At 35.6% G+C, this 261,667-nt stretch overlaps 3 protein-coding genes, 3 non-coding genes and 1 pseudogene across 6 annotated transcripts; 3 read left to right on the top strand and 4 right to left on the bottom strand.

Annotated features, from left to right (window-relative positions):
• The first annotated feature begins 14,454 nt into the window (after window positions 1–14,454).
• LOC148952020 (U1 spliceosomal RNA) lies at window positions 14,455–14,618 on the top strand. Its single transcript, XR_016141822.1, has one exon. It is a non-coding gene; the product is annotated as a U1 spliceosomal RNA (small nuclear RNA).
• A 5,140-nt stretch (window positions 14,619–19,758) lies between these two features.
• LOC148952019 (uncharacterized) lies at window positions 19,759–20,643 on the bottom strand. Its single transcript, XM_089089119.1, has one exon. The coding sequence runs from the start codon at window positions 20,641–20,643 to the stop codon at window positions 19,759–19,761; it is 885 nt and encodes a 294-aa protein (XP_088945245.1).
• Window positions 20,644–44,251: 23,608 nt separating this feature from the next.
• On the bottom strand, window positions 44,252–86,628 carry LOC148952018 (phosphoglycolate phosphatase-like). The gene is made up of 6 exons (XM_089088806.1): window positions 86,512–86,628; window positions 61,854–62,014; window positions 57,019–57,156; window positions 53,060–53,267; window positions 48,938–49,079; window positions 44,252–44,558 (listed from the first exon to the last, which is right to left on the bottom strand). Exons 1-6 carry the CDS (start codon window positions 86,600–86,602, stop codon window positions 44,366–44,368), a joined length of 933 nt encoding a protein of 310 aa, XP_088944932.1. The 5' UTR covers window positions 86,603–86,628; the 3' UTR covers window positions 44,252–44,365.
• A 13,370-nt stretch (window positions 86,629–99,998) lies between these two features.
• LOC148952017 (uncharacterized) lies at window positions 99,999–101,123 on the top strand (annotated as a pseudogene).
• A 5,722-nt stretch (window positions 101,124–106,845) lies between these two features.
• Window positions 106,846–261,011, bottom strand: Gli (carboxyl ester lipase-like protein Gli). The gene is made up of 12 exons (XM_089089480.1): window positions 259,985–261,011; window positions 177,070–177,216; window positions 170,731–170,881; window positions 167,923–168,134; window positions 162,760–162,930; window positions 158,050–158,254; window positions 134,721–134,908; window positions 131,527–131,713; window positions 125,028–125,133; window positions 113,862–114,084; window positions 111,304–111,419; window positions 106,846–107,275 (listed from the first exon to the last, which is right to left on the bottom strand). The coding sequence occupies exons 1-12, from the start codon at window positions 260,951–260,953 to the stop codon at window positions 107,119–107,121; spliced, it is 2,832 nt and encodes a 943-aa protein (XP_088945606.1). The 5' UTR covers window positions 260,954–261,011; the 3' UTR covers window positions 106,846–107,118.
• On the bottom strand, window positions 150,183–150,288 carry LOC148952016 (U6 spliceosomal RNA). The gene has a single exon (XR_016141832.1). It is a non-coding gene; the product is annotated as a U6 spliceosomal RNA (small nuclear RNA).
• On the top strand, window positions 187,578–187,651 carry TRNAI-AAU (transfer RNA isoleucine (anticodon AAU)). The gene has a single exon. It is a non-coding gene; the product is annotated as a tRNA-Ile (tRNA).
• Window positions 261,012–261,667: the final 656 nt, after the last annotated feature.

Genomic DNA, 261,667 nt, shown 5'->3' with positions numbered 1-261,667 from the left:
CCAGCAAATGCTGCAATTGTTTACTGTTCGCTCTCATAATGAATAAATTTCCGTTATTATAGTTCTACACAACCTTTTTCATAAGAGCAAATGTATGCGAACACTTGCTTTGAGCTGCACCTACTATATCATCTACAGAATTATTCGTGATTCTCGCTCGCTAATACCACTCAAAAAACAAAACTATCCAGGAGCCCCTAAATTTCTGCTCTCGGCATACAATCATGCAACTAATAAACCCCACGGTTATATTCTATTGGATATTAATCAAAATACACCCGAGGATCTACGTGTAGTCAAAGATATTTTCGAACATGAAATTACAGTATATCTCCCTGAGAACATTAAACAAAGCAAGGAGTCGCTATCATGATACTGAAGACACTACCTGAAAGAATACATTTGTTTTCATTTCTACAAACTATAACACCTCCGCTTAGGCCGGATATCCTCCCACACTGTATTAGACATCATTTCCGGCCTATCTGAGCCAATCTTTGCTTCTATTTTAAATCGAGTAATATTCTAGTGCAAAAAGTAGTTAAGCAACAGACAAAGAAACATCGTTCCCTTGTACGTACATGGGCCTCTAAAAAGAAAGGAAAGAATTTTAAAAGGAAACGACTTCTTCAGGCAGGCGGTAGCTTTTTCACACTTTTACTGCCAATAATTGCAGGACTTGTAGACAGTTTTCTCTAGTGAGAATGGCAACCCCCTACGCCTTGACTCCAATAGAACTCGCCCTCTCCCCCGTCGAACACTTTGAGGACAATATGAGTAAGTTCCTCGACACTGAAACTATTGATGATGATAAAAAAACTGATTTTACTTCAAGATGCACTTCGTCGAGTGGACAAACACTATCGATCAAAGCCCACTGCTGCTGCTGCTGATCCCAAAAAAGAATCATCTTCTCAAGAGTCTACTGCTGCTGCTGGAGCACATTAAAATACGTAGTAATTTTATTAATTTTTTTTTAAATTTGTAAATATAAGCCCCAACTATTATGTTGAAAAATTAACATGACTCCAGATCTATCTCTTGGAAAGTGATCAAATTCAAGTTGAGATCAATGGGTAAAGGATTATAATTCAGGGAAAGAGCTATAGTCTACTTGATTTAATGTATGACATGGTTACAAATCGTAAAGGACTATTATCATTTGACACTCGTCTATACAACTTTCTAAATACAATAAACTTCCCAAAAAGTCTTATTGGCAATAGACAAATTCTAAAAAATCTAAATAAACGTGCATCATCATTATCACCAATATTAAAAGATTAACTTGAAGAAGAAGATTTTAAATCAATTTTGGAAAATACTAGCACACCACTGATAGCTAGACAAAAGCGAAGACGTATCAAGTCAACGTCCCCACCACCACCAGCAGCCAGTATACAAAAGGGTAGCGGACATTATACAACATGTTTACGTTCGAACTGGATGAAATTTTGAAAGGTGTGTATGAAAATGTTGTCGAAGTGTGTGGTTTAATTTTCATCACCACTCTTTACAAAGTCAAGGGTGTTCGCCCAAAAAGTGTAAGCGACTATATACAAAATAAACCAAGTTACACTCTGCATCGAAATCATAGACTTCGTGCCAATCAATATCGACAAACTAAAGCCTTTTACCCATTGGATATAATGCAAGCAGATCTCCTGACTCTAGACGAGCTTCAAAGACGCCACAATACACCGTACAAGTACATTCTACTTGCAATCAGTGTCTTTAGTCGCTATGCCTATGCAAGTCCATTGCGATCAAAGAGAGGTGTTGAAGTTGCTCAGGCCATTGAAAGTATTCTCCAACAGGATTCATATAAAAAAATTCAAACGGATAGCGGTAGGGAATTTGTTAATCCTCATGTTGCAAAAGTACTAGAGAAGTATATTACATTGCTCTATCATACGCACAGTCCTATAAAGGCTTCAGTGGCCGAACGATTGATAAGAACTATTCGACTTTTAATTTCAAGATATTGTACATTGAAAAATACGCCGGCTTTTATTCATGATCTAGATAAAATCATGTTGATTTATAATAAACGACCTCATCGATCATTGTACAACTCTACACCAACGTAAGTTAATAATTCGGATCATAATACAATTGACACCTTTCTTAAACAATATTCCAATGAATCAAAAGTCAATAAGAAGAAGAAAAATAAATTCAATGTTGGTGATACGGTTCGAATTAATAGAACAACTAATGTTTTTGAAAAGGGGAATTACTTGTGGTCCACCGAAATTTTTAAAGTGGCAAAAATCCTAGACACTAAACCCATAACTTATCGCCTGCGTGATATCAAAGATGAAGAGATTCTCGGCGGCTTTTATGACTATGAATTGCAAGAAGTTAAAAATGCTAGTGAAATCTATCAAATTGAAAAGATATTAAAGACACGTACTCGCGGGGGTAAGAAACAGTTACTTGTTCGCTGGCTAGGATACAGCTCCGATTTTGATTCTTGGATTGGCGTTGAAGATATTTACAAAGCCCAATGATTTCTATGTAAATTTCATTTCCATCGTTTCCGGTCCTCTTTACAACCACTTTAATAGGACAAGTGATTTTTGGAAAAAACTCCCCCCGCCATCAAATTTGACGGCGCATATGTAGGGGCTCTTGTAGACTGTATCCTCAAAAATACCTATGATATCCTGAGAAAAGGTCGTAAATATGAAATAAAAATACGACCGTTTGAATTCGGTGATGAAGGTGCAATGGCAACTTTTGACTCTAATCAGTACCCTATTGCTAACATCCCCTACAGGGAATACAATAACATGCATGAACTGTGTCGAGTTATCAACAAAAAAATTGCAGGTCGAAAAAAAGGCGGTTTCACTTTCAATTACTCGACGGAACAAAGGAGAATTTATATTACCAATCCATTTGAGAATGAAAGACTTTTCCTCAATGAGAATTTACGTGAGGTTCTTTGTTTTAAAAACCGTATTATTAAGACAGAATATTTCAGTGGCAGTGACCATGTTATCTATGCAGACTATGCACCCAGCTTCTCCACGGACACTTTTATATTTCTCTAAGCTTCATTTGTGGAAACATCTCGGGTTGGTACTTCAAATGTTCCCCTTCTACGAGTTCTTGAACGAAAAACCAATCAATAACATGTTCACCACTACAATATAAAGCATCTTCAGTATATTCCCGTAAACACTTCCTATTTGGAACTCTGTCATTTAACACTAAGAACTTAATTAGGTTATCCAATAGCAATTTCAAACGGCTTAGCTGTTATTACATGTCATTTTCGACCCATTGTCAACGACAACGACGGTACAATAACCTAAACAATGAACAATAGAAGAATTCCATTTGTCTGTCCCGATATTGATTGATATGTTGGTGCTTTGAGTCCACTTCAAATAGGCAATGGATTGGACTACTACAAGGGTCGTACTCCAATGTCTGGCTATGGTCTTGGTAGCTGGTTTGCTAGGCTATTTCGTTCAGCACCACCCCTTTCCAGATAATATCTTGTACCTTCTGTATCGATTTTTGCTGCCTCCCCACGAAAGGACTGGGGGTATGTTAAGAATTTCAAGGAGAGTGTGAATGAATATATTATATCTTCAGCAAGAGCCGTTGTTGAACAACTAAAATCTAGACAAATTGTGAAGGGATTGAAAAGGATGCGTTCGCTTCATTCACTCATCAGTCTCCACCCAGGCAGGAAGCAAAGGACATCAACAAGGACTTTGAGACATAAAAGAACGAAGACCAATAAGCAGCAGCAGCAGAAGAAGAAAACGAAAAAGATTGTTAGATCAAAGAAGGATTTCTTCTCTTAAGATGACTTATCTCCCCCACAAGGAATCATATCCATCAATCAGTTCCTCATTGAATCTATTTAATGCTGAAAATGTTGATGTCAGTGTCAAGTATGGCTACTATGAACAATTCCACCCTCAACAACCCCTCTTTTAAAATATACACTTTCAAATATTTTCCAATGAAGACTATTTCATTGAATTGTCATCAACATTTATTGATTTAAATATTGTGGTGAAGAAAAAGTCAGATAATCCAACTCCACACGCCGGCGATGGTCTCTCCTATGAAAACTGTATTCTACACAACCTGTTCAAACAAATTAATGCATTGATTAATGGGACATTGGTGAGCAATAGCAATAATTTATCCAACTCTGCAAGCTACATACAATTTATGATGATGACGCCAAAGGCGTACAAGGAGACGAGAGGACAATCATTGGGTTATGAATATTGAACAGGTGTTGATACTGACGGTGAGTTGACTACAGCAGTGACCCAGGAGTATCATCTAGTTGGAAAATTAAATCATGAGATATTCAATATACCCCAATGGCTACCCCCCAATGTCAAGATTGACATAAAGTTGTAGATAGCCCCATCAAATTTCATTTTGAGAAAAACACTTCCTGCAGCACCCGATGCTAATGTCATTATCACATCGGCAATTCTCCACGTCCGAAAACAACAAGTTATGAGCTCTGTTGCATTGGCAGTGGAAAAGCTAAGAGCCAATGGCAACATTATTAAACTTCTAGTCCCCCATACAATCACCTATCAACGTCACATTGCCAGCGGTTCTCTTAGCTATAGATATTCATCATTTATCAATGGAGAAATCCCATCAAAATTGGCATTGGCCTTTGTGAAGAGTGTAAGTGCCGTTGGATCCTGGATTGAATATCCCCATGATTTTAATTTTTTCTGTCTATCTAGTCTTGTGTGCAAAGTGAATGGTATTCCACTGTACACTCTATTATTTGACAAAAAATCCTATAGAACTCTGTACGAGTTGACCATGCAATCCCTAGATCATGACTCTCAACTATTTGAAAATGGAATAACCGATTCAATCTTTTAAAAAAATCATGGGGTTATTGTTTTGGACTTGTCAGGCATGCAAGATATGACCATAGTACGAACTGGGAATGTTCGTTTAGAGTGTACATTTACCAATGCTCTGACTGAGAGTATCACCCTAGTATCACTAAGCCAATTTGAAACCTATTGGGAAATCACACCTGACGGCAGTGTTCTACTAGACCTTGCACCATGAACACAAACCAAATAATCAATGTATTTAGTATGGATCCATACATGTCCCAGTACAAGTCCTATTGCATACCTTCGGACTTCATTGAAAAAATTACAAGTGTTAACAATACCCTAATCATTGTTAATAGCAGTCCATTGACTTTGAAGACTGGCCATTGGCTATGCATCTTTCAAACAGCGAAGAATATTGAATTTTTTGATCCTCTTGGCCTATCGTATAAATTCTACACTCCATACATCAGCAACTTTATTGAAAGCAGTGGGAAAACCATTATTCAAAATCAACGAAGAGTACAGGATTTAACGACTAAGACATGTGGCTTTCATGCACTACTCTTTTTCATGTTCAGATGTCGTGGTTACACCTACAAGCAGTTTTTCAACATCTACGTTGACGTACCTCAATTGAACGACTTTCTAGTGGATAAAATACTTACAAGTGTATTTAATATTTATTTTAGTGCCCTAATAATAAAATTTTCCAAAGATTTATGTTAAATTTTTTATTAATAAAAAAAATATATACATGATAAAACGACTTTTCTACTCTTTCGATCTCATCCACTACTAGGTATTTGTCGACAACAACTAGTGCAGGTAGATTATCTGAATTCATAGTGTACTGATCCTGATGTAGTGCACTGTCAGGATCACATTTTCTACAGTAGAGTATGACTTCACTCTTGTCATGTCTCTTTGTATAGTCAATGATACTAGTCGCATTCATTCTATAGAATTCACATGTTTCAATTTGCCTATTTGAAGCAATTTCACAAACAGTGTCCTCAAGTGTCGAATCACATTCCGTCACAGCCAAATAAAAATCAGTGGGCTTATAATCATAAGACCCAGTGTTTTCACAACAATGACGTAGAAACCATATTCTCTTGTTGTTCCAACAGTTGAATCGTTGACCTGGTTCCTCCTCCCAGAAAAATCTAAAACCACGACGATACCAATCTCGTAGCAATAAACTAAAATCATGGTTATGATTATTTCCAATCAGACCGGGATATGTACTCTCCCACTGCTTACATTTATCATAATGACAATTGGAGCATTGGTGGCCTCAAGGATGAGAGTCACACACCTCTTCAAGACAGGAATTACAACCTTTAATTTGTACAGCATATCCTCTATGCAATTTACACGGGTTGCAGAATCTACACTTTTAATCATACTCCTCAATCATTGCGCAATTCTCACATGATGACCAGCTGCCCTGTGTGTACATACATAACGAACATGTATGTAACATTTTTTCATGCGTTGACACTCTCACAACCACAATTAGACAGAACTAGCAATAACAAAAAAATGACTGAGAGAGAGAGAGAGAGAGGAGTAAATCATCCTTGAGCACCATCTTTCTTATGAAAAAAAGTACTAAATTGCTTAAAAATAATGTTTAAAATCATATTTACAATATCATTTTTCTGCTTCGTGATCAATATATCAATAAATTGTGTAAATTCATTTGGACCACGATGTAGAAGCTTCATACACTAGTCTAATGATGGAGAATAAGTTTTCATTATATCGACAAGCATTCCCCGAGAAAATATCTTCCTTTGAATAGACAACTCTAGAAAATCATCATCTAGAATTAAACGTTTGCACGTGAGAATTAAATTTCTCATGATTAGATCTTTCTTAATACAATCCATTTTTTAGATTCCTAACTCTCTCACAACCAACTTCAGATTAACCAGAATCTTCTTTTTCTACTCTAAAAAATACACGCTTGTGTACTATGGAAAAAGAAAAAATACCATTGATTTAGAAACAGTTTTATTGATCATAATTACAATAATAATAATATTCACTGAAGCATTTTGTTCTCATCAATATATTTCGATAGGACATCTATCGCTGACCGAAGTTTATTTATATGGAGAATATTTACTTTTCCAGCAAAACACAACTGTTCCTCCTGCTTAAAGTTGCTTCATGATTTCACATATCTCGCCTACATAACGTCACATTAAATACATATTCTAAAACCAGCAGCTATTTCAACAGCCATAGTAGGTCCACGTATATCGGTTCTACTGCTGCTGTCAGTTCCATCAGTAATCTCCAATAGTGTAAATGCAGCCCTCATTTTTTTCTCCACTAATATTCTTTCAAATAAAAACTATTCTCTTTGAATTCAATTCTCTTACTAATATGAATTGTAAAGAAAACTATTCCTTTTATTCAAATCCTAATCACCAATCAAGTTGTACTTTGAAATTGCGTAAATCCTCTTGACAAAGAGTGTAATGACCTGTTTACCTACCAGAAAAACCGGAAGGAACATAAAGGCCGCAAATTCAAAAGAAGGTATATACTAATGTCTTTCGGAAAAAAGTGCTTCAGTTTCCTCATCATCCCAACATTTCTGGCGACTTTGCCACTAACACATGAAATGTGCTCTTTGAAGTTACGGCACTCATCAACAATCACCCCTAGATACTTTGTCGAAACTTCCCGAGGCAGAATATTTTCACCTAACTGTATTTTTTCAATCCAAGGGTAGTAATTGCTACTTCTCCCATACATTACAAAATGGGATTTTGCATGGTATAGCTGAAGTCTGTTAACCCTCATCCATTTCTCAATGTTTAACATGCCAGTCTGAAGATTCTGTATAAGCATTTCCCCGGTTTTTGCAGCAACAGTTAGATGCGTGTCATCAGCGAAATAAAGCAAAATAGATTTTGATGCTCCAGTATCACGACATTTTAAATCAAAAGACAGTCCATTGATAGCATTTCGCAGGTCATCAATATATATAAGAAACAGTAGTGGCCCCAAAACAGACCCTTGAGGGACACCAAATTCAACACTTTTAACTTGCGATTTAATTTCACCAGCACGGACAAACTGCTTTCTATCCTGGAGAAAAGATTCCAATAGACGATAAAACATACCTCGAAAACCACAATTCCTCAGCTTCACCAGAAGAATTCCATGGTCCACTGCATCGAAGGCTTTCACAATGTCCAAAAAAACAGATGCAACTTTCCACCCTTGATCCAGAGCATCGGTCACAAAAGTCGTGAGAAAAATAAGAGCTTGATCTGTCGACATTGCTTTACGGAATCCAAACTGAGTTTTACTAAAATACTTATTATTCTCAAGAAAATCAACCATCCTGCCACTAATCAATTTTTCAAAAACTCTCGATAAAACTGGCAGCACTGAAATAGGCCTATAATCATTCGGCAAATTTTTTTCCCGCCCTTAAAAAGCGGAACCACTCTAGCAATTTTCATAAAATCGGGAAAAACACCAACTTTTAGGCACATATTAAATAGAACACAAACCTGGTCGCATATTTCCGAGAAAACATACTTAAGTACACGCAATGAAAGGAAGTCAGCACCTGAAGCATTATTTCTCATGTTCCACAATGTGGTACGTAATTCACTAGCAGTTACTGGTTTCAGATATGCAGATACATCACTTTCCTCGGGTAAAAACTGGTGGTATGTTCCATCCTCAGAAAATTTTCTCGTGGACTCCGCTATCCGTTTACCAACAATAGAAAAATGGTAACACATATTATCTACAATCGACGCATCAGTGTTGAAATTTTCAGGTAAATTTGAACTTTTGGAAGGGCTGAGAACAGAGTGAATTACTCTCCACGTTCGCCTGGGATTACCTGCACTTTTTTTAAACTCATTTCGATAATAATTAATTCTCGCTTCTCATAATAGGTTATTGAGTTCACAATTATATTTATTGTATCTCACTTTCACCTCAGGAGACACTACAGAATATTTATGTAGCAGTTTTCGATTTGATATGGCCTTAATCAGTCCTCTAGTAACCCAGGGTTTTCTAGGGGTAACATGAAACGCCGGCTTTTTAATAACTGTACAACTTTCTTTTAGTAATTTAGTTATTTCTGAATACCACAATGCAAACTTTTCATTCACTGGCAGATCACTACTTTCTAAAAAGTCAAATTGAGTGTTCTTTAATTTTCTTCTGAATATGTTAAGAGCCTCAGCATCCATTTTCAATGCAGAAATTTGTGGTGGTATATTCATAGCTGTAGGAACACCAAACTCTCTAATAACAACAATAACACCAAAATGATCAGAAATATCATTCAAAATAACATCAGCAAAATCATACTTCACATTAACAAATATATTATCCAAAAGTGATTCCGAGCGCAAAGTCACTCGACTACATATATTCACTGTCGGTCTTAAACCGTAACCCAACATAAAATTTAAAAAATCATGAACTCTCGGGTTTACATTTACTGAAAATAGATGAAGATTAAAGTCTCCACAAACAAAGCATGGGCGATTTAAACCTGACAACTTATCCATTTGCCGCTCCAGCAAATCATTAAATTCCTGCACATTTCCAGATGGAGGTCGATAAACAACCACCACAAAGAAAAATTTTCCTGACTTACAAAGTTCAACCACCATTGATTCAAAAACCATCTCTTTATTCACACGTAGATCATTCCGTATTTTCATAGTAATATTCTTCCTGCAATATAAAGCCAATCCAACATGTAATCGTGATTCCCTATTTTGCGTCACACAGTCATAACTATCAATTTCAAGTAGACTAATTGTATGATTACGAAGCCACGTTTCATTCAATGCAAGCACATCCAACTCAGAAAACTTACATAGTTCGGTTAATAAATTAAATGAACTAGAAAGACCTTGACAATTCAAATTGAATATGCTCAAACTTTGCTGACCCATAGTAGATTTATTTCTAATATCAACTGGAAATTTATATTTAACCACTGGAAAATCCTCCATCGTTCCCTCATCATAATCCGGATTTAAGACCCCATTCCCCAGAACATCCCAACTCAACGAATTTCTCTGAAGTTTTTTCAATCTATTATTGTCATAATCCAACTCATTTTTTCAAGACACAAGCTTAGGAGGCAAACGAGGAAACTCATAGAAAAATTAACTCTACTTACAACAACCACAAGTGATCTCCATTATCCAGGAGGGCAGAAATCAATAACAAAAGAAAAAAAACTGAAAAAAAGAGAAAATAAATTAAAAATAAAATTTATCCTAAATAAAATACAAAATAAAAAGATACAACATAACATAAATAGCGACGAAAACCACCCTGCCATATCATCATAAACAATAAGTACAACAACATGGAACCCTCCATACAAGACTGTAGAACACGCTCCACCGTCTCGTACAAAAGAAAATCCCCGCCACTGCACCCACTGCCCATACAATATAACAAAAAAAAAACTCATGGAAAATAAAAAGGGAAAAATCTCACTCATATTAAAAAATACAGGATAATGCAATCGAGGAAAAATATAATTGGTTTTCTTCATCAGGCACACACTTGTGCTAGTGCCGCTAACCACGAATACAAAATTCATCTTATAATAGAAAAAAATGACTCTAAACATCAAAACAAAACAAAATGAAATGCTAGAATCAACAATCAAGTAGCTCTGGTCTTGGCTCATTATACATATATTTCACTTTTCCAACACCTTCTCTCTCAATCTGAATGAAGGGAGGAACAGTATTAGATACCCAAGCTGGAATACTCTTTCTATTCAATTTAGATTTAGTCTCGTAAAGTCTCTTCCGCGCTTCACGAACACACACTGGAGCATCATCGCTGACGTAAACATTTTTCATAGCTGTATATGAACCGAAAATCTTATTCTTAAGTTTTTTGCCATTACGTAAAATCATTAACTTCGCCTCGCGTGATTTAACATTCACTTTGAAAAACTTTTGGTCTTTTTTATTCGTCACAATTGTAAATTCTGGAGCCTTTGTTAATTCTAAACCATTGGTACATATTTCTTGAAATAAACTTTTAGCAGTGGCTACATCATCACAAACCGTATTCCACACAATAATGTTATTTTCTGTAGATAAATATTCTACTGACATTAATCTTGCCGACAACGAAGATGTCATTTCACGGTAATATTTGGCTTCAGTGGATACAATATTCATTTGCGTTTTTAGTGAAATTACTTCTTCATTTACTGCATCGCAATTTTTACCAACTTGAGTAACATTGGATTGTAAGATAGCTTGAGCATTTTCCACAGAAATTACTCGATTTTCTAGATTAGCCAATCTCGTGTCAATTAATTTTAATGTACTTTGAGACTCCGTTACAATTTCAAGAATTTTCGAGAAATCGTCCGCTAATGACTGGATCGAAGCACGATTTATTGACTTTTGCGTTGAAGATGAATGCCCAGATTCGTCATGCAAACCGATCCAAATTGTTCCTCTGATTTACGTTTACGCTTATTCCTCGTCATCACAAACCAGTAAATAAAAAATTAGAATATTCTTACCGGAAAAAGTACTTCTTATTTATCCACATAAGTACCGTCGTGCAGTTCGCTAAGCCGTTAATGCACGGCTAACACATAAATTGCCAAACAGGAACTCCTCAAATCATTCGCATTGGAACCCTCAGCTAATAAATTGACTTCTGTTTATACGTAATCATTAATTAGCAGACTCCTTACATAAAAAGAACTTGTTCGCATTCACAGAACAAAACTCCGCCCACTTTGCTATTTCAATTCATTTTATCTCACATCAACCCAGGTTAAAAGCACTAGCCAAACGATGTTACTCGGCTGATAGCTGATTCATTACTGATGAAATTGAGGGATTAATAACATGTAATATTATATGTGTATTTAATGAAGAATAAAACTTATCTTATCTTATCTACGACAACGCCTTCTATAAAAGCCTTATATGCCCCCAGGGCATAACTTAAAACTCTTGCCCTGAGGGCTGTGGGGGAGTATCCTCCTCAAAAATATATTTTCTATTTGGAAATCAACTACGCTGAACAACTACGCTGAATGCCTTCCCAAAGCCAGAACAAAATTTGCACTTTACTGAAAAAATACAAATGAATGTGTATTGTCAGTGTAATATACATATATTGATATTTAGTAATCAAAATGTTAAAATTATTTGATTTATTATAGTTATAAAAGTAAAAACATATATCTTTTTTTCAGTAAAGTGCAAATTATGTTCTGGCCTTGGGAAGGCATAGGGGTTTTGCGCCCAACTTATGTTAATTTCTGCTCGCTTTGAGTTTGACTCGGTTATTTATTGTAATTTCTGTTCGTATTGGGTTTCATTTATTTATCGATGCTGATTTCAATAAAAACATTATATGCCCCCAGGGCAAAACTTATAATACTTACCCTGAGGGTTGTGGGGGAGTGTCCTCCTCAAAAATATATTTTCTATTTTAAAATCAACTACGCTGAACAAAATGGCTATCTCAAAATTTTGATTGGATGTGTTTGGGGAAATGATGGGCGTGGGGGGGGGGGCTAGGTCCCCTCCAATCACTTTCAACTATTGAATAGGACACTAGAACTTTGAATTTCCAATCGAATGAGCCTGTTTTGAAGTTTCTACGACAATGCCTTCTATAAAAACCTTATATGCCCCCAGGAAATAACTTAAAACCCTTGCCCTGAGGGATGTGGGGGAGTTTTCTCCTCAAAAACATATTTTCTATTTGGATATCAACTACGCTGAACAAAATGGCTATCTCAAAATTTTGATTGGATGTGTTTGGGGGAGTTACGGGCGTGGGGGGGCTAGTTGCCCTCCAATCACTTTCGACTATTAAAAAGGTTGCAAGCCCTTCGAAGTTTCAATCGAATGAGCCTGTTTTGAAGTTTCTACAACAATGCGTTCTATAAAAAACCCTTAAGGCCCCCAGTGCATAACTTAAAATCCTTGCCCTGAGGGTTTTGGGCAAGTGTCCTCCTCAAAAACATATTTTCTATGTGGAAATTAACTACTCTGAACAAATTGGCTATCTCAAAATTTTGATTGGATGTGTTTGGGGGAATGATGGTCAGGGGGGGGGGGCTAGTTGCCCTCCAATCACTTTCGACTATTAAATAGAAGCTGGAGTGATCGTAGTCATTACGGAACCTGTGGCAAAATCACTGATTAGCTGGAAACCCATGAGCAGCCGCATTATGACTGCTCGATTCCATGGGAAACATGCCAAAATGACCCTGGTTGTGTGCTATACGCCAACTAATGAAGCCACAGATGACCAGAAAGAGGTGTTCTATAACGAACTGACATCTGTCCTGAAAGATGTACCTAGACATGACATTCTTTGGGCCATAGGGCATTCCAATGGAATGGGTTGCAGCGAAAGAGGTTCTTGTTTCAAAGTTCTGAGGAACCACAGTCGTGCAAAACACAACGATAGAGGGAACTCTTTATATAGATGGATCAGTTTTTCGGCTTGGTTGTTGGCGGCGCTCTCTTCGCCCATAAAGATATACACAAGTACTCCTGGACTTCAGCTAATGAACACACAAAAAAACAAATTGACCACTTTCTTATTGTCAAGTGACAGACGTCGCTATGTGATGTGCGTGCATTTAAAGGTCTGAAACTTGGCACATAGATCAAATACTTGAAAAGAAACTCCTTGCGTTCGAAAACATGTGCTTAAGGCGCATTCTAAATATCCACTGATCCCAAAAAGAAACAAACGCTACTATACGACAGAAGACATCTCAGCCACTGGTAACCAAAGTGATCAAATATAGGAAGTGGAGATACCTCGGTCATGTAATCCGCATGTCCGAAACTCAACTACCGAATGTCGTCCTTCAGTTGCAGCCACGTGGTACCAGAAGAAGAGGACCCCCCCCCCTAAAAAAAAATACCCTATGACGCAGCTACCAGGCTGACCTCGCAAACCTAAATGCCTCAATCCTATCTGAATGGGAAGATGTCTGGGCGGCCGCAGCGATGAGAGATAACTGGTGACTCTTCTTGGGTGCCCTAAGCACCTCTGGAGGCACAAGAGGATCTAAGGTCTAAGGTAAAGGTTGTATTTAAAACAATCCTATTTATGTCGAAAGATATTTGTAAAATGTTTTATTTTTACATGTCAAGATTACCTGGCTGGAGAGCTGCCATGATCATGAAAGAGGTGCTCCCAGGGTAAGAACTTTCGTAGTAGTAATAGTAATGACTAAAGCTCCCTTTTGTTTTTATCATGATAATAAGTGCCATAATAAGTAAAACAGATATTGGGCAATGGGCATCATAAATTAAAGTTCATTTCATTCAGTTAGGTTGATAACAGAGTGAGAAGCCCTCAAAAGCAATAATATTCATTCAAAACATAAACGACGTTTGTATTGGACAATGAAATTTGACGTTGCTATTTTCTAAATAATTTAGAGACTGCATTCATTGATGAAAAAAGTTGTGTACACCTGCATCTGTATTATTAATTTCAGCTTCTGGGTTGCATTTAAAACAGTCCTATATATGTTGAAAGATATTAATGAAATATTACAATTTTACAAGTCAAACTTACCTGGCTGGATAGCTGCCTTGACCGTGAAGGAGGCGCTCCTAGGGTGAGGCCTTTCCATTGTACTTCGGATTGGCTAATCCCTGTGATTACCCATAGTGAGAACAACTTAAAAGCGTAATTTTTGGTAACCGGGGACGGCGTTCGCGCAAACTCCTGTCACACATTGGAACTTATCTTCCCTCTTTCCCTTTCATATGTCATACATTATGCAGTTCGAAGGAAAAACTGTACAATCTATTGATGTTGTACAATCTGTTGATACCCTGGGGGCAAATAAGGTTTTTATAGAAAAGATGGTCGTATATACTTCAGAGAAGACTCATTGGATTAGTAATGAGAATTTCTAGAGGCCTTTTTAAGAGTAACAGTGATCGGAAGGCAGCTACCCCCCCCCCCCAACACACTTCGTGTTATCCGGAAATGAATCCATTAGAAATTTTGAGACGGTAATTTTATTCAAAATAGTTCAAAGATAATATAACATGGCTTTGGGGGTTGATACAAACTAACAGAGTTGGGGGCGAGGGTTGTAAGTTATGCTCCGGGGGCATTTAAGTTTTTTATGGAAGGGTTTGGTCGTTTAACTTTAAAGGGGGCTCATTTGGTTGAAAATTATAAGTTCTAGTTCCATTTTAAGAGTCAAAAGTGATGGTGGGTAATAAGCCCCCTCTCCGACTACCCCTCTTTTCACCAAACACATCTGATAAAGATTGTAATATAGCAATTTGGTTCAAAACAGTCCAAAGAACATATAATAATGCCTCTAGTGATGACACAACCCCCATTGCCCCAGGGGTGGCTGGCGTTCACCCCTCTGGCGATTACGCCCAGGAAAATACCCCTGCGGAAAATACCCCCCTTCGGAAAATACCCCCGGAAAATCTCCCCCCCGCGGAAAATACCCCCCCCCTGGAAAATACCCCTTCCCCCGGTAAATACCCCTCCCCCCCCGGAAATACCCCCTGCCCAGTGGAAAATAAGGTTTTCCAATTTTGATAATAATTTTCGAGTTTTATTTTTTTATTTTTCATAGGAGGAGGGATTTTTGGTGATAGTGTATCATGGGAAACTTACTCAAGTTTACGCTGTGTAAAACTCGAGAACAAAACCGGTTTCTTCGTTAGTTTTTTTTTTCAGCTTAGCGCAATACAAGACAAAGACAAGTGACAGAATATATTGAAAATTTATACTTTGGGCTATATATTTGCGCATAGGGCGGAGAGGGGAGGGGGGGGTAAAGTATTTTGATAGTTTGAAGTAAGAAAACAATTCTTTCTAGATATATGGCCAATAAAAAATTAAAGAAAAATAGCCAGGTATCTGAAAATTTTGTTAACTAAAAAAAAAAAAAAAAAAAAAAAAAAAAAAAAAAAAAATCCCAGCTTAAAGTAAATTTAATTTCAAGTTTTCTTTCCAAGTACTAACTGTTTTTTTTTTCAATGACCGTTTTTCCAAGTATCAACAACTATTATTAGGTTAATGTAGCGTTTCACTTACGTGTTTTAGGAGGATGGCCGATCAAAGTTTATGTTATTTGTGCCTTCCATTTATATTATTTTACTGTGTTCATGGCCGTATATTTGGCTTTAAAATACACTTATTTATCTATCAATATAATATGCAGAATAATTGTACCAAACACATTTTGCATGCAGACCCGCTATACTTTACCCCTCCCCCCCCCCTAATGCCCAAATCTATAGCCCAAATTTATTTCTAAAGTAATGAAGAAACTAACGAAAAACCCGGTGTGTTCTCAAATATGACGCAGCGTAAATTTGAGTGAGTGGCGCATAATACACAAGTACCAAAATTCCTTCCCCCTACGGAAATTAAAAAAATAAAACTCAAATAAAATTCTCAAATTTGGAAAGCCTTATTTTCCACGGGGGGAGCGGGGTATTTTCCGGGGGTATTTACTGGGGGGGGGGGGTAATTTCCGGGGGGTAATTTCTGGGGGGTATTTTCCTGGGGGTGTTTTCTGCGGTGGGGATATTTTCCCCGGGAAGGGGGTATTTTCCGAGGGTTCTTTTTCGGGTAGGGGGGTGGGGGTGGGAGGGTACTTTCCAGGAGGATAATCGCCAGGGGGGGGGTAAACGCCTAGAACCGCCCTGGGGATAGAGTTGTAAGTCATTTCCTGGGGCATATAAGGTTTTTATAGAATGGGTAGTCATATAAACTTTAGATGTGGCTCATTTGACTTAAAACTGGAAGTTATAGTCCCTTTTCATAGGTAGTAACACTGCCTATAGTAAAGAACGATGTTGGTAAAATGTATTATTTGTTTTTATTTTTTTTTTCCTTTAGACCAGGGCACTTTCTATCGAAGGAATTGTCGTAGAAACTTCAAAAAGGGCTCATTCGATTGGAAATTGGAATGGCTAGTGCCCTTTTTAATAGTCTAAAGTGATTGGAAGGCAACTAACACCCCTTCCAGGCCCACCGTTTCCCATAATACAGCCAATCAAGACTCGGCTTATTGTATCCAGAGGAAACTTCACGGGCATCATGAGTGGGATGTCCAGTTGACATGAGCATCCTGTTGTACGAATAAAAACCTGCCATCCGTATTCAGGTTCCCAAAAGGGTATATCAGCAATATCTTAGGAAGAGTTTCTTGTGTGAAATTGAAACTTACAACGCTTGTTGTGGGGTGTGTTGAACTAACCAAAAGACAATATTTTCATGATAATACTACTGCTCTACTCCTGCAACTACTACTGCTGCTATTATTATTACTGCTACCACTGTTACTGCTGCTAAAGCTAAAACTACGGTCAATATCTACCAAATCATATTATTAAGTTAGGACTAAAGTGAATACACCATTTGATGCCTTTTTTTTTGCTGATTACGAATTTAATAAGCATTTCTATCAGAAATTAATTTCAGCCCCCCCCCCCCTATATAGGCTAAGCCTAACCTAACCTAGCCTAACCTAACCCTGAATTGGCTTATATAGGGGGGCTGAAATTCATTTCAGAAATATATAGGGGGCATATAAATGATTATTATATTCGTAATCAGCATAAAAAAAGGCATCGAATGGTGTATTCACTTTATTCCTAACTCAATAATTTGATTTTGTAGATATTGACCAAAACTACTACTATTAACTTTCCTCCTACTGCTACTACTATAAATAATGGTGCTACTACTACTGCTAATAAACCTAAGGGTATTAGGACGAAAATTTTGGATAATATTGAAACTATATTAAAATAAATCGAAACACACTATGCCCACAAAGGTTGTCAAGAGGACGTGTCAGCAATGCTTCAAGACCGGTTGATGACGTTAAGTTGAAAATTTCATCGTGTGTTGAAGGGGATGTTGAAAAGTACAAAGGTGTTGTGTGCATACTGCTGCATATGCTACTACTGCTACTACAACTATTGTTACTATAAAAGCTAAGGGTACTCGGGTGAAGCTTTCAAGGAATATTTAGGCGGATGTTGAACTAAATAAAAACGAACTATGATCATCTAGAGTGTCAAAAGGTTGACAAAACAATATCACAATAAAGCTTCCATTATTCAGTTAGACCTTTCAGGGTAAGTTGTGAAGAATTTTGAACTAGCCAAAAGACACTATGTGTATACTCTTAATGCTAATTCTAGGTTACTAAAGTAAAACTAAGGACATTAAGTTGAAGCGTTTAGGGGGTGTTACAATTAAACGAAAAAACTACTAGCATGCAAGTATTTAAAGAGTATTTAAGCAAAATCATAGGCAGATTCAGATTCAGATTCAATCGGGTTTAATTAAAACAAATAGAAATAAATAAAAATAAATAAACTTCTCTATGCAAAAAAAACGCACGTTGCGTCCCTTAAAAAAATAACGATTCCTCCTAATCACGCTTTACGACTCTCGCTTTACTCCTCAACACAACCACATCCCTCAACCATACAACTGACCATCTAATAGAGTCCTCCCTTCCTTCCCAAAACCAAAGCTACCTTACCCTTATAAAATAATAATCAATAAATAAAACAAAAAAAACAAACCGAGATAATATTGATAATAATTTTAAAAAAAATCTCAATTATTAGTAAACTCTATTTATTGAAATTCAGAATGATATTTTTTCAAACTATTTCTAAAAGACCCAAGGGAGCTCCTACATCTCAGCTCTTGTGGAAGCATGTTCCATACTTTTGCGCACGCCACATCCGGTGCAAAATCCGACCGTACTGTAGGTGTTCGTCTCACCAGAAGGTTTGAGGCAGATATTGTGTTCCTAGATGATGTTCTGATACAAACGGGAATAGACTGTGGAATGGTGATGGAAGTAATCCGGAGAAAAATTTTAAAACGATGACTGAGCACGATAAATGATACAGTGATTCACGGGAAAGAAAATCGTCCATATTTACGATTATTTTCAGGGCATGTGTATCGATTGAATCAAGCCTTTTCAGGGGGGATGTAAACATTGACTGCCAAATTGACGCACAATACTGTAGATGAGACTTGATAAGTTCATTGTGCAGTAGACGAAGGGTTTTTTGAGGGAATATGTGTTTCAGTTTCCTGATAATCCCGAAATTACGGGAAAGCCCTATCTCTACAGCGGGGATGTGATGTAAGAAGGATAAGTTTCGTCAAGGAGTAGACCTAGGCACCTGGCATAGCCAGTTTTTGGTCATCTGATCGTTCCTCGAGAAGCCATTATTCTCGATACCTCTGGGCGAAGAGGTCCAATCCTTGAGAAGAAGAGAACGCAAGATTTGTCAACATTTATTACAAATCGATTGGCATCCATCCAAATATAAGTTTCTTCTAAGATGACCTCAAGTTTACTCTGGACAGCTGAAAGGTCGGTGCCACAAGAGACCATTAAAGTGTCATCTACGAACGCCACAAGTTCATCCGATTCATCATCGCTGCTTGAAATTTCTAGGTCGTAACATTACTTGCAGCACCGTGAAGTCCTGGAGTTAGGGTTCAGAACGTGACTTAGGTCATTCACATGAACCAGGAATAACAGTGGGCCTAAGATTGAGCCTTGCGGCACACCGAAGTTGGCAACGGTGTCATTCAGCGGATCTTTTCCTATATAAACACGTCGGCTACTAAGGTAAGACCGGAACCATCGTAGAGCCTCTCCTCTAACCCCACTCTGCTCTATTTTACCTAATAGAATCCCATGATCCATACTGTCGAACGCTTTTTTTATGTCAAGAAAAATAGCAGCTGGCACAAGTCCCAGGTCAAGTGCTTGATTAATGAATAGGCTTAGTGATGCCAGGGCATCTTCCGTCGAGTGTCCGGGTCTGAATCCAAATTGGTATTAGTTAAGAAATCCCTTAGCTACCAGAATAGAGTAAAGTTGGTTCTTCATAGGTTTATCAAACACTTTGGAAAACACCGAAGGAATAGAGATGGGTTGAAAGTTAGACGGGTCGTCTTGAGGACCACCTTTGCGGAGGGGAACTACTCTTGCCTTCTTGAGAAGTAATGGAAACACGCCCGTCTCCGGAGAGGAGAGGTTTACCAAATGCGTTAAAGGTTGCACCACGGACGGCAATACTGCTTTCAACACTTTAGTATGGACGCGATCGAATCCAGAGGCATATGCTCCTCTCAAGCCTTTGACAATCATAGAAACATCCGTCGAAGTTACAGGAATGAGTGCCATCGACTTGACACACGCTGGGCCCAAAAAGTCCCTGTAGGACTTTCTGGGGGGTAGCACTGTGTTAGCCGTTTTTTCTCCAATTTTGGCGAAGAAGGTACAAAGAGCTTTTGCAACTTGTGCTGGTTCAGTCAAGATCAACCATAGATCAACCGTAATTTTGGATGGTAGTTCAGGCTGTTGGTTATTCGGTCGTAACACTGAATTGACTGTCTTCCATACTTTCCTTCCATCCTTCCCACTTTCGGCTAGCCTTTGATTAAAGTAATCCCTTTTAGCTTTTGTGAGAACTGACCTTAGGCATTTCTTATAAATTTCATAACTCTGCAAGCTAGCTGCATTTGGTAGATTACGGTATTCAGCCCAGAGACTATTCTTTTTATTGATGTACCTGATTAAACTCTCTGTAACCCATGGGCAAATTGGTGGGTTTTTTCTTCCGCGTTTCTTTATTTTTTCTTTAAAACAACATGCCTCATATAGTGTTGTAAATGTGCTGTGAAAAATTTCAAATCCTTCATTCAGATCTTCTTTCTTCATAAGGCTATCCCAGGTCGTTTTTTCTAATTTCTCATGAAGTAATAGCAATTTTTTTCATCCTAGATCAACAACTGGAAAATTATCACTAGTCTTTGAAATAACATTATTGTGTTTGTTTCTTCGATATCGGTACAGCAGGAGAAGAGCTCCGACATTTCATTGAGGATCACTAAAGCTGAGAGTTGAGGTATAGTAGAAAAAATATTGTCTATAAGTAAATAAGTACTCTCAGTTACTCTCGTTGGGATAGTTGTCAACGGGTAAAGATTAGATCCAGACATAAGAGCGAGAAGTTCATTAGCGGTATTAGTTAGGGAATAGGTTAGGTTGATGTTAAAATCACCCATGATGACCACATCATAATTCTGTTATTCAAACATTTGGCGTGTTTCCAACAAATATTACATAAACGAAGAAACAGAACCTGACGGTGATCGGTAAATTTCTCCAACGATTACCTTCCATTGTGAAGGAAGGGACATATCAAGAAAAAGTGACTCAAAAATACCTTCTATATTTCGAGTCAGTTTGCCATTAACACAGACTGGGTATTCGCTCTTTATGTAGATTGCCAATCTTCCTCGTGCTGACTCTTTTCTGTGTACAAAATTCGATGTATATCCGGGGATATCTACCAGGATGTCAGTCTGCCTTGACAGGAATGTTTCACATAGTCCAAGAACGTCAGGTCTTATTTGTCGGCACATGGTCATTACATCTGTCAGTGACAAACATAATCCTTGGCAGTTGAGCTGAACTATACTGAGCTGAGATTCAGAGTATCCCTGGGGCATACTCATTAACTGAATATATTTACTTCGAGGAAATTCATTTTCACTAAAAAAAGAACAATCATTTTCATTACTAATTACTCTATCAAAAATTTCTTCCAGATTTAAGAACGACTTTTCTAACTGTTCTAACTTTTTTTGAGCTGCTGGCAAGGTAGTGGGCCTCGGGGACGAAGACAAGGAACTCGAAACTTACCCAAAACTCTCTGGGGAATGTGGTCGCATTTTGGAGCAAAGCGGAGAGCCGTGAGAAATTCACACACTCGAATGAACTTCATTGAAACTGCAACAAAAAACTGATGTAAACAAACATGGATTACCACAAGAAACACAGAAAAATGGAAAATGAAACATTTCTGGATAACAAATTACTCATTTCGGCAAGCGGCAAAAAAAAAACTAATTCATCAATGACAATCTTTTCCATTTCCGCTGCTGTAGCCCCAATAACAAATAATAATAATAATAAAAAAAAAATAAAAAACAATTAAAAAAAAAATTAACTAATTTTATCATATTTTTCCTTCATCTGTTCGACTACAGCAGGCGGAGCTATCAGACAACAACAAACAAATCACACTAATAACATTTCAAGCATCAAAGTTGGTATCGTCTGGTTCGTCGGGTACTGCCAACTTTAGCGGATCAAAGCAGTCGTCTTCAGATTTAGTCCATTGTAAATTTTGCGACTTTTTGACCTCTAACCCCAGTCTTATTCCTCGCTGGACAACACGAGTTTCTGCAACCTTTTCTACTGCCGATTTAGAACTTTTCAGCTTGTACCCGAGCGCTAGTAATTCTTTTCTTTGTTTACCGAGCTCAGCTGGCAAGTCTGTTGACACACTAAAACCCGTTTTTTTTAGTTTTCCACAATCTTTCATAAGGGCTGAGCGTTCAGTGTCTGAGAGGCTAATAAAGATAGGCTCGATAGCTTTCTGCTTTTGTGAATTACTTCGAAGGCTCGGCCCAGTTCCAGATTGGGAGGGAGCCGTCTTCTTAGAAATACGGTACAATGTACCCATACTTAGCTCATTAGCATCTGTAAGTGCTAGCTCAGACTGAAGAGATGTCACTTCAGTTCTCATAAGTTTGTTTTTTCCTTTCAGGGCTTAAACACCATGAATAAGAATATTGTTTTTTCGAGCGTACATCTCTGATTACGGGACAATAGTCTTGACTTGAAACAGCTCAGTCCTTAGCAGTTTATTCTCTGCTCTCAGTACTTTATTTTCATTTTCAAGCTTTGAAATCAAACTTTGAAGCTCGTCCATACGGTGGTCGAAATGGTCTTTCGTCACTGACATATTGCTACCAATTAATACCGCAGCGCTTCTCTATCATAGCTAATAATATCATTGATATTTTAAAGGAGTAAATTGGACTGGAAGTTCAAAGTTCTTGTACCTTTTTTAATAGTGAAAAGTAATTGGAGGGAAATCAGCACTCCTCTTTAGCTCATGATTTTCCAAACACTTCCAATCAAAATTTTAAGATAGCCATTTTGTTTGGTATACTACTATTAACTCTCCTCCCATAGCTACTACTATAACTAGTGGTGCTACTGCTACTGCTAATAAACCTAAAGGTATTAAGACGAAAATTTTGGACAATATTGAAACTGTATTAAAATAAATCGAAACACACTATGCCCACATAGGCTGTCAAGAAGACGTGTCAGCAATGCTTCAGGACCGGTTGATGACGTTAAGTTGAAAGTTTCATCATGTGTTGAAGGGGATGTTGAAAAATACAAAGGTTTATGTGCATACTGCTGCATATGCTACAACTGCTACTACTGCTACCACAACTATTGTTACTATACAAGCTAAGGGTACTAAGGTGAAGCTTTCAAGGAATATCTAGGTGGATGTTGAACTAAATCAAGACGAACTATAATCATGTAGATTGTCAAAAGGTTGAAATATCACAATAACAGCTTACATTCTTAAGTTAGACCTTTCAGGGTAAGCTGTGACGAATTTTGAACTAGCCAGAAGACACTATGTGTATACTTTTAATACTAATTCTAGGTTACTAAAGTAAAACTAAGGACACTAAGTTGAAGCGTTTAGAGGGTGTTACAATTAAACGAAAAAACTACTAGCATGCAAGTATTTAAAGAGTATTTAAGCAAAATCATAGGTAGCGCTTCTCTATCATAGCTAATAATATCATTGGTATTGTAAAGGTGTAAAATTGAACTGGAAATTCAAAGTTCTAGTTGGGGAGACCCGCCCACGTTCATCACTTTTTTTAAAAATAATTTTTTTCTGCTATGCTTGTGAACCTACAGTCAACTTTTTCCCAGCAAAATGTACGTACACATTCAGGACATCAAGCAAAACTTTGATATTTTTTTTAGCCTATCAGTTATAGCCATAATTCAAAGAACAATGACCTTGGTCAGATATGGCGAACCTTTACGACCCCGGTACAGCTTCGCCATCCCCCGGTTCTGGTTCGCCAGGCATTGAAAACCACTTTCAAAAAGATCAGAAGAGCTATTCTCATTTAAGAATATGTTTAATACTCATCAGCTATTTGTATAAGAAAATTTAATACAGGTAACTCATATTAAATTTGTCTGATCATTTTATATTGTATGTGGAAAGATCGACATCGAATGTCAGCTTTTCTGATTGCCTTTTAGTCCCTTCGCATGAGACGGGTTGATCAAGCTTAATTTCCACTGATTGTCTCGCTACAAAATCCTGTTCATCTGTATAAACAAACTTGTTTGGTTCAACCTTTTTGAGAAATTTGACATCAAGATCATCACCATTGATTTCTAACACCGACGCAACATAGTATGTTTTCCCTCTTCTTTTCCCATCGATTCCAGTGAGAATGAAATCACCGACTGTAATCTCTTCAGATATTTCAGTTTCAGCCTTGACATCGCCAACATTCAGAGTCTCGTCACTGCAACAATCAGAATCAACTACAAATTCTTCAGAGCTGCTTTCATACTCAACTGTTTCGCGAAACAGCTTTCTTTCTGGTAATTTATATTGCTTCGCAACTGTCTTGCTTAGTTTCTTCATTTCTAGCACTTTTTGTTTCTTGTTTTTCTTTTCCACCTCTTGTTGAATTCTTTCTTTTACTGGAGTATCTGTTAGGATTTCTGTTTTATTTTTATTTGCAGTTCTTCTTTTCTGCTTCCTGGGAGATCCTTTCGGCAATGGGAAAAGATCTGTAATTTCTGAATAGCTATCGTTAACAGAACCAGACATTATAACAGGCAACTTTTTTGGACTCGGGTCTCTCAGGGGAGGTTCGCTTCCACATGGTGCTTCTGAATATCGGACAGAGTTAGCTTCTGAGCTGAAAGGGGCCAGTGGCGATACTTTCGGTCTATCCGAAACGGATGAACTTAGGTATTCGTGGTCTTGAAAAATTTCTTGGTTGAATGGATGAATTCCTGTGCAGCGGAACCCGCTGATTATGCTTTCTTGAGTAACAGCCTTGAAGTAAGATGAGCCAAGAATTTCTGCAACATTAGCAATGGCTATGGTTTTGCATTTGTTTCTGCTCATAAAAGCTGCGGCTTCTTGATTGTAGTATGCCTTAATCGGAAACATAACGGAGCGATCCAGGGGCTGCAGTTTATGAGTCGTATGTGGGGGCACGGTTAAAAGATTAACACCATTCTCCTTAGCCAGCTCAAGCAGATCGCTAGAATTTTTTCCCCTACCTTTTTTAATAGTGAAAAGTAATTGGAGGGAAATCTGCCCTCCTCTTTAGCTCGTGATTTTTCAAACACTTCCAATCAAAATTTTAAGATAGCCATTTTTTTTGGTATACCTGAACGGAGTTGTAACTGTATCTCTAGGGCTATTGCATAGGTCTACCCCCCACAGTTATGCAATTTGCCCATTATTTTTCAAATCTAAATGTTAAGATTAAATCAAAACGTACTGTGTGTATGTCGTAGTCAATAAGACATCTCAGCAATATCCCAAGAACAACTGAGGATATTATGTTCCAACTTTTGGGGCTATTCCTATTACCACAACTACTGTTAAAATTTATCTAAATCAAAAAAGTGTCAGTGTATCCAAGCTGTCACAGAGCATAGATAAAACTTTTTGCGAATGACATTAAGTTTTATTGTTCTTCACTTCTTAAGCTGCTTGGTACCATTCGTTTTTAAGCTATTTTTTGCTGATTCTTCATCCGCATTTTTTTGTTCGGTTTGGTGTTGGCGACCTCCGAAAACCACATAATTGTACACGGAGGTCATTCACGGTAAAAATTGAATTCCTGATTATCCTAATTTCTAACATATACGGTTGCAAAAGTTCTCACTTGGCCAATTTGAAGAATGAGCTTTATGTTTACTGTTCTTGGAACTTCAACTACGACGAAAAAGGAGTAGATCTGTATACTTGGGAAACTAAAATGACTAAATTTTTTTCAACGCGTAGTAAAAGCCTTAGGTGAGTGATTTCTTAGACGTTTTTCAAGAATGTATTCTCTGCGTACAACAAACATAGTTTTTCAAGAATATATTCTCTGTGTACATACACACACACAGACACACACATGGGTCTATAGTTGTGTTCTTAGCTCAATGGTCTCTGGGACCCGACGTATAGCTAATGTTTAATTTTTTATTGTTAAAGTTCTGCAATTAATTTTGTTTAATTATATTTACTGTTCAATGTAGTAACACTGTCCAAAATGTAATATTGCTCTAAATATCTATTAATTTTGAAACAAAAATCGCTGAAAATTGTAATTTTCAGGCTTAAAGAGACCTAATGCAGGTCCAGTGGGGCATTTTATGTATTCTTCGGTACTTAGTAAATAGGGGAAGAAGATCACATTAATCCCTTGCATACCTCTTACCTAGCAGTTATGAAAACTGTATTTGAGTCAATGTCTGTATCCTGATTCAATTTCTTCTCATGCTATACGTTGGGTCATCTTTGATAAGTTTTTGTGTCTAATTTCCACAGGAGGATAGAACAATATTATTGCACCAATTCAGAGAAATATACGGGGGGATGTATTTTTCAAAATCTAGGAGGACCAAGGCCGTATCCAGGGAGGGGGCTAAGGTGTTTGAAAGTTTCTAAAATTCATTGCGATGTCGATTTTCTTATGCTACGAAAAGAGATTTTACTAGCTATTGAAGAGTAAACTCCTATGATCAGATTAATTTTTCAAGTTCAAAGGATTGAATTTGATATTGCTTTGGACTTTGCCATTGGGTAATTTGATGCAAGTGTGGACTTCTACGCGCGGTTTGTAGCATTCATTTTGGCGGTGACTCAACCAAAGTTTGGTGAAGGAATGAAATGGCTTCAGGTGTCACTGGATAAAATATTAGCAGAACAGAAAAGTTTTTCTGTCTGAATAATTTCCCTTCAAGACGAAGTTAGGCAAATATCGGCAGAAAATACGAATTAACGAAATGAATCTAAAAATTCCCGCATCCTTATGTATCTGCCTTTCTTCGATCGAATTTGTTCCATTTCTTTCTCTTGTTTCTACTTATTTTCAAGCAGTTTCTTTTTCTTTCATCATCATTTTCGAGTTCTTTGCTGGCTCAGTTGTTTTTGCTACCTTAAGACTCAACGGTTTGTATTTTACGAAAGTTTCTGCTGGTCCTGATTATAATTCTGATTTTTTGCATTGGATGATAATTGTATTGGTGGTAAACTGAGAGACCTAGAGTCTAACCCCTTTGACTTGACCATATTCCAGAGCCAAGATAAATTTGTTGAGAATGAGATAAATGATGTTGGGCTAGTCAATTTTCCAAAATGTAAATATAAATTACCTTTCTAAGTTTTTGATCTTCCCAGTACTGGTATTGTGAGAAAAAGATTTTTAAACTGAAGAGGTTTTTTTGTTCTCAGGATGATCTTGTCTATGCAGTTCATAAACTATCATGTCATGTCGTTGGATTCTGTGAGACTTTTCTTACAGACCCGACTCCTCATGTTGTTTTCTCCTGGATATCAGTTTAATTTTAAAAGCCGATTGACAAGGCGCCAAGGTGGTTTAGCAGTATTAGTAAAAGAAGGTATCTCTTTTTGACGCCTTGCAAATATGGAAGATTCTCATGAGGAAATGCTTTTTGAAGTAATGGTGACTAAAATTAGTGCTGGAAAAAAAGATATATTTTAGTATAGCGACCGCCTTCTTCTCCAGTCAAGTCTTTCCTCTCTAAACTCCATGATTTTTTGCATCAACGTCATTTTCAAAATAATGATGTTATCCTTTCGAGAGATTTTAATATTGATCTTCTAAAAGATTCAAATGAATCTTCTGTCGATTTATTGTCTTCTTGATTTTCTGCTTATCTGCTTCCTACTTGCCTGATAACTACAACAATTTCACCTATTACTGCTTCTCTCATTTATAATATTTTTACATCTTTACCAATTCAAGCGAATTTTGTTATTTTGAGTGATAGATCGGATCATTTTTATGTTGACTTTAGATTTGGCGTTTACTTATAAAATACCGCAGGCAAGTAAGGATCGTGAAGTACAATAATATTCAAGCACATGAATGAAAGCCTTGGTCTGTTGGATTGGCAGGATGTTATATCCACGGCCGATACAGATATGGTAACTGATACTTTTCTAAGAAAATTTAAATGGTGCCTTGATTCTAGTTGCTCAGTTGTTACGAATAAAATTTGCAGAGAAAAATTTCCTATAAGGCTATGGATAACGTCCAGAATTTTGATATAAGTAAAGAAAAAAATCATTTATTTAAAAAGCAGTTAAAGAGACCAACTGATTAAAATATTAAAATTTTTAAAATTTTCAAAAATAAATTAACCACACTGATACGATTGTCGAAACATAGGTATTATAAAGAGTCTTTTGAAGATGCTGTAAGATTGCTCTGTTTTTAGGACTAAAAACTCAGTCTGATCGTTGCTCTAAGCAGGCTCTGGGTAACCTATCCCTCTAGACGTTCCTTCTGAACGTTTTAAATTCCATTTATAAATGCTTCTTCCCGGAGATCCTAAAGTAAAAATTAGTCAATTGATAGCGTGATAAACTGAGGCGTTGGTAAGAGTCGGTACTAAAAATGCCGTGACAACTAAAATTTATTAGTAAATTTAATAAAAAGGAGAAACGTTATAATTCTAATTATAATCCTTCCAACAGCTCTTTTCAAATTGGAATCGTCTTGTGTGGGTGTGTGTCATTCTTCTATTGTCCACGTGTGATTCACCGAAAAAAGGGATTATCTTAGTTTTAGAGCTACAGAAACTCTAAATGAGTAAAAAGCACTTGGCTAATTTAGTTAATGCTTGGGTCTATTGTGCTATAGTCTTTAGGAAAAAACTATCAAACTAGGTAAACTCTGTTAATTTGGTAAGAAATGAAAGCACCAAAAATACGAGTTTTGTTTAATTCGTTAAGGTACTTTGAGAAGATAAATCCAAGGGGTTTGAAATAGACAAAGCTCGAAACAATCAAATAAATTGGTTAAAAGTTTATCAATAACCCGAAACAAGGTATTTTACAATTATTTCTTGTAGAAGGAATTAGGAATTAGTGTTCATTGGATCACGAGCAAATCTCGAACTTCTTTAGTAAAGGTTCTTGGATTGAAGTTCCCTCGACTGGGAAAGATCTTTAACTCTTTGTCTATCGAATATTACCCCCGTCTCCTTCATCTATCTGTATAACATCAAGACCACTATTTGTATCTTACAGCCGAAAAAGGATTACATAGGTAACGGACGAAAAAAATATACAGTTCTCCTCTCGGATTCAATCTGTCGTATAACTTTAGAAGGATCAAAGTAGGGGTTATGCAAAACTGGGGTCCAGGGAAGTCTAATTTCTGGGTGTGAGACATACTATAAATACTAAGTAAAATATATAAGTAACATAAATATAATATAAGTAATATAAATAAAAGCTTAAGTTCCAAGAGACAGTATGTTTTTACATGATGTTTTTACTCCTTGTTTTAGGGTTTTTCCACTTGAACCTTAGGTTATTCGAAGCTTATTCCACAAAGTTTATGTTTCTGGGAAGAAACTGATTGGGTTTCTTATCCTTAATTAGTTTTAGATTATTTCATCCTTTAAGAATGCTGTCTTTTTCTTAGACGGACCTAGCCTTAACTAACGTCAAATATACAGAGGAGACTATAAAACCAACACCAAATATAATAAAAATCTAACAAGAATTTTAAGTTATTTACTCTCCGCCCTTTGTTATTATCTAATCAATTGTAATTAGATCACGCATCTCTTAATTAATTAGAGAGGATCCCAGGGTTACCTAAAATTATCAATAAGGCTCAAACCCTTAATAAAACAATTGGCAACTTTCAAAGAGGAATTATCGCTTTAACTAAAGTGAGGGCCTAAGGAGCCCAAAAGATTGAATTGTTAACTTAATTCTAATAGGATCTTTTCGGTTGGACCAAGCAAGAGGAATGTTTCACAGGTTCACCACTTTATCTAAGTATTCAGAGAAATTCATTTCTCTGAATCCAATTCAGAGAAATATACGGGGGGATATATTTTTCAAAATCTAAGAGGACCAAGGCCGTATCCAGGAAGGGGGCTAAGGTGTTTAACCCCCCCTCCCCCTCCCCCTAAAAAAATGTCTGACTTAAAAAGTGAAAATGCATATAAACACGTTCTATACGTTTTTACTACCCTCCCCCCCCACACACACACACACAAAAACACACAAATCCTGAATTCAGCCTTAAGCTGAAAGTTGCTTAATTCATTGCGATGTTAATTTTCCTATGCTACGAAAAGAGATGTAACTAGCTATTGAAGAGTGAACTCCTATGATCGGATTACTTTTTCTAGTTCAAAGGATTTAATTTGATATTGTTTTGGACTTTGTCATTGCGTAATTTGATGCAAGTGTAGACTTCTACGTGCGGATTATAGCATTCATTTTGGCGGTCACTCAACCAAAGTTTGGTGAAGGAATGAAATGGCTTCAGGTGTCACTGGATAAAATATTAGCAGAACAGGAATGTTTTTCTGTCTGAATAATTTCCCTTCAAGACGAAGTTAGGCAAATATCGGCAGAAAATACGAATTAACGAAATGAATCTAAAAAGTCCCGCATCCATATGAATCCGCATTTCATCTTCTATTAAATTTGTTTAATTTCTTTCTCTTGTTTCTACTTACTTTGAAGCAGTTTCTTTTTCTTTCATCATTATTTTTGAGTTCTTTACTGGCTCAGTTGTTTTTGCTACCTTAAGACTCAACGGTGTGCATTTTATGAAAGTTTCTGCTTGGTCCTGATTATAATTCTGATTTTTTGCATTGGATGATAATTGTATTGGGGATAAACTGAGAGACTTAGAGTCTAATCCTTTTGACGTGACCATATTCCAAAGCCAAGATAAATTTGTTGGAAATGAGATAAATGATGTTGGGTTAATCAATTTTCCAAAATGTAAATGTAAATTACCTTTCGAAGTTTCTGACCTTCCCAGTACTGGTGTTGTGAGAACAAGATTTTTAACCTGAAGAGGTTTTTTTAGTTCTCACGATGATCTTGTCTATGTAGTTTATAAACTATCATGTCATGTCGTTGGATTCTGTGAGACTTCTCTTACAAACCCAACTCCTCATGGTGTTTCTGCTGGATATCAGTTTAATTTTAAAAGCCAATTGACGAGGCGCCAAGGTGGTTTAGCAGCATTGGTAAAAGAAGGTATTTCTTTTTGACGCCTTGCAAATATGGAAGGTTCTCATGAGGAAATGCTTTTTGAAGTAATGGTGACTGAAATTAGTGCTGGAAAAAAAGATATATTTTTTTGCGTAGTATATCGACCGCCTTCTTCTCCAGTCAAGTCGTTCCTCTCTAAACTCCATGATTTTTTTTTGCATCAACGTCATTTTCAAAATAAAGATGTTATCCTTTCGAGAGATTTCAATATTGATCTTCTAGAAGATTCAAATGAATCTTCTGTCGATTTATTGTCTTCATGCTTTTCTGCTTATCTGCTTCCTACTTGCCTGATACGTACAAGAATTTTACCTAGTACTACTTCTCTCATTGATAATATTTTTACATCTTTACCAATTCAAGCAAATTTTGTTATTTTGAGCGGTATATCGGTCATTTTTATGTTGATTTCAGATTTGGATTTTACTTATAAAATACCGCCGGCTAGTAAGGAACGTGAAGTACGATCAATAGATAAAATAATATTCAAGCACATGAATGAAAGCCTTGGTGTGTTGGATTGGCAGGATGTTATATCCACGGAGGATACAGATATGGTAACTGATACTTTTCTAAGAAAATTGAAATGCTGCCTTGATTCTAGTTGCCCATTTGTTACGAATAAAATTTGCAGAGAAAAATTTCCTATAATGCCATGGATAACGTCCAGAATTTTAATATCAGTAAAGAAAAAATCATTTATTTAAAAAGCGGTTAAAGAATCCAAGTGATTATATTATTAAAAATTTTCAAATTTTCAAAAATAAATTAACCACACTGATACAACTGTTGAAACATAGTCTTTTGAAGATGCTGTAATATTGCTCTATTTTTAGGACTAAAATCACAGTCTGATTGTTGCTCTAAGCAGGCTCTGGGTAACATATCCCTCTAGAAGTTTCTTCTGAACGTTCTAAATGCTATTTATAAATCTTTCTTCCCAGAGATCTTAAAGTAACAATTAGTCAATTGGTAGCGTGATAAACTGAGGCGTTGGTAAGAATCGGTACTCAAATCCTGTGACAACTAAAATTTATTAGTAAATTTAATAAAGAAGAGAAACGTTACACTTCTAATTATAATCCTTACAATGGCTCTTTTCAAATTGGAGTGGTCTTTTATTGTGTGGGTGTATGTCATTCTTCTATTGTCCACGTCTGATTCACCGAAAAAAAAGTGATTATCTTAGTATTAGAGCTACAGAAATTCAAAATGAATAAATTGCACATGGTTAATTTAGTTAATGCTTGGCTCTATTGTGGTATTGTCTTTAGGTCTAAATTATCAAACTAGGTAAACTCTGTTAATTTGGTTAGAAATGACAAACGAAACTCAGAGAAGAGAGAAAGTAACAAAATGAAAAATAAAATCAAAAAGGGTGAAAAAACGAGGATTTTGTCAGCCAGCGAACCATGAAGAAGACAAAATATAAGCAAATATTTCGACAAGGACCTCCGCCAAGTCGTCCTCAGTGCTAAACAAAAACAAAAAAGAGAAAAAAAAAACGAGAATCTAACCTTTCGAAGTTTCCTGTACAAAGACAGAATAGACACTGAATAAAAAACCAGGCAGGAATCAATGAAAATGAAATTTACCAAGATGATTGTGTAAGGATCTTTCGTCTTTTAATGCAAGACGAAAGATCCTTACACAATCATCTTGGTAAATTTCATTTTCATTGATTCCAATTTAAAGGTCTTTCCAATTTATAAAGACCTTATGGTCTTTATAAAAGTCAAGCTAAGTTCCAAGGAACTCTAGGCGGAAAAAGGGAAACACAAAAGGCTCTCCTAACGTTGACTTCTTGGTTAAGGCTCCTTCCTCTCTTTGAACCCTCGGTTATTCGAAGCTTCTTCTACAAGTTTAAATTTCTAGGAAGAAATTAATTTTAGCTTATTCTAACCTTAAAAACGCTGTTTTTGTCTAGATGGCTCAAGCCTTGGCTAAGTGAAAATACTACCGAATTATAAACCCAAATCACCAAATTATAGTAAAATGTTTGACTTCAGCACTAGTTTTTTTCTTATGTCTCCTGCATATGTATTAAATTTATATTCAGGTTACAGAAATCTTTCAGAAGTTTACTTCTGAAGTTTACTATCTTCAAAGGGGAATTCAGACAGACAGTGGTAGCCTACCTTAGTTACAAAGTAAAACACTTACTCGTAGTTAGTTCCAAAAAAAACTACCTCGTTTCCGTTCCCGAACCCCTATTTTAAGCTTTGTCTTATTTTGTCATTCTTGTCTTCCATTGGCGAGAGACCAGTTTTGATGTAATCCTAATAATAATTCTTTGTTCAAAAAGTTAGTTTCCGCTTTCTCTATTCAAAAACCCTGTTTTTTTCTATATCTTGTCATGTGATTATTGTCGCGTAATATTCTAGTCGTTGACCTCTTGATTTTGAAGCGGTCCGGTTTATTTGCATTTTATGGACCTTGTTGAATCAAGGGTATTCTTATTCAATTCTGATTTCACAATGTTAGGTTTGTTTTCCTTACACAAAGAAAATTAATGATTCGTTACTTTTACCATTACCCAAAAGTCATAGTAAAGCTTTGCTTTTTTTACAATTTAGTCAGGTTATGATAGCTGTCTCACAACCTCCCACAGTTAAATTCTTAGTACAGTTATTTTTTCTTAATGAAACCATAACTTTGCTAAGAATCAATTTAATTCAATTTCTTCTTGTTCCAAAGTTACATGGAAGCCTTGAGAATTTTGTTTTCTATATTCTAACCATAGTTTTCTTAATGTTTGTAATATTATTTCTATGGAGACCAGCCCTAATAAAGAGATAAATAGATTAAAAGTATTGAGAATAAATGTCCAATAGTTATCTATTTTCTTTCCTCTTTCGTCTCTTAAGGATATGTGTATTTTCCTCAGTTCAGCTATTTCAATCTGCGTCTTGGAGTTGTTCTGGAAATATATAGAGATTAAATCTTCAAATTCATTACCCCAGTCACTTTCTATACCAGCTAGGGAGAGGTTCCCATTTAGGCTTGGTATAGATATGTTTGAAGGTGCCATTTCTTTTGTAATCTGTCCCCTATATATCCTGTTTATTTTTAACATCTCTGCAGTTAGAGAACATTCTTCTGGTAATTCCACTATTGAGATGCCCTTTATATATGCAAATTTACTGTTTTCTCTGTTTTGCATTCGAAATGTATTCTTATTTCTTCTTTGAAAGTAGATGTGATTATATACTTTTCCCTTCCAATTCTTTGGATTAAGATTTTATTTTCCTTTATAATTTTGGTTGCACACACTTTATTTGTTAATGCAGTATTTTCCATTTAGTTTGCTAAGCTGCAGGAGTTCATTTGTGTGCTTCTAATAAGAAATTGGTGGTTGCACAATAGTGGTATACCCTTTAAGTTACATTCTTTTTCTATATTGCAATCTTCTAAGAAATATCTCGTTTGATCTTTACTCAGCCTAAAAAATTTAAATTCGTTTTCTATTTGAAAGAAATACGAAGTGTTGACACTGGGAATGGAATGCTGAAAATTTCGAACATTCTGAACCATTCTTGTTTATTTCATATTGAGAAATCACAAATAACTAACAATTTCAATTGTTGTGTTGCCACATTGCAGCTAGTCGATTTATAAAGTCCCAGTAAGCCGTAGCGTCTATAATTAACTGATATTCTATAGCCTATTGGTAGTGAATTTTCAATTTTAAAAATTGTTCTAAGCATGTCTGCCGGATTAGTAACAATAAATGGGAAACTTTTATTTTCTGCTTGAAGAATAGAAAGGATTACTGTTTCTATTCTTTACTAACATATTTATTTGGAATGAACTTTTTGTCATTTCTTTGTTTATCTGTAATTTTAGGAATTTTATCTCATTAATCTCTCTGGATATATCTTTGATAATTCGCTTGGAAGTCCTTCCCAAAATTTCTAAACTTTTCTTCCTTTCCATTCTTAATTGTCTGTCGAGGTCACTAATGATATAGATCGGTCCGATATGTGCAGTAACTTTCCATTTTTTTTCTGTTAAATAATCTAGTTGATGAAGAATGTTTTCTACATTTTCTTCCGTTGCTAGTCCTGCGATCCACCGTATTGTTTGTCCTAAAAGTGGTAATAGACTTCGTTTGTTTCGTTTTGTGTTATCCGTCATTAATTATTCCAGTATTTTGAGAATTCTATTTCCTTCACTTAATTCTAAATGTAATAGTTTACACTTATCTATTACATATTCCTTTAGATCATGTATTTCTCTGAGTTCTGTGAAATTCTTCTTTCCCTTTTCTAAGTCTTTTTTTTACTATTTGTTCCATAATTTTAATATTTTCGATATTCGAAATGATTAAAGTCAGATCGTCTAAATCAGAACTGAGGCTTTCCGAATTAACATACCATATTACCTGATGTATTCCGTTAACTGGGAAGATCTGACCAATATCCTTGAAAGCTATTTGGCTATGTATTTCTGTTTCCTTAAGCAATATCCCTCTTGCAAACAGGGTTTCAACCATTTCTGAAATAGTTTTATGTCCTTTAGTTATCTATTAACATGGCAGGATTCAAGTGTATTTTATTTAAAACTGCAGAAGGGTCTGTGATTTTACACACCCATGACACAATTAGCAGTGAGAAAGTTGAATGTCTTATTTTATGGTATTCTCATTTTTGTGAACTTTGTCCTCCTTACTTTTGGTGCTTTGTTATGGTTATTAAACTATACCCAGATTATACTCCCTGTGGTATGAGGCTTGCCTATTGTAGTAGACGTTTGCACTTTCATAACGATCTTAATTCAGATATACTCAGATATTCTGCTCTTAATGTTGACGATCTTGATAAAGGATATCTTAGCTTATATCCAGGCTTTTCCCCCATTATTTTACAGTAATTTGTTTTAAGTGATGTTCAGTTTAAAGTGTATTATATTTTTAACACGTGATGGGAGGGTCGTTTTACACACCCACCATAGTGTTTCCTTAGACCAAACCGACAATTTAAGGATTTGCAATATTTCATCCTGTGAGAATTGCCCTATTAATCATCGGTGTATAGTTTTGGTTCTCGAAGGAATTTCGTTGTTAACCCTTGAACACTTTCACACCAATTTAGTGAGAAAGGGAACCAAATTATATACTGTCCAGGTTGCTGATTTTGAGGGTTTTTGTGTAACTCCCGAGGATACCGGTTTGGAGCAGCCCTTTGAAGGTTTAATTTTAGAATAAGGTATGTTTGTTAGTTATTAAGGTTTTGCCATTTTTTCCGTCAAGAAAATCCTTTAAACTAGGATCTTTATAATTTAATGGTTTTTATTTAGCTTTCCTTTCATGGATAATTCTTCTTTGTTCGTAATTATCACCTGTTTGCACAGAAGTATTCCTTTCCGAATTGTCATTTATTTCCTCACTGTTAATTCCGTTAATGGGTTGTAATTGAGATTCTGGTAAACTCAATTCTGTATCTGTTTCTGCGTTACTAGAATCATTCAACTCACTCGAAGTCTTTATGTAAGGTTGGTTTATACTTTCCAAATTTTTTTCATTCATTTGGTTTAATAAACTTCCCTTTAAATTACATTGCCAAATATTATGGGGGATGTCTTCCTCTATCAGTGTTTTGTTTATTTGCTCCCCTTCAATTTCGTCAGTTATAGGATCTAAGGGCTTGTCCTCTACCTTTGACCTTTGTTTTGCAATTTCGGGGTTCATGGCTAAGAACCTTTCGTCGTCGTGTATCTTTTTAAGTTTTCTTATATTTAAAAATCGTCTTTTAATAGTTTTTAACTCATGTAAAAAAAATACATTTTATATAATTCCGATAACACTAGATAGGGTCCCCTATAAGAATAATTTGTTGATGAACTTTCTTGAATGACATACACTAAATTATTAGGTAAGATTTCGATTTCTAATATTTTTTTTGTTGTATTGTGCCGCTTGGCTCGTTCGGGCCCTTTTTAATTCATTAATACATATTTGTCGGCTGACAAATACCTCTTGAACGAGATTAGATACCCATTCATCTTCAAAACAGAACCCCTCCATCGGATTAGAAACAATGTTGTCAAATACTGATTTCGCTTCGAAACCATTTATTAGAAAAAAGGGTGTATATTTCGTGCTAGCATCTATACTAGTGTTTAACGCTAATTGTATGAATGGTAAGAATTCACTCCAATTTCCTCTATGTACCTCATAGTGGTAGTGAGTTAGTGTTCTTTTTACACATTCTACTCTATTTTCTACTAATCCATTTGTTTGGGGGTTTCTCGGTGATGAATGTATAATTTTGAATCCTAATGCTTTGGCCATTTCATTAAAGGTTTTGCTTGTAAAGCATGAGGAGTTATCTGACAGTAGGAAATCCATATTTCCAAAATGTGATAGGATTTCTCTTATTATAAATTCCATCACTGATTTTGACCTGAGGTCTTTGGCTGGTGCCATGACTGTATACTTAGTGAAATGCTCTACTGCGATAATTATATATTCGTCACCGTCAGCGCAAAGTTGTAATTTTCCCGTGGTATCCATTGACCAGATATGAAATGGGTGGTCGGGAAAAATACTTTCTCTTAATTTAGGATATATAGTGCTAACTTTATTCCTCCTCAAACATAGATCACAATTCTTTACCGCCTCTTCAACTTGGCAGTACATATGTTCAAAAACACAACTTTGTTTTAACTTATTCAAAGTTTTACAGTCCCGATGTGTGCTCCTAGGAAAAGGCTCGTATGCATAAGATTAATGATTCCGCTAATTAGTTTTTTTGGTAGGAGGATTTTAAATTGATGCATCTGTTTCCTTTTTTATGAATCGTCTTTTGCGTACAATATTCCTTCGCCTAGGATCAACTGGAGATCTCTTAACCATTTTACAACAAAAGGATTCCCTTCCCCCAAATTTGAAGTTTCTGGTCTGTTGTTAATTTGAGCTTTGCCCGAAACGTCAAATTTTGGAATTTCTTCCTGCGGCTTACCCCTCTTGGCCACTAGGTCTGCGGGTATTCCAGACTCAGCCCAATTATCCGTGCTAGTGACTCTTTCCATAGTCCTAGTCTTCGCAAGCTCCACCGCTCAAGCTTGGCGTATCTATAGATCGCCCCTCTCTGAGTCTGGATCCCTGGACGTTTGGGACTCAGCCCGATTACTCCTAATCTTCGCAAGCTCCACCGCACGAGCTTGTCGTATCCATAGCGGCTCGTCCATCTCCGAGTCTGGATCCCTGGACGTTTGGGACTCAGTCCGATTACTCATGGTGCCAGTCACTCCCGTAGTAGTTCTAGCCCTAACAAGTCACATTCTTCCGAAAAAAATTAGGATTTATCAATATTAAGCCTTTGATTAAATTTTATGGCATGTTATAAAGTTAGTCCAATATGTTTCAAATGTTCTTTAAAGCTCCCTGAAGTATGTATTGTCAAGTCATCTACATAACTTGACAAAAATGAAGAAAATTCGGATCCGTAGACCTGATTTAAAATTCAACGAAGGCACGAGGCGAGACAACTGACCCTTGTGGTACGCGTTTAAATACATGAGAAATTCCCTTATTTGAGAAACTAAAATATTTTTGGCTTTCTTCAGCTAAGTTGCAGTGACTAAATCCATTTCTAATATCAATATTTGAAATAAATTTGGTTTTATTAGATAGATCAGAGATGACCTCTGAAATTCTTCGAATACCCCACTGTGAGTATGTTATCGCTTTATTTATTGCCCTTAAATCTATGAGAAACTGACTGTTACTTTCATCCCGTAAGTTTTTTGGTGGAATTTTCCCCTCCATTCCGGGTTTTCCTATGCAAAATATTGGAGCTGTATATTCGGAACGTCTTATTTCAATTATTCCTACTCTTACCATTTCGTTTATGTGTCTTTGTAAGCATTCTGTCATTAAAAATGGTAAAGGGAATTGTTTGACACACTTAATAGGTATATCTGGGTCTGTTTGTACTTTATATCCTGTGAGGTCATTTTGCCCTACATCATAAGGTCCAGTTGCAAAGGCTCGTTTCAATTTCAATAAGACTAGCTCTACTATTTGTTTTCTTTCTGAGCTTAACGGACCCGTTTTAATTCTCTTCAAAAATTCACTGTCTTCCCATACTATTTTATCATCCTCTATAGAGGGATTCTTCTTTATTTTCTGTTACTCCTGCTGCTAAGAGAGTCGTATCCGTTGAATTATCATTGTTTATCACCTCATATGAACCAACGGTTTTACCTCGTGACAAGTTTAGAGGTTCATCGCTAGTATTAAAATAAACTATTTTTATTGCATTTTTACATAGCGACGGTTTCACATAGCGACAGTTTCACATAGCGACAGAGATATGTGTAATTGTGTCTCAATATTCGGGGTAAACATTATAGTGTCGCCATGAGCTACAAAGGGTGCTGAGTGATTCGATAATTTGGCCTTAATGATTTTGAAACAATTGGCCTGAATACAGACTTGTTTCGCTATATATGCCGATCCCCTTCCCGAAATTTCTTCAGTGAAAAACGCAAGGGAATTTATTTCCTTCGTAGTTGTATTCCCTAAGAAAATTCTATTATATTTTAAATTAAACGTACAATCAAGTTTGTTTAAAATATCATATCTTATAATTACGTCGAATTTCAAGTCTGGGACGACTAAAAATTTCCAAAATAATCTTTCATTTCGTTTTGCCTCATCTGTAATGCAGAATGCTACATTTATCTCTCCTATTGGTGGTAAAGTCTCTCCACATAAAGATTTCACGTTTCGGGAGGATGGTTTGAGGTGTCTACGAACATCTACCGGAAATTTATGAAATATTTCATCCTTTAATAAGCTTCTTTGGCACCCGCTATCCATGAAACATTTTACAAAATTTAGGTCTGCTATTTTAGCAGTCCACATAAATGGGAAAGAACTTGGTTCAGTTTCATTTTCCTGTAACGCACTAAAACAAATATTTTCGTCTTGGTTAGAAGGAGGGTTTGTGATTTTATTTTCAGGCTTGGGACTTACCTCCTCTAAGTCCTGCCTGATTAGTTTTTTTTTTCAATAGGATTTGGTGCCATAGATTTGTCTGCACTATGCCTAAATTCTTGGCACCTTATAGATGGTAGATTTTGCAAACGATTTTTCCGGTAATGTCCGGATTTCCCACAATTTGTACAATTTGGGATTTTGCAATCTACTTTCATGTGTCCCAGCTTCCCACAATTAAAACATTTTCTTTTCCATAGTTATAATTTCCCTTGTTTTTATATTCTACTCTGTGGTTAACTTTAGGTTGTTTAGTGGAATTCCTGTCTCTTGAGTCTACTACCGCTGCTCCCAAGTACATATCCGAGAAGTCCCTATATATTAAATCTATTGCTTCAAATCTTTTTGCAAGTGCCAACCACAATCTCAAATACACCATAAACACTACACAAAGGAAAAAACCTATGGACTTTTCTTTTTTGGAATAGTAAAAGCCAAATCACAGTGAATCAGGCAGCAAAGCTAGTCAAATATGGCACCTTATCCAGAGAAGCAACTATTCAAAACTATATAAATATAATATATTTTTAACTACATTGGGTGTTTCTCCTTTTCTCTTTCGGTAAAAATATTCAGATAATGGATGACAATAATACTAGTTTCCCAGACAATAAGTAATTTTGTAATTCAGACAACTCAAAATGAAGTAAATTTCCATTAATAAATAACAAATTCATTATTTAAGTTCATTAAAAAAATTCGGAAACCCTAACTTTTTTTTAGCATAAAAGTATATTAATGAACGTGATTTTGATCATAAGCAGTTGGTAAAGCCACCTATCGTATCACATGAAGATACGTTTTATTCAGAATTTAAAACCATTCCGAAGTAAGAAACAAGTTTTATAAGGAAATAAGATCAACCGACTCCTTAGCTGCTCTTCTAAATCCAATACAAAAATTCATAAAAAACGTAGATTTGGGCGATGCGTTATGGTGAAGATGGCCGTTTTATTAGAGATAAGATTTTCTGCAAAACAAGACAAAATAAAAATTAACAGACTCCAGAGCTGCTCCCCCCAAACCAATAAGCTTATTTTCAAGAAGCATGCCATAAACAGCATAGACTGGGTATAAAAAGTTGGAGTTGTTCAGATGCTCTAAGATGGCCTGGGATCCCCGCTCCGTCATCAGCTCCTTTCTCCATCCTCATCCCTGACAGGGAAATCTTACTTGCGTGGCCTCATAGAGGCACCGCGGTGGACATTTCACGAGTTTTCCTAACCAAAACCTTTACTGCTCACAGCACTGCAGAGTGACCTTGAGGAGTGGCACCCCTCGAGGAAATTCTAACCTAGTAAACGATACAGCATTTGCACTGGATTCTGATGAATGGATATCTCTTCTGGGTTGGGACTATGCTTGTGGGATTTTTTGGGCTGGAAACCCTCTTCCTAGCTGAGTTATCTATTGTGGGTTACCTCCATGTAGTAGCTCAAGATCTTACTGAAGATCTGGGAGATGCAGCCAGATGGTATAATAGTAAAATATTACACTGGCATGTTAATAAATTGAGACGAATTAGTCAATCTGGACTTGTCCCAGTCCAAGGTAGGAACGGGAACACAATTAGTGATAAGGAAATAGTCAAAGAGAGATATCCAGAGCATATCGAGAATGCACCAAGCAGTGATAGAGCTGCAAGAAAAGATTTAGAAAATAATGAAAAATATGTGGCACTTTGGATGTGAAAGAAGGGTTATTTTGCAAGGAAGAATTTGTGACAGCACTAAAAGGATTAAAATATAATAAAGCCGCAGTTACTCATGTTTTGGTAAATGAGTTATTTAAATATGGCGGTTATGAAGTTAGAGATAAAATACTGACGACTATGATTTTTGAAAAGGGATAGTACCAAGCAATTATAGAAAACTAATTAAACCCCTCTATAAGAAAGGTGATAAGAGTGGGTGGGGTAATTATAGAAGCATTACCTTAGTTGCTCTAGGAAGCAAACTACTTAGTATGATGACACTTTTTAGATTTTGAGATGATGCAGATAAACTTTTATTTAAGACAAGAGCAGTGTGGTTTTAGGAAGGGGAAGGAATGTGTCGACCAAATATCCCCTCTTAGTGCTATGTATTAGAATAACACAGCTGCGGTTAATGTAGGAAATGAGGTTAGCAGCTGGTTTCGTATTGAATGAGGAGTTAAGCAGGGAATGCGTCCTATCTCCATTTATATGGATCATTTTGGTAGACTTTGTCCTAGGAACCACAGAAAAGGCGATGTGAAAACCCGGAATCAATCAGGGAACTAAAACCGTGCAGTAACTAGACCTACATTATGCTGATGATTGAAGTATCCTAGATGAGAATGTTGCCAATATGAATGAATTTTTACATGTTTTAAGAGTTTAGGATACAAGAACAATTTTGAAAATTAATGTTAAGAAAGCTAAGTCACTTAAACTAGGAAAAAGTGAAGGTGAAGAGATTATGTTGGATAACAGGAAAATTGATCAAACGGACAGTTTCACTCACCTAGGTAGTATTATTAGTAAAGACAATGGGTGTAGCGAAGATGTTAAAACAGAGTAGCCAAGACCCAGGGTGTTTTTTTCACAGCTGAAACACAGTTTAGAAGAATAGGAAGACAAGTCTGCGAACTAAGATCAGAATATTGGACATTACAGTAGTGAGAGTCGTCAAGTACAGTTCTGTAGCATTGGCACTCCGATAGACAGAGGATGATTTGCTAGATGTTGTCCAGAGAAACTGCCTACAGATTATTTTGGGTACCGGACTGACCTACCGTATTTCAAATTGCAAGTTGTCCAAAAAATGTGGTTCGATTCCGCTTTCTAGGGTTATAATGAGAGAAAGGTTAAGATGCCTAGGACATATTCTGCAGATGAAGGATGACAGACTGTCAAAGATATTCCGTGTCAGTCAACCGTCTAGGGCCAAAGGAAAATGAGGTCACCCTCGGTTGGGGTGAGAGGACGTCGCAAGGAAAGATTTAAGGGAAACTAAAACTTCTTTGGAAGTGTAAAGAGAGAGTCTCCAAATAGATTAGGATGGATGAGTGTGTGTAGCTGTGCTGGCCTCAGGCGGCTTTGTGTTGCAGTGAGTTGTTAGTAGTAATAGTAGTAGTAGCCTATAGCTTTCGGCAAAACCGATTTTCGTTAACACGTTTAATAAAAACTTAATACAATATGACAATAGATATGACATAGATAATTGATATGACAATAATACTAGTTTCTCAAACAATAAGTAATTTTGTAACCCAGACAACCCAAAATGAAGTAAGGTTTCATTAATAAATAATAAATTAATTATTTAAGTTCATTAAAAAAAATTCGGAAACCCTAACTTTTTTAAGCGTAAAAGTATATTAATGAACCTGATTTTGATCATAAGCAGTTGGTAAAGCCACCTATCGTATCAAATGAAGATAGATTTTATTCACAATTTAAAACCATTCCGAAGTGAGAAACAAGTATTTATAAAGAAATAAGATCAACCGACTCCTTAACCGCTCTTCTAAATCCAATAAGAAAAAAAAACGCGGGTTTTGGCAATGTGTTTTAGAGAAGATGGCTGTTTTATTAGGGATGAAAGATTTTCTGCAAAACAAAAATTACTTTTGTAAAACCGTTTTCGATTAGATAGATAGGGGTATGGGCAGCTTACAAGAGTAGAAACTGGCACTATTGTTGACAAAAAGTCACCAGCGCTATCTAGCATTCGGCGGTTCTTGAAATTTTTTCCAGCTTCGTAATTATATTTTTCACAATTTGAGCCCAGACACTTATTACTACACTAATTTCATTAATTACACTGATTTTGCCTTGTTATTAATGACATAATACCGAGAAATGCCAAATGCTGTGGCGTTGTTGATTTATTGTAAACACTGGCGCCATTTTCCACTCTTGTAAGTACTCTCTTGTAACTCGTACTCTCTGGTGACGCCATCTAATGGAAAATGGTCTTTCATCAGAGATAGATGGTCTTCAATCGAAAATATACGGTCAACTAATTCCTCAGTCCAAAACTAATATTTCAAGAAACTGCAGCTCTTGGGAACGAATATCTGATGAAGCCATCCACCCACAGTCACCTGTAACACGTGTTTTCTTCGCTAGTAACAGCGAATCTCTTCCAACTTGAATTTAAAAAAGCAAACTCTCTGAACATAAAACATTTATTCCATTAAAGAAAAAAAAATATGCTGTAGCTTTGGCATCATAAGACCTTTAGTTAATGACTATTACTTAAATAAGACTATTTATTTAAATTTTCGAGTAACGGCAAAAGATCGCCAAGTGAATCGAGGGTGTAATCAGGGATCAGCAGCTTATCACCGGGATCTAACGAAGTTTGCCACATCTCAACGTCTTCCTTGCAGTTGACTCCAGTGTAAACCAGAAGGGTTGTCATACCAACATTTTTACCAAACAAAATGTCACTCTTAGCTCTAAAAGAAAAAAAACAAAAAAACTAATCATTATTACGTAGTGTTTTACACACAATAGTGCAGTGCTAAAATAAATGGAAACAGAGCAACTGATTCGAGACTAAAACTTTCGGTTCTGACTAAGACCTTTCAAACAGTTCGTGATAACGAACTGTAAGTAAGGAGCGCCCCGGCTCAATGGTAACCGAAACTCTAGAAAACGGTATTTTGACACAAATAGATACATCAAAAGAATCAGATTTTAATGCTGATTTTAAAATATATAAATTTCATCAATTTTAGTGCTACCTATCAAAAGTTACGTGCCTGAGGAAATTTGGCTTATTTTCGAAAAAAGGGGGAAAGACCCCCTTAAAGTTATAGAACCTTAATGAAAATCACACCATCATATTCCGCGTATCAGAGAATCCTACTGTAGAGGTTTCAAGCTCCTATCTACAAAAATGTGGAATTTTGCATTTTTTGCCAGAAGAAAGATCACGGGTGCGTGTTTATTTGTTGTTTTTGTTTCTCTAGGGGTGATTGTAATGACACAGTGGTCCTAGAATATCGTGGGAGGACTCATTGGAATGGAAATTAAAAGTTCTAGTGCCCTTTTTAAGTGACCAAAAAAATGGAGGGTAACTAGGCCCCCTCCCACGCTCATTTTTTTTCTCAAAGTCAACTGATCAAAATTTTGAGATAGCCATTTTGTTCAGCATGTTCGAAAATATTAGAAGTATGTCTTTTAGGATGACTTAATACCCCGAAGTTCCCGGGGGAGGGCTGAAAGTTATGAACTTTACCCAATGTTAACATATAGTATTGGTTATTGGGAAGTATACAGACGTTTTCAGGTGAGATTTTTCCTGGTAGTGGGGGAGCGGTGGGTCGGGGGTTATGTGGGAGGATCTTTCCATGAAGGAATTTTTCATGGGGGAAGGGACATTGCTATGAAGGGGACGCCAGACTTCCCAGCCTTATTTAAAAAAGATCAGAAATTAAATATAAAAAAACAAGTTTTTCAACTGCAACAGCAGCAATATCAAAATTTTAAACGAACAGAAAATATTACATATATGATTGGGCTCACCCCCTAGTCAATACCTCGCTCTTTAAGCCAAAGATTATTTAGTACTTTCATAAGAGCTATTTATTCTAATTAACGGCCTTTGTGATTAAGCGGTCATTTTTAAAGAATTGGAACAAAATTCGAACTTCCGCTTAAAGAGCAGGAGAACTAGGGGGCGAACCCCCTAATATACGTATTAAAAATATATGAATATAGAAGTTCGTTACGTAAGTTATTTCGTAAGTTACGTATATTTATTACTAATAAAAACGTTCGTAAAAAAAATAAACAAGTTTCGAGAAAGCCATTTAACCAAAAAAAAGTAACCTATTATGCAAATTTTGTTTTAATTATTCATATACGGTGAGCCAAGATCAAAACCTGCATTTATTCAAAAACGTTAACTGAAAAAAAAAGTTTTTTTAACTGAAAGTAAGGAACGACGTTAAAACTTAAAACGAACAGAAAGTATTCCGTATATGAAAGGGGCTGTCCCCTCCTTAACGCCTCGCTCTTTACGCTAAAGTTTGACTTTCTCACAACTCTATTTTTTTTAAAAAAATAAAAAACTTTAGCGTACAGAGCGCGGCGTTGAGGTGGGGCAGCCCATTTCATATACGGAATAATATCTGTTCGTTCTAAGTTTTAATGTCGCTCCTTACTTTCATTTAAAAAAACTTATTTTTTTTTAATGCAGTTAAGACCACCAATCAACAGAATTAAATTTTTATCATTCCGTTGGTTTATTTGAAGTAAATAAACCAACGGAAAATATTTTGTACGAAGCCGAAAGGAGACTTTTTTAGACTTTTTTTTTTTTTTGTGCTATTTTTCCGAAGAAGAAAGAATCATGTATCATTTAAAAAACACATGAAAATGAAACAAATTAATTTTTGTGTAATTCAAACATATGATCACAACTCAGAACCACTATAATTTTCATGAAGTTAAACGACTTTTATATTTAGCTTATGTCCTACCGGCTTCAACGACAATTTGAAGCTGCGAGGCTATTCAATAACCATTGACACTATCCAAGTTTGAAACTATATTTCCAATGTAGGCATTTGTCGTCCCTTCCTATTCTCCTTCTTCACTTTATCCTCCCTTTCTATGCTCCTTTTTCGCAGCTATATTTATTGAGTATTTATACACATCCAATTAGCGTCTAATATTAAGCGTTCAAATCTCTTGCCTTTGACAAGATCTATCCATCATTGTTCTAACATATTCCGCAAAAGATTAACATAGCTTTCCACCAATAGATCGTTATTTTATTTTTCCAGAGACATAATTATTATTTCGGATTAATACTGTGACTGCTATAAGTTTTATTTTTACTTTGAAAGAACACACTAATAGTATTTCATTACCAGCTTGGATTTAAACTCATATGGAGTTAAATAACGCTATGTGACATTAGCATGTTTATCTAGAGAATAAAACGGTTAGCTTTCTCCCAAGCAAAAATCTAATGTAGTAACAGAAACTTGATGACCTTTCCTTTTGTCCATAAATCAAGCCCTGGCTCGCAAATTTCAAACGTAAAACATCAGTAGCAGAAATATAACTTCAAATATTTCTTTTGTTTAACAGCCAATAATTTCAAATTTGTTAGTTTCAATGACGAATTGTTAGTTTCAATAGAATTTTTTTCAACTAAAAGTAAGGAGCGACATCAAAATTTAAAACGAACAGAAATTATTACGTAAATGATCGGGTTCGCCCCGTAGTCATTACCTCGCTCTTTACGCTAAAGTTTTTTTCTACTTTCATCAGAGCTATTTATTCTAATTAAACTTGAACTTTAGCGTAAAGAGCGAGGTATTGACTAGGGAGCGAACCCCCTAATATACGTAATAAAAATATACGAATATAGAAGTTCGTTACGTAAGTTAATTCATAAGTTACGTCAGAACAAAATTTTGAGAAAGCCATTTAGCCAAAAAAGTAAAATTGATATGCAAATTTCTGTTTAATTATTCATGTACGGTGAGCCAAAATCGAAGCTGCATTAATTCAAAAACGTTCAAAAATTAAATAAAAAAAAACAAGTTTTTTAACTGAAAGTAAGGAGCGACATTAAAACTTAAAACGAACAGAAATTATTCCGTATATGAAGGGGCTGTCCTCTCCTAAACGCCTCGCTCTTTACGCTAAAGTTTGACTCTGTCTCACAACTTTGCTTTTTAAAACAATAAAAAAATTTAGCGTAAAGAGCGAGACGTTGAGGAGGGGCAGCCCCTTTCATATACGGAATAATTTCTGTTCGTTTTAAGTTTTAATGTCGCTCCTTACTTTCAGTTAAAAAAACTTGTTTTTTTTATTTAACTTTGTTACGAAGTGCTAATTTGTGTCCGATTTTGTGTTGAAGATGTGTGTAAAAGTTTTGATAGGTCCCTCTGGCAGGAACCTAGCATATAAACTCTAAAAAGAAAATTTAGAGATGATAAAATAAAGAGGAAAAATTAAAAACATAATTCTTTTTAATATAGTCAATCGGGACTTTAGTCTTAAATAGTGCAAAGACAGATGGTTATCCCATCTAAAACAGCTTTTCCCATAACAGTTATTGACAGCAACGAGCATCGCTTTATGATTATTATTTATTGAAAACCCGTCTTTATACAAAAAGGAGATGACGGAGCACTACGAAAAAAAAGTAAAAGAGCACCATACTTTCTAGGGCGAAAGACAATTAAAAAAAGGAAAAAATAAACAAGAACACAGACACTTGTAACAATAATGAGGGAGAAGAGATATGACAATGTAACTAGTGTAGAAGGAGGGGTTTCCAAGCATGTTATGAAATCTTTTGGAGGTATTTTTCTAAAAGTTTAACAACAGCCATAGTAGGATCTGCAATATGAAGACTATTGGTGAGCTTTGAATAGCGTGTCACTAGATATTTTGTGAAAGGGAAAAAAGCGGAGCGGGTTTTCATTTTATCGGCGAGTTTAAGAATCTTCCAGAAGGGTGCAATGTAGAGAATGTGGGGAAGAGCAACAATGTTGTATAGCGTTGACAAATAGCGGCCATTAAAACGAAGCCTAGCAGAGACTATGGAAGCATATGAAGCTGATATGCGGCGTTATATCATCAATACCAATCGCCTCTCACAATGGTAAGCTTATACCACTTGTTCAAAGCAGAGAAGTATCAAAGTAGTCGATATTTTCTAGTTCTGATAATGAATTAAAAAAAAACTGAATTAAATTTGCAGAACTTAAATAAGTAATGCTAATAATTTAAACAAAAAAAAAACACAAAGACAAACTTAAACAAAAAAATGAAATACCATTGGTGATGACAATAATCCGATTATTACCTGTCACCTATCATAATTGCACGCTTAGGGTCAATATTATGCTCCTTGGCCAAAGCAGAAAACATCAAAGTACTCGGTTTACCAATGATTTGAGCTTTCCTCTGTGAACACGTTTCAACAGCTGCTACGAGTGTTCCAGTACCTTTTAAATGAAAATAAACAATAAATGCTATAAAGGCAGAAACAAATAAATGGTAAGTAAATGGAGGTAAATGAGGAAGGGTCTAGGTTTAGATGTCTCTTGAAAGTTTCCCCAAAATCTCGTCTGTTTTCATAAAAATTCAATAAAACATATTTTTGGTTTAAAAAAGATTTGTTTGAGTTAATAAAAGCGTTTTTTTGTTTCGAATGTCAAATCTCCTTAAAATATCCGACCCTATCAGGGTTTTTTGTTTTCAAATGCTAAGTAAAAAACGAAGATCTGAAGCTCAGAAAGACGCCGAGAAAGGTACTATTATGTGATTCAATAGAGTCGGGACACAAACCAGAGTGATCAAGTGATAAATTTTCTGAAAATGAATTATTATGCTTCAAAGAGTCCTCTAGCGTTCTAGGGATTCATTTTCCCCAGAGCAACTTTGCAGAAGCGTAACTACGTTATAAAAGTTGGGTAAACTGGTCATGATTAGGAAAAAGACTGTTCCACGATTGGTACGGTTTCGCTACATCTAGCCGAAAATAAGGAAAAAGAAAAGATGTGCACTATACAATACAACGTGGCCAATCTTCCAACTACACACAGCGAATTTTCACAACACATCCTTTACAATCTATCAGTCAGGAAGTCGCCCTTTAGCCAGGAAGTGTAGTGGGTGTTGGCTAGGCTAAGAGTCACACCATTGACCCTCGTTCCAAACCAAATACAAATGTGACAATTCTTTATATTTTGTTTAAATCAATAAAATGTTGGCATTTAAAGAGAGGTAGTAGGTAAGAAACATGACTTATTTCACAGAATTAGTCAAAACCGATGTAGCTGCCAGATATAGGTTCACGCCGCCAAGGCCGTATCTAGGGGGGGGGGGGGGGGGGGTTACCCGGTTTGAACCCCCCCCCCTCGAAAAGTTTTGACCGAGTCAAAAATAAGTCGACAATTAGTAAAACCTAGGTAAAAATCAGTAAAATTAGTCGAAAACTGAGTCAAAAATTAGTAACCCCCCCCCCCGAAAGTCAAAAATTAGTAAACCCCCCCCCCCCCGAAAAAAAATTCGGGATCCGCCCTTGCACGCCGCATAAACAGGAATAAAATTATAAGTACAAACAAAATCGCAATAAAATAGGTAAAATATTAATTTTCCAAGGATAGTTTTAGTACTAGGATACCCCCCCCCCCTATGAGTCTCTTTTTATGGTTTCGGAGCTGGGAAATATTTAGTATTAAGAATTGATTTTCACTTCCATACTTTTGATAAACAGAATCTTTTAGCTTATATGTCCCAAATTACTCATGTTTTACGTGTGCTTTATGCATCCTAAAATATTCATATTCATAATTCTGTTCATTTGTTTATGCTAATGCTAAATAACATATAATGCTTAAACTTTGACAGTCATATTACCAAGCTTTTTCAGGATGCTAAATAACATATAATGCTTAAACTTTGACAGTCATATTACCAAGCTTTTTCAGGATATCTAGAAGTAGCAGAAGCGCATCCAGGATTTTTCTTCGGTGGGGGGGGGGTTTACTAATTTTTTTTTTAGGGGCGGGGGGTACATAAAAAACCTCAAAAAACGCATACAAAACTTGTTTATGTCCATTTTTGTTACATTTTTACGAGTCAAACAAACATTTCGGGGGGGGGGTCAAACCGGGTAACCCCCCCCCCTCTGGATACGGCCTTGAGAAGTAGTGCAACTATTTTATACTTACTGACTAGGAAAACAAAAATAAAACTTGTGAAGATAATTCACAAGGGTTTAGCGTTAACAACAAGGTTGAGAGACGGGGGAGGGGGTGATAGACCTTATCATGTTTCCCCACATTTGAGATATCTCATAACATGATACCAAAAATTAGTAGATATGTAAAATCTAATAAAAATAGAGAGCAACTTTAAAACTTCGAACAACTTAAATTGTCCTAAATATGAGGGGTGCTGCGAAATACTAAACTCATCTCTCTTTATCCTAAAGTTTGACCCTTTTTTAGTCCTAATGCTTCAATATTGGATGATCTAACCGAAAAGCAAAAAGATAAAAAATTTACATTTTCGTCACAATACTACAAGAGCGTAAGGGCTCATTATATTGTCTCTATTTTGGCCAAAAAGATTTATGGTTTAAATATATTGATAAGCAATGGACAAATAAAAAAGAAAAATTAAGTGACGGCTTGCTGTATTTGTTATATTTAAAATGGTTTCACGAAAGCTATAGCAAACTTTTAGCATAAAGATTGGGACGGAAAAGATAAACATATATGATGGGCTTATACTATATATACTATATAGGACAATTTCTCTTTGTTTTCAACTTTGACTTTTATTTTTAAAAACATTTGTTTTTATTTATTTAATAGCTGACAGAACTCAGCAGACGAGGGTCTATGGCCCCTGTAGCACCTCCTTATCTATGACGTCTCATTGCTCAAGAGGAGTTCCAGAGGTTTAATAAAAAAAATTAAGGTAAATAATACAAGGAGTTACTAAAACAGCAACAACGCAAACCCAAAGTAGCAAGTCGGCAATTACGTGTTTCAAGATCAGCACAATAGAATATAAGGAAAAAGTCAAGCTAATATGATTCTCAAAGTAGTCGTTAGGATACTAAGCCTTCAAATCTGAGGCAGGGATTTAACTAAAAAGCTAGCAGATTTGACCATATTAGATACATAAGAATTAAAGTTCAGATCACAATCTAATCAAAGGCCTAAGAGTTTTACCAAGTCCTTGCTGCTCAGTCCTAAGTCAGTATGGTCAGTTACATTGGTTTTCAGGAAGAAATTGATATAGGGAAGCTTTATTTTACTGTTGAAAGTAAGCTTCACTTTTAGAAAGATCGTATTTCAATGTTTTAAGTAAGGAGTCAATACTTCGTTCTGTAGTAAGGGTACTAACATGCATCAAAACGTATAGAGTTTTTGCTCTACGTGCTGATGATTAGAAATTTATTGATTGAGTTACAGATCAATTTAGTGCAGATATTCTTCAACTTGATTTCAACCAACTCAGCAGTTAGGCCATTCAATGGCTTTTGAACTTTAACGTGCCCGAATTCCCCGCCCATCATTTTTGATTTAATAAAAACACCTTATTTACATCCTTATCAATTTTCATTGAAGTAGTCGGCAATGAGAAAAAGCTAGATGTCATTAGCGTCGACTCAGCAATTGGTCCAATGAATACCAATTTCAAATCAGCACATTCCCTCATGCTTTTGCATATTGGTGCAAAAGTTGCGAAAAGCTTACAAACTTTTTGTTTGTTGTCAAGCGCGATACAACAGGCATACCTTAGCAAGGGTATACAAATCATTCGCTCTTCCACATGTCTGCTCTTTCTCATTTTTGGAACATCTTAAATTCCTCTTTGAAGGCCCCTATGGTCCAATAACAGGCAGCTTGTTGCCACTTGCGGTTTCGCCGAATTTCTGACTGCAGCTGATAGTCACCATGAAATATTTTTCGAAATACTTGATAAGCCTCATTTATTTTCCCAGGCAATGATCGAGTATTTACTCTCTCTTTTATTTGTGTTGCATTTTTTCTTCTTTTTCGTTTTTTATTATTTATTCATTGTAAAACCCTCATATTCTTTTATGGGCAATAAAATTTTCATTCATACCTTTCCGCTTTTAGCAAACCAGCAATTAGTAACAATCACTCCAAATGTCATCGCTATTCTTTAAACAGCTTTAGTTTAACTTAAGTCAGAGTTTGGGGTGAGTCTGACACCCATTTTCGTAAAAGAGATAAGTTTTTCTAGAGGGGAGCTCCGAGACATGCAACGAAAATGATTGGGGGGCTTCAATTTGCACAGTATGAAGAACACCCTTGTTGCCTGAAGCAACCAAATCCTTTTTTTATAGCCATAAACATGAGAATGTCATCATTACACGTAATCCAATTTTTAAAGAAGACGAAGAAAAAAAAAACAGAAAGAAAAAACAAATCCAAAATACCTGGGACAGTGTTGTCACAAGCAGCAGGAAAAACTTCATCAGTATTAGTTGCAACAAAGAGACAGTTAGGATTGCTAAGGAATGTGGCAGCTTTTAGAAGTTTTGGGTACGAAATATGCAAATCAAACCCAACTACAACGGCAGAAACATCTTTTTCAAACTTCGCATCGAACACTTCTGGTAAACTGTCGGTCTGCACTGGATCAGGCTAAAGTGATAACAAGAGAATTTAAAGGCTCGTTTTATGAAAGACTCACTGAAAGCCATGGACACCATCAGGGGCTGGGATTGGCCAGAAACCCCCCCCCATCCCCCGTAAAAAGAAGAAGAATAAAAAACTTCACTTTGGGACCTAAGCCACTGTATATTTGCCCCTTTGTCCTTCGATCCATATGAAGCTAAGTCATGTCCATTTTAAGAAAGGTAATAATACCCTTTAGCGCGTTTAAAGTGCTTTAATTTATTACCCTCACACCTACTAATTACAACACAAATCGCCTTGAAAAGAACCACAGTTCGTCCTTTCCTAATAGAAATATTGAACCATAATGTCTTTAACATTATTTCGTTCACCCCTTCCTTGGTTCTTTCTGTTATTATTATCCTTTATTCAGAAAAATTTTGAAAACAATGGAAAGCAAAGAACAAAAAAGAAAAATGGAAAAATATCATAAACTGACTTCTTAAAATACAGACTGCACTTAAACAAATAATATAACAATAAGTAAATAACAAAAAAACAAAGTTATATTTGCTGTACAATACAAATTCTTAACTACACACAACACATTTAAAGAAGGCACCAAGGAAGGTCGACTAATTTTTTTTTATATTAATTTTTCATTTAAGTAAGTTACTGCCTCTGCAGGTTGGCTACTTTAAGCCTCCAAACCATTCTTGAACAACAGGTACGAGGTTTCTCACTCTCTCTCTCTTAGTCTGTATTGCACTGTTTCACATTTGCAAAGACCGAAGGCCGAAGTTATCCAACGCCGTGAGCAAAATGAGGCGAGAAAAACCAACGGCATATGCAACACATATATATATATATGTATATATATATATATATATATATATATATATATATATATATATATATATATATATATATATATATATATATTTCCTGAGAACTCAACAAACGTAAAGGTAGTCTTTAAGAACAACAAGCTCCCTCTGCTTGTCTCTCCGGAAGTCCAGGGTTTATATTCTAACTTAGGTGACTGCAGAGGTTGACTTGGGAAATCCCTTGTTGTCCTCTGAAAACTCATAAAAACAGCAATGTGAAAAAGGTTGGACTTTTCGTTGTCAGTAAACACTCCATCTTTTTAACATTGTCAAAAATTCACATTCTCAAATTTTCGCAAAAGAGGCTATACTAGAGGCTAGTACCTATCCTTAGATGCTTACATAAGTATCTTGTTACAATTGTATTGTTCTTTATGACCGTGTTTGAACAGTTTTGCAAGCAGCATCCAAGGGCCGATCCTAATGAATCGTTTCTTGAGCGTTATTAGCACTTCCGGTAAAATAAATGCCATGTTTATTTCAAATTAAAATTTGTCCATTAAATTAAAACTTTCAACTTTGAATCTCCAATTGTTTTTGTTAGTCAATCTTTTATCAAGTTTGAAAAATATTCGAAGGGGATGTTTCATAGGCACAGTGTACCTACAGAAGTACTTGACGGTTCTGAAGTGCAGTTGGTGCTTGTGGGCTTCGGGGTACTTAAGCAATAAGTATAAAGAGATCTTTTACTTAGGCGTTAAGTAATCTCTGAAATTTGTGCTTGCACCCAAGTACTACAATTTTGTGCTTAAGAACTACTTCCAGTACTTCTGCTTCAATTACTTTCCATCAGTAGAAGTCACCACCAGCACGGGCTGAATTACAAATTTTACAATTCAATGGATTCCATGTTGACCTCTATCTAATTAGAATAATTGCGACTTTCTTCTCTGTAGAGCTTAAACTTTTTCGCATGCTGACCAATAGTCTGCGTTGTGCAGGTGCCAATCTAATCATTCACTACCTTCAGCCCAGAGTGCTATGCGTGGTTGCGGACAAATCATTCGACGCTTCCCTTGTTTTCCCCAGATTTCTCCAGGTACACATTTAGAGCTGGGTCGACTTTGGCTGAGCTTACAGAGACACACCAATGACCCCCGTTCCATACCAAATAAGCAGCAACAACAGGACTAGAATTCCTATTCTCAGGATTTCAAGTCCAGTGCGCTAACCACTCGACTAGGACATGTGTTCTGGTAGAACATATTTTGTCAAACATGTTTTCTAATTTCATTCCTTTTCGGCCAACCGTCTAGGGCTAAACGGAAAGCAGGTTGTCCGCAGTTGGGGTGGGAGGATGTCCTAAAGAAAGATTTAAAGGAAATAGGAACTTCCTGGGAGGGTGTAAAGAGGGAGGCTTTGAATAGATTGGGATGGAGGAGGAGCGTGCGTAGCTGTGTTGGCCTCAGATGGCTTGGTGCTGCGGTGAGTTGTTAGTAGTAGTAGTAGTATATGTTGTCAAATAGCTAAACGTACATTCTGATCCTTTGCCAAGTTACAGTTGTGTGTCACAGGGTACGCTGTTATGTCCAATTTATCCCTTGAAATGATGAACAACCTTGGTGGTGATTTCTCAAATGCACGGAAATCTGTTGATGATCTAACGGTCTTAGAGACATGTTATAAAAATCCCTGAAGTAACCCAAAGGATACCCTAGAGTTGACAGTTACTCTCCTTAAGACTTTTGCTTCTTCCACTTGCTCTATCCTCCCTGTAATTTTGGTTAGTACTATGAAATTACTGAGTGTTACCATCTCAAACGATTTAAAACGGAATTAATAAATTAATGAAATTCTAAAACACTCAAAAATCATATTTTCAGCTCCTTAAAGTCCTTAAAAGTTTACAAATCGCAATTCTCGAGAATTTTCCACAAAATTGTGCGCCCAATCTTTGAGTACGTCGATCCTGTTTTGCATCCTGGAACCTCTACCGAACTGCTGGACAGAACAGAGGCAGTTTAAAAAAAGGTGCCTTAAAATAGTCTTTGATGGGGGTAAAGTTCTTAACACTTCCTTTCTTCTGAGAAACAATTTGATCATCCATAATCAAAGGAGAATACAAATTTCCTTGCGCTTTACCAGCATAGCCTTTCATCTCCCTCGCTCCGCTTCTAAAAATATTTTAATTTTTACATCAATAAATTTTCTATTAAAAGATATTGGAGACCGCTTTCCCCGTACATAGTTGATATGTTAAATAAGTGGATCACCTCCCCCACCTCCCTTTTTTAGCACTCAATGCATAGTGTTTATTTAAAAAAAAACTTTCGATTGATAGCCTTTTTTGTACTAAACTGTTTTTTTTTTTTTGTTTTTTTTTTCATCCACAAGCTTAAAATAATATCTGCGTTTTATTTGGTTTAGTTACATAAGAAATTACGTGACTTTTAATTGTTTTTATGTTTTATCCTTCTGAACCTTTTAAACCTTTTTGACATATTAATTTTTTTTTTCTCGTCAACCTAATTTTGTGTTTTAATTTGCTGCGTTTATTGGTATGAAGTGCCAATAAATTCGACCCATCTGGATCTGTGATAATTATTTTTCGGAAATAAATCTTATGTTATCAAAAGGAATGGGAGCAGCATTAGAAAAAACGAGTACACTGGACAGCAATGAGTGTCCAGAGTCTAGTAAAAAACTAATAATACTAAGTAAAAACCAAGGTAATACAGGCAACAATAAATAATGAACATATCTTACTCTTTTTTTTTAAAGACCAGGCACATATTTTTGTTACTAACAGGCGCAATAAGTTCTACTGGCTGATATTATAAAAAAAAAATATATTTTAAATAGAAGACTCTTTAAAGAGCAAGGCACTGGTATGTATACCTTAAAGAAAAAAGTAGAACATTACTGCGAAAACAACAAAAATAAGTACTTACGCCCAGTCCAAAGAAGTCGATTCCTGCAGCGGATAATTCATTGCCAAGACCCTTACTCCCAATAAGATAGGCTTTTCCAGTAAAATTCTTGTCCTTTAAATAAGTTGCAACAATATGGGCAGTGCCAACAATTTCTTCCTAAATTAAGGTAAGACAGGTTAGTTAACAGGGATGACAAATCAATACACAATCCATTAGTACACAGAGTATCAGTCCATAGTCAGGGGATTGGACCAGTGTATAGTTTTAGGGAAAAGCCTGACACGCAAAAAAACTTCATTGTTAGACCACAATTATGCTACTCCTCTGAGAAGAGGGTTCTTTAGACCAATCTTAGGGTTAGGAGAAAATATTCCCCTACCCCCTCTATGCAGTAATAAGTCAACTAATACAAAAAGATGTTCCATTACAAATTATTGCTTCGATCTACAACATATAGGTTCCAAAGCTGTCAGTAGTAAATTCCCAGAAATGGTTTCCAGAAAGGAATTTCAGAATATGAGAAAAATGCTCACATTTTTTTTCAACAATTAATTTGCTTTTGCCTAAATTATACAGTTTGTCAAGTTTCTATTAAAGTTCAAACTTCCAGCAAAACCAGTACACACAAGAGTGTACAGACATCCTTTAAAAAAGACATATTAAATAAAATAAAATGTTTTTAATTAAAATACGATTGTAAGACATCATTTCCCTAACAAGGCTACACTTTTTCTCGAAAAGGGATTCCTGTTTTTGCCCTATGAGAGGTAAGGCAGGTACAGTCTTCAAGGAAAAATCAAGGCAGAAAATGGCAAACAATGGATGAAAAAATGAATAGGTTTTCAGTATCTTTGTTTCAAAAGAAAAGGAAGTAAATAATTTTTATTGGGCCACAATTTTGCTATTCCTAGGAAGAGGGTCCTTTCGGCCAATCTCAGGATAATAGGATAAATATTCCCCAATCCTCTTCCCTTTGCACAGAGACAAGTCAATTAAAATAAAAAGCCCATTTAGATTCCATAGGATATTACATTACGAACTGTTTTTTAAGTATACAATATTGACCTTCCAAAGCTGTCACCAGTATGTTCCTGGAAATGGATCTTCAGAAATGAATTTCAGACGGTTTGTTTTTGTAAAAAAAAATCTGCTAAATGAATGAAATATATATTTTCATTTAAATTACAACTGCAAGACACCATCTCCCCAATTAGCCAATCCTTTCTCCCCAAAACGGATTCCTGTCAATGCCCCAGGGGAGAGGTCACGCAGGTTCTGTTCCGAAGCAAACATCAAAAACAGAAATTGATAGAAAAGGGATGGAAAAATTAACAACTTTTCAATTTCCTGCTTTAAAAGTAAAGAAAAGAAGTAAGTTTTGCTGCTCAGAGCTGTTTTTTCCTGTCATATTTATCTTATTTGGCCATTTGCCTACACATCTTCCCTTAGTATATTTTCGTCATATGTGGTCTCACATTGGATTATTAATTCAAAACTTTTCCGGGTGCTGATAGTGTAGTAAATAAGTTTCTTAAATCTTTCATCTCCTTAGTTCTATGATTATCAAACTTAGTTCTGCCCTAGGAAAGACGTATGGACGGATGGATGATAGACTTATCTATCAACAAGTGAAATGACATCATTTTTATACAATCCTAAAAAAAGGCTTATCCCATATTTGCCTCTCACTCACTTGGACTATCTTGGCTTTTTCTACAATTAGCCATAGCTTGATGCCTGCAACTACTTAATTTTGAAAAATAAACAGACTCGGTCTCGGCCTTCGGCCTCGACCTCGTACGGCTCTGAAGTTAGAAATAATTCACTGAAGATAATAAATATGATTTTTGAAAAGCAGAAGTACCTAGCAATTGTAGGAAAACCCTAATTAAACCGCTGTATAAGAAAGGTGATAAAAGTGAGTGTGGTAATTATCAAGGCATTAGCCTGGTCTCTGAAGGTAGCAAATTAGTAATATGATACTTTTTAGACTGATATATACTATAGACACAGTTATAAGAGAAGAACAGTGCAGTTTTAGAAAGGTTAGAGGATATGTTGACCAAACTTTCACTCTGAGATTAATAATTGAGAAGTGCCTGAGTTATGAAACACCTTTGGTCCTCAGCCTGACTGATTATGAGCAAGCGTTCTATTCTGTTGATAGAAGAGCTTTAAGCGAAGGTCTTATCCTATTATAGTATACCAGACAAATACATTAAAGTGATTAGTGCTATGTACAAGGATTGCAGTTAAGGTAGGAAATGAGGTCAGCAGCTAGTTTTGTATTAAATCAAGAGTTAAGCAGTCATGTGTTCTATCTCCCTTTATATAGGCGCTTTTGATGGACATTGTCTTAAGGAGCAGAGGAAAGGCAATGGGAGAACACGGAATCAAATGAGAAGAAAAACTTTCCTGGACTTAGATTATGCTGATGATTTAAGCATCCAAGATGAAAGTGTGAGCAAAAGGAACTTTTAGAGGTTTTGCGAGTTCAGGGTGTTTGAATAGGTTTGAAAATTGATGTTAAGAAAACTAAGTCGCTAAGGCTAGGAATAAGTGAAGATATGAAAAGGTGAAGTCGGTAACGAAATGATTGATCAGGTGGACAGCTTCACTTGTCTTGGTATTAATATGGGTAAAGACGGTGGGAGCAGTGAAGATGCTAAAAGTAGAATAGCCAAGGCTCAGGGTGTTTTTTCACAGTTAAAAAAAAGTTTGGAGTAATAAAAAAATATACGTGTGCAAACCCAGATTATAATATTAGAAGCTACAGTGATAACAGTGGCCCAATATGGTTTTGAAGCATGGACACTCCAAAAAGTGGATGACGATTTGCAAGACGTTTTCCAGTGAAATTGCCAACGGATTGTGCAGGGTGCCCGGCTGACTGACCATGTTTCAAACAGTAGGCTGTATGAAAAGTGTGGTTCAATCCCACTTTCTAGGCCTATAATGAGAGAAAGGTTGAGATGGCTAGGGCACGTTCTGCGGATGAAGGATGACAGATTACCGAAGATTGTCCTTCTCGGCCATCCGTCTAGGGCTAAACGGAAAGCAGGTTGTCCGCGGTCGGAGGAAGTTATAAAGAAAGATTTAAGGGAAATGGCAACTTCCTGTGAGTGTGTAAAGAGGGAGGCTTTGAATAAATTGGGATGGAGGAGGAGCGTGCATAGCTGTGTTGGCCTCAGGCAGCTTGGTGCTGCGGTGAGTAGTTAGTAATAGTAGTAGTAGCTACATAAGGCATAACAACATATCTTATTGAGCCAACGTTTTAAACTTGTTATGATTCTAGGATCCTGCCCCCTCTCCCAGAAAAGTGCAAGGATGTTTTGTCTGGAAGAGATCTCCAATGTAATTTGAACTGATACAGTATCTGAACTAAAACTGATATTTTGGCTTTGGCATCAGTATTTGGTAAACCTCGAGAACTTTGGTAAAACCTCAGAAAGTTCCGGTAATATATGAGGAAATCCTTGTAAAATCTTGGCTTTTTTTTGTATCTGAAATAAAAACACAGGAATCAAAATACAAAAGATGTTTTTAGACAACAAAAACAACCAAATATTGGGATAAATAAAAAATTGTAGGGAAAAATATGAAAAACTTAGAACTTTTGAGGGGGGGATTAAAATACCCTCTCTGTATGTACCTTGCAAATCACTCAGTATTTTCTCTTTTAATACTGTTTAAGGCCCAAATTTAGCAAAATCTTCCTGGAATAAATCTTAAAACATTCTTCATAAGAAGAAAATTCCCCTGTGTTTAACCCTGGTCTTAAACAGTCAGTTTTGACTATTTTTTAAAGCATACTTTGAAAGAAACAGCACAAGTTAAAAAGCATACACCAATTACCATTATATAAAATCATAAACATTAAAATACACAAAAATCATGCTTTAATAATGCTCATATTTGGCAAAAGTGACAAAAAGACTTAAACACAAATACACAGAATTACAGCAATAGACATAATTATAGTAACAATTGCTTTTCCTAATTCTGAAAAGCCTCCATAACAGTCTGTGAGTATATAGAAACTTGGCTCTGTGTCAAAGAACGGACAATTGATAATAGAAACTTTGCTTAAAAGATTGGTCCTTGAGTTCAAAATTTGGACCTCCGTTCATTTATCAAATTTACTTAGCCTATCTTTATACATACTATCTAGAGACAGGATTCCAGTCCTAATTTTATTGGTCAAATACATATCTATGAGTTCTATTTCTGACTTGTATAATTAAAAATCAATCTTTCAATTTCAAATCAAAAGATAGTCAGAAGGAGGAAAGTTAACATAATAGGAATAGCAAGAACTAGCTGCAAAAACTAGTTCAAATTGACATTCAACAATATTTGACATGTCATTAAGGAGAAGGTTCCTGACATCATAATAGCGTGCACCAAGCTCAAAGTTTTACATTATTTCTGAAAATTAGCACAGAAGTCTTACATGAGAGAGAATGGACTTATTGTTTTGATGTGACTAGACTTATTGAGTGGCATAGCAATCACCTAATAGACCACATAACTTAGTTCCAGATCCTCATAAATTTGACATAAGATCTATGACAATATATTTTACTAATTATTAAGTATTTCCTAAATTTAAAGTGAGAAATGCTGAATATTTCAAAAGGCTATTTACTGCTTTTACATGCAAAGAGCTTGTGGCTGGTGCTAAATGGAAAAGCTCAGGAACCTCCACAATAATAAAAGGTTTTAAAATAATACAATGAACAGGAGAACTAGATCAAACTTCATGCAAATATGTTCCTTAGAACACAGACCTCAGGTTAGATCCAGTAGATTCTTTTAATTAGGAAGGGTAACTTTTGAGGATGTAGAAATACCTTGGAGGCTGAAAATCCTAATTTCTCAAATTTACTGACATACTCTTCTCGTGTCTTTGTACTATTGTTGGTAACATAGAATACTTTTTTGCCCATGGACTTTAGGAGACTAAGAACTTTAGACGAGCCATCTATTGGAGTTAACTCTTTCCAAAGTACACCTGGAAATTACATAAGAAAATGAACAAAAACATCATTACTTGCTTTACATAAATTTAGCAAAAACACTTAATTTTAACCAACAAAAGTATTAATCTGGGTAAGAAGCATTGTCAAGTTTATATATATATATATATATATATATATATATATATATATATATATATATATATATATATATATATATATATATATATATATATGTTGAATGTGCCTTTGGTTTTTCTCGCCTCATTTTGCTCACTACGTTCGGTAACTTCGGCCTTCGGTCTTTGCAAATGTGAAACAGTGCAAAACAGACTAAGAGAGAGAGAGTGAGAAGCCTTGTACCTGTTGTTCAAGAATGGTTTGGAGGCTTAAAGTAGCCAACCTGCAGAGGCTGTAACTTACTTAAATGAAAAATTAATTTATAAAAAAAATAGTCGACCTTCCTTGGTGCCTTCTTTAAATGTGTTGTGTGTAGTTAAGAATTTGTATTGTACAGCAAATATAACTTTGTATTTTTGTTATTTACTTATTGTTATATTATTTATTTAAGTGCAGTCTGTATTTTAAGAAGTCAGTTTGTGATATTTTTCTCTTTTTCTTTTTTGTTCTTTGCTTTCCATTGTTTTCAAAATTTTTCTGAATAAAGGATAATAATAACAGAAAGAACCAACGAAGGGGTGAACGAAATAATGTTAAAGACATTATGGTTCAATATTTCTATTAGGAAAGCACGAACTATGGTTCTTTTCAAGGCGATTTGTGTTGTAATTAGTATGTGTGAGGGTAATAAATTAAAGCACTTTAAACGCGCTAAAGGGTATTATTACCTTTCTTAAAATGGACATGACTTAGCTTCATATGGATCGAAGGACAAAGGGGCAAATATACAGTTGCTTAGATCCCAAAGTGAAGTTTTTTATTATTCTTCTTTTTACGGGGGATGGGGGGGGGGGGGGTTCTGGCCAATCTCTCCCCTTGATGGTGTCCATGGCTTTCAGTGAGTCTTTCATAAAACGAGCCTTTAAGTTCTCTTGTTATCACTTTAGCCTGATCCAGTGCAGACCGACAGTTTACCAGAAGTATTCGATGCGAAGTTTGAAAAAGATGTTTCTGCTGTTGAAGTTGGGTTTGATTTGCATATTTCGTACCCAAAACTTCTAAAAGCTGCCACATTCCTCAGCAATCCTAACTGTCTCTTTGTTGCAACTAATACTGATGAAGTTTATATATATATATATATATATATATATATATATATATATATATATATATATATATATATATATATATATATATATATATATATATATATATATATATATATATATAAAGTATCAAATCCGAGTCTATTTTATTCAGCATCCTATGCTCAATTATTCAGTCACAATGTGAGAATTGAAAAATCTTGGCTTGCAGGAAATATTGATAGAACAAAAATAATATTCAACTTTATTTTTCATTTCTATTTATTTATGACCTAATCTTGTTATAAGGATTTGGCTCAGACATTCCCTGAATAACAATAGAGGTCTTATTTTTAAAGTTAACATTTTTAACCTAGGTACTCAGAAGAGCAGTATTTTATTTTCATTATAATTTAGGTTGTTTTACTTAAGTTGCCAAGCAGTTAATAGAGTAGAAAAAGCTTCAATTTTGTCAACACATGGGCATATCCAATATTTTTGTTCGGGGCGGGAAGGGAGGGGAGGGGGTAAAATAAAATAAAAACTTTAAAAAAATACATAAACAACTGGTTTATATGCATCTTTGTTCCGTTTTTACGAGAGTCGGACAAAATTTGGGGCGGGGGGGGGTCAAAACCTGTAGCCTTATCCCCCCTCTAGATATGGTCTTGATCAGGCAATAGGTAAATTTTCCAAGCAACAAGTACAAAGCATGGAACTAATCATTTTATAGAAAGCTAGTGATTGCTTTAAAAATCCCAGGACCTACAAATTGTGTATGTGCTTAAGGCAAATAAAATGACAAATATTGCCTCTCCCAGCAACTTTTTATCTATATAAGCCTAGGGTATTTCTGATTGTACTTACTTGTACTTGTGGCGGGAATCAGGCGTTTCCACCTCGCCCGGCATCGATGATCTTGGAGACCTTCTTGGACCATGTTGAGCGATCTTCTGCCAGCTGCTCTGCAAAAGCGAGCCACTGAGTTGACCATCTGTGTCCGAACTTTCTGAATCCCCCAATAGGTTCAAGGTCTGATTTGGCCAGGTTCCACCAGTTCTTCCTCTGCCCTCCTTGGCGTCTCTTCCGGGAGTTAATAGGCTCGACTAGAAGTATTTGGCAAGGCAAGTATTCCGGCGGCATCCGTAACACATGGCCCAACCATTTCAAACGGCGTTCTTTAATAGTGAGCACAACATCTCTCTGAATATTGCACATTCGACGTATATCCGCGCTGGAGATACGGTCACGCAGCTGTATTCTGAGAATTCTTCGCAGACAGGTATGCTCAAACACCTTCATTGTATTCTCATGCTGTAGTTTTACCGACCATGTTTCACATCCGTAAAGGAGAACGGTGCAGACTAGTGCCATGTAGATTCAAACTTTCGTTCGGACACTGAATTCGCGGCGATTCCATAAGGGTTTCCAAAGGGAGGCAAAGACTGTCTGTACTTTCTGTATTCTCTGTTGGATATCAGCGTCGGAAGATCCGTCAATACATATTTGGGAGCCTAAGTATGTAAAACGGTTGATTTTTTCCAACTGAACTTGATTGACAGTTAGTGTGAATGGTCCAGTGTCGAGGTTAATAGCCATGAACTTTAGTTTTTCTTTGCTGACGTTCAAGCCGATCAGGTTTGCCTAGGCCACCACATTGTCAAGCATGTTTTGAGCTTCTATGGGGTCTGACAGGAGGCCAACATCATCCGAATAATCGAGGTCAGTCATTGAAAGATTCTGTCCGATCTGAACTCCTGGATAGGACGACAGTGCATTTTCAAGCACCCAATCGACGCAATAATTGAACAGAGTCGGAGAGAGGAAACACCCTTGTTTTACTCCGAACTCAACAAGGAATTCTTCAGTTTCTTCACCATAGACTCGAACTCAGCTCACTGACGCGTCATAGTATGCCTTCATCAGTTCAACAAACTTCAGTGGCATTCCGTCATTCTCTAGGATCTTCCAAAGTTTCTGGCGAGTGACAGAGTCGAAGGCGGCAATGAAGTCCAGGAACATCAATATCAGGGGTAGATTGTACCTTTAAAACTGCTGGATAATGAGGCGAAAAACGAAGATATTATCAGTACAGCCTCTACCTGGCCGAAAGCCGGCTTGATTTCCTCGGGTTCTTTCCTCCCTTGCCCCTTTGAAGCAATTCAAGAGTATGATCCCGAATATTTTGACCGCAATGTCTATAAGACTTATTCCACGGTAATTTCTGCATTCGGTTTTATCTCCTTTCTTATAGAAAGGGAGAATGACTGATGTCTTCCAATCTTTTGGGAAAGAATTTGTCCTCCAAGCTTCTTCAAGAATGGCATGGAGCTGTTCAGTAGTGACCTCAGGGCATTTTTTATACACTTCCTGGGGGAGGCTGTCTTCACCTGGGGCTTTTTGGTTCTTTAAGATCTGGATCGCTTTCAGTATTTTGGCTCTAGTCGGTGTATCCAGCTCGACCTCGTAGGGTTCTTTAGAAACGGCAGGTGGGAAATTTCTGATTGTCCTAATTCAAAACTATTATGGGCGTCTTTCTACATAACTATATCAAACCATTTCCTCTAAAATGTATAAAAGCCATGAGCTTTAACAATATCAGTGTTTTAAAAAAAAAATATGAGCACTATACAGATCCCTCAGAAAACATACTATTTTTCATTAATTACAAGAAACCTTACACACAAATATAGCCTAATCAGAATTTTTTTCTGAAATTGAAATTTAGTAAAATTTGAAAATATGTAGTTTTTATGAGGGTTCCAAAGCCAAAGATTGAGACTATGAGATACAGTCATCAGTCAGGTACCCAAAACAATCTGTAGGTAATTTTTCTCCCTAGTCTACTTTCAATTGAAAAAATACTTGTTTTTCATTTAATTTCCAATTGTTTTTAAAATCATGTTAGAAATCCCTCTACTGTGGAAATTTTTTCCCAGAAATTCCCCCCCCCCACTGGAAAGTTTCTCCTGCAAAAATTCCCCATGGAGAATTTTTCCAGTGGGAAATCCCAAAAAATCCCAAGAATGGAATTCCAACCCTGCTAAAGATTTCAGCCAGACAATTCCTCAGATTTCCACATGCAAGAGTTGCCAAAGCGAAAGTAAGCCACATACAAATTCTTTTGTATAGGAATTCTGGCGAATTCCCACCATGTAAACTTTCCCCGGAATCTTCTGTCCCCATTATAACTTAGTTCTTTCCCCGGGGGTTGTGGGGATGGAGAAAGAGATGACATCCCAAGAGGTACAGTTAATAGACCTTTCAACTATGCTGAACAACAATGATATCTTAAAATTTTGATCAGATAACTTTGGAGAAAAAGGTTTGGGATGGAGGCTATTTGCCCCCCAATCTTTTTGATCACTGAATAAGAGCATTAGAACTTTAAATTTTTGTTCAAGTGAGCCCTCTCATGATCTTCTAGGACCCCTGGTTTGAGACAACCACCCCTGGGTAAAAAAATAAAAATAAAAATGCATCTGTGATAAAAAAAAAAAAATTACAAAATTCCATGTTTTTGCTGATGAGAGCTGAAAGCCTCTTTAGTAGGGTTCTCTGATAAGTTGAACCGGATGATACAATTTTCATTAAGATTCCTTTACTTTTGGCGGGTCTTTCCCCTATTTTCAAAAATCAGACACATTTTTTCAGGCTTGCAGCTTTTGATAAGTAAAATTAAATTTGGCAAATTTCTTATGTCTATTCGTATGTAAAGCCAATTCTTTTGATGTATCTATTGTTGTCAGTTTTTTTCATACAGTTTTGGTTATTTTGGGCAGAGTCACTCCTTAATTACAGTTTTGTTACCAAAAACTGTTTGATATTTGCCTTATGAATGTTAATGCCCAGAAATGAGGGATGATTAATACTGTTAACCATCAATTAAAACTAGCCGCAATACCAATTATAGCAGGCTTCTAGCTTTTATAAAAACTTTTATTTCATCTCTTTCACTGGTACTGAGTTGCCTAAGCATTAAATGTAAATTAAACAAAAATGTAGGCAAAGCTATGATTATGCTTACTTTGCCTGGGAACATATTAGTGTTAATTTCTGCCCCTTAAAGCTTACCACTTGTATTTCAAAACCGTTTCAACATGGAGTAAGGATGTAAGTTTGACTTTTACTGCAACTGATTAAATGAAATAAAGTCTCATTAGACATGTATGCCAGAATATATTTTCCATGAACTTCTAAAATACCATTTTTGTGTCTTTTGTATGCTGAATTAGTCCTTCTTTTACAAAGTTTTTCTTTGTAATTTACTCCTTAGCCTGTTTTGCCACCCCTGGATGTGCCTCCTAGGATGCTTGTCCCCCTCCCTGCCTAGATCTGGCCCTGCAGCTGGAATACATAAAAGACTAAGAAGAAACACTAAAACAAGGAAATTATTACTTTATAATAAGCACAACGTTTCTATTAATACGATTATTATTTTTCCTTCCATTGTCATCAAAATTAAAATCATCCCAAACATTATTTTTATTCAACAACTGAATTAAAACTTCTTGGCAGAATGATTTTCATCAGGTCAATAATGCAAGAAAACTGGTTAACAAAGAAGACATGACATTCCTTGAAATTTGACATAACAGGAAAATATATTATTAGGGTTATATATTACACCATCAAGGGATGGGATGTATTGTCAGAAAAGCAGCCATATTTGGAAGGAGCCTAAAATTGAGCTGTCCTATCTAAGTGGTAAGCATACTAGACTTGAAATCCTGAGGACATTGGTTTGAGTCCTAGAGCTGCTGGTTATTTGATTTGGAACAGAGGTCAGTGGCATGACTCTCTAAGCTCAGCCAGATTCAACCAAGCTCTGAATGGGAACATTGAGAAATCTGGTGGAAAATAAGGAAAGTATAATAATGATTTGCCCCTAACTACACATTGCATTCCCAGCCAAAGGCAGAAAATCAGGAAATACTTACCTGCACTACACACAACATTGGTTAGCATGCAAAAAAGTTTTATAACAACCTATTTTCAATTTATTAACACGTTTCCTTTAGAAGTGGCCAACTCCTAAATGTTTACTTTAGTAAACATATACTAAATTACACTTGTAATTACTTTAGTACAAGTGAATAAAAAAAAAGTAACACCCATTTTAGACAACTAAACAGAGTTTATTTCAAAGCGCTTTTCAGCAAAAACATTAAAGGAATAAAGTAAGAATGTTACTGTAGCTAGTTTAGATGAGGACTTCTCCACCAATATAAGATAGACTATTCAATTCATTTATGAATTGAATTCATTTATGAATTGAATTAATTTATGAATTAATTTATACATTTTGTCTAATTTAGCTAGAAAGAAAGCGAATACATCAGTTGATGGCTTCTTTGTGCTCTTCCTTGATATAATACTTACTTCTGGGGCAAATTCTTTTTAAACCCTTAAAGGTGCTCAAAACAGCCCATATTAGCCAAAAGCTTTAACACGTATTTCTAAAAAATATGTCTAGTGAGAAAAAAATATCATTCGTAGCTGATTATTTAATTATTCTTAAAAGCAAAACGATATTTCAAACCCAAAATTGCAGGAACTTTTTAAAAGAGCCTAAAACCCCTTGAAAATGGCATCACAGCAAAACAAAAAGAACGCCATTGGAATCACCATTGTTGACCACTCTATTAAAGTATTTTGCAGCCCCCATGTTGGACAACAAGGAAATCAATATTTTTGCATTGGTGGCACTGATATGTCCTCTTTTTTCTTTTTTGTTGCTAGGAGGGCACTGAAACATCATAGAGTTCTTTAAGAACTCATTTAAAACTAATTATTATATCAATTTTTTAAAACTAATTACACAAGACTATAGACAAGGTAATAAGTTACTTTTTGGGGCCCTATTAAGGGCTTAAAAAAGAACTTACCCCAGAAACAATTTGTATATTTGGAAAGAGCATAAAAAAACCATCAAGTGATGTACCTATTTACTTTCTTTTGAGCTAAATTATATAGAAAAGTATAAATTTTGCAGAGGTCTAGAATACCAGCTCTTAAGAAGGAGACATGCTAGGACAAACAGAGATATTTTATATTGCTAATTTTATGATTTTGTTTGCATTTCTGACAATTCATCCTCAGCCCTCCTCTAATTGTCTCAAAGAAACTGAGGTTATGTAGAAAATCTAATCTGAGAATTGATGAAAATCAATCCAAAACAGGTAAAAAAGGAAAAAAGGAAAAAACTAAAAATATGACTCACTGAAACTTGCTGTATATTCTAGGCTCATGTATAGATTATATCATTTCTTGGTTAGTATTTTATATAGTTTAGGGCTATATGAGGCCATCAGAGCATGGCTGAGAATGAATTGTCAAAAACAGAAATAAAACTTTAGAAATGAGAGGTAAATTTGGAGATTTTTCTGTTACTGAGCTATGAATAAGGTGAACATACCACTTGATCCCTTTTTTGTCCTGTTTCTGAATACAATCTCACTCAGAAATTCAAATTTAAGCCTTTTATGAACCCTTAAAAATGACACATTTTTCTACTATTTTTGACTATGCAAAAGGGTTAAAAACAGCAAATCGTACTTAATAATATGGAGAATAATTGTATTTATTCTCCTGTTCAGAGCCAAACAGATCCAACATTGGACCTTATTTTGCTCCAAAGTGTAAAGTAAGGTAATGAAGGTAATACATATCAACTGTATATCCACAATACTTTACCCCCCCCCCCCCCTCCCCCTAATGTGCAACCAAAGTGCAAACTAAGGTAAGGTAACACATATCAATTATAGATCCACAATACTTGATATGTTTATTCACTGTGTAGATTCACTATGTATTTATTTAATAATATCAATAATAATCAATCAATCAATAATAATAGTCAACAATAATCAATGCCTGTGGATTATATAGGAAAACTTTAATAAGATAGAATTATAACCAAATAGTAAGTTTTTAAGTAATATTTTAACCCTTTTGTAAGGACAAAAATAGTACAAAAAGGTGTTTTATTTAAGGATCTTTAAAGGGCTTACAATTGAATTTCAGTTTAAAACAAATAGGCTAGGGTAAAAAACCTCTTTTTGGGAAATACCCCTTTTCTTTGGCATTTCAGAACAATAGAGATGGGTTTTTGGACTGCCTCTGTTCTACTACAGCATGACACAATGCAAGTGTAGACCCAATCACCTCTCACTATTGCCAGTCCAATGGGATTAATTTGTCATCATAAATTTAAAATGTGGTCTCTGTTTTGACAAGCAATTGAAAAGAAAAAAATTATATTTTATATTTGTGATCTATAGAATTAATATAAAGCAATAAAAGTTACATTTTTAGAATCAGAAGACAATCAGCTATTTGTTAATATTAATTAAAAAAAACTTTTTCCACAAAATAAGTTTTTCAAAGAAAAGTCAAGAACTCCATTAAAACAAAAATGGCAAAAACAAAATAAAATAATCTACCAAGCGTGAAACTACTACAAATCAGCATCGATAAATAAATGAAACCCAAAACGAACAGAAATTACAATAAATAACCGAGTCAAACTCAAAACGAGCAGAAATTAACATAAGTCGGGCTCAAAACCCCTATGCCTTCCCAAGGCCAGAACATAATTTGCACTTTACTGAAAAAAATATAAATGTTTTTACTTTTATAACTTTAATAAATCAAATAATATTAACATTTTGATTATTTGATATCAGTATTTGTTAATTTCTGCTCGATTTGTAGTAGTTTCACGCTTGGTAGTTGATTTTATTTTTGCTCTTTTTTGGTTTAATGAAGTTCTTTACTTTACTTTGATAAGCTTATTTTGTGGAAAAAGTTTTTTTTTAATTAATTTCTGTTCGTTTTATATTGACCTAGTCTTTTCAGGGAAAAAGAAAATAACACTTAAAATCTTTTCTTCTTTTTTTTTAAGAATTTATAGTTTGGCCTGCTTTTGTATGCTGGAGAAAAATTTTCAGCAATTTTTAACAACATACACCCTTTTAAAAATCTGAACACAAATAGTAATGTTTAATTTAGTTTCATACCTCCTATAGTTGATCTGAAATGGAAAACTTGATACCATTCGCAAAAAAATCTGTTTATTTTCTTTGATAGCTTGGATACACTTACGCTATTTTTATTTGGTTAAATTTTAAGAGCAGAAGTAGCCCCGAAAGTTTGAACATAATACCTTCAGTTGATCTTGGGACACTGCTAAGATGTTTTATTGGGAATTAGCATTAACACGGTGTATTTTGATTTAATGTTAAGGCAACATTTAGTTTTAAAACAAAAAGGAAAATAGATGGAGTAGCGTTAGTAGGGGACTAGTTGTGCTCTTATCACTCTTGACTATGAAAAAGGGCGTTAACTCTTTCTGGTCTCAATTAAGTGAGCCTTGTTCGAAATTCCTGCGTCAACTCCTTCCATAAGAAGTGCCCGGGTCTAGACAACAACAACAACATAAAAGTAATACATTATACCCATATCGAAGTTTACTATAAAAATGTCAAGCCTTCTAATCACTTTCGACTATTAAAAGGGGCACTAGGTTTTTTGATTTCCAATCGAATGATCCCTTTTTGAGTTTCTACGACAACGCTTTCTATAAACACCTTATATACCACAGGGCATAAATTACAACCCCTACCCTAAGGGCAGTGAGGGTGGTTGTCATCCTCTAAGACCTAATTTCCAGAACTTTCAACTAAGTTAAACAAAATGGCTATCTCAAAATTTTGATTGGATGTTTCTGGGAAAATGGTGGGCATGAGAGGGGCGTTAGTCGCTCTCCAATCACTTTCAACTATTAAAAAAGGTACTAGCCCTTTCAATTTCCAATAAAATGAGCCCTTTTGAAGTTTGTACGACAACGCTTTCAATAACAACCTTATATGCCCCCAGGACATAACTTACAACCCTTGCCCTGGGGGCTGGGGGAGGGGGTCGTCATCCTCAAAGACCTAATTTCCAGAACTTTCTGCAGCATTGAACAAAATGGCTATTTAAAAATTTTGATTGGATGGGTTTGGGGGAATGGTGGGCATGAGAGGGGGGTTAGTTACCCTCCAATCACTTTCAACTATTAAAAAGGGCACTAGCCCTCTCAATTTTCAATTGAATGAGCCCCTTTAAAGTTTTTACGACAACTCTATCTATAAGCACCTTATATGCCCCCAGGGCATAACTTATAACCTTTGCCCTGGGGGCTCTGGGGGGCTTGTCATCCTTAAATACATAATTTCCAGAACTTTCAACTACGTTGAATAAAATGGCTATATCTAAACTTTGATCGAATGTGTTTGGGGAAATGGTGGGCGTGAGAGGGGGGTTAATTACTCTCCACTCACTTTTGACTATTAAAAAGGGCAATTTCAATTTCCAATCAAATGAGCCCTTTTTGAAATTTCTACAACAACTTTTTATATAAACCTTATATGCCCCTAGTGTATAACTTATAACCCTTACACTGAGGGCTCTGATGGGCTTATCAACCTAAGAGACCTGATTTCCAGAACTTTCGACGACGTTGAACAAAATGGATAACTCAAAATTTTGATTGGATATGTTTGGGGAAATGGTGGGCGTGAGAGGGAGGTTACTTGCTCTACAATTACTTTCGACTATTAAAAGGGCACTAGCCCTTTCAATTTCCAATTGAATGAGCTCTTTTTTAATTTTCTACAACATCGCTTTCTATAAAAAACCTTATATCCCCAGGGCATTACTTACGACCCTTGCCCTGAGGGCTGTGGGGTGGAGGCGTTGTCATCCTTAAAGACCTAATTTCCAAAACTTTCAACTACGTTGAATAAAATGGCTATCTAAAAATTTTGATTGGATGTGTTTGGGGAAAAGGTGGGCTTGAGAGGGGGGTTAGTTGCCCTCAAATCCCTTTCGACTATTAAAAAGGGCACTAGCCCTTTGAATTTCCAATCGAATGAACCCTTTTTCAAGTTTCTACAACAAGGATGTGAATAAAAACTTATATACCCACAGGGAATAACTTATAACTCTTGCCCTGAAGACTGTGGGGGGAGTGTTCTAATCAAAGGTATAATTTCCTGAACTTTAAGCTGCGTGGAACAAAATGGCTATCTCAAAATTTTGATTGGATATTTTTGGAGAAATGGTGGGCGTGGAAGGGGTGTTAGTTGCCTTTTAATCACTTTCAACTATTAAAAAGAGCACTAGCCATTTTGATTTTCAATCGAATGAGCCCTTTTTGAAGTTTCTATGACAACGCTTCCTATAAAAACCTTATATGCCCCAATGGCATAACTTAAAACCCTTGCTCTAAGGGCTAGGGGGTTGTCATCCAGAAAAACCTAAGTTCCAGAAATTTCAACTTCGTTGAACAAAAAGGCTATCTTAAAATTTTGATTGGATGTGTGTGGGGAAAAGTTAGGTGTCAGAGGGGGGTTAGTTGTCCTCCAATAACTTTTGGCTACTAAAAAGGTCTGTGGACTGTGGACTGTGGGGGAGTGTCCTCCTCAAAAACATAATTTCTGTCTGGAAATCATTTACGCTGAACAAAATCGCTATTTAAAATTTTGATTGGATGTTTTTGGGGAAAAAGTGGGCGTCAGAGGGGCTTTTGTTGCCCTCAAATCACTTTCGACTATTAAAAATGGCACTAAACCTTTGAATTTCCAATCGAATGAGCCCTTTTTCAAGTTTCTATGACAAAGATCTCAATAAAAACTGATATGCCCCCAGGGCATAACTTATAACCCTTGCCCTGAAGACAGTGAGGGGTGCCCTGCTCAAAGGTATAACTTCCTGAACTTTAAACTGCGCAGAACAAAATTGCTATCTCAAAATTTTGATTGGGTGAGTTTGGGGAAATGGTGGGCGTGGAAGGGGTGTTAGTTGACTTCCAATCACTTTCGACTATTAGAAAGGGCACTAGCCATTTCAATTTTCAGTCGAATGAGTTCTTTCCGAATCTTCTATGACAACGCGTTCTATAAAACCATATATGCCTCCAAGGTCTAACTTACCACCCTTGCCCTGTAGGCTGTGGGGGGTTTTCATCCTCAAAGACCTAATTTCCAGAACTTGCAACAACGTTGAACAAAATGGATATCTTAAAATTTTGATAGCATGTGTTTGGAGAAAAGGTGGGCGTGAGAGGGGGGTTAGTTGCCCTCCGATCACTTTCGACTATTAAAAAGGGAACTAGCACTTTGAATTTCCAATCGAATGAGCCTTTTTTGAAGTTTCTACGACAACACTTTCTATAAGAACCTTATATGCCCCCAGGGGATAACTTACAACCCTTGCCCTGAGGGCTGTGGGGGAGTGTCCTCTTTAAAAACATAATTTCTATCTGTAAATCAACTATGCTGAACAAAATTGCTATCTCAAAATTTTGATTGGATGTCTTTCGGGAAATGGTGGGCGTGGAAGGGGTGTTAGTTCCCTTCCATTCACTTTCGGCTATTGAAAAGGGCACAAGCCACTCCGATTTCCAATTGAATGAGCCCTTTTCGAAGTTTCTAAGACAACTTCTTCGATAAGAAGTGCCCTGGTCTAAAGGAAAAAATGAGAAATGAGAAGGAGTACTTAGATAAGGTATGTGGCGACAATTCCTCTAGTATTGTTGAACTGCGAGCATTGAAGAGTGGGTGGCGCGTAGTACTAGCCTATAAGGAGTCTGCCAACGCAGTTGCGCAGGCGTTATGCGCTAACGTTAGATCTGTTGAGGCAAAAGTGAAACAACCATCTTTCTATGGAACAGCACGCAACGTTCCCACAGATAAGAGCGATGTGGAACTCTGCGAGATTATTCCGAATTGTTCGAGAGCTTTGCACTTGGGTAATTCTAGGTTGTTCAAACTTCAGTTCTCTTCCAAAGTGGACCTTGGAAACGCCATTAAATCGCCCCCAGTGAGTCATTACGAACGCATCCCAATTTCTGAATGTCTGCTTTTTCCAATGAGATGTTTCAATTGTTAAGTATTTCGTCACGCGGCCAAATTCTACTAAAACGAGGCCAAGCGTTCAAGATGTGAGGATAACCACAGTACCACCAAGGACAACCCTTGCAGCAAACCGAGTAAAGGCGCACTCTTGTGGTTCAGACAAAAATCCATACTATAGTATCTGCTGTCTAGAAGTGCAAGATTTACATGCAGTGAAGAAATGAATCGCGAATTAAGTTTGATTACTTGGAACATTAATGGAAGTGTAATCAACAAACTGCCATTCCTCGAAAACATAATTCGCAGTCATAAAGTTGTATGTCTCCAGGAACATTTCCTGACAAAAGAAGAAACTGAACTGTTAAATATTGTATTCAATCGATCTTTTTGCTGTTGGTGCGAAATCGAGTGGTAGAGGCCGTCCCTCAGGCGGTATGGCAATCCTTGCTTCAAAGTCTTTACGCGCGACAGTTTTCCAAGTATCCGATAATTTTCTTGCGATCAAGATTGAACGGACAATAATCTTCTCAGTTTATGTGCCTATAGACTACAAATCATCTAGATCAGATGCCAGGTTCCATAGTGCTTGCTGGAAATTAGCAAACGCTATTGCCAATTGTCGCACCCAAGATTTGTCATACATTGTTGCAGGAGATATGAACTGTGATTTGATGAATTCAGAAAGACCTAGATCCCAAGTACCCTTAACTGCACGCTCTGATCTAAACATAATGGAAAATGATTTCGATTCACGTATATGCATAACTGTGGAGCAAATTCATCTCTTGATTTAATAATGTATTCACATCAACCAGTTCCTCTTTGCCAGTCACATGTGGATACATCTATCAGCGCATCTGACCACTTACCAGTTGTTAATGTTTTCCCATCTAATACATCTTTGAAATCCCACCCTGATCTGCCCAGTGGAAGTAAATGGCATCAGAAAGTTATGTGGGATAAAATTAATACCCCCTTGTATCAGAAGATATATGACGGTATTTTAGCAAGAATTCGCTTCCCTTACAATCTACTTCATAAATCTTCTTCAGTTGCAGCAAGTAATAAACAAGTACTTATCATTATATATACTGTAGCGAAATAGTTCATGCCCTGCAGTGTGCGGAAAAGGCCGCAGTACCAATTTGTCGTGTTTGGATTTGCTCGGAAATACCTCACTGGTCTGATAGTTCGGATTTTGTAGATGCTTGTGTGGACGCTAAATTCTGGTTACGCATGCGGGTACATAACGGCCGACCAAGGCATGGTATAGTGAGCTCCATCCGATTATATACTAAGCAAAGATTCGCAAAAACGCTTGCTACACATCGTGCTCTGATTATTGAATATGATTAATTAAAAAATCTTTTTCCACAAAATAAGTTTTTCAAAAAAAAGTAAAGAACTCCATTAAACAAAAAATGAGTGAAATTAAAATCAAATAATCTACCAAGTGTGAAACTACCACAAATCAGCATTGATAAATAAATGAAACCCAAGACAATCAGAAATTATAATAAATAACCGAGTCAAACTCAAAACGAGCAGAAATTAACATAAGTTGGGCGCAAAACCCCTATGCATTCCCAAGGCCAGAACAAAGTTTACACTTTACTGAAAAAATATAAATGTTTTTACTTTTATAACTTTAATAAATCAAATAATATTAACATTTTGATTACTAAATGTCAGTATATGTATATTAAACTGACAATGCACATTCATTTGTATTTTTTCAGTAAAGTGTAATTTTTGTTCTGGCCTTGGGAAGGTATGGGGGGTTTGCGCCCAACTTATGTTAATTTCTGCTCGTTTTGAGTTTGACTCGATTATTTATTATAATTTCTGTTCGTTTTGGGTTTCATTTATTTATCAATGCTGATTTGTGGTAGTTTCATTCTAGGTAGATTATTTTATTTCATTTTTGCTCATTTTTTGATTAATGGAGTTCTTTACTTTTCTTTGAAAAATTTATTTTGTGGAAAAAGTTTTTTAATTAATTTCTGCTCGTTTTATATTGACATAATCTTTTCAGGAGAAAAGAAAAAAATACTTTAAATCTTTTCGTTTTTAAGACTTTATAGTTTGGCCTGCTATTTGTAAGCTGGAGAAAAATTTTCAGCAACTTTTAACAACATACACTCTTTTAAATATCTAGACACAAATAATACTGTTTAACTTAGTTTCATACCTCCTCTAGTTTTACTTGAAATGGAAAACTTGATACTATTTGCAAAAAAATCTATTTACTTTCTTTGATAGCTTGGATACACTTACGCTATTTTGATTTGGTTAAGTTTTAAGAGCAGAAGTAGCCCCAAAAGTTTGAACATAATACCCTAAGTCGTTCTTGGGATACTGCTGAGATGCCTTATTGGGAATTAGCATTATCACAGTGCATTTTGACTAAAATCTTAAGGCAGCATTTAGTTTTTAAACATAATGAGCAATTGGGAGGGTGGGAGTGGAAGGGGGATTAGTTGCCCTCCAATCACTTTCGACTATTAAAAAGGGCACGAGGCCTTTCGATTTCCAATCAAATGAGCCCTTTTGAAAACAACAAGGCTTTCTATAAACACCTTATATGCTCCCAGGGCATAAATTACAACCCTTACCCTAAGGTCTGTTAGGGTGGTTGTCATCCTCTAAGACCAAATTTCCAGAACTTTCAACTAAGTTAAACAACATGCCTATCTGAACATTTTGACTGGATGTGTTTGGGGAAATGGTGGGCGTGAGAGGCGCGGCAGTCACTCTCCAATCCCTTTAAACTATTAAAAGAGGCCCTAACCCTTTCAATTTCCAATCAAATGAGCCGTTTTGAAGTTTCTACGACAAAACTTTCAATAAAAATCTTATGTGCCCCCAGGGCATAACTTACAACCCTTGCCTTCAGTGATGGGGGGTGTCATTCTCAAAGACCTAATTTCCAGAACTTTCTACTACCTTGAAAAAAATGGCTTTCTTAAAAATTTTGATTGGATGTGTTTGGAGAAATGGTGGGCGTGAGAGGGGGGTTAATTATCCTCCCATCACTTTCAACTATTACAAAGGGTACAAGCCCTCTCAATTTCGAACTGAATGAGCCCCTTTTGAAGTTTTACGACAACTCTATCTATAAAAACCTTATATTCCCCCAGGGTAGAACCTACCACCTTTGCCCTTGGAACTCTGGGGGGTTTATCATCCTTAAATACATAATTTTCAGATCTTTCAACTACGTTGAACAAAATGGCTATCTCTAAACTTTGATTGAACGTTTTCGGGGAAATGGTGGGCGTAAGAGGGGGTTAATTCCTTTCCACTCACTTTCGACTATTAAAAAGATGAATTTCCATTTCCAATCATTTGAGCCTTTTTTGAAATTTCTATAACAATTTTCTATATAAACTTTATATGTCCCCAGTGTATAACTTACAATCCTTGCACTGAGGGCTCTGAGGGGGTTATCATCTTAAAAGACCTAATTTAAAGAACTTTCAAGTGCGTTGAAAAAAACGGATTTGATTTTGATCTAAAAATTTTGATTGGATGTGTTTGGGAAAAGGGTGGGCGTGAGAGGGGGGTTAGTCGCTTTCCAATCACTTTCAACTATTAAAAAAGGCACTAGCCCATTCAATTTCCAATAGAATGAGCCCTTTTGGAGTTTCTACGCTTTCAATAAAAACCTTATATTCTCCCAGGGTAGAACTTACCACCTTTGCCCTTGGAACTCTGGGGGGTTTATCATCCTTAAATACATAATTTTCAGATCTTTCAACTACGTTGAACAAAATGGCTATCTCTAAACTTTGATTGAACGTTTTCGGGGAAATGGTGGGCGTAAGAGGGGGTTAATTCCTCTCCACTCACTTTCGACTATTAAAAAGAGGAATTTCCATTTCCAATCATTTGAGCCTTTTTTGAAATTTCTATAACAATTTTCTATATAAACTTTATATGTCCCCAGTGCATAACTTACAATCCTTGCACTGAGGGCTCTGAGGGGGTTATCATCTTAAAAGACCTAATTTAAAGAACTTTCAAGTGCGTTGAAAAAAAACGGATTTGATTTTGATCTAAAAATTTTGATTGGAAGTGTTTGGGAAAAGGGTGGGCGTGAGAGGGGGGTTAGTCGCTTTCCAATCACTTTCAACTATTAAAAAAGGCACTAGCCCATTCAATTTCCAATAGAATGAGCCATTTTGTTCAGTGTAGTTGATTTCCATATAGAAAATATATTTTTGAGGAGGTCACTCCCCAACAACCCTCAGGGTAAGTGTTTTAAGTTATGCCCTGGGGGCATATAAGAGTGATGTTGCACAATGTATTATTTATTATTATTATTATTAATTTATTAATTTATACCCCACACAGCCCTCAGGACAAGGGTTGTAAATTATGCCCTGGGGCATATAAGGTTTTATAGAACGCGTTGTCTTAGAAACATCAAATTGGGCTCATTCGATTGGAAATTGAAATGGCTAGTACCCTTGTTAATAGTCGAAAGTGATTGGAAAGCAACTAACACCCCTTCTACGCCCACCATTTATCCCAAACACATCCAATAAAGATTTTGAGATAGCCATTTTGTTCCACGCAGTTCAAAGTTCAGGAAATTATACCTTTGAGCAGGACACTCCCCCCACAGTCTTCAGGACAAGGGCTATAACTTATGCCCTTGGGGCATATAAAATTTTATTGAAATCTTAGCTGTAGAAACTTGAAAAAGGGCTCATTCGATTGGAAATTCAAAGGGCTCATTCGATTTGATGGCAACTAACCCCCCTCTCACGCCCATCTTTTCTCCAAATACATCCAATCAATATCTTAGATAGCCATTTTGTTCAACGTAGTTGAAAGTTTTGGAAATTAGGTCTTTAAGGATGACAACCCCTCCCCCCCTCACAGCCCTCAGGGCACGGGTTGTCAGTTATGCCCTGGGGGCATATACGGGTTTTGTTGAAAGCGTAGAAACTCCAAAAGGGCCACCATTTCCCGAAATAAATCCAATAAAAATTTTGAGATAGCCATTTTGTTCAGTGTAGTTGATTTCCATATAGAAAATATATTTTTGAGGAGGTCACTCCCCAACAACCCTCAGGGTAAGTGTTTTAAGTTATGCCCTGGGGGCATATAAGAGTGATGTTGCACAATGTATTATTTATTATTATTATTATTAATTTATATACCCCCAGGGCATAACTTACAACCCTTTCCCTGAGGGTTGTGGGGGGGGGAGGGGTTGTCACCCTCAAAGACCTAATTTCCAAAACTTTCAACTGCGTTGAATAAAATGCCTATCTAAAATATTGATTGGATGTGTTTGGAGAAAAGATGGGCGTGAGAGGGGGGTTAGTTGCCCTCAAATCACTTTTGACTATTAAAAAGGGCACTAACCCTTTGAATTTCCAATCGAATGAGCCCTTTGAATTTCCAATCGAATGAATTTCCTATCTCAAAATTTTTATTGGATTTATTTCGGGAAATGGTGGCATGGATGTGGTGTTAGTTGCCTTCCAATCACTTTTGACTATTAAAAAGGGCACAAGCCACTCCAATTTCCAATCGAATGAGCCCTTTTCAAAGTAACTACAACAACTTCTTCGATACGAAGTGCCCTGGTCTAAAGGAAAAAATAATAAATAATCCATTGTGCCAACATCGTTGTTATATGTCCCCGGGGCATAACTTAAAATCCTAGCCCTGAGGGCTTTGGGGGAGAGATCTCCTCAAAAACATATTTTCTATTTGGGCATCAACTACGCTGAACAAAATGGCTATCTCAAAATTTTGATGGGTTGTGTTTGGGAGAATGATGGGTGTGTGGGAGGGGGGCTAGTTGCCCTCCAACAACTTTCGACTATTAAAAAGGACACTAGCCACTCCAATTTCCAATCAAATGAGCCCTTTTCGAAGTTTCTATGACAACTCCTTTGATACAAAGTGCCCTGGTCTAAGACCAAGAAAAAAAAATAAACAAATAATACATTGTGCCGACATTGTTCTTTACTTAGGCAGCGCTATTGTGCTGCCTATGATGTGAATAAAACTGAAACACTGAAAGGATATATACATCAAGATAGGAGGTTAAATTCTAGTTTAGCTACTTTTGCTATCTTGGAAAGGGGTTAGGGTAGGAAAATGAAACTTTTGGTATTGAATCCAGGGCCAAAAATATACTCTGGGAAGGTATTTCTAAGCTCCCATGTTAAGCCTCTTCTGATTTCTAATTCTTAGAAATTTGTCACTTGATTTATACCTATTACAATTTGGAAAAAACAACATTATACCTTAATTACCCATCATCAGTTTCTTTTTCTCTGGTTTTAGCTCTGAGAATACAATAACTGTTATTTGAGTAGAATCATAAGCCACATCAATGGTTTTTTTCCAAACTTAAGAAACAGTACCAATGATTTGACAGTGCAATTTTTGAACCCCTGTCAAAATTTTCCTTCAAAATGAAATAACTCTGCTTAGCCGTGACTTGGAGCATCATCTCTTGAAGCCGTTTTTGTATTCCAACAATAGGAAACGTTCACACAATATCCAGTACACCCAGACAAAAAAAGAACAATTAATTCAGTCAGAATCCTGTTTTCAACAAAAAAGGAGCTCCTTACAATTTTTCATGTATGTAATGTTCAAACTGCTGTTACTTGCTTATTTATTGCAAAAAAAAAAATTGGGATTAGCTTCAATGCATCAAGATATATCTGATTTTATCTGAATTCTAGCCAAATTAGCTTTTTCATGATAAAATTAAATTAGAATTGCAATAAATTTTACATTGTCAAAACTAGGTTCCAAGTGTCAAAAATTCTTGTTTAATGTAGTGGAATACCAGGTGCACTAAATGTTCCTTCATTCAAATTCAAACGTAAATAATGGCTTCTGTGAATTGTTTATATCTTTTGCGAATATCTTGTAGTAACTTTGTCAAAACTTTTAACAGACAGCAAAAGGCCCTTTCGAAATATAGGTGACTCTGTAAAAACTTCACTGAACATCTAAAACAAATGAGAAAAAATTGGTGTTGAAATTCCAGGGTCCACTGACAAAAATATAGCTGTTGAATTTATGGGTACCCACTACTGCCAAAAATTGCAGAGGTTCACATGGAAGTCATTTTTCCCTTTCCTTAGCACTTATCATTTAAAGTAAAAAAAACTCAAATTTCAAAAATCGTATTTTCTAGGGGGGGGGGGTGAAAACTTAGAACCATGTCACAGAAATATCATAAGTGACCCCCCCCCCCAGAAAAAAAAATCCTAAGCTATTTTTTGGATGAAACTAAGAATCTGCATATGAAAATAAAATCCATTAAATCAAATATAATGACAATAAACTTCTTAGATTTCTTGAAATCCACTTCTGTTTTCCTAGACCCTATCCCTTCCAAAATGCTAGTGAAACAATTTTGTTATACTAAATACTATTTGTATTTAATAATGTATATTAAAATTTTTTAAAACAATTTTGGTATACCAAATAGAATAAAATATTTAGGATTTGTTTTATCGGAAAATGGAAGTTTAAAGAGTCATGTTGATGAACTAATTAATAGAGGCAAAGTGGCCATGTCTGCAATTTTTAGAAATCCGACGATAATGGGAGTTAAAAACCTAAAAATGCACAAAAGAATATTTATTACAAAAATTTTACCAGTATTAGAGTATGGAGCTGAGATTTGGGGCGGAGAAGCGGCACAGAAGTTTGAGTCCCTCCAGCTCCAGTATTATAAAAGACTATTTGGATTACATCAGACAACTCATTCACAGGTTCTGAAAGGTGATATGGGCCTGTTTTCGTTAAAACTACGTAGGTCTATTTTGATGCTTAGATTTTGGTTGAAGATTATTAGGTGCAATGAAGACAGACTAGTAAGTGCTGCTTATTATCAGATGTTGAGCTATGATTCGAAAAGGTCGTGGCCATCCCAAATTAGGTCATTACTAGAAAGTGTGGGAATGGCTTACTTATGGAATGACGGTCTTGGTTCCCATGATCTACCAACAAATTTAGTAAGCCAGGTACGATTTATCTTAGAGGGTCAAGAAATTCAGTATTGGCAAGGGCTGGTTTTAAATTCTGCTACATTGAATCATTATAACCAGGTTAAACCTAGTTTTGGAGAGGAAATTTATTTTAAATTCAATTTACCGGCTATGATTTTATGTTGATGGATTCAGCTTAGGGCGAATTGCCTTCCAATCCAGAGTAGACAAATGGTGTTCGACAGGGGGATAGTACATCCTGATGGTCGGTATGTGTGTCCTCTTTGTAGGGATGAGGACGAAGATTTGGACCATTTTCTCCGAAAGTGCCCGGTGCTCTCTGATTTAAGGGAAAATTACTTACATGGGATTGATTTGCTGCTTCCAAATATCTTACAAAGTAGTAATCCAACCACAATATTTCGTTTTGGTGCGTACATAGATAAGGTATTAAAAAGAAGGAAATGTTTTTACAATTAATTATTATTAATTATATGGAATTAAAGTTATTTTTTTTTTTTTTTTGGTATTTTACCAGAAGGTATTTTTTGGTATGTATTCATGTTAATTTGTGTTTGTAATTTTCTCTGTTGTAATTTTTCTATTTTCATATTTTTTGTTTGTATATGGCTCTTGGGCTTTTTGAAATACACGATCAATACTACATACTTGAAACAATTTTGTTAGTTTTATAACTTCTATTTTTTGCATAGTGGTTTATACATTAAATAAAGTTGAAGAAAAACAAAGAAACAAGAATATACATGTCAAATACACCAGTTTCTGCCCACATGTATTCCCCAAGTATTTCAACACATGTCAAATACACCAGGTTCCACCAACAGGTATTCCCCGAGTATTCCAACATGTGTCCAATTGGGTTCCGACTTGCGTCGAAAACAGGTAACTTTTTTGTTGTGTTGAATTTGTAGGTGAAAGTGCTCTAATTTTTGAAAATTGGAGTTTTGTACCCTTCTCAGATAAAACTTCAAACTTCTCATTAAACAGTTAGAATTCTAGATGTTTTTTCTATATACTGAAACCCTTTTCAAACCAAAAGTCTTTAAATTCAGACTTCTGGAGTATTAAAACTGGTTTTTTACAAAAACTGTGGAATCATTGGTACCTTTACCCTAGCTTAGATTTTTAGCTATTCATTGACATATACAATTCTTCTCAATTCCTATTTGATAACAAGATGCAAGGGTTTGAGTTCAACATAATTTAGCTCAATTGGATACTGGTTTTTTACCCTATTATCTTTGGAAACAGTCTAAAAAGGAATTGAGTTGCATGTTCACCTAACTCATACCTCAGTAATAGAAATATCTACAATTAAGCAACATAAAAATATCTCTCTGAGACACTGCATCTAAAGCTTTCATCTGTTGCTCCAATTTGCAGTAGTATGGTAAAAAAACAGTATTCAATTGAGCAAAATTAAGTAAAACTAAAACCCTCACACCTTGTTATCAAAGAGGAATTGAAAATAAATGTATATATTAAAGAATAGCTAAAAATCTAAGCTATGCATCAATGTGGTTATTATTAATAGGCCTATTATTTAAGATCAAACACTTGAAATTATTAGTTTATTGACTTTCCTACAAGGACCTTTTTTTGGAAATACCAATTATTGTATTTAGATGTAGCCTATGTATCCTTTCAGTGTTTCAGTTTTATCCACATATTAACAGAAAGCTGATTTTCTTCTGATTCTAAAAATGTAATTTATATTGCTAGATATTTATTCTATAAACACAAATATTAAATATAATTTTTTCTTTTCAGTTGCTAGTCAAAAGAGACACCACATTTTAAATTTATGCTCACAAATTATTGGTGAAATTTCACAAAGATGGTGGGGGTCTTGAAACTAGCCTACTTTCACATTGCATTATCCGGTAAATTTGCAGGGCACAATAATTTAGCTAGGATGAAAGTGAAAATGTCATTTGATGCCATTTTTTATGTTCTTTCATAACAGAATAATTGCTTCTGTGGCAAACTGCATCTTCAGCCCTTAAAGGGGCCCCAAAGGTAATTCATTTTGTAACCACACAAAGAAGTTATGAACACTAGTTAAGTTATTGAAAAGTGGTTAAAAAAATTTCACTAGTTTATAAATAAGTTGATCTAGCATAATGTATTCTAAAAATACTTATTTATAACAATTCAAACCTTATTTATTAGGCAACTCAATTCAAACCATTTTCTGCCTGTTTCAAGTTTTTCAAATGCCATTGACCAAAATAGTGCTGAATTTTGTAATTCAAAACTTTACTGTTGACAATTCAGGGTATATATTTGCACATTAGGGGGGGGGGCGTTGTAAAAATCAAGGTAAATTTTTACCAAATCATATTATTGACTTACAAATAAAGTGAATATACCCCTTGATACCTTTTTTATGCTCTTTCCAAATATAGGCTAATAATCATTTTTGTCAGAAATGAATTTAACCCCCACCCCTATATATATACCAATTCAGGGTATATATTTGCACATTAGGGGGTGGGGTTAATTTTATTTCTGATGTAAATGAGAGGTAAGTTTAAACTTTGGTAAAGTTCTACAAAATCATATTAGGCTATTGAGTTAGGACTAAAGTGAATACACCATTTGATGCCTTTTTTTTTATGCTGGTTACAAATATAATAAGCATTTCTATTGGAAATGAATTACAGCCCCCCCCCCCTCATATATGCCAATTCAGGATTATGCTAGGCCTAGGTTAGGTATAGCCTATATAGGGGGGGGGGGCTGAAATTCAATACCCAAAGAAAATCTTAATATATTTGTAATAAGCAAAAAAAAAGGCATCAAATGGTGTGTTCACTTTAGTCCTAACTCAATAATATGATTTTGTAGAACTTTACCCCACCCCCCTAAGCTAATAGGCAAATATATACCCTGAATTGGTATATAGGGGTGGGAAAAAATTCATTTCCAACAAAAATGATTATTATATTTGGAAAGAGCATAAAAAAGGCATCAATTGGTATATTCACTTTATTCATAACTCAATAATAGGATTTGGTAAAAATTTACCAAATTTGCAGTAGGCTAGGCCTAGGCTATATAATTTTGCTAGGATGAAAGTAAAAACATCATTTGAATCTTTTTTTATGCTCTTTCATAATTCATATAAAATAACCTTTGGGCCCCTTTAAGGGCTCAAGATGCAATTTGCAACAGAAGCAATTATTGGATTATGAAAGAGCATAAAAAAGGCATCAAATGACATTTTCACTTTCATCCTAGCTAAATTATTGTTCCACCTGCAAATCTACCCATCATCCTGTAGTAAAATAGGGGTGGGCCAAAAACCCATTGCTATTTTTCCAGAATGCTAAAGAAAAGTGATCTTTCCCATAAAGAGGTCTTTTACCCAAGGTCTACAACTAAAAAGGAAGAAACAGAAAAAAAATTCAGGCAACTTTACCATCACAATCTGTTAAAACATAATCTATTGAAGCAACAAAAGCTCTGAGTTCCTCCTTAGAGAGGGTTTTCAATGAACGGGCCAAAGACATTTGTTTTAATTTTAAATTTACTGCCTGGAAACGATCCATGTTCATCCATGGTACCACATTCGTTTTCTATCCAAAAAATTTTATTTGCTAGTAGGAATTCCCTTTATTCCCCGAAATTCCCTTTTCATTGAACGGAACCTTGGCCTGAGATATGCACATAAAGCAATTAAACAATGTGCAAAACCATATGGAGAGGTCAGATACACCCTCATTGCAATTGAACATTTTTTTTCAATTTGATAAGCTTGTAGTTGCTGCTCTTCTTGGATTCATTTAAATCGTATTCAGTTGATCATCACATCCAGACCTGAGTGCTTAAAACTGAATTTATCAAACTGTTTTGTTAAACAGGAAATTATGGTAAATAATGCTACTTTTTCACATTGCTATACATTTTCTTCACTCAAATTCACGTCCTAAAATGCCCGATTTGCTGCATTATGGAATTATACCTTAATTTATTCCACAAGTCAAGCTCGTAGCCACTAATTCTTAGTTCACAATAGTTTATTGCAACTGATTACCATTGATTCTCATCACTGAGAACCAATGAAATTAATCATTATGAAAGAAAATGGTAATCATTGACTATCAGTGACTAAATGAAAGCTATATTGAACGCAAAGTAAGTTGCTCATCTTACAAAACTTGCGTATAGTGCAGTCATAGACTTGACTAGGTTCCAAGTATTTCCACTCACAAGCTCCTTCAATTGAACCCACATGAAATAACCTCATCTGTTTTTTGCCTAGTTGTAGTCTTCTTTTTATAAAGCTTAGTCATGTGACTGCTTTCGAATTTAACTATGTTTATTGGCGTGAGCACGGTATAATTCTGGAATATGCGACGAAATCATGCATTCTTTTTTATTTTTGCCTCTTCGATTATCCTATCTAGCAAACAAATAATCTTAAAGAGAATATGATGACGCAAAGCAGAAGTGTTTTACACAAGAGTGTTAAGAATAGCCATTTTCAGTGTTTTAAGTCACATTGTTGTTTTTTGGGTTTAACACGTTCGACCAGCAGGTCATATGCGTTCGTAGCTTGCTTAGTTTATCACTTCGAATGACCGTCACTAAATTCATGTTTGTTTCACTTATCTTGCTATCTGGCTGGACTTATTTTCCTGCAGCAATTACCTTGGTTGTAAAACAAAAATCAAAACAACACATTTATTTCATCATTTGATTTAATAAAACAGAAAAAAATGCACATGTATGAAAAAGTCACCTAAAAGTAATGTTAGGCCTATTTGGGCTATACGGCAAAATAATACGCAGCGCATTAGCACTGCCTAAGTAAAGAGCAATGTGGGCACAATGTATTTTCTTTTTTTTGGTTTTAGACCAGGGAACTTTTATCGAAGTAGTTGTCGTAAAAACTTCAAAAAGGGCTCATTCGATTGGAAATTGAAAGGGCCACTGCCCTTTCTAATAGTCGAAAGTGATTAGAGGGCAATTAACCCCCCCCCCTCTCCCACGCCATCCATTTCTCCAAACACATCCAATTAAAATTTTTCAATACCCATTTTGTTCAACGTAGTTGAAAGGTCCGGAAATTATGTATTTGAGGATGATAACCCCCCTACAGCCCTCAGGGCAAGGGTTGTAAATTATGCCCTGGGGGTATATATGGCTTATATAGAAAGGGTGATGTATAAACTTCGGAGGGGGCTCATTAGATTGCTAATCAGAAGTCTTAGCGCCCTTTTTGAGACTCAGGGTGATGGGAGGGTGGATACCCCCCACCTCGTGTTTTCCCGAAATGCGTCTGATAAAAATTTTGAGATGGCCATTTATTGTCGTATAAACTTCAAAAAGGGCTCATTCGATTGGAAAGAGAAAGGGCTAGTGCCTTTTTTAATAGTCGAAAGTGATTGAAGGATAATTAACGTCCCTCCAACGCCTACCATTTCCCCAAACACATTCAATAACAATTTTGAGATAGCCATTTTGTTCAACGTAGTTGAAAGGTCCGGAAATTATGTCTTTGAGAATGAAAATCCCCCCCCCCCTCAGCTATAATATAATAAGCTATCATAGATACTTTGGAAGGGGCTCATCAGATTCATAATCAGAAGTTTTTGCCCTTTTTAAGCTTCAGATTGATTGGAGGGTGGATACCCCCCCCCCCCCCCAAAACACCTCGTATTTTCCTTAAATGCAACTTATAGAAATTTTGATATTGCCATTTGTTGTCGTAGAAACTTTAAAAAGGCTCATTAGATTTGAAATTGAAGGGACTAGTGCCTCTTTTAATAGTCAAAGGGGATTGGAGGGGAACTAATCCCCCTCACTCGCCCACAAACACATCCAATCAAAACTTTGAGATGGCCATTTTATTCAACGCAGTTGAAAGGTTTGGAAATTATGTCTTTGAGGATGACACCCCCCCCCCCCCACGTGACCGTCAGGGAAAGAGTTGTAAGTTATACTCTGGGGGCATATAAGGTTTTTATAGAAAGGGTGGTCGTATAAACTTCGGAAGGACTCACTGAATTTTTAATCAGAAGTTCTATTACCTTTTTTAAGATTCATAGTGATCGGGGGATGAATACCCTAACCCCTCCATCGACACCTTTTATTTTTCCAAAATGCATCTGATAGATATTTTGCGATGGCCATTTGTTGTCGTAGAAACTTCAAAAAAAGGCCCATTTGATTGGAAATTGAAAGGGCCTTTTTTAACAGTCAAAAGGGATTGGAGATCAACAAGCCTCCCCCCCCCTCCACACGCCCATCAATTCCCAAAATACATCTAATCAAAATTTCGAGATAGCCATTTTGATCAGCGTGGTTGAAAGGTCTGGAAAATATGTTTTTGAGGATGACACCCCCAGTGCCCTTAGCGCAAGGGTAATAAGTTATGCCCCGAGGGCATATAAGGTTCTTATGGAAAAGGTGGTTGTATAAATTACTGAGGGGGATCATTTGATTGAAAATCAGATGCTTTAGTTCCCTTTTTAAGAGTCAAAGTGATCGGGGGCATCCGCCCCCCTCCTCTAAGTTTTGTTTTCCACAAATGCATCAGATAAAAATTTTAAGATAGCCATTTGTTCGAAAATAGTCCGAAGATCAAATAATAAGCCCCTTAAAGTGGCCAGAATCCCCCAGTCTGGGTCTGGGGGTAAGGGTTGTAAGTTATGCCCCAGGGGTATATAAGGTTTTTATGGAAGGGGTGGTCGTGTGAACTTTAGAAGAGACTCATTTGGTTTGAAAAGTACAGTTCTAGTTCCCTTTTAAGAGTCAAACATGATGGAGAGCAACTAGCCCCAGTCCCTGACATTCTCTTTTCCCAAAACAAATTCAATTGAAATTGTGAGGTGACCACTTTGTTATCAATTGTCCAAATGTCATATAACAATGTCTTTAGGGTGAACATAATCCCCCAGAGCCAATGGGCAAGGATTATAAGTTATGCCCAGGGCATATAAGGTTTTTATGGAACTCGTAGTTGTATAAACTTTGGATCGTATGGAGCTTATTTGATTAGAAGTTGGAAGTTTTAGTTTATTTTTAAGGGGCAAAAGTGAATGGAGAGATGTCATTCTCCAAAACATATCCAATCTAAATTTTAAGAGAGCTATTTTGTTTAGCATTGTTGAAAGGTCCAGTATTGGAGATGTCGACCTCCTCACAGCCCTCAGGACGAGGGCTGTAAGTTAGGTAATTCGTTCATTGGTTACACATACTATATGTTATTGGGAAAGGCATGCATGTTTGGACTTAACTTTCCAAGAAGATGAAGGGTATTCAGGTGAGCCTTTAAGAGAATATTGAAGGGAGTGCTGAAATAAATCAAAACAAGTTATGCTTATAAGGATTGTCACAAGGGTACAACACGGGAATAAGTGAGTATATTAATTTCGGAAATTCAGGAAATGATAAGGGAGATGATCAAAAGGCAATATTTGCAAGCTATCAATACTACTACAAATACCACCACTACCACTACCCCCCAACAATATTTACAGTATTAAGGGGATATTTGAATTAAATCAAAAGACGCTATGTGCATGCACATTGTCAAAATGGGCAAGATTATGTCACCAAAAGGCAATACGAGCACTACTGCTAATTCTATTTTTACTGATACATTTACTACTACTACTACTACTTCTACTACTACTACTTCTATATTAACTAATTGTAGGACTAAGAGCATTGAGATGAAAATTTCACGTTGTATATAAACATAACGGTTATCAAAAGGACATATCAGCAATCTCATAGCAATGGCTGATTGTATTAAGTTGAAACTTCCAAGACTTGATGAGAGGGATGTATAACGGATAAAAAGACAATAGTGTAATACTAATGTCACTAGTAGTACTACCGCTATTCAATACTATCACTAATAATATCAATACTACTACTGAAATGCCTAAGAGCTATGCCTAAGAGCATGAAGGTAAACTTTTCAAGAAATTTAGAGGGGGGAATATGAACTGAATCAGAAGACGCTCTCTGTATGCAGGTTATCGAAAGAATGTAACAGCAATGTCTTAGGAACAGTTTGGTGTGTGAAGTTGAAATTAACAGGGCTTGTTGTGAGGGATGTGGAAATAATCAAAAGAAAGTATTTGTATCCTAATGCTACGGCTTTTAGTCATACTACTGCCACTATTACTGTTATTACTACCTCTATGATTGCTACTCCCACTAAAGCTTAGGCTACTACAATTAATTCTACAACTACTACTACTACTACTGCTATTAAAACTATGGATATTAAGTAGATAAATTTGGGATTTATAGAAACTGTATGAAACTAAATAGAAACACATTATGCCCGCACAGGTTGTCAAGCAGACACATCAAAAATGCTTCAGGAATGGTTGATGGTATGAATTAAGCTGAAACTTTCATTGTGTGTAGAAGGGGATGTTGAAGAAACCAAAGGTGCTATGCGCATACTGCTACTATTGCTGCTATGGAAATTGAACTAAATAAAATAAAAAAAACTGTGAGCATGTGGAATTTCAAAGAGGTAACAAAGCAATACTTGAAGAACAAATTACATTATTAATTTAAACCTTTAAGGGTAAATTGTGGGGGATTTTGAACTAGCCGGAAGGCTATATACTTTTAATACTACCACTACAGTTAATGTAACTAATGCCGCTAAAGGTATTAAAATGAAAACTTTTAGGGGACGTTTAGGAGTTTCAATTAAAGGAAAAACTGTACGCATGCAGGTTTTCAAAATGGCATATGAGCAACATCATAGGTAGCACCCCTCTATAATAGCTAGAAATATCATCGAAACTTTTAAAGGAGCTAATTCAATTCAAAATTAAAAGTCCTGGTGCCCTTTTTAAGAGTAACAAGAGATTGGAGGGCAAGCATCCCTTCTCTCAAGCCCCTTTATTTTCCAAAAGCATCCATTCAAAATTTTGAGATATACATTTTGTACAGCATAGTAGAAAATTCCAGCAACTATGTTTTTTGGGTTATTTGGCATGTCACCGCCCCCCCCCCCCAATTATGCAATTGCCCACTTATGCTTTAAAACTAAATGTTACCTTAAAATAAATTAAAACGTATTGTGTTTATGGTTGCCTGTAAGACACCTCAGCAATGTATCGAGAAGGACTGGGGGTAATAAGTTGAAACTTTCGGATACTACTATTACTACTTCGGCTCTTACGATTTGAATTCATGAAAAGAGTGTAAGTGTATCCAGGTTGTCATAGAGCACGATAAAAATCTTTTGGGAGTGATATGAAGTTTTATTTTTCAGCCGCCTTACTGAATACCAAATACGTTTGAAATGTTTTCACTTTTCTTACTTTCATAAATAGAAAATGATCACAACTTTAAGGAATAAATATCAGTAAATGTTAAACTGAAAATCCACGGTCATTCGTTGTTTTGTTGTTGTTGTTTTTTTTTACAATAAAGCGCAAATTATGTTCTGGTCTTGAAAAGGCATGGGGGTTATCAGCCCTACTCAGGTTAATTGTTGCTTTTTTTGTGTTTCATTTGGCTATTTATTGTAATTTCTGTTCGTTTTGAATTTCATCTATTTGTTGATATTGATTTGTGGTAGTTTTACACTTGGAAGATTATTTGAATTTATTTTTGCTCATTCTTCGCTTAATGGAGCTCTTTAATTTTCTTTGAAAAATTTGTTTTGTGGAAATAGGTTTTTTAAATTAATCTTTAAAAAGGGGTTTAGATACCACAAGAAAATCTTGAACGGTTAAAAATGACTTCTGATCGCATTGGCCAAATATGAGGTTCAGATCGCACTGGTCATTTTAGAATGGTATTAGAGGCCGTAAATTGGGACTTGTACCTCAATTTTCTTAAAATAGCAACATTGTATGGAAGTTGTATTAGAATATGTGACGTTCTGAAGATGCAATATATGCTAATTTTTTTTTAATCAAAGTTGGAGATCGATTAGACAAACTGATTCCAAATGACTAAAATTTTATTTTGGAACTTTGTGGATATGCCGAGTAATATGAGTTCATTTTTTAAAATAAGAAGCTGGACATCGACTATACAAACTGATTCCAAGAATTACAATTTCATTTCAGAACGTTGTTGATCTGCTGAAAACGTAGTGTAACAAATACTTTTCATACTGTATAAGAAAGCAATTGGGTGAATGAATAATTATTTTTAGGAAAACAAAACTGATTTTCACTTTTCCATGTTTTAATTAGATATTGTATGTATTAACGAGGATATACAAAAAGAAATCTTAGGCATTTTATGAAATTCGTCGTAATTAAAAAAAGGGGTGTCTTAAATCTCTTTAAAGCAAAACATCACTTCAATTAAAATTAAGCTGGAAAAAATAACTTTTGAAAAAAGTTATCAACAAATTATTAACTTTTGTAAGGACGAGAACATTTTCTACTACATTTGCATCTAGTAGTGCATTTTCTATTTTGCATCTAGTAGTGCGTCATCTAGTAGTTTACGTATAAAAATTTGTACTTTTGAACACAAGCTTTCCACAATTGCACTTGGCAAGCTCCTTATAAGCAGAGGACACCTCTGTTAAATCGCAATGTGGAACCCATTTTCCGATTTTGTTTAGTTTCATCGCCATTCTGAAGGATCACATTTAAGTGAGTCACATCTAAGTGACTGATTCCAGATTTTGGCTTGGAAAACTGTGCGTTGGATATGCTGAAGCGTTGCAGTTCTCGTTGAAGGAATTCAGTCCACCGATTTTTCTGGGCTAAACAGGTTGCTGCAAGCCTTATTTCTATCAGCATCACAACTAGTGTGGTCATATAGAAGGAATAAAAATTGTTCGAGCTCAACAATAACATCCCTGTCAATGTATTTGTCACCTTTCGTTGCACTAGTCGTGGATACAGTATCTCAGGATAGATATGCAATAGATACAAGCCTGTAGCATGGCCAACGTCCGCAAATGAAGAAGTGGTGTCACAGCCAAGGAAGGCGTGGAACGTTGGCAGTGATATAAATTTGGAAGTTCCTAGCTTCGCAGCGATGCAGTGTATCAGGACTAATTTTTTGTTCGCACCAGCTCGAAAGAACATCCACAATTCCTCGACATTCAAACTGTGAAATAATCGAACAAGCAAAACAAGAGCATCCATCTTTAGACACTGAACCGCCAGGACCTTGTACCCAGCATCACTGCCTGTCTTTGCATGCAGGAAAATGCGTGTATCTGTCTTCTCACGTGTAGAGAGACTTAAGTTTTTATTTCGACATCTGGGGTATCCTTGTTATTGTGGAGAAGGACTCTTCCTCTACCACTATCTGATATCTCTACCAGGGGCGACAGGTTTGGAGGGGGGGCGGGGGACGCCCCTTCCCCAATATTTTCGGTGACTCGGTAAAAAAAATTGAGTCGGTAAAACCGCGGCGCAAAGCGCTGCTGTTTTACGGACTCATTTTTTTTTTAAATAAATAAATGAGATGAATGCAATTACTGACAGAAGATGAAAACACTGGCGTGACATCCACTGAAATCTAGATCCTTCCTAAGTCAAGAAAACCTCGATGTCAGTCGTTAAATGAGACGATTGTACCGACTCAATTTTTATATTTGATCGAAAGGGGCCACTATCTCGATCTCATTCGGTAATTGGAGCGGCTAAAACGACCGGAAACAATGGATGACTCGATGAAAATTTATTCGGTAGCAACTTGTTGAAAACTTCCGACTTGTGAATCATCGGGGTTCAGTTCAGTTTCACGATTGATTTCAATTGCAAAGAACATATTAACAATATTTTTTTATATGTCAAGTTTAAGGACAAATCGGGTGAAAATAAAGTGCTTGGCGTGTAAGAATATTTTCGATAATGATTACGGTAAGCGGCATAATGCCAGTTTGCATAAAAATGACCCTGAGCCGAAATAGATCCTAGTAACCGAGAAGGTAGTGACTAACCCATTTGCTGCATCAGCTCCAAAGAAAATGAAATTGGCAGTTCATTCCAACGGAAGAAAAGGTAAAGACATAGCCTATACAATTAAATTGTTCACTGCGAATCGACCAGTGGGTAGGCTGTGCATATAGCCTACACGATTCCACTTGACTAGCGCAGTGATTTACATTAAAAGGTTAATGCCGGGCAGGGGACTTTATAAAGACCTTATATCACGAAAATTGGAATTATCGGACCACAGCACTACTTTCCCCCTTATGCAGTCTTCAGACGTTTATACGAAGGAGAACCCTGTTCCCTTTTTAATCATTCTTTCAGTTCGTCAAACCCGTACCGACTGTTTATACAAAGGTGGCCTCAATGTTTATACAGATAGGTTAGAAAAAAAGGGAATAATATTGTCAATCTAAGAGTCTCTAGACCTTTATATCCAGATATATTCAATTAAGAGTTTTCCCTGCTAAAGTTAAAGCTTATTAAAGGTCCAAGGAACACAAACCCCTTTTTAAAGATATAATAATAGGATCTCTTGGTTTGGGTTAATGTCAATTGGAATAAAATCAAGTACGGTTATTCCTAGCTTGGCTCAGCAGTAGTTTGAACTAAAGGATTTTAATACCCCAGAACTCAAGCCTTGACTAGCTATTCAAGTGTAACTCTTTTAATTAGAAACATTCGATAGCCTAGAACTAACTTAATCCTTTTCTTTTTGGTAAAAATTTGTGGATTGAACAAGTAGACCATAGACATCAGACCTAGAAGAGGTTTATAAGTATTCAAAATAATTAGAATTAGGATATTTTCCTTTTTATTTCTTTTGAAATAAATATCAGTTGTCACTGAATCCTGAGTACCGATTCTTACCTAAAGCCTCAGTTATAACACGCTACACGCTACCAAATTTTAGCCCTGATAGTAGGGGCAACCTTACAACTGGTCGCAGCGGTACTCAAGTTCGGTGCGACTTTCGTTTACGTGGGGGAGGATTAATAAGATTTATAAAATTTGGTAAAATTTAGTCCTCTGTTCCTCTCAAGAAAGTGTGTGTTCAGTTTTCCGAACCTATCCGAGACAGAAAAGTTTAAAAAAGTGTTCATTAAAGAAATTTTTAACCTTAAAGGGAAGCTCAGACAGCCTTTTATCTTCCTAAGATTCGTTCTTTCTTCTCTTTTTCTTTCTCTTTGCTAAAAGTTCTAGTATCCGAATCGTCTATAATTTACCTAAATAGGGCCATAGGTTAATCATCCTTAAGTGTGTGTAATTATAATACTAAACTTGAGGGTAAATTTAAATCAAGGTACTGAGAAAATTCTCATACAATTTATAAATAGACCCATTTTAGCGACTTAAAACACTATAAGGGATCAAAACGTTTCCCACCCTAAGAATTGAAAAGAATAGACCCATCGTGAGTTGAAATGAAACCATAATTAAATAGTTAGAAAGTGCAGTGCAATACGCGTAAGAGGAGATAATAAGGGCACAAGAGAGCGCATAAGTTGGAGTAAACGCTTTACAACAGGAATGTGGAGATAACCCAGTGACAAGTAGGCTTCAAAACCTATTTGTGGAACAAACGCCTCCCATCTGGTTACTGACATATCCAAGTGCAATCCATTCATGGATTACCACCCTTAAAAAAATACAAAGGAGTTAAGGAAAAGATGATATTGTTATGATAAATCAAGCTATTTGTTTTGCACGGGGAGAAATACCAAGATTTACAACGAGCTTAGATATTCCTAAAATAAAATATTTAGACCATTTAGAAAAACTTCTAAGAGAAGCCTTTTTACATGAAAAACCAGCCGCAAAAAAACTACAAGAACTGCTTTCCGAGAAACAAATACCATCTGAGATAGTACATCGATATTACTCTCGCATCAAGGAAAACACAATAGACAATGCGAAGACTTCTCCTGGTATAATAGCAAATGGCATTACAATGAGTTTTCATAAAAGTGGTATGCTCCCTTCCATAGGAAGAAGAGTATTAGAACAATATAGGGCCTCGGAGGACCAAGATGAATTATTAACGCCTGCAAAAAGATTCGAAGCAATAGATTTAATATATTGGGACTTCTCGGACATGTCCTTGGGAGCAGCGGTAGTAGACTCAAGAGACAGGAATTCCACTAATGAACCTGGAGTAAACCACAGAATAGAATATAAAAATAAGGGAAATTATAGCTACGAAGAAAGAAAATGTTTAAATTGTGGGAAACTGGAACACATGAAAGTAGATTACAAAATGCCAAATTGAACAAATAGTGGGAAACCTGGATATTACCGGAAAGATTGTTGGCAAAATCCAGCATGTATAAAGTGCCAAGAATTTGGGCATAGTGCAGACAAGTGTATGGCACCAAATCCTTTTGAAAAAAAAAACTAATCAGGCAGGACTTAGAGGAGGTAAGTCCCAAGCCTGAAAATAAAATCACAAACCCTCCTTCTAACCAAGATGAAAATATTTGTTTTAGTGCGTTACAGGAAAATAAAACTGAACCAAGTTCATTCCCATTTACGTGGACTGCTAAAATAGCAGACCAAAATTTTGTAAAATCTTTCGTCGATAGCGGATGCCAAAGAAGCTTGTTAAAGGAGGAAATATTTCAAAAATTTCCAGTAGAGGTTCGTAGACACCTCAAACCATCCTCTCGAAACGTGAAATCTTTTATTGGAGGGACTTTACCACTAATAGGAGAGATAAATGTAGCATTCTGCATTACAGATGAGGCAAAACGAAATGAAAGATTATTTAGGAAATTTTTAGTCGTCCCAGACTTGAAATTTGACGTAATTATAGGATATGATATTTTAAACAAACTTGATTGTACGTTAAATTTAAAATATAATAACATTTCTTTAGGGAATACAAGTATGGAGGAAATAAATTCCCTTGCGTTTTTCACTGAAGAAATTTCGGGAAGGGGATCAGCATATATAGCGAGACAGGTCTGTATTCAGGCCAATTGTTTCAAAATCATTAAGGCCAAATTGTCGAATCACTCAGCACCCTTTGTAGCTCATGGTGACACTATAATGTTTACCCCGAATATTGAGACGCAATTAAACATATCTCCGTCACTATGGGAAACTTATAATAATGCAATAAAAATTGTTCATTTTATTACTAGCGGTGAGCATCTAAATTGGCCATAAGGTAAAATCGTTGGTTCATTTGAAGTAATAACCAATGATTAATTAACGGATAGGACTCTCTTAGCAGCAGGAGTAATAGAAAATAAAGAAGAATCCCTCTCTATAGAGGATGACAAAATAGTATGGGAAGACATTGAAATGACAATTAAATTTAAAATATAATAACTGGTAGCAACAGGCTTGGACACGGTTTTGTTTTGTGTATACCTGTATTACCCAGCTTAAAAGGTCGTCTGTCTCACTTCAGTCTCTTGTTACCAGTACATTAAAGTATATTACAGTACAGGTTTCAAAATTATAATTTTGAAATGGTGAAATAGTAGCTGAAATAAAATTATATTCATTTTGTGAGTTGTTAAAGACAGAAAGGGTTATAAGCAGGTTTGACATACGACAAACAAGTGAAAAATAATAAAATTAAATAGCCGAAAAAAAAACGACGGAAATGTCAGCCAGTGGACAGAAAGGAAGCGAAAATGAAAGAAGCAGATGTTTTCGTCTGGGACTTCTGCCCAGCCGTCTTCACTGCTCAAAAAAAAGAAGGAAAATTAACCTTTTGAAGTAGCTCTTAACAGAGAAGAAGAAAGACTGAATCAAACCAATTAAGCCATAATAAATGAAAGGCTATTCACAAATTAGATTGGGCAAGAATTTTCCGCTTAGAGATTGACTTAGCTTGTCTACTGACCTAATTTTCATTAAAAATGTGGTCAGATGATCTTAATTTAAACTGAAGGAAAGATGTTATTTGAATCCTTTAATTTTAAGTTATTGTAAATTGGGTTTATAATAATATCTTCAGTATCTCTATTTAAAGCAAGGTCTATATTTAGGGATTTTTATTTTCAATTGCCTTCTTAAAAAAAAATGTGAGAAACCACTTGCTTCAGATATTGAAGTTGTCTCATCACAAAGAACTAAATAATTTGGATTTTCAACGATATGGAGGGCCAAAACAGAATCAGTATCCACGCTTGTATTTTAATTTTCACATCCCAGAGAAATTTTGTGTTCATGCAGTCGTTCCCCGGGAGCCGACAATTACTCTCCTCTCCGGAAAATACCCTCCCCCCGTGGAGAATTCCCCCACCTCCACGGAAGTCCCTCATTTTCCCCTGGATAATTCCGAATCTTCATTAGATGGGAAATTGAAATTTCAACTCTCAAGTTCAAGTCAGAGACAATCGTATAGCATTACTTATAGTATAAACCCATTAGGGTTCAAAATATTAAAGTATGTTGTATTTGTTTTTGTTTATTATAGCTAATTTTTCCATATAGAAAAAATAGGCCCAACATTATTTTTAGGGGACTTTTACATAGATCTGTATTTTTTGTATTATTAAATGACATGATCAATTAAATGTGTTATTTTGATTTATCTTTTACAACTAATTGCTGCAGGAGAATCCCTCCAACCAACTAGCAAAATAAGTGAACCAAACATGAATTTAGTGACTGTCATTTAAAGTGATAAACTAAGCAAGCTACGAACGCATATGACCTGCTGGTCGAACGTGTTAAACCCAAACAACAACAATGAAACTTAAAACATTGAAAATGGCTATTTTTAACACTCCTGTGTAAAATACTTCTGCTTTGCGTCATCATATTGCGTCATCAGTATTGATTCAGATTTCAGAGAGTTAAGAGTATTTCAATCGGATAAAATAAATGATTAAATCTGGACAGCTTGCGGAACCAATTTTTTAACTGTGTGTGGATTTGTGCCAAAATTGTGAATATCTTTTTTCAAAAACAAGAGAAATAACTTATTGCTTTGTTACAAAACTAGATCAATTAAGGACTACATTTCTACATTGACAAGATCCAAAGTGTGAAAATGGCAAACCAAACATTAAAGGCCGAGAAAATGCAAAATGCCCAGTTTTTGCGAGAAATAAATTTCAAATTGGATTTATTACCAGCGCTGTCAGAGAAAGTTAATGCAATTCCAGGACTTTCGGATAGCATTGCTGCCTTACAAGTACAGATGAATAACATTAGTACACAGCTATCTAGAAATGTTGAGACAAATGAAGAAATTAAAAAAGAGCTGGAAAATGTTAAATCAGACCTAGTAATCATATCTGAACGAGCCAACCAGCTCGAAGCAGAGCAGAAAAGAACAAATTTGATTATTTATAATTATACTCCGCAACACCATGGCGAGTATACTGTGAAGCAAGAAATAATGGATTTATTAAACCGTGCTATGCCTTCTCTCAAAATAAGTCGATATGATGTACATGACATTTTTAGATTGAAATCAGGGCCATTAGTAGTGAAGCTAAACTCGGTCGAAATCAGAGACTATATCTTAAGAAATAGTTCCTTATTGAGAAAGGCAGGTCTATCGGTGGCCCCAGATTACACAGCTAAACAAAGAGAAGCCCGTAAAGACTTAAAGGAAATTATGAATCTTGCACATAACGACGGCCGTGATGCAATGCTACGAGGTGACAAGCTGTTTATCCAAGGCCGACTATTCAGGTACGATGGAAAGGCTGTGATTGAGGTTAAATGTAACTTGGCGCCAGTTAAAAATATTGGTCCACCCCCTAGTGCTAGACTCCAAAATTACCCTGCTGTTATCCCGATGGGGCTAGATAGTGATGCCAGTAATAGCGATGCCGAGACAGTGATACCATCTACAGCCTATTTTCAGGCAGTATCGGCAACTAAAAGACCTGCTAGGGCTGTTATAAGCCCTAATGACCTACATCGACCAGGCATTCGTAACCTGGCACCCAGAGGAAACCATTCTCCAAGAAAAGGACTTAACAGAAGACCTCGCAGTGCTTTTTCCCGTGATTTTGTTGATAATAGTTAGCGAGTGCTAACAGATATTAATAGTCGCAGTCGTGAGTATTACCATTTTGCCTTTTCTTCGACAGAGGCCAGGAACGAGGACCTCCAAGAAATGGCTAGTGATATTAATGCACTGACAGAAAGCATAGACGCATAGGAAATAAAGAGCCATATACTGAGTTTAGTGTCATGGAATATACAAGGACTACGTGATAAGCTACCTTATTTATATGATGATTTACTTTCGTTTGATGTGATTTCGTTTATTGAAACATGGAACGATCATTCTCCTATATCACCTCTCCCAGGGTATTTGGTTGAACAGGTTGTGCGTAAACCAGCAAAAAATAATAGACATTATGGTGGTATTTTGGTTTTGATTAAATCATCAGCTATTGATGGTTATGAAAGAGTTAATAGTAGATCTGAAAATTTACTTTGGCTACGTATTTGTTTTAAATGTGGGAAGAGATTAATTTTGGGCGTTGTGTATATCCCTCCACAAAATAGTTCTTATCATCGAGAAAATACTTGGGAAATTTTAGATGATGAATTGTCGCTAATACAAGAAAGTTATTGTGATTTTGAGTGCGTTTTGATGGGGGATTTCAATGCTTATATACCGGCGTTGAGGTTGAGTTTCCAGATTTATTAATCCCAGATTTAGGGGATTTGGTCCCAATTTGTTGTAGATTACCACGAAGTAATAAGGATGAAAAAAGAAAACTAAATGTTTGGGGAAGAAAGCTCCTGGCACTTTGGGGGGACCATGGTCTGATCAATACGAATCGAAGGTTTGGAAATGATAAGGGTCTGGGCAAGTTTACTTGCCTTTCGGGCCCAACTCAAAGTGTTGTAGATTATGTGCTGATTAATACAAAATTTGTACCTGAATCGATTGGTATTGATTTACTAGGTTTAGTTGGATCCGATCATAGAGCTAGTAAGCTTGAGCTGAAGACTGGGAAGCTTCAGGATGTTGTTCCTCGAGTTAGAAATTTATCTAATGGGGAGCTTAAATTAGAGGCCTTAGGAAAAAGAATTAGATATGATTTAAATGATAATGATTTTGAAAAATTTAAAAGGGAGCTTATGAAGTTGCATATAACAAATAAGTTGAAAGCGTTAGAAGAAGATGTAAAAGATATACATGGTATAATTATGGAGTTAAATGAAATAATTTGCAGTTGTGCAGCATCGTGTAATCTGAATAAAAAAGAAAATAAAAACGAGCGATATTTTGACTTGGAGTTTAAGTTAATGAAAGAAAAGGTCAGATATTTATTGAATCTTTTAAAAGAATGTGATAAACCTGAAGAGCAAAGTTTAAGATTAGCCAGATATAAAGATAAAAGAAGAGAATACAAAAGTTTAATTAAAAGGAAAAAAAAAGAGTTTGAGATTAAGAAGAAACTGATATTGCAAATTATTTTAGAAATAAATATTTTAAGAAATTTTGTGGTTATGTAAGGAAAGATATTGGAAATGAAAAAGGAAAGACACAGGTGGCTCCAGACGCCAACTCATGGCCTGATTACCTAGAAAGCATGGAAGGTGATTGCGCAGAATTACAAGAGGTAACACATACCACAGAGATGGTTTTTTATCCCATGAAGGAACATGATTATGATTTAGTAGGGGAAGTGAGTAATGATGAGATTAAGTTTGTATTCAAGAATTTAAAAGGAGGTTCGGCTGCAGGTGTTGATGGTGTACCAATAACGCTGTTTAAGTTTTATTTCAATTTTTATGTCGATAATTGTTTTTCTTTGTAATAAGGTGTTGACTTCCGGACAATGGCCAAATGAGTTGAAAAGATCATTGCTTATGCCGCTTTTTAAGAGAGGTAACCCTAAGTTGCACATAAATTATCGTTTAATAGCGCTAGTCCCTGCTTTAAGTAAGATAATGGAGAAAATACTAGATACGAGGCTTTCTAAATGGTTATATAAAAATAATATAATACATGAACAACAAGGAGGTTTCAGAACAGGGTACGGGACGGTAGATACAATATTTATTTTAAAGGCATTCATTGGTAAATACGGAAAAGGAAAAACTTGTCTTTATGTGGGATTTCTGGACCTCCACAAGGCGTTCAACAGTGTCGACAGAGAGCTATTAAAGGATGCCCTGGTTAGAATTGGCCTCCCTCATTTGTTTGCGAGGTTGATAGTGAGTATGTATATTTGTGTGAGTGGAATCTTGCTAGTTGGTAACAGGTTTTCTAGGTTTTTTAATATTAAGCTGTGTGTAAAACCAGGCAGCACTCTTTCTCCTAAATTGTTTAACATTTTTATAAATGATGCTGTTGATTATCTAGAGAATAGATGGGCTCCGAATGTTAGTCTAGGGACCCATAAACTATCACTACTATTATTTGCAGATGATATTGCCTTGGTGGCTAGCACACCGCAAGATCTGCAGACGCTTTTGAGTCTTATAGATGATTATTTGCAGATGAAAAAACTAAGGCTGAATGTTGAAAAGAGTGAAGTTGTTATTTTTAAAAAAGGAAAACAAGTGGCGAAGATAATTATAAATTTAAATGTAATAATGAGGAACTTAAAGTAAGTAAAAGAATAAAATATTTACGATTTATTTTATCGGAAAATGGAAGTTTAAAGAGTCATGTTGATGAACTAATTAATAGAGGCAAAGTGGCCATGTCTGCAATTTTTAGAAATCCGACGATAATGGGAATTAAAAACCTAAAAATGCACAAAAGAATATTTATTACAAAATTTTACCAGTATTAGAGTATGGAGCGGAGATTTGGGGCGGAGAAGCGGCACAGAAGTTGGAGTCCCTCCAGCTCCAGTATTATAAAAGACTATTTGGATTACATCAGACAACTCATTCACAGGTTCTGAAAGGTGATATGGGCCTGTTTTCGTTAAAACTACGTAGGTCTATTTTGATGCTTAGATTTTGGTTGAAGATTATTAGGTGCAATGAAGACAGACTAGTAAGTGCTGCTTATTATCAGATGTTGAGCTATGATTCGAAAAGGTCGTGGCCATCCCAAATTAGGTCATTACTGGAAAGTGTGGGAATGGCTTACTTATGGAATGAGGGTCTTGGTTCCCCTGATCTACCAACAAATTTAGTAAGCCAGGTACGATTTATCTTAGAGGGTCAAGAAATTCAGTATTGGCAAGGGCTGGTTTTAAATTCTGCTACATTGAATCATTATAATCAGGTTAAACCTAGTTTTGGAGAGGAAATTTATTTTAAATTTAATTTATCGGCTAGGATTTTATGTTGATGGATTCAGCTTAGGGCGAATCGCCTTCCAATCCAGAGTAGACAAATGGTGTTCGACAGGGGGATAGTACATCCTGATGGTCGGTACGTGTGTCCTCTTTGTAGGGATGAGGACGAAGATTTGGACCATTTTCTCCGAAAGTGCCCGGTGCTCTCTGATTTAAGGGAAAATTACTTACATGGGATTGTTTTGCTGCTTCCAAATATCTTACAAAATAGTAATCCAACAACAATATTTCGTATTGGTGCGTACATAGAGAAGGGATTAAAAAGAAGGCAATGTTTTTACAATTAATTATTATTAATTATATGGAATTAAAGTTTTTTTTTTTTTTTTTGTATTTTAACAGAAGGTATTTTTCTCTATGTATTAATGTTAATTTGTGTTTGTAATTTGGTCTGTTGTAATTTTTCTATTTTAATATTTTTTGTGTGTATATGGCTCTTGGGCTTTTTGAAATACACGATCTATCTATCTATTCTCTTCAGGATTATTTCTTTGCTAGGTAGGATAATAAAAGAGGCAAATATAAAAAAGAATGCATGGTTTCGTTGCATATTCCAAACTAATACTTTGCTTCCCGCCAGAAAACAGTTATATTCAAAAGCAGTCACATGATCAAGCTGTATAGAAAGAAGAAACAAATCTATCCAAGTTCCGATCTGGGATTGTTATTAATCATTTTGGATCCGACTGCAACTAGGCAAAAACAGAAGAGGTTGTTTTATATGGGTCCAATTAAAGGAGCTTTTGAGTGAATATACTTGGAACCTAGTCAAGTCTGCGACTGCACTATACGCAAGTTTTTTATGATGAGAAACTTACCTTGCGACAGCCAATATTTTGTTTTTTGCCAATTTATTTTAAGCCCGGCTTTTGCAGCTTCTTCCTGCAGGACATTCAGAGCATCTATAAGCTGTTCTTCGGTGTTGGTAATGAGCACAAGGTCGTCTGCGGAGTCAATGTCGGTTAGAGGCAGAACTTGATCTCTGAATTGGAGGCCAAAGGGCCTAGACGCATACGAGTGTTTTCCTTTCTATTTTTTCAGTCCTTTGTCTTCTTTTTTTTAACTTAGGTTTGTGCCATATGTTGAGTAATTTCACCATCTAAAGGAGTCTCTTAATTCTTGGCTTTTTAGCAGCTTTGTTCAAATTCAAGTGTTCCTGTTTTTTTTTTTTTTTTTTTCTAACGAGGTAGTTTTTTTATTTTTTTGATTCCACGTTAAGAAGAATTTCAGGGGTGGAACTAAAATTATTTCGGTTGTGTATGCCTTTTAATTTTTCAACGTCTTTGCTTAGCTCATATAGCTCTTTTGGAGCCTTTAAGAGACCCCTCTTCCCTCTCTCCCTTTGGTTTGGGAAACAATGCTAAATAATAAGTACACAGGGGCAACATAAAAAAAAGCTAATACATTTATTTTTCAGCTCACGAATCCACCGAACAATCCTCGGTCAGGATTGTTTGAGACATTTTACAGTTTGTATAAAGAATTGGATGCCAAAATTACTGTTTGTACAATTTAACACCATTATTCATGAGGCTGTACGTACTTTGCAGCCCCAAACGCGCAAGTTTTTGCTATTTTGAATATTAGGCTTTTTAAGTTAGGTTTCCTCAACCGTTGACCCAATACCATTATGTACAGTGAGAGAAAAGAAGCATAAAAGGGCTGTTGGGTGCCATCAAAATCAGTTCTGTCGCTTTAAATGGACACTTAAAATAAGAAATTGTAACTGAATGAGCCCTTTTCTTACTTTCTACAATCATCCGTTCTATAAAACGATACAGCAACAACAACAAACAAATCAGTATTTACCAAGTTTACGCCATTACATAGGCTCTAATATAATCATGGAACACGTATAGAAGAACATTCCAAAAGAACATAAAAATAAAGTATATACCTGAATGGAGATAATGGCATTATAGCCAATTTCGTCTGTCGAAGATCATCTATCATTATAAATGCTTATTAGAGTACATAGCGTTGAGCCAAAAGGCCTGATACAAATGGCAAAAAATATCCAAAGAAAAATTAGCAAAAATTCAATATTTAATACTTGATCTCTTAAGGCATCCATTTGTGAAATGACAATGTTGATTACTCCAAAAATCCTATTGGATAAGGCATGTAAAAAGGAATACATTTTTAGCGAGGGCAAAACTAATAAACCACAAAAGACAGATTAGAATCGAGAAGAATAAAAGAGAAATGGAATAAGAAAAAGAGTAAAATAGGAATAAAATAATAATAATATTAATAATAAAAAGAAGAAGAATAAAAGAGAATAAATCGAGAGAAGTGGCTCATTAAAAAGACAACAGTGATCAATCAGAGGAATTAGACAGGGAGACCCCCCCCCTCCCTCCCTCCCTCTTTCCCCTGAGTACGCACAGGCGTACTATAAAATTACCTATCTAAATTTTATTCATATGGCATAGTTTCCACTTAGAGCGTTATCATATAAATTCTTCCAGGATCATTTAATATATTTGCTCCTTGTCAGGTGGATCAAATAATTTTGGCTTCACTTTTCTTCTTTATAGTTAGCCACTTGACCACTGACAGAATACTAAGCTATTGCTTGAGAAAAACATTATTAAAAGAAGGTTAATATATAAAACATTGATTTATTAAAATTTCACATCATGAATTGCGATTTATATATAAAAAAAACAATATTACAAGAGCAATCATCGGGCATGGCAGTTTCACCGGTTTCAGTCTATTATGAGATCTAGACTTAAGTGGCACGATTAGATTACAGTTTTTTTTTTTACCTCGAAGGAGGTGAAGGGTTCTTAACAAAAAGTCAATTTGGAAAGTAATGGTTTAGAGCCCTTCCAACGGTTTCAATAAGAACTGGTTAAAACAGACATGACACTACACCATGGTAGAACTTTCCTTTTCAGATAATTTTGAGCCGTTCATTTTGTTTTTCTTGTAATTGAAGTCTGAATCTTCACTATTCATGTTTTCTGTGATGTTAGGATAGGACTCCATCATGTATTCTTGTTCCATAACTAGTTTCTTGTATTTCCTAGGAGAAAATACAACAAAGTATAATTTAAAGATAGGTACAGGTGCGATAAAATTACTTATGTGCTAACACGACAACAGAGTTAATACTAGGCAAAAGTTATTTATCTTTTTTTCTTCTATATTACACAATCAGATACGGTACAATAAAGATCGCAGACGGTAGTCCCCACCGGATATAATTTAGATCTAATAGGCCCTTCTGATAGATGCAGGTAACAAGAGCGAAGTTCTTCCCTTATTTGAGGTTTGATTGAGCACTGACATCGAAAACTACACTTATAGCTGCTGGCCACGTTTTGACGACTGAATTACATCAGCCTGCCTAATAATTAGGCTTAATAAAAAATAAAAACTTGATTACCCCTCGCAAAAAGGTTGCAACAGGTGTACACCATAAAGAGTTACAACTCTAAGCCTAGTTCTCCCATTCCATCAAGTTCTGTTGAGGTTTGACATTCCCTTCTACCAGACCTGCTTATGAAAGAACTAATGCACCCACCCCCCTCTTTCTACTCTCCCACAGACATCAAACAAGTCCTAACTCGAAAGAAACACTACCAAGACACTAAGTGTTTTTTACTGACTCAGTTTGGTTGAGATTCAACAACCTCTCTTTTATATATCCTAATGGCTAGAATGCGCCTACGCACAATAAGGACAACTAGGACATATTCTGTGACTTCCTACGAAGTTCAGTTGGACCTGGACATTCCCTTCTAGTAAATGTGCTAAAGGCATAAATTCAGCAACCCCCGTTCTTCTGCCCACTACAGAGATTCGACTGAATTCAGACTTTCGAAAGATATTTAGGAAACTAGCTCTTACTCCCCACTCAGATTGGGTTAAAACATGACGAATCCTTGTAAAAGATGTCTTGATGACATCTTCTAGCAATGGTGCTGATTACAAGAATTCAATGACACTATTACAGAAATAGGCTCCCTACAGAAATCGAAACGAGCCTGGACTCCCAAAAAACATATTTTGCAGACTAACTCTTACTGCCGCTCAACTTGGTAAAGTGCACAAACAGCACCTCAACTGCTATTTTTGGCTAAGTTTCGTCGATGAACAAATCTTCTTTTGGTAAAAATCAAGGAGATAACAATTTAGGCACCCCTGAGAGCGCCCTTCTCCCAGAAGCATCCTTGGTCGCAAACCCCTAAAAGCAAAACTAGGACACCAGTTTCTATCTTTCATCAAGTTTAATGGAGAATGAACAGCGTTGTCTAGTGAACCTCCTGATACCAATAATTTAGGGATTCAACGCTTTTCCAGAGGTTGAATCCTGTTTTGCCCCCGGGAAGTCCTAAAACTAAAATCAGCTGTCCTTTTCCACCAACATGGGTAGAAATCCGAAAACCATTCTGGTACTAATTACAAGATGAATACCTGTCCTTTTCGCCAGTAAATTTGAGGAAATGTCAATCAAACAGTTCGTGGTAACGAACTGTAAGTAAGGAGCGACCCGGCTCAATGGTAACCAAAACTAGAATACAGAATTTTGATGCCAATAGATACATCAAAAGAATCAGATTTTAATGTTGATTTAAAATATATATGTTTCATCAAGTTTAGTTATACCCATCAAAAGTTACGCGCCTGAGAAAATTTGGCTTATTTTAGAAAAAAAGGGGAAAGACCCCCTAAAAGTTTATAGAACCTTAATGAAAATCTCACCATTATATTCAGCGTATCAGAGAACCCTACTGTAGAGGTTTCAAGCTACTATCTACAAAAACGTGGAATTTTCCATTTTTTGCCAGAAGAAAGATCACGGATGCGTATTTATTTGTTTTTTTTTTTTTTTCAAGGGGTGATAGTATCTACCCAGTTGTCCTATAATATCGTGGGAGGGCTCATTTGGACGGAAATTAAAAGTTCTAGTTCCATTTTTAATTGACAAAAAAAAATGGAGGGCAACTAGGCCCCCTCCCACGCTCATTTTTTTCCCAAAGTCACCCGATCAAAATTTTGAGATAGCCATTTTGTTCAGCATGGTCGAAAATATTGTAACTTTGTCTTTTAGGATGACTTAATCCCTCGAAACCCCCAGGAGGAGGGCTGAAAGTTATGAACTTTACCCAATGTTAACATATAGTATTGGTTATTGGGACCCGGCTCAATGGTAACCAAAACTCTAGAAAACGGTATTTTGATGCAAATAGATACATCAAAAGAATCGGATTTGAATGCTCATTTCAAATATATAAGTTTCATCAAGTTTAATCCTATCCATCAAAAGTTACGCGCCAGAGAAAATTTGGCTGATTTTCGAAAAAAGGGGAAAAGACCCCCTTTAAATTTATAGAACCTTAATGAAAATCACACCATCATATTCCGCATATTAGAGAACCCTACTTTAGAGGTTTCAAGCTCCTATCTACAAAAATGTGGAATTTTGCATTTTTTGCCAGAAGAAAGATCACGGGTGCGTGTTTATTTTAATTTTTTTTTTCACAGGGGTGATCGTATCGACCCAGTGGTCCTAGAATATTGTGGGAGGGCTCACTGGAATGGAAATTAAAAGTTCTAGTGCCCATTTTAAGTGACCAAAAAAATGGAGGGCAACTAGGCCCCCTCCCACGCTCATTGTTTTCCCAAAGACACCTGATCAAAATTTTGAGACTGCCATTTTGTTCAGCATGTTCGAAAATATTATAAGTATTTCTTTTAGGATAACTTAATCCCCCGAAGTTCCCGGGAGGAGGGCTGAAAGTTATGAACTTTACCCAATGTTAACATATAGTATTGGTTATTGGGAAGTATACAGTACAGACGTTTTCAGGGGAGATTTTTCCTGGTAGTGAGGGGGGGTCGGGCAGGGACGTACGCAGGTAAGGGGGCGTCCGGGTCCGGGCCCCACCGAAATCTCACGATTTTTTTTCATTTTCCCACAATTTTCTGATTTTTCTCACAGAATAATGGGTTTGAAGGATTTGGCCCCCCCCTAAACGAATTGCCCCCCCTCCCCCGAAACAAATTCCTGCGTACGTGCCTGGGGTCAGGGGTTATGTAGGAGGATCTTTCCATGAAGGAAGTTTTCATGGGGGAAGGGACATTGCCATGAAGGGGACGCCGGACTTCCCAGCATTATTTAAAAAAAGATCAGAAATTAAATATAAAAAAAAACAAGTTTTTCAACTGCAACAGCAGCAACATCAAAACTTTAAACGAACAGAAAATATTATATATATGATTGGGTTCACCCCTTAGTCAATACGTCACTCTTTAATCCAGATGTTTTTTAGTACTTTCATAAGAGCTATTTATTATAATTAACGGCCTTAGTGATTAAGCAGTTATTTTTAAAGAATTGGAACAAAATTCGAACTTTCGCTTAAAGAGCAAGGTATTGACTAGGGGGCAAACCCCCTAATATACCTTTTGAAAAAATATAAATATAGAAGTTCGTTACGTAAGTTAATTCGTAAGTTACGTGTATTTATTATTAATAAAAACGTTCGTAAATAAAATGAAACAAGTTTCGAGAATGTCATTTCACCAAATAAAAGTAAATTAATATGAAAATTTTGTTTTAATTCTTCATGTACTGTGAGCCAAGATCAAAACCTGTATTTATTCAAAAACGATCAAAAATTAAATAAAAAAAAACAAGTTTTTTTAACTGAAAGTTAGGAGCGACATTAAAACTTAAAACGAACAGAAATTACTCCGTATATGAAAGGGGCTGTTCCCTCCTCAACGCCTCGCTCTTTACGCTAAACTTTGACTTTCTCACAACTCTATTTTTTTTAAAAAATGCAAAACTTTGGCGTAAAGAGCGAGGCGTTGAGGAGGGGGCAGCCCCTTTCATACACGGAATAACTTCTATTCCTTTTAAGTTTTAATGTTGCTCCTTGCTTTCAGTTGAAAAAACTTATTGTTTTTATTTAATAATATTATAACACGAAATAAATTTCTCAATGAGACAAAAATTACGAGATTATTTTTTTCGTCAGATTTCTTATTATAAATTTTATCATTTAGGAAGACAAATAGTTATCAGATTTTACATGTACTAACCTTGCCGCTCCTCTCCATAAGCAGCACGTTGCTACTGTCAGCACAAGCAGAACTAAGCTTGCACCAGTGGCTGACCAAAATGCAATCTGAACAGGCGACCGAGGTTCCCACCAATACTATAAAAATCGAAGGATTAATAAGACACTGAACAGCATAAATTAAAACCTGCCCCCCCCCTCTCTCTCTCTCTCTCTCTCTCTCTCTCTCTCTCTCTCTCTCTCTCTCTCTCTCTCTCTCTCTCTCTCTCTCTCTCTCTCTCTCTCTCTCTCTCTCTCTCTCTCTCTCTCTCTCTCTCTCTCTCTCTCTCTCTCTCTCTCTCTCTCTCTCTCTCTCTCTCTCTCTCTCTCTCTCTCTCTCTCTCTCTCTCTCTCTCTCTCTCTCTCTCTCTCGACTAGAAAAGAACACTGATCGACTAAAAAGACGCAAAAACTCAATAATAATCCTACAAATACCATTTAGTCTTTCCTTTTTATCGATTACCAACGATTTTCTCACGTAACTAAATAAAAAGGACAAGTTTTTTCAACTGAAAGTAAGGAGCAACATTAAAACTTAAAAACTTTCTTCCCCCATGAAAAATTACTCCATAGAAAGATCTTTCCACGTAACCCCCGCCCCCCCCCCACCAGAAAAAATCGACCCTGAAAACGTATGTATACTTCCCAATTATCAATACTATATGTAAGCAATGGGCAAAGTTCATAACTTTCAGCCCTTCCCTCGGGGACGGTGGGGGATTAGGTTATCCTCAAAGACATAGTTATTACATTTTTTGACTATGCTGAACAAAATGGCTATCTCAAAATTTTGATCTGGTGACTTTGGGGAAAAAATGAATGTGGGAGGAGGCCTAATTGCCCTTAAATTTTTGATCACAAAAAGGGCACTAGAACTTTTAGTTTCCGTTCAAATGAGCCTTCACGCGATATTCTAGGACCACTGGGTCAATACGATCACCCCTGGAAAAAAAATAGATAAACACGCATCCGTGATCTTTCTTATGGCAAAAAATACAAAATTTCACATTTTTGAAGATATGAACTTAAAACCTCTAAAATAGGGTTCTCTAATATGCTAAATCTGATGGTGTCACTTTCATTGAGATTTCCCCCCCTGTTTTCGAAAATAAGGCAAATTTTCTCAGGTCCGTAACTTGATCGGTATTGGAATGGTAATACCACTGGTACCAAATATTGGATGTGGAATGCCGCCTGCCACCACTTATTGGTGTGGAACGGCTCGCGGACACCACTAACGTAATGTAAATATAGGGTATGGTAATACCCTATTACGGTATACCCTGTTCCAGGGTTGGTAATGTGATCGAAAGGTCAAACGGCCAAACTCTTGCCCACGGGTGCCCCCACCTGGGCCACCCCTGATATCTCTAGCTATCTCTTTGGAGGGTAAACGAGCTCCTCTGTCCATATACTAGTAACGGTATTTCTCGCGAACTCTTTTCCTACCCTGCCTGGGCTCCCTGAAAAATAATCTACACGGTTGTAGAAAATAACTCACATGTATTCTTCCAAAGGTCACTTGACAAAACATAGATATATCAGCTCTGGAAAAACAGACTCCCTAAACGGGGTCTCAATGTAGACTACAAACTAAATCACTAGTTCTATACAACAAACTTTGCGTAGGAGTGGACCTTAGATTGGCCCTGGCCCATCCGCTAAATTAAAGTTTAAGCCACTGGCTTCTTTTGAATAATATTATCTTTCAATGGCCCAGATCAGCCGAACAAAAATAGATTTTTAACCAAAGCCTTTACCTATTGCAAAGCTACAAGCTCAACAATGGGACTTTAACTAATCACTGAAAATTGTACTAAAGGTAAATCTAAGCAAATGTAATTACGGAAAAGAAAACGGGTCATTTATCTGAAAAAAGAAAAGAACAAGGGGCAAAATCCAAACAATGGCTAAAAATGAACTTGATGAAACTTATATATTTGAAATCAGCATACAAATCCAATTCTTTTGATGCATCTATCGGTGTAAAAAATCCGTTTTTTAGAGTTTCGGTTACTATCGAGCCGGGTCGCTCCTTACTTACAGTTCCTTACCACGAACTGTTTGATATCTTAAAACTGATTTAAAAAAGTAATAATAATAAAAGAAAAAACATCTCTCAGAAACTAGTGCAGTAATAAAGGAATACAATAGAAATATAATATTCTATAATTCTTTGATCTTCAGAAGCGGGGCCAGCAGTAGAAAAGCGCTTGGAAAAAGTGATTGTACAGCAATATAAGAATTTGATGGCTTAAAGTTGAGCTAGGAAACAGAAATAATTTGAGGTTTCGTAGTTCAAATGCTTTTAAATGAGATAAAAATAATGGGCGTAAGAAACCAACAATCGAGAAGGGTTACAACGCGAACGTTACGAAAGTAGTCCCTTTTTGAACTAGAAAGCCTACGTAGTATTGCAGCCAATATCATAGTTGTCTAATGGATTACGTAATTTTCTCTGTGGTACCAGCTTAATGTCTAAATATTACGTAACTCATATGGTCTTTGGGCTGGAATTTCCCAACTCTAGATTAAAATTACCTCAAAGAAAGGCCTGTAAGTTGACACGGGGTATCCAACAAGAGTGGGCATATACTCAGACCAAAATGCAAGTTCAGTTTGTCTGTAGTTGCTCTGCATTGTTGAATTATTTGTCCACATTTCCACAGATTCCGTGTATGAAGTATTTATAGCCAGATATCGTAAATCACCAATTCTGGCAGGAAACCACTTTATCCTCTGTATTGCAGCTGGTGTTGGGTTACTGAAAAAAAAGTACAGATCTATAAATATATTAAGAAGTATCATTAGAACTCATGTCCTAGTTCTTTTATTATCGTGTATGCAAGCATGCATGTTTATTCCTTTTTTTAGTTTATTTTCTTTTAATATCTTATTGGGCGTATTTTATTCCAGTGATATCACCATATTAGTACTTTAGAATTGCTAATATCTAACTAGATACATCTTCTTATGGCGAGAGTTCAAACAGGAGTGTACTTTGAGAGAGGTGGCACGAGCTTATAAAAACACAAAAATAAGAGAATTACATTTAAAAAATGGAAAAAGGATATCGAGAAAATCCTAGGGAAGAGGAGGGGGTATGCAGACATGCATAGCGATTAATAGCAAAACGCCAAAGAATGGAAGAATGACCAAGAAAGAATGGTAAGTTCTCACGAAAAACTTGACGTTTCAGGGATGAGATCAGAGTTCCAAAAGATCAACTCCCCAACAGTGCACAGCTTGTTTTGGGTATATTTATTTCTGTAATACAACTCTTGAGATACGTCTGAAATAAAACATACAACTCTAGTAATTATTAATGTCATACAGCATCAAAAGATGGATGTCTATAGCCACTAACGACTATTATAGAAAAGTTCTGGCGTTAAATATACATAATATGTTCTATTAAAACAACAAACATTTTAAGTACCTAGACGCATCATTTCTCAAATTGGGGGGGCGACCCAACTGGTATTGAGATTTCATAAGGAAGGGATCACAGTCAGTCAGAAAAAAAACATGAAAGACCAGATCTTTTATTTCTAAAAAATTACAATTTACATAAAAAAAAGAAATAAAAACTTAGAAAATGAAATAGTATGCGTCAATCAGTAAAAAATGAGGCAATTTGCCTCTTCTGATGGAATATATACTTAGGCTCAAATTATCATGTAGACCTTAGAGATTATCTGGTGATATCGTATTTATTGTAACTAAATCTAATATAGCTGTGATGCATGCTGTTATTTAACTTCAATTCAAAACGTATGTATATGAACAAATTGTTGTTATGAATATTGTCCCAAGTAAGATCTTATTTTAAAGGCTCCTACCAAATTTAATTTTCACGCCCTAAAGCGTAAAGGACCACCAAAATACCATAAAGCATAAACGACCAAGCGACGTCAATATCTGAATTTCAGTTCGTGTGTCAAAGAGCACGTGATAAGGAACTGCACGTAAAGTTAGTCTCAGTTAGTTTTGAAAGTGCGCATCGAAAGTTATGAGCCTGAGAAAATTTCAAAATTTTTAAGAAAGGCGGAGGAGGGAACAACCCCAAAAGAAACAGTGATCTTGATGAAGATGCAACCCTCAAATTCAGCGTATTAGAGAACCATGAAGAAGAGATTTCAAGCCCCTTTTCCAGCGCAATAGCGCTGCCAAAGTAAAGAACGATGTTGGCACAATGTATTATTTTTATTTTTCTTGGTCTTAGACCAGGGCACTTCATATCGAAGGAGGTGTCGTAGAAACTTCAAAATGGCTCATTCGATTGGAAATTGGAGTGACTAGTGCTCTTTTTAATAGTCGAAATTAATTGGAGGGCAACTAGCCCCCCCCCCCCACACCCACCATTTCCCGAAACACATCCAATCAAAATTTTGAGATAGCCATTTTGTTCAGCGTAGTTGATTTTCTGATAGAAAATATATTTTTGATGAGGCCACTCCCCCAGAAGCTTCAGGGCAAGGGTTTTAAGTTATGCCCTGAGGGCATATAAGAAAGTTGTTGGCACAATGTATTATTTTTTTCCTTTAGACCAGGGCACTTCGTATCGAAGAAGTTGTCGTAGAAACTTCGAAAAGGGCTCATTCAATAGGAAATTGGAGTGGCTTGTGCCCTTTTTGATAATCGAAAGTGATTGGAAGGCAACTAACACCCCTTCCACGCCCACCATTTCTCCAAAAACATCCAATCAAAATTTTGAGATAGCCATTTTGTTCCACGCAGTTTAAAGTTAAGGAAATTATACCTTTGATTAGAACACTCCCCCCACAGTCTTCAGGGCAAGGGTTATAAGTTATTCCCTTGGGGCATATAAGTTTTTATTGAAATCCTTGTCGTAGAAACTACAAAAAGGGCTCATTCGATTGGAAATTGAAATGGCTAGTGCCCTTTTTAATAGTCAAAAGTGATTGGAAGGCAACTAACACCCCTTCCACGCCCACCATTTCCCCAAACTCATCCAATCAAAATTCTGAGATAACCTTTTTGTTACGCGCAGTATAAAGTTCAGGAAATTATACCTTTGAGCATGGCACTCCCCCCACAGTCTTCAGGGAAAGGGTTATAAGTTATGGTCTGGGGGCATATAAGATTTTATTGAAATCTTTGGCGTAGAAACTTGAAAATGGGCTCATTCGATTGAAAATTCAAAGGTCTAGTGCCCTTTTTAATAGTCGAAAGTGAGTTGAGGGCAACAAAACCCCCTCTCACGCCCACCTTTTCCCCAAACAGATCCAAGCAAAATTTTTAAATAGCCATTTTGTTCAGCGTATTGGATTTCCAGAGAGAAATGATGTTTCTGAGGAGGACATTCCTCCACAGTCCTCAGGGCAAGGGTTGTAAGTTATGCCTTAGGGGCATATAAGGTTTTTATAGAAAGCGTTGTCCTAGAAACTTCAAAAAAGGCTAATTCTATTGGAAATTCAAAGGGCTAGTGCCCTTTTTAAATGTTGAAAGTGATTGGAGGGCAACTAACCCCCCTCTCACGCCCACCTTTTCCCCAAACACATTCAATCAAAGTTTTGAGATAGCCATTTTATTTAACGTAGTTAAAAGTTCTGAAAATTATATCTTTGAGGATTACAATCCCCCCACAGCCCTCAGGGCAAGAGTCATAAGTTATGCCCTGGGGGTATCTAAGGTTTTTTATAGAAAGCGTGGTCGTAGAAACTTCAAAAAGTGACTCATTCGATTGGAAATTGAAATGGCTAGTACCCTTTTTAATAGTCGAAAGTTATTGGAAGGCAACTAACACCCCTTCCACGCCCACCATTTCCCCAAAATATCAAATCAAATTTTGAGATAGCCGTTTTGTTCCACGCAGTTTAAAGTTCACGAAATTATACCTTTGATTAGAACACTCCCCCCAAAGTCTTCAGGGCAAGGGTTATAAGTTATTCCCAGGGGGCATATACGTTTTATTGAAATATTTGTCGTAGAAACTTGAAAAAGGCCTGATTCGATTGGAAATTGAAAGGGCTGGTGCCCTTTTTAATAGTCTCGAAAGTGATTTGAGGGCAACTAGCCCCCCTCTAACGCCCACCTTTTCCCCAAACACACCCAATCAAAATTTTTAGATAGCCATTTTTATTCAACGTAGTTGAAAATTTTGAAAATTAGGTCTTTAAGGATGAAAACCCCTCCACCCCCACAGCCTCAGGGCAAGGGTCGTAAGTTATGCCCTGGGGGCATATAAGGTTTTATAGAAAGCGATGTTGTACAAACTTCAACAAGGGCTCATTCCATTGGAAATTGAAAGGGGTAGTGCCCTTTTAAAAATCGAAAGGGATTGAAGGGCAACTAACCCCCCCTCTCACGCCCACCATTTCCCCAAAAACAGCCAAACATAATTTTGAGAGATCCATTCTGTTCCACATATATTATAGTTCTGGAAAATATGTATTTGAGAATGGCAAACCCCACAGAGCCCCCAGGGAGAAGGTTATAAGTTTTAAACTGGGGGTACATAAGATTCTTATAGATAGAGTTGTCGTAAAAACTTCAAAAGGGGCTCATTCAATTGGAATTAAGATGGCTAGTGCCCGTTTTAATAGTTAAAAGTGATTAGAGGGTAACTAACCCCCTCTCACAACCACCATTCCCCCAAAAACATCCAATCAAAATTTTCAGATAGCCATTTTGTTCAACGTTACAGAAAGTTCTGGAAATTAGGTCTTTGAGGATGACAACCCCAGCCCTTAGGACAAGGATTGTAAGTTATGCCCTGGGGGCATATAAGGTTTTGATTGAAAGCGTTGTCGTAGAAACTTCAAAAGGGATCATTTGATTGGAAATTGAAAGGGCTAGTGCCTTTTTTAATTAAATAAAAAAAACAAGTTTTTTTAACTGAAAGTAAGGAACGACGTTAAAACTTAAAACGAACAGAAATTATTCCGTATATGAAGGGGGCTGTCCCCTCCTCAACGCCTCGCTCTTCACGCTAAAGTTTTTTTATTGTTTAAAAAAATAGAGTTATGAGAAAGTCAAACTTTAGCGTAAAGAGCGAGGCGTTGAGGAGGGGACAGCCCTTTCATATACAGAATAATATCTATTCGTTTTAAGTTTTAATGTCGTTCCTTACTTTCAGTTAAAAAAAACTTGTTTTTTTTATTTAGTTTTTGAACATTTTTTAATTAATGCCGGTTTCAATATTGACTCACCGTACATGAATAATTACAAAAAAATTTGAATATTATATTTGGTTAAATGGCTTTCTCGAAACTTGTTTAATTTTATTTACGAACGTTTTTATTAGTAATAAATATACGTAACTTAGAATTAACTTACGTAACGAACTTCTATATTCATAAATTTTTAACACGTATATTAGGGGGTTCGCCCCCTAGTCAATACCCTGCTCTTTAAACTATAGTTCGAATTTTTTTTCCAGTTCTTTAAAAATGACCTCTTAATCACAATCAGTTGATCGGTTGAAAAACTTGTTTTTTTTTATTTAATTCCTGATCTTTTTCTTTAATAATGCTGGGAAATCCGGTGCCCCCTTCATAGCAATGTCCCTTCTCCCATGAAAACTTCCTTCATGGAAAGATCCTTCCATATAGCCCCCGACCCTCTCCGTCCCCCACCTACCAGAAAAAATCTCCTCTGAAAAAGTCTGTATACGTCCCAATAACCAATACTATATGTTAACATTGAGTAAAGTTCATAACTTTCAGCCCTCCCCCTGGGGACTTTGGGGGATCAAGTCATCCTAAAAGACATAGTTTCCTCATTTTTGACCATTATGGACAAACCGGATATCCCAATACCCCAATTGGAGAACTCTGGGAAAAAAATTTTTGTGTGAGGGGGTCTAGTTGCCTTCCGTTTTTTTTGTCACTCAAAAAAGGCACGCATACTTTAAATTTCCGTTACAATTAGCCCTCCCACAATATTCTAGGACCAATGGGTCGATACGATCACCCCTGGGAAAAAAACAAAAAAAAACAACTAAACACGCATCCGTGATCTTTCTTCGGGCAAAAAATACAAAATTCCACATTTTTCTCGATATTTGCTTGACAACACTGCGTTAGGATGCTCTGATACACTGAATATGATGGTGTGGAGTTTATTAAGGTTCTATAATTTTTAAAGGGTCTTTTGCCTTCTTCTTTAAAATCAGACAAAGTATATTAGGCGCGTAGCTTTTGATAAGTAGGACTAAATTTGATGAAACTTATATATTTTAAATCAGAATTAAAATCTGATTTTTTTATGTATCTATTGGTATCAAAATCCCGTTTTTTAGAGTTTCGGTTACCATTGAGCCGGGTCGCTCCTTACTTACAGTTCGTTACCACGAACTGTTTGATAGTTGAAAGTGATTGGATAGCGACTAACGCCCCTCTCAAGCCCACCATTTTCCAAAACACATCCAATCAAAATTTTGAGATATCCATTTTGTTTAACGTAGTTGAAAGTTCTGGCCCTTAGGGACCTCAAAGCCCTTATGGTAAGGGTTGTAATTTATGCCCTGGGGGCATATAAGGTGTATATAAGGTGTTGAGTAGTCGTAGAAACTCAAAAAGAGCTGACTCGATTGGAAATCGAAAGGCCTAGCGCCCTTTTTAATAGTTGAAAGTGATTGGAAGGCTTGACATTTTCAAACAGTTCGTGGTAACGAACTGTAAGTAAGGAGCGACCCGGCTCAATGGTAATCGAAACTCTAGAAAACCGAAACTCTAGTTTTTGATACTAATAGATACATCAAAAGAATCAGATTTTAATTTTGATTTCAAATATATAAGGTTCATCAAGTTTAATCTTACCCATCAAAAGTAACGCGCCTGAGAAAATTTGACTGATTTTCGAAAAAAGGGGGAAATACCCCATAAAAGCTATAGAACCTTCATGAATATCAAACCATCATATTCCGCGTACAAGAGAACCCTACTGTAGAGGTTTCAAGCTCCTATCTACAAAAATGTGGAATTTTGCATTTTTTGCCAGAAGAAAGATCACGGATGCGTGTTTATTTGTTTTTTTTTCCCCAGGGGTGATCGTATCGACCCAGTGGTCCTAGAATACCGTGGGAGGGCTCATTCGAACGGAAATTAAAGGTTCTAGTGTCCTTTTTAAGTGACCAAAAAAAATGAAGGGCAACTAGGCCCCCTCCCATGCTCATTTTTTCCCAAAGTCACCCGATCAAAATTTTGAGATAGCCATTTTGTTCAGCATGGTCGAAAATATGATAAATATGTCTTTTAGGATGATTTAATCCCCCGAAGTCCCTGGGGGGGAGGGCTGAAAGTTATGAACTTTACCTAATGCTAACTTTATTATTGCTTATTGGGAAACATACAGACGTTTTCAGGGGGGATTTTTTCTGGTAGTGGGGGTGGGGGGTGGGTGGGTCGGGGGTTATGTGGGAGGATCTTTCCATGAAGTAAGTTTTCATGGGGGACATTAAAACTTAAAACGAACAGAAATTATTCCGTATATGAAAGGGACTGTCCCCTCCTCAACGCCTCGCTCTTTCTGCTAAAGTTTGACTCTGTCTCACAACTTTATTTTTTAAAACAATAAAAAACTTAGCGTAAAGGGCGAGGCGTTGAGGAGGGGACAGCCCCTTTCATATACTGAATAATTTCTGTTCGTTTTAAGTTTTAATGTCGCTCCTTACTTTCAGTTTAAAAAACTTGTTTTTTTTTATTTAATATATAAAAGAAACAACATTCTGAAATGGGCTTTCTAAAATAGGAAATAAAATTGAAAGCATTCAGCAGCTTAATATCTTTATTTAAAGTGCGTTATAATCTGTAACAACTTTGCATAAGACTGACTAATTTCCACAATTGAATTTACGGCTGAAAATTCCAGTTGCTGGATGTTTTAATTTTTGTATTCTGACCTAGAAAGCAAGACAGTATACAATAGGAAGGGGTTACCAGGTTTGAATCCCCCCCCCCTAGGAAATTTTTCGGAGATTGAAATTTTATACTCTACCTATCCTTCAACAGCCCATGTGGTCTGGGCATTGATCATGTGGTCCCTTTCATATACGGAATAATTTCTGTTTGTTTTAAGTTTTAATGTCGCCCCTTACTTTCAGTTTAAAAAACATGTTTTTTTTTGTATTTATTATAGTAAAGATAGATGTGAGTATAATGTATTATTTTTTTGTTGTTGTTGTTGTTTAGACCAGGGCACTTTGTATCGAAGGAGTTGTCGTAAGAACTTCAAAAAGGGCTCATTCGATTGAAAATAGAAAGAGATGATGCCCTTTTTAATCGTCGAAATTGATTGGAGGGAAACTAATCCCCCTCCCACATCCACCCTCTCATTTGCCTTTATGTTTAAAAACTAAATGTTGCCTTAAGATTAAATCAAAATGCACTGTGTTAATGCTAATTCTCAATAAGGCATTTCAGCAGTATCCAGCAGTATGAAACTAAATTAAACACTACTATTTGTGTCCAGATTTTTAAAAGGGTGCACGTTTTTAAAAATTGCTGAAAATTTTTTCCAGTTTACAAATAGCAGGTCAAACTATAAATTATTATAAAAGCGAAAAGATTTAGAATATTATTTTCTTTTTCCCTAAAAAGACTATATCAATATAAAACAAACAGAAATTAATTAACAAAACTTGTTCCACAAAATAAGTTTTTCAAAGAAAGTTAAAGGTCTCCTCCAAACCAAGTTTGAGCAAAAACAAGATCAAATAATCTACGTAGCTTGAAACTACCGGAAATAAGCATCGATAAATAAATTAAATCCAAAACAAACGAACAGAAATTATAATGAATAAACAGGTCCAACTTAAAACCAGCGGATGTTGACACAAATTGGGCTTAAAACGCCCCATGCCTTTCTATCGCCAGAACATTAGTTTCACTTTACTGAAAAAATAAAAAAGAGTGAATTAATACAAACATAAAGATATTTAGTTATAAAAGTGTTAATATAGTTTTATTTGCTAAAGCTATGAAAGTAAAAACATCTATATTTTTTTAAATGTTAAAACATTTATATTAAACTTTAGTAGCTTCCATGGCATACATTCCATTAAAAATCGAATGAAGTGATACAAAAATACAGTAAACTTTACTTACAACTTGATTTTGATAAAAAAAAAACCACAGTGTGTATGATAAAATTTTGCAAAGATGGCAGGACTTTCGCTGCTTGGTGCAACATTTGCATTGCAATTGTAAATTTTACGTTTGGTGAGAACCAATAATAAAGTAAGGAAGACAATTTGTTTCATTTTCCCTAAAATTGTTTCTCTTTGCACCTCTCTGCAATCTTTAAATGCTTTGAAAATTCGATCTACTCTCCACCAAATCGGAATCTACGATTTTTAGAGATACAGGGGACTCAATGCTATTAGCACACTGTTCTAGATTTTGAATATCAATTTTTTAATTGTTTTTAATGCCTTTAAATCTTATTCAGCTGAAAGTAATATCCTAGCTTTACCCTTCTCATGATATCTGAATTCTTAAGCTTCCTTATATAAAAACTCTTTCTTGTTCGTCTTTTTTCTTATTAAATAAAAAAAAAACCAAGCTTTTTCAACTGAAATTAAGGAGCAACATTAAAAGTTAAAACGAACAGAAACTATTACGTATAGAAGGGGGGTTGCCCGCTCGTCAATACCTCGCTCTTTACGCTAAAGTTTGACTTTTTGTTACAAATATTTACGAGTGACTCCCGATAGACAGAGGTCGTTTAATTAGAATAAAAAGAGTTTAAAAAAAAAAAAAACTCAAAAAATAATTGAGCGTAAAGTGCGAGGTTCTAAGGAGTGGGCAACCCCCCTCATATACGTAACTATTTCTGTTCGTTTTAAGTTTTATGGTTACTCCTTTTTTCAGTTAAAAAAAACTTGTTTTTATTTAATTTATCATAGTTTTTTAATTAATGCCGGGAAATACACCTCCTCTCCGTGGAAAATTCCCTTCTCCCACAAAAACTCCTCCATGGAATTATCCTCCAACGTAAGCACCCTCGCTAGAAAATACCCACCCCCGAATATATATCTTTGTACTTCCCAATAGCCCAAACTACATGTAAGCAATGGGCACAGTTCATAGCTTGCAGCCCTTCCCCAGGAGCTGTGGGGGGTCAAGTCATCATCAAAGACATAGTTAATAGATATTTTGACCATACTGAAGAAAATGGATACCTCGAAAATTTTATCGGACAATTTTGGGTAAAAAAGGGAGTGGGAGGTGAGCTAGCTGTCCTCCCATATTTTGGTCACTTAAAAAGGGCACTAGACATTTTCATTTCCCATCAAATGAGCCCTCTCCCGATCTTCTAGGATCAATGGTTCGATATGATCACCCCTGGGAAATATAAGACAAAAAACAAACAAACAAATAAACACGCATCCATCATCTTGCTTCTAGCAAAAAATTCAAAAATGTTTGTATATAGGAGCTTGAAATCTCTACAGTAGGGTTTGACAATAATTCGATGGGAACCTTCCTTCCGGTTTTGAGGCTATGTTTTCTAAAATATACTCTCAACTAAGGTTGGTTTTTAGCATTTCCACTAGACATGTACACAGCATCAAATCGGCAGATTTTGAATTTTTAGATAATGAGTCCGTTTTGAGGTTTTTATTTTCGAATATGCCTCCTCTCCGAAATGTGACCCAACACAAAATGAAGTATTCCGCACGTGCCTGACTTGCGTAACTTTACGCAGCTCCAAACAGCATTAAAATTGATTCGAGTTGAGGGGGGTGTTGGAATGAACGAGATTTAGGGGTGAGGGCAACATAAAAAAATTACTCAAATTATATAATAAATATAAGAAATTAAAAGGAAGAAAACTCTTGTGTTTTCACTCGGTCGAATGCCCTTTTCTTGTGGACAGCCCTTACTCCGAATAGGCTTTAATCTTTAATTTTTTATTAAAATACTGGTTAAATAAAAGTTCAAATAGGGATAAATTCCCTTTAATAGACAGTGTTTCACAAACAGTGATAAAATTTCGCAACAAAATACTAAATATTTCGGTCACATATGGAGTGACCGTCATCAGTAGTAAAACATGTAATTTTACTACTGATGACGGTCACTGCATATGTGACCGAAATATTTAGTACTTTTTGTGAAATTTTATCAATGTTTGTGAAACACTGTCTATTAAAAGGATTGTATCCCTATTCGAACTTTTATTTATTGTCATGGAAAGGCAGTGTGGTCTCTAAAATTATCTACGTAAAACTGGTTAAGTAGGAATACATAACAACAGAACAGCCCCCAAAAGAATACACATTGACAAAACAAAATCAAACGGAATGACGGCCAGGGCCAGTGAGAGATGGAACCGACTTTCTGTAAAAAAAAATAAATATTTATCAGGGGTTGTATTTGAATACAAATATATAAATACTATTTTTTCTTTTCCTTCTTTTTATTAGCGCATGTAGGTCCATCTGTGGGAATTCGTGATTTGACCTTTGTACATTTGAATCTAATTTACTAATTTAACCTTTTATTGCTCAAAATTTTTAACACAGGATTAAAACAACATGATTTTTGCAACTTTCCCAAAATAAAGACTATAACAGAGGAGAAAAGGGTTGAAAAATATTTGACTTTAATACATCATGGGTGGAAATACTGATATGCCGAAAAATCATGATAATCCCCAGCGCCATCTACCCATGCTCACCAGTCTGCATTTCGCTCTCTACAAAAAGCAGTTATTCATTTAAGGTTGTATACGTACCCAAAACGAGCAAAGTTTGAATATGCAGTAAGCATGAATTCACTCATCATTCGGTCTTCATCCGTCCATTGATTTCTTTCAATTCGTAAGCTTTCAGGAAAAAATTCTAAAACAAAAACAATTCAGTAGACACGATCTGATAAGGATTGCAAATATCTAATAGGATATAGGAACAGTGATGAGTCTAAAGTCACCTTTGCTATTTAGCACATTCATCATTATATTATAGAGCTTATGATGTACAATTGATTATCATAGAGCTAAAGATGTTTGTAATGCTTTTACCATCAACAAAACTGCTTTCTTAAAGCTATTTTTAAAACCGTTAAAGTCATTTTGGATATCCACCCCTCGTTTCACAAAATAAGTAGAAGTTTGATTATCGTGTTCATTGACTTCAGAACAGTGACAAATCTTTCAACTATGTGGCATTAGACTATTTATGAGGCAAAAAAAAAAAAAAAAAAAAAAAAAACGTATTTTTACTAGTCAAATCCAAGTTTACAACCACAGTAGACAGAATATACAGTACTGACAAAGGCTATACTCTCCGTAAAAAAAAAGTGAAACATATTTAAAACCACACAAGATTCATACTCCGCCTTCGCACCCACGTGATTCCGATGTACCCATTACGAGGAGTCTATGGAAAAACCTGTTTCTTTTTGTCCAACCAGTATCAAGTAAATTAAATCTCTGAGGTACATTTCTAGGTTCAGTCTGTTCAGTATCAAATGTGTTTCATATTTGGAAAAAGAAGACGCTACAGTCTACAATGTTTACAACTGTCATCTTATTAAATACACTGACTTTCACTAAATACACTGACGGAGGAAATCAGCTAAAGATGGCGAAGAGCAAAATATACAGACTTGTTCATGTATACAAGATAATCTAAGTTCTTTTTAATTATTAATACGAAGCTTCAGTCATTCAAATTAAATTAATTCATTTTTTCATCATGTGTCTTATAAATTACACTGCCCCTATTTCTAAGTTCAAAGCATATTATGCCTATTTTTGCATGAATAAAAAAAGAAATATAAGCACTACATATGCGCTAAATTTAAGCATGCGCTATATATGCAATATATTCTTAGACTAAAAACTAAAAATACATATTTCGAAAATTGAAAACATATCAGTAGGGATTTTTAGACTAAAAACGAAAACTAAAGTTACGAGCCTTTAAGAAATCAATCACAGAATGGCATCATACTACAATGGAAAAAACACCCCCAAAAATAAGTATAAGGACAAAAGACTTCATATCATCAATATGATAAAAATCTAAAAAAAAACAAACTTGAAATGTTTCCAATTTTACTTTTTCCCTATTCATTATTTAATAGAATCCAGCAAACCCCTGACCTCCCCTACAATAAAGAAAAATAATAAAGGCAAATGACTAACATTATAATAAATTCATGTTGCCATACCATTTATTGCAAATACGATTTTCTTATTCTTTTTTTTCTTTACTTCGAGTAGCTCCACTTAGTTCTAAACTGATTTCAAATTTTAATTTCAAATGATTTCAAAGACAATCAGTAAATAAAACACTTCCAATTACCAAGTGGCTATAGCTCTTAGGGTTTAAGGTCAATTCAAGAGAAACTAGTCAAAGTTTAGAATGAGGAATGAAGCGTGTTTAATTTATGTTCGTTTTAGTTTCACATTTTCATACCTTTTATTTTTTGTTATAGCCACCAAGGATTGCATTAGAGTTACCGATGGAAATGAAATTTTGAAACCAATAGCCCCGGTGATTCTAGGTTAAATTTTGTGGAAATAACAAACGCCACCAAACTACAGCCACCCTCACCTCCCAGATGGAAGCCTAGATCTTTATTAACTAAAAATTAATATTTATACTTGACAAATGCATATCACCTACCTTTCTTTAAATTAAAGCTCTTGAAAATTATATAGCTGTGAAGAAATAAAAACTTATGACTCGGTAGCAAAAATAGTTTTACATCTGTTTCTTTCTTTTTACTCTTCCTCAGCGAGACAGCAGGCACTCCATTTATTTAGCTTTGTTTTCTTTAGGCTTAAATTACCTTTGGAATATATTCAAGAAGCATCCATATTATGCATGATTGTAAGAAAGTCAAAGCATCTGAAGAACAGAAACAATTAGCTTCCCCTTTTCTTGTATTATCCTAACAATAAATACTTGCAAAAAAATATCAATTAAATTTGCGACTTGACTTCACTGAAATGCCTAATTAATGGATCACATTATCTCCTCTAATTTTGATCACTTGACTTAAAAATATTTTGAGTACTATTTTAGTTTATACTTTACATGTAATTAATTAAAAAACAATTTTCCGCAAAATGAGTTTTTCAAAGAAAAGTAAAGAACTCCATTAAACCAAAAATGAGCAAAAATAAAATCAAATAATCTACAAAGCGTGAAACTACCACAAATCAGCATCGATAAATAAATGAAACCAAAAACGAACAGAAATTACAATAAATAACCGATTCAAACTCAAAACGAGCAGAAATTAACATAAGTTGTGCGCAAAACCCCTATGGCTTCCCAAGGCCAGAACAAAATTTGCACTTTACTGAAAAAATATAAATGTTTTTACTTTTATAACTTTAATAAATCAAATAATATAAACATTTTGATTACTAAAGTATATGTATATTAAACTGACAATACACATTCATTTGTATTTTTTTTTCAGTAAAGTGCAAATTTTGTTCTGGCCTTGGGAAGGCATAGGGGTTTTGAGCCCAACTTATGTTAATTTCTGCTCGTTTTGGGTTTCATTTATTTATTGATGCTGATTTGTGGTAGTTTCACACTTGGTAGATTATTTGATTTTATTTTTGCTCATTTTTTGTTTAATGGAATTCTTCACTTTTCTTTGTAAAACCACTTTTTTGGAAAAAGTTTTTTAAATTGATATTTGTTTGTTTTATAGTCACTTAGTTTTTTAAGGGAAAAAGAAAATAATGCTTTAAATCTTTTCTTTTTTTTAAGACTTTATAGTTTGGCCTGCTATTTGTATGCTGGAGAAAAACTCTCAGCAATTTTTAATAACATACACCCTTTTAAAATTTTGAACAGAAATATTAGTGTTTAATTTAGTTTTATACCTCCTCTAGTTGACCTGAAATGGCAAACTTAATTGCATTCGAAAAAAAATCTGTTTACTTTCTTTGATAGCTTAAATACACTTACACTATTTTGATTTGGTTAAATTTTAAGAGCAGAAAACCCCGAAAGCCTGAACATGATACCCTTAGGTGTTCTTAGGATACTGTTGAGATGCTTTATTGGGTAACACTATGCATTTTAATTTAATCTTAAGGCAACATTTAGTTTTTAAACATAATGGGCAAATGGGAGGATGGGCGTGGGAGGGTATTAGTTGCCCTCCAATCACTTTTGACTATTAAAAAGGGCATCAGCCATTTCTATTTTCAGTCAAATGAGCCCGTTTCGAAGTTCCCACGACAACTCCCTCGATACGAAGTGCCCTGGTCTAAACAACAATAAAAACAAAAAATAATAGATTATACCCATATCGATCCTTACTATAAAAATTTCAAGCCTTCCAATCCCTTTCGACTATTAAAAAGGGCACTAGGCCTTTCGATTTCCAATCGAATGAGCCCCTTTTCAAGTTTCTACGACACAGATTTCAATAAATAACCTTATATGCCCTGAAGACTGAATAACCTTGCCCTGAAGACTGTGGGGGAAGTGTCCTTGCTCAAAGGTATAATTTCCTTAACTTTAAACTGTGTAGAACAAAATGGCTATCTCAAAATTTTGATTGGATATGCTTGGGGAAACGGTGGGCGTAGAAGGGGTGTTAGTTGCCTTCCAATCACTTTCGACTATTTAAAAGGGCCCTAGCCATTTCAATTTCCGATCGAATGAGCCCTTTTTGAAGTTTTTACAACAAAACGTTCTATAAAAACATCATATGCGCACTGGGCATAACTTACAACCCTTGCCTTGAGGACTGTGGGGGAATGTCCTCTTCAAAAACATAATTTATATCTGGAAATCAACTACGCTGAATAAAATTACTATCTAAAAATTTTGATTGGATGTATTCGGGGAAAAGGTGGGCGAGAGGGGGGTTAGTAGCCCTCAAATCACTTTCGACTATTAAAAAGGGCACTAGACCTTTGATTTTCCAATCGAATGAGCTTTTTTTCAAGTTTCTACGACAAAGATTTAAATAAAAAATTATATGCCCCCAGGGCATAACTTATAACCATTGCCCTGAAAACTGTGGGGGGAGTGTCCTGCTCAAAGGTATAATTTCCTGAACTTAAAACTGCGTGGAACAAATAGCTATCTCAAAATTTTGATTGGATGTGTTTGGAGAAATAGTGGGCATGGAAGGGGTGTTAGTTGCCTTCCAATTACTTTCGACTATTAAAAAGGGCACTAGCCATTTCAATTTCTTATCGAATGAGCCCTTTTGGAAGTTTCTACGACAACACGTTCTATAAAAACCTTATATGCCCCCATGGCATAACTTACAGCCCTTGCCCTGAGGGCTGTGAGGGGGTTGTCATCCTCAAAGACCTAATTTACAGAACTTAATACTATGTTGAACAAAATGGTTATCAAAAAATTTTGATTGGATGTGTTTGGGGGAATGATGGGCATGGGGGGTAGTTGCCCTCAGATAACTTTCAACGATTAAAATGGGCACTAGCCCTTTGAATTTCCAATCGAATGAGCCTTTTTTGAAGTTTCTACGACAACACCTTCTATAAAAACCTTATATGCCCCCAGGGCATAACAGAAAACCCTTGCCCCGAGGGTTGTGGGGGAGTGACCTCCTCAAAAACATATTTTCTATCTGGAAGTCAACTACGCTTAACAAAATGGCTATCTCAAAATTTTGATTGGCTGTGTTTTGGGGAAGTCTTGGCGTAGGGAGAGGGCTAGTTGCCTTCCAATCACTTTTGACTTTTAAAAAGGGCACTAGCCACTCCAATTTCCAATCGAATGAGCCGTTTTCAAAGTTTCCACGACAACTCCTTCGGTACGAAGTGCCCGGGTATGGAAAAAAAAATTGTGCCCACATCGTTCTTTACTTAGCGCTATTGCGCTGCCTATGATGGTGAGGAATGTAGCTTAATGGTGATGTGCGGAGTAAGATTCATGGGAGTGCGCATGATTTAGGTGAGAATACAATCATGGCTGCTGTTAATTCAACTCATTTGAAACCCCGAAATGTTTGTCCGACTCTTAAAAACGAAACAAAAATGTGAAGAATGCGTTTTTTAATGTTTTTTTTTGTACCCCCCCCCCCTCCCGAAAAAAACCCTTTTGTAAAACACACACCCACCCATCCATCCACCCCCCACCCCCCATCCCCCGAAAAAAATGCTGGATACTTTTCGGCCACGGTTACAGATACTACCATTTTTTCATGAGAGATTACAGGGAAAATCTTAATATCCCTTTAATTAATCAAACGTCTCTATTTAAAGGCATATCTAAGGCTGTATATTTTGTGTTTGGACTCTTAAGTTGAAAAAAAAAACATTTCTGTTAAATGAGTTGAGAAATCATTCGTAAATCGCTGAAAAACTTTGTCCAAGTTACTATGATTTATGATGCCCAATATTTTATTTATTTTTTTCAAGCAGTTTATGGGTATTTATATTTCGTCTTTAAGCATCGTTACAATATTCGCTGTATTATACGTTTAGATTTTGCCGTACTAGCTCAAGTATTTTGTTGTTTTATATTTGACTTTTGGTTTTGTTGTTTTTGTAATTTTTTCAATTAAAAATCCAAAAAAAACATTATTCCAATGAAAATACCAAGTATTTTTACCAAGTCCATTTTATCATGGACAATGGCAAGTCCAGTACTCACGTGTGAGGATAACACAAAAAAAAATAAATAAAAAAAATAACGCTACCCAACAATGGTACAACGAAATTCGAAAATACAAGCTTATAAAATAATATCATCAAGGATTATCAAAATTCTCCCAATGAGCCAAATTACAAAATGCTTTCAGTCGACAAAATTGACCTAAAACTTAAAAGAATCAATAATTTTTTTTAAGTCGAGCAGTCAGGAATAGGCAATTTATAATGTAAGAACTTAGACATTTCTTTCTAAAAATGCACATCCAGCAAATCATCCAAGAAGAGTTGTCAACAATGTAGAAAAGAAAATATTCCGTCTCTATCACGTTACTTGGAATTTTCAACATAATCTGATGCCCAATTTGGTCTATAGCTAAGAGGTGCCGATAGTCAATGATTCCCAAGCGGCAGTGGTTTCCAAAGAAGAAGAAGAAGTACTCACCGACCCTAATAACCTGTAATTTTGATCATAATTTATATAGGCTAATACACCAGTTACCGGCACCTATAAATTTTTTCTTCTTGATGTCTTTTTGAGCCCACCCACCCCTCCTAACACTGAAAATAATTCAGACTGAATAAAATATAATGGACAAAGAACAGAGAAGTAATACAAACTTAGTACCTGGGTCCATGAAAGGGGCTCCTGCCAAATAATAATCTTCAATACCGTGAACAGCATGTGCCCACACTGGTAGTCTTAACGGCTTTATCGTCATGTTAAAAACATACATGTATGATGGAATGTTTTTCTCTAAGACCATTTTCAACATATTGTCCGCTGGACTTCTATATAAGACGTCAGACATAAACTGAAATGATGAGGGTTATTCTCAGTTAAATGCTTAAAAATTGGCCATACATGTTCAGAACATAACTAGGAAAAGGGTGGATGCCTGGCAAACACGGACATCTGCAATGCGGAAAGCGAGATTGGTTCTTTGTCCCTTACATTTGAAAAATAAAAACAAAATTTGACATCCAGAAAGAAAATTTGTTATCTGTCAAGCGAAATAGATATTTTTTTTTTTGAAAATTCCGCAATAAAATCTGCATGAATGCACTCATGGCATGATATAAGTTAAAATTCAATGTTAAAATTTAATATATTCTATTTTTAAAAGGTGACAGAAAAAGGATTCACGGATCAACTAAAAAAAGATATTTCTGAAATTTTTATTGGAGAATTAAAGTGCAGTCTATTTTTTTTTTAACAGGGTTATTTAGAATTTTTGGCAGCGCTTAGACATTCAGAACCCCTTCACTTTGCCGGTGCACATTGAATCTGTCTCGTGTAACTACTCAGGCCTTGAATCTGGCTCATGTAACTACTCAAATCCAGGTCTTGGTCGGTAATCGCCACAGAGAATTAGAAACTGGTAAGAAAAAACCGATTTCAAACACAGTTAAATAGAAAAAAAAGTCACTTAGAACGAAAACAAAGAGCAGCATAAGAACTTAAACGGAGCATTGACTTCCCAATATACGGAGGGACTAACCCTCCTCCAACCCTCGTTTCCTTAGGTTATAGTTTTGACAGTTGCTTTTCTAATAGCAACCTAGGAAGGCAAAAATATATCCAAGTATTTCGTTGTTTAAAGCAAATATGAGTAGACCATTCCGACGAAAATCTTTCAAATGTATTATTTTTCTTAGGTCAGATCACATCTTATTTGAAGCCCTGGCTAGTAATGTCAAACTTAAGCGTAAAAAAAAAAGGTTGGGGGGGGGGATAGCCCCCTTATGTATAGGATAATTTATGCTCGTTTTTCTATCTTTTTATTTAACTTCTATGGGTTTGAATATCTTATCCAGGATTTTCTTGAACAAGGGAAGGGGCTGCTTCCTTCTCGACCCCCTGCTGTTTGTGTCTAATTTAATTTATGCATAACAATGCTTTGAGAAGAAAGAGAAGTTAGGTGTGTTTACTTAATGCCATAAAAAAGAAATTTTCTAAATGTGATGAATGCTGCGACCTCTATCAAATGTCTTTACAAGAAATATCTACTATCATGTTCAAAACTATAGGTTTTCAGCGAATATTTCCGATTTCAGAAGTAAGAGAGGAGCAGCATTCAGCATCCCTTAGTCCAGATAGATTCCTCCAAATAAATCGAGGCTATGGATCAACTCCCTTGTTCTTCTTATTAACCGTAAGTTCCTCAAAGAGAAGGGTATAAAAATATAACCAAAAAATTCCCTGTTTTGAGGCTTATGCCTCAGAAGTCCCATTTTTTGGGGCCTAAGTCTAGGTTTGACTAAGCAATATGTTTATAATTGTAGTTTTGCTGCATAAAGGGTGTATAATAACCGTTCATTCTTTATGGGCTGGAAATATGCTTGAGGAAAATGTGCAACCGAATGGGAGCAATATTAAAATTGGGATACTCTGAAAATCGCGAGGGTATATAGATAGGTTTTTGATAGTTCCAAGCCTATTGACATACTCAGAGTTTCTCTATCAATTACATTTTGGCCAGCAAAATAATCACCAGAAATTTCCATTTCCGCTTAAATCCACCCTATGCGGATATTCTGCGACCCACAATTCGATAAGATCTTCAGGGGGGGGGAAGCTACCGAATAAACATTCTTCCACAGCCATACTGCTCGAGAAACATACGAAACCTCGTATTTGTGAAGATAAAACTCTACTTCCCGTTTCTCAAACATGTTGAACTTGATAGTATAATTTTTGGCGGGATTATTTTCCCTTTTTTCTGAAACTACAAAGAATTCCGTTTACATTGGCTTTGGTAGATAGATCTAAAAGCAATTAATTTTACTTTTGAAATCAGCGGTAAAAGAAAATTCTTTTGACGCATTATTGTTGCCAAAATTTTTCTTTAAGGAGGTGCTAGACGGTCAATCATTTCGATCAAAAGCTTCCGTCAATCGATTGACAAGCATGATTGACCGTCTAGGAACCTGTTTAACACTTGAGTCAAGCGTTGACGGTGATTGATAGAAAGTTTCAATGACTCAATCATTTTTATCAAGAGCAGTGTCTTAGATTAGCTTTTGTTCGAGACTGAAGAGCTGATTGAAGGCTCGATTGAAGATTGACTGAAGCACACATCAATGGATTGACGGAACCTTTTGGTCAAAATGATTGACCGTCTAGGGCCAACTTTAGAGTTTCGGCTAGTATTAGTAAAGGTTACTGTGCATTCATAGAAGATCAGGCTATTATAAAAATATTAAAATTATTAAAGCTAATACTTGTTGAGTTTGTCTTTTTGTGTGTCTTCCTTTTCTATTTCAGCTTTACAATTTGACCGACGATAAGAGAGCCACTTCCGCCATAAGAACACAATGGATATAGTTAAACTTTTTTGCAGCTAGCCTATATTGTGCATACTAGCCTAGCTCTACCACTTCAATAATCTTCGAAAAAAGATTAAAAACGGTAATCATCTTGTTACATAAAATGTTAGGTTGTTTGAAAATAAACATCACTTGATATTAAAACAAGATTTCAATGAATCAAACTAATATTTTGTTTGAATTTTTTTCGAAATTTTGTAGAAATTTTTTTAGAAGAATGCTGGGTAATGCTGTAGTACCATTGGCAATTGCAGTTTATATTTATATACTAAACCCATGTTAAAGCGCCAAATATTCTTCTTTTATCAGTCTTCCACACTCCTTGAGTAAGTGCAATAGCTCTACCGACTGGAAAACTAATCGCAGAAAAAGATCAGGAAAGAATACTAAACAAGTTGGAAAATTAATCTGCTTCTTCTACCAAAAATATTGGCCATTGATGTTTCAATACGTTACATATTTGTTTCAATACTTTTAGTGTAAAATACGTACATCGATGTATTGTTCTCTGACTTTCGTTGTGTTGCTTGGATCAGGCCAATATGTGTACATATAACGGACGGCTTGGTAGATGCCTTCAGGATTAAGAGTATAGTTGTAACGATGCACAAACTCACGTAACTTCATATCAAACCATTCTTCATCCACACGGAAATCAGGCAACAGCGTTTTGTTGTTAACTGAAAAAGGTTATTCGAAAGTTAAAAGAATTTAGGTTTTTGTCGTGGTCGAATAGAAAAGCACACTAAACTATCACTTTTAAGGTTAAAAGGAAAATCTAAAATGCCCTTTCTTATGTTTATGATGTGATAAAAAAAAACCATTGGTATCTATCACAATTGTTTATGTAATAAACATTGTTAATGGAAAAAGATTATTTGAATGTGAAAACACTGTACATTTTGGCGGTGGCCCAAAAGTAAAACACCCCAAACTATCATTTTCTAGGAAAATCTGGAAAAGCCCTTCTTATACTTATGATGTTATAAAAACCATATTGATGTAAGAAGAATTCCATTAAAACAAAGCAAAAAAAATGTATTTCACTCAGTTCCCAAGCGCCTAGGAGGATAAAAGGATTTGAATAAGTTCAAAACTCAAGTAGTTCCAAATGGCACTCGTCAGTGTTATCTTAATACAGCCCCGAAAGAGGGGTTGTTTACATTTACATTGCAAAGAACATTCGGCCTCACGTACTTTTCTTGCTGACATCATCATATAAAATGGATTATTGTAGAACTTTGAGGGGGAGGGCATTCCATCACAAAATAAAAGCTATTTAGCTGTTTTTGAAGGATAAATCGATTGAAGGACAGCTAACTGCCCTTTGTACCCTTACAGCCCCATTGATTATTGCACCAAAATTCAGAAATGGTAATTTTAATCAGAGTGGTTGCGATCCGTCCAGCGCCAGGGTCAAGTGATTCAAATTTTCTAAATAGCCCATTTAGAACAGGGGCTTCAGAAACAATTTTAGTGAAAAAGTGGACTTGTTGATATCAGGATCGTGCAGATTTACATATCTTATGTAATTGATGTGATAAAAAAAAAATTGTTATCAATCACAATTGTTTATGTAATAAACATTGTTAATGGAAAAAGATTATTTGAATGTGAAAACACTGTACATTTTGGCAGTGGCCCAAAAGTAAAACACCCCAAACTATCATTTTCTAGGAAAATCTGGAAAAGCCCTTCTTATACTTATGATGTTATAAAAACCATATTGATGTAAGAAGAATTCCATTAAAACAAAGCAAAAAAAATGTATTTCACTCAGTTCCCAAGCGCTTATGAGGATAAAAGGATTTGAATAAGTTCAAAACTCTAGTAGTTCCAGATGGCAGTCGTCAATGTTATCTTAATACAGCCCCGAAAGAGGGGTTGTTTACATTTACTTAGCAAAGAACGTTCGGCCTCATGAACTTTTCTTGCTGACATCATCATATAAAATGGATGATTGTAGAACTTTGAGGGGGAGGGCATTCCATCACAAAATAAAAGCTATTTAGCTGTTTTTGAAAGATGAAACGATTGAAGGACAGCTAACTGCCCTTTGTACCCTTACAGCCCCATTGATTATTGCACCAAAATTCAGAAATGGTAATTTTAATCAGAGTGGTTGCGATCCGTCCAGCGCCAGGGTCAAGTGGTTCAAATTTTCTAAATAGCCCATTTAGAACAGGGGCTTCAGAAACAATTTTAGTGAAAAAGTGGACTTGTTGATATCAGGATCGCGCAGATTTACATATCTTATGTAATTGATGTGATAAAAAAAATTGTTATCAATCACAATTGTTTATGTAATAAAAATTGTTAAATGAAAAAGATTATTTGTAAGTGAAAACACTGTACATTTTGGCGATGGCCCAAAAGTAAAACACCCCAAACTATCATTTTCTAGGAAAATCTGGAAGAGCCCTTCTTATACTTATGATGTTATAAAAACCATATTGATGTAAGAAGAATTCCATTAAAAAAAAGCAAAAAAAATGTATTTCGCTCAGTTACCAAGCGCCTAGGAGGATAAAAGGATTTGAATAAGTTCAAAACTCAAGTAGTTCCAAATGGCACTCGTCAGTGTTAGTAGAGATGACCCTAAAGCTCGTGTCGCTCACCCCTGTTGCCACCTACAACTTTTTTTAACACCAAATATGTGCATAGCCTCCCTAGACAGAACATGTGGTTAATGGGGCCAATGACCTAAATTTTCAAAGGTGTCGTTGATGTTGTAAGTGCACGCTCTCAGCGAATGTCAAGGTCGATGTTGTTGTTGTTGTAAGTGCATGCTCGAGGCGAATGTTATGCCGTCCAGGAATTTGGAACACCTGTGCTGTCGACCTCAATTCCCCTATCGTGAATCAATAATTCCCCATAGAAGCAACAAATTAATTCCCCTTTCTTGACAGATCAATCAACCAATGACATCATCTGTCAGACTAAAAATTTTCGCCTAGAAACGATTCTCCAGGAATAGATCCAAGTCATTAATGTCTTTGCCTCAGAAACAACTCTACTGGTCGAACTCCAAAAGATATTAATAACCAAACGCCATGGAAACAATTCTCCAAGAAACATCTTAGCGATGAATTGTTTTAGCGCGGGAATCAGGTTTCTTAGTAATTTGAAATGCGTCAGCGCAGAGATGCCAAAAACAAAAGGAACACGCTGAAATTACGTTTAGGGATTATTTGGGCGAAACCGTTTTAGATAGGTTATGGAATTATTTCGGCGAAACAGTTAGAGACATTTTAAAAGATGATTTAAAAGATGATTTTAGAAGAGGATTTGAGGGTGAAACTCTGTGGTCGTTATAATACACAAGTTCCATTTGAACAGTGTTATGGGGTCCCCTACCACAACCCCAAAGGGTTCCGATCCCCCCACCCCATCCCGAAGGAAGCCACCGGTCCTCAAAGGTCCCCCGGGCTCCCAAAGGGCCCCCGGCGCCCCAAAGGCTCCTGAGCCTCCATTTTAATACTTTTTTAAGGCTTTATTATATCTTTTCAGAACATATTATTATTTTAGGGAATTATTTCGGCGAAACAGTTAGAGACATTTTAAAAGATGATTTAAAAGATGATTTTAGAAGAGAATTTGAGGGTAAAACTCTGTGGTCATTATAATACACAAGTTGTATTTTAACAGTGTCGTGAGGTCCTCTACCCCAACCCCAAAGGTTCCTCATACCCCACCCCAACCCCGAAGGAAGCCCCCCGGTCCCCAAAGTTCCACCGGGCTCCCAAAAGACCACCAGGCTCCCAAAGGACCCCCCGGACCCCCAAAGGCCCTCCATCGGACCCCAAAGGTCCACCGGACTCCCAAAGGACCAATCGGCCCGCAAGTGCTCCCCAGACCCCCAAAGGCCCTCCCCAGACCCCCAAAGGCCCTCCCCGGGCCCCCCAAAGGCCCTCCCCAGTCCGCAAAGGTCCACAGAGCTACCAAAGGGCCACCCGACCCTACAATTCCACCCAGACCTCCAACGGACCCCGGCGCCCCAAAGGCCCCGGCGCCCCCTTTTGTTATCACTTTTTTATTGCGTTATTATATATTTACAGGACAGGTTATTTTATTAATTTACCTACTAAAACCAATTTAAAAGTTGAAGTACCCATCCTTTTCACCCACAACTTTACTATACTGATTTTTGAATGCTCCAACACCAAGCAATACTTTTCAATGGCATTTCAGAACAAGTCCTTTTCTTAATGTCCCTCCTAAACCCATTTTACAAATTGAAGTACCCATCCTTTACACCCACAACTTTACTTTACAGCTTTTTGAATGCTCCAACACCAAGCAATACTTTTCAAAGGGCATTTCAGAACAAGTTCTTTTCATAATCTCCATCCTAAACCCATTTTACAAGTTGAAGTACCCATCCTTTTCACCCAAAACTTTACTTTACAGCTTTTTGAATGCACAACACAAATCAATACTTTTCAAATGCATTTTAGAACAGGTTCCTTTCTTAGTTTCACTTCTAAACCCATTTTACAAATTGAAGTACCAATTCTTTTCACCCAAAACTTAGTTATAGGTAAGAGTTTGAAGTTTTACCTTGGAGACTTAGCGTAGAGTCTTAGCTTGGTAAAGAGTTTTAGTTTGGTTTAGTTTAGTTATAAGTTTAGAGGGTTTTTTTTAGCTTAGACTCTTAGCTTAGAGTTTTTGTTAGAGTCCTAGTTTAGTTTAGTTTTAGTTAATAGTTTAGAGTTTTTATCTTAGAGTCTTATCTTACAGTTTCATTTTCGTTTAGTTCTAGTTTAGTTTAGTTTTAGTTAAGAGATTAGAGTTTTTTAGATTATAGACTTAGCTTAAAGATTAAGTTTGGTTTATATTTACTTAAGATTTTAGAGTTTTTTTTATCTTATATTAATTTCTTTCAGTTTTTGTTATAGTTCTAGTTTAGTTTAGTTTTAGTTAAGAGTTTAGAATTTTTATCTTAGAGTCGTAGCTTAGAGTTTTATTCAGAGTTCTAGTTTAGTTTAGTTTAGTTACAGTTCAGAATTTAGAGTTTTAGCTTAGAGTCATAGCTTATAATTTTACTTATAGTTGTAGTTTGGTTAAGTTTTAGTTAAGATTTTAGAGTTTTAGCTTAGAGTCTTAGCTTAGAGTTTTTGTTAGAGTTGAAGTTTAGTTTAATTTTAGTTATGAATTTGATGTTTTACCTTTGAGTTTCAGTTAGAGTTCTAGTTTAATTTACTTTTAGTTAAGAGTTTAGAGTTTTTAGCTTAGAGTCTTAGCTTAAAGTTTTAGTTTGGTTTAGTTTTAGTTAAAAGTTTAGAGTTTTTTTTGCTTAGAGTCTTAGCTTAGAGTTTTTATTAGAGTTCTAGTTTAGTTTTTTTAAGTTAAGAGTTTAGAGTTTGTAGCTTAGAGTCTTAGCTTAGAGTTTTATTCAGAGTTCCAGTTTAGTTTAGTTTAGTTACAGTTCAGAATTTAGAGTTTTAGCTTAGAGTCATAGCTTATATTTTTACTTACAGTTGTAGTTTGGTTAAGTTTTAGTTAAGAGTTTCGAGTTTTAGCTTAGAGTCTTAGCTTAGAGTTTTTGTTAGAGTTCTAGTTTAGTTTAGTTTTAGTTAAGAGTATAGAGTTTTACCTTAGAGTTTTAGCTTAGAGTTTTAGTTAGACTTTAGTTTTACTTAAGAGTTTAGAGTTTTAGCTTAGAGTTTTTGTTAGAGTTCTAGTTTAGTTTAGTTTTAATTAAGAGTTTAGAGTTTTTAGCTTAGAGTCTTAGCTTAGAGTTTTTTTTAGAGTTCTAGTTTAGCTTAGTTTTAGTTAAGATTTTATAGTTTTTAGCTTAGAGTCTTAGCTTAGAGTTTTAGTTAGAGTTCTAGTTTAGTTTATTTATAGTAAAGAGTTTAGAGTTTTTAGCTTAGAGTCTTAGCTTAGAGTTTTTGTTGAAGCTCTAGTTTAGTTTAGTTTTAGTTAAGAGTTTAGAGTTTTAGCTTATAGTCTTAGCTTAGAGTTTTTGTTAGAGTTCTAGTTTAGCTTAGTTTTAGTTAAGAGTTTAGAGTTTTTAGCTTAGAGTCTTAGCTTAGGGTTTTTGTTGAAGCCCTAGTTTAGTTTAGTTTTAGTTAAGAGTTCATAGTTTTAGCTTAGAGTCTTAGCTTAGAGTTTTAGCTAGAGTTCTAGTTTAGTTTTGTTTTAGTTAAGAGTTTTGAGTTTTACCTTAAAGTCTTAGATTAGAGTTTTAGTTAGGGTTGAAGTTTCGTTTATTTTATTTATATTTATGATTTTATATTTATAGCTTATAGTATTATATTATAGTTTTATTTAGATTTATTTTTTATTTTATTTTTAGTTAAGAGTTATAGCTTAGAGGTTTAGTCTATAGTCTTATCTTAGAGATTTAGTTAGAGTTGAAGTTTAGTCTAAACTAGTATAACCACAAAATTATACAATATTGCATAGAAATACCAAAACCATAGGTTAGATTAGGTTCCGTTAGAGGTTAGGTTTCTCCACGTTTATGTTAGGTTAGATTAGGTTAGCTTACCATGAGCGCTCATGATAAGCTAACCTAATCTAACCTAACTTAAACGTGGAGAAACCTAACCTCTAACCTAACCTAACCTAATCTAACCTATGGTTTTGGTATTTCTATGGTATTTCTATGACAAAAACTCTAAACTACGACTCTAAGCTAAAAACTCTAAACTCTTAACTATAACTAAACTAAACTTCAACTCTAACTATAACTCTAAGCTAAGACTCTAAGCTACAACTCTAAACTCTTAACTAAAACTAAACTACACTAAAACTCTAAGGTAAGTCTCGAAGGAAAAACTCCAGACGATTAACTACATCTAAACTAAACTAGAACTCCAACAAAAACTCTAAGCTAAGACTCTAAGCTAAAACTCTAAACTATTAACTAAACCTAAACTAAACTAGAACTTCAACAAAAACTCTAAGCACAGGACTCTAAGCAAAAAAATCTAAAATATTAAATAAAACTATAATAAACTAGAACTCTAACAAAAACTCTTAGCTAAGACTCTAAGCTAAATTTCTAAACTCTTAACTAAAACAATACTAAAAGAGACCTCTAAATAGAGCTATAAGCTAAGACTCTAAGGTAAAACAATAAACTCTTAACTAAAAGTAAACTGAACTAGAACTCTAACTAAAACTCTAATGTAAAACCTAAAACTCTTAAATAAAATTAAACTAATCTAGAACTCTACCAAAAAATCTAAGCTAAGATTCTAAGCTATCAGTCAAAACTATTAACTAAAAGTAAACCAAACTAGAACTCTAACTAAAACTCTATGCTAGGACTCTAAGGTAAATCACTAAACTCTTAACTAAAAATAAACTAAACTAGAACTATAACTGAAACCCAAAGGTGAAACATCAAATTCTTAACTAAAATTAAACTAAACTAGAACTCTAACAAAAACTCTAAGCTAAGACTCTAAGGTAAAACTCTAAACTCTTAAGTAAAACTAAAAACTAAACTAGAACTCTAACAAAAACTGTAAGCTAAAACTCATCTAAAACTCGAAACTCTTAACTAAATCTTAACCAAACTATAACTTAAAGTAAAACTATAATCTACGACTCTAAGCTAAAAATAAAAATTCTTTACTACAACTAGACTGTACTTTAACTCTGACTAAAACTCTATGTTAAGACTCTATGGTAAAACTCTAAACTCTTAATTAAAACTAAACTAAACTAAAACTCTAAATAAAACTAAGCTAAGACTCTAAGCTAAAAACTCTAAACTATTAACTAAAACTAAACCAAACTAAAACTCTAATAGAAACTCTAAGTCTAAGCCAAAACTCTAAATTAAAACTAAACTAAACTAGAACTTCAACAAAAACTCTAAACTAAGACTCTAAGCTAAAAACACTAAACTCATAACTAAAACTAAACTATACTAGAACTCTAACAAAAACTCTATGCTGAGACTCTAAGCTAAAATTCTATACTCTTAAGTAAAACTAAATGTAACTAAAACTCTAAGCTAAGTCTCTAAGGTAAAACTCCAAACTCTTAACTATAACTAAACTTAACTAGGACTCTAACAAAAAATCTAAGCCAAGACTCTAAGCTAAAACTCTAAACTCTTAACAAAAACTAAACTAGAACTCTAACAAAAACTCTAAGATAAGACTCTAAGATAAAACTCTAAAATCTTAAATAAAACTAAAATAGAACTCTAATTAAAACTCCAAGTATAAGCTAAAACTCTAAACTAAACTACAACTGCAACAAAAAAACACTAAACTAAGACTCTAAGCTAAAAGCTCTAAACTATTAACTAAAACTAAACTAAACTATAACTCTAAAAAAAAACCCTAAGATAAGAGTCTATTGTAAAACTCTAAAATATTAACTAAAATTAAAATAAACTAAAAATATAATATAAGAATCTAATATAAAAAATATAAAATATTAAAAAAAAATAAAATAAAATAGAAATATAACAAAAACTCTAAGCTAAGACTCTATGATAAAAAACTCTAAAATCTTAAATAAAAATAAATTAAACTAAAAATATAATCTAATACTATATTCTAAAACTCTAAAATCTTAACTATTACTCAACTAAACTTCAACTTTAACAAAAACTCTAAGCTAAGACTCTAAGCTAAAACTCTAAACTCTTAACTATAACAAAACTAAACTAGAACTTCGACAAAAACTATGCTAAGACTCTAGGCTAAAAACTCTAAACTCTTAACTAAAACTAAAGTAAACTAGAACTCTATCAAAAATTCTAAGCTAAGACTCTAGGCTAAAATTCTAAATTCATAACTAAAACTAAACTAAACTAGAACTCTAACTAAATGTCTAATCTATGACTCAAATGTAAAATACCAAACTCTTAACTAAACTAAACTAAAACTCTAACAAAAACTCTAAGTTAAGACTCTTAGATAAAACCTCCAAACTCTTAATTAAAACTAAACTAGACTAGAACTCTATGATAAGTCTCTAAGTTAAAACTCAAAATTATTAACTAAAAATAAACTTCACTAAAACTCTAACAAAGACTCTAAGCTAATACTCTAAGCCAAAACTCTAAAGTCCTAGCTATTACTAAACTACAATTCAACTCTAACAAAAAATATAAGATAATACTCTAATCTGAAAAACTAAACTATTTACTAAAACTAAAATAAACTAAAACTTCAGCAAAAACTCTAAGCTAACACTCTAAGCTAAAAACTCTAAGCTCTTAACTAAAACTAAAATAAACTAGAACTCTAACAAAAACTCTAAGCTAAGACTCTAAGGTAAAAACTCTAAACTCTTAACTAAAACTAATATAAACTATAACTCTAAATAAAACTATAAGCTAATACACGAGTGTAAAACACCAAACTCTTAACTAAAACTAAACTAAACAAGAACTCTAACAAAAACTCTAAGCTAAAACTCTAAGCTAAAAAACTCTAAACTCTTAACTAAAACTAAACTAAAACTGTATGCTAAGTCTCTAAGGTAAAACTCCAAACTCTTAACTATATGTAAACTAAACTAGAACTCTAACAAAAACTCTAAGCTAAGACTCTAAGCTAAAATTCTAAACTCTTAACTAAAACTAAACTAAAATAGAACTCTAACTAAAACTCTAAGCTAAGACTCTATGCTAAAAACTCTAAACTCTAAACTAAAAGTAAACTAGACTAGAACTCTAACTGAAACTCAATGTTAAAACGTCAAATTCTCAACTAAAATTAAACTAAACTTCAACTTTAACTAAAACTCTAAGCTAAGACTTTAAGCTAAAACACTAAAATATTAACTAAAACTAAACTAAACTAGAACTTCAATAAAAACTCTAAGCTAAAAACTCTAAACTCTTAACTAAACCTTAAGCAAACTATAGCTTTAAGTAAAACTCTAAGCTATGACTCTAAGCTAAAACTCTAAATTCTGAACTGTAACTAAAACTAAACTAAACTAGAACTCTAAGTAAAACTCTAAGCTAAGACTCTATGATAAAATCTAAACTCATAACTAAAACTAAACTAAACTATAACTATAACTGAAACTAAATGGTAAAAAATAGAACTCTTAACTAAAATTAAACTAAACTAGAACTCTAACAAAAAAAAACTCTAAACTCTTAACTAAAACTAAACTAAACTTCAATTCTAACAAAAACTCTAAGATAAGACTCTAAGCTAAAACTCTAAACTAAAACTAAACTATACTAGAACTTCAACATAAACTCTAAGCTAAGACTCTAAGCTAAAAACTCTAAATTCTTAACTAAAACTAAAATAAACTAGAACTCTAACAAAAACTCTAAGCTAAAACTCTAAACTCTTAAGTAAAACTCAAATCTAAATAAAAATCTAATAAAATAATAAAATGAAAAAATATAAACTATTAAATAAAAATAAAATAAAATAGAACTCTAACAAAGACTATGATCTAAGACCCTAATCTAAAAATCGAAACTCTAAACTGAAATCTAAACAAAATACAACTTACAGTAAAATTATAAGCTATGACTCTAAGCTAAAACTCTAAATTCTGAACTGTAACTAAACTAAACTAAACTAGAACTCTGAATAAAACTCTAAGCTAAGACTCTGAGCTAAAAACTCTAAACTCTTAACTAAAACGCAACTAAACTAGAACTCTAACAAAAACTCTAAGCTAAGACTCTAAGCTAAAAAAAACTCTAAACTATTAACTAAAACTAAACCAAACTAAAACTTTAAGCTAAGACTCTAAGCTAAAAACTCTAAATTCTTAACTAAAAGTAAACTAAACTAGAACTCTAACTGAAACTCAGAGGTAAAACATCAAATTCATAACTAAAATTAAACTAAACTTCAACTCTAACAAAAACTCTAAGCTGAGACTCTAAGCTAAAACTCTAAACTTTTAACTAAAACTAAACAAAACTAAAACTCTAAGTAAAATTATAAGCTATGACTCTAAGCTAAAACTCTAAATTCTGAACTGTAAATAAACTAAACTAAACTAGAACTCTGAATAAAACTCTAAGCTAAGACTCTAATCTAAAAACTCTAAACTATTAACTAAAACTAAACTAAACTAGAAATCTAACAAAAACTCTAAGCTAAGACTCTAAGCTAAAAAAAACTCTAAACTTTTAACTAAAACTAAACCAAACTAAAAATTTAAGCTAAGACTCGAATATAAAAACTATAAAATATTAAATAAAAATAAACTAAACTATAAATAAACCAAACTAAAAATTTAAGCTAAGACTTTAAGCTAAAAACTCTAAACTATTAACTAAAACTAAACTAAACTACAACTCTAAAAAAAACTCTAAGCTAAGAGTCTAAGCTAAAAAAAAACCTCTAAACTTTTAACTAAAACTAAACCAAACTAAAACTCTTAACCAAACTAAAACTCTAAGCTAAGTCTCTAAGGTAAAACTTCAAACTCTTCAAACCTATAACTAAGTTGTGGGTGAAAAGGATGGGTACTTCAATTTGTAAAATGGGTTTAGGACGGTCACTAAGAAAAGAACTTGTTCTGAAATGCCTTTTGAAAAGTATTGCTTGGTGTTGGGCATTCAAAAAGCTGTAAAGTAAAGTTGAGGGTGAAAAGGATGAGTACTTCAACCTGTAAAATTGGTTTAGAAGGGAACATTATGAAAAGAAGTTGCTCTGAAATGCCCTTTGAAAAGTATTGCTTGGTGTTGGAGCATTCAAAAAGCTGTAAAGTAAAGTTGTGGGTGTAAAGGATGGGTACTTCAATTTGTAAAATGGGTTTAGGAGGGATATTAAGAAAAGAACTTGTCCTGAAATGCGATTGAAAAGTATTGCTTGGTGTTGGAGCATTCAAAAATCAGTATAGTAAAGTTGTGGGTGAAAAGGATGGGTACTTCAACTTGTCAAATGGGTTTAGGATGGACATTAAGAAAATAACTTGTTCTGAAAAGATATAATAAAGCCATAAAAAAGTATTAAAAAATGGTGGCTCAGGGGCCTTTGGGGCACCGGGGGTCCTTTGGGGGTCTGGGGGGCCCTTTAGGACCGGGTGGCCCTTTGGGAGCTCAGTGGACCTTTGGGGACTGGGGAGGGCCTTTGGAGGACCCGGGGAGGGCCTTTGGGGGGCCCGGGGAGGGCCTTTGGGGGTCTGGGAAGGGCCTTTGGGGGTCTGGGGGCACTTGTGGGCCGATTGGTCCTTTGGGAGCCCGGTGGACCTTTGGGGACCGGTGGAGGGCCTTTGGGGGTCCGGGGGGTCCTTTGGGAGCCTGGTGGTCTTTTGGGAGCCCGGTGGACCTTTGGGGACCGGGGGGCTTCCTTCGGGGTTGGAGTGGGGTATGAGAAACCTTTGGGGTTGGGGTAGAGGACCTCACGACACTGTTAAAATACAACTTGTGTATTATGAGGACCACAGAGTTTTACCCTCAAATTCTCTTCTAAAATCATCTTTTAAATCATCTTTTAAAATGTCTCTAACTGTTTCGCCGAAATAATTCCCTAAAATAATAATTTGTTCTGAAAAGATATAATAAAGCCTTAAAAAATTATTAAAATGGAGGCTCAGGAGCCTTTGGGGTGCCGGGGGCCCTTTGGGAGCCCGGGGGACCTTTGAGGACGGGTGGCTTCCTTTGGGATGGGGGGGGGGGATCGGAACCCTTAGGGGTTGTGGTAGGGGACCACATAACACTGTTCAAATGGAACTTGTGTATTATAGCAACCACAGAGTTTCACACTCAAATCCTCTTTTAAAATTATATTTTAAATCATCTTTTAAACTGTCTCTAACTGTTTCGCCGAAATAATTCCATAACATGTCTAAAACGGTTTCGCCCAAATAATCCCTAAACGTAATATCAGTGTGTTTCTTTTGTTTTTGGCATCTCTGCGCTGACGCATTTCAAATTACTAAGAGACCTGATTCCCATGCTAAAACAATTCATCACTAAGATGTTTCTTGGAGAATTGTTTCCATGGCGTTTGGTTATTAATATCTTTTGGAGTTCGACCAGTAGAGTTGTTTCCGAGGCAAAGACATTAATGACTTGGATCTATTCCTGGAGAATCATTTCTAGGCGAAAATTTTTAGTCTGACAGATGATGTCATTGGTTGATTGATCTGTCAAGAAAGGGGAATTAATTTGTTGCTTCTAAGGGGAATTATTGATTCACGATAGGGGAATTGAGGTCGACAGTACAGGTGTTCCAAATTCCTGGACGGCATAACATTCGCCTCGAGCATGCACTTACAACAACAACAACATCGACCTTGACATTCGCTGAGAGCGTGCACTTACAACATCAACAACCTCGACACCTTTGAAAATTTAGGTCATTGACCCCATTAACCACGTGTTCTCCCTAGGGAGGCTATGCACAAATTTGGTGTTAAAAAAAGTTGTAGGTGGCAGCAGGGGTGAGGGACACGAGCTTTAGGGTCATCTCTACTAGTGTTATCTTAATACAGTCCCGAAAGAGGGGTTGTTTACATTTACATAGCAAAGAACATTCGGCCACACGTACTTTTCTTTCTGACATCATCATATAAAATGGATGATTGTAGAACTTTGAGGGGGAGGGCATTCCATCACAAAATAAAAGCTATTTAGCTGTTTTTGAAGGATAAATCGATTGAAGGACAGCTAACTGCCCTTTGTACCCTTACAGCCCCATTGATTATTGCACCAAAATTCAGAAATGGTAATTTTAATCAGAGTGGTTGCGATCCGTCCAGCGCCAGGGTCAAGTGGTTCAAATTTTCTAAATAGCCCATTTAGAACAGGGGCTTCAGAAACAATTTTAGTGAAAAAGTGGGCTTGTTGATATCAGGATCGTGCAGATTTACATATCTTATGTAATTGATGTGATAAAAAAAAATTGTTATCAATCACAATTGTTTATGTAATAAACATTGTTAATGGAAAAAGATTATTTGAATGTGAAAACACTGTACATTTTGGCGGTGGCCCAAAAGTAAAACACCCCAAACTATCATTTTCTAGGAAAATCTGGAAAAGCCCTTCTTATACTTATGATGTTATAAAAACCATATTGATGTAAGAAGAATTCCATTAAAACAAAGCAAAAAAAAATGTATTTCACTCAGTTCCCAAGCGCTTATGAGGATAAAAGGATTTGAATAAGTTCAAAACTCTAGTAGTTCCAGATGGCACTCGTCAATGTTATCTTAATACAGCCCCGAAAGAGGGGTTGTTTACATTTACTTAGCAAAGAACGTTCGGCCTCATGTACTTTTCTTGCTGACATCATCATATAAAATGGATGATTGTAGAACTTTGAGGGGGAGGGCATTCCATCACAAAATAAAAGCTATTTAGCTGTTTTTGAAGGATAAATCGATTGAAGGACAGCTAACTGCCCTTTGTACCCTTACAGCCCCATTGATTATTGCACCAAAATTCAGAAATGGTAATTTTTATCAGAGTGGTTGCGATCCGTCCAGCGCCAGGGTCAAGTGGTTCAAATTTTCTAAATAGCCCATTTAGAACAGGGGCTTCAGAAACAATTTTAGTGAAAAAGTGGACTTGTTGATATCAGGATCGTGCAGATTTACATATCTTATGTAATTGATGTGATAAAAAAAAAATTGTTATCAATCACAATTGTTTATGTAATAAACATTGTTAATGGAAAAAGATTATTTGAATGTGAAAACACTGTACATTTTGGCGGTGGCCCAAAAGTAAAACACCCCAAACTATCATTTTCTAGGAAAATCTGGAAAAGCCCTTCTTATACTTATGATGTTATAAAAACCATATTGATGTAAGAAGAATTCCATTAAAACAAAGCAAAAAAAATGTATTTCACTCAGTTCCCAAGCGCTTATGAGGATAAAAGGATTTGAATAAGTTCAAAACTCTAGTAGTTCCAGATGGCAGTCGTCAATGTTATCTTAATACAGCCCCGAAAGAGGGGTTGTTTACATTTACTTAGCAAAGAACGTTCGGCCTCATGTACTTTTCTTGCTGACATCATCATATAAAATGGATGATTGTAGAACTTTGAGGGGGAGGGCATTCCATCACAAAATAAAAGCTATTTAGCTGTTTTTGAAGGATAAATCGATTGAAGGACAGCTAACTGCCCTTTGTACCCTTACAGCCCCATTGATTATTGCACCAAAATTCAGAAATGGTAATTTTTATCAGAGTGGTTGCGATCCGTCCAGCGCCAGGGTCAAGTGGTTCAAATTTTCTAAATAGCCCATTTAGAACAGGGGCTTCAGAAACAATTTTAGTGAAAAAGTGGACTTGTTGATATCAGGATCGTGCAGATATTTTGGTCTTTTTTTTTCCTTTGTGTTTCTTTTGTGTATTCTGCTGTGTTTATTTAACTTTCTTGCGTTGTGTGATATCAAGTATAATAATTAACAACAGCTTTTTAATTGTCCAATGATGTAAAGTATCTCCTGACAAAAATCAGTCCAAAGCGCCACCACTGGTTTTTGCTATATCTTTTTCTGCATTGTCCTGTATTTTGTTATTCCTTCTTGTTAAAGAGACTCACCTTTTTCATTATTTATTTTTTTATAGTCATATTTACATTACGACGAAAGATTTAGCAATTTTTTTTTATAAAATATGCACTGAAGCAATATAATAAAACTAGAATATTGCAACTGTTATTGGTGCAGTAACTCAATTGGGGAGGAGGAGTTTTCCCCCTAGATTCCCCCCCCCAAATTTTTTGGCCTCCCCCTTAGATTTTGAAAAATTCCTATTTTTGCAATATTTAAAAATGCCTTTTGTTGTATGTCTTTGAAAAATGTAAAAAAAACGACAAATTGAACCACCTAGATTTTGAAAAATACATTTTGCTTCACTCCCTCCCTTAATTTTCGTGAATTGACGCCGCTGTATGGGCGGAATCGCCACACTGAGCATTGGCTCCAAAATCTAGAGTAAGAATTTAAACTGAATTTCGACATCGAATACATTTCGATTTTTTTACAGTCTTTGTAGACTAAAAAGAAACTGAAAAGTAAAACAAAGTAGTAAAAAATGTGGAACGCTTCATGATTTTGCGTGTCATCCTTGCGCAGGGGCCATGCTAATCTTCTCTGTATCGTTCCAATTTTAGTATATGTCCTCCTGAATGAGGACATTATGTGTTATACTAAATCGTGATATATATCTAGAAACAGTTGAAAACCTTTCATACTATTTTGGGCTATAAATTTTAATTTAATACGAGGGTTTACCTGAAAACAAAATTTCGAAAAGTGGAAAACTAACTCTATGTCATACAAAAGCTATATTGTGGATTGTCTTCTTTTTTTTCAAAACTTAGATATACAGCGGATCCCCTTAAACTAACTAACCGACATTCTAACTAACTAACTAACTAATTAAACTAACTAATTAACTACAAAGCTGAGAGACTAACTCTAACTAACTAACTAACTAACTAAATAAATCTAACTAACTAAACTATCAATTCAACATTCTGTTTTCTACTATCTTATTTGGTTTTCAACTGTTGAAAGATTTTTTTTATTGGATGCCTTTTATCCTTTTCTTTCTCTCTCTTACAAAATGTAAGGGGATAACCACTTCCAAAATTGTGTGTATCATGTGGTGCGTGCCATTCTTGGTGCAAGGAGGTGCTCGTGGCTGAGGTGTGCCTGAGTGTGGTTAAAGTGGGCTAGGTGTGGCGAAACAGGTGGCAGTCCTAAATATACACCAGGTTATGTAGAATGGGTAGGCTACCTCAGAAAATGAATCTTGACAAAGAATCTCAATACTTGAAATGAAAATGCATTAAAATGAAATGAAAATATTAGCGACTACAACTTTTGATTAAGATTTTTTTTTTAAAGAGTCACTGTTTTGGATTTAAACGTCATATAATCGAGGGGTTACGTACTTTTGGAAATCATGTACACCAGGTGGCGCGTGCCAAGTATAGCTGAACCATGCCAAGCGTTTTAGCAACCGTCCCAAGTGGGGTGGAACTGTGCGATACACGTGGCGTTCCGAGACTTACACCAGGTGGCGAGAAATGGGGCGACCCCTCTATATTAATCTACGGTAAAAGTGGTAAGCTATTGAAATGGAAAACCCGCCAAGTGGACGATACTGTCTGTACCTACTAAGAGTTAGATGCTAGCTGATATAGGAAGAGGGACAAGGCCAAATAAATAAAAGTTCCACAAGGAGAACTGGTTTAACCGAAAGCTCGATTTTCTAGAAAAGTATCATGCTTCTTATCAGAAAGTACTATATAAAAGTGTCACATTTTCACGTATGGAAAAATGGGGATTATTGGTATTAGGGAAGGAATAAAATACCCCCTGTCCTTGCTTTCTCTCCTAGCTGTCGATACCCATGGATACTAACTCTTTTTCGGCTAAGCTTCTCTAAGGTGATTTACTTGCTAATGCAAAAAAAGTCATTTTTCGAAATCTTAGTAATTTATTTTCTCTTGTTCTTCTTAGTTCTTGCTTGTCCATCCCTCCCATATTTCTACATTTATTCCCATCTAGTCCAAATTTTTGGCAAAAATATTTTTATTAATTTACTTAATGGCACAGAGGTTGATCGAACGTTGTTACTGACTATTTAAATTTACCTAAAGTTTAAATTGTAGTCGAACATAGTTCTCAAGTAGAAGAGCTAAAAACTTTGAAATTATTTCTATAAGTAGCATAAATAAAATTGTGTCATAAATTGAAAAACAAACAAAAACCACTTTTTTTTAACACTTTCCAAACATAAGTTTTTCAAAGAAAAGCGAAACTAAAGAGCTGCATTGAGACCTAAACGAGAATAAATAAAGTTATATATTAAGTCAAACACAGATGAGCAGAAATTACAATGAATAAATAATGTAACCTAAAACGAACAGAAATTAAAATGAATAATAAGCTCGAACTTAAAAATAACAGATACTACTATGAATGAATAAATGAAACATGTAACAAGCACAAACTAAAATAGATAATCAATTCAAATTCAAAACGAACAGAAATTGCCACAAAATAAAATTGGGACTGCCACCCACTAAATCCATAAAGGCTAGAGAATTGTTTAGGTATATTTACATATATATCTATATATATCTATATATATATATATAGACCCCGGCGCCGCGCCGGTGGATCGACCGAACACGGCCGCCGAGCGGCTCGGTCGAACGCCGCCGAAGTGTCATAACGCCGCCGGCGCGCCGCAGGCACACCGCCGCCGGCAGAGGCGGCGGCGTTCGGTCGACTTTAAATTATTTTTACGGCAGTTCTTTCTTGCGTCAACCGCAAAGTCGGAGCTTTTCCTTCTCGTGTGGTTTAGCATTTCGAAATTCCTGATTAGAAATCAAGCAGAGCTTGCAGTATCTCTGAACTTTCGGGTATTTCCCCTAAAATCTTTGCATCGCTCCGAAAAAAAATTGGGTTCCCCGAATCCCCGAAAATCACACACTCACGGTGCCACCCCTAGTAATTTATCATCAGTGACTGTCCCTGCCAAATATTACTGTGTATACCATAATTCTTCACTGCTCTGTTGTTCATTAATTTTCGTCTCTTTTGTTACTTTGCATAAAAACCAGATGGATGTAATATGCAATTGCAAATATTGCAATATACACAGTTCTTCATATGTTGACAAAGAAAAGTATCGTCTATTTGAAATGAGTTTAAATAATTTCGAATGCAGTATCTCAATCGCTATTTTTTACATCATTCTTAGTCAAGAATTTTAGTTTCAAGTTGAATGGAATTATAGAACACATTCACTACTATACAGCTTCAGCCTTTTGTTGGATTTTGAAATTGACAGCCGACAGATTGTTTCTACACCTGAATTGTAAGTTTGCAGATTTTTTTTTCGACTGTTTTTAGATAAGATTTTCTTAATGTTTAATACTCAATTATTGAACAGCTGATAGAAAATACAATATTCTTTCTGGAACATTATCGCCCCCCCCCCCCCAAAAAAAAACATCCTTCGGTTGAGACAAAATTTAGCAATAGACTAAGCTATGTACAAGGTTGGGGAATTAGAAATTAAAACAGAAATTGCACCAAAGACATGATTCACAAAAAAAATGTAAATTATTGCCTATAGGGGAGGGGGGTAGGGAGTTATGGTTTTTAAATGATAATACCTCATTTCTTTTTATTAGAAGCAGGGATGTCAAAAAGATAATTATTTTGTTCAATTAAATTTGAGGCAAAAAAATTATATCAAATTCCTGGAAAGACATTGAAGTATTTTGGTGGAACCAGGGCCCCCACTAGGATTGGTTCATTGTCTTGGCTATTTTGTTATTTGTCAAAGGCTAATGGCCTAATTTGGCTTTTGTGCGTGCTCCCTTTTATTTCGATTCTTTGGATCTTATGGAATGCCATGGCGAATCTATCACTCAGTTTTCCAATAATTTGAGGTATATCTGAATAATTTCGACATTTCTGTTGTTGTCTTTGTACCCCTTTACTCATAACCTCAATTTTTTTTTTCGACGAACACTAAGCTGTTTAACGTTATTTTGCGTGTTTGTTTGAACAATATAGTGACCTTGTTAATTATTCAGTAAATTATTTTTCTAATGAAAGCTGAGACGCTATCCTATCATGGTGGTATCCTGAGGGGGGGGGGGTGTGTGTAGGGAGGTATTATATTTAAATGCTAATAGCTCGAAATTTTATTTATTGAAAGCAGGGATCCCAAACAGTTCATTTTTTTAATTTAAAGCAGAGACGGCATCCTATCAAGGTGATAGCCAGAGGGGGAGGCGGCAAGTAAGCGATAATATTTAAATGATAATGCCTCGATTTTTTTTTTAAGCAGAGATGCCAAAAAGCTACTTATTTTTTTAAATTTAAAGCAGAGACGGTATCCTATCAAGATGGTATCCAGAAGGGGACATAGGGAGTTATTATATTTAAGTGATAGTACCTTGTTTTTTTTATTGAAAGCAGGGATGTCAAAAAGTCTAAAAGTTGACAAAATTAACAAGATTTTCGTGAGTTATACTTGATACAGCACTTGCATGGTTTTATCGTCCAAAGGGAAAGGGACATATGCGTCCAATCCGTTTTTTTTTTCCCTATTGATGAAACGGGTTTACTTTGAAAACATTCGTTCATATGTACCAGGCATATTCACACTAAAACGAATTGCTGTGACGAAAGCGATATCGACATCCCCACCTAACGTTGCGCTCGAGTAACAATGGCGCCCTTGGTCCAGTGCCCAAATTACATTAAAAGGCCAGGTCATAATAAAAGCTTTCAATTTGGGAGGTTCAAGGAGGAGTCTTTGACAGTCTTATGACCTCAGGGTACTAGATATTGTAACGTTATTACGTATCTTCAGTGGTTTAGAAAATTCGATCACCCCACAAATTATTACCAAAAATATGCACAAATGTAACATTTGGAATATTATAACACTTTTTTCAAAGCTTTGAAGAAAAGCAAAAAAGTCTAAATACCCCTAACTACGCTTGAAAGCTATTTAAAAAAGAAACTCTTTAGAGATTTCCATGGAAATGACCATAGCAAAACCTTTGAGCCTGGGTTGGGATCAAAGAGGAGTCTAAGTATTTTGACCACAAGTGACTTATTGTTGCGACTTTCTTAAATTTGGTAATTCTTGTGAGCATTTGGAAATCAAAGCTTAAACTGATACTAAGCGTCCAAACATTTTGCTTGGATTAAAAGTGACAAACTAGGATGAACATTTCAACATCTTCCTGGAGCTACTTCAGTCTGCATATTATTTCATTTAATTACACTTAAAACGGATGAGCTTTTCATTTTTTACCTAAGAAAATAGCTGGCACTTCATTTTTCTTCATAGCGAATAAACTATTAAGTGTTTTTTGTGTCATTGGAATTAAAGTGTTCTCATGTAAAGTGTTCATAATGTATTTTTCAATTTGATAAATTTAATCCTTTTAGATACAGTTTATAATTTGACCGATATTAGGTATTTATCAGTTTATAATTTGGAATGAATCCCCAAAAGAAAAAATGAAGAATATCCAAAAGAACAGCCATAAGCAATGATAAGGCAGCAGTTCAGCCTTAGTCTGCATGACATATTTTCTATAAATAAGCCAAAAAAAGATTTAAAATGCATTTTTTTAGATTGTTATTAAAAACTAGTTTTTAATAAAAGAAGTCTTCTTAGGAATCCAAAAGAGCAAAAAAAAAAAAAAAATTATATCAAAGTCGCCCATTTCAACTGTTTTAAATGTGACAAAACAGATATAGGCAAAGGGAATTATGAAAAAATTAAGCTTCTAAGTTCAAGGTTATATTCAAAGTTTTTACACAGATAACGGACGAATTTCGTGACACGGTATTTGAAATTTTATATGTAGCAGTGCTCAATGAAAAAAACAACTAATTTTGAAAATTATATATGCTAAGAATGTATAGCTAATACATAGTTCAACTACTCGTACTATGCAAGGGCTCTGAAATGCCACAGCCATTTCATTTCTACCATATTTCTATTTCTCTTGACGAATAACGATGAAGGCCAGTTTCCAGCCAGTGACTTGTGAATTTTTGAACTTTTGAATAGGCTTGAATCTGTTGTAAATTGAAGCTGTGATTTGAGAAAGACTGATGAAAACATTAATATTTGCGGTCAACATTGATCGCGCGGGGGGCGCGCCGCCGACATCTTACCGGCGGCGCGCCGCCGTCGTCTTACCGGCGGCGCGGCGTACTGTTTTTTACCCAGCCACCGCCGGTCTTCTCTCATCGGCGCGGCGCCGGGGTCTATATATTTATATATTTATATATATATATATATATATATATATATATATATATATATATATATATATATATATATATATATATATATATATATATATATATATATATATATATATATATATATATATATATATATATATATATATATATATATATATATATATATATATATATATATATATATATATATATATATATTATATATATATATATATATATATATATATATATATATATATATATATATATATATATATATATATATATATATATATATATATATATATATATATATATATATATATATATATATATATATATATATATATATATATATATATATATATATATATATATATATATATATATATATATATATATATATATATATATATATATATATATATATATATATATATATATATATATATATATATATATATATATATATATATATATATATATATATATATATATATATATATATATATATATATATATATGTATATATATATATATATATATATATATATATATATATATATATATATATATATATATATATATATATATATATATATATATATATATATATATATATAAACCATGTTTTTAGAAAAATCGATTTCCAGAATTTTTTTTATTAAATTAAGTCAATTTTCAATTTTCAAACTGCTAAATTTTCTCTTTTGGCGAACAAATTTTCACGAAACCATTTGAAACATGCTTTTCAAGAAATTAGATTTTCATGCCCCAATAATTTTAGACGTACGATTGCCAATGCAGCATTATGCCAAATTGCGAATTCCTCTCATACGACAAAATTGACCCCGATTTAAAAAGAAATAAGTTAGTCTTAATTCGAGCTCTGTATAGAGGCAGTTTTAGGGAAGAGATAGAAGGGGCACTTGTCCTGGGCGCAAACATTTTAGAGGCACATAATTCTAAACAAATAATCTACTAGTTACAATCATTTGGCAATTTTATTTTTATTAAAATAAAGTAGAGGATGTTAATCCTCTACTTTATGTAGAGGATTTAATCCTTAAAATAAAGTTGTTAAAATTTTGTTAATAGAAGAAAATCATGTTAAAATTTCGCCTGAAAATTTTTGGGAGACATGGAGGGGGCGCTAATCAAGACGTTGCCTCGTGCGCAAAAGAGAACAGAATCTCCACTGGCTTTATATGATAGAAAAATTTCAATGGGAAAATTAAAAATTATTTCTTCTCAAAATACAATTGGTGATCCTCATAATTTGTTTTTGTCACGCTCTTGGAAAACACACGTGTCTCGAAGGTTCATAAACACATTTTAGCGATTTTCGCAACAAAAAAAAAATAAATAAAGAAAATGAAAGTAGATGCAGGATATTTGCTGTCCATATGGGCTCCCAAACACCACTTACCATTAAAATGGGTTGGGATCATACCATCAAAAATCACCATTACCTACCATTTACATTATGCTGATACTACATAATTACAACAGTATTGAATTAACTAGTCTTCCAAACTGTAGGCTACAAAACAGATATGCTAATAACATGATTTCAATTGTAATTGATTTTTTCCCTTCCTTGAGTGACCGCGTAAAAATACAATTTTCCGCAATCACGACGAAGTTAAGTAATCGAATTATGAATTGAAAGCCTTGTCTTGAAAAGAACAACTGAATAATAATGATGTTAAAACCATTTGCAGTTTTTGTGCAATCAAAAAAGGAAAAGGAATTGCCGCAGTTTAGAACCCAAATATGCTTAAATTTTGTTCTTCGATCAAGGGATTGCTTAGTCCTTTAAATCTAAGAACTGTACAATTATATAGTGCCGAGGAAGTACTGGAAAGTGAACTTTTGCCATATATATGCAAAAATACACGTAATCAAGATGTGCAATGGGGTCTTTACATTGCCAATTGTATAAAAAAAAAAACACAAAGAAAGATGAACAGTTGCATCTTTATTCGTTTCAATCCCACGAAAAAAATCAACTCAAAAATGAGATACATGTAGCCAAATCTCCATTGATTTTAATCATTATAAATAGTGACTAAAAATAAAACACAAATGAGAACAGCTTCACCACTATTCAAACCAACCGTGATAAAAACGGAAACAAAAATCAACTCACAAATAAGATGTGCAGCTGCATCTCTATTCATTCCAACCATATAGTGCAAATCTGGGTTTAAATAATTGTACTTGATAAGATATTCAGGTGTCTCGGATAAAAATTTCCAGTCTTTCTCTTCCCATCCATGGTACCACGTGTCTCCAGGGAATCTTAGAATTTCGGTGTCTACAATTGGAGCCCATGCCCACATTCCAACATCAGGCTGTAAAAACAATAAATTCTTGGAACTGCATTCATATTTTTCGTGGGTAGGGGAGAGTGATCGTCTATGGTTTTTTTGCCGACACAGAAACGTACGCAGATTTTTTTTTTTTGGGGGGGGGGGGGTAAGTTATTTAATAATATAAAAAGAGGTGTTAGGAAAATGGGGGACATTTTTGAAGGAGGAGGGCACCAAGGTCCAACCCTCCTTGCGTATATCTCTAAGCTAAGATGCTTCATAAGTATGGCCTCTGAGCCTGCCCTCCCCCGCTCCTCCCAAAAAACTGAAATTCTGCCAAATTTATCGGCACTTCTTATACAACTTACATTTTTTTTATTACTGCCCCCCCCCCAAAAAAAAAACATTCCCACGTATATGTCTGTCTAGGTTCAAATTAGAAATAGTATAAGTCCTTTCTATTTAAATTATCCTCGATAAAAGAGGGCCATCCCTTCAATCCCCTATTCTTTACGTTATTTTTGGACTTTTTCCCGATACACAAAGAACGAATGCCTCAATGCAAGAGCAAGGTGAACAAAGAGTGTTTTTTTTTTTTTCTCACTAAACAAACCCCTAAAGAACCAAATTTTCAGTATAAATGTTTTGAAAGCCAAGAAAAGTAACACTCGCCATTACCAACTGGCTAAATTTATTGCGCACACAATTAGCATATCTTATATAACATAAAGGGAAAGGCAGAATATGACCCCTCCCCCACCAAAAAATATGTTTCTAAATAAGTTAGGTCAGCTAAATTCACCATTCTTACTGTTGCTGTGTGGAACAGTCCGAAACAAAACCAGAGTCAAATATGACTTCTTCATAAAACTTTAAAATCGAAATCCATGGAAATTACTTCTATGTTCTTGTTTCCCAAGATATTGTTTATTTTGAATGAACGACACTTTGACGAGATACTGCACCCCTGTAAAATTTTGACTTTGCAGATACAGTCATTTGATTGATAGCTACCAACTTGTTTGCATTATAATACCGCTAATGCTACCTACGTGCTACTACATATTTATACATATAATATTTACTTTGAAATTGTGTCAAACAGTTCGTGGCAACCAACTCTAAGTAAGAAAAAAAAAGGAATTTTGATACAATTAAAACATAAAAATAATTAGCCTTTTGTGCTGATTCGAATGTATAAAATTCACTAAGTTCAATGTTACCCATCAAAAGCTACGAGTCTGAGAAAGTTGGCTTGTTTTTCGAAAGAGAGGAGAGACATCCCAAAAAGTCTGGCGATTTTAATGAAAATCGCAACCATCAAATTCAGCATATCAGAGAACTCAAGAGGTTTTAAGCTTCTATCTACAAAAAAGTGGGATTCCTTTTTGCCAGAAAAAACGTTCAAGGATGCGCGTTAATTTTTATTATTTTTTGTTTGTTTTTTTTCAGAAGATCGCCCTAGAAGGTCTTAGAATGGTTCTAGAAGATCGGGAGTGGGTTCATTCAAGCTGAAATTGAAAGTTCTAGTGCACATATTGAGTGACCAAACAGATTGGAGGGCGACTAGCCTCCTTCCCTCACCCTTTCCCCCAAAGACATCAGTTCAAAATTGTGATGTAGTCATTTGGTTCAGCATAGTTCAAAGGTTCAATAACTATGCCTCTGGGGATGATATGGACCACCCACAGCCCCTGAGGAAGGGGCTGTAAGCTTTATCATTTGTCCTTTGTTTATAAATTAAATATAAAGGACAATTTTCCAACTGACAGTAAAGAGCAACATTAAAATTTAAAACGAACAGAAATTATTCCGTATATGAGTGGAGCTACCCCTTCCTCGGCCCTCTCTCTTTAAGCTAAAGTTTGATTTCTTTCCGAATTCTCTAAGAATGACTACTGACATAAAAGAACCTTTTCTCATTATTTTGAATATAGGTCACAAAGGAATTTTTTGTATTAATCCGGATTTGCACTTCTACGGATTTTCAGCCCGATTCACATCAAAAGAGCCAATGGCTAGTGGGTCACCCGTTACCTCAGAATCAAACAAAATAGCAGTAAGGGCGAACAGATCATCAGCGCTACCGAGCAGAACTGTAAAACGAAACTGGTGGTTTGGCATCTGACAACAGTGTCTAACATTCAACAATATCAGCATTTCTAGAAGCTTGCATAAAACTGGCAACACAGTATTTGGGTGATACGAGGAGCGTATATTAGCTGGCTTCCCTTTTTTCAGGATGGGCGGAAGCTGCCTTATACAGAAAACATCGGGTGCAATACCGACTACGAATATGATCTGGTATAATAATATTAACATTTCACACGGAAGACGAGTAGACCAACCATTCACAAGGTGAAGTGCAAATAAAACGTCAACTCCGCGCGGTTTTTCTTTTTCAGCCTAAAGGCATTTGTAGTTACACCTGAAAGAGATACGGAAAACACCAGAAAACTCGAGTTTGATAGCAAAGATTCAAGTTGTTCGCTATATGGTCTAGCTACACTGGGATTCGGGGCACTAAATTCCTCTCGTAAAGTAAGCTTACCAGTCATTTGGATCACTAGGCATGGATTTAGGCTTGTTTGGATGATCTTTCCCGCAGTCTTTCCATAAACACGGCTTGGATCATTAATTATTTTCAATGTATAGTCATTTTTTACATCGTGCGATGCTGCTTGAGGGCTTTCTCAAATTTACGTTTTGTGTGTACACGGAGACAATTCAACACACCGGATTTAGGACGGCCACTTTCCTTCCACACTGAGAACCAGAACTTAGCATCCTGACATGCTTAAACTGGCTCTTGATTCTTTGAGAACCCCAAGATTTTAGTACCTTCACAAATTTTCCTAACGGAAATAGCAGCCTTTTCTGCGACTAGTAGTGCGTGGGTGATTTCAGAACAGAAGGCATTAAGCTATGTTTTAGTTTCCTTGATATTCCTTTGCACGTTGGCTTTTTTTAGACTAAATGGTACGCTGATCTTCTGAAGCGTAGTGTCAAGCACTGTTCGGTAAAGCAGGAAGCCGTTCTTTCACGAATCTTTTATTTCATACCACTGTGAAGTACTTTAGGCGGTTGGAATACACCCATTAACACATATTTCAATTGGGATGTGGTAGGTGGAGTGACTTCCCACAAGCACGCTCACTGTACAACTCACGTTTAGTGTACATGCGACATGGTCAATATTTGAGAGTGAACCACTACTGTGTACGAACATGAAATGTTGGTGTTTTGGGAGCACACAATACCGACTTCCAAGTGCACTTAGGATCAGCTGGGACCGAGGAGACGAGTCTTTGACTAAATCATAGTTACAGTCTCCAATTATAATACATTCATGTTTTGACAACATAGTAGACTTGTGGTACTTTGCAAGAGCCCACACTGCTTTCGAGAAATCGGTTATCCAATTCTTCGTCACTGTAGTTTGTAGGAAGGTAGACATTAACGATCACAAGATTCCCAACCTTTACAGCCATAAAGTTTTCGGCAGCATGCAGACTCTCAGGATAAATAGAACTACATATGACTGCTAGTCCACCAGTGAGCCTTTCTCGTTGACGAGACTTAGCTGGTGGAAAATAAAATGTATGATTGTCTTAAACCTTGAGTACACTGAGGCTATCACTCGTCAGCAGGTGTTCTTGATTGCATAGAATATCGTTACGTCAGCATGGTTCTTCATTTACAAGGATTCTTTGAAACACACCTCCATCCATATCCCAAGACACAATTCTAGTATTTCCATTCTGTTCATTCACCGGAGCATTTTTGCTTTCCGACTTGCTTTTTCATCTCAGGGTATTGGAACGACTGACATGTACGTTTTATCGATTTACATGCTGCAGAGCCAATTGGTTTTGTGCAGGGGCTACTAGCATTCGACGCATGGCCTTGGACACCGCAACGTTGGACAAATCTGGGGAGCGGAACACACCCCTGAAACGTGACCAAATTTCGGAAAATTATAGCATCGTTTTGGGATTAAACAAATTTTTCCATCAATATATTCCGTGGAGACAAGTAACAGTTTTCTAAAAAGCAAAAATATGAAAAATTAAAGTTCCATTTAACAGCCTTCAAACTTGGGAGGATTCTTCGGGATTATTTCGGGAATTACCCCCTTCTCCTGCCCCCCCCCAAAAAAATGGGAGAATGAATAAAATAGGCATCAATTGTGAATTGAACGTAAGTACAAGGGAAGCTAATATAGAGACAAAAAGGGAATCTAGGCTTATTCTGAATTAATTTTTCTCCGCTGTCGCAGTGTTATTATACATTTATGTTTTCGCCTAGCTGTCATACTTTTTTTGTCTCTCTCTCTCTTTTCTTTCTCTCAGTTGTAATATTGTTTTGATCTCAAGCTCATTTTTATTTTGCAACTACAGTAAGTTCTGTGTTTATTTAACCGTACATAATCAATGCTTAAGTATGTCTGTTCGAATATACGGCCCTCTTGGCTTCATTCTACACTTAAATCTATCTATTATTGTAGAAATTGCCAAAATGACAGAATGTTCGAGGATTTAACTTACTGTTATTCTAACGTTTCCGAGTTCTTCAAAGCTTCTTGACTTTAAACACGTTATAATTCGTGCGTAACTGTCGTAGGGATCGCAGCCCATTTTTTCTGCAAATATCCTCGTTGTGTTTTGAACACGGACCCGATCAATTATGAGTGCGTAATCAGCAAGCGGAGAACCATCCTGAAAGTAGTTTTAATTAGCGTTGATGTCACCACAAGGGAGAAGAGATTATCTGAGTAAGCCCTTCCCTTATTTATCAGATAACTAGTCAAGTTGTTGGACAACTAACATGACGAAGAAAAAACATTTTTTTTTTTTGAAAAGATTGATGAAAAATAGTCAGCCCCTTTTCCCAAAAAAAAATTTTAAGTCCGCTCAATGCTGCCGATCCTTAAAAAACTTCTCTAGAAAGTTTTAATCCGATCCCCCAGCTGTGACACAAAACAGGGTATAGTTACTAAACTACAGATGAATTTTGCCACCATATACCTGCTCGCCTTTAGGTGAAAGGTATTGAAAAGCATGCCCTCTTATGCCAGGGAAACCATTATTCATTTTGCAACATCATGTGACGGTTTTCAGATCAGCAATTGGCTGTTCTTTATGTATACTTACCAATTCCATACATTAAGATGGTTTTGTATCTGTATTTGGTTATCATTCAACCTTTTCAAATACTTTCACTACGGTTGGCCAACACCATTTCTACTCAAACCCTTAAAAGTATTTTTTGCTTCTCTTATTTAAAGCTTCAGAACTGCACATAAGAAGCCGTAAGCGTAATGGTTCTAGGGTTTACCCCCCCCCCCCCCGGAAAATACCCCCAGCGGAAAATGCCCCCTGTGGAAAATACCCCCGGGGGAAATAGGGTTTTTCAAATTCGAAGATTTTATTTGAGTTTTTTTCTTTTAGTTTCGTTGAGAAGGGCTAAGCAAAGTGAAAAAGAGGAATTTATAAACTTATCCTAAAAATACGTATCCTAAAATCCATATTCATTGAAAAACCTCCATATGAACTTCTGTAATTTTTGGCAGCAGCGGGTACCAAATTAAAAAAAAAAACATTATAAGAAACAAAATTAGGCGCAAAATCATCAAAATTAAGCTAAAACATATGGCACAAAAAGTTTAAGAAGGTTTAGCTTTCCTTTGAAAGCGAAGTTGGCTTTGCAAATTATGTTCTGGTCTTGAGAAGGCGCGGGGGTCGTCAGCCCTACTCATGTTGATTTTTGTTCGTTTTCAGTTTGAATCGGTTATTTACTTTAATTTCTATTCGTTTTGGGCTTTTATTGATGGTAATTTATTTATTGATGGTGATTTGTGGTAGTCTTATGCTTAAAAAACTATTTGAATGTATTTCTACTCATTTTTGGCATAATGGAGCTCTTTACTCTTCTTTGACAAGCTGGTTTTGTGGAAAAAGGGTTTGTAATTAATTTCTGTTTGTTTTTTATTAGCATAGTCTTTTTCATGGAAAAAAACATTTATCTTTTTGTTTTTGTTTTTCTATTAGACTCCATAGTTTTTTTATTTTGAAGATTACTTGACATTATTTCTTTATTAAGCTTTTTAGTTTTCTTTAGAAAACATATTTTGTGGATAAAGTTTTTAAATATTAATTTTTACAAAAAAACTTATGTGGATGTCGCTAAGGATTTTTGTATGGGGTATGTCGTTGAAAGATTCTAGGTCCCCTTAAAGAGAGTGTATCACGAGGGCGCTACCCTCACTCATTTTGGCCTGGCCGCTCATGAGTCATTAAAAAGCATCCAAAGTAGATAATCATAGGCAGCGCACTAGCGCTGCCGAAGTAAAGAGCGATGTGGGTGCAATGTATTATTCATTTACTTTTTTGTTTTTTGTTTGTTTTTTTAGACCAGGGCACTTCGTATAGAAGAATTTGTCGTACATATCTTCGAAAAGGGTTCATTCGATTGGAAATTAAAAGGACTTGTGTCCTTTTTAATAGTCAAAAGTGGTTGGAGGGCAACCAGCCACCTGCCCCCCCCACCCTCCATGTCCATCATTTCCCCAAACACATCCAATCAAAATTCTGAGATAGCCATTTTGTTGAACGTAGGTGAAAGGTCCAGAAATTATGTCTTTGAGGATGACAACCCCCCTCCCCTCAAAGCCCTCAGAGCAAGGGTTGTAAGCAATACCATAGGGGCATAAAAGGTTTTTATGGAAGATGTGGTCGTATAAACCCCAGAGGGGGCTCAATGGATTGGTAATCAGAAGTTCTTGTGCCCTTTTTAAGAGCCAAAGTGATCAGAGGCCAACTATCCCCACCCCCCTCACGCCCATAATTTCCCCAAATTCAATAATCTAGTTTTTGTTATTAAATTTTTTTAATATTAAATACAGTAACCTTTTTAAGAAATTCAAGAGAAAAAACAAGTTTTTTAGCTAAAAGTAAGGACCTACATTAAAACTTTAAACAAACAAAAATTTTCATATATGAGGGGGCTTCCCCCTCCTAAGTTCTCTCTCCTTACGCTAAAGTTTGACTTTCTTCCCGATTCCTTAAAAAAGTCTTCACAAATATTAGGGCTGTTTAATTAGAATAAAAAGCTTTGTCAAAGCAACAGAGACTTTAGTTTAACGAGCAAAGGATTTAGGAGAGCGCAGCCCCACTCAAATATGGACTAATTTTTGTCGTTTTCAATATTGTTCTGTGCTTTCAGTTAAAATAAACTTATTTTTTATAATTTTAATTTCTGATTTTTAATCAGATCATGCCGGAAAATCCGGCTCCCTCGAGGTGGTTTCAGGCACGATCTCCTCCCTCGCTCTGTGTCCAGCCGCACTCCTTCATAACAGTTAATTGGAAATTATGCCTTATTATAGGCCTACATACTGTCATCATACGCAGTCTGAATCATCATTCTCCTTAATAAGATAATACTACTCTCCCCCCGCCTCAGCACCAATGATAAAGGTGTAGACTGAAATAATACGTGGCAACTAAGAAGAATTATATAACAAGTTCCAAACAATAATTTAGTTTGCATCTGAAGGCTCAGCGAAGCTTAGAAAATTAGGCCATTGAAGTGAATTCCTTTGGGTATCTTAACCCCTTCCCTATCACAGATCTACCCTTAATAATAGACGAATTTTTTTAAAAAAAATGCTTATTATTCTTGTTAAAAAATGTCTTGTTGTGTTTCAGGAGTCGTTCTTAAGGAATTAGAACAAAAGTCAAAACTTTAGCGCAAAGAGCAAGGTCTTGAGGAGGGGGCAACGCTTTTCATATACATAATAATTTCTGTCCGTTTTAAGTTTTGATGTTGCTCCTTACTGTCAGTTGATTCGTTTAAATTTAATTTCTGATCGTTTTTAAATAATACCGGGAAATCGGGGGAAAAATTCCTCCATGGAAAGTAATTTTCACGTAAAAATGCCCCCCCCCCCTCCAGGGAAATTCCACCAACACAATTCCATTCTAGCTGAAAAGTCCACCCAGAAAATTTCTTGCGGACGATCTCGGGTGAAAAATTTTTCTTATCGTACTTTCATTTGAAAATACTAATTTCTGATTGTTTTTAAAATCATATCGGTAATCCCCTCCTCGGAACAAAAGTTTCCCAGCAAAAAGCCAGCAAAGGTATTTTCCAGCAAAGGTTTTTTTATTTGGGGGGGGGGGGGGGGTACAAAAGAAACTTTAAAAATGCATCAAAAATGTAGAATTGATATCTACTACCTCATGATATCTGGGAATATTTCTGGTCTCCGCTGTTTATGAAAGTAAAGAATAACATTAAACCCCAAATGAGAAGAACTTACTCTGTACAGGAGGGGTTCTGCCCCTTCCTCATCCATAACTCTACCACAAGGTCGCAGAAACTTCAGAGTGCGGTCATTAGATCCGGAATGGAGAGTTCTAGTCCTTTTTTTTAAAGTCCAGAGGGATTGGAGACCAAACAGCCACGTGGGGTAAAATTTTCCGGGGATAAGATTAAGATTTAAGATAAGATATTTTCCGGGGGGAGGGTATTTTCTTGGGGATATTTTCCACAGGGAGTATTTTCCGAGAGGGAATATTTTCTGCAAGGGGATATTTTCCGCAGGGGGGGGGGGGTATTTTCCGGAGGTTATTTCCGGGGGTAATTTCCGGGGGGGGGGTAATTTCCGGGGTGGGGGGTAAACGCTGGTCACCAGCGTAACAATGCGTTGTCGGTACTAGAAGTAAACTGGGCTTATTTTGTGTGAATTATGCTGGAAAATCGATATGTACACCTGAATGTCAACCCACATTAATTTGAGTCGTCCAGATTTTGTGGACTACTTCGCAAAAATATTACACGGGTGTGCGTTTTGTGCGTCTGGAGGACATGGCTAGGTAATCTAAGCAGGTCCTTCATTATACACATACGAAGTGACTCAGACTGCTTTGAGTTCATTTATCTAGTGTTATTTATTCATTTTTTGAGTGCTTATATTAAATGCAATTACCAATATATTTTAGGATCAGTTAATATAATTGCTATGTAGCTTTTAAATGAAAGAGAACTTTTAGGTCAGATATGGCCAGCCTTCTGCATCCCATTCGCCAATATTTGTATACCTCGCGTGTACGGTAACTTTTTAATCATTCTATTTTACAATGTAGCCTAATAGATAAAGAGAATGAAGAAAACTATGTGGCATCACGACAGTTAAGCCTAAATCTGAGCTAACTGACCTACAATATAAAAATAAAGATGTTCTCATATTCGATGTAGTCTCTGTTTGTACTTCATTTGACGTTATTTGGTTGTATCTTGAGTCGGTAGACACGACATCCGAGGAGTATAGATTCGACGTCTATTGTCAACTCGCTTTTGGTATAGTATTCATTCAGCATTTTGTATTTGCAACGGTAGGTCTGGAATTATCACGTCCTAAAGGAAGATACCTACACACACAGGTGCCACTTGTATTCATCCAACGCGCCAAGCTTGGCGCATGCGCCGCGGGTCTGGCACCCTGACTTCGATGATTGTGAATGAAATAAAGATTTAAGCGTCCTGGTTTTCGGTCAAGCAATACATAAAATTGGTTAAATCAAAAGATATTTAGCTAGTAATTGAAAGTTAGCCTACGTTTTTTACACAAAAACTACGTCAGACAAACATTTAGCCTACATTATCAATAACTACTTTTGTGTGTAAAAAGTAAAAATTACACCAACCTGTCCAATGACTTGCCTAACCATGTGACGAGTCTTGGGGGCTACTGCCAGCATCCCCGATGCCACTGCCCCTGCACCAGGGCCAAATAATGTGATTCTTTCCTTATTTCCTTGAAACACATAAATATTGTCATAGACCCATTTAAGAGCAAGGGATAAATCAAGCATTCCATAGTTTCCTGGAGATTGCTCGTCAGCAGTACTTAGGAAACCTATAATGAAACCAAGAAATGAGAGTTTGGTAGATTAAGATCATCCATGGACTTACTATAGTTCGAAAATAGGTTAAAAAAAGAGCTGCTCAAATTTGTTTTCTAGTCCAAAACTTTAAGACAAAGATTCTAAGCTTCAAGAGCTTTTTATATCCGTGTAAAAAGTATCGTATATCGTGCAAAAATGAGATATCAATATCCCCTTATTTTACATTTTATTTTGTCAAAAGTAGACTTGTCTTTTGCTGCTGCCAACATCGCTTCAATTAGAGGCATACTGGCTTCTCTTTTCATTCTTACCCTACTCCAACGATGCTTATTTACTCCATTAAGAATAGTCAGAGGAAATAAAATTCTATAAATTTCTTAGTTTAAAGTTCAGTCCAAAACATGAATCCTTTCCTAGCACTTTGAGACTATTGGAGCCAAAAAGGGGGGCTAATATTATTGTTTACCATCTTATATAATTGGCAAAAGTGTACCTCCTTTATCAAGTTGTTTTCAAAGGCCGGCAATAAATTTTGTATATATGTCACATATTTAGGTTTTATCTTGCTGTTAACTGTTATCTGATAGGAAGGTGGAGAGATAAGTAAGTGTAATCAAGATGAGTTAGAATACGTAAATAACAGAGAAAGTACAAGTCATCAAAGTACAAAGTACATTAATAGCCGAAAAGCAAGTGTAAAACTAACTTTTCAAAATGTAATAACTTTTCAAAATGTTTTCATGCTCTTTAAAGGGTCAGTTGAATTCACAGGGAGAATCTTAAGCTATGCCCCGTGATGAATACTTTTCCTTGTTAAACTTTAAGTACCAAGGACATTGAAAATAAAATCTAATTGTTTGAATTGGTTTAGTTGAAACTTACAGAACCATATGCATTTTAAAAAATTAGGATAAGTCGGGAGTTCTATTTTTTGTGAAAAAGACCTCCATATACAGTTATGAAGTTTTTGGCAGTAGCTGGCACCAACCTAATGTTTGAATTTCTACAGACGAAAAACGTTAAATCTAACTAATTAATTCGAAAATGTGGTACTGCCCTAAAAACTTTCCAAGGTCACGGTTTTCAGGTAATAAAGTGCGAAAGATGACTTGCAAGGGTAATAGGACAAAATCTTCAATAAACATGCAAATCTTTGCAATCAGGTTGGACAGGGGGGGGGGGAATATAAGTCACCTGTAAGAATCATCCTCAAACGTAAATATCTAATTTATAAACCAAACTGATAACTTCAAGATAATATCATTCAGCTATGAAGTATGAACTAGTTTACGTGTCTCCATTGGCAGATCCAGCGGGGGAGTGCAAGATTTTTTCTGGCGCGCTCTTTCCCTTTTTCTTTTTTCACCCTTTCTTTAGAATAAATTCGTCAATTATTGGCACCTTTGTCACATTGGGGTCCGCCTAAGATTTTGTTCATTGGCACCCTTGTCACATTGCCCCCCCCCCCAGATTTTGCTCTAGATCCGCTTCTGCGTGGTTCATGTCCTGTCCTGCAGTAGTGGTGCCTGTTAGTTTGTAACCATACTTCCAGCGGCTAAATAACAGACTTTCTGTTTACGAAAACATGCACGGATTCCGGGAGCAAGCACGTAAATATAACAAATCATGAATTCAAATTGTCATCTCCCAAACAGAAGCCGAAAACAGTGGCACAATGTGACATCAAAACTTTGGCGCTGAGATTGGCGGAACAGCCTATGCCTCGTCTGAAGTACAAGTCAGTACTTCATGCGGCTGCTCTAAAAAAAAACTATTTAACAATCTTTACTGATATCAGTCATGCCCGAATAGTGGTTTCCTGAAAGCTGACCTCTCTTAACGCACCATGATTTATAGCTATTTCACTTATTTCTCGTCGATTAATGACATTCGTAATTGACGACAGAACATACATAAAATTTGAAGCATTTATGCTCTTGAATTCTAATATAGTACTAGACTTCGGTGACAATTTGCCGTGATGGCGTGATAAAATACAACTTATATAATTTTACATTCATTGAATTGCTATTAGCCAATGGAGTCAATGATGGGATGACCGTGTTTCTCCTAGATTTGTTTGCCCCCATCCCTAGATTTTGTGAAATAAATTTTTAGGGTCATTGAAAAATGTCTTTTGTTTGGTGTTTTCTCGAAAAAAACAGTCAACTTGCCCTCCCCTTCGATTTTGAAAAATGCCCCTCCCAAATTTTCGAGAATTGACGCCACTGCTATTTGCTTTACTTTTTTTGTTTGTGCGCAGCTAGAAGGTTACACATCTTCTCTGCTGTAGTTTCTATTTGGTTATTCATATTTTATGAATTCTCACCACCACCAAGTCTAATGAGTGAATGTTTCTTTGTCAGCTGATTACCATCTTTTTTAACTTTACACAGTGTCCGAAATTTGCAATCGGAATACGACTTTCGCGCTGAAGCAAAAAAAAATCTACCATGGTGTATATGAGCGCAAAACACAATACAAATAATAATTTAAAAAGATAAAGTGGGATATAAATAAATGTAATGCTTAATTAACATATGAGATATATCCAAGCAATCCCTAACAATTCAAGAAAAAAAAAGATACAAACTGTAGGAGCCTTACCAAGTGCACCAAGTCTGTAATTGACAGTGACGACTATAACCTGACCATGTGCAGAAAGCATATGGCCTGGAAAAGCATTTGACGCACCGTGAAGAAAATCGCCATCATGAATGTAGAACATAACTGGAAAAAGTTCGCTTACACTTGAAGTCTGAAAATAAAGGGTTATCATAATGACTAGCCAACTACAAACCAGAAAAAAACAGTTTTAGGTGAAGAGGTCCGACCCTGGGAGAAAGGTGGGTAATAGTTATCCTTAGGGAACATGGTTCAAGTTCCAAACACAGTGTTTTTACACGATTTTTGAATTTTCTGGGAGGTAGGAGGTCCACTCGATCAATATCAGTAGTAAAATTCCTCTATTCCCCTTCTGTTCATGTATGTTAAATAGTATAAAAAAATTTAATACAATTAAAATATATTAAAACTCTATTTTTGCATACCCTATATATTATGGGATTGTTCACAGACACGTAGAACAAAGCTACAAAGGACCAGGGTTGCCAACTTTTTGGTCAAAGGATATGTCTTTGACCTTTAGCATCTGAAAATATGTCCTTTTCAGCCAAATTATCTCCACATTTTGTCTATAATATGTCCGTAATATGTCCATCTTGAAATCTCAGAAACTAGTTTTTTTGGGACTTGTAAACCTTTTTTAAAGTGGTCAGTTAATATCAATTATAGTGAAAACGAAAAAGATTAATTTAGTAGGCTACATCCATACAGAATGAACTAGCGTGAAAGCGCATAAGTCATAGGAGCTTGTAAAGAGTAAAAAACTTCTTGTGGGTGCTTAATGCTCATCTTCCTACGAGAGCTCCTATTGATAGGCATGATCCAGCGTGAGGTTCAGCATTTTCGCTTCTTTTGGTAGCCTTTTGCCAATCAGAGTAATTCTTGCACATGTCATAAGGTACAATCCAGGAGTCAAGCGACGTTGCAGAGCGCTAGGTAAGCAGAGTTACCCATCAATCAGGGAGGGTGACATCCCCATAGCCATAATTACTGGAATTTTTAACAATGCTGAATAAAATAGATGTCTACAAATTTTGATTGGATGCTGGTTTCAAGAAATGATTGGCGTGGGAGGGGGGGTCCCTCAAATCACTTTTGACTCTCGTAAAGGGCACTAAACTTCAATCAAATGAGCCCCATCTGAAGTTTGTACGACTAACCATTCCATGGAACCTTATATGCCTTATATGATCCTTATATGATCATTTTTAACAAAATGACTATCTGAAAGCTTCTGTTGGATGCATCCAGGGAAAAGAAGATGTGGGTGGAGGGGGCTGGCTAGTTTGCCTCTGACCATTTCTGACTCTTAAAAATAGCACTAAAACTTCTTATTTTCAATCCAGTGAGTCTCAGTGTCTGTCTTAGCTTACCCTAGAAATAATGGGAATATAACAAAGTAATAGATAACATATTTTTAATGAAATAATGACACATATGATATTAATATAAAAATATGGTAGATACATTATTATGCATTATTAATATTAATGATCAACTTTGGACATTTTGAATCTGTTCCATAAAATGCTTCATCATGTTCTCTCTTGATACTATAGTTATTGTCTTCTCTTAGTTCGTAATCAGTAGAATAATCATTATTCCATTTTGAGTCAGACACAATCTTTACAGGTGAATCATCGACAGGGTAAATATGCTTTTTGTCTTTGGCATTATTTGGCTCATTGACCGTTTGGTCAATGGCAGTAATGCTTGCTGTCACATTGTATTTCTTTGATTCAGACTTAGATTTTTTAGGGACTTTTTCTGTTAAAACTCTTTTTATTTTTCAAACAATTTCCCTGTATATCTTACTATTATTTTTATGCAGTTCAGAGATCTAGCGCGTATAAATAAACTGTTTAGTGATATCGAAAGGTGAGTATTCCTTTCTTTTTGTCTTTGCTTTCATTTGAGTGTTAATACTCAAAAGCTGACGATATGGTTAAACACTGTGTAACATGTTACCAAAAGCACTAGTATGAAGATGCCCCTCTTCATCAACTATTATTTTTATGTTGGCATTCTCTTTGAGTGCAATCATCTCCGGAAATCTCAATCTTGAATATCTATCATCATATGAGTTGAATTTTTTTGGTACTCCAAAGAAATTTAATTCCTAACTGTCATGACAATGCAAGCATACGTTTCTGATAGTGCTACCACTTGATTTATTTCATAGTTTAAATACTTCTCCTTGTCAGCATTCAATGCTACAAGAACACTATCATGTGAACATACTTTCTTAAAATGCTTCATCTTCACTTCTTAGAGCTATGAGTTGTGTTTGTTGTTCCACTGTGTAAAAAATACTGATTTAATACATACAATAAACTAGGTAGTGTCGATAACCTGACATAGAGTACCATTGGGAAAGTGGCATCGTATGTCTGAGCAATCACGGAGTACAATTTTTCGAGCCATAAGCATATTTCATGTCATTTTAAGATACGTAAAAAAAAGCTGAATAATTTCGAAGTCCAAAAAAAAAAATTTGTCCAATAAAAACAAAAGTGCTACTACAAACAATATTTTTCTAATAGTAAAAGTCAGGACTAACATTTCTATATAATTATCATTTTTAATTTGGAAAATATTAAATGTGATTCTTTTATTTTTTAAGTATGTTACATGTCATTCTAAGATATGTAAAAAAAAGTTGAAAAAATATATCATGTTAAAAAAAATAAAAACAAGTTAAAAAAAACTTCAAAAAAATGGGGGGAGGGAGTGGGAAAGCCGCATCGTGTCTTTGGTCAAGCATAGAGTACAACTGTTAGAGCCATAAGCATATTTCATGTTATTTTAAGATACGTAAAAAAAATTTGAATAATTTCGAAGTCCAAAAAAAATTCATCCCAATAAAAAAAAGTGCTACTACAAACAATATTTTTCAAATAGTAAAAGTCACGACTAACATTTCTATATCATTTTCATTTTGAATTTGGAAAATATTAAATGTGATTTTTTTGTTTTAAGTATGTTACATGTCATTCTAAGAGATGTAAAAATAAGTTGATAAAAAATTTTATGTTAAAAAAAATTAATAAAATAAAAGTTAAAAACAAATGTTAAAAAAAAACTTAAAAAAATTAAGAAAATGGGGGGAGGGGCCAACAAGTTGGAAGGGAGGGGGCCCCTTGGAGTTTGGGGATAGAGGACCTTTGGGGGTTGAAGTCCCTGGTGGTTAGGGTCGTTGGTGCTTATGATACTTGATTATTCATACTCATATATACCTCACTACTTGATTTGTAAGGATTTCTATGGATTGTTCTGAATTTATTTATTAAAAATCTTTTATTGCAATCTACATCTCTCTTAGTACCAACTTTTTAGTATACTATAACGTCAGACCATATTTTATATTGACAACACTGTTCAAACACCACTTGTGTATTATACAGAACACATCGAAGAATTAAAGCTAGGTGAAGTCACAGGGTCATTCTATCATCGTTAACCATTTTTATAGATTGATGTTGTTCCAAATTTATATCAAATTGCCTGAGTTAACAAGCGCTTCGGGGTTACCTTAACTAATAATCAGTTTAGCCCTTTTTTTACCACCTTCATACGGTCTGATCACTAATTAGGATCATTCACTCCCCTATTATTCAATCAACAATTAAGATCCTTCATACTGTCCAATTCGCAAATGCTATACCCTTTTTCGCAAATAGTTATTTTTTTTTGGTAAATGATTTAACGCCATATGCAAGTTAATTCTAGACAAGATGCAAGGTACCTTCAGCCAAGAGGTTATTATTGTATGACAATTTTTTAGTCAGAAACACGCGCGGCTTGGATGTATCTTTAGTAAAAAACATTATTTATACGAAGAACATGATTTTCTTACCCTATGACTGAAACCAGTATTTTTTACAGAAGGCGGAATAAACCTTTTGAATACATAATGTGATGATCAAAAGTCTTAGCTTAGAAATAAGTGTCTAAACCAGTCTGATTGCATTACACAATCTCCTCCATAGTTCCAAATATAACATGTTTGATCACTTTATACAATGTGCTCGTCAAATTGCACTGTATATTCATGCCTCAGGCATATAGTTGGTTGAATTTTTACACTAAGACCCTTTCAAAGGTTATAAGTAACGTTTTTTTTTTAAAGTGAAAAAAGGGTTCCCCTCCCATTCCATAAAAAAAAACAATGAAAATCATTTGTAGGTATCTGATTTGGTTCTCAAGCTGCAAAGCTTTATACAGGAAATAAATTAATCAAAATCGCTAGTAAATGTTTCAAGTTGTTCACCATCATCTTAGCAGTCATATGCCCTTATTACCACATTTATGTTCTACCACACTTCGGCTGAAAAGCAGCAATAAAAGATTCAATAATTATTAGCTGCTCAACCTCAACCAAAATTAAGGTTTAAGCCCCCTGTCAAAAGTTTTTAGGATGTTATTTTTAGGTAGCTGAGATTCAGCTTTATTCGCCTATTGAATTGTTATTTTTAAATTTTCCTTAAATCTTGTATATTGAAAAATACGTTGAAAACCAACGAAATACGAAAACATTTCTGTTTTTAAGTAATTTTAGATCGTTTTCTAAAAAAAGATCTATTCAGGGGCGTAGCTCCAGCATTTTTATTAGGGGGGGGGGGGAGAGGTGTCCTTATCCAGATTGTCAAGGGGGTTGCGCTATATATTTTTTCCTTGAAATTATTGGGGCGCAACTACCCCCCCCCCCCTGGTCTATATAATATCGTAATTCTGGCTTGGTGAATGGATGGATCTGGAACTAAGGAATCCTAATGAATCTTGTTACTTCGACGCAAGCTACAGCTATGGGCTTGTCGCAAAATTGCGTGTTTCACGGGAACATGTCAAACTTAAAGTGATTATTCTTCTAAAATTCATTTTAAGAAATGCTTTACCAAAAAGGGTGTTTCAAAGAAAAGTAGAGCCATATCAAAATCTAAAACGAGCCAAAGTCACATAACAAGTCGAACTTTGAACGAACAGAAATTACCATAGTCGAGAGATGAGCTACCTCTCCCTTAAACCCTCTAAAGGCCAGAGGGTCATTTGGGCTTTACTGAGATAATTTGCTTGGTTTTCGAAAAAAGAGGAAGGGAGTTCCCCCTCCCCCCCCCCAAAAAAAAGGAGAGAGATCTTGACCAAAATTACCTCATTAAATTCAGCATACATGAATGTTATTTTTGCGTGAACCGAAGGCCCAAGCGAATGTAAAGAGGTGATACAACCCCACAAAGCAGGCTTTTTATGAGCCAAGAGGTTCACGAAGCGCCCTTTTTGGCTGCTTATTTACAATTGTTGCATAACCACCTGCATGAAGACACATTTCCTTACTCTACAGTATATTACAAACGAAGAAAAGACAGACTAATTAGCACCTCGATTAGCACTGGATGTAACTCTCCATTCTGAAGATGAATATGCTTCACGGATTATGGCTGCAGGTCACTCTTCGTGACAGAGAAGAAAATCCCGAACTAGGAAACTAGAAAACCAGATAGCATCCGGTCTGGAAAGGCTAATAATCAAAAATCGGTACAATCCCTTTATATGGGCGTCTCTAAAGAAGTCCAACAAGAGATGCTACAGTCAAACGGCAGAGGCGCTTTGAAAAAACCCGTTTCTACAAGATGATTCAAGACACCGCCGAGTGAAATACTTTTTTTAGCGTGGTTTTAAGATATTTAAAGTGTTGTCTTTTGGAGTTTAGATGGGGAAAAAGGTACCTAGGTTAGGTTACGTATTTAATCTATGCTCTGCTTTTCCCCCCACCCCCCAAATGTGCAAATATATAACCCAAGTTTGTTTCTAAACTATTATCTCGGCATCCTATTTTATTTTATTTCATTAGCATTAATCGAACTTGACTTTTTAGAAAGGCCCATATAAAGGGATTGCACCCAAAAATCTTTATGGCCATTGATGCAAGATACATGCTGAAAAAATTTCCAGCCGACTGGTGAGGAAAATCTGCCAACCTTTCTGCTGAAAAGCAAGAGGTGGGAAGGAGTTTTGGAGGCGCTACGGGCTCACTTTGCCTCAAATGATACAAACTGAAACTTTTTGCGCGTTTTCAAGTCAAACAAGGATCAAAATGCTTACATTTCCAAAAACTTTGGCAATGAGAGGGATGGGAGATTTTGTAATGGGAGAGAACTTTCAACTGACTGAAAATCACCTTCATGTTCTTGGTTTCTTATTTATTTTTAACTTTCTTTTTTGCCTTTATCAAACAAATCTTTTCGAAACATAGATCATCTAAAATAACTCTCTCTTAACTATTTCACATATTCAGATTACTATATAAACAATATAAATGCTTACTGTTGGCGTAAAAACGTTGAGATATAGACAGTCTTCGTTCATGGATCTAATTCCTTTAGATGTTCCAACATACTGAATGGGTTGAGGACAGGCTGGGCCAAAGTCTGTGGCATCCCAAAGGCTCCACGCCTTTGCTGCTCTTGGAGGCTAAAAAAATTCAAATAACCATTATTACAGTGAAACTGCCTATAGGCCTACCGGGACTCGTGTAAAACAGAAAACCTGGCACAAGTGGGGAAAATATTTGGTTCCACCATTAAATTTCTTCACGTAATGCGGAATGCCTGTCTAACGCGGGCACAGAAAGTTATGGAATAATAAACTTACGTTTATGGCCAGCATATTACGGAAAATCGTTCAGTTTCAAAAGCTGTGAGAATATACATTCCCATGAAAAATCCTGATTTTAACTTCTTAGAACAAAACAACTAATTCCGGCTTGATCTGCGTACTTTTTAGTTTCATTCGTAAAACCAAACCGAACCGAAGTTTTGTTTGGTATCATATCAGCTGGTTTCACGATGCCTCCCGGCAGAAAACCACGAGTAACAACTCTATCTGAAGGTGTTCTCCTGCTATGTGATCTTTAATTTCTTATTCAAGAAAAAGAGAAAGAGTCAATCAAGAGAAGAAACAACCAAGTTTAGAGAGGCTAATGAAAAGGCTGCAGTTGATTACAGATCTCGAAATTGAACGAAACAACAAACCACGAAGCTTTATTTTTGGAAGACAAGTGAAGAGTTCCTGAGGTTTTTTAAGTTCGTACATGCGAGCGTACATGCGCATGCTATAACTCATGTATATATAGGCAGAGCTGTTCAAAGGGATGATAGGGCAACCGGATAAGCTGCCCTGCACGCCATGGATGGTGGGGACGCTGCGGCTCTGGGAGGTTGCCCCTTAACATCAAAATTTTCACCTTGATTCAGCTTTTTTTGCTTATATTTAAGTTGGGAGGAGGCGCTGTAACTAATTTTCCCCGGGGACCAACAACCTTAGGAACGGCTCAGAATAAAGACTTTTATGTTCTTTCGCATTATATGGGCCTCTCTAAAGAAGTCCAACAAGAGATGCTACAGTCAAACGGCAGAGACGCTTTGAAAAACCCGTTTTTACAAGATGATTCAAGACACCGCTGAAATACTTTGTCTAGCGTGGTTTTAAGATATTTAAAGTGTTGCTTTTTGGAGTTTAGAGGGGGGAAAGGTACCTAGGTTAGGTTAGGTTACATATTTAATATATGCAATACTTTGCCCCCCCCCCTCCTAATGTGCAAATATATAGCCCAAATTTGTTTCTAGACTATTATATAGTCATCCTATTTTATTTTATTTCATTAGAATTAACAAAACTTGACTTTTTAGAAAGGCCCATATAATGCGAAAGTACCGACTTTTGTATATGTTTATTATAAATTTTTCTTTATAATCAATCAATCAATTTATTAATACTAAAAACAAAACAATTACAAACGTAAAGTTTATACACGCCCAAGAAACTCAGCTTGTAAAGGGCCAACAAAAAAAATAAGACACTATTATAAGCCACATAAAAAAAACAGAAAAGAACATACTTAAAAAAAAAAAAAAAAAAAACTGGATATACATACTTGTATTTTTTTCTGAGCCTGATTTACTGTAGGAAGATTAGTACAAAATTAATTAACGCCATTTTATGCACAAACACATTGTTATTTGGGTCGGTTGGTTTGCGAGCCGGCGTTTAGACAAGGGGAGGGTGGATGTAAAATTGATGTGTAATTCCCAGGGCCGTACCCAGGACTTTTGTTTGGGGGTTATTTTTTTCGGGTAGGGGGAGGGGTAGAAAAAAACTTTAAAACGCATCAATCAGAAATTGATATTTATTCCTTCTTGATTTCCTGGCATATTTCTGATCTACGTTGTTGTTACGATAGTAAAGAGTAACATTGAAACCCAAAATGAGCAGAATTTATTCCGTATAGGAAAGGGACTCATCCCCACCTCCGCCTCATGGTCGTAGAAACGTCGGAGGATGCTCATTCGATCAAAAATTCAGAGTTCTGGTTCTTTTTAATAAGCCGAAAGGGATTAGAGACCAACCAGCCGTGGGGGGAGAGTATTTCCCAAGGGGGGTTTCCGGGGGTGTTTTCAGGGGGGGATTTTCAGAGAGGTATTTTGCGGGAGGGTAAATGCCTAGCCCCGGTTTGTTCAACCTACTGTATCAGGAAAACCTCAAGATTGCAGTTTCCAGGTCTTTCAAGATTTCACTGCACCATGTCTTGTGAATAAATAAGAAACACATTTTATTTGGCGTAGAATCATATTTTATATTTGTATTTATGTTAAACCACACCTATTTTAGTTACATTTCTATGGTTATTAAATACTAATGTGCCACCCAGAGCTGTTTTACAAATAAAAACCCAATAAGTAAGCTCAAAATTGTCTATAATCTACCAAAGTGATGAATATTACAATCTTATTTGTGTGTGTGTGGGGGGGGGGGAATTCAGAAACCACTTTACTTTTATCCAGCTTCAAAAAAACTGTTTCCGTTTGGGCATATGCTTTATGATTTTCAACCTTACTTCAAGAATTCATTGAATCAAGGTTTTAAGTTCAAGGAATATTTTTTTGTCGTATCATCATTTATTGCCGCAATACGTACAGAACATGTGATATCGCTTCCTGTAATACGTTTTGATTTTTCATTGAAGCACTTTTAGGTTTTAGGCTACTTCTAACTGAAGAGATGAATTTTCGGATTTCCCTTTAACTTATCACGAAAGTCGGAACCCAATAGCCTTAATTAGGTTATGTTACAAAACAAAATAAAGCATATTGCTACGTGGTTACATTACTAAGAGGAAATATGATACATATTTAGTGATAAAGGATCGTTATCTCTTAGGCTATTGAAATGCTGGTCACTGATAATTGCACTCGTTGGAGATTTACGAAATTCTTAATCATAGCAATAACTCATTTACAACTGAGAGGGGGGGGGGTCTGACATAAAGAGTATCTTTACATAGCTACTGAATAATCAAGGTAGACTCCACAGTAAAAGGCATAGTTGCTCCTTACTTTCAGTAAGAAAAACTGTTTTTCTTTATTTAATTTTTGATCCTTTTCAAATAAGACCAGGACAAGCCCCCCTCCGTGGAAAATCCTCTTTTCACAAATAAATCCTCCATAGAAAGTTCCTCCCATGTAAAATTCTTCCTCTGAGAAATTACCCCCGGACAATTCCATCCTCACTGCAAATCCCCCCCCAGAAAATTTCTTACTTACGATTGTGCCTGAAGAATACTCCTTAGCATAGGCTACTTTCATTTGAAAAAAGACTCCTAATTGAAAGTAAGCCAAATAAAAAGAGTTTCGTATATGAATTCCGGCGAATTCCCCCCATGTAAAAATTCACCTGGAAAGTTCACCCCCGGAACTTCCATCTAAATGAGATATTCTCCCCATTGAAATCCATCCCAAGAAAATCCACCCCCTGGAAAAATTTCTGTATGCTCCCCAATAGCAAATACTATATGTAAACCACAGTTTATATAATTATCCAGTATGATCTTTCCCTATCTCATCCATTATAAAAACCCGGACCGAGGTGCGAGTGCTCCAGAGAACGTTTTTGCAGATATAAACATAAGCAGCATTAGATCTTTTCACGGGTAGACAAAGAATAATCACCTACGGAACAAGTACTGACAAAACCACTTGGCCGGCTCAACCAATAAGTGGACAATATGTGCAGAAATAAGTGGGAGGAGCTTTTTGTTCGCACCGAGAATGAAGAGCCAGAAATCATCTGCGGTAAACTTACTGGATAATTATATAACTGTGATGTAAACCATGGGTAAATTTCATAGCTTAATGTCGTTCCTCCACGGGCTATGGGAGGGGCATTAAGTCATTCCAAAGACATAGATATTGGACCTTTCAATTATTCAGTACAAAATGCCTATCTCGAAATTTTGATCGGTAGACTTTGGGGGGGGGGGGAAGGCATGGAAAGTGGCTAGTTGCCTTCCAATTTTTTGGTTACTTAAAAAGGTAATAGATCTATAATTTTATATATTTATAGTCAAACAGTTCGTGGAAACATACTGTAAGTAAGGAGCGACTCGGCCCAATGAAAAACAGAACTTTAAGAAACAGAATTTGATAACAATAGATACATCAAAAACGTTGGCTTTTTATACTGATTTCAAATAAATACAATTTATCAAGTTTAATGTTACCCATCAAAGCTATGAGACTGAGAAAATTTGCCTGATTTCCCAAAAGGGGTGGTAACCTCCTTAAAAAATCAAGGAATCTTATTGAAAATTGTACCATCAGATTCAGCGTATCAGAGAATCCCTCTGTGGAGTTTTCAATCTCTCATCTTTAAAATTGTGTAAAAAACAAGACGTGCTCATTTTTTTTTTTTTTTTTTTTTTTTTTTTTTTTTTTTTTTTAGTGTCTTTGTTCTTCCCAGGGGTGATAGTACAGAACTATTAGTCTTATAAAATTTGGGAAAGGGCTCATTTGAAAATTAAAAGTTCTTGTCCCATTTTTAAGTGCCCAAAAAATTGGAGGGCAGCTAGCCCCCTCCCACACCTTCCCCCTCCCCAAAGTCATCTGATCAAATTGTTTAGATAGCCATATTGTTCAGTCTAATTAAAAGGTCCAATAGCTATGTCTTTGGGGATAACAAACCCCCCAGAGCCCACCGGAAAAAGACTATTGAATACTGGCATGGTTCTGGGGGGGATTTTCTGAGGATGGATTTTCTACAAATTCCCATCAAGGTAGAATTTTCCAAGGATGAGGTTTCCAGGGGAAAGTTTATGCAGGGTAAATTTGCCAGAATTCATATACCAAATTTGTGTTACTTGTCTTACTTTCTCGTTTACAACCCAATTTTACATCTGGAGATGCTCCGGGGGTATTTTCCAGGGTAAATCTTCAGCAAGGTTTGGAATTCTCTGGAGAATTTTTACACGGGAGTGGCGAATTTCCTACGGAAGAAATTCTTCACGGGGGTAGTATCACCAAGAGAAATTTCCCATGGGGAAATTTTCCGCGGGAGAAACTTTCCATTGGTTGGGAGGGATTTCCAGAAAATATGTTACACAAAGTCCACCATAACCTGAAGAACGATCAGAAATAAAATTAAAAAAGTCTTTTTTCAAATGAAAGTATGCTAAGGAATATTTTTCAGGTGGAATCGTAAGCAAGAAATTTTCTCGGGAGAATTTGCAGCGAGGATGAAATTATCAGTAGTATGTTAACTTATACTTTGCCGAGACATATAGCAAATACCATGTTATTCTACCAGACATATAGCAAATACCATGTTATTCTAGTAGTCCTATTCTACAGGTCATCACACTCTTTGCCAGGGGAATGACGCAATTTCGAAGTTCAATGTCTTTTTGGTGATAAACCCAAACCAGCACGTCTTGTTTCATTGTTATGCAATTATTTTTGTATATATTCAACTTTCATATTTGTGTGACCGCCATTTTTTGATCTGGTTAAGTGGGTATAATCTGGTTTGGTTTGCTATTGCGAGAGGACTCAAGCGATTTCTTTCTTTGTCAAGAGATTTACGTAATTAATTAAACCTGTATTATAAAACCAGCGTGTCTTGTTTCGAGCTTTAACGGGCAAGGTTTTTGATAACTTGATAGGTGATTAGGATTTGAATAAAAGGAATTTTTCTGACGTAGATTTTTAGTTCATGATACAAGTCTTTTTAGCATTTGCACCAAAGGAGTAATTAGTGATTGGAAAATTTTTTTTGATAACTTGATAGGTGATTAGGATTTGAATAAAAGGAATTTTTCTGACGTAGATTTTTAGTTCATGATACAAGTCTTTTTAGCATTTGCACAAAAGGAGTAATTAGTGATTGGAAAATTTTTTATTGCCGAGAGGAATTGATAGTCAAATATATTTGGTGTTGGTGATATTATGACCCTCCAAGTCCCCTGGGGAAAGGGCTGCACAGTGTATCGGTATCGGACGTATTATTTTTGGGCGTATTGCTATCGCAGGTATCTATACAGATTTTTAGTAGCTCTTATAAAATATATTACTCATATCTACGTTCTTCCTATAAATTCAACCATCAGTAACTTCAAAACGGTACTAAAAACGGCACTTTTGGTGCAATGTCTCAAGTGGAGAGTGGGGACCATTGAGATATAATGAGCAATTGCCTCCTATTTTTGAAAAAAAATACCTTTTTGTGGCATTTATACTTTTTAAAAATACAAAGTTCAATATTCGAACCTATCTTCAGCAGGAGCTTAGGATAGTAGTGGTGACAAATGAGATATAAGGAGAAATTGTCCCATATTTTTTAAAAATACCATTTTGTTTCAATTACACTTTTAAAAAATTAAAAATTCAATATTCGTAGCTAGCTACAGCAGGAGCTTAGGATAGTAGTGGTGACAAATAAGATATAAGGAGCAATTGCCCCCAATTTTTGAAAAAAAATACTGTTTTGTGGCATTTTTACTTTTTAAAAATACAAACTTCAATATTAGAAGCTAGCTTCAGCAGGATCTTAGGATAGTAGTGGTGTCAAATGAGATATAACGAGCAATTGCCCCCCTATTTTTGAAAAATAACTTTTTGTGGCATTTATAATTTTAAAAAATACAAAGTTCAATATTCGAACCTATCTTCAGCAGTAGCTTAGGATAGTAGTGGTGACAATTGAGATATAAGGAGCAATTGCCCCCTATTTTTGAAAAAATACCATTTTGTGGCATTTATAATTTTACAAAATACAAAGTTCAGTATTCTAACCTAGCTTCAGCAGGAGCTTAGGATAGTAGTGGTGACAATTGAGATATAAGGAGCAATTGCCCCCTATTTTTGAAAAAAATACCTATATGAGGGGGTTCGCCCCTTCGTCAATACCTCACTCTTTAGGCTAAAGTTTGTTTATTGCTTTCAAAAGAGCTATTTATTCTAATTAAGCGACCTTTTTGATTCAGGGGTCATTTTTAAAGAATTGGAACAAAATTTGAACATGTCTTTTTTTAGTGGTCAATTTACTTCTTAGTGTTAAATGACAGATTTCCAAATACGATCATTTTGAACAGCAGACAAAAAAAATTGGTTTGTTCCCTCATTTCTGTAAGGCAGGAGATAACTTAATTTACTTAGACAATGAACTATATTAATTAGTGATTGATTGTATCAGTGGATAAAAAAAAGGATTAAACTGATTAACAGTTAAGGTAAACCCAAAGGAGCTGTTAACTGAGGTAATTTGTTATAAATTTGAAAAATACCTAACGACGAATCGGAAATGGTTGATTAACATTTGCAAAAAAAAGGGCTAATGGGATTTGCGAATTGGAGGAGATGGAGTGGTTATGCACTGTATAATACACAAGTGATGTTTTGGAGAGTATTGTCAATTTAAATAGGATCTAACGTTCCCCGAAGGGTTTAGTTAAATTGGGTTGAGTTGCACGAAGGTTCAGTAGTAAGAGAGTTCAGTAGCACGGGGGTTCAGTTGTACAGGGTTTCGGTTATACAGGGGTTCAGTTACATGGAGGGATTCAGTTGACCAAGGGGGGACTTTGGGCAGTGTGTGTCTCTTTAGGCTGTGTGTCTCTTTGGGCAGTTTGAATCTTTATGGTCTATGTGTGCCTCTTTTGGCTGTTTTGGCCTGTCTGTGTCTCTTTGAGCTGTTTGTGTCTCTTGAGACTGTGTGTGTCTCTTTGGGCTGTGTGTCTCTTTGAGCTGTTTGAGTCTTTTTGGTCTGTTTGTGTGTCTCTTTGGGCTGTTTGAGTCTTTTTGGTCTGTGTTTGTATCTTTGGGGGCTGTTTGTGTCTCTTTGGGCTGTGTGTGTTTCTTTGGGCTTTGTGAGACTCTTCGGGCTATGTGTCTCGGTGTACTGTTTGACTCTTTTTGATCTGTTTGTGTCTCTTTGGAGCTGTTTGAGTCTTTTTTGGGCTGTGTTTGTCTCTTCGGGCTTCTGTCTCTTTGGGCTGTTTGTGTTTCTGAGGGCTATGTGTGTCTCTTTGGACTGTTTGATTCATTTTAGTCTGTGTGTCTTTCTTTTGGCTGTTTGTGTCTCTTAGGAGTCGTATGTGCCTCTTTGGGCTATGTGTGTCGCTTTGGGGCGTTTGAATCTTTTGGTCTGTATGTGTCTGTATGGGCGTTTTTTGGTCTGCTTGTGTTTACTTTTGCTATTTTTGTCTCTGAGAGGCCAAGTGTGTCTCTTTGGGCAAAGTGTGTCTCTTTTGAGGGATTTGAATCTTTTTTGTCTGTATTTGTCTGTATGGTCGTGTTTTTTGTCTTTTGGCTGTGTGTGTGTGTCTTTGGGCTTTGCGTGTCTCTTCGAACTGTGTGTATGTCTCTTTAGCCTGTGTGTGTGTGTCTCTTTGGGATGTGTGTGTCTCTTTAGGCTGTATATCTCTTTGGGCAGTTTGAATCTTTATGGTCTGTGTGTGCCTCTTTTGGCTGTTTGTGTCTCTTCGGGCTTTGTGTCTCTCTGTTGGATGTGTGCGTCTCCTGTCTCTTTGGGCTGTGTGTCTCTTTGAGCTGTTTGAGTCTTTTTGGTCTGTTTGTGTGTCTCTTTGAGATGATTGAGTCTTTTTGATCGGTGTTGTGTCTCTTGGGGCTGTTTGTGTCTCTTTGGGCTGTTTGTGTTTCTTTGGGCTTTGTGTGTCTCTTCGAACTGTGTGTATGTCTCTTTAGCCTGTGTGTGTCTCTTTGGGCTGTGTGTATCTCTTTAGGCTGTATGTCTCTTTGGGCAGTTTGAATCTTTATGGTCTGTGTGAGTCTCTTTTGGCTGTTTGTGTCTCTTCGGGCATTGTGTCTCTCTGTTGGATGTGTGCGTCTCTTGTCTCTGTGGGCTGTGTGTCTCTTTGAGCTGTTTGAGTCTTTTTAGTCTGTTTGTTTGTCTCTTTGACCTGTTTGAGTCGTTTTGATCTGTTTGTGTCACTTTGGGCTGTTTGAGTCTTTTTTGAGCTGTGTTTGTCTCTTTGGGATTCTGTCTCATTGGGTTGTTTGTGTGTATTTGGGCTATGTGTATCTCTTTGGGCTGTTTGAGTCATTTTGGTCTGTGTTTCTTTCTTTTGGCTGTTTGTGTCTCTTAGGGGTCGTATTTGCCTCTTTGGGCTTTGTGGGTCTGTTTGGGACGTTTGAATATTTTGGTCTGTTTGTTTCTGTTTGGGTGGTTTTTTTTTTTGGTCTGTGTGTGTTTCTTTGGTCGTTTTTCGTCTCATTTGGCTGTGTTTATCGTTTGACGGGTTTTGGATTTTTTTTAGGTTTTTGTATCTTTTAGCGGTTTGAGTCTTTTTTTGGATGTGTTTTTATCTTTGGGCTTCTGTCTCTTTGGGATGTTTGTGTTTATGTGGGCTATGTGTTTCTCTTTGGGCTGTTTGAGTCATTTTGGTCTGTGTGTGTCTCTTTAGGCTGTATGTCTCTTTGGGCAGTTTGAATCTTTTTGGTCTGTGTGTGTACGGAAATTTCATTCAAGAAATTATGAAAATATTTGTAAGTAAGTAACAAACTCTTTATTGATTTCTCCTCTTGGATTAGCGTGTCAAAGTTACATATTATGCAAAATACAAGTCTCTAGTTCAAATGTGAAACTTTTGTCCATTCTCTGTTTCAAATGTGGAAAAACCCGAGTGAATGAGTTGAAATATAATTTTTTTTCTCTTTATCACAAACAATTTTCACTTAGCTAAATGATGTAGAAATTTAATTCAAGAAATTATTAAAAAATTCTCAGTAAGTAACAATTTCTTTCTTGAAGTCAACTCTTGGATACGCAATACAGAAATTTCATTAAAAAATTATTAAAATATGTGTTATTAATTAACAAACTCTTTATTGATTTCAACTCTTGGATATACAGTACAGATACTTCATTAAATAAATTATGAAAAAATCGCAAGTAAGTAACTTTTTTTTCTCTTTTTCACAAACAATTTTCACTTAGCTACAGGATGTAGAAATTTAATTCAAGAAATTATTAAAAAATTCTCAGTAAGTAACAATTTCTTTCTTGAAGTCAACTCTTGGATACACAATTTCATACTTAGATACACGATGTAGAAATTTAATTCAAGAAATTATGAAAAAATTCTCAGTAAGTAACAATTTCTTTCTTGAAGTCATCTCGTGGATACACAATACGGAAATTTCATTCAAGGAATTATGAAAATATTTGTAAGTAAGTAGCAAACTCTTTATAGATTTCACCTCTTGGATATACAGTACAGATACTTCATTCAAGAAATTATGAAAAAATCTCAAGTAAGTAACTTTTTTTTTCTCTTTATCACAAACAATTTTCACTTAGCTAAATGATGTAGAAATTTAATTCAAGAAATTATTGAAAAAATTCTCAGTAAGTAACAATTTCATTCCTGAAGTCAACTCTTGGATATGCAATACGGAAATTTCATTCAAGAAATTATGAAAAAATTGTAAGTAAGTAGCAAATTCTTTTAACAAAAATCTAAGTGTTAGAGTGATAATATTCTTAATGGCTTGTTAGCTCAGTTGGTTAGAGCGTCATGCTAATAACGTGAAGGTCGAGGGTTCGATCCCCTCACGAGCCATAGTTTTGACCTTCGTATGGTAACTCCATAAGTTATTTTAGGGATATATTTTATATCAACATGCAAAGTCGACATAGCTTTATTTCATTTTTTAAGGTTCATTTAGACGAAGTTTAAGAAATTATCAAAAATTGTAAGTAAATAGCAAATTCTTTCTTGAATTCACCAGCTGGATAAACAAAAAGACATTTCGTTCAAGAAATTATGACAAAATTCTAAGTAAGTAACAAACTCTTTCTTGAAGTTACCTCATGGATTTCTTTCTTGAATTCACTTGTTGAATAAACAAAAAGAAATTTCATTCAAGAAATTATGACAAAATTCTAAGTAAGTAAAAAACTCTTTATTGTTTTCACGAGTTAGATATACGATGTAGAAATTAAATTCAAGAAATTATGAAAAAAATTCTCAGTCTAAGTAGCAAATTCTTTCTTGAATTCACCTGTTGGATAAACAAAAAGATATTTCGTTCAAGAAATTATGACAAAATTCTAAGTAAGTAACAAACTCTTTATTGTTTTCATGAGTTAGATAAACGACGTAGAAATTAACTTCAAGAAGTTATGAAAAAATTCTCATTAAGTAACCATTTCTTTATTGAAGTCAACTGTTGGATACACAGTACGGAAATTTCATTCAATAAATTATGAAAATATTTGTAAGTAAGTAATAAACTCTTTATTGATTACACCTCTTGGATATACAGTACAGATACTTCATTCAAGAAATTATGAAAAAATCGCAAGTAAGTAACTTTTTTTCTCTTTATCACAAACAATTTTCACTTAGCTACATGATATAGAAATTTAATTCAAGAAATTATGAAAAAATTCTCAGTAATTAACAATTTCTTTCTTGAAGTCAACTCTTAGATACACAATACGGAAATTTCATTCAAGAAATTATGAAGGTATTTGTAAGTAAGTAACAATCTCTTTATTGATTTCACCTCTTGAATATACAGTACAGATACTTCATTCAAGAAACGTGATTAAACACGTTTTAAAACTACATGCTATTTGCATGCCTTTCCTTGGCACCTTTCCAAATGAGCGGGGATTCCCCACTGTTTCCTACACATTGCGAAAAGTGAGCAGTACGAAAACTCCACGTTTTCAACCAGACTGGTTTTTTAGACAACACACCCACAGAGATGACACACACACACATAGAGACGAGACACGCACATACACGACACACAAACAGCGTCATAGTGAGAGAGATATCCAAAAAGTTGGGTTGATCTAGATTCACTTAGAGTGGCGCGCCACTCTAAGTGAATCTCGATCAACCCAACTTTTTGGATATCTCTCTCACTATGACTCTGTTTGTGTGTCGTGTCTGTGCGTGTCTCGTCTCTATGTGTGTGTGTGTCATCTCTGTGGGTGTGTTGTCTAAAAACCAGTCTGGTTGAAAACGTGGAGTTTTCGTACTGCTCACTTTTCGCAATGTGTAAGAAACAGTGGGGAATCCCCGCTCATTTGGAAAGGTGCCAAGGAAAGGCATGTAAATAGCATGTAGTTTCAAAACGTTTTTAATCAAGTTTCTTGAATGAAGTATCTGTACTGAATATTCAAGAGGTGAAATCAATAAAGAGATTGTTACTTACTTACAAATACCTTCATAATTTCTTGAATGAAATTTCCGTATTGTGTATCTAAGAGTTGACTTCAAGAAAGAAATTGTTAATTACTGAGAATTTTTCATAATTTCTTGAATTAAATTTCTACATCATGTAGCTAAGTGAAAATTGTTTGTGATAAAGAGAAAAAAGTTACTTACTTGCGATTTTTTCATAATTTCTTGAATGAAGTATCTGTACTGTATATCCAAGAGGTGGAATCAATAAAGAGTTTGTTACTTAATTACAAATATTTTCATAATTTCTTGAATGAAATTTCCGTACTTTGTATCCAACGGTTGACTTCAAGAAAGAAATGGTTACTTACTGAGACTTTTTTCATAACTTCTTGAAGTTAATTTCTACATCGTTTATCTAACTCATGAAAACAATAAAGTTTGTTACTTACTTAGAATTTTGTCATAATTTCTTGAACAAAATATCTTTTTGTTTATCCAACAGGTGAATTCAAGAAAGAATTTGCTACTTAGACTGAGAATTTTTTTCATAATTTATTGAATTTAATTTCTACATCGTATATCTAACTCTTGAAAACAATAAAGAGTTTGTTACTTACTTAGAATTTTGTCATAATTTCTTGAATGAAATTTCTTTTTGTTTATTCAACAATTGAATTAAAAAAAGAAATCCATGAGGTAACTTCAAGAAAGAGTTTGTTACTTACTTAGAATTTTGTCATAATTTCTTGAACGAAATCTCTCTTTGTTTATCCAGCTGGTGAATTCAAGAAAGAATTTGCTATTTACTTACAATTTTTGATAATTTCTTAAACCTCGTCTAAATGAACCTTAAAAAATGAAATAAAGCTATGTCGACTTTGCATGTTGATATAAAATATATCCCTAAAATAACTTATGGAGCTACCATACGAAGGTCAAAACTATGGCTCATGAGGAAGTCCAGCCCTCGACCTTCGCTTTATTAGCATGTCGCTCTAACCAACTGAGCTAACAATAAATTAAAAATATTATGTCTCTAACCGTGAGAATTTGTTATAAGAATTTTCCACTTACTTATATTTTTTTCATAATTTCTTTAATGAAATTTAAGTATTGAATATAAAAGAGTTTACTTCAAGAAAGAAATTGCTAATTAATGAGAATTTTTTAATAATTTCTTGAATTAAATTTCTACATCATTTAGCTAAGTGAAAATTGTTTGTGATAAAGAGAAAAAAAGTTACTTACTTGCGATTTTTTCATAATTTCTTGAATGAAGTATCTGTACTGTATATTCAAGAGGTGAAATCAATAAAGAGTTTGCTTCTTACTTACAAATATTGTCATAATTTCTTCAATGAAATTTCCGTATTGTGTATCCATGAGATGACTTCAAGAAAGAAATTGTTATTTGCTGAGAATTTTTTCATAATTTCTTGAATTAAATTTCTACATAGTGTATCGAAGTATGAAATTGTTTATCCAAGAGTTGAATTCAAGAAAGAAATTGTTACTTAATGAGAATTTTTTAATAATTTCTTGAATTAAATTTCTACATCATGTAGCTAAGTGAAAATTGTTTGTGATAAAGAGAAAAAAGTTACTTACTTACGATTTTTTCATAATTTCTTGAATGAAGTATCTGTATTATATATCCAAGAGGTGAAATCAATAAAGATTTCGTTACTTGATAACAAATATTTTCTTAATTTCTTGCATGAAATTTCCGTATTGCATATCCAGGAGTTGACTTGAAAAAAGAAATTGTTACTTACTGGGAATTTTTTAATAGATTCTTGAATTAAATTTCTAAATCATTTAGCTAAGTGAAAATTGTTTGTGATAAAGAGATAAAAAGTTCTATTTCAACTCATTCACACGGGTTTTTTTCCACATTTGAACCAGAGAATGGACCTAAGTTTCACATTTGAACGAGAGAATTGTATTTTGCATAATATGTAACTGTGACAAGCTAATCCAAGAGGAGAAATCAATAAAGAGTTTGTTACTTACTTACAAGTATTTTCATAATTTCTTGAATGAAATTTCCGTACACACACAGACCAAAAAGATTCAAACTGCCCAAAGAGACATAGAGCCAAAAGAGACACACACAGACCAAAATGACTCAAACAGCCAAAAGAGACACACATAGCCCAAAGAAACACAAACAGCCCAAAGAGACAGAAGCCCAAATATAAAAACACAGCAAAAAAAATAAAAAACCACATAAAAGAGACAAAAAGAGATAAAAAAGACTAAAACAGTCAAACTAGAAACACCGCCAAATCGGACGAAAACCCCCCAAAGAAACCCACCAAGACCAAAAAAAAACCCCCACACACAGACAAAAACATACCAAAGGAATCAAACGTCCCAAAGAGACACACATAGCCCAAAGAGGCACACACCACACCTAATAGACACAAACAGCCCAAAGAAAGACCCACAGACCAAAATGACTCAAACAGCCCAAAGATATACACATAGCCAAAAGAAACACAAACAGCCCAAAGAGACAGAAGCCCAAAGAGAAAAACACATCTCAAAAAAGACTCAAACAGCCCAAAGAGACACAAACAGATAAAAAAGACTCAAACAGGTCAAAGAGACAAACAAACAGACCAAAAAGACTCGAACAGCTCAAAGAGACACACAGCCCAAAGAGACAAGAGACGCACACATCCAACAGAGAGACACAATGCCCGAAGAGACACAAACAGCCAAAAGAGACTCACACAGACCATGAAGATTCAAACTGCCCAAAGAGACATACAGCCTAAAGAGATACACACAGCCCAAAGAGACACACACAGGCTAAAGAGACATACACACAGTTCGAAGAGACACACAAAGCCCAAAGAAACACAAACAGCCCAAAGAGACACAAACAGACCAAAGAGACAAAACACAGATCAAAAAGACTCAAACAGCTCAAAGAGACACACAAACAGACCAAAAAGACTCAAACAGCTCAAAGAGACACACAGCCCAAAGAGACAGGAGACGCACACATCCAACAGAGAGACACAAAGCCCGAAGAGACACAAACAGCCAAAAGAGGCACACACAGACCATAAAGATTCAAACTGTCCCAAAGAGACATACAGCCTAAAGAGACACACACATCCCAAAGAGACACACACACACAGGCTAAAGAGAAAAACACACAGTACGAATAGACACGAAAAGCCAAAAGACACACACCCACCCCCAAACGAGAAAAAACACGACCATACAGACAAATACATACAAAAAATATTAAAATCCATCAAAAGATACACACACTGCCAAAAGACACACACATGGCATATAATAGACAAAAATAGCAAAAGTAAAAACAAGAACACAAAAACACGCCCATACAGACACATACAGACCAAAAGATTCAAACTCTCCAAAGCGACACACATAGCCCAAAGAGGCACATACGACTCCTAAGAGACACAAACAGCCAAAAGAAAGACACACAGATCAAAATGACTCAAACAGTCCAAAGAGACACACATAGCCCTAAGAAACACAAACAGCCCAAAGAGACAGAAGCCCAAAGAGACAAACACAGCCCAAAAAAGACTCAAACAGCTCCAAAGAGACACAAACAGATCAAAAAGACTCAAACAGTCCACCGAGACACACAGCCCGAAGAGACGCACAAAGCCCAAAGAAACACACACAGCCCAAAGAGACACAAACAGCCCCCAAAGATACAAACACAGACCAAAAAGACTCAAACAGCCCAAAGAGACACACAAACAGACCAAAAAGACTCAAACAGCTCAAAGAGACACACAGCCCAAAGAGACACACACAGTCTCAAGAGACACAAACAGCTCAAAGAGACACAGACAGGCCAAAACAGCCAAAAGAGGCACACATAGACCATAAAGATTCAAACTGCCCAAAGAGACACACAGCCTAAAGAGACACACACTGCCCAAAGTCCCCCCTTGGTCAACTGAATCCCTCCATGTAACTGAACCCCTGTATAACCGAAACCCTGTACAACTGAACCCCCGTGCTACTGAACTCTCGTACTACTGAACCTTCGTGCAACTCAACCCAATTTAACTAAACCCTTCGGGGAACGTTCGATCCTATTTAAATTGACAATACTCTCCAAAACATCACTTGTGTATTATACAGTGCATAACCACTCCATCTCCTCCAATTCGCAAATTCCATTAGCCCTTTTTTTTGCAAATGTTAATCAACCATTTCCGATTCGTCGTTAGGTATTTTTCAAATTTATAACAAATTACCTCAGTTGACAGCTCCTTTGGGGTTACCTTAACTGTTAATCAGTTTAATCCTTTTTTTTCTCCACTGATACAATCAATCACTAATTAATATAGTTCATTGTCTAAGTAAATTAAGTTATCTCCTGCCTTACAGAAATGAGGGAACAAACCAATTTTTTTTGTCTGCTTTTCAAAATGATCGTATTTGGAAATCTGTCATTTAACACTAAGAAGTAAATTGACCACTAAAAAAAGACATGTTCAAATTTTGTTCCAATTCTTTAAAAATGACCCCTGAATCAAAAAGGTCGCTTAATTAGAATAAATAGCTCTTTTGAAAGCAATAAACAAACTTTAGCCTAAAGAGTGAGGTATTGACGAAGGGGCGAACCCCCTCATATAGGTATTTTTTTCAAAAATAGGGGGCAATTGCTCCTTATATCTCAATTGTCACCACTACTATCCTAAGCTCCTGCTGATGATAGGTTCGAATATTGAACTTTGTATTTTTTAAAAGTATAAATGCCACAAAAAGGTATTTTTTCAAAAATAGGGGGCAATTCCTCCTTATATCTCTGTTGTCACCACTACTATCCTAAGCTCCTGCTGAAGATAGGTTCGAATATTGAACTTTTAATTTTTTAAAATTATAAATGCCAAAAAAAGGTATTTTTCAAAAATAGGGGGGTAATTGCTCCTTATATCTCAATTGTCACCACTACTATCCTAAGCTTCTGCTGGAGATAGATTCGAATATTGAATTTTGTATTTTTAAAAAGTATAAATGCCACAAAAATTTATTTTTTAAAAATTAGTGGGTAATTGCTCCTTATATCTCATTTGTCACCACTACTATCATAAGCTCCTGCTGTAGATAGATTCGAATATTGAATATTGTATATATTAAAATTGTAAATGAAACAATATTGTATTTTTAAAAAATGGGGTGCAAATGCTCCTTATATATCATTTGTCACCACTACTATCCTAAGCTCCTGCTGAAGCTAGGTTCGAATATTGAACTTTTTATTTTTTAAAAGTATAAATGCCACAAAAAGGTATTTTTTTCAAAAATAGGAGGCAATTGCTCCATATATCTCAATTGTCACCACTCTCCACTTGAGACATTGCACCAAAAGTGCCGTTTTTAGTGCCTTTTTGAAGTTGCTGATGGTTGAATTTATATGAAGAACGTAGATATGAGTAATATCTTTTATACGAGCTACTAAAAATCTGTATAGATACCTGCGATAGCAATACGCCCAAAAATAATACGTCCGATACCGATACACTGTGCAGCCCTTTCCCCAGGGGACTTGGAGGGTCATAATATCACCAACACCAAATATATTTGACTATCAATTCTTCTCGGCAATAAAAAATTTTCCAATCACTAATTACTCCTTTTGTGCAAATGCTAAAAAGACTTGTATCATGAACTAAAAATCTACGTCAGAAAAATTCCTTTTATTCAAATCCTAATCACCTATCAAGTTATCAAAAAAAATTTTCCAATCACTAATTACTCCTTTTGTGCAAATGCTAAAAAGACTTGTATCATGAACTAAAAATCTACGTCAGAAAAATTCCTTTTATTCAAATCCTAATCACCTATCAAGTTATCAAAAAACTTGCCCGTTAAAACCCGAAACAAGACACGCCGGTTTTATAATACAGGTTTAATTAATTACGTAAACCTCTTGACAAAGAAAGAAATCGCTTGAGTCCTCTCGCAATAGCAAACCAAACCAGATTATACCCACTTAACCAGATCAAAAAATGGCGGTCACACTAATATGAAAGTTGAATATATACAAAAATAATTGCATAACAACGAAACAAGACGTGCCGGTTTGGGTTTATCACCAAAAAGACATTGAACTTCGAAATTGCGTCATTCCCCTGGCAAAGAGTGTGATGACCTGTAGAATAGGACTACTAGAATAACATGGTATTTGCTATATGTCTGGTAGAATAACATGGTATTTGCTATATGTCTCGGCAAAGTATAAGTTAACATACTACTATTATCCAGGGTAATTTCCCAGGGGAAGAATTTTACGTGTGAAGAACTTTCTATGAAGGACTTATTCGTGAAAAGGGGATTTTTCACGGAGGGGGGGGGGTGGATTTCCTGGGACGCTAAAACTAGAACTTTTGTCCCAATTCTTTAAGAACTATACCTGAAGCACAAGGGCCGTTTCATTAGAATCAGAACTTTTTTTAAAAACACTAAAAAACTTTAGCGTGAAGACAGGGGTATTGAGAAGGGGGCAGCCCCCTCATATACGGAATAATTACTCGCGTTTTAAGTTTTTAATGTTGCTCCATACTTTCAGTAAGAAAAAATATTCTTATCAAACAGTTTGTGGTAATGAACTGTAAGTAAGGAGCGACTCGGCCCAATAGCAACCGAAACTTTAAAAAACAGAATTTCAATACCAATAGATAGGGTACATCAGAAGAATCAGCTTATGATGCTGATTCAAAAAAATATAAGATTCATCAAGTTTAGTGTTACTCTTAAGTTACATCAAAGTTACGAGCCTGAGAAAATTGTCCTGGTTTTTGAAATAGGGGGGGGGAGGGACCACCCCTAGAATTAAAGGAATCTTAATGAAAATCACACCAACAGAATCAGCGTATCAGAGAAGCTTCGTGTGGAAGTTCCAAACTCCTATCTGCAAAAATGTGGTATTTTGCTATTTTTGCCAGAAGACAGATCACGGATGCGTGATTATTTGTTCTTTTTTTCTCTCAGGGGTAATTGTATCGACATAATGGTCCTATAAGATCGGGAGTGGGTGCATCAAAGTTACGAGCTTGAGAAAATTGTCCTGGTTTTTGAAATAGGGGGGGGGGGGCACCCCTAGAATTAAAGGAATCTTAATGAAAATCACACCAAGAGAATCAGCGTATCAGAGAAGCTTCGTGTGGAAGTTTCAAGCTCCTATCTGCAAAAATGTGGTATTTTGCTATTTTTGCCAGAAGACAGATCACGGATGCGTGTTTTTTTTTGTTTTTTTTTTTCTCAGGGTGTGATTGTATCGAAATAATGGTCCTAGAAGATCGGGAGTGGGTGCATTCGAACGGAAATTAAAAGTTCTAGTGCCCTTTTTAAGTGACGAAAAATATTGGAGGGAAACTGGGCCTCTCCCACGCCCATTTTTTCCCCAAAATTATCTGATCAAAATTTGAGATAGCCATTTTGTTCAGTGTAGTTGAAAGATCAAATAATTATGTCTTTAGGTTTAAATGAGCCCCCACAGTGCGTGGGGAGAGGCCTGTAAGTTATGAAATCCGTCCATTGTTTACGTATGGTATTTCTTAGAAGTAGACATACATTTTTTTTGGGGGGGGGGTGTTGTGCTTGGGGTGGATTTCTATAGGGAGAATCTTCCTAAGGGTGGCAAATTTCGGGGGTCAATTTTCCAGGGGAAATGTTACAGGGGGGATTTGACAGAATTACTATACGAAATTCTTTTTAATTGTCTTACATTCTCATTGCACAAATGTTCATGTAGAGATGTTCCCGGGGAATTATCCGGGGGCTTTTTTCCACGTGTTTTGATTTCTGGGAAATAATTTCCACGGAAGGGGGCATTTCTGAAGTGATCGAAAAACCTATTAGAGACTAAAGTCTTATTCAAATTAAATAAAAAAAACAAGTTTTTTAAACTGAAAGTAAGGAGCAACATTAAAACTTAAAACAAGCAGAAATTATTCCGTATATGAAAGGGACTGTCCCCTCCTCAAAGCCTCGATCTTTACGATAAATTTTTTTATTTTTTTAAAAAAAAAGTTGTGAGACAGAGTCAACCTTTTGCGTAAAGAGCGAGGCGTTGAGGAGGGGACAGTCCCTTTCATATAAGGAATAATTTCTGTTCGTTTTAAGTTTTAATGTCGCTCCTTACTTTCAGTTTAAAAAACTTGTTTTTTTTATTTAATTTTTGAACTTTTTTGAATAAATTCAGGTTTTGATCTTGGCTCACCGTACATGAATAATTAAAACAAAATTTTAATATTAATTTACATTTATTTAGTTAAATGGCTTTCTCGAAACTTGTTTAATTTTATTTACGAACGTTTTTATTAGTAATAAATATACGTAACTTACGAATTAACTTACGTAACGAACTTCTATATTCATATATTTTAAATACGTATATTAGGGGGTTCGCCCCCTAGTTAACACCTTGCTCTTTAAGCGAAAGTTCGAATTTTGTTCCAATTCTTTAAAAATGACCGCTTAATCACAAAGGCCGTTAATTAGAATAAATAGCTCTTATGAAAGTACTAAAAAGTCTTTGGCTTAAAGAGCAAGGCATTGACTACGGGGTGAACCCAATCATATATGTAATATTTTCTGTCCGTTTAAAGTTTCGATGTTGCTGCTGTTGCAGTTGAAATACTTGTTTTTTTAGATTAAATTTCTGATCATTTTTTAAATAATGCTGGGAAGTCCGGCGTCCCCTTCCTAGCAATGTCCCTTCCCCCATGAAATCTTCCTTCATGGAAAGATCCTACCACATAACCCCCGACCCACCCCCCTACCAGGAAAAATCTCCCCTGAAAACGACTGTATAATTCCAAATAACCAATACTATATGTTAACATTGGGTAAAGTTCATAACTTTCAGCCCTCCCCCCCGGGAACTTCGGGGGATTAAGCCATCCTAAAAGGCATACTTACAACATTTTCGAACATGCTGAACAAAATGGCTATCTCAAAATTTTGATCACGTGACTTTGGGAAAAAAATGAGCGTGGGAGGGGGCCTAGTTGCCCTCCATTTTTTTGGTCACTTAAAAAGGGCACAAGAACTTTTAATTTACATTCCAATGAGCCCTCCCACGATATTCTAGGACAACTGGGTCGATACGATCACCCATGGAAAAAAAAACAAACAAATAAATACCCACCCGTGATCTTTCTTCTGGCAAAAAAAATGCAAAATTCCACATTTTTGCAGATGGGAGCTTGAAACCTCTACAGTAGGGTTCTCTGATACGCGGAATATGATGGTGTGATTTTCATTAAGGTTCTATAAATCTTAGGGGGTCTTTCCCCCTTTTTTCGAAAATCAGCCAAATTTTCTCAGGCGCGTAACTTTTGATGGGTAGGATTAAACTCGATGAAACTTATATATTTGAAATCAGCATTAAAATCTGATTCTTTTGATGTATCTGTTGGTATCAAAATCCCGTTTTCTAGAGTTTCGGTTACCATTCAGCCGGGTCGCTCCTTACTTACAGTTCGTTACCACGAACTGTTTGATGAAAGAATGTTAAGGAGAATTGTTCAGGCTGAATCGTCCGCAAACAATTTCAAGGGAGGGGGGATACTCAACGAGGATGGAAATGTCTGGAGGAAATTTGAAGGGGGGGGGGACTTTACGTTGGATGAAATTTCCACTGAGGAGCTTCCTGTAGAGGGGAGGTGTTTATTTCATATAAAGTGAGCCAGATTTACTGATATTATTTGTAAAAATGAACAGAAATTATTCCATATATGAAGTGTTGCCCCCTCCTCAATACATTTCTCTTTACGCTAAAGTTTAACTGTTTGTCCCAATTTTTTAAGAGCCTCTACTGAAACACGAGGGCCGTTTTATCAGAATAGGAGGCTTTTTTATAAGTGCTAACAGCTTTAGCAGAAACAGCAAGGTATTGAGGAGAAGATAACCCTTCATATACGGAATAAATCTGCCAAAATTAATATGCAAATTTTCTTTTAATTTTTCATGTACGATGAGCCAAAATAGAACGTGGATTAGTTGAAAAAAGTTCAGAAATTAAATAAAAAACAAGTTTTTTTATCTGAAAGTAAGGAGCGACATTAAAACTTAAAACGAACAGAAATTATTCCGTATTTGAAAGGGGCTGTCCCTTTCTCAACGCCTCACTCTTTACGCTAAAGTTTTGATTATTTTAAAAGGTATAGTTGCGACAAAGAGTCAAACTTTAGCGTAAAGAGCGAGGCGTTGAGGAGGAGACAGCCCCTTTCATATACGGGATAATTTGTCTTCGCTTTAAGTTTCAATGCCGCTCCTTACTTTCAGTTAAAAACACTTGTTTTTTTATTTAATTATTTAACAGAGGCGAAGCTATAACGCTGCATATAGTAAAGGCCATAAGGCTCTAATATTGTTTTATTATTCATTTATATATATTTTTCCCCAGAGATACTTCGTATGGAAGGAGTAGTTGTATAAACTTCGGAGGGGTCTCATGCAATTAAAAGTTGGAATTTCTAGTTGTTGGTGCTCTGAGTCCACGTCAAATAGGCAATGGATTTGACTACTACAAGGGGCGTACTACAATGTCTGGCTATGGTCTTGGTAGTTGGTTTACTAGGCTATTTCGTTCTGCACTACCCCTTACCAGAAAATATATTATACCTGCTGCAACAAATTTTACTGCCTCAATACTACAGGACTGGGGCTCGGGTAAAAATTTCAACTGGAGTCTTAAGGAAAATATTAGATCTTCCGCAAGAGCCGTTGGTAAGGAATTGAAATCTCGGCAAAAGGGGGAGGGATTAAAAAGGATGTGTGCGCGTCATACACTCATCAGCCTCCACCCAGGCTGGAAGCGAAGGACATCAAGAAGGACTTTGAGGAATAAAACAAGGAAGACCAATAAGCAGAAGAAGAAAAAGAAAAAGACTGCTAGATCAAAGAAGGATTTCTTCTACTAAGATGACTTATCTCCCCCACAAGGAATCATATCCATCACTCAGTTCCTCACTGAATCTATTCAATGCTGAAAATGTTGATGTCAGTGTCAAGTATGGCTACTATGAACAATTTCATCCTCAACAACCCCTCTCGGAAAATCTACACTTTCAAATGTTTTCAAACGAAGACTATTTCATTGATTTGTCATCAACATTTATTGATTTAAATTTTGCGGTGAAGAAAAAGTCAGATAATACAACTCCAACTGTTGCCGATGGTCTCTCCTACGAAAACTGTATTCTATTCAAACAAATTAATGTATTTATTAATGGAACATTGGTGAGCACTAGCAATAATTTATCCAACTATGCACGCTACATACAATTTATGATGATGACACCAAAGGCATACACGGAGTTGAGAGGACAATCATTGGGCTATGAATATCGATCAGGTGTTGATACTGACGGTGAGTTGACTACTGCAGTGAGCCAGGAGTATCATTTGGTTGGAAAATTAAATCACGAAATATTCAATATATCCCAATGGCTACCCCCCAATGGCAAGATTGAAATAAAATTACAGGTGATCATACTTAAATTCCTTTTGATGAAAATATTACCTGCAAAACCCGTTGAAGATGCCATGGTCACTGTGACTAGACTCCACACTTGACAACGACAAGTTATGAGCTCTGTAGTATCTACTTTTGGCCAGCCCAGGCCCGATTACAATCACATCTTGCATCACGCTCCTTATATAAGTTACAATTAGCATCACCTTGCCACTGGTTCTCGAAGCTATACCGAGTAGTACTTTATCAATAGAGAAGTCCCATCAATACTTGCTTTGGCCTTTGTGAAGAGTGACAGTGCCGTTAGATCCTAGACTGCATCCCACCACGATTTTAATTTTTTTTGGTCTATCTAACCTCTTGTGCAAAGTGAATGGGATTCCACTATACACTCTATCATTTGACAAAAAATCCTATACAACTCTGTACGAGTTGACCATGCAATCCCTAGATCATAATTCTCAACTTTTTGAAAATGGAATAACCGATTCAATAATTTCAAAAAATCATGGGGTAATTGTTTTGGACTTGTCGGGGACTCAGGATATGAGCATAGTATGAACAGGGAATGTGCGTTTAGAGTGTAATTTTGCCGATGCTTTGACTGAGATTATCACGCTAATATCATTGAGTCAATTTGAAACCTATTGGGAAATCACACCCGACGGCAGTGTTCTATTTGACCTAGCACCATGAACACAAACCAAATAATCAACGTATTTAGTATGGATCCATACATTTCCCAGTACAAGTCCTATTACATACCATCAGACTTCATTGAAAAAATTCCATGTGTTAACAATACCCTAATCATTGTTAATAGCAGTCCATCGACTTTGAAGACCGGCCATTGGCTTTGCATCTTTCAAACAGCGAAGAATATTGAATTCTTTGATCGTCTTGGCCTATCGTATAAATTCTACACTCCATACATCAGCAACTTTATTGAAAGCAGTGAGAAAATTATTATTCAAAATCTACGAAGAGTACAGGATTTACGAATAAGACATTTGGCTTTCATGCACTACTCTTGTTCATGTTCAGATGTCGAGGCTATACCTACAAGCAGTTTCTAGACATCTATGTTGACTTGCCTCGATTGAACTACTCTCTAGTGGAAAATATACTTACAAGCGTGTTTAATATTGATTTTAGTGCCATACGAATAAATTGTTATAAAAATTTATGTGAAATTGTTTTTTAATAAATGAAAAAATTTATGTACATGATAAAAAACGACTTTTCTACTCTTTAGATTTCATCTTCTACTAGGTATAGGTATTTGTCGACAATAAATAATGCAGGCAGATTATCCGAATTCAAAGTATACTGACCCTGATGTACTGCAATGTCAGGGTCACATTTTCTACAGTAGAGTGTAACTTCACTCTTGTCATATCTCTTTGTATAGTCAATGTTACTATTCTCATTCATTCTATAGAATTCACATGTTTCAATTTGTTTATTTGAAGTAATGTCAAAAACAGTGTCCTCAAGTGGCGAATCAGATTCCGTCACAGCCAAATAAAAATCAGTGGGCGTATAATCATAATACCCGTAGTCTTCACGACCATGACGTAAAAACCATATTCTCTTTTGGTTCCAGCATTTAAATCTCTGACCCAGCTCCTCCTCCCAGAACAATCTAAAACCACGACGATGCCAATCTCGTAGCAATAAACTAAAATCACGCTTAGGATTCTTTCTAATCATACCGGGATATGTATTCTCCCACTGATTACATTTATCATAGTGGCAATTGGAGCATAGGTGTCCCTAGGATGAGAGTCACACACCTCTTCAAGACAGGAATTTCAACCTTTAATTTGTACAGCATATCCTCTATGCAATTTACACGGGTTGCATAATCTACACTTTTCATCATACTCATCAATCATTGTGCAATTCTCACATCTTGACCTGCTGCCCTGTGTTTACATACATTGTGGACTTTTATGTAACTTTTTTTCTTGTGTTGACACTCTCACTGCCACAATGAAACTGAGCTACCAACAACAAAAAATCGACTGGGAGAGAGAGAGAAAGAGGAGTAAATCGTCCTTGAACACCATCTTTCTCACGAAAAAAAGTCCTAAATTTCTAAACTAGTGTTTAGAAGTATATCCACAATACCATTTTGTCATTTCATGATTAATATATCAAAAAATTGTGTAAATGCATTTGGACCACGACGTAGAAACTTCATACAATAGTCTAGAGACGGAGAATCAGTTTTCATTATATCGACAAGCATTCCCTGAGAAAATATCTTCCTTTGAATAGACAGCTCTAGATAATCATCATCTAGAATCAAACGTTTTTCTATAAGAACTAGATTCCCCATGATTCGCTCTTTCTCAAATCTATCCATTTTTTAGAGTCCTAACACTCTCACAACCAACTTCAAACTAACCAGAATTTTTTTTTCTACTCTAAAAAATATACGCTAATCTACTATAGAAAGGAAAATACCTTAGATTTAGAAACAATTGTATTGAGCATAATTACAACAATAATATTCACTGATGCATTTTATTCTCATCAATATATTTAGATAGCGCATCTAATGCTACCCGAAGTCTATTTATATGCACAATATTCAGTTTCGCAGCAAAACATAATTGCTCCTCCAGCTTAAATTTGCTTAATGATATTATGTATCTTCCATACATATTGTCCTACTCAAGGCATAGTATACAACTTCCGGTTATTTCCAAAGACACGTTTCGCATTCGTATATTGTTCCTGCTGTCGGCTCCACCATCAATCTCTAATAGTGTGAATGCTCCACTCATTTTTTCTACTAATATCTTCACAAATAAACTATTCTCTCCGAATTCAATTCTCTTACTAATATGAATTGCAATGAAAATCACTCCTTTTATTTGAATCCAATCACCAATCAAGTTATTGTATATAGAGTAACCTCCGCTCTCTCTATGATTGGCCCAAAAAAAGGGTGTTGCCTCAAAAACCAGTCTGGTTGTCTTATACAATCTCGACTATACTTTCAAAACAAGTTTAACCACTTTATAGGTTTGCCAGCTTTTTTGCAATGCCCACGTGAAACTGTATATTCTTCTAGTCGTCAAACCTTTGCACTGTATATTCTTGTAGTCGTCAATGTAATCGTCAAATCTTATATACTCTTAATACTCTAAGGTCACTCGGGGCCAATTATTTTAACCTTGTTTGTCTCTCACTTGTTTAACTTGGCGTTCGTTAGGACCAAAAATCAACTACGTTGAACAAATATCACATATCTGTAAAATCTCAACTAATAAAGGTTTTTGACCGTAAAATCTAGTTTTTTTTGTAAGAAAATTATGGAAAATACATTTCTCTGGCCCAAATGTGAAACTTTGGTTATTAAAAAATCCAGTTTTGGCTCGAAAATAAACTATTTCCGTAAAATCTGAGCTAATAAATGTTTTTGACAGTAAAATCTAGTTTTTTTGTATGAAAATTATAGAGAATACATTTCTTCTATCATTTGTTTTTCATCGCTTCAAGTGGGTATTTGTATTCTTAGCCCACCAATAGCATCAAGTCATTGCGAAAGATTATTTTACATGTTGATAAATACCCCTCTCTCTCTCTCTCTCTCTCTCTCTTTCTCTCTCTCTTGTCATACTTAGAAGTTTAAATATTAATAATGTGTCGATTATTAAAGACAAATGCACCTTCAAAGGAGGCTATATATTCTAAGGTCACTCGGGGCCAATTATTTTAACCTTGTTTGTCTCTCTCACTTGTTTAATTTGGCGTTCATTACGACTAAAAATCAATTAAGTTGAACAAATATCACATTTCTATAAAATATGAACTAATATAGGTTTTTGTCCGCCCACTCTAGTTTTTTTGTAAGAAAATTATGGAAAATACATTTCTCTGGCCCAAATGTGAAACTTTGGTTAGAAAAATCCAGTTTTGGTTCGAAAATAAACTATTTCAGTAAAATCTGAACTAATAAAGGTTTTTGACCGTAAACTCTAGTTTTTGTATGAAAATTATGGAAAATACATTTCTCTGGCTCAAATCCAGTTTCATTTCAGAGTTCAGTGAGGTAACATCAAAATTGAATTGGATATTATTCCTGTCTGGATTTATTTTGGTGAGGTCATAATTTATTCCAAATTAGTTGATGACCTGAGTTAAGAGGATTAACTTTAAGAGGATTATAAAATGGAATCTACTGTGTTACCTGAATCAATATTGAGACTTTTTAATTTGTGGTGAGTGCGATAGCCATGAAAAGCTCCGACGAAATGCCTGAACTTGTATAGTCTCTATTTCTGAATTTTATTCAAAGCAATTTGCTAAGCGGAATTGAGGAGGATATTATTAAAAGACATGATGTGGAGTTCTTTGACGTGAATATAGTCAAAGAAGCTAAAAGTCTACTGTGGCAAATAAGTGCACCTGAATCGGATTGCCCAGTACGTAAGGGGAACAATGCACTTTCTAATCATTTTAGTGACATTATTTCTCTGTTAAAATCTCTTGACAGTAGTGACACTTTTGCACCTACGTTTGTGATAAAGCGACCTACAGAGGTGCCATGTCTCCCTGCAAATGCTTATACTTCTTTACTGTCTAAGTTTAATGAGCTACAACAAGTGGTTGTTGAAATGTCAGGGAAATTTGACAATTATCAGTTGAATTTTCCTCAACTTCCGAAACCTACCCCAGCAATTGACACTCATACGACAGTTATTGTTTCTAAAGTGCCTTCAGATCTATCTGATCCGATTAAACGCAAATCTGTTCTCGATTAAATAGCTGGGCATGAATTAGTTTGTAGTGTGAAACCTGTTAATGACAGATGGTATGTCAATATTGATAAATCTGCAACTGAAGATTTTTGTACATCTGTTCAGAACTTTATTACCGGAGCAACAGTTAAAGTACGATCCAAGCGCTTTTTTGGGATTCTCAGAGGTTTCCCAGTTGATGTTGACCTTTCAGTTATTAAAAGACTGCAAGGTATAATAAGTGCAAATCGACTGGGCCAGACTATGTCAGTCAAGCTGGAATTTGAAGACTCCTTCACTCAGTCTGCTTATTTAAAAGAAGGAATTAAAGTGGGATATGAATTTTTTCGAATTCACGTATTTAAAGAAATACCTAAATGCTGCTTCAAATGCCGATCATAGGATCACTTTCAAAGTGATTGCACCAGCAATGTCCCGAGATGTGCCAGATGTGCTGGGCCACATATTTCTACTAAGGATAGTCCTTGTAGTGCTGCTCCCAAGTGTGCTAACTGTGGTAAAAATCATACTTCTTATAGCATGTCCTGCCCTATATCTAAGGAACTAATGTCGCGCTCCCACTTTTTGCAATGACTTTGGAGTTTTCAATAATATCGTTTAATATTAATGGTACAAAGGATAAGGATTTAGTTATTGATGAGTTCTACTATGATTTTGATTTGGTTTGTTTACAGGAGCATCTTCTTACAGACTCTAGCATTAACGTTTTGCGTCGTAGCCTTCATCATGATGTGTTTTTTACAACTGCCAGAGCCACAAGAGGCCGGCCATCCGGCGGACTAGCTTGTGTTTTTAAGCACAATCCTAATTTGCTTTCGCCGGTGATTTTTTACTCGGATGAGTTATTTTTCGCTGTTCGTATGGGCACTATAGTTTTCATTAATTCTTATCTGCCTCACGATGACCGTTCCTCTAGATCGATGGCTAGATTTGCTAAAGCCTGTAACACGTTGAAGTTTCTAGTGGAAAAAATTCTTTCTTTTTCTCTAGATTATATGATCATTGGTGACCTCAATGCAGATATAAATAACTCATCAGTGAGATGTGATTTGTTGTTGGATTGCCTTCCATCTTATCATATTATACCCAAAACTCATCCGTATTCTTATATTCACCATTCAGGCAGTAAGAGCAATATTGATCACATTATTTGCTCACCCGGTATTATTACATCAATAGTGTTTGTACATGCTGAAGAACAAGACTTAGACCATCTCCCTATCTCACTTACTCTTACGCTGAATTTAAACCTTGCAAGTTTCTGCAAAGTACCCCAGTCTTCAAAATGGTTTGAAAAAAATAATTGGAAGAAAGCTGATGTTCCTCTTTATGCGTTTACTCTAGCAAGCCTACTGTCTGCTATACGAGTTCCCTATCATCTGCTTCAGAGCTCTATACAAGTGAATTGCAAAAAGGACCTAGATTGCTATTACAATCAAATAATTAAATGTTTAAAAGATGCAAAGGTATTTGCAGTGCTGCTGCAACATGTTAGACGTGGTACACAAAAACCTATTTGGTCTTTAGATCCTAATTTAAAAACTTTGAAAAATAAAGCTAATTTTTGATTAAAAGTTTGGAATGAATGTGATAGACTGCCTTGTGGTATTGTTTCTGACCTTGAGCGTAAGACCCGCAGGGACTATAAAAAATATCTTAAGTCTATGCGTTATCGTGGTATGGATTGTCCAGTGTCAAAGAGAGAATGGCGAAAAGTTATTCATTCTGAGTCGATTAGAAGTGATGTACCAAATAGTGATTGTCTTCCTGCATCTGCTTGGCATGACCATTACTCGTCTATTTTTCCTAATGTTAATTACCGTGTGCATTCTTTGTATTCTCATTCTCTTTCTGCTATTTTTAGTACCCCTCTATCTCAGCGTCTCTGTGTTCCTATTTCTCTTTCATCTGTAATTGAAGAAATTAAGAAACTTAAATCAGATAATGTTGATAATGATGGTATATCTAGATTTCACCTTTTATTAGATTGCTCCCCCCTTATTAACCATATACACCTACTTCTCCAGATGTGTATTTGTACTTCTAGTGTACCGGAGAGTTTTTTGTGTGGTACTGTCTCTTCAATTTTAAAGAAGGGGAATTCTCCTTTTAGTTGCTCTTCTTACCGACCTATTACTGTCTCTTGCACTTTTAGTAAAGTTCTTGAGCATGTTTTAATGCCTTTTGTGACTAATAATATGCTTGAGAGAGATAACCAGTTTGGATTTAAGCCCGGAGTAGGTTGTCAACACGCACATCGTGTATTATCTTCTTTGCTCCTTGAAAATTCTTCAAAGGGAAGGAGTATATATGTTTGTACTTTAGATCTATCTAAAGCTTTTGATAGTGTATGTCATAGTCAGCTTTTCTCTGCTCTTCGGGGTTACGGTGTCAATCTATCGGTTATTTTGCTTCTTCGGTACTGGTACTCTAATTCTTTTCTTCGGCTGAAATCTGTGCCTGAATCTAATATCAAATTGAAAAGAGGTTTAAGGCAAGGTGGAGTTTTATCTCCGACCCTTTTTAATTTGTGTATTTCAGGAGTTCTGGCAAAGATTTCGGCTACCTATCTCTCTGGTCATTCTGATGTTTCCTACCTGGCTTACGCTGATGATCTGCTTCTTATAAGCCGTACTAAAACTGGTTTATCTAACATGGTTTCTCGTGTTGCCACTTCTTTTTCAAACATTGGCCTTTCTCTTAATGTAGACAAATGTAAATTTCTTTCTTTTAATAACACTTCTAGTACTTCCCTTTACTGTAGTGGCTTTACTATTCCTCTCGTAGATTCTCTTCGATGGCTCGATATTTCTATTACTAATAGTCTTCCGAGCTTGCGCCAGCGCACAGTCTCAGATACTAATATGAAAATTAAATTAGGATATGCTAAGATTATTGCCAATAGGGGTAACTATAATAAACTCGCGTTAGCCAAGCTCTACTCAACTTTTTGTGACCATTCAATTCTTTTTGCTTCTGGAATTTTTCTCCTTCTGAAGAAAACTGAGTTAAAAAGACTCCGGATTAATTATTTTAGATTTTGTAAATTTTTGTTGTTTCTTCCACCTTGGACCAAAAACCGGGTACTTATTAATAAATTTCTTGTTCCTAATATTACTGAAAAACTGGAAGCACTACACAGAAAACTTTCAAATACTGCTTGTGTCCGTTTTTCTCCGCGCCATCACCGTATCAGGTTTTTTCAGTCTTAAGTTATTTTTCTTTTATTTGTTTAGTTGTTTTTCTCTGTTTGGTCATTCTACAATTTCGATTTGTAAAGAGTGAGTAAAAATCCAATAATGATAATATTAATGCCTGCTTATTAGATTCTTCAAGTTGTCATTTTTTTTTTCTCTCTTCCCCCTCCTTTCACGTTATTATTTTTTTTTTTTTTTGCTCTCGTTTCTTTTAAATTATTATGTGTTACGCTGTAATTTGGTAATTTTTTATTTATATATTGTCTTGTGTCGCATTTTTTGTGTTTTTCCTCGTGATACTCCACGTATTGTACCTCTGTATAGTGTGGGTTAAAAATAAATAATAATAATAATAATAATAATAAATGTGAAACTTTGGTTAAAAATAAGTCGAGCATTGATTCAAAAATAAACTATTTCCGTAAAATCTGAACTAATAAAAGTTTTTGACCGTAAACTCTAGTTTTTTGTAAGAAAATTATTGAAAATACATTTCTTTGACTCAAATGTGAAACTTTGGTTAGAAAAAAGTCCAGTTTTGGTTCGACAATAAACTATTTCCATTAAATCTGAACTAATAAATGTGTTTGACCGTAAACTCTTGTTTTTTGTAAGAGAATTATGGAAAATACATTTCTTTGACTCAAATGTTAAACTTCGGTTAGAAAAAAAGTCCAGTTTAGGATTCTCCTGTTAGTGGAGATGTAATTGTATAGAAAACGTAGTTCTAGGTTATATTTTCCTTTTACCTCTTTATATTTCTTGCTAACATAGTTTTAAAACCTTATGATTTTATGGGTATTCGAAAGAGATACGGTAGTGATAGCTACTTATAGAGGAGAAGTCGATTCCCCCATCTCCCAAGGACATTTCAAGTATCTCATATAAATTTTTAAGGAAAAAAAATGGTATCGAAATAAATTTTACAGAATGCTGTAACAAACTAATTGGATACCATTCGCTTTTGTCCCAGTTAAATATTCAAGTTGAGACTGTATGGAATGTAAAATTGTTCAAAAATCAGACTATATCACGATAAATTTTCTATAATACCGTGGCATTAGACTTGGATAATATTCCAAGCCCGCAACTAAATGGATTTATCCACGATAAGGGCAAATAAAATAATTAAAACACTAATTTAAGCACAATTTACGAAGTTTTCACAAGAATGAGAAAAGGCCTTTAAAAATATTTATGAGAGAGTGAGGTAGCTATTTTTTATCCTTTTTAAATACTCGACAATATAAAATTTGAAATGAAAGCGAGCAAATTTTCGTACTCAATATTCTTTTTTGTAATTTTTGTTCGTTTGAGATTCCAATTATTTAACATACTATTTGTGAATTGTTTTTTTCTCAAATATGGATTCTTTGAATTCATTGACTTATTCATAAGATAAGATAAGATAAGTTTTATTCTTCATTAAATACACATACAATATTAGATGTTATAAATCCCTCAAAGGCTCATTGGCCTGTACAAAGAGGGAAGACATATGAATTACATACTCAAGGATAAAAAACATACTCAATATGAATTACATACTCAAGGATAAAAAACAAAAGAAAATATAAAATGATCACTTACTCACATATGAAGAAGAAAAGAAAATATAAATAAAATATAAACTATATAAAAAATTAGAATAAAAAAACTAAATTAATTAATTATATTAAATAGACTCAAAAAAAAAAAAAAAAAAAAAAAAAAAATTATTACTATAAGCGAATTCCTGTCGTCGAAACAGACTGTAATTATTAGACTATAATAAAATGGTGCGAAAGCAATAAAATTTAACTTATCCTCATGAATGCTACTCCTTAGTGAACTATACAAGTTTCACCAATAAAAAATGATAATCATACCTGAGGCCTGGGAGTCATAGCGCAGATAAAACCACCATAAAACAAACTAACCATTCAGGGGACATCAACTCCACAAAAAAAAAAAAAAAAAAAAAAAAAAAAAAAAAAATTATTCAGTTTGATTCTTAACTAAATGGTCCTTAAGAATCCTCTTGAAAGTGCCAAACGAGTGACATTTCTGTACTGAAGAAGGCAGGGAGTTCCAAATCTGATAACAAGCGATGAGGGGATTGAAATCTGACCGCACAGTGGGAGTAGGAGGAATGCAGATATTATGTGACGAACGAAGGTTATATGGAGCTGAGTCAGAAATAAACTGAGGAGTTTTTTGAAGAGATTTTCGAGGATTACCATGAAGCTGAGGAAAAGAAAAAGACACACAAGAAATAGTGTAGCTAGAATTTATATTTTGACGCGGTCTGTGGTAATAACGTTGGATGTCAATAATCAGATGCGTTGCTTTGTTATAAATTACAGAAAGCGACCGCAGTGTAGAAGGAAAAGTAAACATCCATACTATGGGGCAATACGAGACATTTGACTGGACAAGGCAGAAAAAAAGAAGCTTCAGAATAGATCCAGGATAGGTATGTTTGAGTTTTCGAATGACACCCAAACTCAGTGAGACCTTAACCCTAATCATGGCTATATGGTGTCTAAATGAAAGGTTCTCATCAAGCAGGATACCAAGAAATCGGACCAACCGATTCTCTGGTCTACACAAGAAGCCTTGTGACACCTGAAGCTGTGTCAGTTGAGGGAAAGCTACATCAATTCGAGAAAAAATAAGAAACTGTGACTTGGTAACATTCAAGGCCAAGTAATTCGCCTCAAGCCATGAAACTACTCTCTCAAATATTGCCACCAGATTAGACCTGACATCAAATTCCATCCTCCCTAGAGTCCCAAAAGTGCTGTCGTCAGCAAAAGCAACGAGGCAATCTTCATTAGAAGTAGCATTGGGACACGAAGGAACATCCGAATGACACAGATTGCAGCATACCAGAGGACTGGTATTCTTGACTGCTGAAATCAGATCATTGACATAAATCAGAAATAAAACGGGGCCATGAACAGATCCCTGGGGGACACCATATTCTACTTCACAAGGGCTTCGGAAAAGCAGATCAATTGAAATAAGTCTACCAGAAAGATATGATTCAAACCAAGAAGAAACATTTGATTTTATACCAATATGCGATAGATTCCAAAGAAGAATCTGATGAGTCAAAGAATCAAAGGCTTTACGAACATCCAAAAAAAAAGTTGCCGGGATAAGACCAAAATCTATTGCCGAATGACTGAAATTCAAGAGAAATGCGCAAGCATGCTCTGTAGAGTGATTCGATCGGAATCCGAACTGGAAATCATGGAAAAAATTTTTGACATCCAGAAAGCTAAGAAGCCTGGATAGCATAGCCTTCTCAAAAATTTTGCTGAAAACAGATAGAAGAAAAATTGGCCTCTAATTAGCAGGGTCACTCTGGGACCCCCCTTTATACAGCACTATAACCTTAGCTTGCTTGAGTGATTCAGGGAAAATTCCATTCACGAAAGACAGATTGACAAGCTTAGTCAACGGTGACAGAATAGCGGGAAGAACGGCACGGATAACCCTTGTAGGAATTCTGTCTGGTCCTGAAGACGATGAACCTTTAAGTGCATTTACGATCCGAGCTACCTCAAACTCAGAAACAGGGTTCAAAACCATTGACTTTAAACATGGGGGTCCAAAATAGGCTCTGAAATCGCAACGAGGAGTTGTAGAGCTCACAGATGAAGCAGTCGCTTTTACTATATTATCAAAATAAGACGTAAGCTCTAGCTGAACATTTTCTTCTCCATGGACAGTTTTACCGTCAACTATCAGCGTTGTTGGAACTGAAGGCGGAGGGGGAGTAAGCTTAAGTACAGAATTAATAATTTTCCATGTCTTCCCAACATCCTTTCCATACTCAGAAAATTTCCTGTGATAATACTGAGACTTGGCCTTCCGACACAGAGAATTAAATATATTCCTATAGACCTTGAACCGCTGATGATGAGAAGCAGATGACGAAGCCTTATATAGTTTCCACAGATAATTTTTCCTTTTCCAGCTTTTATGGAGACCTGGAGTCATCCACGGATTTAGCAGTACTATCCTTTTCGAGGTATGAGGCTTTGGATTCTGGTGGCAAACTTCTAGGATACCTTCTTTTACTGAATCATAAAAGAAATCAAAAGAGCGGTTAAAATCCGATTCAGAATCCAAACTATCCCATGACTCATCAGTCAAACGAGATTTAAGTAGACTGATCTCACTGACACCAAAACGGAAAAATGGGAGATTAGATGGCGAAACTTTACGCTGCGATCGATTAGCAGTCCTATACCGTGAAATAGCAGGGAAATGATCAGAAATATCACTAATCATCACCGAATTATCTAAGACATCTAGTGACGAAAAAATATTATCAATAAGTGATGCATGCATCTCAGTAACTCGGGTTGGTATACAAACTGAAGGTAGAGCTCCCGCAGAAAAATTCTTTGTGGAAAAAAAGGTTTCTGTCACTCTATCAAATATAACAATAGAAGTAAGTTTACAGAAATTTACATTTAAACAATTATTCAACTTTATTTCTGCTCATCATTGATTTAATGTAGCAGCTGTTTACTTTCACCTGAAAAATATCCATTGCGGAAAAAAGTTTCTGCCACTCTAAGTTTACATAATTTACGTTTGAACAGTTATTCGACTTTATTTCTAACCTAACCTGACCATGATTCGTTCTACTTAATCGAACAAAAAGAAAGGGAACATTTTCGATTTCGAAACAATTTTATTATATAATTACAACAATAATACTACATATGTACAATTAGCGATATAGCTTATTGTCTTCGATATGCTTCACTAATGCACTTAAAGCACTTTGAAGTCTATTCAAATGTGCTATATCAACTTTTGCAGTGAAGCATAATTGATCCTCCATTTTAAATTTGCTCAAGGATGTCACATAACTTGCATATACTTCATCCCATTCCAGACAAAGCCGTGATCCTCTTGTGATTTCCACCACAATGTTTGGGGCTCTTGTGTCATTGCTACCAACTCCACTATCAACTTCTAATAGTGTAAACATTCCACTCATCATCAGCACAAATATATCCTAATGAGTAAAGTCAAACTGTTCTCACTCCTTGAATTTTATTCACACACTAATAAAAACTATAGCAAAAATCCTTTCCTAATATTCTCTGCAATCCTCTCCCGCTAATATTTCCGGCTCCCTAATTTGCTTAGAAAGAGACACGTGATCCTGTTTCCCGTTACCGGATCAAAACATTCTCCCCACTGATTATGTAAATCAAGTTCTCGGAAATTCACTTGTCCTAGCGATTATGTAAATCATCCCTCGTGTCATTACACCTGGCCAAACAAATCAATCGACCTTGACCCCATTAGACATTAATAAACCATGAAAATACATCAAAGTGAGAAAAATCCTGTTTTTTTATTCTCAGTGACAAAAACCATAAAAACATACATAAATTATATAGGTCCGGGAGATTATGTAATCAATTTCCCAGAAATTTAGTTCCCCTTCGATTACGCAATCAATTTCTCAAAAATCCTATCCCCCTCGATTACGCAATCAATTTCTCGGAAATCCTCTCCCCTCGAGGGAATCTATGCCCATATATGGAGTCCCCCCTGGACCTCATGAGGTTAGGTTAGGTTACGCAATCAATTTCTCGGAAATCCTCTCCCCTTCGATTACGCAATCAATTTTTCGGAAATTTTCTCCCCTCGAGGCTTTCTATGCCCATATATGGAGTCCCCCCTGGAGCTCCTGATAGGTTAGTTTACGCAATCAATTTCCCAGAAATCCTCTCCCCTTCTATTACGCAATCAATTTCTTGGAAATCCTCCCTCCTTCGATTACGCAATCAATTTCTATGAAATCATCTCCCCTCGAGGGATTCTATGCCCATATATGGAGTCCCCCCTGGACCTCAGGAGGTTAGGTTAGGTTACGCAATCAATTTCTCGGAAATCCTCTCCCCTTCGATTACGCAATCAATTTCTCGGAAATTCTTTCCCCTCGAGGGATTCTATGCCCATATATGGAGTCCCCCCTGGACCTCATGAGGTTAGGTTAGGTTACGCAATCAATTTCTCGGAAATCCTCTCCCCTTCGATTACGCAATCAATTTCTCGGAAATCCTCTCCCCTTCGATTACGCAATCAATTTCTCGGAAATCCTCTCCCCTCGAGGGATTCTATGCCCATATATGGAGTCCCCCCTGGACCTCATGATAGGTTCCTACTCTGGTAGCCCACTAGACCCAGCTTTTCCATTTGAGACAAAGCACCAAAAGTGCCGTTTTTAGCACCATTTGAAACTTGCAGATGGTGGAATTTATAGGAAGAAGGTAGACATCAGCAATATTTTTTTATGAGCTTTCAAAAATCTATCTAAGATGTTCTGGTAGCCCACTAGCACCACACTTCGAGAAACGGCATAAAAAGTGCCTTTTTCGTGCCATATGGCACTCGCAGATGGCAGAATTTATATAAACCACGTACATATAATAAATAACTTTTGAATGAACTCTTAAATATCTCTCTATGATGTTCTAGTAACCCACGAGGCCTGGAAAAAAGAAAAAAAAGACCGCTTTAACTTTTTTTTAACTTTTAGTTATTATGGGTTGTGGTCCGCCCCTTACTAAGTTACAGCTAATGCTTCAACCATGACACAGAGTTCATTGCAAATTCTCCCCAGAAACTAGTTAACATTGAAATCTGTGAAATCCAATAGACTGTAAAATTTAAAAAAAAAATATTTAATATAATAAATAGATTTTAATAGAGCCATTAAAAATTTCTCTAAGTTTTTGTGGTTGTCTGCTAATGTTTCAGGAACTTAATGATGAGCAGCCGATTTATGAAGCCTACTAAGGGGGCAGGGAGGGGAGTGTATGGGATGGGCTCTTGTAAACCTCCAATTAAAAGTTCTAGAACACAACTATTACAATAGTGCCTGTTTTGTACTTTAGAGCTTTTCCACTTAAAAAGTGGCAACAAAAGGGTTATTTTGAGTGCTATATCGCATATACGAATGGTAAAATGGATTAAAAAGCACGTATATATGAGAAATAGCTTTCAAATGAGCCATTAAGTATCACTTTTATAAGTTCTGCTAGCCCAATAGCCCCAGCTTTTCCACTTGAGACACGGCACCAAAAGTGCCATTTTTAGTGCCATTTGGAACTTGCTGACGGTAGAATTTATATGAAGGACATAGATATGAGCAATATATTTTATAATAGCTATAAAACATCTATACGATGTTCTGGTAGCCTGCTAGTGACACCTCTTGAGAAATGGCAAAAAAACTGCCGTTTTAGTGTCATATGGCACTTTCAGATGGAGGAATTTATAAAATCACATAAATATGAGAAATAGCTTTTTAATTAGCCATTGTGCATCTCTCCCTGATGTTCTGGTAGCCCGCTAGGCCTGTTGAAAAAAAAGAGAAAAAAACGGGAGACAGATCAGTGCTACCGATACAAAAAAGGGAATTTCCTTGTTGTTCAAGGAGCGGGACTGTAATTTCCCTGTATCAGGTTTCCAACCAAACTGATTCCAATGGTACATCTTTCATTTTGATCTGACGCCATTTTAGAGGGGTTTAAGGCTTTTTTTCGAAATTACCATAAATTTCTTTTCACAATAAACTTTTACTTTTAAGACGAACCGAAATAATAGCTACCATTCGTGAGTCAGTGTCAGATGGTAATTTTTTTTCACTTTACAGTGTTTTTTCAAAACGTGCTTTTTTAGCTTTTGGTTACTATGGGTTCTGGTTTACTCTTTACTAGGTTGCAGCCACCACTGCAACCATGATTTTATTGCGTTTATATGTTTCATTATTTTTACTTCAATAAACGATCGATTGTCCTTATTTCTAACATTTCTTGTTTCCAATATATAATTATCAATAGTGTAATTACAAATATTCTTGAAAAAATCGTTTGGGAGGGGTGATCACTCCCCCCCCCGTGTATCCGTTCTTGATCATAACTGAGAAGCAGTTACTGATTTTCAAATTACTTGCTATCTCAGTCGATATCCACCATAGTTCACTTTGCACCAGAGGTTCTCAAGCTTTTGAGGTGGTGCCGCCCCCCCTGGTCCCACTTTGGTCAAACCCCAGACCTGCACCCACTCATAAAAATGATTTTAATTGTCGGTCAAAATGAAAATGAATAGGCTTATTAGTGGTTAATCGATAAAACAGCAAACCTTTTATAGGTAACGGCCCGTTTTGATTGTTACTGCCCGTGTTTGATTTTTAAATATACCAAATTGTCATAAGGCTACGAATTGTTAATACAGGACGCGATTACTATTATGCAAATTTCAGAAATCTTTTTTTGTCTTACAAATACAAGGTTGATTTAAAAATTTCCTAGCCCCCTCCGCCCTATAAAGTCTTCCCGTGCCCCTCTAAGGGCCGAGCTCCGCACTTTGAGAACCTCTGAATTAGACGGTCCTGTCTTCTATCTATCCGATTTTCAGGACTCACACTTTTACGCTGTTAAGACCCTATTTTTGCGAATGTCTCTATTCGTTTAGTGAATCTTCCAGTTCAACACAATTTTCGTTATTGCGAGTTCTCCCAGCATTTCCACCTGAAGCGCATCAATGATTTTTGTTCGGAGGGGGTTTTACTAATTTTTTTTTTAGGGGGGGGGGTAAATAAAAAAACTCAAAAAACGCATACAAAATTTGTTTATGTCCATTTTTGTTACGTTTTTACGAGTCAAACAAACATTTCGGGGGGGGGGGGGGTTCAAACCGGGTAACCCCCGCCCCCTGAATACGGCCTTGATTTCCACAATCCTCAAATTTTTCTGGGTTTTCACGAATAAAAATTGAGTTCTCCAGAATCTCCTCGGAAACTAGTTTATAAATACACAAACGCTACCGCGAAAGGTAAATCGTTAATTTTTGTTTGCATTTATTTTCGGGATTTTGAAGAATCCAATTTCCTTTCGGGCAAAACTTAGGGAAATCCCAAAAAAATCAGTGACAGATGAAGCACTGAGTAATCCCTTTGGGGCGATGTTTTCCTGATATAATCTGTTTTGCAAAATTCCACGCACAGACTACTCTGCTCTATCTCAGCTATTTCTATAAGTGAATACTTCCTCAACAGCGACTAACAATTAAATGAACCATGGTGTAAAATAAATCAAATTTGTTTACGCATTACAATAAAATAAACATGAGTTATGAGTAATCAGGAGAATATCTTATCTGCAATACGGAAAAGTACAGGGGTTGAATAATAACAATAAGGCGGATGCTCAGATGAGATTACGAACCAGTATCACCCTTCGTTTTTGTAGTTTAGATCAGTTTATAGTCTGTACTGATACTGAAACGTTTGCCAAGTTACATTCATTTGCCTGCTGAAATGCTAATACGAGGTCAAGAATTAGCAGCAGAAAATATAATTTTCCCAAGGAATAGTATTTGCCAATCAGCTGCACTTTCATTAAGTAATTTTGCTGCATCTGAAATTATAAAGCATGTTGTGGTGAATGATACAGTTGTTAAGTCACTTCCTGAAAATTTGGTGGTGAATCTTCTAAAGAAAGCTGTGACAGAGAGGAACTATGTGCAAGCTAAAAGAATCATTCATTACTTTCCTCATTCAACCATTGACTTATTCATGATCGCAAAATCGTGCTGTATTGCTTGTTATCAAGATTTCGTGGAAGACATTGAAGAGAAAATAATTTTCCTTGTTGAGGCATTTGTTAGTGAAGTGCTTGAAAATAACGATAAAGCAAAAAATTTAGATGCCGGCAGCTTCCTCTTTGATGCTACAAAAATAAAATTATTCGATATAATTGAATGGGCTCGGAACACATATAAAGGTACAGATGAATTTAAAATTACGCTCTCCTTACAACTAAGATGCACCTGTGTGATTGAAGCACTGCAAAAAACGTATGAAGCTGTTTTTTCAGCTTTTGAAAGAAACAAAAACTCGAATATACTTTTATTGACCTCGAAGCTTGTGTTTGCATGCGGCTGCTCTTTGAATTGTGAAAATCTGCTAGGTGTACTAAGAGTTTTACCAAAAGAACTGGCACATCTTTATATTTTGAACTGTCCATTAGATAACCACTTGAGTACTTTTGCTAGATATTTGATGAAATTGAAATTTCTACAAACAATTGATTTTGAATGCAATCACATTGGTAAGAACCATAGTTCTAGTGAAATGATCTATTTTGGATATGCAATCGGTGAGCAAAAGCGTCTTCGAAACCTTGACTTGAGTCACAATTTCTTATGTAAAAGAGTAGAGCTCCTTCTGGGTAATATAGATGAAGGACTAGCGTCATTAGATCTTACTGGCTGCAAGTTGGATAGAAGTGATATGTTCTTTCTTGCCTCGTCCAAACATATGCAGACATTGACTGCTCTAAATCTATCAGAAAATGATTTCAGTCGATCTACTGAAGTCCTTGATTATATGCTAAGTGAAGTAAGTGACACTATAAGGTTTTTATATTTACTTAATGTAAGACTCGAGCCATTAGATTTGGTTAAATGTGCGGAAATTCTTTCATCATCTCCATCTCTGACAATTTGGGACATTTCTTCCAACTTGTACGAAAAATCCGACATAGAAGACGTATTTGCACATATGGCTAAAGTTAGAACACTGAAAACACTTTCGTTGGAATGGCCACAGGACACAAATCAAGAAGATAACATGTGTTTTATACGCCAGTCCGGAGAATTTTTACTTAAAAATGGAGCTCAGTGCGTGTGCATACTTTCAGGGCGCTTAGGAAAAACAACTTTCGACCCTAGGGACTTCTATAAATTATGATTAAAAAATTTGTCTTGTTATGATTTTGCTTTTATATTGTGACAGATTATTTAAAACTGCCATGTTTTTTTTTTCAGGTGCTTATGTCTTACAACCCCAAGACCCAAGAAGTGAAGTTAGGTCGACCTTATGACACAATTCTAATTTCATAATATGCAAAAATAATTGTACCTAACAAATTTTGCATGCAGAACCGCTATACTTTAGCCCCAGAACCCCCTCTTCCTCCCAATGTGGAACTATATAGCCCAAAGTCTATATTTTCAATGCATTATCCCACCCGTAGATTGTTAATCCAGTTTTTGTTTCTTCACGGTTAATTCAATTCACCAGGACACGAGTTGAAATAAGAGAGAAGCATTGCGAGAACAGCTGGAAATAACATAATTCGGGCTATATATTTGCACATTTGGGGGGTTGGGGTGAAGTATAGAAGGTCTGTATATAAATTGTATTAGCTACAATTATTCTGCATATGATAAAGTAAGAATATGATAAAATTCTGCATATGATAAAGTGTGGTCGGGTTAACATGTAAGTACCAAAATCTAAATATAAATGCTTTAATTCTTGGCAACTTTTTGCTTGGATTGTTAAAATGGCTTATTGGTATTATTAGAATATTACATAGATTATAAGAATCTAACATAAACTATTAGAATAGCTTACTGTTACTATTAGAATGTTAGATAATATTATAATGATATCGATAATTGTAGCTCACGTGTGTTTATTTGTTTTCCCTCTAATTTAAAAAAAGTTTTTCCAAGATAGGTAAAGAGCGAAGTTGAAACTTAAAACGGACACAAATTATTACTTCATATGCTATCTAATATATATCAATACAACTAGCACAAATAAACCAACTAATTATGTTTCCCTACGCTTTTAGGATTATAAAAAAACTAGCGCTTTACTGAAAACTTAAAAGTCAAGCATAAAAAACAGGAATATTGACTTGGGAGTCAAAAGTGAGTATGTAGCTTGACAACAATAAACGAATCTATAAAGCTTTTCATAGTCTTACACCAGTTGTGACATAAGTAACTTTCAGTATACAATTAAAATTGTCTTAAAAACATAAGCGTAAAATTAAATATTTTTTTTATAACCTTGAAGTAATTGAACAGCATAAAGAAATATTGGATTGATTTATCAGGTAGCATTTTTTTCTTGCCAGCTATAATACCAATAGTGGTAATATAGTCTTAAATGGTTAGAAATATGCTTTAATATTAGTTGAAATGAAGATCAAATAAGACATAATACGAATTCTGGAAATCCGATTATTGCTCTCTATACAACAGTGAATTTAAAACTATAATACAAATTCTAAAGCTAGTCTATAGTCCTAATATTATCAAGATTGCTTTAATTCAACTTGTGAACAAAACTAATCATGACATTTCCTTTCAAACAGTTCGTGGTACCGAACTGTAAGTAAGGAGCGACCCGGCTCAATAGTAACCGAAACTCTAAAAAATGGAATTTTGATACCAATGGATACATCAAAAGAATCAGATTTTATGCTGATTTCAAATATATAAATTTCATTAAGTTTAGTTTTACTAATTAAAAGTTACGTACCTGAAACCATGTGACATATGTTCAAAAAAGGAGGAAAGACCCCCTAAAAGTCTAAGCACTTTAATGAGAATGTGACCATCAGATTCAGCTTATCAGAGAGTCCTATTGTATAGTTTTGAAGTTGTTATCCACAGAAATATGGAATTTTGTATTTTTGTGCCAGAAGAAGGATCACGGATGCGTGTTTATTTATTAAAATTAAAAAAAAAACAAGTTTTTTAAACTGAAAGTAAGGAGCGACATTAAAACTTAAAACGAACAGAAATTATTCCGCATATGAAAGGGGCTGTCCCCTCCTTAACGCCTCTCTCTTTACGCTAAAGTTTTTTACTGTTTTAAAAATAAAGTTGTGAGACAGAGTCAAACTTTAGCGTAAAGAGCGATGCGTTGAGGAGGGGACAGCCCCTTTCATATACGGAATAATTTCTGTTCGTTTTAAGTTTTAATGTCGCTCCTTACTTTCAGTTTAAAAAACTTGTTTTTTTAAATTTAATTTCTGATCGTTTTTTAGTTAATGCAGCTTTTATTTGCATAAAAATTTTACTTTTCTTTTGCTAAATGGATGTCTTTACAAATTAACTTACGTAACTAACTTCTATATTCGTATATTTTTCTTCTGGCAAAAATACAAAGTTGCAGATTTTTGCAGATATGAGCTTGAAACCTATGTCATAGGGTTTTCTGATACGCTGAATCTGACGGTGTGATTTTCATTAAAATTCTTCCACTTCTAGGGGATGTTTCCCCCCTCTTTAAAAAATTCAGTAAATTTTTTCAGGCTCGTAGCCTTTGATGAGTAATACTAAACTTAAAAAAAAATTATATATTTAGAATCAGCATTATAAACACATTCTTTTGATACATTTATTGACATCAAAATTCCGTTTTTAAAAGTTTAAATTACTATCGAGGCGTATCGCTTGTTTTTTTATTGTTTTTTTTTATTATTTATATATTGTTACGTATATGAAGGGAGTCTCCCCTAAGTCAATACCACGCTCTTTACATTAAAAGTAGAAAAAAAAATTGATTCACAAACCCCTGAATCACAAGTGCCGTTTAATTAGAATAGATAGCTCTTTTGAAAGCACTAAAAAAACTGTAGCGTAAAGAGCGAGAGTAGTAAGAGTACAATTCGTTTAAAACCTACACGCAAACCTACGCCTAAGGCATGGATATGTGTGTAGGTTTTAAACGAATTGTACGGTTACCAGGGTCATTTGCATAGAGGTACCGTTTCTATAGATGGTATAGTAATTTGAAATATCATATAGAATTTGCTTGAAGGTATATACTTTGCATACGTGCCCGTACCAAACAGGTTGGTTATAGTCTGTTCTGGTTCAAGTTTTTTCTAGCACAATTAACTTAATTTAAATTTCATGACAAACAAGTTTTTTTTTTAGGTTAGATACGTATTTTATAAACTTATGGATCTTTTTTAGAATCTAATTATTTTTTGTACATATTTAAGTTTCAAATTAGATTCCTAAACAGTTTTTAGTATCTTATGTAGAATACAAAAACTTCCATTTTTTTGTAGGATTTCAAATAGAAAATGGATAATTCAAAGCACTTTCTTGTGAGTAAAAATTTTTTCATTATTATAATAAAAAAAAGAAATTATCTTGTCTTTAAGTTAAAGAATAAATTCTTTAATTACACAATAACAAAGGTTAATTATATAATTATAATCCGATTTTTTTATGGATCTGAAAACACAAAATAATTCTCTTTTAGGTTGAAACTTACTGGCATCGTTTTTTTTTTTTTTTTTTTTTTAGTGGTTTTTTTGAAAATAATTACAGGCCATTATGAATTTACGGAGTTATTTTTTTAATTATCATTTAACATTTTTTGGTTTTTTTTTTAAAAAAAAAAGTGATTTTATCTATTTAAAAAAAAAAAAAAAAATGTTTTGAAGTAATTTAAATTCCAAAAAAAAAATTAATTATTTTAAAAACCAAAAATTAATTTTTTTTTCAAGTAATTTGACCAATTAACTAACCCCCCTTCTGAAAAGAGGGCAAGATATAGCGAAGGTATATTAATGCAAGCTACAAGACCTTCAGTTATCAAATTCGCTGATAGAACTACACAAGACCTGGACCAGCCAATGCATGCGAATCTTTTAATGACAGTTTCCTCTTACCCAAGTGTTAGCTCCATGCCAGCTAGAAGGAACTTGACAAGGGAGTGGACTGCTTTATATGCCTCAGCTCAGCCTGAAGATTCAGCTAGTGAAGATTGTGAGCTTAACCCCCCTCAAGTTTTGCCAAGGAGTTCAGATATAGAAGGCCAGTCAGAATTTGTAAGTATATACATAATTTCTTTTGTTTCTATCCCTATTTTCAAAAATAATGTAAATTTTCTCAGGCGCAGAGATTTTTATTATTAAAACTTAAAATTTGTTTTCTAAAAAATTTTTAATTTTCTTTAATTAAAAAAATTTGCTTCTGTATATAATGTAATTCTTAAAATACATTTCTATAACAAAAAAAAAAAAAAAAACCAACAAACTAAACTTCAAAACACTTTGCATTATAATTAGATAATTCCAATATAAATTTTAGACAAAAAACTAAATATTTGAAAAAAAAACGAAAAGTTGAAACAATTTCTACTATACAGTTAACACGCACTATTGTACTGGTATATTTTTCCTAATGCATTTGCATACATCCGCTACCTTATCAGATCTACCATCGCTTTTCAATCCGGCATGAATTCTAAGTAGGGTCGCATGCAAAGTGGACTTTAAATAGCAAGATGTATATCTTCAATAAGCAATTTACACGGGGGAAAAGGTTTTTTGATAATTTCCAAATATGTCTTCGCAGCAATGTTAATAGAAATTATTTGGATTAAGCCTTTTTTGGTAATTTACTTTAAAAAATTTTGTTTTTACCTGAAATAATTTTATGTGTGTTTAATTTCAAATTGTGGGTCATGCCGATACCCCCCCCCCTACCTCTCTAGTGGAGCGATACTCCTCAAAAGAAGTACGCCCCCGTGTCCAAAGGGGACTCCCCGGGAGAGGGGGAGGGGAGGGAGGGTTCTAAAAAAGTAGCCTAAGTACTGGTCAGTGTGGGGCTGAAGGTAGACACGTGTTCTTCTCTCTCTTCACATCAGTTCTTCAAAAAAGGTCAACTTCATTCAAACCCATTGACAAAATAGACAGGAAAATACGGATTATTGAGAAGGTAGCATCATCAACCACCGACATATGGAGTTTATACTTTTAAAAAAAATACAAAGTTCAATATTCGAAACTAGCTTCAGCAGGAGCTTAGGATACTAGTGGTGACAATTGAGATATAAGGAGCAATTGCCCCCCTATTTTTGAAAAAAATACCTTTTTGTTGCATTTATAATTTTAAAAAATTCAATATTCTAAGCTAGCTCCAGCAGGAGCTTAGGATAGTAGTGGTGACAATTGAGATATAAGGAGCAATTGCCCCCTATTTTTGAAAAAATACCTTTTTTTGGCATTTATACTTTTAAAAAAATACAAAGTTCAATATTCGAAGCTAGCTTCAGCAGGAGCTTAGGATAGTAGTGGTGACAATTGAGATATAAGGAGCAATTGCCCCCCTATTATTGAAAAAATACATTTTTGTGGAATTTGTACATTTAAAAAAAAAAAATTAAAATATGATAAGATATCGTCAGCAGGAGATTTTTATATTAGTGATTAAAATTTATATATAAGTAGAATGTGCCCCCTTATTTTGAAAAAAAAAAAAAACATTTTTTTTGAATTTATAAATTAAAATAATAAAAATTTAAATATTAGTAGCTATATTAAGAAGGAGCTTAGGAGAGTAGTGGTGACAATTGAGATATAAGGCGTAAGTGTCCCCTATTTTTGAAAAAATACATTTCTTTGGCAGTTATACTATTAAAAAATTAAATATTCGAAGCTAGCTCCAGCAGGAGCTTAGGATAGTAGTGGTGACAATTGAGATATAAGGAGCAATTGCCCCCTATTTTTGAAAAATACCTTTTTGTGTCAATTATACTTTTAAAAAATACAAAGTTCAATATTCGAAGCTAGCTTCAGCAGGAGCTTAGGTTAGTAGTGGTGAAAATTGATAAATAAGGATCACTTGCCCCCTATTTTTTGAAAAAAACCCTTATTTTATAAGTTATACCTTTAAAAAATTCAAAAGAACAATCTTTTTGAAAAAAAAATAAAATTTTTTGACAATTATAATTTTAAAAATTACAATGTTAAATATTATAAGATAGATTCAGCAGGAGCTTAGGATAGTAGTTGTGAAAATTGAGATATAAGGAGCAATTGCCCCCTATTTTTGAAAAAATACCTTTTGTGGCATTTATAATTATAAAAATTTCAATATTCGAAGCTAGCTCCAGCAGGAGCTTAGGATAGTAGTGTTTACAAATGAGATATAAGGAGCAATTGCCCCCTATTTTTGAAAAATACCTTTTTGTGGCATTTATACTTTTAAAAAATACAAAGTTCAATATTCGAAGCTATCTTCAGCAGGAGCTTAGGATAGTAGTGGTGACAATTGAGATATAAGGAGGAATTGCCCCCTATTTTTGAAAAAATTACCTTTTTGTGACATTTATACTTTTAAAAATTCAATATTCGAAGCTAGCTCCAGCAGGAGCTTAGGATAGTAGTGGTGACAATTGAGATATAAGGAGCAATTGCCCCCTATTTTCTAAAAATAACTTTTTGTGGCATTTATAATTTTAAAAAATACAAAGTTCAATATTCGAAGCTATCTTCAGCAGGAGCTTTAAAAAAAAAAAATATATAAATTTTTTAACATGTTCAGTTGACATTATGAAAGACATAAGGCAATGTAACTTTTTTTTTCTTCTTGTTTTAATTGTTCAGGTGGTGATGGTAGTGATAGTGGGACAATGACTATGAGAAATTGACAAAGTTTATTAACTATAAAAAAATTTACATAAAAAATAAAACTTTTTTTTCTACAGATTAAAAATATAGCACCACCACCAGCGACACCATTGAGTGATGAAGCAACTATATTTACAGGACCAATTCTGTCACCACCAGCAGAGTTCAGGGATGAAGCTACACTGGTCCTAGAGAATATGGAGTGGGAAAGTGGCTTCCTTAACGATGTTTTTGGGGAAATGGCCAGCCTGGATGACTTAAGCTGTGATATTGACATGCTTGAGGATCCGGGGTGGACAGATAGTTTCATGCGTGAATATTTAGATGATGATGTTACAAGTAAATCTGAACCGGGTCCTCATAACGAAATTCCATCAGAGGACAATACAGGCTGGCTCGACCAATTGTCCCCAAACACCTTGGAATATGTGCTAGGGGATCTCATGCCACATCCCCCCAATATGATTGAACAGACTGGGAGTGGTGTTATTGACAATTCTCTGTCACCCGCCACCACTCCACTTAATGCTATAGATAGAAGTAGTAATACAACAGCAACAGTATCCCCTCTTCCGGATTTTTTTCTCTCCAACTCTGCCTTGCATCACACATTGGTCTACAGCACCAAATTCAGTGACCCTTTCAACTCTCTAGTGTTGGGGGATATAATACCAGATCCTCTGGCTATTACACATTCATATACTGATAAGATTCGAGCCATTCTTGAACAACAAAGAGGGGTTTGGGGAGTGGAGGTTAGTTTAAAAGCATCAATAGCACTAAAAATATTTTTTTTAAATGAAAGTGCGGGTGAGATGTATTCTAAATACTTACACACAGAGATGTTGGCAATACACCCGCATTTATCAAATTATGGGGAGGTTTTTCTAAATTGGGACAATAGTATTCAAAGTACGTGGTTAAATTACAACGCGGGGGGTAGTGGATCTGTGGTTTTATTTATATAAAGTTTAAATTTTAACATTTGTAGGTTTAAAAAGGATTTTATTGCAAGCGGTGGACATGGGGGAGGGATGGCAATTGAATTAAAATTTCATTCAGATTTAGAGGGGTGTAGGGGGATACAACGAATCTGTTTCGATACGAGGCTGCAGTGTTTCAAGTATGAGTTTTTAATTGCGGCATACAGACCACTTCAAAAAGATGCCACTAAGAAGAAGTTGGACAAAATGGCAGTTAGTGGTAGGGAGGGTTCAAAGTTCCCCAAAGTAAATTTTAATTGTTTAAATTATCAATTCCCCTTGACACTAAAAGGAATATATATTTTTGAGCGGGTTGATGCACATTTAAAGATTGTTGTCCAGGCGTTACAGTATGAATCAGAATTTGAACAAGGTCAGCGTTCCGATAAGAAGGGTATATTATTTCCAGTGCGGGCTCCTTCAATTGAATCAGTAGAACATTGGGTGTGGCTTATATACACCCCACCCACAGACTCCGATTTAATTGGTCATTTCAATCCAATTACGGATATTAGTAGGGTTTTATGTGATGGTAAAACGGGGCGTGGGGGTGTATGCTATTACTGTTCAACATGCCTCTCAAGATTTCTCTCTGATTTAAATTTAAAGCATCACATGAAACACTGTAAATGTCATGGATACCAGGCTGTGGAGACTGTAAGTGGAGATAGAGCGATCTAACGTGTTAAAAAATTTCAAAATACGCTCCTGCAGAGCAATAAGATCGCTTTAGACTGCTAAGCTAAACTGACTGACGTGTGCAATCCGTCAAATTCAAATCATGTTAAAATACATGAAGTCATAGGGATCTCTTACGCTCACGCGCAACGAGATTCCAATAATACCATGCAAGTGCTGGATGTAGTTGAGATGTTGAGTGACGGTGAAGACTGCATGCGCTTAGCATTGGTCAGTCTAATCGAAACAACGAAAGGTGCAATTTCGCGCCTTTGCTATACAAACTATCCTATGCTCCTATCACCAGATGACATAGTGGCCATTAAAAATCGTAAAATGTGTTGGGTTTGCAAGGGGGAATTTGATGATGGTGTTGGGAATGGGGGGAGGAGGAAGGTGATCGACCATGATCATTTGTGGTAGGAAATTACATCGGGAGGGAGTAACTTTTGAGGGGTAGCACACCAGTCATGCAATTTAAACGTTAGACAGCATCATTTCGTACCTGTTTTTATACACAATTCCAATTACGACTAAAATTTTTTTCTACCGGCGTTGGCCCGTATTGCCAAGGGTGGAGTTGTAGATGACGCATGGATAGATGGTTCTTTTTCATATAATAGCATACCCAAATCATCGGAGAAGCTACTGTTGCTAGAATTCATGTGGAAAACAGTTGATAAGGGTAACACGTGCCTGAATAAAATCCGTTTCTTAGACTCATCCAGTTTCTTCCCCAAATATTTAAGTCAATTGATCCAGGTGCAGAAAAGCGACAATTTTGGTAGTTTCCCTCTCCTTAAACAGCGCTTCCCCGATGATGAAATGTATGATTTATTAACGTGTAAGGGTATATATCCATATGATTATTACAACTCAGGCTCGAGGCTAGATGCGGTGTCACTACTGCCCATTGAAGCTTTTTACAATTCTCTTACTGAGAGTGAGTGCACCACTAGCGACTACGAATTTGCTAAGAGGATTTGGTCAAAGGGCGAGTAAAAACACGGCTGTAATTCCTTTAGAATTTACTAGTCTTGTAACGTTCTAACTCTCCTGAACATTGTGCGCAAGTGAACGGATAAACTATATGGGGATTGCGGTTTGGTGTGAGTTGAATAATACTGACACTTCTCATTTATGGATGGGCCTGAAAATTAAAATCCGCCAACAGAAGTAAGGTTTTTTTACTGATGTTTATCAGCCTCTGCATGTAGAGAGATAAATGAGGGGTGGGTATTTTTTTCATGGAGATTGTCTAATGAAAACTTATCCGACTGGACAGCACACCGGTGAAAAGTCGGACGCAGTTTTTTTGGATATGAATTCTCTTTACCCATCGGCAATGTCTCACTACTGTTTGCCGTGTGGCAATTATAAATGGCTTGACAATCCCTGTGCTTCGAATTTCCCCTACATTGCCAGTGTTGAGGAGAATGGGGGACAGGGATGGTTTTTTGAAATTGACGGGGAAATACCCATGGAAATCCATGACTCGGTAAAAGACTTTGTTTTTCCGTGCATAAATAGAACGGTGGGTATGGACTCTCCAAGTCCCTACAATTTATATTTAGTAGAGGATGGGAGTATGCAATGGGTACCTTCAAAACAAAAACTAATTGCAGATCTCAACCCAAAATATAAAGTTGCCTTTCATAATGTGCTATTGTCGTGAATGGTGTCCAATGGTTTAAGGATGACAAGGATTCACATAACTTTCCAATTTTATCAAAGGCCATTCATTAAAATGTTTATTAACACCTTAGTCATTCAGCATTCAGAAGTGACATCAAAAGCGCAAAAAGAAGTCTGTGAACTCAGTTTGAAGTCAGCTTTTGGTAAAATGTGCGAGAGCGTACAAAACAGAAGTCGATGTGACATTGTAACCAACCCCAAATTGTGCTCGAATCATTGCGGATCCAAACTTCACATCGTTCACAATCATAGACTCCAATATGGTTCTCCTACATTGCAAGAAAAGAAGCATTGTATTAAATGAAAATACTGCAGGGGGAAGTTCAATAACTTACATATCCAAGAAACTCATGTTGTCATTTTTTTATAATGTATGTAGGGTACAGGGGCCGATTGAGGGACAAGTTCAAGTGTATTACGGGGACACTGATTCACTCCTGTTAAAAGTCAAAACTGAAAATCTAGTGAATGATTTGGAAAATGGCGAGTACATTAGCTCACGAATGGACTACACTAACTGGGACGAATCCCTCTACCCAGAGCTAGTGAAACGCCAGGCCCCAAATCAATTATTAATGTGAAAATCTGAAACGGGTAGCGATCTGATATCCAGTGGTGTGTTTCCTGGTCCGAAGGTATACTGTGTGGAAACGCACGGCAAGGATATCAAACAAGTTTGCAAGGGGGTACCTACACACTTTGTAAAAAAAATTTCGACATGAGTGTGTATAGAAACTGTGTGGAACGTAGTTTAGTGCCAAGGGCGAAAGTCATGGCGATTCGTTCTTTACAATTTAAAAGCTACACAGTTAGAGTTGGGAAAAACGCCATGTCTATCATATCGGACAAAGTATATGTACTTGAGGATGGTGTGAAGTTACTACCACCCGGTAATTATTTAATTACACACCTTTTTGAATTTAAATATTAAAGAAAACAACTCGGTCTAAAAAAATTAAATTAAATTAACAAAAAAAAAAAAAAAAAAAAAAGTATAAATTGGGTGGGAGGTTTTTTTTTGGGTAATTAGGTTTTTTTTTCTAATTGTTTTTTTTTTCTATCACAATCAATTTTCAATGTGTGTGTGTGTGTTTGCAAGGCAGATCAATTTCCTGTATTTAATGCCAACCCCCCGGCCCGGGCCCCCCGCAGCGGGCCCCCCGCGCCCGGCGCGGCCCGGCCCCCGCCGCCGCAGCGGCGGCCCCCGGGGGGGGGGGGGGGGGGACCCCAAAATTTAAAATGTTGTAAGTAAAAGTGTATGATATTTCAAGTGCACATTATTCCAATAAATGTTGTATTTTTTATAAATAAATAAACAGAAAAAAAAAAGTGTATTTATTTAAGTGTTTTTTTTTTCTAGTGGTTATTTAAATGTTGTATATTTTTTTATAAATAAATTTAAAACAAGTGTATTTTTTTTTTTTCATTTTTAATTTGCCTTTTTAAATGTAGTTTTGTATTTTTTTTTTTAAATTATTTTAACCTTTTTTTATTTATATAAAAAAATAAAATGTTATTATTTATTCTTCTTCTTCTTATCGTTATTATTATTATTATTATTATTGAAAGGAGTAGTAGTAATAGGGAAATTATTTAGTCATTAGACAGCTATAGTCTACAGTTAGTTGTCCAGTAGAATTATGGAAGGGAAGATGTACCAATAAAAAAAGCCATTCAGATCGCTTCTGCTTGAGCCCTCAAGGTTAAACTTAACAGCACTCTTAACTAAAATAATTAAAAATTGCGACGAAATGGTAGCGTACACGCCGAAAAAAATAAACTATTGTTATAGTATTTGGCAGGACTCATACGATCAAATAAAAGCAATTGCTGCCACGACAGGGTTGGTGCCGATACAATTCATACAGGGACTTGATGTTTTCAGCATTATTGAACAAAACTCCTGGTTGATCATTGACGATCTGGCTGAATCTATTGAACAATGGTCCCAGGAAATGCTCCAATTGTTCACTGTTCGCTCTCATCACGAAGAGATTTCTGTTACATTGGTTCTGCACAATCTCTTTCATCAGAGCAAATGTATGTGAGCATTTGTATTGAACTGTACCTACTATATCATCTACAGAGTTTTTCGTGATTCTAGCTCGCTAATAACTCTCAATAAACAAATCTATCCAGGAGCCCCCAAATTTCTGCTCTCAGCGTACAATCAGGCAACTAATAAACCCAACGGCTATATCCTATTGGATCTTAATCAAAATACACCCGAGGATCTACGTGTCGTCACAGATATTTTTGACAATGAAATTACAGTATATCTCCCCGTGAACACTAAAAAGACCTATTAGTTGCTATCATGACACTGAAGAAACTACATGAAAATAGACGTTTGTTGTCAGTTCTAAGCACTTCAAAACCTCCGCTCAGGAAAGCAATACCCAAACACAGTATTGACAACGATTTCATTAATCTAATATCCGAACTTTGTTTAAATTTGACCGAGGGTAATGTTCAAGTGCCAGAAGTAGTTAAGCAACAGGCAAAGCAACATTTTTCCATTGTACGTACAGGGGCATCTAAAAAGAAAGGAAATAATTTAAACAGTAAACGACTTCTTCAGGCGGACGGTAGCTTTTTCACACTTTTACTGCCAATAAGTGCAGGACTTGTAAACAGTTTTCTCTAAAAGAGAGAGAGAGAATGGAAAAACACTATAAATTGACTCCAATAGAACTTGCTCTCTCACCCGTCGAACACTTTGAGAACAATCTGAGTAAATTCCTTGACAATGAAAATATTGAGGATGATAAGAAACTGCTTTTACTTCAAGATGCACTTCGTCGAGTGGACAAACACAAGTCCTATCGGTCGAAGCCCACTGCTGCTGATCCCAAAAAAGAATCATCTCCTCAGCATTCTGCTGGTGCTGCTGGAACACAATTGAAGAAGGAGGAATTGGATTCGATTGTATCAAAATTTTTAACTAAACTCCCCAACTCTTATGGTGAACAAATAAAACGACTCCTAGCCTATCTCTTGGAAAGTGATCACATTCAAGTTGAGAGCAATGGGAAAGGGAATATAATTCATGGAAATATATATAATATAATTTATTTAATCTATTACATGATTAAAAATATTAGATGAATACTATAATTTGAAACTCATATATAAAAATTTTTAAATAAATTTAGAGTCAAAAACTTCCTTATTGTTAATAGAAAAATTATATATAAAAAAAATTAACCTGCATCATCGTCATCATCATCATCAACAACAACATTTACATCATTAAAAATTAACTTGAAGAAGATTACCAATCAATTTTGGACAATACTATCACACCGCTGATAGCTAGACAAAGGCGAAGACGTATCAGGTCATCATCACCACCACCACCACCACCAACACCAGGCCGTATACAAAAGGGTAGCGGACATTACACAACGTGTTTACGTTCAAAATGGTTGAAGTTCTGAAAGGTGTTTATGAAAATATTGGTGAGGTGGGGAGTTTAAGTTCCCCCACAACTCTTTCCAAAGTCACTGGTGTTCGCACTAAAAATGTACAAGACTATCTACAAAATGAATCAAGTTAAACTCTGCATAGAAATCATAGACTTCGCGCCAATCAATATCGAAAAACTAAAGCCTTTTACCCAGTGCATACAATGCAAGCAGATCTCCTGACTCTAGATGAGCTTCAAAGGCATCACAATACACCGTACAAGTACATTATACTTGCAATCAGTGTTTATAGTCGCTATGCATATGCAATTCCATTGCGATCAAAGAGAGGTGTTGAAGTTGCTCAGGCCATTGAAAGTATTATCCAACATGATTCATATAAAAAAATTAAAACGGATCGCGGTAGTTAATTTGTTAATCTACATGTTGCAAAAATACTATAAAAATATAGTACACTGCTCTAGCATAGTCACAGTCCTATAAAGGCTGCATTGGTTGAAAGAATGATAAGAACTATTTAACTTTTAATTTCAACATATTGTACATTGAAAAATACACCGATTTTTATTCATGATCTTGATAAAATCATGTTGATTTATAATCAACGACCTCATCAATCATTGTCCAACTCTACGCAAACGGAAGTTCATCATTCGGATCATGATACAATTGACACCTTTCTTAAACAGTATTCCAATGAATCGTCGGCTGTCAAGAAAAAGAAGAAAAAATTCAATGTTAGTGATGCGGTTCGAATTAATAGAACTACTAATGTTTTTCAAAATGGGAATTACTTATGGCCCACTCAAATTTTTAAAGTGTCAAAAATCCTAGACACTAAACCCATAACTTATCGTTTGCGTGGTACCAAAGATGAAGAGATTCTCGGTGGCTTTCATGACTATGAACTACAAAAAGTTAAAAATGCCAGTGAAATCTATCAAATTGAAAAGATATTAAAGACACGTACTCGCGAGGGTAAGAAACAGTTACTTGTTCGGTGGCTAGGATACAACTCTGATTTTGATTCTTGGATCGGTGTTGAAGATATTGATAATGCCCAATGATTTCTATGTAACCTTCATTTCCAACGTTTCCGATCCTATCTACAATGACTTGAATACGACAAGTGATTTTTGGACAAAACTCTCCCCCGCCATCAAATTTGACGGTGCATATGAAGTGGCTCTTGTCGACTGCATTCTCAAAAATACCTATGACATCCTGAGAAAGGATCGTAAATATGAAATAAAAATACGACCGTTTGAATTCGGTGATGAAGGTGCAATGGCAACTTTTGACTCTAATCAGTACCCTATTGCTAACATCCCCTACAGGGAATACAATAACATGCATGAACTGTGTCGAGTTATCAACAAAAAAATTGCAAGTCGAAAAAAAGGTGGTTTCACTTTCAATTACTCGACGGAACAAAGGAGAATTTATATTACCAATCCATATGAGAATGAAAGAATTTTCCTCAATGAGAATTTACGTGAGGTTCTTGGTTTTAAAAACCGTATTATTAAGACAGAAAATTTCAGTGGTAGTGACCATGTTATCTATGCAGACTATGCACCCAGCTTCTCCATGGACACTTGCATATTTCTCTACGCTTCATTTGTGGAAACATCTCGGGTTGGTAATTCAAATGTCCCCCTCCTACGAGTTCTTGAACGAAAAACCAATCAAGAACATGTTCACCACTACAATATAAAGCATCTTCAGTATATTCCCGTAAACACTTCCTATTTGGAACTCTGTCAGTTAACACTAAGAACTTTATTAGTTGATCTAATAGCAATTACAAACGGCTTATAAGTGATTACATGTAATGTGCGACCATTTGTAAACGACAACGACGGTACTATTAACTAAAAATTAATACTAGAAGAATTCATTGTGTCTGTCACGATAGGTACTGTTCTGTTGTTGCTTTGAGTCCAATTCTAAAAGGCACTGGCTTAGAATATTACAAGTGGCAAACTAAAGTATACTGCCCCGTTCTCGGTCGCTAGTTCGTTAAGCTATTTCTTTCTGCACCCATTGCCAGAAAATATCTTGTACCTGCTGCATCAAATTTTGCTGTCTCAGCACTAAAGGACTGGGGGTCGGGCAAGAATTTCAAGGAGATTGTTAAGTAAAATATTAGATCTTCAGCAAGAGCCGTTGGTGAACAATTAAAATCTAGACAAAATGGGTAGGGATTGAAAAGGATGCGTTCGAGTCATTCACTCATCAGTCTCCAGCCAGGCATGAAGAAAAGTACATAAACCAGGACGTTAATGAATAAAACAAAGAAGTACTAGAATCAGCAGAAGAAGAAGAAAAACACACCGAGTTTTCGATCAAAGACTTATATCTTCTCTTAAAATGACTCTCCTAAATTCACCCTAATCGGATAAATCACTCAGTTCCTCATTTATTCTAGTCAATTCTTACTATGTGGATGTCAACTTCAAATATGTCCCTTCTTACAAATGTAACAACGACAAACATCTCTCATAACAGATCCACAGTCACATATTCTCAAATGAAGGTTCGTCAATTGATTTGTTGTCAACATTTTTGGATCGAATATTCACGGTAAAGAAAAATCCAGATAATACAACTCCAAATACCGGTGATGGTCTCTCCAATGAAAACTGTATTCTACACAATCTATTCAAACAAATTAATGTATTTATTAATGGAACATTGGTAAGCACTAGCAATAATTCATCAAACTATGCAAGCTACATACAATTTATGATGATGACGCCAAAGGCATACAAGGAGATGAGAGGACAATCGCTGGGCTATGAATATCGATCAGATGTTGATACTGACGGTGAGTTGACTACAGCAATGACCGAGGAGTATCATCTGGTTGGGAAATTAAATAATGATATATTCAATATATCCCAATGGTTCACTGACAATGTCAAGATTGATATAAAGTTACAGCTGGCCCCTAAGAATTTCATTTTGAGAAAAAAACTTCATGAAGAACCCGATGCAAATGTCATTATAAAATCGTCAATTCTCCATGTCCGAAAACAGCAGGTTATGAGCTCTGTTGCATTGGCAATGGAAAAGCTAAGAGCCAATGGCAACAACATGAAACTTCTTTTCCCCCATACAATCACCAATCAACGTCACATAGCCACCGGCTCTCGTAGCTATAGCGATTAATCGTTCATCAGTGGAGAAATCCCATCAAAATTGGCTTTAGCCTTTGTGAAGAGTGGGAGTGCCTTTGGATCCTGGACTGTATCCCCCCACTACTTTCATTTTTTTGGTCTATCTATTCTCGTGTGAAAAGTGAACGGTTTTTCATTGTAAACTCTATTGTTTGACAAAAAATCATCTTGAACTCTGCATAAGCTAACCGTATAGTCCCTAGATCATGATTCAACTATTTGAAAATGGAATAACCGATTCAATGTTTTCAAAAAATCATGGGGTTATTGTTTTGGACTTGTCTGGCACACAGGATATGAGTATAGTACGAACACGGAATGTACGTTTAGAGTGTACATTTACCAATGCTCTGACTGAAAGTATCACGCTAATATCACTAAGTCAATTTGAAACCTATTGGGAAATCACGCCCGACGGCAGTGTTCTACTAGACCTAGCAACATGAACACAAACCAAATAATCGACGTATTTAGTATGGATCCATACATGTCCCAGTACAAGTCCTATTGCAGACCTTATGACTTCATTGAAAAAATTCCAAGTGTTAACAATATACTGATCATTGTTAATAGCAGTCCATCGACTTTGAAAACCTGTCAGTGGCTATGCATCTTTCAAACAGGGAAGAATATTGAATTTTTTGGATCATCTTGGCCTATCGTATAAATTCTACGCTCCAGACATCATCAACTTTATTGAAAGCAGGTGACGAACCATTATTCAAAATCTACTAAGAGTACAGGATTTAGCGACTAAGACATTTGGCTTTCATGCACTACTCTTTTTAATGTTCAGATTTCGTGGCTACACCTACAACCAGTTTCTCGACATCTAAGTTGACTTACCTCAATTGAACGACTTTCTAGTGGATAATATAATTACAAGTGTATTTAATATTGATTTTAGTGCCATAAGAATAAAATGTTCTAAATATGTATGTGAAATTGTTTATTAATAAAAAAAAATTATATACATGATAAAAAACGACTTTTCTACTCTTTAGATTTCATCCACTACTAGGTATTTGTCGACAACAACTAGTGCGAGTAGATTATCTGAATTCACAGTGTACTGATCCTGATGTAGTGCAATGTCAGGGTCACATTTTCTACAGTAGAGCGTGACTTCACTCTTGTCATATCTCTTTGTATAGTCAATGATACTATTCACATTCATTCTATAGAATTCACATGTTTCAATTTGCATATTTGAAGCAATTTCACAAACAGTGTCCTCAAGTGTCGAATCACATCCCGTCACAGCCAAATAAAAATCAGTGGGTTTATAATCATAACACCCGGTGTCTTCACAACGATGACGTAGAAAACATATTCTTTTGTTGTTCCAACAGTTGAATCGCTGACCCGGCTCCTCCTCCCAGAACAATCTAAAACCACGACGATACCAATCTCGTAGCAATAAACTAAAATCCCGGTTAGGATTCTTTCCAATCATACCGGGATATGTACTCTCCCACTGCTTGCACTTATCATAATGACAATTGGAGCATAGGTGACCTCTAGGATGAGAGTCACACACCTCTTCAAGACAGGAATTACAACCTTTAATTTTTACAGCATATCCTCTATGCAATTTACACGGATTGCATAATCTACACTTTTCATCATACTCCTCAATCATTGTGCAATTCTCACATGATGACCAGCTGCCCTGTGTGTACATACATAACGGACATGTATGGAACATTTTGTCAAGTGTTATCGCTCTCACTGCCACAATTAAACTCAGCTAGCCACAAAAAAAAATTGTCTGAGAGATAGAGAGATGAGTAAATCATCCTGGAGCACCATCTTTCTTATGAAAAAAAAAAGTACTAAATTTTTAAAATAATGTTTAAAATTATATACAAAATATCATTTTCTCGGGTCTTGATCAATAGATCAATAAATTGTGTAAATGAATTTGGACAACGTTGTAGAAGCTACATACAATATTCTAATGATGGAGAAACAGTTTTCATTATATAGACAAGCATTCCTCTATAAAATATCTTCCTTTGAATAGACAACTCGAGAAAATCATCATCTAGAATTAAATGTTTTTCAATATGAACTAGATTCCTCATGACTCGAACTTTCTCAAATCTATCCATTTTTTTTTATTCCTAACTCTCTCACAACCAACATCAGACAAAACAGAATTTATTTTTTATACTATATGAAATATACGAATATCTACTATAGAAAGAAAAAAAAAATAACATTGATTTATAAAAATTTTTATTGAAAAAAATTACAATAATAACATTAACTGATGCATTTTGTTCTCGTCAATATATTTCGATAGGACATCTAATGCTGACCGAAGTTTATTTATATGGAGAATATTCACTTTTCAAGCAAAACATAGTTGCTCATCCTGCTTAAATTTGATTAATGATATCACGTATCTCGCATACATAATGTACCATTCAAGACATAGTCTACAGCCAGCGGTTATTTACACAGCTACATTAGGTACTCGTATATCGTTGCTGCTGCTGCTGTCGGTTCCATCATTAATCTCCAATAGTGTAAAGGCACCACTCATTTTTTTTTCACTAATATCCTCTCAAATAAACTATTCTATCTCTCTGAACTCAATTATCCTACTAATATGAAATACAATGAAAATTACTCCTTATATCCGAATCCAACTACTAATCAAGTAGTTAGTTGGACCGTCGCTCTCTCTCTCTGGCTGTCCTCCAAAAATGGGTGTCATAATAGAAAACATGTCTATCAACCCATGTAGAGTTCATTGTAATAGGCAAATGACCCTGGTAACCGTACAATTCGTTTAAAACCTACACACATATCCATGCCTTAGGCGTAGGTTTGCGTGTAGGTTTTAAACGAATTGTACTCTTACTACTAGCGAGGTATTGACTTGGGGGATAACCCCCTCACATACGTTATAATTTCTGTTCGTTTTAAGTTCTAATGTTCCTTCTTACTTTCAGTTGAAAAAAACTTGTTTATTTTTTATTTAATTTCTGATCGTTTTTTAAATAGTGCTTGGAAATCCGGCGCCCCCTTCATAGAAATGTCCCTTACCCCAAAGAAACATCCTCCACGGAAATATTCTCCAGAGTAACCCCCTCCTCTAGCCCCACCCCCCCTCCAGAAAAAAATCCTTCCTGAAAATGTCTGTATACTCCCCAATAACCAATAAATAATGTTGGCAAGTCCGGCGCCCCCTTCATGGCAATTTCCCTTCCCCCATGAAAACTTCCTTCAAGAACAGATCCTCCAACATAACCCCCGACCCACCCGTCCCTCCCACAACCAGAAAAAAACCTCCAGAAAACTTCTGTATACTTCCCAATAACCAATAATATATGTTAACATTGGGTAAAGTTCATAAATTTCAGCCCTCCCCCCGGCGACTTAGGGGGATTAAGCCATCCTAAAAGACATGTTTATGATATTTTTGACCATGCTGAACGAAATCGCTATCTCAAAATTTTGATCGGGTGACTTTGGAAAAAAAAAGTATGGGAGGGGGCCTAGTTGATACCATGCGTTTTTATATATAAGATGCACTTATAACGTCTTTTGCTGATGACACGGTGTTTACGATTACAGCTACTTGTCTGAACCAGTTAATTGAGAAGACAAATAAGGCCCTTGCTGAATTGATAATTTTTACAAATTCTAGTTATTTGGTAGTGAATATTTCAAAAAAAAATTTCGTGACATTTTGTAGAAATGGAGTTTCATGTGTTTTAGATAATAAAATTGTTTTTAACGGTGAATTTTTAAAGCATGTAAATAGTGTTAAATATTTGGGCTTTAGTCTTGATTTTAATTTAAGTTGGAAATCACATTGTGATCTTGTGGCAGTTACGATTTCAAGAGGGTTGGGTGTGATAAGAAGACTGAAAAATCAACTACCGTCAAATGTTTTACTTTTACTGTATCATTCTATTGTTAGCCCGTATTTATCGTACGGCTGCATGCTATGGACTAGTAGTTTTATTTCAAGTTTTAGAGAGGTCCAAATTTTACAGAATAAAATAGTTCGTATATTAGATAATTATATTCAGGTGAAAATAGCACATTGAATTCCTTTACAACTTTGAAAATTTTAAATATTTACCAGTTACGGGATTACCAGTTAGCAATTTTTATATATCAATGTTTGAATAAGTGTTCACCGGAGGTATTTTGGGAAATTTTAAAAGCTAACTCATCTTATCACTGTTATGAGACTAGAAATGCGAATGACCTTGCATCGGAGCTCCGGAATACTCAACGTGAGTAGTAGTAAGTTATATAAAGTTACAAATTACACATACAATTACACATGAATTGCGCAAGGAAAAGCCATGCCTGAGACACCACACTCACGCGTGAATATTTTAAAAGTTGGCTCACTATAATGCATGCTATGAAAGAGAAGTCGAGGTTTTTTAAACTTGGGACGGTATAATGTAGTCATTTGTTTTTTGACAGTTTGGTCGTAATAGTATAATTTAAACAGACAGGTTTTTTCTGTTATTGTTATCAATTGCACAATGAATGTACATCATGAGCTCACGTATACATTCTTAAGAAACTGATATGTTATATAGTAGTCAAACATGTTTTGGGACCATGCATGAAATTATGTAACTCAACCATAGTGGTTTTTCGAGGTAACATCCGTTTTTATATTCCCCACCTGTTCTTAAACATTGCAAAAAAGATAGCAGTATGAACGGGGATTCCCCACACAAACTTGTTTCAACTCCAAGTTTTTCAATCAGAGTATTTTTTGAGCTGACATCTGTTTTTTAGGCAGCCAATCAGAGAATCGCTTACATATGATTTTCCCTATGCATAACAATTCGTCATTGAAATTCTGTATAAAATGTTATTTCAGGGGGACTTAGCCCCCCTCCCCCCAATCCCAACAATAAAAAAAAAACCATACAATAGTATACTCGTTAGAAAACGCAAAGTATGCTTTTTTCCTCTATGTAAACAAAAGCCACCCCCCCCCCTACTCTGTAGAAATAGTTATTTCGTTCAAAAATGTCCTTTTTCCAGTTATCAAAAATCTTTTTTCCGATCTAAATAGAAGCTTCTGTGTTACAAGAAACGGTCACTTTTGGAAAACAGGCTTCGCACGCTCATGCTATCACAGAGATTAAAACCATATGTGTTTATAATTACAGAAAAGGGTCCTTTTTTGGAACCAAAACGCTTCAATATAAATAAGGCTATTGTGTTTTTCTGAACTTTCTACGGCGAGGGTAACTATTTCGTTTAAATAATTCTAGGAGGAATTGAGTTTTATGGATGGCATGGAAAAATGGTACTTGTTAAATATTCGGGTAAACATACAACTAAGAAACGCTTCACTATAAATAAGGCTATCGTGTTTTTCCGAACTTTCTAGAGCGGGGGTAACTATTTAGTTTAAATAATTCTAGGAGAAATTGAGTTTTATGGATGGTATGGAAAAATGGTACTTGTTAAATATTCGGGTAAACATACGGCTAAGAAACGCTTCACTATAAATAAGGCTATAGTGTTTTTCTGAATTTTATCGGGCGGGTGTAACTATTTAGTTTAAATAAATCTAGTAGGAATTGAGTTTTATGGATGGTATGGAAAAATGGTGCCTACTAAATATTCGGGTAAACATACGACTAAGAAACGCTTCACTATAAATAAGGCTATCGTGTTTTTCCGAACTTTCTAGGGCGGGGGTAACTATTTAGTTTAAATAATTGTAGGAGGAATTGAGTTTTATGGATGGTATGGAAAAATGGTACTTGATAAATATTCGGGTAGACATACGACTAAGAAACGCTTCGCTATAAATAAGCCTATCGTGTTTTTCCGAACTTTCTAGGGCAGGGGTAACTATTTAGTTTAAATAATTCTATGAGGAATTGAGTTTTATGGATGGTATGGAAAAATGGTACTTGTTAAATATTAGGGTAAACATACGACTAAGAAACGCTTCACAATAAATAAGGCTATCTTGATTTTCCGAACTTTCTAGGGTGGGGGGTAAGTATTTAGTTTAAATAATTCTAGGAGGAATTGAGTTTTGTGGCTGGTGTGGAAAAATGGTACTTGTTAAATATTCGGGTAAACATACGACTAAGAAACGCTTCACTATAAATAAGGCTATCGTGTTTTTCTGAACTTTCTAGGGCGGGGGTAACTATTTTCTAGGAGGAATTGAGTTTTATGGATGGTATGAAAAAATGGTACTTGTTAAATATTCGGGTAAACATACGACTAAGAAACGCTTCACTATAAATAAGGCTATCGTGTTTTTCCGAACTTTTTTATGGCGGGGGTAAGTATTTAGTTTAAATAATTCTAGGAGTAATTGAGTTTAGTGGCTGGTGTGGAAAAATGGTACTTGTTAAATATTCGGGTAAACATAAGACTAAGAAACGCTTCACTATAAATAAAGCTATCGTGTTTTTCCGAACTTTCCTGAACGGGGGTAACTATTTAGTTTAAATAATTCTAGGAGGAATTGAGTTTTTTGGATGGTATTGAAAAATGGTACTTGTTAATTATTCGTGTAAACATACGACTAAGAAACGCCTCAATGTAACTAAGGCAATTGTGTCTTATAGAACTATATAGGGCGGGGGTAACTATTTGTTTTGAATAATCTAGGAGGAATTAAGTTTTATGGATAGTATAGAAAAATTGTGCTTTTTTAATTTTAGGGTAGATATATGACTAAAAAACGCTTCACTATAAAAAAGGCTATCGTGTTTTTCCGAACTTTCTAGGGCGGGGGTAACTATTTAGTTTAAATAATTGTAGGAGGAATTGAGTTTTATGGATGGTATGGAAAAATGGTACTTGCTAAATATTCGGGTAGACATACGACTAAGAAACGCTTCGCTATAAATAAGGCTATCGTGTTTTCCCGAACTTTCTAGGGCGGAGGGTAACTATTTAGTTTAAATAATTCTAGGAGGAATTGAGTTTTATGGATGGTATGGAAAAATAGCACTTATTAAATATTTGGGTAAACATACGACTAAGAAACGCTTCACTATAAATAAGGCTATCGTGTTTTTCCGAACTTTCTAGGGCGGGGGTAAGTATTTAGTTTAAATAATTCTAGGAGGAATTGAGTTTTATGGATGGTATGGAAAAATGGTACTTGTTAAATATTCGGGTAAACATACGACTAAGAAACGCTTCACTCTAAATAAGGCTATCGTGATTTTCCGAACTTTCTAGGGCGGGGGGTAACTATTTTGCTGACATTAGTTTAAAAGGAATTGAGTTTTGTAGCTTGCGTGGAAAAATTTTACGTGTTGAGTATTCGGGTAGACATACGATCAAGAAAGGCTTCAATATAAGTAAGGCTATTGTGTTTTTCCGAGCTTTAGAGGGCAGGGGTAACTATTTTCTAGGAGGAATTGAGTTTTATGGATGGTATGAAAAAATTGTACTTGTTAAATATTCGGGTAAACATACGACTAAGAAACGCTTCACTATAAATAAGGCTATCGTGTTTTTCCGAACTTTATATGGCGGGGGTAAGTATTTAGTTTAAATAATTCTAGGATTAATTGAGTTTATTGGCTGGTGTGGAAAAATGGTACTTTTTTAATATTCGGGTAAACATAAGACTAAGAAACGCTTCACTATAAATAAAGCTATCGTGTTTTTCCGAACTTTCTAGGACGGGGGTAACTATTTAGTTTAAATAATTCTAGGAGGAATTGAGTTTTATGGATGGTATGGAAAAATGGTACTTGTTAAATATTCGGGTAAACATACGACTAAGAAACGCTTCACTCTAAATAAAGCTATCGTGTTTTTCCGAACTTTCTAGGACGGTGGTAAGTATTTAGTTTAAATAATTCTAGGAGGAATTGAGTTTTATGGATGGTATGGAAAAATGGTACTTGTTAAATATTCGGGTAAACATACGACTAAGAAACGCTTCACTATAAATAAGGATATCGTGTTTTTCCGAACTTTCTAGAGCGGGGGGTAAGTATTTAGTTTAAATAATTCTAGGAGGAATTGAGTTTTGTGGCTGGTGTGGAAAAATGGTACCTGTTAAATATTCGGCTAAACATACGACTAAGAAACGCTTCACTATAAATAAGGCTATCGTGTTTTTCCGAACTTTCTAGAGCGGGGGGTAAGTATTTAGTTTAAATAAGTCTAGGAGGAATTGAATTTTTTGGGTGGTGTGTGAAAATGGTACGTTTTGAGTATTCGGCTAAACATACGACAAAGAAACGCTTCACTATAACCAAGGCTATCGTGGTTTTCCGAACTTTCTAGGGAGATGGTAACTATGTAGTTTAAATAATTCTACGAGGAAATGAGTTTTATGAATGGTATGTAAAAATGATACTTGTTAAATATTCGGGTAAACATACGTCTAAGAAACGCTATACTATAAATAAGGCTATTGTGTTTTTCCGAACTTTATAGGGCAGGGGTTAATATTTAGTTCAAATAATTCTAGGAGGAATTGATTTTTGTGGGTGGTACAAAGAAATGGTACGTGTTAAATATTCGGGTAAACATACGACTTTAAATAAGGCTATTGTGTCTTTCTGAACTTTCTGTGAGAGGCGGGGGTAAGTATTTAGTTTAAATAATTCTAGGAGGAATTGAGTTTTGTGGCTGGTGTGGAAAAATGGTACTTGTTAAATATTCGGGTAAACATTCGACTATAAATAAGGCTATTGTGTCTTTCTGAACTTTCTGTGAGAGGCGGGGGTAAGTATTTAGTTTAAATAATTCTAGGAGGAATTGAGTTTTGCGAATGGTGCGGAAAAAATGGTAATTGTGGAGTAAATTCAGTTTTGAGGGGGGGTAAAAATGGAAATTATTCAGTACTCAGTAAACAGGTGACTTGAAATGCTTCAATAGCAATAGTTTATTGCTAATGATACCTCCTCGACAGATATTTTTTTTTTATTGTATTTTATATCTATTAGCCGAACGTTGCTCTGTGTTTGTCACACCAACTAGTAAATATTTATCGGGGTTTTATTTTTTCTGTTCAATTATTTTCAGTGTAACCCAATATAATTACCTCATTCTTTTACTCTAACTTAACTTGTAGGAATAGGACTTCTAGAATAAGGATTCAGTCCCTCGATTAAATCAGTTTATTCATGTATAATGGTAAACAAAAGACTATAATTTCTCCGTATTCTTCTTCTTCTTCTTCTTATCTAGCTAAAAGTTGCGCTGTGTTTGTCACACCAACTAGTAAATATTTATCGGGCTTTTATTTTTTCCATTCAATTATTTTCAGTGTAAGCCAATATAATGCTAGGGGGAGTAAAAATGGTAGTTATTTAGTACCCGGTAAATAGGTGACTTGATATGCTTCATTAGAAGTAGGTTATTGCTAATGATACCTCCTCGAAAGATATTTTTATGGCTCTAACAATTGTACTCTATGCTTGCCCGGAGACACGATGTGGCTTTCCCACTATTGCTCTATGGCCGGTTATCGACACTACCTAGGTTATAGAATGTATTAAATCAGTAATTTTTAAACAGTGGAACGACAGACATATAACTAATATCTATAAAAAAGTGAAGATGAAACACTTCAAGAAAGTATGTTCACATGAGAGTGTTATTATAGCATTGAATGCTGAAAAGGAAACTTATTTAAAATATGAAACAAGTTCAAATGTTAGCAGTATTAGAAACGTATGCGTGCATTGTCATGATAGTAAGAAACTATATTTCTTTGTAGTACTAAAAAAAATTTATACTTATGATGGTCGATATATGTGAGATTAAGATCTCCAGAGATGATTGCACTAAAAGAGAATGCCAACATGAAAATAATAGTTGATAAAGAGGGGTATCTTCTTGCTAGTGCTTGTCGTAACATTTTACCCAGTGTTAAACCATATCGTCAGCTTTCGGGTATTAGCATTCAAATGAAAGCAAAGACGAAAAGAAAGGCCTACTCTTCTACTAATATCATAAACCATATCCTGTCTACGTACCGGAACTGTTACCTGTGTAAAAATAGTGTGATAATAGACAGTGATATTGCTAGAAAAATAAAAAGGGCATTGGCAGAAAATATCACTAAGGAATATAAAGATGAATCGATGAAAACAAAGTCCCAGCAAACATTACTGCCATTGATCAAACAGTCAATGAATCAAATAATACCAAAGACGAAAAGCATATTGACCCTGTCGATGACACACCTATAAAAATTGTGCATGAGTAAAAATGGAATAATGATTATTCTACTGATTACGAACTAAGAGAAGACAATAGCTACAGTATCAAGAGAGAACATGGTGAACTATTTTATGGAACATAATCAAAATGTCCAAAGTTGTTCATTGATATTAATAATGTATAATAATATATTTTTTTTATTAAAATTGTACATGACATTATTTCATTCAGAATATATTATGCCTTACATTGTTATCTATTCACTATTTTTAGAGTAAGTTAGCATATCGAACGTTTAGAATATATTATAAAACATCAGAGATGTAAGAAAAGGATTTTACATAAATCATATATTGGATAGATAGGTTAACATAGAGAAAATCTAAGTATAAGAATGAATAAATTCTCTATCAACATCTATTGACAGATACTTGGGATAGCATTGACAAAATCGAAGTATCAGAGTGAATAAGTTCTTTATCGATGTCTTTCGACAGATACGTTTGATAACACTGACATAATTTAAGTATCAAATTGAACAAATTCTTTATTAACATTCTTTATCGATATCATATGTCGGATACGTCGGATAACATTGACAAATTTAATCTATTATAATGAATAAATTATCTACCATCATCCACTGTCGGATTTCTCATCATGAAAAAATTGTAAGTAAGTAAGTAGCAAACTCTTTCTTGAATTCAACTCATGGATACACAATACAGATATTATAAAAAAAAAATTGTAATTTCCAGACTTCATTTACATGCAATAGATAACGAGGGTTCAATGAATCCTCCCCGCAATGACCTCTAAGGGTTTTATGACTCCTCCCCACAATGAATTCAGATGGTTTTAGGACTCATCCCTCTAGCCATAACTCCATTCAACCTTGAGCGAAGATATAAAAGTTTGATGAAGTATTTCTCTACTTAACAACTACATTAATAGCTTCCAAGATGATAGGACTGTATGACACCGAATTTATCGGTTTGAAAAAATCATCTTGTGGTGTTATATTTGAATGTGCATTTTTATTATTGTCTATGGAACACGAAGAAATTGACTGTTATCATTGGATAGTGAACTATAATATGTTTGAGTATGATAAAAGCTTGTGGAGTACTACATTACGTCATATAACCAAACTGGGATTCTACGATAGACTGATTACACCACTTAATAATACTGGTCAGGAACTGAGAAATGTACAGGAGGAAGTCAATGAAATTTGCAGCTTTTTCGGGGTTGAAGCGCTCTACGTAAAAGGTAATGTACCTACAGATAAAGTTTTAATTCAAAAGTGTGACCCTAGGATTCCACTTTTCTATCTAGAAGAGTTTAAGTGTCCTAAATTTGAAGGGGTTTATCACCGTCCTGAAGACGAGGTTAGGTTCTTCGCGCAGTGGATACCTAAGGACATACCTGATCGTGATAAATCCATAAGACATGGTAAAAACTATTCTATATCATGGGACCATCGTTTCTGGACGTTTAAGAGTGAACTCTCAGTACTATTTTTATGTATATATGTGTTGCTGTTTTTTCTCAAAAAAAAAATCTGTTAATACATTTAAGCAATAAATATCTTTAAGCTTAACCCGTCTTTATTCCTTAGAATAGTTCTATTCATTTCATTAAATTATGAAGAAATTGTAAGTAATTAACAATCACTTTCTTGAATTCTCTTCCTGGACACAATAAAGATATTTAATTCAAGAAATCATGATAAAATCGTATGTAAGTAATAAACTATTTATTGTTGTCATCTATTGAATACACAATAAGGAAATTTCATTCAATAAATTATGAAGAAATTTTAAATAGGTAACAAACTCTTTCTTGAAGTCAGCTCTTGTATACATAAAGAAGAAATTTCATTCAGGAAATTATGAAAAAATTGTAAGTAAGTAACAATGTATCTGTGTGTGTGCAAGGCAGAGCAATGTCCTCACAAATGCCGCTATTTAATGCCCCCCCCCCCGCGGCGTTCCCCACCCCTGATGTTTGCTAGACCGATGTCTCTGATTGGCTCCTAAAAAATGGTAAATTCCACTATTTAATGCCCCCCACCGGCCAAACTCTTTCTTGAAGTCACCTCTTGTATAATGTCCCCCTCCACCCCACCGCAGCGGCGTCTGTGTGTGTGTGTATCAGCATAAATTCCGCTATTTAATGCCCCCCTCCGGCACCCGCTCAGACACACAGTCAAAGTGAGAGAGACATGCTAAAAGTTGGGTTAATCTAGACTCATTTAGAGTGGCGCGCCACTCTAAATGAGCCTAGATGATACATGCAATAGACTAGGTAGTGTTGATAACCGGTCATAGAATACCAATAGAAAAGCCATATCGTGTCTCTGAAAAATCATAGAGCACAATTGTTTGAACCGTAAGCATATTTTTACATTTAAAGAAACGTACAAAAAGAAAAAAATAAATAAATTTGAAAATTTTCGAAGTTTAAAAAAAAGTTTATTTTTATGAAAAAAAAATATATTGAATTATTAGTTCAGATTTTACGGATATAGTTTTATTTTTCAATCCAAAGAATAGACTTAAGTGTCACACCTGTACCAAAGAATTGAATTCTCCGTAATTTTCTTACATAAAAAAACTAGAGTTTACGGTTAAAACCTTTATTAGGTCAGATGTTATGGAATTAGTTTATTTTTATAGGTTTCAGACAACACACGTCTATGAGAGACTAATACCCATCCCCCCCCCAAAAACACTTTTCAGCCATTTCATGTTAAAAATGCGGGGGGCTGGGCACGGTTGAAGTTGTTTTCACGTAAAAACACCCTCCCCCTCTTATATGGAAAATTCCCCCCTCAAGGCAATCCCATTCCTGTCGACTTTTGGAGGGGGTTTCTTCATCTTTCGATAATCAGGCAATTTTCTCAAACTCATAGCTTTTGACTGGCAACACTAAAGTTAATGAATCCTAAATCTTTGGAAACAACCTCTATTTCGGCCCGTTTAAGATTTGATGTTGCTCCTTACTTTCAGTTGAAGAAACTTTTTATAATTTAATTTCTGATCGCGGGGGGCTGGGCATGGTTGAAGTTGTTTTCACGTAAAAATACCCTCCACCTCTTCCATGGAAAATTCCCCCAAGACAATCCCATTCCTGTCGACTTTTGGAGGGTGTTTCTTCATCTTTCGATAATCAGGCAATTTTCTCAATCTCATAGCTTTTGACTGGCAACATTAAAGTTAATGAATCCTAAATCTTTGGAAACAGCCTCAATTTATGACTGTTTAAGTTTTGATTTTTATCCGAATGTACAGTTTAATTAACTTTTTTTATAAATTAATGTCTACTTGTGATGAGCTGGACAGTGCTGAATTTGTTTTCTCGTAAAAAATACTCATCACATCGTCCTTGCACAATCCGCACTCAAGACCCTCCCAGTCCGGGTGACGTGTGGAAGTTATTTCTCCATTTTTCGATGATCAGGCAATATTTTCAAGCTCATAGCTTTTGACTGGCAACATTAAAGTTAATGAATCCTAAATCTTTGGAAACAGCTTCTATTTCTGCCCGTTTAAGTTTTGATGTTGCTCCTTACTTTCAGTTGAAGAAACTTTTTTATAATTTAACTTCTGATCGCGGGGAGCTGGGAACAGTTGAATTTTTTTCCGGTCCATTGCTGGTCCACAAAACTTTGGGATTTTCACGATCAGTCTTATAAACCAATATAGTTCACACATTTTTTCCTTTTTAAGCCCCTCTCCCCCCCCCCACCAACAAAAAATTTCCCTCGCACGTGCCTGGTGATGTCAAATCTACACTCCGACATTTCTTCATCTTAATTGACTATAGAAATATCGTGCAAAATATACGAGCCAATCAGGTATTACAGTCATTTTGTTTGTCTAAGCTGAGCATCCGATTTTTTAATTATCAACGAAACGTTTCTAACAAATTACTATCCAGTTAAGGTTCGCCTCCAAAAAATCAGAAGAAACCTTAAGATTTTTAATAATCGTCTTATAAACTCATGTAGTTCACCCATAAAATTTCCCTCGCACGTGCCTGGTGATGTCAAATCTACACTCCGACATTTCTTCATCTTAATTGACTTTAAAAATATCATGCAAAATATACGAGCCAATCAGTTGTTAAAATCCTTTAGTTGGTCTGAGTTTAGCCTCCGATTTTTGAATTATCGACGATGCATTTCTAACAAACTACTCTCAAGCTAGGGATATTGTCCAAAAAAATCTGAAAAAACCTTGGGATCTCACCGAACCGTCTTATAAACCCATGTAGTTTACTCCTTTTTGCCTTTTTAAGTCCCCCACCAACAAAAAGTTTCCCTCGCACGTGCCTGGTGATGTCAAACCTACACTCCGACATTTATTCATCTTAATTGACTTTAGAAATATCATTCAAAACATACGAGCCAATCAGGTGATACAATCCTTTTGTTTGTCGGAGTTTAGAGTCCTATTCTTTAATTATCAACTACGCATTTCTAAAACACTGCTCTCCAGTTTAAACAATTGTCCAAAAAATCATAAAAATCATTGGATTTATAAGAACCTTCTTTGGCACCCTTGTATGGAACCAAATTGTGAATGTTTAAGCCCCCACCAAAAAAAAATTTCTCGCGAACGTTCCGGCGGAGGACAATAATACAATCGGAAATTTCTTAATCTAAATTAACTTTAGAAATATCATGCAAAGTATAGGAGACAATCAGGTGTTACAATCCTTTTGTTTGTCTGATTCTGGCATCCGAATTTTTAATTATCAACGACGCATTTCTAACAAACTACTCACAAGTTAAGGTAATTGTCCAAAAAATCAAAAAATACTTGGGATTTTCACGAACCGTCTTATAAACTCATGTAGTTCACCCATTTTTGCCTTTTAAGCCCCCCCACCAACAAAAAATTTCCCTCGCACGTGGCTGGTGATGTCAAACCTACACTCCGACATTTCTTCATCTTAATTGACTTTAGAAATATCATGCAAAATATACGAGCCAATCTGTTGTTAAAATCCTTTTGTTTGTCTGAGTTTAGCATCCGATTTTTTAATTATCAACGACGCATTTCTAACAAACTACTCTCACGTTAAGGCAATTGTCCAAAAAATCTTCATGCTTGCTCCCAAAGCATGTTTGACTACTTTATATCATACCAGCTGTTTATGAAAAAAATTGTGTATGTGAACTGACGATGTATCATCTTATGAAATTCTTATTAATAACAGAAAAAAACCTGTCTGCTTAAGTTATATAATTATGACCATACTCTCAAAACATATTTGACCACATTATACCTTGCCAAATAACCAGTCTGGTAATCTACCATGGAAAGGTGCCATGGAACGTAATCTCCCCAAATAGCACCGGAAGGAACGTAAGCTCCTAGAAGTATAATTTAGATCTCTACTTTTGGAAAGTTTTTTTTTATTAATCAGTATAAAAACTCAATTCTTTTGATGTGTCCATGGTTATTAAAATTATATTTTTTAAGTTTCTATTGGGCTGAGTCACTATTTACTTACAATTCATTACCACGAACTGTTTGATATACAAATAATCAATTGGCTTAGTAAAATTTTTAATTTTAAGAATCAGCTTGGTTTTCAGTAGTCCCAAAGCGCAAATATAATCTGGGTTTTGGTAAAGTTTAAGAAAGGGCAGCACCACACTGTTTTGAAGCATCTTCAGTTCATTTTAAGCAGGATTTTGCTGTTCATTGGAATATGTTTTTTTTCTATTTTCTGTTAATTTAATAATGTTAATTGCTGTTCATTTTAAATTGGATTTTGCATATTAGTTATGTCCTGCTCCTTTCAAGATTTTAAGCTGTTCTTTATTGTTCTTGGAAAACCTCGCTTATTGCGTTTGATATTACAAATTAGTTATTTTAACCCATTTTGAAACTTGCAGAATAGTTTGCTTTTCCCGAAGGATCCATTCATATACCCTTAGTCCAGGAATTACGCACTTAGTCACTTCGTAGACAATAGGGACGTTTTTTCACTCATCAATATGCTAAGATCTTACATATTTTGTCAGAAAACGCTTAAAAGTGAAATCTTTGAACTAAGATCTAGCATCTTTTGTCGTTTTTATGCAAATGTCTTTCATCATTCTGCTTTGATCATTGGTCTGAGAACAATGATGAGTATATCATCAAAGTTCTCTCATCATTGTTCTATATGGCAGAAGGATGGCGTCTTTCACACTTTTTGCTAACATCAGTGAGTTGTAAGATCTTAGAACAAAGATGAGTTAAAAAACGAAAATCTTTGCAGAAAGATGTAAGATCTTAGATGTAAGATCTTAGTGCTATAAAAAGCGGGCCTAATACTTTAGAAGCAAGGAGACTGGGTCGGAGGCTGTCCCCTGGATCAGAAAGAAATTCATGGCAATCGACAACAATGCACTTACGTTGTTATGTAGAAATTATTCCGGGGGCGGAACTGCATCTTGTTTTAGTATTTGTGTGTTATAGCGACCAGACAGTTGTTCTGGATCTGTTGCAAAACCGCTTTCTCTGTGTGCACTTGGAGATAACTAGCTTAGACTGGGAGAGATAAACTACTAGCAGGTATATTTTAGTTAAATACTTAATATATAGAGTTGGTTTGGTTATTTAATATAATGCGTTCTATGTGGCCTGCTTTCCAAAATTCTCTGTTGTAGTTTCCATAATTTTGTCACTAAAGTATTATATTTTCATGATATTTTAGTATATTTTATTATGATTAACCTAATTTCAGTTGTTGAGTGTGGTCGCTATAATACACAAGTACCTATTTTTTATAAAAATAGTTAAATAATGCAATCTCGGAAACTAGCTGAGTTAGGCGAAAGTACTTTCAGGATTGAATTCAGTGTTTAAAACATAGCCTAGCCCAGGAAGTTATAATAAAGCTACCTCTCTATACCCTTTCCTTATTGCTTAGTCTTAGAAGATTGCATTGATGACGTCTATACCTAAATATTTTGGCAGAAAAAAATTTGCCTTAATTTTGGTTTTCAATCTGTTTTTCATAGGTAATTCGGTACTTTTCAATTAGCTGGTACCCACGCGAGAAGTCAAGTTTGGTTAGTGCTAATGAAATAAAACAACATATGATGAAAATATAATAGTTTAGAAACAAATGTGGGCTATATATTTGCACATTAGGGGGGATGGAGGTAAAGCATAGCATACATTAAATACGTATTCTAAGCTAACCTAGGTACCTTCCCCCCCTAAACTCCAAAAAACAATAGTTTAAATATGGTAAACGCAATGACAAACCACGGTCTGTGATCCAATTCTCTATTGACAGATACGGGTTGGACTAGTTTTCTTTAGCATCTTCCCTGTACAAATTATCACGTGGATACCAGCTAATTGAAAAGTAGGGTAACGTCCGGTATGATTCGAACCTTTTTTGAAAAATGCATATCCTAGCAATTCTCACATTTCTCTTGTCAACATCTAACGTGTTTAGGACAAAAATGGTCTCGCGCCGGGTAAAAGAACCATTCACGAGTATTATAATTTTTTTACGCTTCTACGCTAATTAGCTTGCTCAAAAATTGTAAAAATGCACAATTGGTTTATTTTCGGCAGCAATTCGAACCCATTAAGAAGTGTCCGGGGTGTTTGAATTTTTGTTCGGTGATTTCAAACCGGTTCGAAAATAACCGGGAACGTCCTAGTTGAGGGTTCAAAACTTTTCGAACCCCCATGTTTTATATCCCCAGTGGCTCAAAAGTAATTTTATTCCCATTATTTACTTTAATTATTCAGATAAAATTACAAAAAGGTACAAAGGTACAGCCGAATCACAGTTCTAATCATTTGGCAAAAGCTAACATAGGCTAGTTCTATGTCTTTAATATTTTTGAAGCGGAATGGATCAGATCCGACAAGTTCGATAGCTCCATAAAACGACATTTCTTCGGCAACGACAGCAATGTCGTCGATCTTAGGCCACGTGAGGACTTTTCCTTTAAAGTTCAACCACTTCATGAATTTAAGCTCGACTTGTCCTTTGTTGTGGAAGCCTACCACTCGACCAATAAACCAACCCTTTTCACCTTTCTTTCCGCTGAACCAAACTGGATAGTAGTTTTCCAGTTCAACTTTGACTGGCTCTGGGACCGCCTTTCTCACTCGGACGGTGTCTGAGTTCAAGTTGCTAAGCAATATGTTTAACTGGACTGATGAAGACTCGGCTTCTGTACTCCTAGCTGACATACTGCGACGCTTAGACGGCTGCTTCTGCTTTTCGTTCTTCTGGTCTTGAAAGTCTTCATTCGTAAGATGTTAATGAAATACTCGCCTCCTCTCGACAGTATTCACAGGAGCCTTCTTATGAGTTAACAGAGGTCCAAGACATCCTACGAGCTGAGCAGCCAACTTTCGAGGACTGTGTCATCGGGCTTTGGTGTAGCTTGATTAAGCATTGCCATCGCCGTCTTCAGCATCGTTACCTTTGAAGATCTCGTCCACAGGGATTTCTGGCTCAGGAACTTGGAAGTTATAAACAAAGGTGAGAAGACTAGTATCAAGGTCTTCTTCTTAACTGACTGGTGAGTTTGGGGGATCGGTCACTGTTTCATTTACACAGGTTTGGGAGACGGATGAAGAAGGCCCGCTTTCTGTCTCAGTTTGCAAGGTAGACCAGGTTTCCGTCTCACAACCTGGTAAGGTAGATGAGGTAGGTCCATCTTCTTTTTGACTAGGCGGGGAGGAACAACCAGTAGGACTAGCTGTGGTTTCCTGTGATTCTAAAGCCTTCTGCCCTGTCAGTTCAATCTAAATCTTGAAGAGGCTCTCATCTTCCAGCTTTGGTTTCAACTGCATACGGGCGACATTCCGAACTTCTTCAACTTTGTCGTCTCCTATCGTGCGCTCCAAAGCTTGGACAAGTTGATCTGAGCAGGACTGCCATTTTTTTGCTGAATATTGTCGATGTTGACGACGAAAATAGTGTCGTCAGGTCACTCGACACGCATTGCAAGCTTCTCAAAATCAATCACGTTTATGTCCCACGGGTAAAGACCGCAAGTGCGGAATCCGCTTTTGATAATCTCTTTGTTCATATTGTTTGGCACGAATTCTGCTATCACCGATGCAAAACTTATTTTGGCTACTTCAAACCTTGGTTGGCGGTCTCTGACTCTAACTTCAAAGTCTTTTTTTCCTCCAAAATTCTTTCCATCTTTCCTTCAGGCTCCTAAAAACGTCAATATCGAGAGGTTGTAAAACAAACGTAGCATTTGGCGGCAGTATTACTAATTCAATTTGTTCTTCTTCGCATAGTTCACTCAGTTCGATCGTAATATGAGAGGCATGCCCGTCAAGAAACATGAGTACAGGTCTCTGGATGTTGTTTTGATTCAGGTAAGGAACCAGAACATTTTTCATACTTCTACAAAAGTTCGGGCCCCACATCCAACAAGTCTCTGACGCAGAGGCATGCATGGAGTCTGAACAAGCGTCAGAAACATTTTTGTGCACTTTTCTGGACTTGTACTTGTAAACGATAAAAGGCTTTGCATATTCACCAGCGCCATTGACCATAAACAGAATGGTAAGGTTCATTTTCTCTTTTCCGCCTGTGTTCTGCATAACTTGGCGGCTGCCCCACTTCGCGAGAACATTTTTTCCGTGAGGAAGGAACAGAAAACTTGTCTCATCCGCATTCAATATTTTTCGGGGGTCAACAGCTATATCCAGAAACTCTTCAAGTCCTTTTTCTTTCAAGTAGTTTTCATGGTTGAGACGCCAGTTTTGATCTTTTTGTGGGTTACAGAAGAATGCCCTCCATGAAGATTCTCAAGTTTTCATTTGGAGATGGCAGGATGTCGTTTCAGAAAGGAATAATACCAGTGCTTGGTCGGTTTTCCGGTCTCTGATGAAGCCCTGCAGTTTGCTTTTTCCATCATAATTGTCATTGCGTCAAGCAGGTTGGCTTTTGATAATAGAAAACCAATTCTCTGGTTCCACAAAACAAACTGCTCCAGGTTTTCTTCCTCAGCCTGACTTAGGTAAGAAGGTCCTCAAAGTTTGCCCCTAGTTCGCTTCTTCTCGTTCTCTGCTTCGAACCCTTCCTCCTTTTTCTTGACTATATGGTTCTGCAACATAGTTACAGGAATCGAGTACTTCTTCGCTATTAATTTCATCCCGGACGGTCCCATGAAGTAATCTTCAACAGCTTGCTTTAAGATGGAATTTTCATAAGTTTTGTAGTCTCCTCGTCCAGTTGCTGGTGTCTTTTTCATTCTCTTCTCCTTCACTTGTTAAGGTCTTCCATCTGTACTCTTTGCAAAGATTACATCTTCACGTTCCGTGTCCGTGCTGTTTTCCCATTCGACAGCTGGCATGTCAAATTCCGACTCAGAATCTTCGACGGGAGCAAGAACGTATTTCCCTGGAACTGGCTTTTTCGGGTACGTGCATATTTCCGAGGTGCAAAAATTTTTGTGCTTTGTTTTTCACTTTTCCTCATGTTTCACTTCCTCTTTCCAGTCGCTATCATCTTTTGATCCTTTAGCGTTAGTAGGCTGGTGTTATAAACTTTGGCTGGAAAATTTGGTTCCATCTTCCGTGGTGGCCCCACTGGCAGCAACTCTCCCAAGTCTAGTTTGCGTGAAATAAAAACGGATCAAAAGCAACAAAGTCAATAAAGTCGAAGTCAAATCCTCTTTCAGTAACCTTTAACGCAAGTTTTCTTTTACATACAAAGTGGGTCAATCTTTTTTAATCTTCACTGGGCTACATTCTTAACAACACTTATTTTCTGCTGAGGATAGAAAAATTGTGAAAAATGAGCTTCAGCACAAGGATAAGGAGAGAAAACAATGTAGCAAATTTAAAAAGAAACTCAAGATTCGAACCCTTCCTAAATTTCGAAACCTTCCGGAATGCTGTTCTTTCAAGTAAAATCATTCGATATTTATTCGAACCCTTTTCGAACCTGTCGGTAACGGTTCGAGACGGCAATAAAAAGTTCGAATTCTGTCATTTCGAACCGTCCAAAACTGTTCGAACAGTGCCCACTTCTCTGGAAGAGAACTGGTAACTGCTACTGGTCTGAAAATTTTAAATTCATCAATTTCTTTCATTAAAATTTCGATCTAAGCCTTCCACAGACTGCTAAAATTATGGATCTGAGAGCGAAAAAAATTCGAACCTTAGCGGACCATTCGAACCTTTTCCGGGAAATCAAGATTTTCTGCAATTCTAGCACCTGTTATGTGACCATTCACCCACCCATACATTGAGCACCAACCAATCAGGCGTATCCAAAAAGAAAAACTTCGAAAAGACATCAAATGACTTAAATATGAGACTTTTTTTAAACTTACCTTTTTTTTTCATCACTCCACTAAAGCATGTTTTCAGACACTTGGCCATAAATCTTTTCTTCTTTAAGGTTAACGTTCTCTTGTAGCTGGAGGCCACAGAATAGGTGGGTGTGTGCATTACCAGACGGTCCTCGATAGGAAAGGACGCGTTTTCGATTTTTAGTAACGAAAAGTTAAAATTTTCCAACCTCCGTCCACTTCTCTAGGGTTTGAATCATACCGGACGTTACCCTACCGGCAATTCCTATTATTTTAGCAGAATTTTCAGCCATACCAAGTCCTAAATTTAAGAAATGTATATTTGAATCCTTAAAATCTCATACATCAGGATTGAGCAAATGTATGAGACTCAAAACATTTTCCTTGCCCCTCATTTGAGCAGTAGATCTGTTTCTCAAGGTTCTACTTGTATGATACAAAGATTGTAAAAGTTCATCAGGTCAGTCCCTTTGAAGGAGGAAGGGGTGGAGGTAAGTACTTCAAAATTCCTTCCCAGGCGATCATTAATCCTGAGGGTTTTATTCAATGTCCTCAACTATCTGCATACAAAGGACTGTCAGGGTTGCCACACGACGGAAAAAAACACTGGATTTTATTGATATTTTGGTCAATTTAGTGATTTCCTTCAATAATCTAGTGATTTAGGTTCTGATTTAATGATTTTTTATTTGGACAAAAAAATTATCACTAGAAATAGTGATAAAACACTCGGGGTGGTAACCCTGCAGGCAGTGCGAAGGCATAGCCCTTATTTTCAGCAGAAAGAAACAAATTGTAAACATCTTGTGCTGTTTCTTTTCGTAATATCTTACCGCATTATGGCAAAACCTGATCTATGCATACTTAATGTAGGGTATATGAATTCTCACTAAAAGCTTCACACTGTCAAAGTCAAGGTTGTTTAAAAATTACTTTCTCGGCCTTGTCATTTCTGAGATGATGTTAATCAAAATCGCGACTTCCTGGTTGAGGAAAAACTTGCAGTCGAAACTGTCGACGAAATCATTGTACTTACGCGTGTCAGCACCCGCATGGCCGCATGGGGGGGGGGGATGGACCGGCATTCTCCTAAAATTTATGCGGCTACATCACCTGTACCTTTAGCTGCACTTCTTTGATTTTTGTTTATCACATGAACTTGACTTTATCAACTTTATTGCAGGGGGAAAGAAGTTACACTTTATTTAATTTTCCTCAGAAATTAAGGTAAGTTGCTGTAAAAACTTGTCGTAAATTTGAGAAGGTGCAATTCTTGTGTGAGTGGGACTAAGAATGGATAACACGCATATGCTAACTAAGCTTGTGGCAGACTAGTAGGACGAGCTGTTTCCATACATTGTTCAAAAAAAATTAAGGTAAAACTTTAGCAGTTCACATAAATGACCTACGAATAAAGTGAACATACCACTCGATGTCTTTTCTATGCTCTTTCCGAATATAATAATTATTTTGGTCACAAATTCAATTTTAACCTAACCTAACCTTATCCAAATATGTAGCCCATATTATATATTTCCCATGCATTTATTTATTCTCAATTTTGTAACCGTCGATTCAATTTACGGGTAGACCGTTTTTAACAAACGTCTTCTATAACCGCGTTTGCGGTGATTTTGACTGACAAATTCGTTTATCTTCTTATTTTTCAAATTAATAGAAATGCAGAGACAAAATTTGACAAAATGGTATACATAATTTGTTGGTGAATGTTCCAAGAAGTACATGCGCAATACTAACTTTTCACCGGCATTTTGTTACTACCAGAATTTTAACACGTATCTTATATTTAAAGACTGACGCCCAAAAACTAATTTCCATTTCAATCATCTACCACCCAGCTCGGGAGCATGGTTTAGTTCGGACAATACGTTCTATTTAAGGGCGCTTGGAGAAATTCTGCCAGGGGAAACCTAAATAAAATATGGTACTTATGCATTTCTGATGCAAATGAGAGGTAAGTTTAAACTTTACTCCCGTCCCCCTAATGTACAAATATATATCTTGAACTGTTATATATAGGGGTGGGTGTAAAATACATGTCTGACAAAAATGATCGTCCTATTTGGAAAGAGCATAAAAAAAGGCATCAAGTAGTATGTTTACTTTATTTGCAGCTCAATAGTATAAACTGCCGAAAATTTACCAAGGTACCTAGGTTAGGTTACGTATTTAATATATGCTATGCTTTACCCGACACCCCCCCCCATCCCCTCATGTACAAATATATAGCCCAAATTTGTTTCTAAACTATTATATATTCATCCTATTTTATTGTATTTCATTAGCATTAACCAAACTTGACTTCTTTCGCGGTGCCCGCATAATGCATAAGTACCTAAAATATTAAGGGTTGCTAAAATAATATCAATTTCTTTTCCAAACGTCAAAAAGTTTTACTGGTTTTGTATCATTTTGGTTTTCAAGGCATAGGGTCCCTCCCTCCCTTGTAGGTACCCTTGGTGCATTTAAAATGCACGGACAATTTCTGAGAAAAACGTACACCAAAAACGTAGTTTAATACTACAAGGAAGTCTTAAAACGGAGAAGTAAAACTTACCCTAAACCTCCCTTCTTCAGTTGGAGGCTGTGCATAGGGAATTCCAAGAAATACACTGATGTCCTTGTGAGGTTTGCCCGTGTGCAAGTCTCCTGGCCTGTTTCCTGGATGTACACCAGGACCATCATAAAGGGTCACAGAAAACCCACGAACTTTACCATATGGAGTTGTTACAAACACGTCTCGACCTTGAACTGTTTGCATATATTCGGGTCTACACATTCCCATCAAATCGGGCCTCCATTCCTCCCAAACACCACAGGCAGGTAGTTTAGGCCTTTGATTTGGACCGAAAGGGCTATTTTCTCCATATGGATTGTAATAACCGGGTCCATAAAGAGGATTATTGATATTGGGCCTAATTGGCTGATTATTAGAAATTACATTTCTACTTTGATCCCAATTTCTTTCTCGTTCATTAACTCGTTCTTTGCGAATATCCCAGTCATTAACACGGCCAATGTCACGGTTATATGCCGGAGGGTCTTGTGGTGGAAGGTCACCATACGCAGATTCAGGTCTATTCCATGGTCCTATTCCAGCGGTCCTTGTCCCTAAGCTATTCCAGGCATTTACTCGTTGATTATAATTCACCTCAGGGAGTTGCACTTGCCTCTCTAATGGTTTCTCTGTATTTGTTGAAACTGGTATATGGTTACCGAAATAATCACTATTATCAACTGCAAATCTTGATTCACTGCCACCTTGTAAAATGCCTCCAATACGGATATCCCCTTTATTATCAGTGTTTGCAGGGAAGTTTCGAATTTTTTCCACGTCTACATTTCTCACTGGGCTGGTTTGAACATTACCATTAACATTATAACTTCCATAATATACATTTGGAACTGCGGTATCATTCTTATTTAAACTTTCAAAATGAAAACTACCGTAAGGTCTGGAATCCTGACACACTGATTTGTGAAATACTAAAATGCAAAAGATAATATTCTTTAATCTTGGCTTCATTACTAACAAACTACATACTAGCAAAAATTGGAATTTGACGTAACTTTCGGTTACACTATCAACTGAAAACGTGATTAGATTTTTAAAAGAGGAGTATGTGGGAGGGCTTCACAGCAGCGTTGCCTTGCAGGATTAACTTGTGTATTTTCAGTTGGCCGCTCGACAACAAATATCTTTTAGAAGATTTTTCGCTGATGGGCAAAGAATAGCAAGAATAGCATAGTTTTTTTTTTTTCTAGTATTACGTTTGTAAGACCCATAAATTAAATGGTACAAATAAGAAATTTCTATACAATATGGTCATATTCTAGCATAGAATACTTACCTAATTTCGAAAACTGTTTAGTTAGGTAAAGAAAACTTTGAATGATCTCATAAAATTGAAATTAAAGCTTGAAAGTATGTTTATTTACCAATTCCATCCTTTCTTCTTTTAGAGCACTGATTTGTAATGAGCCTTAAGCATTTTGTGCGTTGCGAACTAAACCTTGAGAAAGAATTTCAGTACTTATTAAGAATCCGATAAACACGCGAGAAGTGAAGTTTTGTTAATTTGCTAATGAAATAAAACAAAATAGGATGAAAATATAATAGTTTATATACAAATTTGGGCTATATATTTGCAAATTAGGGGGGATGGGGGTAAATCATAGCATATATTAAATACGTAACCTAACATAGCTATCTGTTTTTGCGCCTCCATCCCGAAAAAAC

This window comes from Artemia sp. Qi Xiang Cuo, chromosome 5, assembly GCF_049724085.1.
Source record: "Artemia sp. Qi Xiang Cuo chromosome 5, ASM4972408v1, whole genome shotgun sequence".
NCBI classification, from domain to species: domain Eukaryota; kingdom Metazoa; phylum Arthropoda; class Branchiopoda; order Anostraca; family Artemiidae; genus Artemia; species Artemia sp. Qi Xiang Cuo.
The sequence above is the reverse complement of the archived record's forward strand: the minus strand, read 5'-3'. Positions and strand labels throughout refer to the sequence as shown.

Excerpts from the sequence above, each read along its gene's own strand:
- LOC148952018 (XM_089088806.1), bottom strand. The coding sequence starts at position 86,602 with ATGTCTTTGGCCCGTTCATTGAAAACCCTCTCTAAGGAGGAACTCAGA. Across the intron at positions 57,157-61,853 it reads TAGGATTTTCAGCCTCCAAG|GAAGAAATTGTTGGCACTGC; the intron begins GTATTTCTACAT and ends ACCTTAATTTAG. Across the intron at positions 44,559-48,937 it reads GCAATTATGATAGGTGACAG|AGCTAAGAGTGACATTTTGT; the intron begins GTAATAATCGGA and ends TTTTTCTTTTAG.
- LOC148952019 (XM_089089119.1), bottom strand. The coding sequence starts at position 20,643 with ATGAAGAAAGAAGATCTGAATGAAGGATTTGAAATTTTTCACAGCACA.
- Gli (XM_089089480.1), bottom strand. The coding sequence starts at position 260,953 with ATGAAGCCAAGATTAAAGAATATTATCTTTTGCATTTTAGTATTTCAC. Across the intron at positions 177,217-259,984 it reads CTGAAGAAGGGAGGTTTAGG|CCTCCAAGAGCAGCAAAGGC; the intron begins GTAAGTTTTACT and ends GAATTTTTTTAG. Across the intron at positions 134,909-158,049 it reads TGCAGCTGCACATCTTATTT|TTAACAACAAAACGCTGTTG; the intron begins GTGAGTTGATTT and ends AACCTTTTTCAG.